The 254075-nt window shown below is 40.4% G+C and overlaps 5 protein-coding genes across 10 annotated transcripts; 4 read left to right on the top strand and 1 right to left on the bottom strand.

Moving 5' to 3' along the window:
• The first annotated feature begins 19244 nt into the window (after positions 1–19244).
• On the top strand, positions 19245–67004 carry kcnk9 (potassium channel, subfamily K, member 9). Its single transcript, XM_030741632.1, has 2 exons — positions 19245–19830; positions 66127–67004. The coding sequence occupies exons 1-2, from the start codon at positions 19245–19247 to the stop codon at positions 67002–67004; spliced, it is 1464 nt and encodes a 487-aa protein (XP_030597492.1).
• Positions 67005–81646: 14642 nt separating this feature from the next.
• On the top strand, positions 81647–84845 carry LOC115788559 (uncharacterized). The gene is made up of 2 exons (XM_030741628.1): positions 81647–81777; positions 83009–84845. Exons 1-2 carry the CDS (start codon positions 81736–81738, stop codon positions 84116–84118), a joined length of 1152 nt encoding a protein of 383 aa, XP_030597488.1. The 5' UTR covers positions 81647–81735; the 3' UTR covers positions 84119–84845.
• Positions 84846–88773: 3928 nt separating this feature from the next.
• On the top strand, positions 88774–153849 carry col22a1 (collagen, type XXII, alpha 1). The gene is made up of 65 exons (XM_030741663.1): positions 88774–88932; positions 93211–93359; positions 93456–94022; positions 97150–97230; positions 102245–102356; positions 103303–103426; positions 103687–103962; positions 104056–104136; positions 105366–105482; positions 105596–105640; positions 105729–105791; positions 106010–106048; positions 107481–107534; positions 107631–107684; positions 110166–110219; positions 112031–112084; positions 112182–112226; positions 114338–114391; positions 114475–114528; positions 115070–115105; positions 115711–115740; positions 116225–116278; positions 116406–116459; positions 118947–119000; positions 120577–120630; positions 120721–120774; positions 120876–120929; positions 122221–122274; positions 122369–122413; positions 122535–122597; positions 122872–122925; positions 123099–123140; positions 123221–123253; positions 123394–123447; positions 123931–123984; positions 124068–124121; positions 124210–124263; positions 124371–124424; positions 124981–125085; positions 128334–128378; positions 128869–128946; positions 129286–129321; positions 129402–129455; positions 129626–129670; positions 131467–131493; positions 131580–131693; positions 131989–132042; positions 132488–132541; positions 132651–132704; positions 132807–132860; positions 133029–133082; positions 133220–133273; positions 133370–133423; positions 133517–133561; positions 136590–136643; positions 137708–137761; positions 137910–137963; positions 145113–145184; positions 145290–145325; positions 145439–145483; positions 147560–147739; positions 147871–147937; positions 148072–148254; positions 150558–150635; positions 150718–153849. Exons 2-65 carry the CDS (start codon positions 93269–93271, stop codon positions 150909–150911), a joined length of 4860 nt encoding a protein of 1619 aa, XP_030597523.1. The 5' UTR covers positions 88774–88932; positions 93211–93268; the 3' UTR covers positions 150912–153849.
• Positions 153850–154504: 655 nt separating this feature from the next.
• Positions 154505–185329, bottom strand: col9a1c (collagen, type IX, alpha 1c). 3 transcript variants are annotated; one of them, XM_030740981.1, is made up of 38 exons: positions 185151–185329; positions 180471–180556; positions 179104–179175; positions 177344–177473; positions 174150–174546; positions 173682–173762; positions 172727–172744; positions 172235–172324; positions 172075–172110; positions 170067–170138; positions 169745–169789; positions 169624–169659; positions 169516–169539; positions 169358–169411; positions 168975–169046; positions 168286–168324; positions 168073–168129; positions 167346–167399; positions 167079–167132; positions 166909–166962; positions 166777–166830; positions 166623–166676; positions 166462–166515; positions 166328–166381; positions 164837–164890; positions 164311–164355; positions 164110–164163; positions 163931–163984; positions 163765–163818; positions 162402–162473; positions 162283–162318; positions 162136–162180; positions 162006–162038; positions 161577–161723; positions 160977–161031; positions 160681–160875; positions 160114–160200; positions 154505–155193 (listed from the first exon to the last, which is right to left on the bottom strand). In XM_030740981.1, the coding sequence occupies exons 1-38, from the start codon at positions 185177–185179 to the stop codon at positions 154991–154993; spliced, it is 2850 nt and encodes a 949-aa protein (XP_030596841.1). In that variant the 5' UTR covers positions 185180–185329; the 3' UTR covers positions 154505–154990. The 3 variants fall into 3 exon arrangements, with proteins under 3 accessions (XP_030596841.1, XP_030596843.1, XP_030596842.1); XM_030740983.1 differs by lacking the exon at positions 162283–162318 and having other exon boundaries at positions 162136–162170; positions 162464–162473; XM_030740982.1 differs by lacking the exon at positions 172727–172744.
• Positions 185330–193000: 7671 nt separating this feature from the next.
• Positions 193001–243165, top strand: fam135b (family with sequence similarity 135 member B). 4 transcript variants are annotated; one of them, XR_004020572.1, is made up of 22 exons: positions 193001–193129; positions 198571–198667; positions 201127–201206; positions 211195–211334; positions 215863–215933; positions 216568–216741; positions 218214–218340; positions 222042–222201; positions 223259–223308; positions 225376–225531; positions 229417–229490; positions 229571–229725; positions 229831–231793; positions 234424–234590; positions 234883–234974; positions 235061–235158; positions 237438–237589; positions 237768–237878; positions 238417–238530; positions 239301–239508; positions 242572–242645; positions 242884–243165. XR_004020572.1 is itself a non-coding variant. In XM_030741107.1 (21 exons), the coding sequence occupies exons 2-20, from the start codon at positions 198591–198593 to the stop codon at positions 239504–239506; spliced, it is 4167 nt and encodes a 1388-aa protein (XP_030596967.1). In that variant the 5' UTR covers positions 193001–193129; positions 198571–198590; the 3' UTR covers positions 239507–239508; positions 242572–243165. The 4 variants fall into 4 exon arrangements, 2 of the variants coding, with proteins under 2 accessions (XP_030596967.1, XP_030596966.1); XR_004020571.1 differs by having other exon boundaries at positions 239301–242645; XM_030741107.1 differs by having other exon boundaries at positions 242572–243165.
• Positions 243166–254075: the final 10910 nt, after the last annotated feature.

Raw genomic sequence — 254075 nt, 5'->3', positions numbered from 1 at the left:
CATCAACTTTAATCAGCAAGTGGGCATTCTGTGTGCAGAAAGTTGGATTCACCAACATGTGATACCTTGTCTGTTTGCACAGACTAAGGTGTAAGCACGGGGACTTACTTGCTGGAGACAACCCTCGAGTAAAAGAATCTTACTTCAGAAAAGAGTTGGTTTAACTTTGTTGTTGAAATTTTCTTTAAAGAGTAACTCACCATCTGGCAAAAGTGTTTTGCTTCCCTCAGTGGATGAAAACTTTCAGTCTGTGTTTTTAAGCTAAGGTCAAATGTAGTAACAGTGTCACGCTGTCACGTATATTTTTCAATGTATTTTTTCATGTGTCCCACACACCTGTGATTGATTCACTCTGGGCCAATCCACACACTATTATTTTAAAAATTCAGCCACTTCTAACCAGCTAGTTGCTGTCCTTCCTGTCCCGTGTTTTCCTACACACAGGCTGCTCAGGTCACCGTTCTTGCAATCCAGCTGTCTCAGGTCTCTCTTCCTGCCATCGGGCGAACACCATCTCCACCTTGTCGGACTGCAGAGAGCAATGATAGTTTAAGTGTGTGGAAATCTGCTGCAAGCAAGAGGGGCAATTCTAACCAGAACCTGAATCCTGTGGAGAGCTGGTGCTGCTTTGCTAAAGCCCAAACGGGTTGCAAAGTAGAACTAAAATAACCATCGCCAGCTGGCGTTGGAATTCATTCACGGGGTAGAGACCTTTAGAACAGGCAGCTGATGATGTCTTTCTATATATTGTGTATATTTTATGTCTTAGTTACTTTAAGAAAGCCTGGGTGCCCCCACTTCGCTGCTGCAGATACTACAGATGCTCTCTAATTCCATAGGAAACACTTCAAACCATTGGGTACACTTAATACTCTGTGTGTTACAGCTAAAAGCCAATTCATGGTTTCCTTGGAGAGCTGCGGACTTGCACATGAGGTACAACGACCCACATTAGACTCAGAATACGCTCTTAATCTCAGGGCAGAATTGTTTTGTTACTGACACTCTTAAAATATAAATATAAAAGAAAATGTAAAATCTATATATATATATATATATATATAAAATATAGTAAGGCTGCACTGACGTGACATCATAGAGGATGACTCACAAGAATATCCCAATCATTCATACTACAATAAGGGCAGTGTAGTGATGTTGACTTTAGCAACTTTAGAGCATATGTAAAGGCCAAGCTGCTGAGCTGCAGAAATCTCAAAGCTCCAACTCTGAGGCCGATTACCTTACAAGGCAGCTGGATTCCTGCAACATCTGAGGTCCTCTTGCCGGGCTTCAGTCCAGACACTTCTGACTGATCCGCAGTTGGTCAAACTAGTCAGCATCCAGTGAGGAACTGCTGGCGTGTTTTAGGTATGATGGCAACAATGACAGCTCTCTAAGAAGACATGCACATTTACCCATCACTGGATATTTCTCTTCTGGTGGCTAATAGATAGTTAAAATAATGGTTTGATGTTAGTTATATGCTGTGGCCTTCGCAGTTACCTGAGCTTAACGAAACTTGAACACCCATATGAGGTTTGGGGCCATCATATTGGTCCAGTGTGCCATCTTCAAAACTCCAAATGAGGGATTATCTTTTGGACGGTGGCACACAGGGTGGTTCTTAGACCTTATTCAGGTCAGTCTTTACATGTTATGGAAATACTATATGAATTCAAGCACTTAAACTCATTTATTAAATGTTAAAAAAAATATCCTTTTTAAAAAAAAAAGCGTTTTAATCACATCTTTGTCCCACACAGTATGCCGACCTTCCCAGGAGGGAGACCACTCAGAACAGACTTTAAAGCATCTCATCTTTCAATTTAAATGAGGTTTCTTATCAAACATCAGGGCTGCATTATTAGCCACCAAGCTTCATTACCTTGCAGCAAACCTGTAATTCTGATTGTAATCATCCATCAATCTGCACTGATGCACTTCCTCCCTGCCTGAAATGAGATTGTTTCAAATGTGAGGAAAATCTTTTGTTTGAGAATAAATAAGAGTTAGTGCCAAAGACACCCCCAGAGCTCAGCTGAAGCTGTGGAAATCGTCTGCATGAAAATGCAGATGAAAATGTCTCTCCGAGAAGCCAGATTTCAATTAAATCCCCTTCCTCCTCTCTTTCAGTAGTAACTGGCAAGTCACGTCCATTCACATATATCTGCAACCTTGATATGTAAATGAAGTGGGGAGGGAGTAGTGGGGGGGGGGGGGGTTATGGTATGTTGCTTCTTTTACACCTGCTCTGCTCCACTCTCGTGCCTGTAGCGCTGCAGAGAGGAAACACATGGCACAGGAATCATCATCCACTCAATATTTACTGATCCACTGTGACTTTCTGACTTAATACGCTATCTTCTGCAGCATACAAGCTGGTAAATATGAAAAATGCCTAACCTGAACTCTACAGTATGGACGAGTGCTGCTGCATATTTAGTTAAAGTCCCCATAAAATGGAAATGTTTACTAACTTTGCATGTATTCACATTTATAACAGCCAAGCTTAAAAGAGGACAAATAAGCTGGTCACCTAGTTTGGTTATGGATAACCAAACTAGGTGACCAGTATGAGCTCACTTTATAGCTGAACAAATGCTGTCCATTAAAGAGACTATACCTTTTTGGTCTAATTATAATAAACTTTACCCTAAATTGACTGAGAAGCAGCACATGACAGACTAGATGTTTGCTGCTAACTCACCATAGCATTCTCTCATTCACAGCTCCAGTATTAAAGTCAAGTGATGTATTCACCCATCTAACTTCCACAACCCCTTCCACCTCAGTTTTTTCTATTCTTCTGTCTTATTTACCACAGGCACTGCAGTAATGAAACACAACTATAGACTATATGTAAAAGATGGACAAAGCTACCTTGACATCATCCACTGGTTAGTGAAATCTAAATGTGAAGCCTTGATTTGAGCCTTTTCACAGTCAGTACCTTGGTCTTTTAAAACCTGACATGACAAAAGAAGCTTGGATCTGACTAAGAAAGCAAGTGAGCCCACACGCTCATATGGGAGCAACTTGTCAATAACAAGGTAGGTACTGGAGACCATAATTCACAAAATGAAAGCCCTGAAACAAGCTTAAGACCATAAGGTCATCATCAAGGTCATAGATAAAGGGAGCCAAGGGTGATTTTCCCCTAGACTTCTCTGTAATGGCTTAGTCACACTAGAGTAAAAATAGGATGGCAACCTTCTTATGACTAGAGAAAAATTTGTGGTTGACCAGTGATTGCAATGAATTTTATTTTCATTGGAGACTGATAGTGGTTACAAAGCAGTTGTACAGGTCACCTGTAGAGAGGCAACCTGTCTCCAAACAATCATACTCTGACTTGAACTGACTGCAATCACTCTCAGACAGGTTGGTTTACAAATAATTGCTGTCTATGTTGGCAAAGTGTTGGCAGATAGATTGCCAAAACTGTTCAGTCTGCACCAGTGCACGCAACTCATCTGCGGTACGTCTCTTAGTAGTTGGGGACTCAGCTCAGCTTTTCGCCAACTGGTTGTATTCTGGTTATATTCCTATACAGTAGAGAAAGTCTTTATCCTAAATAGACTACAACAAGGAGTTGCCCCCTGCTGGGTATTAGACAGAATGCAGGTTTAAGGCACTTTTTCACTGGTGTCACTTTCCAATCCCGGAAACTGAATCTATCAGTGCTGTAACTGTATGTGGATGCTTTTATGGCACGACTGTCTCACCTGTTTTCTGTCATGATGCCTTGTCCACGTCAGACCTCACATCATGTTGTCTGAAGAAGGAAGGCTGAAATGGATAAACTGAGGGGAGGAAAAAAAAACCTCTTTCATAAGTCTTTTAATGTTTCAGCTTGCATATTTGAAATGCAGATATAGATGTATTTAGCAGACCTAAAAATGGAGCTACATGGTCTCACTGGTTAAATCAAATCACTCCTTTTACCAGTCAAATTCCTACAATGTATCACAAAAGGTCTCATAAACAAAAAAACATGGAATTTACATTTCAAAACGTGAAGACAGCATCACACTACCACTCATCTACTAGGCCAAACCCACACAGTAACATTTGTGTTTTCATCGCACTGTTGTTCAGTCTTGGCCGTTTTATCTGTCGCATTCAGTTCTGTGTTGCTCAGTTTGGTTTCCCAGTAGGTACAGAAAATTGCTTGTTTTCTGTTAGTTAATACAGATGAATGAGTCAAGGAAATGATCAAATAATAATTATTATTTTACTCTGAGGCATCTGAGATACTTGCAACTTGTTGCAACCAGGAGCCTTTCTCTGATTTTTTTTTTTAAGGGGTAACACAAGGAGGACCAAGAACCAGTTACATTATGTATTATTTTAGATACTATTTCTCTAAAATATTATGTTATTTAAGGTAATTGATCTTAATTATTTTCTGATTTAATGGGATATTAGAAATTTTTATCTAAAATAAATAGTGTTGAAGCTTTGCTTACAACACACTGAACATTCATTTTTAGGCAACTCATAAGCAGAGATAATTTGAAATGTATTAAAAGGTACTGTGTTAAAGTATGGAGCTGAATGCAGCCTTTGACACTATCTCCCACACCATCCTCCTCTACAGATTATCTTCTTTTGACATCACCCACACCCCTCTTGACTGGTTCCGTTCTTATCTCACAGGTTGCACTCAGTTCATCCAGCTTAACTCTTTCAAATCCCACCCCTGTCCTGTAACCTCAGGTGTGCCTCAAGGCTCTGTCCTGGGGCCCCTCCTTTTCATCACTTACGTCCTTCTCCTTGGCAATATTTTCTGTAAATTCAACATCCATTTCCATTGTTTTGTGGATGATACCCAGCTCTATTTATCCACCAAGCCTAACTCTTCCCTCACACCCGCGTCCCTCACCACCTGCTTATCTGAAATCAAATCCTGGTTCACCTCAAACTTTCTTAAATTAAACAGCGACAAAACTGAGTTCCTCCTCGTCGGAAAAAAATCCACCTCATCCAGAGTTGGCGTTTTCTCCCTCACTATCGACAGCTCCTCAGTTTTCCCCTCCCCTCAGGATAAGAGTCTGGATGTCATCCTTGATAGCACTCTATCCTTTCACTCCCATATCAATAATATTACCCGGTCTGCATATTTCCACTTACAAACCATAAATCGCCTCCTCCTCCACCCCTCCCTCTCCCCGCGTACCACCTCCATCCTTGTTTACAGTCTCATTACCTCCCTATTGTAATTCCCTTCTAATTGGCCTCCCTCGCAAATCCCTCCAGAAGTTTCAAATAGTTCAAAACTTAGCCGCTTGCATTATCACCAAAACCCCCTCATTTCATCACCCCAGCTCTTTAGCAGCTCCACTGGCTTCCAGTTAAGTTAAGAATTCAGTTCAAAATCCTCCTGTTCGCATTCAAAGCCATCCACAACCTTGCCCCTCCTTATCTAACTGAACTTCTTCACATCTCCTCCTCATTCTGCACCTTCCTCTCTTCCTCCTCTATCCGCCTTACTGTTCCCCCTGCCCCCCTCAGTATTATGGGGAACAGAGTTTTCTCCCCCTCTGCTCCCCAGCTTGGAACTCTCTCCCACCAGACATTTGCAATATGGACTCTCTTCATATCTTCAAATCACGACTCAAAACTTACCTGTTCAAAATTGCATACTCACTTTACTTCCTTTGGTCATTTTAGTTTCTTGTTTGTGCTTTGTTGTGATTTGTCTTGTTTTCACCCCCTAAAGTGTCCTTGGGTGTCATGAAAGGCACTTATAAATAAAATATATTATTATTATTATATTGAATATAATTAGCACACATACTTTTAGTGCACCGCACGATAGACTGGCAACCTGCCCAGGATGTAACCCCATCTATTGCCCTATGATGCTGGGATAGGCTCCAGTCTTTTCTGTTGGTTCAGATCATATGCACAGAAATTTTGCCTTCTTGCAGCCTTCATAAATATGTGTCAGTGTCTGTGGAGGCATGATGAGAAGAGCGATCGCACTGTAAATTTGGTGTCATTACCATGGAGACTAATCCGAGCAGTTGCCATTATTAAACTTTCCTCTCGGAGCGTCTCCAGAAATGCATTAAGAGTTTTGTAGGTGGGCTGAGACTTCAGCTATGAGCTAAATATGGAGCAACAACAAATACAGACGCCACTGATTAGTGGAACTGTTTAGATTCTTAAATGGCTGCATTCATGAAACGCTGGCTTACAAACACGCTCAACTTCTTACCTGGGTCAAGATGAGCTTGCTGTTGTGTGTTTCAAAAAGAAGACAGACAACTTGCTGGATTTCCTTCAGAACCTAAAATTAGTGTCATGCTTGAGTCTTTTTGTGGCAAACCTTTAAAAGCCTCACAGACCTTAAACATTGGAGGGCTTTGGGGGTAGGTGTGGATGAGTACTGCTGATGAGCAGTCAGGTGCTCATGTCACATCTGTCCCCTCAATTTTAATAGCACTCTAGGATTCACTCAGTCATACTCATCTTTAAACCTCCTACACTCACATACACCAACACATGCACCCAGCACATCACCTTCACACCTTCTGCCGCTCGGGGTTTTGGGGTTGCAGATGTTGTGGCGTGGTTGTTGAACAGCTCCTTTGGCTGTTGTGGTCTGCGGTGGCTCGGGTCTCTTCAGTGCGCACCTCTTCCTTCTGCCGGGGTAGGCATGTATATGTCATATTTGTAATAGTGAAACACACAGAGCTTTTAAACACACCTTGAAATTATATTTATTAGAAAATCAAGTGTGATCAATAATATCAATCTCTCCTTCCAATACCTTGTCTACTGGGTTCCTGTGCTTATGTTCTGCTCACCCGACCAGCTTCTCACCTGCACCCAAGACATAGTGCTGCTTACCTTATTGTGTGTTCAAGGCTTGTTTAAACCTGTTTGTCTAATCGTATCTTCTGGTAGCATGCTTACCGTTGTCTGATTTATTGTTGCATGATTGTATTGATTGCCTGTCTGCTACATGCTCTTATGTGCTGCATCCTTTGTATGTCCCAGACAAGGAATACATATGAAAATTTAACCTTGTATGTTGTTCTATAGGTTGGCAATTCACAGATTGCCGAGGGACTGTGGTTGAAAATTGCTTTTCTCTCTTTCAGGTGCTGTTTTTTTTTTTTTTGTGCTTTGTTACAGATGCAGCAGCACAGATGTCTTTTCTCTTACCCCCCCCTTTCCTTTCTCTTTCTGTCCCCTTTTTTCCTCCCTTCTTCTATCACTTCTTTTCCAGCTGTCAGCTCCAGCATAGTTAAACTGTATTATACCAATATCAATAAATAATTAAGTAGATGAAGTAACGGGGAAAAGAAAGACTAACACCAGGAGACGTTTTAAAGCTTCTCTTGGCAAAGCAAATGTGTCTGGCTCAACACAGCATGCAGACTATAATTCTGCTTGCTTAAGCTGCCGGACAGGACAGGTTATTTAAAAATTAAAATAAACTAAAAAAAAGCCTCAAAGAAGAGGAAATTACATCAGTGCATATAACAATACATTAGAGATTCATAATTTCATAGAAAAAAAGCTTTAATATTAGATAAATAGTTTGCTACCTTCCACCTGTATTTCGTGCATTTAAGGTTTTAAAAATGGAATGTTAACAGAAACGATGACAGCAAATGAGCAAGAACTAATAAAACCTCACTTAATGGTACAGGATGTAAAATCTCACTGCACTGCACGTTGCAGTCAATTGAGTTCTGTTTTCTTTTTTTTTTTAAATCTGTTTGTCTGTCTGACCCAATTAAAGTGCATTATCCTAGCTACGGAGGCCACTGTAGTACAAACAACTTTGGCCGCTGTTCATCTGCGGTTCGGCTGTCAGTTTGTTGTTTGCTTCAGCTGTGTCTGCTATGTGTCCACGTCTATTTACTCTGGAGGAGGCTGTAAAAATTTGTGAAAGGAGTCAGATACGAATCGATGAGTCAGTGAAGCTGACTTCTGTCTGATGACAGAGATGCTGAGGTGAGCTGTTGAGGATAAGTGAGGAACTTGGGGAACTTTTCTATCTCTAAGTGCTGCTGTTTTTGCCCCTGTTTGCTGCCGTTAGTGAAAGTTTCTTTGACGTGGGTCTAAGATTGTTGGACTCAGACATTTAGTGAATAAACTTTGATACAATGTGAGAATCTAATCAAACTCTTCAACAGAAGGAAAGTGTGATTTTTAGGATGCTCGAGCCTAACATTAGCTGGCATGATGTCAGCTTATAACCAACCGTTGTTATTTAGCATGCTTGTTGTCACCTGTCCATCTTGGCCACTGCTCAAGATGTTGGGGAAAATGGCACCTTTCACAAACTGGCGCCCGCTCCAGTGTATTTTTCTAAGTTTGTGAGAATGCATCATTTTGTTAGAAGACATAATTACACGTGAATCAATGTATATTTATAAGTACAGCTTTTTCTTTGCTATTATAAAACCTCAAAAAAATGACTTACTGTACATTTAAGTAAAGCAGTCAATATAAAATTAGTTCCATCCAACAATGTAGAAGCATGAAATGTACAATCCTCAAATAAACAAGATGACTAATGCATTTAAAAACACTAAATTGCGATGGTACATTAGGGAAGGGGAGCTGCCCAGGATCAGATTTTATGCATTTATTCTCTTATTATCGCAGCAAAAATGAGGAAAACATTTGCATCAGCAAAGGACCATTGAGAGCAGTCGCTGCCATTAAATATGTACTGTTTAGGATTTTCAGTTTTTAATGGCAGTCCACCTTGACCCTGTTCTTGTGCTGCGGGCTGCTTTCTAATTAGGAGTATATAGTCTCCACTTCTATTCCGGATGTTTTTCTCATCTCGTTCCAGGTTTATTCTCATATGTCTCTAATCAGGGTCAGTTTTTGGCAGAGGCCAGCTTGAGCTTGGGGGTTGTGGAGAAGGAAGCAATATTCTATCAGTGCGCCTCATCTACTCTTAAAGGTTTGCCTCTATTGTACAATGTGCTCTCTACATTGTTAAAACCTCTCCTCACACCGTAGTAAACAGCATATACTGAGAGGCGATTGCACACAGATGTTAGAGCAGAGGTGGGCAATTAATTTTCCCAAAGAGCCACGAGAGAAACTGGGACTGTTGTGGAGGGCTGCAAAAATAAACTGAACTCAGTTCTGCTCAATATTAATTTGATCTCTTGATAAACTGCTACTAGTAAGAGTTAGATGTCACAATTAGGCACTTACTTCCGGCGCCGCGCGAGCAGGCAGCCAGTTTCAGCAGCTCCGCACTAATTCCGTGTTTTTTCTCATTTTGTTTAGTATTAGATGTGTTTTTGTGTTTCTGTATCTTCTGCTCTTTTTCCTCATGATGGAGCAGACTTTTTTCTGGAAAACTTTGTTTTTATTTACCCTTTTTATGGTGTTTATGTTTGGAGACTGCGAGAGTGGCCACGCTCCTATTGTTTACTCTCGGGACCAGCTGATCTCCATTGGGCGCTCCGCTGTGCCTACTCCTGCAGAACGACTCGATATTCCCCGCGAACTGAGAAGGAAGAGACGCGGGAGACGTGCGGGCATAGGTCGTCGTTGCCAGGGGAGAAGGTACAGGCCCATCATCCCGTCCATCATCATGGGAAACGTGAGATCTCTTCCCAACAAAGTGGACGAGCTGGCGGCGCTAACGCGACATCAAAGGAGCTACCGAGAGAGCAGCCTCATGTGCCTGACGGAGACGTGGCTAACCGAGCTAACCCCGGACTCACACATAAACATGGACGGCTTTCATTTGATCCGTGCCGACAGAACCAAGGAGAGTGGTAAGAAGAGGGGCGGGGGTCTGGCTGTGTTTGTGAACGATAGATGGTGCAACTCCAGACATCTAACCATCAAAGAGACGCTCTGCAGTAAGGACATTGAACTGCTCGCTGTTGGTATGAGACCGCACTATCTTCCTCGGGAGTTTTCACATGTTATTGTGATAACTGTGTATGTGCCGCCCTCTGCTAACGCTGCTGCAGCCTGCGATGTCCTCCATGCTACTACCAGCAGACTCCAAACACAGCACCCACAGGCCCTCTTTCTGATCTCAGGGGACTTTAACCACGTCTCCCTGTCCTCCACTCTCCCCACCTTCACCCAGTATGTCACCTGCCACACCAGGAATACCAACACACTGGATCTACTGTATGCCAACATCAAGGAGGCATACAGCTCATCACCTCTGCCTCCCCTGGGGGGCTCAGATCACAACCTGGTTCATCTCCAGCCTGTGTACAAACCCTTGGTACACAGAGAACCAGTTGTGACACACACAGTGAAGAAATGGTCTGAGGAGACTGAAGAAGCTCTGAGAGACTGCTTTAGCTCCACTGTGTGGGAAGAGCTTTGTGCCCCTCATGGGGAGGACATCGACAGCATCACGGACTGCATCACTGATTACATCAATTTCTGCGTGGAAAACATTGTGCCCACCAGGAGGGTACGGTGTTTTTCAAACAACAAACCCTGGATCAACTCCAAAATAAAGGCTCTCCTGAAGGAGAAGAAGAGAGCCTTTAGATCAGGAAATAAGGAGGAGCTGAGAGCCGTGCAGAAGGATCTGAGAAGGAAAATCAGGGATGGAAAAAACATCTACAGGAAGAAGATGGAGGACCAGCTACAGCAGAGCAACATCAGTGGGGTTTGGAGGAGTTTGAACTCAATTTCAGGCCACAAACCAAGCCCTAGGGTTGTGGGAGACTTAGAGTGGGTGAACAACCTGAACCAGTTCTTTAACAGGTTTGACCAGCCACCCACCCCTCCCCCAGCCCAGTCCCCCCTGCTGTCAGCCCCACCATCTTTAATGACTGCCAACCTTTCTTCTTCTTGGGACCTCACACCTCTCAGCTCTCAGCCATCACCCACCCCCTTCACTTCTGAGGACTCCATCTCACAACCCCCATCCCCCACCTCCATCTTGTCCCTCTCAACTCATCATGTGAGGAAGGAGCTACGTAAGATCAAGGTGCGAAAGGCTGCTGGTCCAGACAGCATCAGCTCCAGGCTCCTGAGGTGCTGCGCAGATCAGCTGTGTGGCATCATGGGATACATGTTCAACCTGAGCTTGAAGCTGGGGAAAGTACCACAACTGTGGAAGACCTCCTGTGTGGTACCGGTACCAAAGACCAAACATCCAAAGGATCTCAGCAGCTACAGGCCGGTAGCCCTGACATCGCATCTAATGAAGACCCTCGAGAGGCTGGTCCTCAACCATCTACGCCTCATGGTGTCGTCTTCGTTGGACCCGCTGCAGTTCGCCTACCGGCCTGGCATCGGGGTGGATGACGCCATCATCTACCTCCTGCACCGAGCTCTGACCCACCTGGAGAAGCCTGGAAGCACTGTGAGGATCATGTTCTTTGATTTCTCCAGTGCTTTTAACACCATCCAGCCAGGACTTCTGAGAGACAAGCTGGAACTGTCAGGAGTGGACCACCACATCTCCGAGTGGATACTGGACTACCTCACTGACCGCCCACAGTACGTGAGGACACAGGGCTGTGTCTCTGACAGGCTGGTCTGCAGTACGGGGGCCCCACAGGGAACTGTGCTGGCACCGTTCCTCTTCACCCTCTACACTGCAGACTTCTCCATCAACTCCCCACGCTGCCATCTGCAGAAGTTCTCTGACAACTCTGCCATAGTTGGCCTCATCACAGGTGAGGATGACTCAGAGTACAGACAGTGGACTCAGGACTTTGTGGACTGGTGCCAGCGGAACCACCTCCTGATCAACGCCGCTAAAACCAAGGAGCTGGTGGTGGATTTCCGCAGGTGCAGACCCACCACACGGACACCGGTGAACATCCAGGGAGTGGACATTGAGATAGTGGACTCTTATAAGTACCTGGGTGTTCACCTAAACAATAAACTGGACCGGACTCATAACACTGATGCGCTCTACAGGAAGGGTCAGAGCAGACTCTACCTGCTGAGAAGGCTGAGGTCTTTTGGAGTGCAGGGGACACTCCTGAAGACCTTCTATGACTCTGTGGTGGCATCAGCCATCTTCTATGCAGCAGTATGTTGGAGCAGCAGCTTGTCTACAGCTGAGAGGAAGAGGATAGACAAGCTCATCAGGAAAGCCAGCTTTGTCCTAGGATGTCCTCTCGACTCAGTGCAGGTGGTGGGAGACAGAAGGACTCTGACCAAAATAACATCACTGATGGACAAGGTCTCCCATCCCATGCATGAAACTGTTGCTGAGCTGGAGAGCTCCTTCAGTGACAGACTGCTGCATCCTAAATGCACAAAGGAGCGTTACCGCAGATCCTTCCTCCCAGCAGCTGTAAGACTTTATAATCATCACTGCTCCCAACAAAAACCACAATAGCCTACACAATGTAGGATAATATATAATATACTGTAAATAGTCCGGCCTGTTAAGGTTCAACACACAGGCACATCATGTACATTGTATATAGTGTTATTATTAGTAGTATAAAGGTTAATATTGTTTGTTGATTTTATATATATTCTTTTCTTAATAGTGTGAATTATTATATCTTTATTTATATTTATAATAACTGCGGCTGCTGTTACACCCAAATTTCCCCTCTGTGGGACAATAAAGGCTGTTTCTTCTTCTTCTTCTTCTTCTGAAAATGTGCAATAGCCAAAATGCCAACATTTTATCACTATTTAATAAACACCCCCAAAAACATTTATGAACAAAATTCTTCTCACATACTCCCATACCCAGGACATATACAGATCCCAGACTGAGCCAAATGACAGCTGTGTGGTAGCCTATGTCACCATGTTCAGTCTCATGCAGCTATTTTAGTCAACATGGTTCATTTTTAGCACTGATGTACAAAACACCTCCTGGTGTATAATACAATCCAAAAACACACATTTCAGTTCTGGATTCATTGCAGTCACTTGCACATTGCAGGGTCCAACAAGCCTATCCAAGCATGCAGTTACAGTGGCTTGCAAAAGTATTCATACCCCTTGAACTTTTCCATATTTTGTCACATTACAGCCACAAACATAAATATATTTCACTGGAATTTAATGTGAAAGACCAACACAAAGTGGTATACAATTGTGAAGTGGAAACAAACTTATACATGATTCAAAACATTTTTTACAAATAAAAAACTGCAAAGTGCAGTGTGCAAAAGTATTCAGCCCCCCTGAGTCAATACTTTGTGGAACCACCTTTTGCAGCAATTACAGCTGCAAGTCTTTTAGGGTATGTCTCCACCAGCTTTGCACATCTAGTGACTGAAATTTTTGCCCATTCTTCTTTGCAAAACAGCTCAAGCTCAGTCAGATTAGATGGAGAGCGTTTGTGTAAGTTTAGGTGGATGGCCTTGTCTTGGTAGGTACAATTGTGCCATACTCTTTCCATTTCCGGATAATGGATTGAACAGTGCTCCGTGAGATGTTCAAAGCTTGGGAAATCTTTTTATAGCCTAAGCCTGCTCTAAACTTCTCCACAACCTTATTCCTGACCTGTCTGCTGTGTTCTTTGGACTTCATGACGCTGTTTACTCCCCAATATTCTCTTAACCAACCTCTGAGGCCGTCACGGAGCAGCTGTATTTGTACTGAGATTAGATTACACACAGGTGGACTCTTTTTAGTCATTAGCAGTCATCAGGCAACTTCTGAATGCAATTGGTTGCACTCAGACAAAAGGGGGCTGAAAACTTTTGCACACTGCACTTTTCAGTTTTTTATTTGTAAAAAATGTTTTGAATCATGTATAATTTTCTTTCCACTTCACAATTGTATACCCCTTTGTGTTGGTCTTTCACATTAAATTCCAGTGAAATATATTTATGTTTGTGGTTGTAATGTGACAAAATATGGAAAAGTTCGAGGGGTATGAATACTTTTGCAAGCCACTGTACCTCCCTGAACAACCCCCCCCCCCCCCCCCCCCCCCCCTTCCCCCTGCTGTAGACCTTCATTCAGTGCAGTCAGCTGCTCTGCAATCTCAAACTCTTTCTTATCCCATGTACAAAGACAAATGCTTGTTTTGGCTTACTTTTGTGATTTTTTTGTGGGAAATCACAAAGCCAGTCTTGACCTCTCCATCACTGGATGAGGAAAGCTTGGTAAAAATCCTTGTTGCTTTTGCAGCTTTACTAGCAAAGGTTCAGATGTCCGTTCCTGCTTTGCATCAGTCAAGTTCTTGTATTTCTCTGCCTGTTTAGGCTCATAATGGCCATTTAAACTGTAAGCCTTAAACACAAAAATCTGCTCTCCACAAACTAAAGACTCGGCTTTACCTCTGACTTCTGTACATAAATACTTAGAAATCCAAGTCTTGTAAAAAGCTTAAAATTCTGCATCAGTCTTTCTGTTTTTATGTGATGTGACATCTTTTACAACCAAGCTCACATCTCTCATAAATGTTGGTTCGAACACATTTACAATGAAGCTGTATTGCTTGCATGCCTGACAATAATAAAAAAAAACAAAACCCAGTCACCTTCAAAATAAAAGCAACAAAATTTTACTGATTTCCCACAAAATTGCAAAAAAGCAGTCATTCTCTGATAGAGAATTTATCAAAGAGCGTTTGGGCACTGTGCACATTGGGGCCCATACAATGCCCAGGTCTGTGTTAGGGGGACACTACAGAAATAGTAAATTATGATCTGTGCTTTTTTAAAAATTTTTTTTTTACATTTATCTTGTATATCATTATAAAGCAACCCTCCTGAATATCACCGCATCTTAACCTCACCTGGGGAATCAAAGCCAACCCTGTCCGTAATGCATTTTTGTTATAATTCATTTTGGTTTACATTATCAGTAGTTAATTCCTTCTCTTTCAAATTTAAAGTAGAATTATTTTCTCTTTAGAGTTTTTTAAGAACAGAACACAACCCAAAAGCTCAGCAGTGCAGTCTACTAAAAAACAAAAAAAAAAGGAGAAGGTAAGACCAAACAAAGTTGGCTTACATATTTTCATCATTTTTTAGTCCAAGTCTAAGAGGTAATAAATGCTCGAGACAAGATGGTGGACATGTGTCCTTCAGTATAATCCAAGAAGGGTTTCCATATACAGTCAAAGATATCAGTCTTAGAGTGGACAAGGCATGTTAAAAAGTCAAGTGGGATGTATTCCAAAATAAGCTTCCTCCACCCAAAGACAGTAGGCAACTTATTAGAAATCCATTGCAGTAAAATATTCCTCAGAGCACAGAAAGTTAAATCTCTTTAGATTTTAATCCAATAAGCAGTCTCGCCACACACTCCATTCAAATGGAAACCCCTAGTGTTAAAAAATGAAGGCAACGCAATATGCAAAACAACTGCACTTCCTGGAGTGGCCACTTGAGGCTGCATCCAAAAGTGAGTCAATCCCCAGTGACTCCCAATAAAATGCCCAGCTTATCATCATTAAAAAAGCATGCTTACAGGTATCACTAATTATTATTATTTCAGCCATTAGGATACTGTTGAGGCTTAAAATTAGGCTGTTTGGTCACTTTTGATTGACAGGCGTGCTGGTATAGGCAGCTGTAGCTGATAGCAGCCTGATTGGCCTCACCTCCACTTGCTTAAAACATTGAACTGGGTCTCTTAGCAACTTTTAGGCTGTTGTTGCCCTTTGGAGGATTTTTAATAGAGCGATGTGACATCTACTACAGCCTGTCCTGTGCTACAACATTTCAGAGACGTTTATGCTTCAGTTCTGGAATCCAATTATTTCTCTGTTACTTAGCTCCAGTTAGCATGTACCTGTGTCTCTGCATTGCATGGATGCAGCTTGCTAACCAAACTTGCAGGCGCTTGCTAGTTTGCAAACTTTATAAAACTTTATTTCGGGGCAAAGTCTGCAAAATTTAAAAGCATATTTTACTGGATTTAACTGGTGTTGCTACACATGCTGTTTGTGTCCTTGTGACCACATAAAGTTAATTTTGATAATGATTTAAGAGGTCATTATTTAAATCAAGAGGTGTTACCAAAATGGATACTGAGCGGCAAAACTTGCCCCTACAAGAACTTTGGTTTTAGCTCATCGACTCCTGGCTCTAAAACTGACACGGTGGAGGCCAACCCACTAACACTGTGGTTTTAAAATGCAAATTCCAGAAACCAGTGGGTGATGTCACTAAACCATTCAGAAGTAACCTGGGCAGGGAATGAGCAAAGGGCACACTCAATCTTTAAAACCTAATTAGCAGATTTATTTTTAATTGTATTAAGGTGCATTTTCTTAAAATAAGGTTTATTACCGTTCTCTAGGAGGGGACCATTATTTCTGATCCTGCCTGGTAGTATTTTTGTTGCTTTGTTTGTTTTGTTGTTTTTGTTGTTGTTCTCTGTAATCCTGCTCTCTAGCGGTTGTGTGCCAAATGCTTCATTGTTGCCTTTACTGTTTTATTCAGTGACTGTGTGTCCTACAACATGACTGACACAAGGTCAGGATCATAGACTGTGCAAAAGAAAAATACCATCTCTAGACAGCTCTGCTTCTTCCTTTCATGTCAGACTGAGGGCAGACTGCTCGCTGCAGTGACTCACAACTGCATCTTAGAAAGTTAGCGGCTTACCTTCAGCAGATATTGCTGCAACACAGATGTCTGACATGTTAAAATGTTTACTTTTTCACACTCAGATGATAATTTTAATTCATATTGGAATGTTTAATGATAATAATAATGATATCACATTTTTCACCTTTAAACTGCATAAGACTGTACTTGTAATCTTTATGTTCAGCAAAAAAATCCATGTCTCTTCATGTCTTTACTGAAATTTTATGTCCTCTGTTGATGTATGGAGACAAATGCAGCTGTCAGAATCACAAGTCTGTAATGGGAGACTGTTCCTGCTGCAGCAAGGGATTAACTGCCTTGCTCAGATCACTTTGAACTTTTAAATCTGTTGTGGGATGGGCTCTTCATACTGTATTTCACAATAGTCTTTTCTTTGTCTTATATTTTAGGTCTCAGGTTCAATGAGGCTGCAGGTCCCTACTGACCTTTGATCCCCATTTCCCACCATTTTGCACTGTGTCTCTGTGCCATGATAATAATTTTTAAAAAAAAGCTTTGGCCTTTCTCTCTGTCCACAATAGAGCTCCACAATATTCCAGCTTTTACATGCAATGTAAAAAAAAAAAAAAAAGATGTAAACTCATGATTTCAAGGCAGAAAACATCAGTCAGCTTTTTATTTTACATTTGCACAACTCTGAATGTTTACTTATCTTAATTTATATTGCCATAGTTTATTTAACACAAGTCTGTGCTCTTGAAATTTACAAATTTAATAAAGTATTGATTCCAACTGCTTAGTGGCAAGCAGCTTTACTGAAACCCAGAAACACTGTTCTGTGATATGACTCCATCATTATGCATCATGCTTTGCCTTGTTTTAATGTATATATATATATATATATATATATATATATATATATATATATATATATATATATATATATATATATATATATATATATATATATATATATATATATATATATATATATATATATATATATATATATATATATATATATATATATATACACAGTATATACAGTATATATATACACAGTATATATACCATTTTGTGATTTTACATGCGTTCTTTTTTTTTTTCTTTCTTTTTTAAGAGCATTCGGGAACAATTTCATTGCAAATACAATTCATCCTGAGTTGACAGTGTTTCGGAAGTAATCAAGCATTTGGCCATTTAATCGAATCCAAGATTTATAAATGTGATCTTGAAGAAAATAAACTCTCCTGATGATATGGAGATATGGAAAAATTATGAAAAAGCTGAAATAAAACACCAAAGCATTTATTTCAAACATGCCTCATACCTCATCTCACTTATAAAGTGCCCAGAACTTCTTCTACAAAGAAAAACCAGGGGGATTTTTATCAAGTGTGGCAACAGATAATAATAAATAATAATAATAATTATTATTATTACTATTATTATTGCTTTTCCCAAGTGGTAACATAGTCTCGTTTTTCCCTTTAAAATTCTCTCCTTGTTGTATGTCACTCGTTTCTGTGCTGAAAGTGTATTCGGCTTTATGGCGCAGAGCACTGTCTGTCCTCAGCACCATGGAGAGCGCGCTAACATGCGCAGCTGAGTCCGGTCTGGAGAGCTGATTCCCGCTGCTGTCAGAATGTGAAACAAAAAAAATCTCTGTTGTGAGCATTAAAGTGAACTGTCTCTGTCCATCTAAAGAGTAGGAGTGGTCACTGTGGGAGGGGTCGCGGGTAATGGAGAGTACAGGAGGCGGTTGGGGGTGGGGGGTTCGATCTGTTGCACACCGGGCTGATTTTCTTTCGGAGAGAAAGCTTCCAATAATACGCAGACTCAGGCCAGAGCTCGGCTGAATCGTGACACTTGGAAAAAGAGAAAAACACTGAGAAAGGAGGAGCAACGCCCACCGATTATAGTCTAGAGTGAGTGGTGACTTAAAATGTGGAGCCTTTACAATACAAGCAGCTCGTGACACACATGTGAACTCAGAAACCCTCGCAGAAGGAGTAAAAACACACGTGTGATTTTTTTTTCTTTCCTCCCCCAAAATAAGTGATCAGCAACCAGCTCGGGAAAGGAGCTTTGGAGCGCGGTGTGCGCAACAGAGCATGAGTGTCACTGCGGACACGGAGCGCGCTGCGAGCGCTTTGATCAGTTGTGTTTATTCCATTAATAAAGTATCTTTTTCTCCAGCTCCAGTTTCTAAACACGTCTAATCACGATGGAAACAGTTTTGAAATTTATTTGCTTACCGCCTGGAATATTTTTTCATCCCTACAATAACAAATGGTGAGCTGAGGCAGGAATGAAGCAACAGATACGAGTGATAAAACTGTGAATCTTTCATGCGCATTGTGTGAGCAACAATTCCCAACTCTCCGCTGCTCTCCCTTACTCCATGACCCTCCCATCTAAGGGACGACTCAGCACATTTGTGATGAGGATGCCCGCTGCTTGCGAGGAAGATCTGAGGATTTCGCGGACAGTAAATTGATGTTTTTTCTCTCTTTCCTGTATGTGGAGAATGGCTGCTAAAAATATCCTGAGGTTATGATGAACAGGTTGTTGTTTAGCTGAAACTTAGAGACCTGCGGAAAGATGCTCGACTGAAGGACATTTTAATTCTCCTCACAGAAAGTTAAAGTGGAGCAACAAAGAAAAAAAAAAAGGATATCACAACCCTGATTATTTGACTGGAAGCATTTATTCAGCTCTGTGTTGTTCGCGTAAGGAGAGCAGAAAGCAACAGACGATCTTGGAAGCAGCTTGTTGATGGCACTGCGCACCGGGAGGACTTGGTTTGGGCAGGTCTTGCGCAGGGTCTCTCGGCTGCAAGGCTCCTGGTCCAGGCGATCGAGCAGTCTCTTGTGTCTCTCCACGAACCAGGAGCAGGATTTGGGGTTCTGCCACCGGGATCACCACAAGGCGGGGGGCTCCAACTCCGGCGTTCACCGGAGCGCACCTTTCCGCGCATCCGCCTCCAGGCGCTGTCCACACGGCTATTCCCACGCTTGCTGCGTCTTCCCGGAGAATCCGAGGGGACATGAGCCCCTCGGTCGCCGGTTCCTGTTGGCCATGAAGCGGCAAAACGTGCGGACCCTGTCCCTGATCATTTGCACGTTTACATACCTGCTCGTCGGGGCCGCTGTCTTTGACGCCCTGGAGTCCGACTTTGAGATGCGCGAAAAGGAGCAGCTGGAAGCCGAGGAGAAGCGTCTCCAGGGGAAATATAACATCAGCGAGGATGATTACCGCAAACTGGAGAGCATCATCATGGAGGCTGAGCCCCACAGAGCCGGGGTGCAGTGGAAATTCGCAGGTTCATTTTACTTTGCCATCACGGTTATAACCACGATAGGTAAGCCTGAGCCTCTAACATGTGTAGCCTTTGTGATCTTCACAGGTTCACTGTTGCGTAACAGGACGTGATCTGTCATGTGGACATTTACATTTTCAAGGTAATAAAACAGGTTGTAAGCAGCAATTAGGGGAGAGCAGAAACAGTATATACAGTACAAGTCTGTAGGTAAAGTTTTAAGCAACATGTTGCAACACTCACTCCCTGTTCCAAAGGGAACTACATGGAGCTTTGTGTACCACCAACCACATCAGATGTATGCTCCTGAGCATCACCTGTAGGATAAATTACGCGGAAGAATGACGTAGCGTGATATGCTCGAGTGCACTGTGGAAACACATAATTTCTTTTGGTGCAGCGGCAGAATTTTAACTTTTAACAGTGCGTCACCAGGAAAGTCTGACAGAGCAGAACGAGCTTAGGGTGTGAGACATCCCGAGATTGATTTTGAGGGGCCGGAGAGACAAAATGTGGCTGGAAGAAGAGCAGCAGGCGGTGTGGTGGTGCTGAAAGGGACAGCTCCTCTCAGTCCAGCCGCAGGCAGGACGAGAGTTTAGAAACATATTAGGTTTAGTGGTTTTAAAGCTTTGCCACAAAAAAGACAACGAACACTTTACTCCAACTTGGCTGCAAATTAAGACAGCTACACAGCCTGCCTGTGGGCACAAATCATCCGACTTTCCTTCCATACATTTATTTTTATGAGTCTCCGAAAATGCAACATACATCACATCAGTTTGATGCCCCTGGCTCTGACGCATGTGCGTCATAAAGGCTTATTTCAAGCTGGGAAGGAGGGGTAAACTGAGTTTGTCTTTGTTTACGCTTCACCGTCAGACCACAGTGGTTTTTAGCATTTCAGTCATCATTATGCCAAACGGAGCGAGATGTAGTTAATTTGATTAATCTAAATGAACTCAGTACAGCCCAGTTTGGATTTATAAAAGGCCCGAAATTCATAAATGAACTTATCTTTACGCAGAGGTCACTGAGACTGGCTTTCACCATTACAGGAGTCACATAGTGTTATTCCAGATGAGCACTTTTTTACCCTTTTTATGGGGTGGGGGGCAAATGCACCGGGTCCGGGAAGGTGGATCTACTCCTGTTTCCAGGCTACAGCAAGGAGAGCCACTGTAATATTCATGTCGTGTGAAGTGGTCACATTTACTGCAGCGGGTCGAATCTACTCCGTGGGAAGCACAGCGCTCTTTATGCGTTATCATACTCGTAAGTTCCAACAGTTCAGGCGACAGCGCAACTTCTTCTCTGCAACATGTAAATTCCTGACCTTTAGTTGACTTCCTGATGTGAGGCGTTAAACTTAGGAACAGGACGGGGATTAGGCACGCAATTGTTTTGATTCCACTCGGCGCAGGGTAGGAATGATATTATTCTAGCAACCTGCAGTAAAGAAAAGAAAGAGAAAAGAACACTGGCTAAAAACGTCATCGACTGCAAGAGCTTCATTTCATTTAGGTTTGGCTTTAATTCATTTTACAAACGCACCTCAAAGACGGAGCTGACGCAGTCAGGATGTTCTGCAAACTGTCTTTAAAATCAGTGTAGACTTATAATTCCAGTGCTCTGAGGTAAAGCATGATGGGAACAGTGCATTGCGCTGAAGATCAGTTTGATTATTAGTTAACAGGTAGTTTTTTTTTTTTTTTAAAGGAGTTAAAAAGAAAGGAGTACTGACAAAATTTATTATTTGCACGATCAGAAAATCATATTTAATCTTATGGTTTGTCACCAGGTTCATTGGTTGATCGGGTACAAACCACCACAGAAGAAGACATGGTAACAACAGGGTAAACCCGAAAACAACATTAATATCTTACCAATATTTGAATAGGAGTGCTTCCTGAAATCAAATTGGATTTGTTTAAGATGCACTTTAGATGGTGCAAAAGTCTGGAGCCACCCCTCATTGCTAGCTTATACTTTGCTTCTAAGGGGATAAGGGTCTTCAGCAATACTTCTTCAGGTATTCTGAAGGTCTGTCAAAGATTTTCTTTGGACATTGAGATGAACCAGTGTTGTGTCTATACATAACAGACAACAAAGACCCAGATTAAAATTGTACTTTTAGGCACTTTGTTACCAGCAGCCTGTTGCAAAAGCATAGTTGAATCTATAAAACATGCCAGAGAAGCCATTCTTAAGGGAGGGAAACAGGGAGAAAAGGTTGAGGTACCCCACATTACACAAAAACTGGACTGAAAATCAGCGGCAACAGGTCTGTTGGAGTGATGAATCCAAATTTGAAAATTTTGATTCAAATCCTCATCAGTATGTAGGGTGGCGGTCAGGAGAGCAGCACAACAGTGTCTACAGTGTCTGTAAAACATGGTGGAGGCTCTCTCATGGTTTGGGGCTGCATTTCAGCCAGTAGATGGCTGAATTGATGGAAAATTGATGGAAATATGAATGCATAATTTGATCCACCAACATCTGATCGGCACCAGATTCATTTTTCAGCATGACAGTGATCCCAAAAACACTTCCAGTCCACAGAGCTCCTTTGTGCTCTTTCATTACACATCCACTCTGGCTTATTTTGAGCCAGTCACACAGTCGGTGCTCACTTTTCCATCAAATATGCCTCAATCCACAGGTAAAAATAGTCCCCAACAAATACACAATTTCCATCTGATTATTGAAGCTCAGTTCCTACAGTTCCTTGATATTTTAAGAGATCATTTAGTTAATGTTGAAAAGAAATCATGCACCCAGTGATCTAAAGAGCCTAAAATGCACGTGCACAGGAAACATGGATTTGAAAGCAACAGACAGCTCTGCATTTTAGAGCACATGCCTGTGACATGCTTAAACTCTAAGCTTAAGCTTTTTTGTCTTCTCTAAGAGAAAAAAAAACATGAAGGATAAATGTGGAAAAAAAATTGACAAAGACAATTTTTATGAGATGAAACAGCACATTCACCCAGTCATAATGAAGTTCAGTGAGTGTGATGTGTTCAATACCCTCAGTGATATTACAGTATACTCTGGACAGATGGTATTTTCTTGCTGCCTCGGGGACACCATACAGCTAGAAAGTTAAGGCAATCACAGGAAAGTGTCTTGATGTCAGTATGATTTTTTTTTTTTTGGTGATTTGCCACTTCAGGCTTCATAGAGGTAGACTCATTTCATCTGACACTCCAAGTAGGTTAAATCTTACTTGTGGGCAGTATTTGACCCAGCAGTGCGTGTCTTTAGGCTTTGATTTTTCTTCTCTTTGATTTGATGAGTTCACTCAGTGATTGGAAAGCACGCTCAAACCTAACATTCACCTGACAGTGGGAACTTTAATTCTTACACTCTTACCTGTTGATGTCTCAGAAATTATAATTGCTTTTGTGTTGTTTTTTGTTTTTTTTTATTCATTATTTCGGACACTAAAAGTGGAGGTAGCTTTGTGTGAAATGAACCTCGGCTGCAAAGATAAGGGAACAATTTGGGCTGTGTCAACTATGAGGTATTTGTGGAAGCTAATTAAATTCAGTGTGAACATGAGAGACTGTGCAAGTGAGGTACAAAGATCTCTATTAAGATATGTGGCGCTACACGTTAATTTTCTTGTTTATGTACACTTAAAAAAAAAAAATCTTGTCAAATCACAAAAATATTCCAGCAGCTGGGGTGTCAGAAAAATTCCTTTAAAAAGAGGAAATTTTCTGTTCCATAAAACATTGAATTACTACTCCGGTTTCCTCCCACAGTCCAAAGACATCCAGTTCCTCCATGTTAGCCCTGCGACAGGCTGGCGACCTGTACAGGGTGTACTCTCCCTCTTGCCCTTTGACAGCTGGAATAGGCACCAGGCGAGACACACACACACACACACACACACACACACACACACACACACACACACACACACACACACACACACACACACACACACACACACACACACACACACACACACACACACTCTGTACTGTATGTATATGGAGACTTGTTGGCTTACCAGTGATATGATCAGCGATATGAAGAAGCATGTGGTCATGAAGAAATGGCCTAATGTTGTTTAAAATTACAATGTGTATGTTGTAATGTTCTAAAAAGTGATGTTGCAATGAATCTATTATAATGTCCTAAAATAGATGTTCCTTCACCTTATATCTGTTTTTGTTGCACACTTCCTGGAATTTATTACTTTTTTGCCCCACTTATAGGCAAGAAACCAAACACGGTAACTTCATTGACCTTGATATTATACATGAAAATGAAATTTTTTGAAAAATGTCACAGAAGTAATTAAGGGTTGTCATGACCAATAACACTGTGTGAGGTTGAAATTTTCAATGAGTGCCCTATAAAGGGTTAAGATGAGATAACTTGATTGTTTGCCATAGGAGAAAATCTTCCTGGATCAGGAAACTGCTGATCAAGAGCCTATCCCAGCTTTCACAGGGCAAGAGGCAGGGCACACCCTGTACAGGTTGCCAGCCTGTCACAAGGCTGACACAGAGAAACAGTCAACCATTCACACCTATGGGCAGTTTGGAATGATCACTTAACCTAACCCCACTAACTGCATGTCTTTGGACTATGGGAGGAAACCGGAGTACCCGGAAAAAAACCCCACACAAACACAGTCAGATGGTGGATTCAAACCCAGGACCTCTTTGCTGTGAGGCCGCAGTGCAATGTTGCCCCACTCAACCATGTACAATTATTTGCCCAGTTATCTGAAATCATTATCTCCACTGATTTCAGTGGCCACAACACATAAAAAAATCACTTTTAAAATCACCTTTCAAATTTGACAAAAAAAAAAAAGATTCCCAAATGTTTCCCCAAAATGTGGTTTTAATGTTTTTTTCTTACCCCTGAAGTTTATACTTCTACCACTGTCTTTGTCAGATTTCAGCTCAGGATTCTTCATCTCTCTCTCTCTTAACAAAGCCTTTGCTCGTCTGCCTCCTGAATCATTCTAATTTGTGTAGTATAAAATTATACGTCTCGCTTTTCACACAGATCACAGATTCTTCTTTTTTTAAATAAAAAACCTGCCTGAATACAAAAGTAACAGGTAGAGAACGCCAGAAGTCTATGTGCAAAGATCAGTGCATGTACGTATGTACAGAAGCAGTACTTTGCTATTATACTGTAACAGTAGCAGTACTAATAGCAGTTGAAGTCAGTAGCTGTGGTAATAACAGGGGTAGCTGCAGGATGAATACTGCTGAATCTCAGGGCTACACTTTGCATTAAGGACCTGAGGTTGTACACTCAGAGGATTAAAAAAAAAAAAAAAAAAGTCTCCCATCTACAGCTGGAGGCCTCACCTGGATGTGCCTTACTGATAACAGGCCAAAGTTAAACCAGCGACAAGTAGCTGTGGGAGACAGTGATCAGAAGCTAATCCTCGTTACCATCACACTCATGACCATGTGAGAAACGGCCAGAGGACTGAAACTGGAGCCCAGCTGTGATGATGTTAGTGCAGGTCTCAGCCTTACTATGTATAAAGGCCCTGAGATGACTTTTGTCGTGATTTGCAGCCTTATAAATAAAACTGAATTGACTTGACTGTCAGACCAGCTGTCTTGAGGGGCCCGTCTCGGCTGCCAGGATGAAGCTGTGAGCACTCTCCCCAGCACCCCTCCATTCAGACTCGCCTGCAAGTTGACTCTATTTATTTCTCGTGATTAATTGCTCCAAATGTGATGACAGCATGTGTCGAGCGTGAGGTGTTCTCGCTGAAACTCGGCTCAGACGGAGTAAAGCAACAACAGCGTGCCATAGCGAGTGCATACATACACCTGCCTTTCTCACCTTGTTGAGTTGCGTTGCCAGGAGACTAAAGACAGCTTAAAAGGTGAAAGTCATCTCTGCTAAACGTCTGGAAATAAAAACATTTGTCTGTACGGTGGATACAAAGTTCAAATTGTACCAAAAGTCTTGTCAATATTAACGTGCCACACACGCTGTAATTATTTATCGTGTCCTGTTATGATGCACCGATCTATTACCAAAGCTCTCCCTGACACCCAGTCTGACAAAGCTTTATCAGTGTGAGCAGCACTTTAAACCCTTTCAAACAAAAACATCACGCTCATTAATCAATAACATCTTTTCTTATGAGAATAATCAAAACCAAAGTAAAGTCTTATAATTCAATATAAAAATTTTGCAACCTGGTCTTATGCAGTTGGGACCACCAAAACTGCCAGTTATATTTTCATAAACAGTTTTAGTCAAATAATGATGAAATTATTATATTATATTAGCACATGACAGTATTTGATTGGCATGAGCTAAAAATCGAGCTCTGGGAAGAGCAATGCTCATAAGGCTCTGCAGCAGTGTTTCTCAATCTCGTCTACATGAGCGTTGATTTGAAAAATAAGTTTAAAAAGTCAATGCAAAATGTGATGTCAAGCACTGCCTAGTACAGTCACACAACCACATCCACCAATGCAGACAACTGCCTCATTCACACAATAACACGGCGGACGGCTGGATGTCACAAAAGGAAATGAAGACACCGACCTTTGGCACATCTTTACTTTCTTTGTTCACAAGAAAACAAAGGAACTATGAATGGAAATCTTTGAAAATAAACCTACTATAAAACAAAGAATTATATAGCCTACTGAAATCTATAATTAGGAAACACAAGTGCGCATACAGGGCAGCAGAATGGCGTGATGGTTAGCACTGTTGCCTTACAGCAGGAAGGTCCTGGTTTCAAATCACCCTGGCTCAGACCTTCCTGTGTGGAGTTTGCATGTCCTCCCTGTGGGTACCAAAGTACCTTTTAGCAACTAAAAAGGTGAAACAGCATTAAATTAGAATATTTTCGAGTTCTTTATTGTGTCATCTTCCACCTATCCATTTCAGGGTCTCGGGGGAGCTGGAGCCTATCCCAACTGCCACAGGGCAACAGGCGGGGTACACCCAGCCTGTCGCAGGGCTCACATCAGCTGGGCCAACAGGATAATAATACATCAGCAAGAACCCTGCTCACAAAACGTATTCACAAGTTTAGTTTCTAAAAAGCTTCATGAATGAGCTGCTCTCAAACACTACTGTTTGCTGCCTGGCAGGAAGTCAGTGTTTCTCAGTTTCCCTTTAAAAACATCTGACTGCTATTTGTGGGCTTGTCCCCAGAGCCAACCTTTTCACCTTAAGTCCAGTTATCTGAAACACCAGTAATTTAAAAATGTTGCAGCTTTAAAGTACTCTGTAGTAACACATTACCTCAAAACACTGGTCATACAACACTGTCTTCATGTTGAGTGAATGTTATTGTCCACAGAGGGACTAAAGGAAACCACAGGTAAATAAATCCAATGGCAGCGTAACTCTAACTTAACACGACTAAACAGCTTGAAAACAGTGAAAGCCCATTTTCAGAAAAGCCGAGTCAAATGCCTTTATTTTGTAGTGTTCCACAAGTGTGTAGCGTCCTCGTAGATAAATTCATGACCCGTCCTTTCTAATGAAAGCGCTTTGTGAAGATGAGTCAGATGCTGCGTCTCTGCTGGAGCTATTGTGCCAGTCACAGTTTCCATTACACAGCACAGCAACTGGCACTTCCACCACACGTCTTCTAGCAGGCTTTGTGAACCTGCATTCACTCACTGAAGCCAGTTTATGTGGCAGTCCACTCAAAGAGAGTGCTTTATGAACCGACCTGTTTAAAATGAGTCTTTGTGGAGTGTAAGATTTTTATGGTCAGTGGTGAGTAAATAATAAGTCATACTTGGAGAGAGGCATCAGATGCTGCTCCTTTTTACTTAAAACTGAGGTGTTATTGGTTATGCTGGACATGATTTTTACAGATGGCATCTGGTTACCCAAAAAAGGCATATTATATGTGATTGAAATGCTATATACAGGGATGTAACATGGAGTCTATAGTGCTGTGTGTGTTTTAGGATCCATTTACATACAACACATGCTCTCTGTGATTTGTCTGATACTCCACACAGGCCACACGCTGCTAAAAGCGGCACTCTGCCTCTGCTCAGCTGCCAACACAGTAATCTTGAAAGGAATTGTTAGGAAGAATCCTGGCAAAGTGAAGCATGCCGTCAGTGATTGTTGCACGTTTACATGTGTGTGTCTGAGGTGGGCTGGAGGGTCGATCCGATAAGAGGTACATACAAATTGTCCACCTATGCTGCATCTTGACAAGGACCGATAGGAGAGCTATTTTTCCACTTTGCTTTTCCTGGTTGGCAGCAGTGCAGCAGTTACCTCCAGCTGTGCTTGTGTCATTTGTTCATTCTTCCACTCGAGTATCAAAAGGCACAGCCGGGAGTCGGGTCAATAAACATGCTGACTTATGTGAATTTTCTTGATGCTGTACGATCTGTAAAAACACCTCTTCCACATGATTTTTTATGGACACATAAATCAAGGATAGGATTTCATGATTTTCTCTCTCAAGTAGAGAATGATGCCACATACAGTGTATTTTAAATCCAGGTGATTTGCTCATTAATAATACATGACACTGAACAGCATGTTCATAATGACTAACAGCTTTTTGTGGTACAATTAAGGATGATATGAATAAAGGATTAAATTGTGAATGCCATGGTGGGGGTTTTCACTGACTTGGCTAGACTTTAGTTGTCATCAATCCAAGCAACTGACTAATTCAAATTTATTTATTTATTTATTTTTTTTACCGAAAGCTCACCTCTCAGATCATTTAAGAGGCAATGGAACAAAAATATCCTTCTACTCTGCGAAAGTGTACTAAATCTTTACAGGCTTATAACGAATCATTGTGAAGCCGCTGAGTAGATTTTTCAGAGACCTTATTTATTGCTGATTGTTTATGCCAAACCCTGAAGTTCACCAACACTGAAGTGTGTATTTTCAGTCTGTTTCATTTTCAGAAATCAGGCTGAAATATCTCAGCAACTGCTGAATGCACTGGCACAAAATATCATGCAGGCAACTGATCGCTACCTGTTTTGATTTCCTGACATTTCCCTGAGCACCACCGAGTTGACATTTGACTTTTTGAGTGAAAGCTTGCAGCAATTATTTGATGAAGTTGGAGGATTGACACGTATGTTCCTTTCATGATACATTGAAATAACTTCAGATTCTCTGAAATTTCAGCTAGTGCTATCAGCATTAAAAAAAAGGGGCAATAGAGGGATCCCCAAACTCACATCTTGTTTCTGTCTACGCTCACTGGTGATTTTATCAGGTACACCTTATTGGTACCAGGTTGGAGCCCTTTTGTCTTTCAGAACTGCCTTAATTCTTTGTGGCATAGATTCAGCAAGGTGCTGGAAGTATTCCTCAGAGATTTTGGTCCGTACTGTGTGGTCCTTCTTCAGGAAGCGCATTTGTGAGGTCAGACACTGATGAAGGCCTGACTCACAGTCTCTGCTCTAATTCATTACAAAGGTGTTCTACTGGGTTGAGGTCAGGACTCTGTGCAGGTCATTGAAGTAATTCCACATCAAACTCACTCATCCATGTCTTTATGGACCTGCTTTGTGCACTGGTGTGCAGTCATGTTGGAACAGGAAGGGGCCATCACGAAACAGTTCCCACACTGTTGGGAGCATGAAATTGTCCAAAATGTCTTGGTGTGCTGAAGCATTAAGAGTTCCTTTCACTGAACTAAGGGGCCGAGCCCAACTCCTGAAAATCTCCTGGCAACCTTCCAAACCCAGACTTGTCCATCAGATTGCACTCCACTCCAGAGAACACGTGTCCACTGCCCCAGAGTCCAGTGGCGGAGTGCTTTACACCACTGCATCTGACTCTTTGCATTGCACTATGAGGCTTGGATGCAGCTGCTCGACCATGGAAACCCATTCCATGAAGCTCTCCACGCACTGTTCTTGAGCTGATCTGAAGGCCACAAGTTGAAGTTTGGAGGTCTGTAGCGACCGACTCTGCAGAAAGTTGGCGACCTCTGCGCACTATGTGCCTCAGCATCTGCTGACTCCCCTCTGTGATTTTATGTGGCCTACCACTTTGTGGCTGAGTTGCTGTCATTCCCAATCACTTCCACTTTGTTATAATACCACTAACAGCTGACTGTGGAATATTTAGTAGTGAGGAAATTTCATGACTGGACTTGTTGCACTTGTTGTGGCATCCTATCACGGTACCACACTGAGAGCGACCCGTTCTTTCACAAATGTTTGTAGAAGCAGACTGTTGCCTAGGTGCTTGGTTTGTACACCTGTGACCATGGAAGTAACTGGAACACCTGAATTCAATGATTTGGATGGGTGAATGAACAGATAACAGGATCCATACTCCTCTCATATTTGTAATAGTGTAGCATTTGCATCTGAAATGTGAAATAATAGTGTTTTGATTTTTTTATTTGCTGTTTTATTTATAGTAATTTAATTAAGTAACACCAATTTAAAGAACAAGTAAGGTTTTTTTTGCTAAATAAGTGATGATTCTTATTATCCCCTTGGCCACAGTGTTCTGTTACCTGGGTGCATCCAGCAGGTTCTATCAATGATTAATGTCCTCTGTGGTTTTCTCACTTGTTTCCGTGTCCCCAGTTTGTACTATGAAATCGGTGCTGTGAATTAAAGCCAATCTGTTTGGCAGCTGGTAGCTGTAATTCCTCATTACGTTGGCAGAATTTGTACTTGCCGCTCTTCTGAAAACAAGAAAGTTGTTAATATACTGTCTGACTTCTCATTGAAAAATGATTTCAGCCGTTCACCCTAGTTGCACTTTGTAGCAAGTAGATTATTTTCACCTTGCTGGAGTGTCCTACTGGGAGCTTGATGGAGGTCTCCACACAGATCGATGGGAATGTGTTTCTGCGGTGCTGATGCTCACTGTGGGAGTCGCTGCCTCCGGAGCCGGCTGGTCTGTTTTCAGTACTCAGAGGGTAAACTGTGTGCATGAGGTCCCTCTGTGCAGCACAGTTTGGCCCTGTAGCTTTATCCTAAAAAAAAAAAAAAAACCCTACAAGTTAATTATTAGTTCCAAAGAAAGAAAGGACTGTAGTATACCCAGTCTGCTTATTTTTAAGACGTACTGCTCAGCCTGAGAAAACAGCTGAGTTTACAGTCACTGAGCAGAGATCTTCCAGTGTCTGAGAAAATAATCCTGATGACATCATCAATACCTGCACTGAAGACAAAAATGAAGATATCTCTGCTTTTAGCCCCTCTCACGGACTTGGTGGATGCCTGAGTAGGACATCCACCTTGTAAGATGTTGTTGTCCTCTTAATCAACAGAGGCTATTTTGCTGAGGTGAACAGCGGTAGTAAGTGGATAGGTTTAAAAAAAAGCAACAAAAATATGAATATGTTAATATGAATCCTGATGCTTCAGTATCTTACTCCTATAGAAAAAAAAACATGTGAGAAGATGCTCTAATTCCTGCCTTGGTGCTTTTAGTCCTCTCAAAGAGGTATCTACCTCACAAGAGCAATAAGCCTGAGGCTGAGGTAAGCAGCATCCAACTACAGGATAAGAAGAAGAAGAAGCTACAAAATGTAGGGAGTCTGAGAAAAACAGGCTGAACAGATTCTATTTCAAGCTTCACTCGCCCGTGTTGTTCTTCCTGCTCACCTTAAGTGTTGGTGGTACTACTGCTCCGCATTATACCACTGATTTCATCCATCACAACACCGTCAGTGCATGTGGCCAGCATTTTATAAGTTTGTTCTCATCTGTGTGAAGACAGAAACCTATACTACAGAGATATATATGTTCAGATCCCCCAGGGAGGGGGCCTTCCACTCGTAGTCTGAGTTTCTTGGTGTTGTGGTGACTGGATGTTCCGCTCCAGCACTGACGAAGCAGAATGCAGCGACAAGCACAGCGCCTCACCCAGACTTGAGTGTGGTTCAGTGAGCTGCTGCTTGATGAACCACAGTGCCTCTTTGTAGCAGGGGGCTGAGTCCAGGTGGTGTCCTTTTTCAGCAGCTTACAGAGAGGAGCCATGTTGAATGAAAATAGGAGAATGTGGGTGTAGGGGAAAATGCACCTGAGGTAATCCTCATAAATTAAGAGATAAATGATATATAAAGTTTAACAAACACGGCCTTTACTTTCTCCTCACATTAACTTCATGGCTGTTAGCAGAAGTAAACATCAAAAGTTTGATAGTTGTCTGTCAACAGTCAGTGAGGTGACAGTGAGACTCAAGGGTACTAGGGTGCCACTGAGCAGCTGTTTGGCATAAAATAGACATTTGAGATGATAAAGTCAAATATGGAATTAATAAACACTTTAGTAATTCAATGCAAGTTCAAAATCGTTTTCCTTCTTCTAAGACAAACTGACATTCACTTAAGAACTCCTTTGTTTGGTTGTGTTTGTGTAAGCTGTTCATTTTGACCATGCATTTATGCGCTCCCAGTCAGAAACATGGAGACAGCGTCAAAAACAAGTGCTAAAAATTGTCGTTTCTCTAATGGCCACTTGAAGCTGTCCCCAAAAGCAAGTGAATCCCCAAAGAGTCCAATGTTACAAAGAGGCACACACACACACACACACACACACACACACACACACACACACACACACACACACACACACACACACACACACACACACACACACACACACACACATATATATAGCCAAACGTTTGACTGGCACTGTGTATATATATATATATATATATATATATATATATATAAAACCAAACTTGCTCGGCTTAGCTGATAACTCCACCCTCTTGTCCAATTGCTATCACTTCTTCTGGCTTCAAAATACCAACATGGCAGCAGCCAAAATCTGCCCCATGATGCCACTATGGCTGTGTCGATCATTTATACATTCCAGCTACATAATTAATAATTACTAACATAATTACATGATAACTACTACTAATAAATAACCCTTCTAACTAATCTAGGTTGCTCTACATGCACAGCAACTAACAGTTACAGCTTAATACCATGTTACAAACACTGTCCAACCTTCCAAGTTGTTTTTCAAGTCGGAAATGTGTTTTTCTGATTTCTGCGGCACCACATGAATGCGCATTGACTTTTTACTCCTGTCCGAGTCTTCCTTCATACTTATTAGATGGATATGAGAGCGTCCATCTAAGCCTGTCAGTAGCAACAAATGGGCTTGGGTGGAGAAGCCTGGGGGTGAGTCAATAGGTGGGTGGGGGGGGGACGTTGTTGCTTTGGGGTATTTATTGGATTTACTGACAAAAAAAGAACATGTTGTATAAAACCCTTGCTGAAGTGTCCTACATTGTGAGGTTCCTGTGAGCTTCATCACCTGAATCTAAGTCATCTCTCCCAGCAGTCTGGGATTAAAGTGGACTGTGCAACAAAGATCTGACATTTAGCTCACGTCATCCTTTGGCTGCTGTTTGCATTTTGATCCACTATGGTGGCCCCAGGCTGTGAGTCAGCACGGCACACTATACAGCTGCCAAACTGCTGGGTGTTTCTGCTTGCAGCTCAGGCACAAAGAGCATTTGCTTTTCATCTTATTGTTATGTTCATACACCGTGTTCCTGAAGTCTCTGACATGTAATTCCTTTAAAGAACCTGTGTATAATACTGCAGGGGTATTTTATGTAATTTCTCAGCACATACATTAAGAGTGCCGATGACCAATGCTACTCCACCTGCTGTTGATTCTCTCCTGCTGGACCCTGACAGTCATCTTCACTATGGAGTTCTGCACTATAATACTCTCCCACACGGTCTTATCACAACCACTTTATTCCATCTGCAGAAAGAGTGGGAGTGTGTGGTCTCCTGTATGAGTTATTGCCGCGGAACAGCAGCATGAAATCAGCGTCGGCGGCTTGCGCACAGTGTGTGGTCCGCTAGTGTTTTTGATACATGAGTAGTGTCTCTGATACTAAATGCGGGACCCCTGGAGGGTGGAATACAAATACAGTGTAAAAGCACAGTGACAGTAGAGTTACATAGGTTGGAAAAAAACAAAACAAAACAAATAAAACAGCGTGATATGGGCTATAAGTCTCACAGTACCACCTGCATCATAAACTGTAAAAAAGTGGGGGGCACGTGGACTTAATTTGTTCCGAATAGTAGGATTAATAAGGTCATATTCCTTTAATTTAACAATGAAAAGGAGATAACATGGTGCTGCATTGTTGTTGTAATGCAAAATATGTAACATGTGCCTTTCAATACAGTCAGTCATGTGAAAGAGTGAGCGCATCCCATTGGATGAGAGCAGCTACACATAAAGGTGGTGCATTTGAACAAATCATAAGGAAAAATGTCTTATTCTATCATTCCTCACAATGGCAAAATATGTACTATTGTTCTGTGGAAAGATAAAGAACAATCTTGGCATCAGAAGCTAGTTTTGGCCCATTTAGCAGAAAAAAAAAAAAACTTCTTGTGGGTGTTTGTTTCTTACATTGCAATTTTCGACCTTTCTCTTGTTAAAAATTCAATTGAATAAACTCTGTTTAAAATCCATCCACACCATTTCAATATGCAATCTGGACTTTACTTCCTAAAGGGACCTATTATGCTTATCCCTGCTCCATATTTTTTATTCTTGACTCTACTCTGTATGACTCACAGTTTTTTATTTTTAAAAATCATTGTTTGCCTTTTACCAGGCCTTGGTGCAGCCCCCTCAGTTCATCCTCTGTCTGTAACAAGACATCTTAGCTCTCTTCGTCACAGCAGGAATCGAGACTCATCAGACCGGGCAAATGTTTTCCAATTCTCTATTGTCCAATTTAAGTGAGCCCATGTGACTTGTAGCCTCAGTTTCCTGTTCTTAGCTGGCAGGAGTGGCACCTGATGCGGTCTTCTGCTGCTGCAGCCCATCATTCAAGATTTGACATGTGTATTCATGAGATACTCCACCTTCATTGCAATGAGTGGTAATTTCAGTTACTGTTGCATTCCTAACCGCCACAGGCCAGGTAACAGCACCCTGACTGCCATTAGGTATCGGGATGAAATCCTTGGACCCACTGTCAGAACCTACACTGCTGCAGTGGGTCCTGGGTTCTTCCAGGTGCACAACAGTGCCCGGCCTCATGTGGTGAGAGTATGCAGGCAGTTCCTGGAGGATGAAGGAATTGATACCATTGACTCGCCCCACGCTCGCCTGGCCTAAATCCAATAAAACGCCTCTGGGACATTATGTTTCGCTCCATCCGACGCCGCCAGGTTGCACCTCAGACTGTCCAGGAGCTTGGTGACAGTCCAGATCTGGGAGGAGATCCCCAGGACACCACCTGTTCCGACATTGTCAGGCATGCATACAAGCATGTGGGAGTTGTACAAATTACTGAGTACCATTTTGAGTTGCTGCAATGACATTTCAGCACAATGGACTAAGCTGCTGCACCATTTTTTCACTTTGAGTTTTTGGGGTGTCTTTGAATTCAACCCTATGTAGGTTGATAATTTTCATTTCCATCAAATGATGTGGCATCCTTCCATTCCTAACACATCACCCAGTCCATATCAGTAAAGATATCCAGCATGATTTATTTGTCCCACTGAGATCTGATGCATTTTCAAAATGTTCCTTTAATTGTTTTGAGCAGTGTACAGTATGACAAGAAAAAAGGCCCCTTTAATTAGACCAGCGCTCAAGCCTCAATGTTTGAACCATTTGTTAGTGTGCATAAGATCATTGTCCTGTGACTTTTGGGCCTTCTGCTCAAAAGTCACAGGACAATCATCTTATGACTTTTGGGCAGATGGCCCCACCTTATGTCCAAGCACTCGTTGATACGACATAGAAATGTTAGTTGACTCAATGCATGCAAGCAGCCCAGTCCTAAAGAGAGAAAAGCAAACCCAAACAGTAACACCACACTTCTAAATTGGTGAGAAATTCTTCTCCTAAAAGTCTGCATCAAACCTTTTTACGGTTATGGTGGCCAGACAACTCCATCTCTTGTCTGCCCAGATCACGCTGTCTCTAGTTTCTTGCTCTTTGACTATATGTTCATTGTGAAAACACTGATTGTAGATGCATGTGATTTTAAACCATAAGGTGCAACAATTACCTACAGATATTTTGAGCTTAACGGAGACTTTGTTTCATCTCCAACAGTCTGCTCTTTGGCTTCATAGTGTGGGTCACTGGTCATTTGAAATTGATACAGCTTGAAGATGATTTTTGTTTCAGTGAAATGATTTATGTTACCTTGGAGATCTTTTTAAGTCCCGTTCCTGGCTCACAGGAATCTCCTTTTTATTTTTTTCCTCTGAAGACCTTCTTTAAAGTCTTAACATCATGGTACCGCACTTCAGCAGCAAAGAGAACATCAGGTCCTTGGTGTCAAAAGTTTAAATAAGATATACTCCACCTGTCACTCAGTTTAGAGGTTCCAATCACTGGGATTTAATCTGGAATTCTTGACTCTTTCTTATGGATTTCAATTTCTGATGAATGAAGGAGTTCACATTGTCTAAGCACCTACAAAATGCTTAGTCAAATGTGTTGAATATGTTAATAAAGAGCCTGATTAGCTTCAAGTTATTATTACTGTGCTAAAAGTGGAGCTCTGCTGAAGTTAGTTCCCATAAAAATCCTGACAAATCTATGTACAGCGTACAAGACAAGTGAAGGTGGAAAACAGCAAGGCCACTTTTCAGTTGCAGACATTTTTCACTCAAGTGACAGATAAGCTGTAATGTGGAGCCAAGAGGGGACTGGCTGACCATTAGTGAAGGCTGCCTGGCTGCTGTGGTTCCACATTATCACAGACCCACCGGGATGAACGTTCTATGTTTCTGACTTGCAAAAAATAACTGAGACCTCAGTGTGAGATAACCCTCTAAACAGAGAAAGTCAGATCTATCAGACAGAAACGCAACAGTGGCCCACCCAGCCAAGTGGTGTCCGTTTCGCTGGGGAGGGGATTTTAGTGAGAACAGTGTGAATGCCTGTTGCTTAGCAGCACTTAATGACCATATTTTCCAATGCTGGGCAATGAGCGTCATTAGGTGCAGCCTAACAGGGGCATATACAGTGACACCTGGGACAGCTCAGAGTCCTGCCGGGAGCAGACTACAGGATGTGAATGCGACATGAGGAATTTGTGCTAATTCTGCACTGGGAGGATTATGATGACCACGCTGCGCTGTGACTGCTGTATAAAGCATCCAGCAAAATGTTCTCCACAGAGGATTAATTGGCATTTTATAGGAAGCACAGGGAGATTATGGTTTGAAGTTAATGACAGTTATCAACAGTGAGCAGAGCCGATGTTGGTACTGTGCTCCAGGTTTCTCTTGGTTCTCTTGTTCAGCCTATTGAACATAACATATCAATTAATCTTGCCTAAAGCAAATTTGGAGTTTGTGTCTGGATGACATAGTGTCAGACCCCCCTTCACATTTTAATTTGTTAGGATCATTAACTCTAAAACATGTAAAATGTAAAGTAATGAGACCGTTTAAGAAGCAGAGAAATAGAATAACCTATTAATAAACTGAGAAAACTATATAGAAATCACTGATCAGCCCCACCATGTCTGCCTAATACAGTGCAGGTCCCCCTCCTCCGCAAAAACAAGCAGCAGATCCTTTGGGTCCTGTAGATTGTAGGGTGAGTGGAGTGCGTTATGTTCCTCGAGCCATTCCTGAGGAGTTTTTGATGAGGCAGGATGCACTGCTAAAGGAACCTGCTTCTAGCGATTTCATGGGGAAAAAACACAGTGCCCCCAAACTTGGTTAGCAAGCTACATTCAATAAATCCACAGATTCTTTTTTTGTCTCAGGCTGTAAAGAGGAACAGCAGGGTTTTTTTTTAAATATATACACTTCATTTTGGCTTCATTTTCTGACCTCTGAGATTATACCTTGTTTCCCACAGAAAAAAAATTATCCAATGAAAAGACAATTTCTGTATTATATTTTGCAATTATGACTAGCACTTGATCTCTTTGGAAATATTATAACAAACTTATTTGTTAATTGCTTATAATCAACATTTATTTTATAAACAAGTAAAGAAATTGCACTACTCTGTAATTTCACTACACTATACAGAGCATTTTAATGTCTCTCAGCTCACTTTTTTTTTTTTTTTTTTCAGGTTTAGCATTTGGGTTCACTCTTGTGGCCGTCATTAGCTTTATTTCCAGCATGGTTAAGTAGCTAACTGGGAATGCTCGTCTAACACCAAACAAGCAAAGTTAGCCCCATGCTAATGGATAATAATGGAAGATTTAGTAAGAGCTAGATTATGTCCTCAGGATGTGGAAGAGACCAAAAACTAATATAAATGGAAGGGACTACATTCACCATGTAGCTTGAAACACAACTGGATAAGTGACAAACTAATTATAGCAACGTGTCTGCAGGAGGTGAAAATAGGCAACCATGTTGTTTATAACTGGTTCCATCTGCTCCCCAAAAAGCCAAAATTTATTGCTGCATATTGCATATTATTAGTTAAAAAAATATAGACATCAAGTTTGTGTATCCTAAAACAGCATTAAAAAAAAAAATCCCAGAAAGTTGATTCTGTTCTGTTCAAATGGGTGTTGCAGATAAACAGAATCAACTTTCTGGGATTTCCTTTCTTGAATTATTGAGTATGCATCCTTTAAAAAGTAATAGTAACATAATAGAATGCTATACATTACATGAATTTTTACAAGAATGAGAATAGCAAATCTAGATCTCTTTCTAATTGCAAAATTGGATATTGGCCAATGTGCTCTCCAATTGCATTGCTAATTTTAATTTACACTGCATTTAAGCATTCTTCATAATTCTTCTACTATACACAGCCTGTACTAAACAGTAATATTTTGTGACAGAGAAACAACTGCTCTATAGCACAGTGCAGAGCCACAGTCTTCAGTGATGAAGCCCAAAATCCATATGGCTGTTGCCAGTCAGCTGAGAGCGAGAAAGCCTCCCTGCCCAGCACTAATTACTGGCTTTTACTTTATTGACAGTCCACTGGCATTTTCCTTGATTGTTCATTGGTGAAATATTGGTGAGGTTTGCATATCTGGTTCTGGAAATAGCTATTATTTCTATTTGCACTGTCAGACTAACCTGTAATGTAATTTAAGAAGGCTATACTGAATTGGAGCGATGCTGTGATGAAGCCCTCAGAGTACATGATCAGTGTTGCAACGCATGTGAATTTTGGTTTATTAAAATCTATATATTATTTCCATAGCTTTACTGTTGTTTTTAATGAGGCAATCTGCTGTACTTGAAAAAACAAACAAACAAAACAAACAAAGCAACCAGCCTGTGTCAAAGCTTTGGTCTTCAGTATCTTTCCCATGGAAGCATAGTCAACGAGCAGCTCCTGCACAAAACACCTAAAGCCTCCACACTCATTCAGCAAATCTGCCTACCAATTTGTCACTCCATGGCATGTAGTATTTAATGCAGCCAGTGCAGTGAATAAATAAACAGGCTTTCCTCACTGCTGAGTTGAGCAGACAGTTGTAATACCTTTCTGTGCTTTACTGTTGCGTTCTTGAGACCACAGTCTGAAAGGAATATTTTAGCTGAAAACTGTCTTTGCCCTCACCATGACCCAGGCAATCTCTAACCCTAATCTTTAAAATGCTTCAAGTCAGCCTGTCTAGGGTTAGGTTCACATCTACCCTCTGCAACTTTCACCTCTTTGGGATACCCTAATGGAAATCTTAAACCAGAAGAACTGTAGGGCCAAAATGCATCTAAGAGACTTGAAAGGTAACATCTTAGAGTTCCTGAACCTCTACTTGTTTAGCATATGGCTAAAAAGCAACCTTACTCTAACCCTACCTCTGAGTGGTTTGACACTGAGAGGTAGGATGGATAGAGGTTAAAAGACACCTCAGTTAAATGCTTAAATGTAAAAGTTGTTCTGCAGTCAACAGTGCAGGTTTTCCTTTTTATTTAAGTGTTTTCAGAGCATGGGTTAAAATAGCAGTCCAAGCTACTTTGCCTAAAACTGAAGCAGGTTTGGTTGCATGCAGGGAGGGATCCTAGGTGTCCAATTTCTGAAGACATTTCTATGCTAGTCTTAATTGGCTCACACTTTTCTTCTTTTACTTAGAGCACCTGCTGTCTTCCTGCCAGCTTCTTTCTTCTCCCATCTTTGTTTGGGTGTTTGTTATTTACTTTCTGGTTTAACCCTCTGAGGTCATCATAAGTGATACCCCTAACCCTACCCAACCTCATATTTTGGAGAAATGCGGTGGTTAGCACTGTTGCTTCACAGCAAGAAGCTCCTGGATTTGAATCCACCAACTGGCCAGGGCCTTTATGTGTGAAATATGGATGTTCTTCAGGTACTCTGGCTTCCTCCCTCAGTCCAAAGACATGCAGTTACTGGGGTTAGGTTAATTGGTGATTCTAAATTGCCCATAGGTGTGAATGTGAGTGTGAATGGCTCTCTGTCTCTCTGTGTTAGCCCTGTGACCTGTTGAGGGTGTACCCTGCCTCTTGCCCTGTGGCAGCTGGGATAGGCTCCAAAAATGAAAGCTTGGGAAATCAGGTGGCAAGTAGGCTAACACTGTTTCAAAGGGCACTGTGGCCACCAACAGTTTGCTTAGCAAATAGATCAGTTTGGACTGGACGCCACGGTCACATCACTGCAGCCGCTTATACAAGCATTTTAAAGGACTGAATGAAATCATTTAGAATCAGGTTACATTTGATATGAAGTGAGGTTTGTAGGTTTTGCCTAATGTGAAAGTCAGCAGTGCTGAAGACAAATTAATGACACCAGCATCGGCAAAGTTGGAACCTTTGGAGTTTTTCAGTACAGTTGACACTATGTTAGCAACATTAGCATATTACCAATCATTACAGTGTTAGCATAACTAGCATGTAAACAAATCAGACTGCTTGTAGATCATTTATCTACTGTGATATAAAAACTACTTTATGCCAACCACATTAAGCTAAGATTTGGGACCAGATAATAACATGGTCATTACAACGTGGTAAAAGATACCTTACAGAAAAGTCCAGATGTTTTTCCTTGTTTTTCACTTATTCAAGGAGGTTTGTGTACGGACGTTCTGACCATACTTTCCATATACCATACTTTAACTTTTAATGCAGCCTACGTCATGTATAGCTTTAAACCTGTAGGTGTAGGTAATACACAAAACAAATCAATAGATTTTGGTACTAAAAGTCCAGGACATGACTGCAAGTTGCAAAACTGTATGCATGAAAAGATGTATAGATACCAGGTTTTTCTCAGAGATCAACGCTACTGCAGAACGATCACTTTCTGCCACCAGTTCAGTTCCATCACACACAACACTTAATCAGCATATGCAAACAGTTTAAGTCTAAAGCACTTTATATTAGTTGATTTCACACACTCTCCAACACTACTGTATGTTTTGACTGGTTTCAGGTCTAGTCTGGCACCGGTTAAAAGAAAACAATATAGTACTCAGCAAAGTCAAAAAAAGGCAAAACCAAATCTCAGCTCTGTTAGGATTAAAATACTCATAAATTCAGATTTTAATGCAAATCATCCACTTTTTACCTGAATAATGTCCAATTGCCATCGCAAAAATGAGGCTAACACAAAAGTGCCAAAAACTGCAGTTCCTCTGATGGTCATTTGACGCTGTCTCCAAAATTGAGTCAATTCTCACAGACTTTTAAAATCCCCTAAACATCACTAAAAGCATGTTCACCGTCTCGTTAAAAAAAAAGAAAAAAAAAAAGTTTGGCTTTTTTTTGATCGTTTCCCCCCAAAACTGCGCCTACGAATTTTGTTACAATTGTAGAATAACGTTTCTCAATGTAAAATTACACAGACCTTGAATATCTCATCATCTACAGTACAGTACATAATAAAAGTTTCAGAGATTCAAAAGATTCAGAGCATCTGTAGAAATCTCTGTGTGCAACGGACAAGGCCAGTCAATACTGCATGACTGCGGAGGCCCTCAGGTGGCACTGCATTTAAACAGACACGATTCTGTCATAGAAATCACAGCATGGCCTCAGGAATCCTTCCAGAAATCACTGTCTGTGAACACAGTTCACCATGCCATCCACAAATACAGGTTTTATGCATATACGCCCATCCAGACAACGTCTTTTTCAGGAAGGCCTTCATATGCCTTGCCTTGGGGTGGCTGTAGCTCCGGAGGTAGAGCAGGTCATCTGCTAATCAGAAGGTTGGTGGTTCAATCCCTGGCTGCTCTGGTCTGCATGCCAAAGTATCCTTGGGAAAGATACTGAACCCCAAGTTGCTCTCCGATGTGTTCATTGGAGTGTGAATGTTAGATAGAAGAATGAATGGGAGTGAATGGTTGAATGAAGACATGTTGTATAAAATGCTTTGAGTGCTCAGGTAGAATAGAAGAGCGCTGTACATACAGTATCTATTACAACAGCATGGCTTCAAAGTAGATCAGTCCAGACCTTTTTCCAGCTGAAAACATTTGGTGCATCATGAAATGAAAAATATGATGATGATCCAGGACTGTTGAGCAGCCAGAATCCTGTATCAGACAAGAATGGGACAAGATTCCTTTCCCTAAAGTCCAGCAACTGCTCGTTTCAGTTTTCAGACATTCTCAGACTTTTGTTAAACTGCTGCACAGTGGTAAACATGGCTCTGTCCCAGCTTTTTGGAGAGGCGCTCTTACCGTCAGATTCAAAATGAGCTAATCTTTTTCTTAAAATGGTACATTTTCTCAGTTTAAACGTTTGATAAGTTTTTGATTTTCTATTGTGAATAAAATATGAATTTATGACATTTGCAAATCACCATATTCTGTTTTTATTTGCACTTCACACAGTGGCCCAACATTTTCAGAACTAGATTTGTAATTACTTGATCAATAATATGTTGTAGGGTAACAACGTTCTGGAAAGTTTGTGCTTTAGTATTGGTGAGTAAAATTACTGTAATAGTATTTTATTATTCTGCTACTTGCTCATTAGCATGTTTGTCTCTGTGCACTAAACTTGTACAGTGTATGAATGTGACATGCTATCCAAGCTTGCTAGTGCTTGCTGATAACTCCACGATGGCTCGACATCTTGTAAACTCATCTGGCTGCATCTATCACAAGAGAGGATACAGTGGTTTGTGCATAGACACATATATGGGAGACTTCATAGACAGCTCACAGAGTGCATTTAAAATAAAGAAAATTTGCAAAATACCCTTTCAAATGAGTTTTGAAATTATGATTTGCCCCAAAGGTTGCAGAAGCACGAGCCACCTTTGTTAACACTCATCTCCCCAGTGATGTTTTATCACTGAAATTACTCTTAGGCAGCACAGTGCTGGAAGCTGAAGGTAAAAAAAGAAGAAAAAAGATTGAAGAGCGATGCAGCAATAGCTATCTGATAAGATGTTGGATGACTCATCGTTGATTAGTAGTTTTCAGGAGATAGGTTGGCCTCTGAGTCTCCTCTGTGAAAGGATGTGTGTGACTGAGTGTTAGGAAGGTAAACAGAGAATTGTAGATGTGAATCTGAGTATAGGCAGCACCTCTTATTTATCTTAGATGCTTTGTTATTAAAACCTATCACGGCTGTAATAAAGAACAGAACTTTTTTTAAACACAGGTATACGAATATTAGAGGGCCACAATAAACACAGAGATGTAAGAATCATCTCCCCAATGAAGAAGGAAAGATTATATTAAAATCACTTTTATCCAGAGATGCTGAGCTGATCTAATCTGTTTATAGTGGGATTAACCATGGACCACAAACCTGCGACAGTTGGCATATTTTGCCTCTGCATCAGTTCAGTTGGGACATTGTGGGCAACACACACAGAACAACAAATCACAACAAAGGAAAGAGTAATAAATAATTCAGCCAGAACTTGGAGCTGCACACCATATCTGATATTCTGAAGGAAAAAAAAAAAGAGAAGAAAAGAAAAGATGTTTTGACTTTAGTTAGTGTTGGCTCTGGATGCTGGTTACATCCTTCAGGCTGCAGATCAATCTGAGCAAGCTGCAATGGTGTCAAGGTGGTCAGCTGGACACGTTCTGGCTGACCTGGAACAGATAGTACTAGCAAAAGACATGTAGGAACTGTGCGACTGCATAGTTATCAAGAACACAGTCAGACAGCACCCACTTTAATAACTCTGATGTTGCTATTGTCAAATATATATATATATATATATATATATATATATATATATATATATATATACACACACGCATATATATATACACATACACACAAAAAATGGGTTTTTTGTGTGTATGTCTATATATATATATAGACATATACACACACACACACACATATATATATATATATATATATATATATATATATATATATATATACACACACACGCATACATATATAGACATACACACAAAAAATGGGTTTTTTGTGTGTATGTCTATATATATATATAGACATATACACACACACACACACACATATATATATATATATATATATATATATATATATATATATATATAGATATATATATACACACACGCATATATATACACATACACACAAAAAATGGGTTTTTTGTGTGTATGTCTATATATATATATAGACATATACACACACACACACACATATATATATATATATATATATATATATATATATATATATATATATATATATATATATATATATATATATATATATATATATATATATATATATATATATATATACACACACGCATACATATATAGACATACACACAAAAAAACCCAGACACTCAAACAAGCTCTGTAGATCCGAGGCCACACATCCTGATGGTAGCTGCGTGGGCACCCCAGATTAGGAAGGAGGGAGGCCCTGAAAAGAGCCCTCCCAGCCAAAGGGTAACCACAGGCAACAAGCAGCCCATCCTGACATATCCCTGCCACCCTGGCACAACCTGGGGCCCCAGGCACCTGAGAACTGCCCAACACCCAGCAGAGCAAAAGCACCAACCACACCAGAACATCCAGCCATGCCAAGTTGGTGACCAGCATGAGGAGGAGGTGCCAGGTTGTTGTGCCTGTGTATGGTTCTTCCACATGCTGCTGTGCCCCCTGTTTGTTAAAAGAATAAACTGTTAAATTGCCAATATGTCTTGTTTTCAGACTTCAATCATCCAGTCCAAAAAACAACACCAAACAACAGTCAATAGCAGAATAAGCAGTTTGGCACTGCCAGAGAAGTTTTTCATGGGTGCAACCCACATACTCAACGCTGCTGCACGACCCACAAATGCATTTTCCTCACAAATGTGGATATTGATCATTTAAGTAGCAGAGGGGGTTGTTAATCAGCTTCATCTGCTTTGGTGTTACTGACAGGTCTCTCTTTAGCTTTCTGTGGTCCATGTTCAGTGTGGTACACCCCATCATAACAAAAACAGCACAGTGACTTCTTTTCACCCTTTAAATAGGCAGACTGACAGATTACAAGTTAGCAGACATCTGTAATGCTAATTACAGGACACACCTTAGTTTAACATGTCCCTATGGTCAACTCATTGTCAGTCTTTTCTAGGGGGTACCATTATTTTTGTCCATACCAGTTTCATTAGTTTGATTTTAAAATTATTCTGTTGAATCACAATTCAAAAGCAATGTCTGATTGTTATTATTTTGGCAACACCTCTTATGGAGTGAGGAATGCAAATATGAAGATCTTGGTTCAAATGGTCTGCATGTACGGAGGAGGTTAGGAGAGAGCTACAACAGTGACTGTCTGCAGCCATCTGTAAAAGGCTCTGTCATGGTTTGGGGCTGCATTTCAGCCAGAGGTGTTGGGGATCTTGTCAGAAATTTACCATAAAAGTTTGAACCACCATGCATTACCATCTGGAGTAAAAGCATACCTGGATAGAAAAAAAAACACACAGTGCAACATTATTTGTCATGGATTGGCCTCCTCAGAGCCCAGACCTCAACATTATTGAAGCAGTGTGGGATCATCTTGACAGAGAACAGAACAAAATGCAGCCAACATCCAAAGAGCTTTGAATGTCCATCAAGAAGCCTGGAGATTGTGATTGCTCTGCTTAAAGAAATGACAAGAAAGTTTCCTGAGAGAGTTCAGGCTGTGTTGAAGAATAAAGGTGGTCATACCAAATACTGACTTTCGAACTTGCGAGAATTGTACAGAATTGCACCCTGTTTTTGCCTCATGTACTGTATTTACAGTTATGTTTGCACATTTTAATAAATCACTGCACCTGTTTCCCCATTTCCCTTGCAAAATATAAAGAAATTAGGGGTGGCTCCAGACTTTCACACAGCACTGTATATTTCTACCCTCTACTTTGTGCTTTCTTATTACCATACTTGGCCATCGAATCTCTAACCTTGCTCATTTGGTATGTGTGTGTGTCTGTTGGCTTCTGTTCTTTCTAGCCTCAGGGGGTTCTTTGCTGTGCTTCTTGCTGAATCCTGCATGGCTGCTCAGATCCATCAGGGAACACACTCATGAGGAGACAAAAAAATGGTATAACCATTCATGCAATGTATGGCGCTACATCCTCTGCTGCTAGTGTCACGGAGGGAATTATAGTCAGGACAGACATACAAAGACTTACTTATGAGATAGATTACATACCCAGTTTGCATCTACCTTTATCATTCAGGCTGCCCTGCGTCTAGCTCACACTCCTTTGCATACCGTCTACCTTGCCCTCAAGAAAAATTGAACTCAGAGCTAAAAGAAGATTCAGGGACTACAAATGTGAGGCAGGACTGTCCTTGTTGTAAACTAACTGTGCAACAGTCTGCTTGCATCTCTTAATTCAGCTAATTTCACAGTTTCCTCTTTGGCAAACACAAACAAAATAACCCCACACATCCACAATTCATTTCTTTTCATTTATCAGGAATTACAAGTGCAGGCAGTGAAACACTTGCTGTGACCTTGAGAACTTTCCTTGACAAGAAAAGCTTCAGTGAGAATCCAGGCAATATGAGGTTTGGATATGATGAAATAAGTGAAGTGATATAGCAGTCGGCTGGTTCTTGAAACCCCATATTACATACTTTTTTAATGAGGTGATCTATTTCTGCTGATGCTTTACCAAAAAAATCACATTAATTTTTGTGTACCACATTGTTCTTTCAGCAAATTGAGACACGTTATATGAAGGAATAAAGGATTGCAGTGGAAGCAGTGTGACAGACAAAGCCAATGAACAATATACAATGCCAGTCAGGCTGGTTGGGTCATGAAAATGTGTAACTTTGACACAAGACACTGAGTTCACATTCAGTTTCATAGCAACAGCCCAAATTGATTCTTTAAACAATGGCAGTCATTTTTAAAACTGCACAGCTTTTGTACCAAATTCATTTATGTTAATAATGGTGTCATATTTGAGCAAAAACTGGACAGGGGTGCTGGAAGAGACTGGAAGAGGTAGGATGGATTTTAATGAAGGCTGGGAGTTTTAGGCAAACTGTGGACTGCTTAATTATTCTGTCAATCTCAAGTAGTCCAATTAATTTAGGGGTAATTTCGTAGATGTACACTTCAGAGGGATATCTTTGGAAGAAAGCCAAACTTTGTCACCTGGCTCATATCGGGGCACCGGGGTCCTCTTCCTGTCAGCCAGACAACAGTTGTGCTCTGCATTTCTGAGAAGAATTGCTTTGGCTTGTCTCCAGATATGGTGGCAGCTGTGATGATGCTGAACAGATGGGACGGAGAGTTCTCTTTCTTGGATGGGGAATAGTGGAGGCCAATAACCTAGTGAGTCTTCAAAGGGTGATAGACCAGTTGCAGAGGAAGTTAGAGTGTTGTGAACATATTCAACCCAATCTGCTGACAATGGCTATATTACCGTCAGATGCAGGCAGACTGGTTACATAATCTAAAGCTATGAGACAAGGCGCAACCTGGGACAGGTAACGGTTGCAGTGGACCAGACCAAAAGCAGTCCCCTAACCAGGTTGTAAATTGTTTTTGCTTTGGGCACAGGTTCTACAGGCTAAGACATAATCTCAAGCATCTTTATCTAATGATGGTCACCAGAAAAAGTGCTTTAAGAGTGATATGGTTTGACTTACCCTGTGGTGGCAGGCAAACTTAGCGGTGTGGACTCAGTGGAGAACTTGCACAGCAGATGGGACTTACAGATGGTTAGGGGGAGGGGGGGCAGTGCTGGGATCAGACTTGGTTAAATGAGTCTGGTGTACCAGATCCTCCACCTGGAAGTGACACATACTGTATCCCCATTGCCTGTAGTTTATAGTCTCTTTCCTTGGCATGTTCACACAGCCAAAGTATCACCTCCTCAAATGTTGTGGGCCTGTCTCGAGAAGCCACTTCATCTTTCATTTTATTGTTTAAAGAGTGATAGAATGGCCCTTTCGGAGCCTTTGCTCCTAGCCAGTTTCAACAGCCAATAGAGAATTCAATAGAAAACTCTGCTACAGACTTGTTACCCCCTCACAGAGGGGATGATCAAAGACTGTCTTAAAGTCTTCAATGAAACAAGCACAGGTAAGATTTTAGTGGGGTTAGTCAAAAAGTACTCCTCAGTATACCAGAGAGCCCTATCCGTTAATAACCCAATGATATATGAAAACTTGGAATGATCATTAAGAAAAGCTTGGGGCAAGCAACTGATTAATAGCGAGCACTGCAAGAGAAAAACCTCTGCAGTGACCTAACGCACCCTCAAAAAAAATTCTCCGCACACAAAAAAGAGGTTTGTGTGCGGAGAACATGGTCTGGGCTCGTGACTCAATGGAGGGCATGTGTGATACATTTGGTCTAGCTTTGGTAAGTGGAGCAAATCTGTTCAACCAGGGAAGTCAAAATTTGGTCATGATGACCTAATAAAATACCTTGACCGGAGACAGCAGCTGAGTCCAGAGGCTGGCCAGACAGCTTTGTCATATTAAAAATAAACTGGACCCATGAGTGGACTCAGACTACTGATGAGAGTTATTGAAAAGAAGGTGGATCAAAAAAACTGGTTAATGACTTTGGACAAGGGTGAGTTCACTGCAGGAGCAGGGCAGGAGCGCCTCTTGGAGAGGAGAGGTAGAGTTAATAGTACCAAAGGTGGGATTGAAAATAATCCAGAGTGCAGCACAGAGGAACAGTGGCTTACGTGATATTTCTTGGAACTGCTGATTTGGAGGGGCTGTTGTCAGACAGGCAGTGGAGAGTGGGCAGGCAGGTAAGTAGCAGGTAAGTTTCCACTTTTGTCGATTTAATACAAATACAGTATGAGTCAAAGTACAGCTGGAACTCAAATGGGCTTCAAGCAGGTAACTAGAGAGCAGAAGAGAACAAGATTTAAGTGAGCAAAAAGCACGAACACTAAGAAAGAGCATGGAAGACCTAATTACTGTACCATCAAATTGGTGACCACAGACTGGAAGAGAGCAGAAGCACCAGCCAGTTCTGAAATATCCACAGGCGATTAGAAAAAGGAACACAGACATGGAAGAGTAGCCCTACAGCAAGCAGGCAGAGTTGCTTGCAAAGGAGAGCCAGCTGACATCTCAACCTGAGAACAAGGGAGATACAGTAGCATGGGAATCTCCTGTTTCACCACATCCCAAAGGTGTTTTATTTGATTGAGATCTGGTGATTGCGGGGGCCATTTGAGTACTGTGAACTCACTCCTTTCATATTCAAGAGGCCAGTTTAAGATGATCTGAGCTTTGTGACATGGCACGTTATACTGCTGGAAGCAGCCATCAAAAGATGGGTACATGGTGGTCACAAAGGGTTGGACATTGTCAGGTAGGCTGTGGCATTTAATGATGCTCAATTAAAGCCCAAAGTATATCAAGAAAATATCTCCCACACCATTACACCATTACCACCAACATCCTGACCTGTTCATGCATGGCAGACCAGATCTGTGGTTTCATGTTGTTTATGCCAGATTGTGACCCTCCGATCCAGATGTGACTACACAATGTTTCTCTTTTTTCTTTCTTCTACTGTCCAATCTCTGTGTGAATTGTAGCGTCAGTTTCTTGGTCTTAGCTGACAGCAGTGGCACCCAGTTTGACCCATCTGCTTCAAGGTCTGACATGTTGTAGTTCAGAGCTGCTCTTCTGTGTGCCATGGTTGTAATGAGTGGTTATTTGGGTTAGTGCTGCCTTCCTTTCAGCTAGAAGCAGTGAGCCCACTCTCCTTTTGCTTCTGACATCAGTAAGGGATTTTTACCCAGAGAATTGCTGATCACAGGATTTTTTTTAACCATTCTGTGTAAATCTTAAAGTTTGTTATTTGGGGAGAGCCCAGCAGATCTTCTGGAACCAACAACCGTGCCATGTTCAAAGTCACTTAAATCACCTTTTTTTTTTTTGTGATTCTTACACTCGGTCTGAACTTCAGCAGATGGTGTCTACATGCCTAATATAGTGAGTTGCTGCCATGGGATTGGCTGATTAGATATTTATATTAACCATCTCTTGAAAAGGTGTACCAAACAAAGTGGCCAGTGGATGTATTTTCCCCTGTTTTTATTGACTGTAACATGTTCCAATCACCAGAAGGTGGCTGTATTTATTCTTTGCCAGCCACCACTATAAAGCAAAAATTAAGAGAAACAAGTGTATAGTGCGGTGAGATTAGATGCTTGTGCACAAACAGGAGAAAAATGCAAACCTAATAACTACTACAGCCAGCAGAAATTCTGTGTGGAACTCATTCCAAAGATTAAACAAAACGAGGTCCAGTGCAAACGCCACAAAGTAAAGAGGCTTTCATGCAACATGTCCTCTGCTTGTCACTGGGTTTAACAGACCTGCAGAGGAAACAAAAATTCCAGCAGGATGACTGTTTCTGTACTGCTCTTCATTATTACCTTAACAGCTTTAATTGAATGGTAGAGCTATTGGGAGAAACACTTATCCTGCTGCTGCTGCTATCTATTGACTACATGAAGTCTAACTGTGTAAAGTGTAAACTTGTAGTATCCACAGGGGGTGGATTTTGCTTGGTGCAGCGACAGAACGTCATTGTGTAAAAGCACCTTAAAGCTTGCGTGTCACGTGTCTGTCACAGCTACAGTACACACAGTCACTTGAACGTTGTTTTATGGTAGCGACTGATCGTCAACCAACAGTTGAATAGTCAAATAGGTTTCAGTAAATGTAATTAAAATGTTATTTAAAACTAAATAGTTCCACCATCGAGACACAAAAGAGAAAAAACTACAGTTGCAAACAAAAATTAATTGTGGAAAATGGTTGACTTTGAAGATGACACTGGAGCCATTAGTAAATCTGCCACCCTGAACAGCTTCCATTCTCCTGAACTCCATGGCAGGACTTTAGAACAGGATGCAGTGACAGAAGCCAGTTTTCTCGCCCTTTTCTGCTGTTAAGTTTGACTTTCTCTGAGCCACCCTTTGTTTGTGGTGCTAGTTCACATCAGCTGCTTTTTCTTTTGTTGCAAATACAATAAGACTTATTGATTCAAAAATATCTTGAATAACAATAAACAGAAATTAGCTTTTATACATTTTGTGTTAAGTATGCTGGTCACTGAAAGAGGCCAAACAAGCATTGTTTTAGAAAACATGTTGGTCACTGAGTTTAATGTGAATCTAATTTCAGTCTGTATGTTTTTCTTCATCCTGCACTAGCTGGAAGTTTCTGAATAAGAGCACGGGACAAAACACTTAAAATGTAAATGTGATCTTTCTATGTGGCTGGCAGGCATCTCTGATATCAGCGGAATTGCCTCTTTGTCAGCTTAGAATTGCAAATTTGACTTTTTTTCCCCCCTTAACAACAGAGTTAAGCTGACTAGCAGCTGAAAGACTGTAACCATTATGGTACCATAACAAAGTGGAATTGTAGGGAGACTTGTGAGTGTTTCAAAAAGCACTGATAATGAAAGGTTCCCTGCCTGTAGCAGGTAACCATGGCGTTTCCACTTCCCAGACACATTAAGCTCTTGTTGGTGACGTGGTGGAGACTCAGGCAGAGAGCTGAGCAAGGTGTTCTCACCTCTGTGCTCCATGCTCTTCTTGACCTTCATTAAAATGCCATGGCCTGTAGCAATTAATGCCACCAGGGCACCTGAAATAATGTGAGGCAGATTAACCTGTGGATCAAACGACCAAAAGGCAGTTGGTTTAAGCAACTGCTCGACACTTGTAGAGTTACTATCCAGCCTGCATGCGGGTACTAATGAGGGAGTACCTTGATAGTGTTATGAATTATGGATGATACATATTATATAGCCAGCTTTGTGTGAAAATAAAAGAAAACTATAGAGAAATATCTGCTACTTCACGCCAGTTTCTTGCTCAGAGAATCAGATGTTTAGAAGATAACTTTCTATCTTAAATTATTGTTTTGCTGTATGACTATTATTTGTTTTAATATTACATATTGTATTTTCTACATTAATAATTCATTCTCTCAATCCAGTTAAAAATGCATGCCCTCATTTCCAATGTGATGTTGCAAATGTAAGCTTTGAGAAATTAAAGTGCAGTTATTGTACATAAAATCAAACTGTAACATGTAAACTCTCTGGTGAAGAATGCTAACAGCATAAAATTGAACCAATATGAAATCCCTACCTTTCTGCATCTGTTTTCTGGCTTGCAGTGTTATGATTTTGATTCATCTGCCTCGTTTACAGATGCAGCAGCTGGCTGTTTAACTTCCTAACATCCATCATGTAGCCCGTCCAGGGTGAAGGTTGGGTTTTGTTTTAGGGTTTAAATGCTTTATGGGCACATTTTCAGAAAGTAGAAAATGTTACCTTTGAAATGAAGTCTATTGGAAAAACAGCTTTTCTGTTTGAATATTTTCCTATTGGATGTTCCAAACAGGCAAAATTATCATAAAAAATGAACATTACCAAACCCAACCCCTACTCCTTACCCTTGATGGGTCAGCAGAGACTTTGCAAATGTGGAAAAGGAAAAAGTAAAAAAAAACTCTGATAAACTAGCACCTGCACTAACAATGTTCACAGACAGGTGATAGTTTTAAGGTAAAACCAACATGCGGTACATCCTGTGTATGTTCGTATGGTTACATTGTCACCATAGTTCTCTGAGTGAAGGGACTATACTTCTTCCTACTCTATTTCGGGCATGGGGATTTTGTTGGGTTTTGTATGTGCACGTTTCTGTGTGTGTGTATGTATATACGTGTCTGTGTGTATATACGTGTCTGTGTGTATACGTATATGCCAATATATGTATATTGGTTTGTTGTTTTTTATGTCCGAAATAAAGATCATCATCATCATCATCATCACTCCACCCCCTTACATATTCCATATGTAAGGGGGTGGAGAGACAGCTTCAATATGGCAGAGACTGCTGTTTTATATGAGTTCTATTTTTGACTGGGATCTTTCAATTGATCAATTTCCAAACAACAGTCTGGGTTTAAGCTTTGCATCACAGTTTGAAGACAGTTTTGAAGGCTGTTAAATTTGTATTCCTTTTAAGTGATCCCCACTAATATTTCCCAAAAACATTCACTTTGATCTTTTATTTAGTCATGAATATTTATTAATACTGACAAACACAGATTTGTATTATTTTAAGGATTATTTTTGAATCACTTGCAGATCAGAGGCTGTTGAATCTTTCAGGGTGTAGGTTGGATGTTAATTCATTAAGCCAGTCTACAACTGTGGGATGTTCCTTTTTTTTCCTGTACAGGAAAAATTAAATATTTAGGATATAATAATAGAATGATATAATAATTGGATTTAGGCAGCCAGCTGTGTCAGTTTTGCGTTTAAGCAACAGTGACTCACGCTCACTCACGGAGACCTATGGAGCTCACATTGTGGGTGTGGGCAGACATTCAAAATAAGTCATAGTAAAGTGGATTGGATCCAAACAAAGGTTGAGTCATGCAATTTATCATGAAAGCTGCTTTGGTATATTCATAAATGTGTAAAACACAAGAAGCACTTTTGAGTGTGGTAAGCAGCAGGGGGTCTGATACATTAGTTCGCTTATAGATTGAATTTTCAGATAGTTTCAAGATATTTTTGCTTTTTTTTTTTCAGGAATTACACACATCTCTTTTGTTTATATAGATTTGATGTAGTGATATACATCTCCATGTAGTCTCTGTTCACATTTTGATAGAGTCACACTAACTTTGGTTGTCCCTTGACTAGTGACACAATGAGGCTAACAGTTTTATCTCTTAGCAGCATGTTTTATTGTCAGCTAGATCACAGTACACACTGGGATGATTTGTACCTAATGGAGGCCACTCTTGAACCTCTGGTTATAATTCTATACGCTAAAACAAGAGTACCTGTGGACCTGTGCAAAGGAAATGGACTCCTGAAGAGAACCCACACAGGTGCAAATAAGAGACAAATTCAGAGAACGTTTCTGTAGGTACAGAAACAGACTTTTACCGTATGCTTCTTTCATGGTACCTCTGTCTGTAGTGCCCAGAAGATCAGTCTTAGAAAACAGATTAATTGGCTGAAAGTCTGTTTAGATATTCATGTTCTTAGATTAGGTATCTAACTCTTGTGATTTCCCTTACTGTCACCTTGAGGTTCACATTAACTAGGTTCTAATCCAGATGTAATTTTAAAATTTCTCAAATGAACGAGTAAAAGAAATGCAAGTTAATGCCACGTTAATCCACTACTGTTATGCATACTAGCAATTTGCACAACTGGCCCTAATCCTCTAATTCAGTTATTAATTTTCTTTTCTATTTATAGCACTTATTTACTTCAGTCTCAGATAAAAATCTTATAGAGACAAACTTAAACGTTCTTGTGAACAAGGATAAAACAGACTTTTGTTGAGGCAAATAAATAAATTAAATTAAAAAAATTACATCACCGTGTGATTCCGGAGGCAGAGATACTTATTTCGGGAGAGAGGACAGAGAGAAGAACGCATAAACTACATGAGAGAGACACAAAGCTAACAACATGTAGTAGTGGATTATAAATGGGGAGTGTAGGAGATGCTCAGTGCATCACGATAAGTCCCCGAGGAGCCTGGGCCTATAGCACCATAACTGAGGAACTGTTCAGGGTCAGCAGTCCTAACTTTAGGTTGTATCAAAAAGATAACTTGTAAGTCCAATTTAAAAAACAAAAAACAAAAACAAAAGCTGAGAGGGTGTCAAAATGGGCGCGAGCTCTACAGGGGAGAAGCTTTATAGCTAATGCCTCCTTTTAGGACTCACAAGAAAACCTGCTCCTGGAGAGTGAAGTGCTCTATTATGCTACTATGATGTGATAGAGCATCATCATCATAAGGGCTGTGTATGTGGGAAAAGGGAATTAAAATCCTATAGATTTCTAGAGCCAATGAAGAGAAGATAATAGGGGAGAAATATGATCTCTCATTCTAGTCTTTTTTAGTGTTCTTGCTGCAGCATTTTGGATGAAGTGCAGGTTACTCAGAGAACCTTTTGAGTATTCTTATAACAAAAAATGACAATGTCCATGGAAGTGTTTTTCAGCATCAATCTGAGACGAGATTTTTTTGTAAGGTGCTTAGGGCAAAATATAACTTTGATTTTGTGTGAATTTTGAAGGAAAGCGGCTAATCCAGTGCTTTAGAGTTGTAGTTTCATGTTGCAGTAGTTTAATCAGTTAATTTGTTCCATTTAACTTTAATTGTAGGTTGGTGTTATCTGAAATGTATGCATTACATCCTAACAATATTGCATAGGAGAAGCATGTTTAGTGTGAAAAGCATTGGTCCTAGCATTGAACCCTGTAGAACTCCATGTTTCTGATAAAGATTATCTTAATAAATTGTGCAGTTCTTTGTTATTTAAAAGACAATAAATGTCATGATAAGCAATACCAAATGCATCTTGGACCTCTATCAGGACGAATATTTAGATGAACCCATGGACAGCAAGAGATGATTTGCTGATGCGAGTTTGAGCACATTAGAATTAGTAACTTTTCCAGCTTGTGTGATACCTGTTTTAATGTGCGCATTTTGCAAGTTATATTGAGTCGCTGTTCTTCTCTGTGTTAAATGCAGTGAGATTGCAGCATTATCAAGATAATTGACTTGTGTGGGAGTGAAGTTCAAGTAGCTGCTGTTTTTTTTTTGCACTTTGCGCCTAGATAGACAACAGTGGAATTGCTTCCTAAAGTTTGATTACAGCACTTTTATATAGGCCTCTACCATGATGGAATTTTCCTCAGTTGCTTTGTAGTCTGGTGCAATCCCAATTCCAGAAAAGTTGGGACATTGTGTAAAATGTTAATAAAAACATTCTCGTATGATATAGCATTCTTGCTGCTCAATAGTTTTCATTTCATGATGTGCAAAATGTTTTTAGTTGGTGAAAGGTCTAAACTGCAGGCAGGCCCCTTCAGCACCTCGACTCTTCTACTGCGAAGCCATGCTGTTGCAATAGATACGCTGATGGATGTTATCGCTCTTAATCAGACCAAGTTTTGGTTGAAATGTTTTCAAATTATCTATGTGGCTCACATCATTTGCTAGATACATTGTCAGCAGCCAGCAAGAAGGATGAAATACAGCTAGACGTGTTCAGGTTAGACAGGGCCAGGCTCAGATAACTCCATAGAGCTTGACATTGTTTTGGCAGCATTACACACTTCACTTTAATGTTAGCCCCAGGAATACGTTTCACTACTGCTAATGAAGTCTCTTAACTTTATATTTCTCACTAGCTTCTTTACAGGTTTCTTTGCTGGTGTGTCAGTGAGTGCTGGAAACTGGCCGATGGTGAATAACAATCTTGCATTTAGGGACTTAACATTTCCTTTCAATGCTCATCAAAAATTCCCATGATCGGCACTGAAGAAAACAAAGATCTTTTTTTTAAATTCTATGCTGTACACATGTTTGTGTCTGTTGTAAAGACGGGTAATTCAACATGGGGATTTATTGTGATTTTGGAGTTAGACTCAAGTCATTCAAGGAGCTGTAGTTTCTGGCACTTTATTTTTTAGCACCAGAGGTGGCTGCCTGACAATAAGCCAACATGTTTTCATCAGTGCAAAGTGCTCCTTTCAACAGTGCAGCTTTAAATTAATTTTAAATAAAAAGCCACTTGAAATGTAGACTACCGTGCTGCTCCCATGCATACTGTAAATCATGGATGGAAATGCACCCAGTGCTGGTCTCGAATAAGGCTCTAAACGGTTAGTCTGACTACAGTGGCATTTGGTATGCACATTTAAGTTTTGTATTATTTCTTCATGATAGGAAATTTTCATTTGTTGATTGTTTTATGGAGAGTATCTGTAAATCTAATGACATTCCATTTCCCTGAGATGTGCTGCAGTATTAATTAACAACATCAAACACAGTGAACAGTATACTGAATATCAGTAAGTTAGCACACTGGCAGAGAAGTAAAGGCTCACAGAGCTGATGGCACGGCTGGTGATTCATAGACTAATTTAATAGCGGCTTGGTTGTAGAAAAAGATTGTGACATGAAAGTGCACTGATCTCCAGCTTTTACCTCCTCCCACTCCAGATCATACTAACGCTACTTTCAGGTGGCACTTTTGTGTCATTGTGCTATCAAACTTCCCACTACGGTTTGTTCAAACATTTGAAGACTGAGTCAACAGATGTGCAGTGATACAGAAAATGTGCTCAAATTGAAATATTCTGCAAGATCACATAAATAATACTGGCCTTTTTTCTTCTTTTTACTTATTAGCAGATTTTTTTTTTAGATACTTAGATACATGGAAATGCTGTAAAATAAAACACGTGTTCCCTTTATTCAAGTAATATAATCACCTGCTACAACCCTTAAATTTTAACATGTATCAAAGGACTTCTGTCTAGGAGATCATTTCTCAAAGATATTTTTGTGAGCCTTATCAGATCTACATTTGGGCATACGAGGCACATTTGCAGCATCTCACTGAATGGACTGTAAGCTCTTCTCTGTTTCAGGCACACTTTGTGCTTCAGGCTGATAAGGCCGGTGTATTTTACAAACAAATCCTGCCTGCTGAAGCTCCAGTCTTGTCATCCTCCCCTTGAGGAGTCCTGCAGAATGCAACCGTGTTGTTTGTTTAATTTTTGCGTGACATGCCCCTCTCCTGTGCTTTTATCAAGTAAAGTACGATTCTCTTCCCAGTGCTGCACACAAATGCACCCGTTCACCTGTGCACACATGAACACAAAAGCACCTGTGCATGGGAGGGCTCTGTGTGGCAGAGCAAATATGTCTGTTCCCCAGACAACAAGAGATAATAGAGTCATTATAACAGGACAAACAGATTACACAGTGCAATGCTCCAGTGGACTCCACAGAGCTCATCAACAACATCAAAGAAATACTTTAAGACACTTGGATAGTTTATCCTACAATTGATGATTTTTTTCTTCAAGCTAAGAAATCCCATCTTGATGTGTCAGAAGTTATACGCCAGGGACAAACAAGCAAACTGATAAGCTTTCATGAACGTACGGTCTTATCAGCTGAAGATAGACAGTACCCAAGTGGATATTATTTGATACAATAAATGTCAGAGATGATTACTTTTACAAGTTAATATCCACTCTGTAGGTCTGTAGGTCACTCCTCTGAGTCCCTGTAAAGCCCTGTTAATCATCTTCTATTTATTGCCTTGGAAATGCAGGGACACTAATGAATGCTGGAGCCCGAGAGCTCCGACTGACAGGACATCACTGTGGATATGATTTCATTGCTTTTTTCCTCCCTTTTTAATATCTTTCACGTCTTCTCATATTAGTCGTATCACTTCCAGGTCCACATTTTTAATGTCACATTCAGGTGCTTATCTGTCTAGATTTAAGACTTCAAATCTATTCAATTCAATTTTATTTATATAGCTCACGACAACAGTCACCTCAAGGCAAGGTACAGAACCTATTGCAAGGTAAAGACGCTACAATAAAACAGAGAAAACCCCAACAGTCCAATGACCCCCCCCATGAGCAAGCACTTGGTGACAGTGGGAAGGAAAAACTCCTTTTTATCTCTGGCACAACCAGGCTCAGGGAGGGGCAGCCATCTATCGCTGCAGGTTGGGAGTCAGGAGAGGAAGACAGGACACTGTGGATGAGAGCCAGAGATTTATAATAACTAATGATTAAACCCAGATTGGTATGTGAACACATAGAGAGAGAAAAGAGGTGGATGAAGAAGAAACACTCCCCAGCAGCCTAGCCCTGTTGCAGCATAACTAAGGGAGGTTTCTAATAGAGAATTTACACCATAAGCTGAATCAATAACACACTTCTATGAGCGTGCTGACACGAAGCTCAAATGACCAAACAAAAGTAGTTTTCAGTTGGCATAATGTCTTTGAGCGTACACCATAATGTTGAAAGATTCTCTGTGGATTTCACTTGTGCTAATCTACATTCACTGTTTTGTAATGAAATGAAAGCTGTCACTCCGTCACAGCTGCCACTGTAATTCATTATTTCCAAATTACTCGCTGAGAACAAATTTAAGCAATAAAAATCAATATCAATTAATTTGCTAATTTTGGGCAAGATGGGAAGAAGACAGATGGCTGGGTTTACAAATCTGTCCTGAGATGTAATTAGAGTTGTCTAAGACTTTTGAGATGCCACAGCCATGTTTTTGCTGCATTTTCCACATGACATTAACCCTGAAATATATTTTTTTCTCCCGCATTAATTAGTAAATTCAATGAGTAGAGTGAAGAGTCACTTTCACTGATGCAGATTTGCATCATATTTATCGTCATAAAGAGCATTTGCATTAATATCTTACCCAGAGGTGGAAGTAACAAAGTGCAAATACTTTGTTACTGTACTTAAGCAGAGTATTCAGGTATTTACTTTACTTGAGTATTTATTTTTCTGACTACTTTTTAGTTTTACTCCCTACATTTTCACACAAATATCTGTACTTTCTCCTCACATTTTCAATGCAAACTCATTATTTTAGGTTTAACACATTTGGGGGAATTATTTCACACAGTGTGCCAGCTAGCTAAAGGTCCAGCTGCTGTATTTCAAGGGAGAGAAAAAAGTTATATTTACAGGTAAGGACTTCTTAGGGACATTTAAAGCTTACATGTAATGTTCTAATTTTTCAAATCAGATCTTGGATCTGTACATGATGTGAAGTTTAGTTTTTTCATATTGTGAAACATCCTGCAAAACAAACTGAGGTAGACTAACTTTGTGTTATTCAAATACTCGGCAGTTTAGTGCAGGATAAATAGGTTAGCTTGTCTTACTGTGGTGAATTCACAGTAAAGCTCTGTGTTGGTGCACATGGCTGTGGTGTTCACGATCAGAGTTAGATTACATAAGATAAGATAAGATAAGATAAGATAAAACTTTAATGATCCCACGACGGGGAAATTTGCGCATTACAGCAGCTCAGTACAGAGAAAAAATGAAAAGGATGAGTAAGAACAAGTAACTAAACTAAAACTAAAATAGAATAGAATAAAATAAAATAGCAAAAAAACTATACACATATACATAAGCACTATATACATAAAATATATATATCAATGTCAATACACACATTTACATATACACACATATACACACACATCAAAACACTATATACAGATATCAAAATATTATATACATTTGTAGCCGGTAAGGTACACAGTATGGTATGCATTATATGGGTGAGTGTAATAAATAAAATGTATCTGGACTGTAAGGATAAAGTGATGACAGAGGAGGTAAAGTGTCCAAGTGACTGAAGACATTATGATGCGTTATACAGTCTAACTGCTGTTGGGATGAATGACCTGTGAAAGCGCTCCTTCCTGCATCCTACATCGAGTGTAGCAGAGATGAGTTTAAATTTAAGCTGATGATACTTAGATTCAGTCACTGAATTCAACCTGTATACCAACTTTATACTCTCAGCGTAGGGGATGAAAATCAGCTAAGATAGCTTGTGAAATATTGGGTTACATCTTGTCGAATTCAATTCATCCACAGAGAGGAGTAAACCTCAGAGCAGCACCGGCACAGGTCAGCTGATCACAGCCTGTACACAGAGAAAATATGATGGAGCTCAAAACAGAAAGTTGTGGTTGTTTTCCCCACGTGGAGCACTACAACTGATCTTAGGGCTCCTTCACCTGCCAAATCCCACTTAAACCACTGCTTATACCCCTGATTATATATATCAATCTAGGACTGCACTCATTTTTCTGTTTAGGTGTGGAGGCAGAGTCACCCTCTACAATGTAGGCAACAGAAAATAGGGCTATTTTTTAAATTCTCTTTCATGGTTATAATATAATATTATTACATTCTCATGTAATAATATTTTATTACTATATTAATATAGCACCAGGTTCAGTTAGCTTTGCACAGAAATAGAAGACAATGCCCTCCAAAGAGCTACTTTTAATTTCTTACTTTGAGTACATTTCAGAGCCTGTACTTTTTCCCTTCTACTTGAGTAAAGAAGTTGAATTGGTAGTTCAGCTTTTAACATTTTTAACACAAGTATCTGTTCTTCTACTTAAGTAAAGAATTGTCCACCAAATAATCTCTCCACAGGAACTCACTCAATTTCAATCCCAGGTTCCTGCACAGAGGAAAACAAACAGGAGTGTAACATCACAGAGCCAAAGCATGTGAATGTACAGGTTGAAGGAGACAACTTCACTGTTTCCAGTGTAACAATCGAGAGTCGACTGAAAGTCTTCCTCCATCTTAAATAGTAATCAGCAAATCAGACCATTACCAACAGGTGAGTTCATCACTCCCAGGTGTGCAGGACTCCAAAGGTGGGAAACAGGAAGGCCCACCCCTGAAACTCAGGTGTGGTTATCTCACACACATGCACACATGGTGTGAGATACTGCAAATTTTGGTATCAATCTGATACCAAGTGAATACAGGGCCAATATTGCAGATACCATTAACGATACAGATACCGATACTACCGCGATTTATGAGATGAATCATCATCAGTTTGAAGAGTCTGAACACATTTTAATGACAACTAAATCATTGTGATTTTTACCTTCCACGATAATTACAAAAACCCTCCATGCTTTTCAGCGTTCATGTATTTTGAAACTGTTTTTGGAGACCTGGAATATAACTGTGCAGTCAACACAAAAAATTATTATATTCAGACATTTTTCTTAATTCTTGTTTTAGGTATTTTTTTCAGTTTCAGTGAAATAATTTAACAGGATTGAGTGGGCTGAATATATTATTTGAATATAATTTATAAGTGATCAATCTGCTGAAGTAATACGATGACCAGTAACACTTTAACATTATTTACTGCCGAAAAACTAATCTGAAACATTACTTTCACCACTACATGAGCTCTCTTTGTCTTTCTGGAAGGACTGTGACAGTGGGCTCTGTCTCTGTGCTGGGACTGTGTGAGGGATTTCCTCTTCTCTTCGTTCCAGGGCAAAGCTAGCTCTTTTTTGTGGTCTCTCATGTCTTTATGTATGTTGGTGGTGTTTCCACGGTAGAGAATTTCCTTCCAAAACACATCACTGTTTTCATTTACAGCTGTAAAGTACCGCTATACATTGCTCCACTTTCTCACACCTGATTTAGACTTATGTGCTGAATCTTTGTAGCACCTACGCTGTAACCTGCGAAAGTGGCCAATGTTGTTATTGGCATTTATACTTGTGTGCAAGGTGCATTGTGTGTTAATTACCATGTGGTGGTATCCCGGGGTTTTACATGTGGTGCTGGCTGACAGAAACAAATAAAATGCTCGCACTTTTTTATCCATCATGGGTCCTCCTTCTCGTTCTCATCTTTTTTTTTTTTTTTTTTGGATGCAAAGATTTTGTGCATCTAGTTTTTCCATGTCCTTGTACATTCCCTCATGTCCTTTCCAATTATTTCAGCAATTTCCCTCCAGGACATTTGGGAGTTCTTATATATATGCTATGATTATTATTTCTTATTTTACCACAATGATTGTTATTCTCTCACGAATACATTCAAAAACTGCAGTGAAAAAGTAGCCAGAAATACACAGGAGGAATTGACAGTGCTGAACGGTCCAATCACAGTTGCTGTGGGCTGTATCAACCTGACGTGTAGTTAAATTTTTCAGGAAGTGCACATCAGGTTATGTTATAGGTTACATCGCAGATTTCCCAATGAAGCATAAAGCCTCAGGCACTCCCTGGAGCCTGCATGCTTCTGATGCCGCTGAGTCATGTGACCACACGACAACTAAACACAACAGAGCAGGGAGGTGGGGGCGGAGCAAAGTGTGCCTGCATTAGCGGAAGTGTTCGCACAAATGTGAACTTACAGAAGACAAACAAACTAAAACATCAGGCCTATCAAGCTAGTATCGGTCCGATACCAATATCAGAGTTAGAATTAATACTATCGATATTTGGATTGATCCGCCCCTAACACATACACACAGAGAGAGGGAGAGGAGAGAGAAAACAAAGGGGAGAGATAGAGGAAAAAAAGGGTGAGCCAGCACAGGAGGACCCTGACGGATAGAAGCCATTGTCCCTTTGTCCGTATGTAGAAGTAATCGCTGCTCATTGTTCAACAAATTCAGTCGGCTCATTTGCAGTCAGCACACACCAGCACACACTCTGAACTTCACGGTAAGAATTTTCAAATGAGCTGTGCGAGAAACAAACAAACACCTACGCAAAGTATTTTTACTTTAAGTTTTCTGTTTTAGATTTTATTGAGACAGCTCACTTCCTTCCTTATATTTACAATACCAGAGATTCATTTTGGCGACACTGTTGTTTTAAAATAAGCTTCCACTTACTTGTCATATTCCTTATCAACAAATAGAGCTTCATCATTCACATGATTTAAGTATTTAACTTCCAGGGGTGGTGGAAACTATACACACAAGTGTACAGTGATTGTCTGTTTCCTGTGTGTTTCACAATAAGTAGGAGGTCAGGAAAAAAATCAAAATCACACATTTTGAAACTACTTCAGGGTAGATTTTGAAAGAAGAAGCGTATTTGCTTTGGCCACTTTGGTGTGTAGTAATAACTACATACCTCAATGTTGCCTGTTGTACTTGTAATATTATAATACGTCTTGCTACATAGTGTGTGGGAAAATTTTTTGATTGGATAAGCAGACCTGTTCCTATTAGAGGTCATAAACTTTTGACATTTACATTTCCTTTTTTTTTTCCTTCTTTTTTAAAATTTTACTGAATTAAGCTCAGCAGAACTTGAAAGATCAAGATTTATGTTCATATTATCATGTTTAGTTATGGGAAAAGGGTTAGATTTTTCTTCCATTTTAGTTTGTTCCCTCAGTAATGAACAAACAGCAGATCTCAGACTTCTCCGTGAAAAATTAGGCAGTCGCTTTAATGCCAGTGCTTGGCATGAGATATGATCTGTAATTGCTCTTTGCTCGCAGATACCGACGAAGCTGATGTGGATGCTAATCCTCGTTCTGGATGCTATTACTTATGTTGTATCATAAAGAAGATCTATCACTGCTTCGAGCTGCTTAAGTCCAATGACACATGCCCTAAGTGTGTCATGTAAGTGTATTTGGACAAGATGATGCAGGATTTCTGGTTTTAATCCCATGCAGGGAAATTTTATATACACATTAGTTGGTACAGTGATTACTTGTTGTTTTGATTACTAAAAGCAAACTTAAACCTGGGTAGTTGTTATTGTGTTTTTTTTTTTTTTGGAGTGAGGTAGGAAAAATTGTGGCTGTGGAAGACTAGCAAATAACTGCTTGTTTCATTGAATTCATTTACAGTTGTGTTGTTTTGCCAGTATTCTCACCAGTAACACCTGATATTTTATTGATTTATTTATTTTATGGCTACGTGCTCTACTTTGCTAACCCAGTAGCTGCTAAATTTGTCAAAAATAGCTGTAGAAAGGGGCTGATGAAGCACGAGTATGCCAATGATAAAACCAAAATAATGAACCAAGAAATGCAGAATGTATAAACAAAGGAAGACTGCAGAGTTGGTTGACAACCATGAACCATTTTGAACAAAGGATAGCTCAAACTAGTTAGCTAGGTTAGAAAGTTGCATTTATAAATGAATTTTGATGTTAACACTGATTTTAGCTAGCAAAGAACAGGCTTAGAATAGGCTTAAAACATGCTAACAGAGCATAACTGAATAAATAATTTAAAACTGAATTAGCACATATAAAAATTCACCACCAGTACTGGTGTTATCATTTGGTTATAGAAATATTTTGTTACTGCACTGTAAAGTTGTCTATTCCTGCTGTAAATCCCTGTTTTACCACACGGGGATCTGCTGTGATTTACTCCCTTTTGGAGTCAACCTCCATTTAGGGAAATGCAGCCTTTTCACACTACGTTGGCTTCATTTTTCAGAACTGGAGGTCCCTGCTTAGTGATAATTTAATGTGCTTTCATTAGTGCAATCTGCTCCTTTCACATTACACACAAAAATAACGACAGTGCCGCTCTGAAATAAACGTGAACCCACTTAAACTCCATACGATAAATCAAATGGTTGTCAGAAGCAAAGATGTTTACAGCTGCGTTTGAAATCTCGCTTACTATATTTCTTTGAAGTCCACTAATGAATCCTCAGGTCAGTAACACACGTTGCACATGTAAATATAAATGCTCTGACTGCAAATCAGATCGATCAGGCCAAGTTTGTTTTCAACCTTTTTTTTTAAGCGCATAGCTAAACACATGCCCGTGTGGGTGTAAAACCATATGGGGATAGGCTGAATCAAAATTTGAGAATTTCAAGAACACACACACACACGCACACGCACACACATATATGCACACACACAATAAACCAACAATATTGTGTCTCTTGTGGAGGGCAGTTGTTGAGGCATGCCAACTGATGGTGGGTGTTTTTTGGCTATGATTTTGGTGTTTAATACTTGCAGTTGTGATAAAGGAGCGCTAATCAATATGACACTCTTGTTTTAGCTCTACAAGAGCAACAGGTTTCATTCATATTGGGATCTATGAAGTAACATTAAATCACATGCCATGCACTTAAAATCAATTATACTGCATTTAGAAATCCAATTAAATATAGTGCATGAATCCTATTGTTAGCCCCACAGGTTGATTTCCAATAGTCTGTTTTTGTGTGAGTCAGCAGTTTGTGGTCTAAAGATAAAGTCTAATTAAGCTAAAAGCTTCACTGGCTCCCCCACGACTCTTTTCCAATCCTTCCTCCAAACTCTTTTACCTCGCTGGAAACTTCAGACTAATTGGACACCCCTCCTGCCATAATCTTTGAGCCCAAATAAGATTAATGAGCAGACACATTTCTATGGCATGCACCTATTCAATACTTTTTTGGCAGGGCTCACAGACTCTTTGGAAGATTTCTTGCTTGGTCATGTTTGTAAACAAAAGCTGATCTGGGGCTTTTCGAGTACAGGGTACAGGAACACTGGTGGCTTCACAAGCACCCCGCACTTTTGTTAAATTTTTCTGCATCACTAATTTCTGCTGTCTTTCTGCTCTCTTCTCAGGCTATGGGCATGCAGCGCCAGGGACCGATGCAGGAAAGGCCTTTTGCATGTTTTATGCCGTCCTGGGAATCCCTTTGACTCTTGTCATGTTCCAAAGTCTGGGCGAGAGGATGAACACTTTTGTCAAGTACCTTCTGAAACGCATCAAGAAGTGCTGTGGCATGCGCATCACTGATGTGTCCATGGAGAACATGGTGACGGTGGGATTTTTCTCCTGCATTGGCACGCTGTGCATTGGGGCCGCTGCGTTCTCCCATTATGAGGACTGGAGTTTCTTCCAGTCTTACTATTATTGCTTCATCACATTAACAACTATCGGCTTTGGGGACTTTGTGGCCCTTCAAAAGAATCGGGCCCTCCAAAAGAAGCCCCTTTATGTGGCCTTTAGCTTCATGTACATCCTGGTGGGCCTTACAGTCATCGGGGCCTTCCTCAACCTGGTGGTCCTCCGTTTCCTGACTATGAATAGTGAGGATGAGCGGCGAGATGCCGAGGAACGGGCCTCACTCGCTGGTAATCGGAACAGCATGATCATCCACATCCAGGATGAATCGCTGCATCGGGGCCGGCGGCGACGGGAGCCATACCGGGCAGAGGTGACTGACTTGCAGTCAGTGTGCTCCTGTATGCACTATCACTCACATGACAGCTCTGGGCCAGGGGTTGGAGGTCTGGGATGTGCCTTCTCCCACCAGAACTCATTCAGCTCACAGCTGAACCCCAACCAGTACTTTCACTCAGTTTCCTACAGGATCGAGGAGATCTCGCCCAGCACCTTGAAAAACAGCTTTTTCCCTTCGCCCATCAGCTCGGTGTCTCCAGGCCTTCACAGCTTCACAGACAATCACCAGCTCATGAGGAGAAGGAAATCTATCTAAACCCCAACAACCACAGGACCATAAGTTGTTTTATATACAAGGTCAAACATTTCCAATGCTGCTCCTTTACCAAATCTTATTTCAGCACTTTTTCCCCCAGTTTGGTCGTATGTAATCCAAGTATCCCTCTGAACAACTGAAGAACACGGCGCAGAACAGCAGACGCGGACACAAGGGGATGCAAAGCATGCAGCATGGATGTCTATTTTTTCAATGGATTGCTCCATTTAAGAAACACACAACACAAACTTCAAGACTTTACTTATTACAGATTTACACTACAAAATTGATATATGAACTTTGGTTACATGCCAAATGATGCACACTGGGAAAATGCTATTTTTCAAAGGGAGTTGTTTCACCTTAACTTGAAGCAACATTTACCGTTACGTATGTTTCCATTGCCTCACTACAGACAGAGAATTTAAAGTGACTTAAAGCATCAGGTATTGTTTTCTATAAGCAATCATGTATTTAAATGGATTCACAACACATCAAGCCAAAATATTGTTGCCAATATTAGCATGTGCATTAGATGTCATTTAATAGTATGCCATGGTTTTTGTGACATTGTTTGCGTCTGTTTTCAGAGCATTTGTGTGAAAGGCATTTGTACGTCTTAGATTCAAAGGATCATGCTGCTGTTATTGATATTTCCCCCCATTCTAGAAAGAACACACCTGGCTACAAACGCTTTATTTTCACCCACACCTACAAAAACCATCCCTCAGTGCTATGCCATTAAAAAGATTTTCCACTTTTGGGGTCTAACCTACCAAGAGTCTGATAATGATTTTTTCCCCCCACTGACATTCATACTGAATATGAGTTCAGTTAAAGTGCAGAGGCTTCTCTCTGCAGTCATGATTTTGCACAGAATATTAACAAATATGGTAAAAATGTTGTAGTAAGAGTTGCCTTAATGGATAAGAATGCAATGCAGCCACATATTGTATAACAAATGGGTGATTCAGCGCTTTGGCTTCCAGCCATTTGGAGGGCACACAAAAAATTCTGGAAAAATATTGCTCAATATACTAAAGATGCAGCACAATTTCAGACATTTAGTCCCTAATATGGTTCAATGCCCTTGGACAACTGGATCCTACATTTCCCATAATGAAACCTATCTTTCATTTGACCCTGAATGCTTCTTAAAAATTCCAGCAAAATGCAAGTTTTGGCTTTAAAAATGTAAGTTTGGCAAATTACTCTTGCATACCATGAATAACTCAAAGAGTTTTTGCAGACAGAGTTGTAGTCATAGACAGTAAATAAAAGATGGGCATATTCACAGTGACATTACCTATTACTCTGTAAAGGCCCTTTTTGACTGCGGCATTTTGCCCATGCTCAGTTAAATCACACATGTTGAATCAGACAGTGATGTGCTAAAGCATACCTTGCTTCATCATCCATTTTTCTCTAAATAGAATCTCTAAATATTTTGCAAAAGGAACATCATGTTGGACATTAAACTAGCACTTGCAAACCTAAACTTATGAAGATCACAAATTAGAGATCATAAATGAGCAGTAGGTTTGCCTTTCCCGAGACTTCATTTGCAACCATGGGAGTCAGCGCCCCCTGCTGACAGTTAGAAAGAATGACAATTTAAGACACTTTTTTTTTGTTTTCATTTAGACTTGGAAGGAATGGCCAGCTTTTATTCAGGCTCTTAGTGGCAGGTAAACTGAAGCACTATGGGAAATGCTGGTCAGCACTATCACGATGTGGTCTATGAATGAAGCTGAGAAAAGATTATTTACAGGTTGTTTGGAAAGCATTAAATAAGTCATTTTAATGAAGTTGGCGTTGCAGTGCTGTGATGTAGATGAGTGTAAAAGGATCCAGATGGTAGAATTTAGTACAATTAAATAACTCCAGCTGAATTTATAAGCAGCATAAGTTTAATTAAAGGACATGTATGAGCATGCTCCAAAGCCTTCAAAGTACACGATGCATGCCTGTGACAGCTGATCTGGAACCTGCTGCTGAAACCTGCACAGATGTAACCATGTAGGACTGAGAGCAGAAGTGCTCACAGTGACGGAGAAGCATGCAGATCTGAACTGACAACTCTAGAGATTTGGATGCACTTTGGAGCCATTAGGGAAACACGAGCTGATGAACACATCAACAAGGAAAAAAGCTGGAATAGTGAATATAAGTTAATATGAGGGGATGGCTCAAGATTGTAAGGGAAGCTTGATAACACCAGGATGATCCTTTCAGTTCCAGAATACCAGACGAAGAAAATGGACGGGGAGGATTCTTTTGTTGTTGAAAGGCTTATTGGAGGAAGTGCATGAACTTTATATAATGAATGGGGAAAATTTTCATTGCAACTAAATATGCTAATTGCAAACATTTAAGAGTGATTTACAAAATAAGGAAATTTTCTTTTGATAAAATCCTGTGGTAATTTACTTTGCTTTCTGATTTTCCATTAAAAAAACAAACAAAAAACAAAACAAAGCAAACAATCCCCCTCCCCAAATTTTCAAAGAACCCCCTTTTTTTGATTGCCTCTAGGTAACCAATGCAATCTAGGAAGTCTGAGTGCATCGGCCAAACAATACAAGGTACATATCTAAGGCTTATTTAGAAATTTTCAGAGAATTGCAACTTAGAAACATCATCTCCCTGAGGCCCGTGCAAGCATTTGCCGTGAAGCAAAGAAATACTTGACTAACACCGGATGTTCATGTTGATTATCAGCCTGTTTTAAAGCCCCATCTACCTTTACTGGTCACGTGTTAAAAATTTCATTGTGTAAATTAGTTAGGATTAAAGTGCTAAATGCATTTTAACATGTAAATGTAAATTTAAATGTATATTCTTTGTAAAGTATGGAGCAGGACGGGGAGGGTTTTTCTTTCTTTCAAAGTTACACAGGCCTGGGAGCCTTTTTATTCCCATAGCAGGTTATGTAATTTAAAATCAGTGAATACTTGTGGAAACCTGATAAATCTTCTGCACTTTAACTTTCAAGTTAAAGTGTGACCTTCAGTATTCTTTGCAGCCTTGTGTTTAACAGGCTTTCATTAATTTCCTGGGTACCTGAGTATGCCTCACAAGGTGAATGCCATTCTGTTTGGGCAAACGGTAAAATGCTATGGATCCTATTCAGTCGCGATAAACATAGGCATGGAATCCAAGATAAGCCCTAAAAGCATTGTTTCATTATTGGAACTATACCGGCTTTTAAACATTTTGTACAGGATATTTAGATAACAATCTTTGGAATAATAAAAAAAAAAAAGCCTTTTCATGGCTGAGATGCATATGTATTTTTACACATTAGCATATGTGCCTTGAAGAAACAGCAGTCAGTGTTTCTGTTAAAGTGGGCACATTTAAACTGCAGATCTGTTTGTACGTTAGCAAATCTATTGTTAGACTATGGCAGTCTGGCTTCAGGGCAAACAATAGAGCAGATGCGCTTAACATAGAGACAGATTTCAGTCCTGATAAGTTCATATGATGATAAAGAAATCAACATCTTGAACCCACCACGCAGAAACACGTACTCACCCAGTGGCAAAGCAGACTGAGTCACTTCCTAACTTTTAAAAGACACAATCATCTCATAATGGTTCAAATGATAATTCTGGTGTCTAGCAGCTTGGGTATCCTTCTCATAATGTTGGGTCTTTACTCCTCTCAGTAATAATGACACTGTGCTTTCAGAGATAATTGCTGAGCTTTGCCACAACCTCCAACAATGACGTCAGCTGGTGTAAGAAACACAAGGAGAGTGATTATTTGACAGTTTTAAAGGATATAACATGCAATGTTCAACAAAACCCATGAAAAAGACCAAAACCATGGAAAAATATAGTGTGTGTTTCTAAATTCTAATATATCTTATTACACTGAATGATTACTGTTAATGTTCTGTTTTTCAACGTTTGGCTAGTATTAATGAGAAAGTAATCTGCTCAGCTGTTGCATGCTGACGCAGCACATTTTTAAAGCTGCATCACTTACTTTGGCAGCTGAACTTGAATGAATCAGCTGACCTTATCTTCTCAAGACAGTATTTAGCTATGTGAGGTAGCTTGCGGTTGCTACCATTAGCTAATGTCACAGTCACACAGTGGTTGGAGACCACGGCTCTCCAAAATTACTGACCACTTGCAGTCTTTAACGTGACTTTGGTGATACACAAGCAATAAGATAATTACATGCCAACATTTGTTTGGGATAATGTAGCAAATAACTGTGATAAATTGTCAAAAATCACTGCAGCTATCTACATACACAAAAAATCACATTAAATGTAAATTCACATTAACCACAAACATTCAGAATCTAGACAGAACCTGACAGATCTGAAACAGAAATTCAGAAGTTGCTGCAGGATGGTAATTTAACAGCAAAATGACAGGTGCTCAGCAACTTTGCTCTTACATAGGAATATATAATCAGATTACAACCAGTGGGCAACCAAGTCCCTTATTGCAAAGAAATGCAACACAGAAGAGTTGCTTTCCTTGTTGCAGACTGACTCAGATCAATTACGGCGTGTTGGCAGCAATCATTTGGAATCCTTCACCAGTTTTTCTGACAGTGATTGCAGTAAGTTTGAGTTGGGCTGTGATTGTTTGGAGACAGGTTGCCTACCACCAGGCAAACTGTGCAATCCCTCCACTACATCCCCGGTGACCGACCAAGATATGGTGGGGGGATACACCCCATGTCTTTCCCATAAAAGTCAGTTCACAGCCTGAGGCAACTTTGAGAGTCAAGCAAAGTCAAATTTTTAGGCTAGTACAGGGGTCGGCAACCTTTAACACTCAAAGAGCCCTTTGAACCTGGTTTCCATGGAAAATAAAACACTGAGAGCCGCAAATACTACTGGAAGCCGGTAGCGGCTATCGCGAGTGATGCACATATTGAGAAACGAAAATAAATGAATAAATAAATAAATAAAAATAATTTTATTTTAATATTTCAAGATCACAATAATGTTCCAATTTAGAACTACAACAAAAAACAAACTGACAACAATAAAATGCACTTCAATTGGATACTTATAATTTCCTTCCACAAGCTCACAGAGCCGCAGCATAAGCCTGAAAGAGCCGCATGTGGCTCCGGAGCCGCAGGTTGCCGATGCCTGGGATAGTAGCTAGTTGCTGCAATTGCTTCACACATTGGCAATAAAAAAAAACATCCTGTACAGTCTATGAAAAATGCTGCATTGATCACATTTTACATTACATTTGGAGCCATGTATAGATCAGTAGAATATCTTTGCTTGCTGTTTGATGCTTGGCAGAACATTACTGAGAGCTTTTTAGCTAAAAAGACAAAACTATTAAGATCAGGCCCAGAAGATTAGTTCCAAAATACACACAAAAAAAAAAACTTTATTGAGCTGAAGGAAAAAGTTGGGTGATGATTCTTATTCTAAGTAGCCTGTTTGGTTGGTGTTGTTATTTTTTTCTATTTTACTTGGTCAAATAATCCCTGTTCACACAAAAACATCAACTAATGTAGATTTAAAAGTCAAGGAAGGAGCTGATGGGATTCCAGCTGAATGTCAAAATAGTGTAAGGTCAGATAGTGAGATGGGCGGATGCATCATTGATTTTGATCTCTTCATGGGATTTGTTTAGAATATGAAACCTTAACAAACTCCAAGGTTATCATAATGTAGTTAAAGGAGAAAACAACTGTGCTTGTTGGACATTATTGTACAGATGTTGCAGTGCTTCCACTTCTCAGCTGTTACTCTGATGATACAGTGTAACCAAGTCGTAAAACACCAGAATTATCATTACCATTATCAGGACCTATCATTATCAGAATACTGATAAGGTTAACCAAATATCTACATTCGCTAAGTGATCAGTGTCATTTGCTTTCCATCCACTTTCACAGAAAAACTTTCCAAGCAGCATTTCTGGGGAATGTATCAGCCATAATGGATCATTTCATATATTTTTTTTTTTTAAATTTTTGAATGGAAGAACCAAAACAAATGAACTCATTTAATCTTCATGAGCTGCAAGTCAGATCATTTTTCACCCCCCTCCCACACGCATGCATATTACTCAGATTTTTCAGCCACCATGCCACATGTCATACTGACGGTCCTCTGTAACGCTGATGGCACGGAGAAACAGCCGCACACGCCATTGCTCTCGCCAAACAAACACAACTGCATATTGTCTTCTGCCACATGGCATCACACAACACGGAGGTGAATAGATTCCTGTCGGTCACTGGTTGCTGCTTCTTTTTACAGCATCTCGTATGTGGCCGTGCTCGGCTTCCAGGTGTTCCTTACTGCATGTGGCAGTATGTGCAGGCCATTTCTCTGTCAACAGTGCCATGTTTATCTATGACAGGGACAAAGAGACACAAATTGCACTACTATCTGTGTAATAATAGAAAGTGTGTTCCATAAATTCTATTTGTGAAATATCCTTTGCAATAGGTTCTTCTGTAAAAAAACTGCAAAAAACTATTTAAGCATAAAAATTCAAAAACAATAAATAATACAGCTTCATCAACTGCACCAAAGAATAAAACAATTAAATGTGGATTGTTAAACATTAGGTCTCTCTCTTCCAAGTCCCTATTAGTAAATGATTTAATAATTGATCAACGTATTGATTTATTCTGCCTTACAGAAACCTGGTTACAGCAGGATGAATATGTTAGTTTAAATGAATCAACACCCCCGAGTCACAGTAACTGTCAGAATGCTCGAAGTACAGGTCGAGGAGGAGGATTAGCTGCAATCTTCAATTCCAGCTTATTAATTAATCAGAGACCCAGACAAAGTTTTCATTCTTTTGAAAGCCTGACTCTTAGTCTTGTCCATCCTAATTGGGAAAATCAAAAACATGTTTTATTTGTTATTATCTATCGTCCACCTGGTCCTTACTCAGAGTTTCTGTCTGATTTCTCAGACTTTTTATCTGATTTAGTGCTCAGTTCAGATAAAATAATTATAGTGGGTGATTTCAACATCCATGTAGATGCTGAGAATGACAGCCTCAACACTGCATTTAATCTATTGTTAGATTCAATTGGCTTCTCTCAAAATGTAAAGGAGCCCACCCACCACTTTAATCATACTCTGGATCTTGTCCTAACATATGGCATAGAAACTGAAGACTTAACAGTATTCCCTGAAAGCCCCCTCCTGTCTGATCATTTCTTAGTAACATTTACATTTACTTTAATGGATTACACAGCAGTGGGGAATAAGTTTAATTACAGTAGAAGTCTTTCCGAAAGTGCTGTAACTAAGTTTAAGGATCTAATTCCTTCATTGTTATGCTCTTCAGTGCCATGTGCCAACACAGTGCAGAGCAGCTACCTAAACTCTGCTCCCAGTGAGGTTGATTATCTCGTCAATAGTTTTACATCCTCACTGCGTATAACTTTGGATACTGTGGCTCCTCTGAAAAGGAAAGCTTCAAATCAGAAGTGCCTGACTCCGTGGTATAATTCACAAACGCACAGCTTAAAGCAGATAACCCGAAAGCTGGAGAGGGAATGGCGTCTCACTAAATTAGAAGATGCTCATTTAGCCTGGAAAAAGAGTTTGTTGCTCTATAAAAAAGCCCTCCGTAAAGCTAGGACATCTTACTATTCATCATTAATTGAAGAAAATAAGAACAACCCCAGGTTTGTTTTCAGCACTGTAGCCAGGCTGACAAAGAGTCAGAGCTCTGTAGAGCCGAGTATTCCTTTCACGTTAACTAGTAGTGACTTCATGGATTTCTTTACAAATAAAATTTTAGACATTCGAGAAAAAATTATTCATAACCATCTCAAAGATTATTCTTCATGTTCGGCTGCTTTCAGCACTGCTGGTATTTGTTTAGACTCTTTTGCTCCAGTTGATCTTTCAGAGTTAACTTCAATAGTTACTTCCTCCAAACCAGCAACATGTTTGTTAGATCCCATTCCTACTAGACTGTTCAAAGAAGTCTTTCCAATTATTGATGCTTCAATCTTAAAAATGATCAATCAGTCTTTATTAGTTGGCTATGTACCACAGACCTTCAAGGTGGCTGTAATTAAACCTCTGCTTAAAAAGCCATCACTTGACCCAGCTGTCTTAGCTAATTATAGGCCAATCTCCAACCTTCCTTTTCTCTCAAAGATTCTTGAAAGAGTAGTTGTAAAACAGCTAACTGATCATCTGCAGAGGAACGGTTTATTTGAAGAGTTTCAGTCAGGTTTCAGAATTCATCACAGTACAGAAACAGCATTAGTGAAGGTTACAAATGATCTTCTTAGAGCCTCTGACAGTGCACTCATCTCTGTTCTTGTCCTGTTGGACCTCAGTGCAGCTTTTGATACTGTTGACCATAACATTTTATTACAGAGATTAGAGCTTGCTATAGGTATTAAAGGTACTGCACTGCAGTGGTTTGAATCATATTTATCTCATAGACTCCAATTTGTTCATGTAAATGGGGAGTCTTCTTCAGACAGTAAGGTTAATTATGGAGTTCCACAGGGTTCTGTGCTAGGACCAATTTTATTTACATTATACATGCTTCCCTTAGGCAGTATTATTAGAAAGCACTGCATCAATTTTCATTGTTATGCAGATGATACTCAGCTTTACCTATCAATGAAGCCAGATGACACACATCAATTAGTTAAACTGCAGGAATGTCTTAAAGATATTAAGGCCTGGATGACCTCTAATTTCCTGCTTCTAAATTCAGATAAAACTGAAATTCTTGTTCTCGGCCCCACAAATCTTAGAAACACGGTGTCTAACCAGATACTTACTCTGGATGGCATTACTTTGGCCTCCAGTAACACTGTGAGAAATCTTGGAGTCATTTTTGACCAGGATATGTCCTTCAATGCACATATTAAACAAATATGTAGGACCGCTTTTTTGCATTTGCGCAATATTTCTAAAATTAGAAACATCCTTTCTCAGAGTGATGCTGAAAAGCTCATTCATGCATTTATTACTTCTAGGCTGGATTATTGTAATTCATTATTATCAGGCTGTCCTAAAAGCTTTCTGAAAAGCCTTCAGCTGATCCAAAATGCTGCAGCTAGAGTACTGACAGGGACTAGAAAGAGAGAGCATATTTCTCCCATATTGGCTTCTCTTCATTGGCTCCCTGTTAAATCTAGAATAGAATTTAAAATTCTTCTCCTCACATACAAGGTCTTGAATAATCAGGCACCATCTTATCTCAAAGACCTCATAGTACCATATCACCCCAACAGAGCACTTCGCTCTCAGACTGCTGGCTTACTTGTGGTTCCTAGGATACTTAAGAGTAGAATGGGAGGCAGAGCTTTCAGCTTTCAGGCCCCTCTTCTGTGGAACCAGCTTCCAGCTTGGATTCGGGAGACAGACACCCTCTCTATTTTTAAGATTAGGCTTAAAACTTTCCTTTATGATAAAGCTTATAGTTAGGGCTGGATCAGGTGACCCTGAACCATCCCTTAGTTATGCTGCTATAGGCCTAGTCTGCTGGGGGGGTTCACATAATGCACTGTTTCTCATTCACCTTATTTACTTTGTTTATACTCCACTCTGCATTTAATCATTAATTGATATTAATCTCTGGCTCTCTTCCACAGCATGTCTTTTCTCTCCCCTCAGCCCAACCGGTCGCGGCAGATGACTGCCCCTCCCTGAGCCTGGTTCTGCTGGAGGTTTCTTCCTGTTAAAAGGGAGTTTTTCCTTTCCACTGTCGCCAAGTGCTTGCTCATAGGGGGTCGTTTTGACTGTTGGGTTTTCTCTGTATTATTGTAGGGTCTTTACCCACAATACAAAGCGCCTTGAGGCGACAGTTTGTTGTGATTTGGCGCTATATAAATAAAATTGAATTGAATTGAATTCTGTAGGTCTGATGAACAAATAATACCATGTACCATATTCCTTACAGGAGATTATATCCCATCTTGCTGGTAATCATGTGGTTTGACAGTTATGTTGAACCCACTGACGTCCTCTGTCGCAATTTTGAAACTGATGTCTGTACAGTGCTCTCCGATGTGGCTCTCTTTTCAACATTTAGAGAAGAGATTGTTGAGATTTGTTCAGAGTGCAATGAACATTTTACATAACATTTTACATTTGTATGTTTTCTTTTTTTTCCTTTCTTTCTTTCTTTTTTTTTTGGTGAGTGTGTGTGCATGATTTGGTGTGGGTGACTCACTGGGCTTGAACAGCCTGGGTGAAGCCATAACACACTTGAATAAAAAGATGAGCCTCCTTCTGAAACCCTCTGTCTTGTTCTAAATGCCAAACATCTCCAACTACGAAGTCGATTTACCAAATTCAACAAGAGGTTTTTTTTAAAAAAAAAATATTATTAAGACAGTAAACTTCAGGTCTGGGGAGTTCTATTCTTACATATTCATTAAACAGCTGCAGGGCAGTTTCTTAACCTTATTTGTGATCAATTTGTCTCTAGATTTTAAACATGTTGTTGATTTTTTAAAAAGAAAGTTTAGAGGAGGTTTTAAGCCAGAAGCAACTAAAACCCCAAAAGTATTTGGTGAAAAACTAGAGAGGGTCTTAAGTATTAGGATGGAGAGGCAAGGATCAGAGCAGATTGGAAAAAATCTTAGCTGCAGGAGAAAATAAGTGATAATTGTATGCAAACCGAATCACTATGCCTCAGCTTATTTTTTGCAAGTGTCCATGTTAAAGGGATTATATCAACCTTTTGAGAAATATGCTTATTTGCTTTCTTCTTGAGAGTAAGATGAAAATATTGATACTTCTTCTAGGGCTACTTACTGTAAGGCAGAATAACATTTTATTATAAAAACTGGAAACATGGGGGAAAAAACTGGCCTTCTGATTTCTTGAATTTTAGAAATATAGATACTTAGTAAAAGAATGTCTATGGGTCTGCTAAGCAACACAACATGAAAAGAATAGCTGGGGTTGAGGGTTGTTGCAAAGTAGCTTGCAGATGCGCAGCAACTGTGATCAGGCTAAAGCAGCTTAAATAGTGTACCCCATATTGAATGGCTATATATGCAGGAGTCTGGCCATATGTGCCCTTATATCTAATTGGTAGAATTTTTAAATTCTACCAATTAGATATAATGAAGCAAGAACAGAGGTCCTGTGTAATTGCTGGCTAGTTTTTGTAAGCAGCCTATATGCTGCACCCTGGACTAATTGAAGACAAGCAAGGGAGGACTGAGAAATGAACAGAAAAAGCATGTTGCAATAATCAAGACAGGAGTAAATGAAAGTGTGTACTAAAAGTTCCAGTTGAGTTTTGAAATTCAGATGCTAGTATCTTAGTCAGATGCTGTTCTCTTAGCAGAGAACAAGAACCTCAATTTGGCCAGAGTTGAGATGGAGGAAATTTAAAGACATCCATTTAGTGATACCAGTAAAGCATTCACTGAGATAGGAGAGACTGCTGAGGTCGTTAGACTTGAGTACTGCTCCGTATTGTTGGCTTAAACATAAGGTGATAGTCCAAGGGTAAATTATACAATTAGACAACAGAATGGGTCCAAGGACTGAGCCTTGAGGGACCCCCCAGATAGGAGAGATGACATGTTTAATTATTAATACGAATTCTGAAGTGTCTGTCAGATAAGTATGATGGAAACTATTTAAGAGCAGTGCCAGAGATGCCCAGGACTTAACTTAATAGTAAGTTTAGTCCTCTGCATAAGGCACTGCATACATTAATAAGGGCACCGTTTGTAAGTATTGAAATTTATGTTATGAAGGATCTCTGGTATCTAGCTGCCACCTTCTTCTCTCTGAGTGGCTCATGTGGTGCAGCTGGATGTTTAGTAGGTGGGAGAATGAACAAACATCCCTTTTTATCCCCGTCCCACACCGTAGTAATTATACTGTCAGCCCTGAACGTCAGGCAACACAGAGGGCGACACAATAAGAACAGTGGCAGAGGGGCGTTAAGGCCTTCTCTTGGCGTTAAGCCTGTAATTTTGCATCTCAAATAATCATGTAAGCAGAGCCAAGTTGTTCTGCAGTGGTACCAACTCCACCACACCAATAATATGATGCAATAAGCAGGTGCTGACATTCAGCTTTTTTTGGTGGGGGGCGAGAGAACAAGACAATGGAGACCAGGACATTTTTTAATGATGATTGAGTCTGCCTGCCTGCCTGAAGAAAAATGCATCTGTTAGTACAAACTGCACACTAATCTCACACAAGTCTCATTCAAAGTCCGCAGGCAGTTTTGCTTCCAAATACAAAAGATGAGGCTGATGTGGCAGCGATGGAGCTAAAATTTAAAACAAGCTGCTATCGGAGGGTGATTAAGATCTGCAGATATTCCTGAAGGCAACACACACCACATCATTGTCTTATCTTGGTTGTCTTAAGATATTTAGGCTGAAAAAATATGGCCAGCACTACATCTTGGAAGTGAAATGTGATCAAAGTGTAACTGAATGTAAACAATATAAAGGGCATGTTTCTGATATGTATACATATATGTATGTATATTAATCAGTGATGTTAAGATGATGTAAGCATTTTGAAATCATTGCAGCAGGGGGTGCACGGCTATCACAGAAATTCACATAATATTATTTTTCTGCCATTGGGTTTTCCATAATTGCCAATTCCATTATTTGCTACATGGGGTCACAAACTTGTTACACCAGGCTTCAAACAACAGATATATGCAAGGTGGAATTAAACACATCACATCACCCACTGGTTTTAACATTTTCAAGCTTCAACATTAACATTTTTACTTACTGGAGCCAGAAGTGACAACTAAGTGGACAACAGGGTGGTTAAATTAGGCTAAAGGTAGCAAGCTTGGTTAGCATGCTACATCCCTAAACTGTAAGGGTGCATCACATAGACGCAAATAGCTGCTTATTAGAGCTAAATTACACATTAATAAAATACTGGAGTTTCACTAAGCAAAACTGAAAAAAAAAAACTTAAAGACCACAAAGCAAGCTATTTTTCAGATAAAGCTACCTTCAGCTGCTCCCTCGCCACAGTGGGTAGCTCCCCATTATTAAATGATGTAACAGCATCGCCAAAGGGACTTTCTTACAATGGTAAATAAATGTGTGACTCTTCATATCGAACAAGGTTCAGCTCTGATTATGTATTCACACTGGTCATATGTTCAGTCTGTTGACAAACTTTTCTATAAATGCTATAAAATTATTTTCTCATCAGCATTATCAGTTTATTATAATAATATGGGGGCCACTTGTTCCCAAAAGTCTGGAGTCATCCTGGAAATTTGAGCTTTTTTTAATGATAGTGTATTCCTCAAATGAGTTGCGAAGTGAATTGGAGATATAGTCACAGCAAATATAGCAAGAAACTGACAAGGTTAGAAATAAGTATTTAAAAGTTGGCTTTCTTTAAAGAATCTCCTTGCAGGCTTTTAGCACTCTAGCTGTCAGTGCAATGCAGTCCTTTTCACTGCTGCTTCTTGGACAGCATTTAATGAAGCTGGCAGTTGAGGACCTCATGAGGCATTAGTGTCCTCTTGCTCAGTTGTGTCTCCCATTTCTCTTTCTGTTCTACTTAGAGCCAGTTGGGTTCTGTGAAGTGAGCAGTACATAGATTTTTATGAAATTTTCAAGTTTCAGGTGGTGTCCCATTTTTTTTCTGACAAAGTTACTCTGTGGAAAATTCTGCTTTTGTTTGTCAGTTTTCACACTGTAATTGCTCATGCTCCAGACACTCAGCTAGTCTGAGGATGTCTTTAATCAGCAGAACCGTTCTCAGCTCTGCTAACATAATTGTAAAAGGGATTTTTCTAATGATCGATCAGCCTTTTACCCTGATGATTAATGAAGACTGATTGCATTCATAATTAATTATATTTTCTATAAAAATAAATACTTTTTTCCTTTAATAGCAAAATCATTTCTTAGTGACTCCAAGCAGTTTGTGACAGTGTCTATGAGATGAAAACAAAATGACATCAATAATTGGTGCAGCCACCATCTGAACACCATTCATTCTCTCAGGTGCTCAGTTTGTAGGATACTGGGCAGGTAGGTAGTTCCACACATGCTGGAGAAGTTGCAGCAGAGCTTGTGTGAATTTAGCCCATGTAATACCAGCTTCCATGATGTTTAGATTAATTTCACTTTGTCACTGAATATCATTTTTCACGACGCCAGCTGTACAGTATGTATGCACTCAAGCTGCTGTGACACTGTGGTCATTTAGAGGTCCAGAAAGTAATGTGTCGAGGTTAGGAATCATAAAATGCAAAGCAACTCTTTTTATGATGCGTGAAAAGGGAAATTGCACTTAACTGTAGTTTAGGGGGAAAAGCTTTACATAATATATGATATGATTTTATTAATATTTGAAAAGTTAGAAGTTCTGCAGCCCTGGCCCTGTTATGTATGAAATAACTATGAGGTCATTATTGTCTTCAAATGAGATCTCTGGCACCATCTGGTGGTCAGTGAATTATGAACGTTCCTGCTACTTTTTACCCATATTTTGAGCAGCGAGGTGCCACTCACTTTATATCAGCATAAAATCCTGCTGAGGGTAATGAAAACAAACTCTTGTCAACAAGGCCTCACAGTGAGTGTGCACACTGGCTACTAAGCTGGAGATCAGAGGAGATCACTGTGCCTTATTGTGACCCTAATCTGTGTAATGACATTAAGGCTGCTAAAATCCACTGCAGCTGTAGTGTCACTGCCTTCAGCCGGGTGGCAAGGACCAAAGAAACAGGGACGGCAACGAGAGCACTCCTCTCCTCTGCAAGATATGATTCAGCAAAAATTCAAGCAAGAGATGTTCACCAAATCTGTGAGTATATATATATATATATATATATATATATATATATATGAGTCCCTGTTATCTTGGCATTAGAGAAAATCGAAGTGCATGTGCAGATGTAGTCATCTTTTACAGTGATGCCCTGTTCCACCTTCTAATAAGGCACAATTAATAAGCAATAGGTTTACAATAATGGTCCAGCTCAAGCAGATTAAAGAAAAAATAGCTGGTCAACCAGAAAGCATATAAGCTCAGTCCTGTGAATATAATATAGTACACCAAATTAAAGGCTCTCTGCTCAATTTTAAATTAGACTTCTGAATTTTAAAACATATATTATGAAGTGCCTAAACAATAATTACGTTACTATATGTGTTTAATGGACAGATTTGTTTTTGTTGCATTCATTTAATTTAGTTAAATGCACTAATATAAACTAAGTGAAGTCAACAACTCTTTCTATTTGCTGTCAAACTCCTCTGCTTCTGGCAGAACTGATATTTTGATAATTAGTTATTAATTTAAGTATTTTTGAAGCTGGAGTCAGCCTCTGTCATACAAAGAGCAGCTTTCCCTTTTTTTTTTTTTTTTTTTTTACTTCCCTTCATTCAGTTATTTTAAGGACGCGCTGTAAAGAGTTGAAACTCTGAAATGGAAAAATGTGAAAACAAAATCATTCTGCGTCTCACAAACTGTGAACATTCATCTCATGGCCTTTTGTCGTGTTCCTAACCTTCCGGTTTTTAACCGCTGTTCTAGACAGAAGCTGCACAGCATCTGAAAAATAAATGTGTTAACATTTCATTACATTTACAGGGTGATCACAGTGACAGAACCATTAAGTAAATTTACGACCGCAGCCAACACTCATTGCAAAGTAGCCATCTGTATTGATGACTTTCTAAATTTAAATAAGCCATTACTGTAAGTAAGCAAATCGTTCCTTGCTTTATTATAGATGTTCAAGTTTGCAGTTGTAAATAGATGTTATGTGTGTTAAGTCCCACACATAAATTTTGGGTGTATTCTTCTTCTTAAAGCTTTTCTATTTGGGCATTCATACAAAACGGCTGAAAACAGGTGGATGTTAGCCTAACCCTAAACAGGTCACAGGCTGAATATTAAGAGGTTATAGTGTATATAGCTGGCTAGAAAGCAGTGGTACCTACTCAACATCCTTATTATAATGACTGGTAAAAGTCGCATTATTATTTTTGTTATATGACTCATGTGAGTCAATAATGTGTCTTTTCTTTAGGGTGTTTTGCAGCAAGAAGAAATGTCGACTATTCAAGTTAAAAATACCATGTTGCAGTTGAATGGTCAAAACTTCAGACCGGCAGCTAAATATGGCCACAATTCCAAGACACCTGGCCTCTGTCTGTCAGCCACACGTGGGAGGGAGGCAACTGGTCACCTTACGACCTCCTTGCCTACTGAGGAGGGCACGACACAGTTGGACTTGTTGGTGCTCAAGCCACTGAAACCTGACATAGAGAGGCAGGCTGAGATTCAACCCCTCAGACGACCCCTGAAACTTGCCCCGCTGGAGCTACCGGAGAAGGTGAAGGAGGCTCAGAAGCAAAAACTTAAGTTTATCCAGCAAGAACCCGATCCGGCTTCACATAAGCCGGATGTGACAGTTAGTGAGCACCAAACGAGGAAGTTAAAATCCTACACGAGGCTGAGACTGGTAAAAGCAGTGGCATGCCCTTCTGCTTCCACTGAAGCACTCAAAGCCCAACAGCAAAACAGATCAGCAAGGCCACAGCTGACAAGCTCCAACCCCACAGAGCAGAATGGACACAAGCATCTGGAGGATGTGGTGTGTCGAGGTACTCCAGCTCCTCTGCGCAGCAAACCTACCCCTCCTTCATCTTTCCCCCAAATTAGAGCTCATGCTGCATGTGGCAGAGAGGCGGCGTGCCAGAGCCCGGGCAAGCTCCAGCACGAGACAGGGTGGAGGCAGCTGAGGCTGACTAGAACACAATGCCTAGAAGAGGATCAGTGCAATTCAAACACGTCAACAGTGGGATTATCAGGAGATGAACGCAAGCTGGTCCAAGGTGTCCAAGGCAAAGGGCACCGGGGAGAGAGAGCTCTTCGAGGACAGCCACATGTTGGAAAAGGCATCAAAGAGCCTCTTGCACCTGGAGCCTCCTGGGAGAAAGGAAGTGCCAGGAAGAGCCATGAGGAGGATGGCAGTAACCAATCTGCAAGCTGCACTCTGAACCGACAGTCGGCTGAAGGTGGAAGCAGGGAACATGCACCTGATAGTCTGAAGCCAAGCTCTTCTAACTGTAGATTAAAGAGGAAAAAACCTTTGATCACAAAGCATAACAATGCAGTCCCTCTGGAATGTCTCTAACTGTGATAAAATAACATGATGTCAAACACACGTGCTGTTAGAGACAGCCTTGTATTCCAACTGGGAACCTGATTTATGACAGCAGTGATAAATGAAAGTGCCATTTTAACCTGCTTTTCAAAAAAAAAATTTTTTATTAACTCAAATCTGCAAAAGGCTCCTTATGAAATCTCAGAGGTGTGTTTTTACATGCTGTTGGCACAAAGCCAGAGCCTACTCATTTCCTCGTGCTCCAAACATAGAAAACACATTAAAACAAACAAACAAAACATGGTGTATGATCAGATACGGTAAATGGATTGGTACATAAATAGCACTCATACGGCCCATTCATTCATACAGGGGTTCAGTATCTTGCCCAGGGACACTATGGCACACAGACTGGAGCAGCCAGGGAACCACTGGTAGATGACCTGCGCTACTACCTGAGCCACATCCACCCCAGATATGTAGATGGATGCATTTGTTTTGCAAAATCTTAATTCCTTCTGACTTTTATTTTGAAGTAATTCTACTTAGAGAGACTTATAGGCAGCAGCAGGAGTTTCTGAATGCCAGCTGAGTTTTTGTTGTTGTTTGATAGCACTCCACTCTGGAGGTGCTCATTTTGGAAATGAGCCAGACAGGTAACATTACAGATATAACTCAGCCTCAAGTAGAAACTCACGATCTTATTGTCATATTGAATACTGTCTGCTTCATTCATTAAATCATATTTGGTAAATAAGTGGTGTGTTTGCTCTAAATGAATGAAACCATGAATCCAGGACTTATTGTCACTGCCCCCAAGTGGCCAGAAAAAAAAACTGTCACTGCAAGATTTACTCCAGTGAAAATCAGTGTGGAGTCGCCCCCTTATAAACATGAAGGGGAAGCTTTAAATGCCTTTTTAGCTTGCTGAGGCATGTAGTGCACTCCAACTGCGACCCCCGGCAACAAAGTCTGCTCCAGGGCTCCATTTTCAGCTTATGTACCGGATAGAACAAGTGTGCTGCCAAACAGTTGCCTATTTGCATTCTCATTTAAAATCCGCAAATACATGTACAGTGCTGACTCTCGCGAGCCACAACACTATAAAAGACAAACAATCACAAGAATTTATTTAGCAGAACTGTACTGAAGGGTTCTTTGAGCACAGGCAGTCCTCAAAGGTGGCACCCTGTATGTAGTAATAAGTTGTATCCGATTCACTCTTTGTTCATCAAACACCAACATGATCCATCTTTAATACAGTCTTTAGTCTCTCTCTCTCTCTCTCTCTCTCTCTCTCTCTCTCTCTCTCCATATATATATATATATATATATATATATATATATATATATATATATATATATATACATGATCGGACAGTTTGTTACTTCATATGTTCTTGTTTTTTCCTGCCACATTTGAACAGTCTTACAAAAACAAAAGGAAAGACACTTCATGGCCCAAATCATTACAGGACAGCCCACCAATCAGCCGCCTAAAAATTCAACAGTTCATCAGCGAGACAGTCTCTCAACAAGTCTTGACAGCATGGCTTTGAAGGAAGAGAGTGCCGTCCTTGAAAATGGATAGAGGTGAGTCTTCTCCAAGAAAGGCTCAGGCTAAAAGCTGAGCTTCTCAAAGCAGTCATGAGAATATGGAGTGCCCATACCGAAGCTCGTGTGGCCATGCTAGCTCCAAAAAAACAGGAAGTTGAAGTGGATGGTTGAACAACAGAAGATTGCTTGGGATGTTCTAGAAGTGAATCTAATGAACTGTCTGGAATTCCCGCACACTCACAGAAAGTTTGCACAAAAGGGTCAAATTTGGGCAAGGGAAGAAAGGCTTTATTAAATTAGGGCATGGAAGTTCTTAATCTTCCCACACAGTAAGCATCACTGTGAATAGCACATACTGCTGACTCCTTCTGCTTGGGAAAATAAAATGATTGTCCTTTTGCATCAGACAGGAGCACAGTGATTGGCTAAAAGCATGTTATATGAGCATTTTCATTCAGGGATTTACCACAGTGTTTACAATATGCAAGAATTTCTATCTTCATAGAATTACCAAAGATTGTCTGCTCCACCACTAACTCACAGATAAATATTTTGAGCACGTTGTGGAAGGAGAGTAGCCTGTCTCTGATATGGGAGTTTGAAAGCTGGCTGTCAGTTGCATGGCAGATGGCTTTCTCCAACACTACATGGTGCCCGCAGCCTCTCACTCACCCAACATGCTGGTCGCCTCTTTCGCCCTCTCACACAAGGCGACAGACGGTTTCTTGGACTGACACCATCACTCATAGTGTGCATCTGCCCCGAATCATCAGCCTACTTCCCATCCACTTCGCACTGAGCCTATACATAGCCCGGCCTGTGCTCACTTGCCTCAGCTACAAACACACTGTAAATAGGCCAGAATGGAATGGCTAATGTTGATGTCCATGACATTCAAACATTGACAGTGTGCTTTGGAGCATTTTGGTGCCTTGACTGCTCTGCACAAGATTTGGGTGCATTTCAAAGTGGAGTAAAAGCATGTGCAGACAGCTGCTGGAGCACTTTAAAGCGGCAGGTTCAGCTAAGAGCTGCCAGTGTGAGACTTGTGATGTTGGGGACTTTAAAAGACAAACACAGACAGAGACACGGCTGCTGAGTTTCACTGCAGCTTCTCCTTCTGCCAGAGAACATGACCACACATAATAAGGACGTCACTGTACACAGAAATGTGAATCACAGCGATCTGGATATCACAGGCTTTCCAAAACTTCAGAATGCTGCGGCCCACTGTGAAATCTGAAAATCAGCCCACTGAAGCATTAAATCACAGCTGTGATAAACTCACCAGAAAAACCCACCACTTCCTTCTGTGTGTTCTCACAGATTAATTTTGAATAGAATATAACTTTGTTTAATTGGTTCTGACTGTTTTTTAAACATTGAGATATAAATTACACATATTTAATGACACAACTGAAACTGTGCAGTTTCCCCCTTTCTAACAACTGTACTGCGGGTGATTTTTATTTATTTTTTTAATAACTCTTGCTTTCTATGGTGTGGCCATTTTTGTTGATGGGTATGCCAACACAGGGAGCTGGAACTAACTGCTGTATGCTGAGACTCTCCTCCATTACTTCAAGTCACTGAGCCTGACTGCATCAACATGTTTGTGCCTTTTAGAGCATTGACTAGAGCAGACCTGGCCATGTGCAGCTCTTTGGTTGTCCCTGACTGGTTAATAAGAAATTAGGATTCAAATGTTAATAAGCATACAGTGCTTGATAAATTTATTAGATCACCATCCATTGTAAGGTTTATGCCACAGCTGTCCTAAATTAACTGCTTTGGTAATTACCACTTTCTTTTTAATGTTTCTGTAATGGTTGATCCACCAGTATGCAGAAGCTCTTTACTTGAAAAGCATTGAAAAAAGAAAGATTGATGCATATTGTAGAGTTTTTAACAAGACATTGGACTAAATATTTATTTACTGAAGTCAGAAGTAAAGCCACATGCTTAGTTTGTGCAGAGCAGATTGCAGAGTGCTAGAAAGAGTATGGGACCTGAGAGCAGAAATCTGAGAGTTTTGAGAGAAGAAAGGCAAAGGCAGTCCAGAGCTGCTGGTGTGACTGTCACACACATTTACACCTCAGACACCGAACCTGACTCACTTCCAAAATACCAAACTGATAGCAACCAAAACACTGATGAGGCTTCAAAATGCAGTGGTCATGTCTATCTTTTATATACAGTCTATGGTTTTGTGCATATGTTTGGTTTATATAAGCACCCATCCATCCATCCATCCATCCATCCATCCATCCATCCATCCATCCATCCATCCATCCATCCATCCATCCATCCATCCATCCACCCATCCATCCATCCATCCATCCATCCATCCATCCATTTTCTTCTGCTTATCCAAATGAATAAATCATTTATCATATCTCAGGAAATGTGTCACAAAAAGGATGTAGTAAAAAAAGTTAATTTGAAAAAATATGACAAACTGAGTTAAGGAGTATTCTTAATATGCTGAAAATGTATATTTAAATGAAATGTGTGCGGTCTGACATGAGCCTGAACTTATAAAAATGGCATAACACAAGTAATATAGATCACAGAGCTTTACTGTAAGCCAGTGCAAGGACAGCCATTCAACACAAAGCTGAAAGCACAAGTGTTCTGTAATCATTTCCCCAACTTAAATACAGCCTTTTTCTATAAGTATGTTGCTGGTAGAAGCCAACAAGGCCCAGCCCACCACCAGCCCCAGGGTGGCTCCGTTGTGGCTATCGCAGTGGCAAAGGCTGGACAGTTGAGGTGGTTGCCAAGAAGCTTTGCCTCTACTTTAAGGGCAACACCTCAGATGGGTGCAGCCATGGAAAAGAGAGAGAGAGAGAGAGAGAGAGAGAGAGAGAGAGAGAGAGAGAGAGAGAAGGGAAAAAAAGGACAAAAATATCCATGAAGTTAGCTCTATAATTGGCTGTGTCTCTTTGCCTTTTTTATGTGCGAGCACAGCCCAGTCAAGAACAGTAGAAGCTGCCTCGTCCACCAGTGAAACCCTACACTTTCCCCTTATGCAGTTCCCTCCCACCTTGTCCACTCATCCACAAGGTTGCTGAAGCTCACCTCACATTTTAACAACACTCTACACTGGATTGTCTCCCTGGATTATATTATAATCTCATCTCGAGTTCTGGTACCTGCAGGGGTGACAATTTGGATTATTATCAAGTGATAATGATGCTTTCCCAGTGCTGATTCAGGGTGTGAGTGCTGCAGGCAAAGAGAGAAAGAGAGACACCTCCAGTGACACTGACTGAGTGAGAGGCCAGGTAAGAAAAAGAAGCCATAAAACCTTCCATCTATTACTGCTACTGTATGCTGCTTCCATAAAACATCTCTGTAACACTTATTTATTCTTTAGAAGTTCTGAATTGTTGGCGAGAAGTGCTTTTTTTGCGTCCACATCTGGCCGTGACCGTCTGTCAGAAAACTTCCTCTTTTTTCTGCTCTCCTTTGGTTACACTTGAAAAAAGAAAAAGAAAAAAAAATGTTTTCTGTTTTTTGCATTTCGGGAATGATAAACGTGGTGCTTCTGTTATAGACATCTACACTACAGTCCCAGGTCTACCATCAAGAGAGGAAGTGGAAACAGGCCTGATGATACAGACCTGCAGTTTGTAAGGAATCTGGCCTCAGGTTGGGATGTTGACAGAGGCAAGAAAAAAGGGCGGTTTTTAGCTTGACTTCAGATACTGTATCTGCTTATAGACCTGCAGATTAATTCAACTTCACACAAGAAGAGTTATAATATGTTTGACGTACAAACTTGACTAGCAAAGCTTAGGAGCTCGGATCCAAATCTCGTTCAGCTGTTTTTATGGAGCAGTTGAGCTTTTTTTTTTTTTTTTTTAATTGAAGCTAACTGGGCTGAATTTCTTCAATTTTAAATGCACACTAATTGGAGCAATTAGAGTAATTCAGCTACCGTGCCTGTTTGATTCATTAATAGCAACAGTGAAACCAAGAAGCAGAAATAGCCCGGTGGAGAATCAGATAAGGAAAATAGTAGACGCCACAGAGGTTTGTTCAACCCAAAGTAAACAGTGAATTCTGTATTTCCAGGCTACATAGAAGCGAAAGCACAGTCAACAGGCTGCAGTGTTTCACCACAATATTTCCTGGAATCACCTCTGCTCTGATCATTTCATATTTTAAAACTGACATCTTTATATTAATGTTATTACATTTACTTATTGTACTTTCATTCTACTTCATTCTCCACTATAGTTTTAAAAAGGTCTAGTAGGGAATTAGCTTGACATTTTGGGCAATACAAGTAATGTTTTCATGCCAAGAATTAGATAAACAGATCGCTGGAAATTTTAACCCTTTCAGATACGTAGTAGAGCTTGGAGGTGCATAATAACTGGAAACAGCCTAGCTTTGCCTAGATGTAACAAAATCTACCCACCTGCTAGAGGGATGTTGCCATTAACTGGCATCCCATTCATTCCTTCATGAAAGTTGTTAAAGCCTTAGTCACACAGGCCTAGAGATCAGTTGGTGTCCAACTGGCACCCACCGGTCACTAGGGAAAAATGTGTATTCTGCAACCAGTTAGCGAGTGCCTGCGGGAAGTTGCTTACTGTCACTAGGTGAAATTTGTTGCAATGATTTACACAGCACTGCACTGAAAATGTCTTTCTGATTGCTCTGGTCGCCAGCAGATTTCTGCAGTTGCCTGGAGTTTGTAAAAAAGATGCAAACTACTCGCTAAATGGATGTGAAACTCTAATGAATGACTTTTATTTTGCAGGTGAATGGTCTCTGTTTCTGCTTTGCATCACATTTTTTCAAGTTTCACTGCCACTCAGTGTTAAGTCACCCAGTGTTAAATCAGCATCTTAAATGCAAACCATGGGTGACTGTTGCAATCTGCTATCGACCAAATCAATCACAAGGAGATTTTTGGTACACCACCCTCTTTGAGACCAATGTCATCCAGCAACAGCCAGTGCCCACCACAGACTGCAAACAAAAGATGGGCGTAGCCACTGTGACATCACCACTTGTGTGCATTTTGAAGCCTCAACATTAGCATTTAAGCCATCATATTTGTTTCTTTTGGAGCCAGAAGTGATTATATTTAGAGGTAATTTGGGGCTTCTAAGCTGTATCCATAAACTGTACACACAGATATCAACAGATATCTGTTAATCAGATATCTGTGTCTACAAAAATTTCACCCACATAAACTGATGCAATTTATTAGATGGACTGTACCGCACAGCACCACTTACTGTTAGTCAGGTAATTCAATTAAAAATGTAATAGGCACTAGCATCACAAACAGTCAGAGGCACCGTGGCCAAATCCTCAGTAAGAAAAGTAGCTATTGGTTGTTCTAAAAGTCACTAGAAGCCGCTATATGATACCATCACCTAATTTGCACAATTGGCCATTTGCATGTAGTTGTAATAGAGGCTGTAGGAGAGAGGAATAACATCTCTGGAGAGACAAAAAGTGAGGAAAAAAAACACCATAAATATGCTTAGAACTACAAATGAACTTTATTAAATAACCTCATGACTTTAATGCTTTGCCTAGACCAATTACATAAATCAATTTTGTCCCGTATTGTAGAATCTCATTGTACATCCTGTATAATGACAATAAAGGCATTCTATTCTATTCTACAATACCAAATGTAATGAAAATACTGTTATATGGGGTGTGATTGCTAGCTCTACATTCAACCCCTGCTAAATCTGTCGCTAGTAGCTTTTTGGAAAAAAAGTTGCTGGGGGGTCTGTCAAATTGCTAAATCTAGCGACAAAGTCACTAAGTTGGCAACACTAGTCAGAGGTTCAGTTCAGTCACTCAAATTTAACCTGCAGAGTGCACCCTGGACAGGTCGCCAGCCTGTTGTTGGGCTGACTCAGAGAGACAGACAACCATTCACACTCACATTCACACCAGTGGACAATTAAGAATCACCAATTAACCTAATCCCATTAACTTTGGACTGTGGGAAGAAACCGGACACAGGGAGAACATGCAAACTCCACACCACTGGCCCTGGTGGATTCCAACACAGATCTTCTTCCTGTGATTAGCACTGTGAGGCAGCAGTGCTAACCACAGCACCACCGTGCTGTCATGCACCAGAGCCAAACATGTTAATTTCATCACTGAAGTTGGGCATTTTAACATAGGAGTCTATGTGGGACTCGCTTTTGGCACCGGCCTCATGTGTCTACTGGATGGATGAACTACCATTCAGCCTCAAAGACTGTTTTTTGTTGCCAGTGCTTCTGCAGCTAGATTTTCTTTTTTGCACTTTTTTTTTTTACTCCAAATGGTTTAAATGCAGATTAGACACATTATGAACTCATACGTATTGTACTGTAAAATATATTAGAATATCTAGTTTTCTAGGTTTGTTTTATATTTCTGGAAACACACATACATTAATAGCATAATTGAGTGGAAATATCAGAGCGGGAAAAGATGAAGGAAAAAAAAATCATATTCATATCATTGCTTTCCAGGTTGTGCATTACTCAGACTTTCCTCAACATCCCCCACAAACCCCCTGCACAGAGATCAGGATGAACCCATGTTATGGCTACAGTCAGCCACACATCAATCTTAATAGCAGGCATCACAACCACTGGTGTACAATAAGCTCAAGAATAGTTTTTTGTTTATAAGACAGGCTTCTCTCAGTGCCACCCAGGGACAACAGCTGAAAAAAAATTATTCCAACAGAGGCATGCTAATGTCTTCTGCAACATGATCAAACCTGAAAAAACTCTGGCAGCTAAATACATGTTTAAATACATATTTAAAAGATTAAGAAGTTACTCTGGAGAACTTTTACAGTTCATTATCAGAAAACTTCACAGGCCTAAAATTGTTCTTATGTGGGTGGAGTTGGTATATATAAAAAAAGTTTGGCAGCAAATTCCAACAATCTTTAGCAAGCCTAGTTTTTCTCTGGATGGAGTATTCACTTGCTGCTGTAAAGAGACATGTATTTTAGTCTTAGGCTTCAATTATCGTGTCCTGAGAATGAAGTACATTTCCTTCCAGCTACCATACAAAAGAGGGGACAGTAAAATACTGAACCATAGTGGGGATGAGATTTTTCCTTGCTGGAGCTTAAGATTTTTTTTGTCACACATAAGGTGCCTAATGTAGTGCAAAATCAGCCTTCCAGGAGTCCCTTTAGCAAGGACCTACTGGCAAATGGTTATTTTCTTTGTCCCCTGATTGTGAAGACTTGGGAGAACAATTTTTAAAAAGAACAGAAATCACATTTTCTGATTGCATAGGCGTAGAGTAAGGGTCATTAACAATTTTGACACAGACCGCATAGGGTTGAGTTCTACCTGACCCATCTAGAGTTAGGGTGGGATTATGTTTGAGCTACTGCAAATAGGCAAATATTCAGAAAATAGAACACATTACAATTCAAATGAAATGAAATAAAAAAGAGTTTTCTGTTACACAATTGTCCATTTGAGATTAAAAGTTTACAGCTAAATATTAAAGTAGGCTAATGCAATGGTGAATTGTTAATGTTTTCACTCGCCTGTCCACAGACTGAACAGCTTGATGGTGGTAATAAGCTAAAGAAAACAGACTCAAGCCAAGGCCAAGATGGAATTACGACTGGGATTTAGGATCACCCTGGTCTTGGTCATCCTGGTCTTGACTCTTTCCAGTGAGAAGGTAGAAGCACAAAGGGCAGGTAAGATCATTAAAAATAAAAGTTCGGTTGTAGCAGCAGTCTTAGAGCATCTCTGGACTGTATGTGGCTAAATCTTTCTGTGTTCACCTTCTCTAGGGTGTAAAAGTGTCCACTATGACTTGGCTTTTATCCTGGATACCTCATCCAGTGTTGGAAAGGAGAACTTCGAGAAGATTAGGCAATGGGTATCCAACTTGGTGGAGTCTTTTGACGTAGCACTCGACAAGACAAGAGTAGCTGTGGTTCGCTACAGTGATAGACCAACCACGGAGTTCAACCTGGGGCGGCACAAGACCCTGGAAGAAGTGAAGCGAGCTGCCAGTAACATACGCTACCTGGGGGGAAATACAATGACTGGGGATGCTATCAACTACACGACCAGCAACATCTTCACAGTGCAGAATGGCGCAAGGCCGATCGCCAAAGGCATTCAGAGGGTGGCCATCCTTCTCACAGATGGCCGAAGCCAGGATTATGTTCTGCAGCCCTCTAAGACAGCTGCCAAAGCTAGCATCAGGATGTTTGCTGTGGGCATAGGGGAGGCTCAGAGGGAGGAGCTGGAAGAGATTGCAACTGAGCCAAAGAATGCTCATGTCTTCCATGTAACAGACTTCAATGCCATTGACAAGATCAGGGACCGGCTGAGGAGGAGGCTGTGTGAGAGTAAGTCAGCTATTGGGCCCACTGCCAACAAATCACTCACACTGCATGCCACATGGCTTCTTTTTGAAGTTTCACTTTGAACAGCCTGCCTCACCCACAATATGCACTTAATCAAATTGACTCTTATTTTAACCTTTTAACCACTATGCAGAGCAAAGACCCTAACCACAAAACCCCACCCCAACCACACTGAGATGCACATGCACACTGAGCTATCCTGGCTTCTTGTGACTGAATAGGGAGCCTGTTACGGGGGCTGTTGCAAAAATTAGCTTGTAAATGACAGTTTCCTGACCAAGACACATCTGTGGTATAGTTGCCTTTTTGACTGTTGCTATGGTGCAGAGGCGTTCAGTAGTGGGAAGGCTGTCGTATGCTGACCTCAATGGTTTTTCCACTAGTGTGCCTGTGCTGAGAAAATTCTTCAACAGTCACAAATAGTTTACACAGCTAAGTAAATCAACTAAAATATCCTTAGAAATATTTAGGTTTAACAGCTTTGTTGGCAAATGTAGAGGAGCATAGAAGCATCCTTTTGCTACTGTTTTCATGGGCTGACGGACGCTTTGCTCTCCAACGCTTGAAATTCCTGCCTAAAATTAGCCGGACAGGAAAGAAAAGGATGCCATAAGTCTTAACCGCAAACAAGAAATACTAAAATGGAAATGACATGATTACAGGGTTTGGTTAAGGATGAGCAATAACAAACTCTCAACTTTTATTTTAACCTGGTACTAACTCGTCAGGCTAACAGTGATTCCTGTGAAGAATTTGATGAGTAAGACTCTAAAATGTCTTCATGCTTTTTTTGAGGATGTAACTTGTTGCAAAGTTACACACTTCTTGAGCCTTAAAGGCAGCTTGTAGTATTGTTTAAAAACCAGTAAACCAGTAACCTCTGACTCATATAGGTTTTGAATTAGGCAACCAATAAGGGTGTGTACTTAAACAAACCAAAGACTTAAATTTCCAATGAACAAAAAAGTTTCAGTGTTTTCCTTCTGTAATCTCTAAAATCGCTACGAGTGAGCTTCCAAGTACATCAGCGGTCAGCACAAGTGCCTCCCTGTGTGAGTTATTTTCACCCAGAAAATTACAGCTCTAATGTTTCAAGTGGGTCAGCTACAGTGGCTCAAATGGCCATGTTATATGTTTTCACCTTTTAATCTATAGGTTTAAAAATGGACACTATTTATTCTGCGCTACACTGATTCAACAGAGCATGTGTGGCCACACAAGGACACAAAATCCTAAGATTGCATAGTTGACCTTACATGGCCCACATGACAAAGGACGGGCACCCAAAGAGTGTGTAAAAACTCAGCAGCCATAACAGTGACAGGGAACACCACTAATAGCAGAAATTAATAATTTACCAGTCTTTGGCTGAAAACAGATCTCGTATCTAAGGCTTATATTTTTGCTGATACTCCAAACCTGTATCTGACATTCATTCTCAAAGGCAGGTTTTACATTGCTTCCAATTTAACTCACAGCCAGATGCCTAAATTATAGCTTTAGGGCCACAAATCCAGGGAGTAGCTCAACTATCTAGAATGCTAAGTCTGAACGGCATCTTTAAAAAAAGAGAGTGATGCATTGCTATTCAGTTTATAGAATGGTAATTTTTGGTTGACTTTGGCTTTATAAACAATACAATCAGAGTATCCTTTCTGAGATCTTCCATTATCATTTTAAAAGACACAAGAAAAACCACTTCATTTTCACTGCCAATCAAATTAAAGGCAGTGGCAGACAAGGACAAAGTCAAGCTGAAATTAGAAATATTGCATGGGAAATTGAAATAAAGCCACTACTTGTCAAATGACAGTCAGCAAGAGCTGAAAGGCAAAGAAGCAGCTTGGATTATCCCATCCCAAACATTCTGAGCTTTGCATGGAGGACAAAAATATAACCTCATAATCAATGCTGATGTTAAGATTTTTACAGCTGTGGATTAAAAAAATATAGAGTTTTAGCAAATAATGGAGCTGGAATGTCTCATTGATGTTTTTGGCCACAGATGACATGTAGGACCAGCAGTCAGAATACAGACAAGTTCTTGTCCTAATATCAGGTTTAATGAAAAGTTCCTCTGAACATGTTAATGCCAAATTGATAACAAGATCTGAATATGCTGTTGTTGACTGGAGTTTAACTTGTCATGTGGGGTGAGTCAGAAGTTTACTTATTTTCAGACTGACAGGAGAAAAGTTAATAAAAGGGAGCAGACCAGGGTGAGTTTCAAAGACTCCTTTGGTCTTCGCTGGATGACAGTGATACTGATAGTGTTCCATTGTGTTTTTCTATCCAGGTATGCTTTCACTAGTATATTTGGGATTATTGTTATGCTAAAAAAAACGAGGCCATTGCTAATCAGATGCTTTCCAGATGGTGTTGCATGATGGATCAAAATCTGTACTTTTCTACATTCACAATTTTATTAATTTTAAAAAAGATCTTCAACACCACTGGCTGAAATGCAGCCTCAAATCAAAACAGATAGCTGTAAAAAAAAAAAAAAAATCTATAACTTGAGTGAACTGATGCTTAAAAAATATCAGTCAGATTAGGCAAACATTTCCATCTAACACACTAGACAGCGCCCCTCTCAGAAGCTGGCATCCTGACACAAATAATGCCCCTCCTGCCAGTGAAAACTCCATCCGAAGGTGTTGCCTTTCTTGCTGTCATCACCGTCCCTGAAATACGCGTGTGTGGAAATATAACACTGTTACTGCTTCTTGGATGCGTGGATGTTCCCCCCCTCCAATAAGATCCATCTCGGTCTTCACTCAGCCATCCACTCACTTCCCACCCCCTGATATCAGACAGCAGAAATGGAGGCTAGACTGTCTGTGCCGGCGCTCCTCACATCACAGATCAGTCTAGAGATTGTGTTTCAATGCGATAACTGCTTCCTATGACAATACAGCACTTCACACCTCTTATGTCGGACCCCTCATAAAGTTTCCAGCTGATTGCTTCTTCTAATAAAACAATAACACATGATTCGATTTTGAACAGGAGGATATGGCGTCGCAATATTTTTCTTCCCCTGCTCCAATAAGATCATCACATTCAGCCTCACAGTGTGTCTAAGTGAACTATTTTCCTTTCTCCTCAGATGTCCTGTGTCCAAATATGAAGGTTCAGCCTGATCGGTTTAAGCCCAGCAGCACCAGTTATGGTCTTGAAGAGGTTCCAGGTATGTGCAAACTGCTGCTTTCTTTACAACAACATGCAGCACTGGCAATATGTGTCAGCCACAAAGTCAGGTCTTTATTTCTGAAAGCATTTCCTACATTTCCACACTCGCCTGTTTATTTCTTTCACACACACTTTTAGTATGCAATAAGCTCGTTTCACACTTTCTCTCCATTTTCATCACAGAGGAAAGTAAATTGGTTTTATTCATGACTGGGAAGGTGCTGCTTCCCTGGCAGGTCATTTCTGTTTTGTTTTATGCTGCCATCATGAAAAACTCAACATCCTTGTGAAAGCAAAACACTGTCACTGCAAATCATTTTGGAAATCAAGTTTTAAAGGGAGAATCTCAACCATGTCGATACTAGTAGCAGCTCAACCCTGCTTGGTCAGCCTATTGGTGTCATGGACCCTCGCTCCAAGATCCTTGAACCTGTCTATCCAGTGAGGGTGCACATCCTTTTATGGGAAAGGACTAGATGTGAAGAGGTTTTCCATTTCATCTGCATCAAGCTCAAACCTTTCGAATGAGCACTGGAGGTGTCAGAATGCAACATTACAGTAGCTGCAGAAAGAAGAGAAGTGACCTCTCATGCCAGATGTGTGTTGTCATTGCAACTTTAGTGCTGAAGTCCAAGTTTTGGAAATCATAAACAACACTTGAGACAAGCTGCAGCCAAAATCAGGCCCTATATCATTCATAGTTATAAGAAATGTTTGAATGTTTTTGGGGAAATACACATTTCACATTCGTGCTTTCACTCTCTTCTTACAGTAATGTGAAGCTACTAACAGCAGCTGGTTAGCCTAGCTCAGTATAAGCACTGTAAACGGGGGGAATCAGCACGGTTCTGTCTGGATGGGACAAAATGTCTAGAACCCAGTAATTGACTTTTTAGCTAAGCTAATTCCCCTGCTGCTGTTCTTCATGCTAAGCTATGCTCAGCTAATCAGCAACCGCTGGGAGCATCATACTAAATACTAAAGAATAAAAATGATATACCTTTAATTGTAGTTAGAAAGTTCTTTACTATCCATAAAACAGAATCGGAAAAACAAACCCCCCCCCCCCCCCCCCCCCCCCACACACACACACACACACACACACACGCACATGCTCCAGTGAATCTGCTGTTTTAGTAATATGTTATTTTATACAATTCGCTGCTGTGTTAAAGGCCTGTCTTGAAAACCGTTTATCCACCAGTTATAACAGTGTCTTTTGGGGGGATCTGAGTTCCTGTCTGTGTCTCCCACCCACATCCATCACACTAAGAGAAGAAACAGATGCACAGACATGAGTGTTTGGACCCGTGCTAAGTCCAGATTCAAGGAAAAAGAGATGTAAGAGCACTGAAAGCTATGTCTTAGAAATGTTGACTCCTAACATACTTGGCTGGCACAGGGGGCATCTGTTGAGTTATTCAGCAGATATACATTTCTTGTATCTCTTGTTCAGCATCATGACTCCGCTGGAACTTACTGTACAGCGGCACTCATGGGGAAAAGGGAAAGATGCAGCCCAAACAGGCTGCTGAGCAACAGCTAGCACATGTGGACCAAAAACACATCACTTCTTAGGGACATTTTATCGAACCTGCATGTCTTTGGGAGGAAATTAAAGCAGCTGGAGGAAACCCACACAGACATAACATGGAAACTTGAAACCAAAAGACACCAGCTGGCAATGAATTCAAATTCTATCAGGCTGCTGTGGTAATCACCAAGTTTAAAAAAAAAAAAATAATAATAAATAACAGCTGGGAAAGGCTCCCGCATGTCTTCATTTTTCCCACCCAGAAGCTACGCAATTCCTCTACATTAGCAAGTATGCTACCATTACCTAACATTAACCAGGAGAAAGTGCTGGTTAGGATTTTAAAGTATTAAAGAAAAAGTACAAAGAAAGAAAGAGTCCCTAAAGAAAAAGTCCCTTTTAAATGTAGTATGAATAATATATAATGAATTTTACGCCCGTCCCTTATAGAAAGCCTTATCCCCGATGTTCCAGGCTGTTATTCTTTGGTGCTGTTCAAAACTTTCAGACTTTTTGACTGAAAGAGTGTTTTCATGATCAGACACGGCATCATTTCGTGCTGTCAAGACACATTATCACATCCCCATCACTGGGCGAGTGCTAATTATGTGGTTCGGCTTTTCCTCTCAGCCGCAAAAGAAATTAGAACAAACTTCTGATAAATCACTGAAATCCAGTGATGTTTTCTTAAACAGATGCACCACTTTGTCAGATGTGCTAAACACTCAACATGGAATAAATCCTGAGCAATATTTTGTTTGTCTTTCCTAGTCAGATCCGGTTCCAGTGGGAAGTACTTTTCTTGTAACCAAAGTATAGATTATTGTAGAACAGACCATAAATACACTCTACACTGCACTGGTTTATATTTCCTTTACATCAAAGTTCTAGCACCACAAATGAAATAGTGATACTACTGACTATAATCATTTTCAAGTCTTAGTTGCTCAATTACTTATTTAGAATTTTTTTTTTCCTACAGTTAAACAGTTCAGGTATTGTCCAGGGAGCAAAGGCAGCTCAACAAAAAAGTACAAGGATGTTTATTGATTTTTTTTTTTCTACCTAAAATGTAGCACAGACAGTTGCGTCATAATCAGGGCTATTCTACGAGCAAAAACCTGCTGTGGGCCCCACTTGGGGCGAAATGTTATCACACAGCGGTCTGAGGTCTGAAGCTCCCTGACATGATAAAGACGTCTGGGGAATTCCAAGCTGCAGTCAGCCTATAAATGCAACTAACTTTAAGACACTCGATGTCAAACCTGCTTGAGTAAAGTACTTTTTTTCAGTTTGTGGCCGAGCACGTAGAGATTTTCTCTTTGTACAGACATACAGTGTTTATCACTGCTACTCCTGCAGCACCTTCTGATAATTACTTAACAAATGCTTCTACGCAGGTGTACAGGGAGTACAGCTCTCTTTCCTAAATATCAAGGCTATTTGCCACTTATTACGATTTCACAGCCAAGAGACCCGCGGTTTGAACGAGACTTGTATTTATCATGGGCTGTCTAGTCTGACCCCTCAGGGTACTGAGCGCACGCGAGAGGCTGCAGAGCATCTCTGTGACCCTGCGCTCACTATCTACTGTACAAATGGTGCCATCAAAAGAATGCTGTGTGTATGCGCTCGCCTTTCCCAGTCAGTGAACTCATCTGGCTTTTGCCGCAGATCACCCCAGTGGTCGTTTTTGGCTGTCCAAAATAACTTTTTGGGTTGATTATACGCTATCTGCTGCCAGTTCAAATTACAGCTTTGTGCTCAGATGGGCCCCAAACAGCCACAGAAACAGCATGGTGCGCACGATGCAAGCACAGTGACAGGGAGAATCAAGGCCAGCATAACTCACAGCTGCGTGGCTTCCTCGAGCAACTGATAAGCAGCAAACATCGCTTTTGTACAGCAAAGTATCACAGTTGCTCAAAAGAAACATTGACTTTTTCACTTGCTAAGTTGTTATTTACTGAAAGTGTTTTTTTTTTTTAAATGCCAATTTCAGATTTGTTCTGATTCAAAAGGAAGACGAGCTCTTTTACATCACACTTCTTACATCAGACTTCAAAGAGCTTTTTAAAAATAACCCGACTGAGATTCAGGGGTTTTGCAAGCGTCCCATCCCATGGTTTAAAATCTCAGGTACCAGAACAGGGCAACAAATATTTTATGGGTTGTCTGCATGAACAAGTTGAGAAAATTAAAGGTAGTGTACACCTAAAAATGATTTGGCATTAGATGTCAGTCTCAACAGTTCATGTGTGTGAAGCTGTGCACTAACATCAAGCATCAACGTGTTTCCCATTTACCTAATATTCTGATGACAGTATCAGTCAATCAAAAAGAGAAATTGATCACTTTGTGTTTTGAGACAACAGAAACAACACCATCTGGTGGTTTGTAAAGGTAACGCAACCAATAAAACTGTTTTACAGTCAAAATGAATGAAAGACCATGAGAAATGTTTCCTTCTGGGCTTTTATGGATGCATGAACCAGCGGCTAGAAAGTCTCCACCCTCGAGCGAATAAAATAAGTTTCTACCCATAACAGTGCCTGTGAGACACTTTACTGACAGATAAAGCAGCTGTGGTGTACGACTGATGGCAGATCAGTTATGTCTGTCATGAGTCTTTTGATTCTAATGTTATTTTTTACTCTGTTGCTAATGACACAGGGGCAGCCTGTGTGTGTCTGACCACCTGTTTCCAAGCTATTTCTAATGACATCCACTGAGCTTTCTGCCAGACTCTCGCGTTACCACCTTAATGCTGCGGTTTCCTCTTTGAAAGATTAGTGTGCCGGTGTTGTTATTCCCACAAGAAATCTCACAGATATCGCTGCATAACTAAGACTGTGCAGGAATATGTTGAGGCTGTTCTCATTCTGTTCACTCATTAATGGCACAGTCTGCTTTCAGGAGAGCTCAGTCTACACAGCATAGGTTAACCACCAGCTTTTAGTGAGAGCTGCTGGACGGGCTGGCAGCATTAGTGCCATACAAGCTCTCGTCCTGCTGGCATCACCATAGCTACAGCACTTGTTTGTTGTACAAGGGAGTGTCCTTTCTAAACCACCTAAATATGGTCTGTGGTCACACCACTTCAAATCACACACTGCAGAACAATGTACACACATGCACCCCTCTCAGACTCACACGAGGCCCTTACCAGCAGTGGAAACTAGCTTTTTTTATTTTTTGCCCCCTTTGGCAACAAATCTAACAAATATTTAAATGGTCCGGCAAACATCTGTATTTTCCAGCTGTCCATTAATTCAGTGATTTAAATTGTTCTTCAAAAAGTCAAACGCACAGTTGCTGCAGGGTGTGGTGGGACCGAGCCAGTTAAACTTCAGCATGCCCCTTGAAATCTGACAAAACTGTAATTCAACCTCATGACCGGAGAGCCTGGCATGCATGTTTATGTATGTGTGTGAAACTGTGTGAAGTCCAACTAGGATGTTTTACTGTGTTGCTGCAGGATTTGACCTGATGGAGTATTTTAATGTGAGGGATATTCTGGGAACCAGAGCTGATGATGGCCAAAGTTCATATGTTCGTCTTGGCACCATGCCCATAGTGCAACAAACAGAGTAAGTGACCTGCCCATTATCCTAGAAACCACTCAGCACATTTTCCTCTAAAGACAACTTTAGCCTTCCTTTAGTCTGCTCATTAGTATGCAGTGCTTTGGACTTTTTTTTTTACATTTTATATAGCAAGTTGCAGTAAAATTAAATCACTCTTACTGTAAAGCCAACTACTTAATATTCTATAATGGTGGTGCAAATTACCAAAAAAGCAGTTCAAACCTTTTTTAAACAAGACTTTTGAAACTTTGGGAGATACGATCTTTGTTTTCCTGCTCCTGACTTGGATAAAAAATAACTTCTTTTATAGGTTTCTTTGGTACGCTGACAGTTAGCTAGGCTAGCCCTGTCCATGTTCAGTATTTATGCTAAGCTAAGCTAACTGGCTGCTACTTGTAGCCATACATGGCATACAAAATGTGTGTGGATACTGTGACATCACATCACCCACTGATGATCCGTTTTGAACCCTCAAAATGAGAATTTTCACCATTGCCATTGTGGGGTTTTGAAACCATTTTGAAGAGCAGGGGTTGGTTCTGACTGTGAAACCCTGCTTTTATTGGCTGATGACTTGTCAATCACAAATCATTAGCCAGTGAACATATCTTGGGTAATCCTACTTTCTGAAACTTTCATGATTTTTTTCAGTTTTCAGATTTTCCAGAATTCTGAGCTATTCAAATCTAAATAATTTATTATATTTTGCTCTTTCTCTGAATAATAGGCTACAGTTTGACTATAGGAAAGCAGTGTAACTCTGCTAATGAGAGCAGGGAGAATAGCTACAAGCACACTGGTTTCTAGGTAGCACGCAGACACTGTGTTTAACTTTGGGTTTTATACATTAATATTTAATCTGTTGTGCAGCCACTGCAACTGTGGGTTTGTCACATCCGCTAAGCAGAGTAAAATAAAGTAATAATAACAATGTGCCTTTATTCCACAGAGATGTGTTTCCTCAAGGGCTGCCAGATGAATATGCCTTTGTGACCACGTTTAAATTCAGGAAAACCTCAAGACGTGAAGACTGGTACCTCTGGCAGGTTTTTGACAAATATGGAATTCCACAGGTGGGTCAGCCAAACGTAAACAGTAATAAACGTGACTGTCTCTGCATGTGGTCCAGTTTGGAGAATTATAGCTTAACTATTGTCGAACTTTTTTGTGTGTGTTATTCCAATTGTCATAATAAAAGGCAGAAAATCAAGCTGAAAGTACTTGGTGCCATAAATTGGCATGGTTTTATTTATTCTGGTATTTTCATCATTTCCCCCTGTGGCAAATGTGCTTTTATGTTTCACTTCACATCACTGTGCCTCTGGCTTGTCAGGTGTCTATCCGTCTGGATGGTGAGAACAAGGCGGTGGAGTATAATGCTGTGGGCCTTACAAAAGATGCTGTCAGAGCTGTGTTCAAAAACCCTGAGGTCGACAACCTGTTTGACCGCAACTGGCACAAGATTGCCCTCAGTGTGGAGGCCAAGTCTGTGTCACTGTACTTGGACTGCAAACACATCCAGACGCTGCCCATAGAAGACAGAGAGGACATTGATATCCAGGGAAAGACAGTGATTGGGAAAAGGCTGTATGACAGTGTGCCAATTGATGTGAGTCTTTACCTCTGCAGAGTAATTCATGCCAGTCAAGGTGTTCTTCCTGGAGTTGATCCGTTACTCTATTGTTAATCTGTGTACATGCAGTTTGACCTCCAAAGGATGATGATTTACTGTGATTCCAAGCATGCTGAGCTGGAGACCTGTTGTGATCTACCCAATGGACCTGTAAGTATTACAGGCCAACAGACCTACAGTCTGCGCTTTTCTAGTGACCATAAAACCATGTATTTCATACGCTGAAGTGTCACAAATCTCCAGCCACACCTGCCTAAACTGTGGAGGTTCATAGTTATCTAGAAATGTATCCAATGCAAAGTAATGAGCCAATTATAAAAGTGAGATACATGGAAAAGATGGGATGACAGTACATTGTTTTAATTCAATAAACCATCTCATGATTGTTTTATACAAGTCTGTAATTAAAAAAACAAAACTGTTCTACAGTAGCTTGAAAACACACAGCTAGGCTACTTTGAATGTTCACTTTTTAGCTTTGATAACTTCTGTAGCTAACTTGCGATCAAGCTAATTTTGCAGTTCAATAAAGTACCTTTACAAGCTTTACCAGACACCTTTATAGGAATAGTTTGACACTGATACACATTTATGATGGGGTGGAACAAAACGCTGATATATTTTTTTTTGTACTACTAGCTCTTGTGAGACGTGATGGTAACAGAAACAAGCAGCCACTTGTTTATTAGCTAATTAACTTAACTGACAAATTACTAAAAGTTGATTTCGTGCTGAGAATAAATAAGAAAAGTACAGTAGTACTTTATCCTCTTCAGAATACCTAACACAGATATTGTGATGAATCTTGCTGTATTGCGCAACAGTTCCCATCCCTAACCCTTATGACCTAACTGGGGCACAGCCACTAAAGATTTAAAAATGATCATCTTTGACATATGACCAGCTCACAACTATCTAATCTAGCTAACTGGCTGATTTGGACAGAGCTAAGCTAATAGCCTCCTGGATCTAACTGAGTACTTACAGGGGACCTATTATGCTTATTTCTATCCACTAGAACTGATTCTCAGTTCAAAATAGTCCTTATTTATCTTATACGAGGTGTTAGTGCAGCCATCTCATTGCTTCTACTGTCTGAAGATATTTTAGCTACTTTCTCAATCATTTTATGCCAACTTTCTTCTAATTGGTTAACCCTCAAAAACAAAACACTTGGGTGGGTGTATGTAAGGAAATCGTCCTCTCTTTAACACAGACTTACACTCACAAGTGGTATTGATCATCATAAAGGTATAGATAACAATTCTTTCTGAAACAATTAACTACTTTAAAAGTTAAATGTGTGTGCCTGAGTAGTTTGTATGTTAAATTAAAGCATCATGCTTCAGTTTTTTTCAAAATAAACTGCATTATTTCAGTGCCCTAAGAAAGTTGTGACGGAGGCTCCCCCCATCGAGATCCCCACTCCAAAACCTACCAGCGTTGAGCAGCAACGAGGCCCTCAAGTGAACTGCTCGTGCCCTGGTGGAGAGAAGGTAAAGCCCTGCTAATATTACCACACCTAATCCCTCTCTATTATTTCCACGGATGAGTGGGAATCCTTTCTTCAATGGCTTTCAAAAGATGGGTGTATTTTCATTTCTCACAGGGAAGCATGGGGGCACCCGGTGTTGCAGGCCCTAAGGGTGAAAAGGTCATCTACCACCGCCTTTCAGTTCTATTGTGTTTGTGATAAAGGATTACACTTTCATTAAACGTGTGAACCTGCCTACCTTTTTCAGGGTGACACTGGCCCTAAGGGTGCTATCGGACCACCTGGCCTCAAAGGGGAAAAAGGAGAAACTGTATGGAAACTTAAAATGTCTACATTCACATTTTTTTCTTCTTATTTAGAGAAAATAGATGAAAGCTTAAATACAGAATTTACTTACTTTTAACAAAACTTCAAAGCTTTTGTGGTAAATAAACTAGTCCAAGTCATTTAAAACTGCAGGCTTTCAAGCTTTCCTGCTTTTCCTCCGGCCTCGATAATAATTAATCCTTATCGATTAATTATTTGCAGGGCACTGTATTCTCTGTCAAAGGTGACAGAGGTGAGAAGGTAAGTAAACCTGTCCTTCATGACTGCATGAGCATCATCTTAACTCAGATATGTTTGTCTGCGCATTGTGCATATTTTATATGCATGTAGACAAAATGTTCTAATCTGCACCTTCAGATTTCTATTATTCACATCTTTCTTTCTGTCTTGCTTTTTATAGTTGCCTTTTCTCCTATATATTTTTTTGCTGGGAGTGTCTAAGAAAGTGTTCATACATCTGTTATTGTCAGAATAACCGATGTATGAATTACAGGACAGGTTACCACAGAGGATGTGTAGAAGAGAGGGCAGTCCTATGCAGACGCCCACCCAGTCTGCTCAAATCACAGCCTTGGTGCTGCCTTCCAGTGCCAGACAGGAGTCCCATGGTGTAATTAATTCCTTGAAGCAAACTTCTCGGCATTCGTCACTCACATTGCGCTGAAAGGGACACTTAAAAAGGCCCAAGAGATCAGAAAGGGAAATGTTATCACGACAGTTCAACACACCTGTAAATTCTTTTGGATGATATAGGTGCACTGCAGGGGAGCCACAGGGCAACGCAGTCAAACAGACAGCAGAACTCATTTCATGATAAATTTACTTGACTTTTGTAGTTATTACAGCTGGAAGAAAACCCTTGCTGGTTTGATAAAGCACATTAAATCAAACTTTAATGCTCCTTGCTGCTTTTCTATTCCTTCCTTTTGGCTCAAATATCTGTCATCACTTTCTCTGCTTCTCTAAAGTTGATGCAAACACATAATGTAAGCTGACTTTAGAACAGGCAGTTCCCCGTGTAGCAGTGCTCTTATGGATAACATCTTCTGGCCATAGGGCACAGCAGAGCAACGGTCCGTTTTGCTAATCTTTGTGATGAAAGAAATGACGTGTGTTAATATGATACAAGCCTGAAATAATTAAAGGGCAACCTCCTGCGACTTGTAAAGTGGTTTATAAAGCAGAGGGAAGTCTTGCGGTGGCTAAGGCCTCATGGTACTCTGTAATTTAACAGCCATTACTTTTTGCTCAGACGAATTCCAAGGGATTCCTTGGCACAGAAAATGACATCAGTGTACAAACCAAAAGAGTGATGCTCTGAGGACAATGGGAAGCCATTGTTCCTTGAGTCTTTGGTCGAATGCGCGACCAAACCATAGCGGGTCTTGGTGAAGCTGTCAGCATATTCTGGCTCCTGAGCCTTTACTCAAAAGTGTTTTGTTTGTTTTAGTCTTTGTGTTTTGTGTATAACTTTGTGCATCATTGTATGTTCCACCGTTAATACACCTCTTCTTCTTTGTTTTTAATTAACCATCCGACCATCATGTACTAACCCATGTTCTGTGGGTTGATTGTTTTTTTTTGACAGCACGCCATCGCCGCCTGTCCTGGCCAACCTGCATGTCTTTATATGACTGAACTATAGAAGTTAACACATGTTTTGTATTCGCAGGGTGATAGAGGCAGCATAGGGTTGGCAGGTGCTCCTGGACAAAAGGGAGAGAAGGTGTGAACCTGGAGACCTGGGGATCTTTTTTTTTTTTTTTTGAGTTTTAAAAGCCTGCAAGCTGGTATTGATTATGTGTTTTCAACCATTTGACAGGGAGTGGGTGGCATCCCAGGCATTGACGGTTTATCTGGAGACAAAGGCGACAAAGTAAGAATCAAACTTAAGGGATTTTTAATGCATTTTCATACATTATTTCTTAGGCTCCTTTCATAACCAAAGTGACAATTCATGTAAAAGAGGAAAGAAAGAAAAAATATATACTGATCTAACGTTTTCCAGTTTGGATACTTTGCTTTTGGCTGGTCCAAACCCAGTGCTAAATCACTCTTCTACATGTGAGGCAGCATCAGCACAAACACAGTTACCTCTCATTTTTAAAACATAATGTAACAAATATATAGATCCACAAATGGAAATTTACAGAATTATTTGCCCAATTTATTTGCACTAGTCTCAGCTCAGCACAGTGTGAGAATATTTACTGCGCATTGTTGTCATATAAGGTCTCTGTAGTTTCTCCTTTATCTGCTCTCGCTATGAATGCCCCTCTTCTCTCTCTCTCTCACACACACACACACACACACACACACACACACACACACACACACACACACACACACACACACACACACACACACACACACACACACACACACACACACACAGAGCAGACAAGAGGCTTGTGAAGTGAAATATTGATTGACAACACATTATGTATAGGTGCAATAAACCCAGCAAGTGTGATACCAAACATAAGGAGAATGAGTGCAAGACAGAAGGAAATATTCATGACCAAAGTTTTAAGTCATGCATAAAAAACCCACCGCACCCACAGAAAGGTGAGTTGTTCCATTTAAAATCCCATTACTCTACATCACGGACAATGAATTCTATAACCAACTACAGACAACAGTATCAAAAGATATAAACTTAGCACAAAACGTAAGGAAATTTGTGTTTGGTTTATTATTTCTTTGTTGTAACAACAATTCTTGGCAATAAATCTAAAATGCCTGTTTATTTACCCTTGAATGGTTCCACATTTGTAATTAAAATGCATTTGTGGGTTGAGCAGCAGAGTTGAGTATGTGGGTTGGGCACATGAAAAGCTTGCCAAATCTTCTCTGCCAATGCCAAACAGCTGATTCTGCTACTGACTTGTTTGGTGTAGTTTATTGGATTAAATGATTGAAGTCAGCAAGTGAAAGAACCACACACGACCACAACAGCCTGGCACCTCCTCCTCATGCTGGTCACCAGCTTGGTCTCACACTGCTGATGCCATCCCTCAGCAGTGAAACAATCTTGATATCTCTCTGCACTGAGATTGCCTCCAATTATGATAAGCCTGATTTTCAGCACCTGGGGTACCAGAAGCTCAAAACTAGAGTCAGTAGCAGAATCAGCTGTTTGGCTTTGGCAGAGAAGATTTAGTATTTCATGGGTACAACCTGCATACTCAACTCTGCTGCTAAACCCACAAATGCATTTTCCTTATAAATGTGGCTCCATTTAAGGGGAAATAAACAGGCTTTTTAGATTTATTGCCAAAAAGCATTGTAACAACAAAGAAATAATCAACCAAACACAAAGTTCCTTACTTTTTTCTGCTAAATTTAAATCCCTTGATATTCTATAGTTGGTTATAGAAAAAAGTTATGAAAAAAGATAATTTGGCTTTAGATAGTGACACTTGGAGTGAGTGTGAAGTTGCTTTAGTGCAGTTTTTAACAGAGGTTAAATGTGTTTTTCAGTTCTGAAAATTTCATGTGGCCAGCTTTTGTAATTAAGTTATGAGGTCCCAAAAAATGTTGGAAAAAAATGAGGCACATCAAAAAAGCCTTTGACCCATTTCTGTGTACTTAGGCAGGCTTAAAGTGGACCGTTTTTACAGCCTGAAGGTATAATTTTGCATGGTTTTATTAGATATACTAAAGTTATTGTGCAACATTATTGTCCAAAAAAATCAGCTGATTCTGAGGTGGTCAGATGGGAGGCATTTACTGATTTTTCCACAGAGTGACAGGTGATTTTAATGATGTATTCCCACTGTCCACACAAAATATTTCTTTTTTCCCATCAGTACTGATTACATGCTTGAAAAATCTCATCTCAGCTAAGTCCAGCAGGAGGTTTTCCTGGTATATGTTTGGATCTTATATATAGATTTTTTAAAATAACTCTTGTACACATTTGAACACTGCCAACCAAAATGCATCAAATAATTTGCATGAAAATTTGAACTTCTGTTATAATTTCTGGTATTTAGAAGTATCTCATGTTTATTTTTACAAGCAATTCTACCAAGATAAGGGATTGGTAGTTTCATTAGACATCTGTTTCTATTAATCTCTTAACTTTGTTGTACCTGCTGTTGTTTTTTCATTTTCTCATAAAAGCTGATATATAAATGTCTCATTATGTTTTTTAAAGTTTCCACTTTGTTTTTAATATATTTCAAAATAAGGTAAATATTCTTCATCCCTCATTTTGGTTTTCTTTTTAAATTACATCTTATTTGCATATATTTGTAGTACTATTTGGTAAACAAAGAAATCCTCTAATTTTCTGAGCTGTTGTTTTATCTTTCAGTCTAAAACAGACTTTTTTTCTTTTTTTCATAATCAGGGTGAAGCAGGACGGGCTGGTGATCCAGGGCTACTGGGTCCAGCAGGACCAAGGGTGGGTGGATGTGGTTTTACAGTTTTCAATCCAGTAACGAGCGAGTGCACATGCAGTTGCAGTTTCGAAAGGGTTTTAAACATATTTCAGGACATTTGGCACTGATCTCCGAGTTGCACTTGTTCTGTTAAGTCCATAAGTTTTTCTGGACAGTTACCTCTCAGGCTGGTATTGATTTTGTATGGGGGGGGGGTTTGGTTGACTTTCCCCTGGACGATGCTGCAGCAGCTGGTGAAGGAGTCAGGTAGATGGGACAGACTGCCCAAGACTGAAGGGAAGGAGCGCCCCCATATACAGTAGCATAGGAAAAAATGAATGTGGTGAATTATCCACCATCCAGCTACTCCCAATATGAGCTGTGGCTCAGGAGGTAGAGCAGGTCATCTACTAATCTGACGGTTGGTTGTTTGACCCCTGGCTGCTCCAGTCTGCATGCTAAAGTATCCTTGAGCAAAATACCGAACCCCGAGTTGCTCCTGATGCATTCAATGGTGTGTGAACTTAGGTGTAGCAAAAAGTGCTTGTATGAAGGTATGTGAAAAAGTGAATGAAGATGTGTTGTATAAAGAGCTTTGAGTGATTGAGTAGAAAAGCACTATATAAGAACCAGCCCATTTACCATTCGTTATATACAAGACCATAAGAAAACACTTCCTAACCTCAGCTTTCACCTGTTGTGTCCATTGATCTTGACACTGACCTGGACAGGTTCTTCAGCTTTCAGGCGCCTCTTCTGTGGAACCAGCTCCCAGTTTGGATTCAGGAGACAGACACCCTCTCTATTTTTAAGATTAGGCTTAAAACTTTCCTTTTGATGAAGCTAATAATTTGGGCTGGATCAGGTGACCCTGAAACCTCTCTTAATTATGCTGCAATAAGCCTAGGCTGCCAGGGGCTTCCCATGATGCGCTGAGTGCCCATTCATGTTTGTACATGAGAAGCTGACAAACTGCTTCATGCATATGTTACTTTGAGGTTGGTCTATTATAATTTGTTATTATCAGGCTGCTCTAAAAGTTCCCTGAAAAAGCTTTAACTAATCCAAGATGCCATGATGAGAGATATAATAATTCTCCCATATTAGTTTCTGTTCACTGGCTTCCTGCTAAATCCAGTATTAGATTTAAAATCCTTCTCCTCACGTACAAAATCCCAAATGATCAGGTCCCATCTTAACTTAAAGACTTCATAGTACCATATTATCCCAATAGAGCACTTCACACCCTCTGTTGGATTACTTGTGGTTCCTAGAGTTCCCAGAAGTCGGCAGAGCCTTCAGCTATCAGGCTCCTCTTCTGTGGAATCAGCTCAATGTTCAGAGACAGACAGACACTCTGTCTACTCTTAAGATTTGGCTTCAAATTTACTTTTTGATAAAGCTTATCATTAGAGCTGGATTAGGGGAACTTGAACCATCTGTTAGTTATGCTAACACAGGCTCGGGCTGGTGGGAGCCTTCCAACATGCACTGAACACTTTTGTATTATTTGTTATTCTGTTTGTCTTCTCTCAGGGAGACACCTCTGCTTGAGGTCTCTCCCTGTTTAAAGGGAGTTCTTCTTTCCCACTGTCACTAAGTGCTGGCTCATAGGGGATCAACTGATCATTGGGGCTCTCTCTAATGCTGTACTTTTTTTTAAGGTCTGAAATTACCATGTCACAGCATTGATAAAGCATTGACAGATGCTGTTTCAGATGCAGCCGCCAGCCAGCGTATAGTACACTCCTGAGTCAGCAACAGCGATATTTTGGTGTGCGTCCCAAGTCAGTAAGTTCCATTAATACAAGTATTTATTTTATGTATTGCATAGGGACTTCAAGGGGATGCAGGAATTCCTGGTGTACCAGGACCAAAAGGTGTCACTGTAAGTATAATCAAAATGTACTTTTACCAAATTATCATCTACGATCTGATGATGATTTATGGTAATATTTACATCACGTCGTTTTGCTTTATTATAGGGTGACTCAGGTACAAAAGGTGAAAAGGGAACACCAGGAGCCAGGGTAAGTCATATATTGTAACAGTGTAACAGTTTCTTGATTCAAATAAAGTCTATCTATCTATCTATCTATCTATCTATCTATCTATCTATCTATCTATCTATCTATCTATCTATCTATCTATCTATCTATCTATCTATCTATCTATCTATCTATCTATCTATCTATCTATCTATCTATCTATCTATCTATCTATCTATCTATCTATCTACAGTATCTATCTATCTATCTATCTATCTATCTACAGTATCTATCTATCTATCTCTTACGATGAGGTTTGGGTGAGGTTAGGTTTCATTGTAACCACATGCTAATCAAGCACAGTTTCAGAAACTAGAAGATCTTACCTTTCAAATCAAGTATCTTACACGCATTTTGGCCCTTATAAGATCATAATTAAAGATTTCCTTTTGGATACACCACATTGGTAAAAAAAAAAAAGAATTCCACGTAAAGATGAGAATCTAACTCTAACCAGGTTACTGGCCTTCTGATGGCCATTAAGAGGTTAAACAGTTGCTTCACTCTTCACGTGTTCTTACTTGGGGGTAGCCTGCTACAACTATTAATCTTTTGGCCACACAGCTCCACTGCTGCAGATATGAGCTACAGCTATAAAACAGTTGTTGCTGAAGGTCATGAGAGAGTTAGCTCATTTGCTTTCCCAACATGTCCTGGGATTTGGGCCACGGTTCTAGGTTGAACCTGTACAGAACACAGCTCATACTGCAAATCCTGATAACAGGCTTAACTTTTCAGAAAGAGCCTTTTCTTCTCAGAGGAACTCAGAACTGAGGGGCGTAATTGTGCAAACAGATGTGGCTTCCTTGATTTACTCTCCACACTTCCTGTCTGGAATTCTGTGGGGGCGTTATGGGATATAATGCACTTCATTCAGGCCTGCTGAAGCTTTGTTGATGTCTGAAGTTTTCTCTGAGCTGTTAATGCTGCCTGCTCATTTGCCATCACAATGATGTTAGAATGTGATTTAGTCTTTTAATAATTTAGTGAAAGGTTATTTCACTGCACCGACAGTGGTTTTCAACTATTTGAGGCCTTGTGTGTTGAGTTATTCTTGTAATCGGTATTTCAAAGACACCATACATCAAACCTGTACAGTACACTGATTACCCTGCCATATGGCATGAGGATGAGCAGCAGGTTTTAAGCACACTAGAGCTCCATTCAGACAAACTGATGTCTGCTTTAGAGCTGCCCATCAGCCAGTCTGTCAGACAGTTAACAATTTCCTGCTGCTGAAAAGTAGTACTGGCAAAGTACTTAGCTCAGAAAAGTGATAAAGGGAATAGGTGGTTCAGAGGAGATACACAGGATTGACTTTAAGGTTGTGCTCGCTGATGGAAAAATCAGTGCCATGTTTTACATACAGCAGCACTACAGATGCTCTTTATTAAGCATGCCTGCAGCATGGTGGTGGTTGGTCAGTCCACCACTTTGATTCCACCTGAAATATCTGAACCACCATGAGATTTATTAGAGATATCTATCAGGCCCAAAGGATATAGTCTATTATATTTCTATAACTGTGGCAAACCCATCACTTTTCCTCTAGCATAAGAAAAGAAAAAACGAATTAACTCACACCCTACTGAACGCTTGCATCTTGGTAGCGTGCAACATTTTGACCACACCTGCTCTTCATCGGACAGTAAAACACAGGGGGGCGCCATTTTAAATCACATGTTGTTGGTCACAGGGCCACAACACCTGAAGATGATAGCCAATCAAAACCACATCTTACATAAATCAGAGTCCACAAAAAATATACAGAGAGCCTAAAATTGTCTGAAATCAGAATATAAGGAATCATAAAAAAGGATGAATCATAAAGTAGGTTTGTTTGGTTAGCCATGTTGTGTTAGCTATGGGTGAGAACTGCTAAACAAGAGAAGTATTTTAATGTCTCCCGATGTGAAACTGGCCCCAGCACTGTAGCTAACATTAGCAACTACTGTAGGTAGTTCACAGCACTGAGGTAGCCTACCAACAAAGAGCTGCTAGCATGTATGGAGTTAAAGCTGTGGTTCTTTGTTCTCGGGTTTTGAAGTTTGTCTTTATGGGAAAAAAAAAAAAAATTCTCATTCCCATTTCAGGGTGACCCAGGTCTGGATGGATTACCTGGAAAGCCTGGCTTTCCTGGGAAAGATGTGAGTTCTACTTTTTGATGGTGATATCAATCTGCGACACATTTTCCCTTTGTATTAATAGTTTGTTTGTTTTTATCAATTAGGGTTTGAGAGGACTGGCCGGAACACCTGGGCCCAGCGGGGGTAAAGGTGATAAGGTATGCCCACCGGCTTACCTTTGTTGCATTCAAAACACTGTTCACTTGATTGCAAGACTCCAGTGATGATATTGCTGTAAGCATAATTTTCCCAGCCTGTGCTGATATGAATCATTTTAAAGCGTTATCATCAGAGGCTTCCCGAGCTACTGTCTGCCCTCTCCAGACATTCCCCAGTCTCCTCTGTGCACCATCAAACTCAGCCCACTCATTTGTCTGAGAAACTAAGACGCAGTTCATTTGTCTGTCTATAATTACCAACTTTCATGATTCCTCCAGTGGTGCACAGATGCTTCTACCACACCCAACTGCACGCACACTAATACACACACACACAAGCACAAAGAGCTGCCGTGGTTCTTTACCCACAAGTTTCACTTTCTTTTTAGCCCACAGTAAGCATCCACACACACTTTACCACGACTCATCTCATAAATTATGGTTGTTGCTGTGCCATTATCATATCCTTTAAGGGGCTTAACCCTGAAAGTCTCTTGATTCTAATGATGGGTTTGTCCTTGTTGTGTGATGCGTGTCACAGGGGGAGAGAGGTCTTCCCGGATTACCTGGGGATATGGTAAGTGCCAAAAATACACCAAAGGTACATAAGCATTATAATCTTAAGAATTATAGGCTTGCATCGTGATGAAGATAGTGTGGTTACAGCAGCATGTATTTAAAGCTCACATGTTGCATTTTAACTATTTTTTAATGATTATTGCTAAAGACAGAGCAGATAATCAGAGCCAAGCGCGATCTGCAGACCTCGTTTTTTAACTGAATCACATAAAAAGCTAGATCGCTGTTTGTAACGTGCAGGTATATAGCCAAAACTTCACTTATTATCATAGCCTAGTTTAGAAACACAAATTCTTTATTGTTTGTGGGTTTTAAACCATTTCAGCATCTCTAACTGTGCTGTTGAAGAGTTTTATGGCAATTTGCAATTATGAGCTTACTAATGATTAATAATGGGTATATTATTTTCCTTTAGAAACATAACAAAAGGGGGGAGGTACAGAAAAAATAAAACATCAACTGTTTTATGTGGCTCAAAAACGATTAAAAACTGGTATAAAGCACTGCTGTTGCAACCTTAGTGATGTTTCATCACAGCAACTAGCAATGAATTTCACAAATGAAAGTGACAGTGTAATTATTTATGCAGTGTTTTTATTTCAGGTGCAAACAGAAGGCTTACGGGGTGAAAAGGTGAGCAGTTGCTTCACATTACCACTCTAATTAGGATTAGAAGGTGGACACCAGATTGTTACTGCAGATACCAATATGAATATAACCCTCTCTATACACTTTGCAGCAATATTTTGGTGTATTTGGTCAGTGGGAAATATGGCTTTGTGGGTGAAAAGTAAATATAAATATTGGATTTTATGAAAATGAATATAATGTAATTTGAATGTTGGGACTGTAAAGTGAATCAGTTTCACTGATCTTGAGAAAATGAGCTCAATAAATGAAGATGTTAGGTTGAAGAAACTGTACTGATATGTTTCATCAAATGTGTTATGAAATACCCAGCCAAATTTAGTGACTGAACAAATATGAATGTTTATAAAATGAGGTCGCTCCTAATTTAAAATCAAAGGATCTCATGTCTCATTCTATGACATTTGATAGTGCAGATTTCACATGTGTTATAAATGTAATAAATACGGAGCTGTTTGACCTGTTTCAGGGAGAGCCTGGACTGCCAGGGCCTCCAGGGGCTGATGGACCCCCAGGGCCTGCAGTAAGGATCCTGATTTATTTTTTCCTTCCTTCAGCTTTCCTGCTGTTAAGCTTTTGATACTTGCTGTTGTTGAAAAGCCGTGTGTTACCAGTTTTCCGGTATGGATTCTTTGTGATTCGTTCCTCAGGGTCCTCCCGGTCCACAAGGTTTACCTGGTGAACCTGGAGAGTTTGGCCAGAGGGTAAGATCTGAATATCACCTTACTGTAGCAGGACGAGGTGCAGTTCACCTGATAATTGGTATAATGTATCTCTGCATACTGACTTCATGTTTCCAGATCTAATCACCAGATCTACCCACAAGGCACAGCTCTATCTGTTTTTTGGGGGGGTTTTTTTGTTCTTATTACACTGCCAAATTACATTTTTGGGTTTTATATAACTCAACAATTTAAACCTAAATTACAGTGGAACTCTGACACATTTTGGTGTTTTCAACATACTTTTGAAAATGGCATTTACAGCTTCAGCGACTGACTGACTGACTGACTGAACATGGGTAGCTTAAACTCAGAGGAAGTGTTTTGGTTTGAAAAGAAAACTTTTACTGACACGTATCAAAACAGTTTGAGAAACACTGGGTTAGAGTAAGGGTTTGGCTCCAGCTAACCCCTGTGAAGTCTAAATCATCATCTGTGATAACTCTAACCCAATGCTATCAGAATATCTAATTTGGGAGTTCTGTAAAATTCTTCCTCAATGTCTTAGAAATCAGGGACCAAAAAGTGATCTTTCTGACACTTGTTTAAAGTTCTGCAGGGTACTTCTCAGTGTGTGGAACTAAGGTCCACTTTAAGGCAAATAAAGTTTCCTGCTCTTGAATACTTTCCTGCTTCTTATCTTGCTTTACCCTCTGAGGTCTACGTCACTGTTGGCGAAGACCCTCCAGCCCAGCTCCTTGTAGTACAACACTCTAACCTGCATTTATTGGTTGCGGTTATCATCTTCCATCTGGATTATATTTTATTTTATTTAGAATTAAGAAAACTGCTGTTTATTCTTCATGCTACTCGGAGGCGATATTGTAGCTTCTTATCAGTGCTTTCTTGTGTACGTTTCCCTCCTTTCTCCACACTGGTTCCATTACACAGCAGTGTGTAATTAAAACAGACACAGCGGTTCTACATAATTTGTTCCTCCAAAACATTAACAAAGACAGTGACCTCCTTTCCCCTCCCTTCTCTACTGGGAGCAATTAACCTCTTATCAGCAGCGTGCTGCAATCAACATTTGCGGCTGCTCGGCTGGGCGGTACAGTCAAGCCAAACCTTCTCAACAGAAAGACTCTCTGCCACCAAAATCATTTTTAAGATCCAGCGATTTATGGTTTAATAGCATTAATAAAACAATCTTATGTTTTGGAATATGTTGAAAACATCCCCCTCTGTAACCTTGTTGTATTTCTGAAGCATTTTGCACTCCCATTGTATACTTTCCAAGAAAATCCTGCAGAAAAAACAGACTGTGAGAAGTTTGGCCTATTTTTTATTATTATTATTATTATTTTTTTGCAGGTTTAGAAATGTTAAACCCACGCTGAAGATTCACAGGGAGAATGTGTGTGTGTGTGTGTGTGTGTGTAGCTGTGATAATGGGTTGGCCTCCTGCACTACTGCCAGTGCTAGTAGAGTTGGGAGCAGGTATAGACTGAGGCACTCTCGCCTCCACCCCTGCAAAGCTCTCATCAGCTGTCTGATATCATTGCTGCAGAGTCATGTCCTCATAGATTATATATCCACCTTTATCCTTATATGACAGCTGATTGAAGCCTGGAATGCTGACTGACTGTCTTATTGGACTGCAGAGGATGGTGTCAGCATGCCAGGATTTTGCTGTTTTCTGTAAATGCAGAGGGAAAAAACAGCAACAACTTTCTTTTCTTTTTTAAACAGAGTAAAATTTTGTGACTCGTGACAGTTTATATGAATACATGTCTGTTTTGAAATGAGAATATAGATTTTTTTTTCAAATACATTATGAAGTGCATATATGATTTAAATATAACTCAACCAAATAGCTATAATAACAAAATGGGAGTTCCCCCATCGTAATGTTTTTCAATTACACATAACAGCTAGAGACAAATGATGTCCATAAAGCTTTAGATGCTAGCTTTGGGTTTAGCAACTTGTTTTCAGTGGATTTAAAGTCAGCTGTGCTCCTTTAACATTAGCTGTCTACTTATCTGGTTTTCTGGAGAGTGCTGGACATTTTCACAGAAACGATTGGGCATCTTGATTTTGTTACACATGTGCCTTCTAGCTCTTACCTACATGTCGACTGAATTAGTTAGAATTCAAGATTTGGAGGGTGGAAGAGGAATATCGTGCATTTGTTAGGTGTTGGACTTTATTGTGGAATACCCTCCTCAACTTAGAACAATTTCGTGGAGTCGAACAAAATTCCGTTACAGATTTTTGGTGACGGTGAAATTACAGTATGTACTGTATGGGCAGTATACGCTAAATGTATCATGTGAAACAAATGCAAATGGAGAACATAACATCGTATTCGCAGGGGGATGATGAACTGAATATAAACAAAAATCAAAAGAATTTATAATAAATGATTTAAAAAAAAACATATAGATGTTAATAATCACTGTATGTTTGATGATATGCTGCGGTCATTATAGTTAGATTTTAATCTGACATACTGTTGTCTTACAGGGAAGGAAAGGTGAAAGTGGACTCCCAGGGGTGGATGGCCTTCCTGGACCTCCTGTAAGAACAATTTTAATTTCACAACATGCAAAATGATTCTTAATTTTATTATCATTATTTTTATTAGTTTTTTTGAAATCAAAACCAGGTTAAACACATAAATACATCCATCACAAGAGATGTGCGGACCTGACTCATTTGCCCATGTGAACAGTCAGACACGGCTCTTAAGCACTTGTCAATCACAAGTTGCTAGCCAATGAGCACATCCCAGATAAGTCTCCTTTATGACCGTTAGACCAAAATTTATAAAAATCAGCTGAAATGAGTGAATGACGCTAAAACTATGGTAATTTTCCCGATATATTTCTGTAGAGTGGAAGCCCTTTTGCAACCACAGCTACTGCCCCCTGGTGGCCGTGAAGAAAGAATGCAGGTTTAAGGCACGTCCGCACTGGCTTCACTTCTCGGTCCTGGAACTTAGATCCATCTTCGATACTGTCTATGAATGTGATACATTTTTTAAGCACGGGGGCACGAGTTTACAAATTTTACTGGAACTTCCAGGTTCTAGAGCTGTATTCATTTTTGTCGTTGTTTGTGTGGTCTGTGCTTGCTCAGATTGTTGCAGGACTTTGCCTTATTTTAAATTAAACATAATCTCACATGTACAAAAAAAAGGCTGTCTGCCAGACAGACCAGCGGGCCCTTTCCTCCTTTTAATCCACAGCTCGGCATATGGCTGTATGAAAAGAGAGACTTATTGAACTTGAAGCAAACGTAAATTATATATCTTAACCCTATGTATTCCTGTGAGTTCGGAGGGTGAGCCCAGCCAGCATTACCTTCTTCCTAACAGCTACACATGTGCAGCACAGAGACTCTCAAAACAGCAGCTGATGATACTGCAGGGCTTTTCTTAAATTAGTGCAGTTATTCTAACATTTTTCTAGCTCACACATTGACTTGTTTTGAAAAAAAATACTACACCTCAATCTATTAGGAGTTTTTAATGCTCCTTTTACATTTTACAATTCGATATCATCATGCTCTGTAATTGCTGGTGCCATACGGGTGTAGCTCTCTTTAGATTAACCTGTTGTTTATGTACAGCTCATGTCAGTGCTTCCTGTAATACCCCAATGACCTCTCAAAGGAGAACTGAGGAGGAATAATTTGGTATTTAAATTGTGTGGGCTGCTCAATATTTGATGTGGTCCACAAAGCACAAAATTGCTGCGGCTCTCTCAAAGGTCTCTTCATTGTATGTTTTAATAGAGGGAAAATAAACAGGCTAGATTAAAACCAACAGGTTATACTAATTAATTTCCTTGATTCCTCTCTGTAGCCAAACAGAAATGTCCCCTGTGTTCAAGGTATCTGAGGTTGAACTGGTTGTAAACTGTACTGTAGTCCCCTCTAGTGGCTGGTCAGTGCTATTGATTTGAACTTTGCCTTCTGGAAATCCACATTAATAAAATTCTTAGAGAAATCTGAATTTTTAAAATATCTGGAAAAGGAAACATGCTCTTGGCACTATGTTCTTTCAGTAAAAGGTCGATTTATTTGATCAAAAATTGCATTATGAATGTATATGAATCAAGTTTTTCCAGATGTTTGTAATATTATTTTGCAGGGACCCATAGGTCCACCCGGACCACCAGGAACCCAAGGACAAACTGGACCTCCTGTAAGTAACTAGAAACTGAAGCTGAGAGTCTTTATTTATGCTGCTGTGAAACATGATGCGACACCTCTTCTGTTTTTTCCTCCCTGGAAGGGTCTGCCTGGTGAAATTGGATTTCCAGGCAAAATGGGTGAGCCTGGAAAACCTGTGAGTTGACCTTTAAGTTCTCAAATAAAAACTTTATTTGCTGATCCTTTTTCCCTCTGTTTGTGTCACTGAATGTCAGCATTTCATGTCTGATTTTAAAGGGTCTTCCTGGTAAAGATGGTCTGGATGGTCTTCCTGGAAATGACGGTGCCATGGTGAGTATGACTTTAAGATTTGATTACGGCGAGCAAACTTTAAAGTGGAACTAATCAAAAAGGCTTTATATTACTGTTAAAGTGACTGTAATGTAAAAGGGATCTCATGAACCATCAGAAGAACCACTGATACAAGGCAAGATGTATCCATGTGTTCATGCCATATACACCAAATTCTGACTGTACCATTCAAATGCAGCAGAACGTGAGAGCCATCAGACCGAGCAGTGTTTTTAGTCTTCTGTTACCCAGTTTGGTGATCCTGTGTGACCTTTAGCCTCAGTTTTCTGTTCTTAGCTGACAAGAGTTCTGCTGCTGTAGCCCATCTGCTTCAAAGTTTGACTTGTTGTATGTCCTGTATTGGTTTAATATAGTGATTATTTGAATTACTGTTGCCCTCCTATTAGCTGGAAGTAGTCTGGCATTTCCCCTCTGACCTTTGAAAACAAACAGGCATTTTCACCCAGAGGACTCGCTGGATATTTTCTCTGTACTGTAAACCCCAGAGATGGTCGTGTGGGAAAATCCCAACAGATCAGCACTTTCTGAAATACTCAGACCAGCCCGTCGGGCACCAACAACCACGCCACGTTGATTAAATCACCTTTCTTCCCCATTCTGATGCTGTTTGAACTTCAGACAATGTCTACATGCCTTAATGCACTGAGTTGGTTGTGCCAACCAACCAAGCCACATCCATCAATGTATGGGTGTATTATATACAGTACAGTTAAATACTGGAATTTCACTCACTAAAACAAAGCACAAGCTTCTCATAATTTGTCATTAGAAATTCTCCACACAGTGGAATTGAATTAGCAAAGTTGAGGCCAAGCAGACGGCCGCTGGCTCCGGCTGCCTGTGTGTGGATGCTTGTCAGAGAAGCTGTATTCCTAACTTTTGTTAAATCTGAAATCTTAGCATGAAAACCTTTAAACAAAGAAAACAAGAAACAAATTCAAAATCCCGTTCTGGTTTTTCCTTTCACTCTTGTGCTTTGCAGCTCAGGGCTGTGGTCTGTTTGCTTGTGTGATTCTTCACAGTGAGTGAGACTAAGTGTGACTGTAGGCTGCTCACCCGAACTCTACTTCCATTTATGGTTTCTGTGCAGTTTTTCTTTCAGTGAGCAAGCAAACTAAAAAAAAACTTTTTTTAACCTTTGTTTTCTGGCTGATAAAGAGTGAGCCCATCGGTGCAACCAACCTGGCGATATACAGTACCCGGCAAATGCTGTTGGCTGGTACAGGTTTGGAAAGTATGACATCTAAATTATACTCGTGTGTCTCTAAAGGGGCCCAGGGGAGAGCGTGGAGCAGATGGTTTTCCTGGCAAGCCTGGATCTAAGGTACAGTGACTTCACCTTACCCAGAAACACACTGAACTCATGCTTGTGTGTTATTTGGAAAGCCGACATGTTAATGAGTGCGTTTTCTCTTCAGGGTGACGAGGGGCCTCCTGGACCAAGAGGACCACCAGGGGAGAGAGTGAGTTCACGACTGCAATTTGTTGTTTGGCATTTGGGGTTTTTTGTATGAATATGGAAGACATTTTACAGTATTTTGATGTATATAGTTTTATTTTATTTGTATTTTAATTGTGTTACAGGGAGAAGCCGGTGCCCCTGGACAGCCAGGTGTTGATGGAGCAAGAGGTGACCGAGGTGTTCCGGTAAGTGTGACTGTGCTTCTCAAAGCTTTCATGGTCATTCACAGCTACATGTCTGCGTTACGTCTGCAAACAAACAGGGGGTGATATCCTTACTTCACTTTTCCACATTACATAATCATTTCTGTTGAAATCATCTCCAGTAAAATAATTGGACTCAGTAACTGCCTGGGAACCCTTTGGGGCCTGTTGGTTGTCCCCAAATGCCATTTTGAGACCAACAGTTCTCGACTCTCAGTTATAAAGTAAATATATATGAATATTTTGTTTTCCATAGGGAGAGAGAGGACTGACGGGGCCAGTTGGACCAAAGGGTGAAAAAGGCAACAAGGTAAAAAAGACAAAAACAAATCAACCTTTTTTATATTTTGGACAACTTAATACAATGAATGAATAGCCGGGAACGTGCTATATATGTTTCACTGAGGGTCACCCTGCAGTGTTACTGTAGCTGTAATAAGGTCATTAGCATGCGGACTCTGAACGTATTGTCTCCTGTCTCAGGGTGAAGTGGGAGATAGGGGACCGCCGGGTATCCCGGGAAATGTAAGTAATATTTCTGTTGTGCATGGTAACTGTAATATGGTGCAGATGAGGTAAAATATCACCTGCTCTCTTCTTCACAGGTTGAAAATGTGATCCCTGAGCCTGGTGAACCAGTGAGTACACTTCTATTAGTTATCACACACACACACACACACACACACACACACGCCAATTTGGGACTGTTAGAAAGTGTCCATTAATATGCAGTTTTGATACAAAATCTTTGTCACTTTGTTGCTGTTCTTTCCTTAAGGGGAGACCTGGAGAGAAAGGAGAGAAAGGCGATCAAGGGAAACCAGGAGAGATGGTGAGATTTTTGTTTCTGCTGCCTCTTTTTTACATTTTTTACATAATCAAACTTCACCCAGTAATGTGCTCAGGAATCCACTAGATGTCAGTAGAGTTTTGCTATTGCAGTCCTGTTACAGTGAGAGCACCCAGGAGACTTTGCTTAATTGGCTGAGTAAATCAAATTGTTCGGCACAGTAATGCAGTGCCCCGGTTCTCTCTACTTTATAGATGTATGGAGAACAGAATGTATTGGTATATTTAACATAAAACAGGCAACGTCAATTATGTGCTGTAATTAACACACACAAATGCTAGTATATGTTGCTTTTATTAATAATGTTCTTAAGGCAGCAGATGACAGTGATTCCTTAATATTTTTGTAGTAGAGCATCCTCATCCTTCATTTTTAGATCTTTGTCATCTGGAATGGTGGCAGTCCTTTTAGCACTTCAACAGGAATATTTTAATGAATTTTTGAATGAATGTGTCTTCTCTGAAGGGTCCAAGAGGACTACCTGGTGAACAAGGTTTTAAGGGACCAGCTGGACCACTGGTACAAAGCTTGTTATCTCTTCACTCTTTGTAAGCTGCAGTCATTTCGATTGGAATATCTCTGATTAGCTGTTTCGCCTTCAGGGGCCAAAGGGTGAAATTGGACTTACGGGAGAGACGGGGCGTGTTGGAGACCCTGTAAGATGTTCCATTAAATATGATTCACTTTTTTTTAACACTAAGAGGGAGGTTTTCTATATAATCATGACCTCTGTGTTTCTCTCAGGGTCCACCTGGCATAGCTGGCCCTCAGGGTCCACGTGGACTACCAGGAAATGTGGTTGGTTTTTTTCTTTCTCTAATCAATTTGATATCACATATGTCTGCATGCATTTCTTATGACTTATACATTCTTGTATCAAGCTACCAGCTACCTGTTTTCTTTAGGGCATACCAGGGATTATTGGGCCTCCAGGTCCAGCTGGACAAAGAGGAGACAAGGTCAGTCACCTGTTCTTAAATCCACGAGTGCATTTGGTTGGATGTGATTTGAAAGTCTATGCTGAGAATGGTTTTGGCAGTGCAGAGAAATCGACTGCAGAGAAGAAAGAGTGACCTTGTACGTCCTCCGTCATTGTTTCAGTCTTTGAATTCATTTCAATCCTGCTGCAGCAGCTACACGTAGGAGTTTCACTCTTGCGATTCAGAACACTTTCTACTGTCTCTGATGCCTTTTTACATTTTTCTTTCTTAGATTTTTCTCTTTGTTTTGAATTGGCCACAAGATACTGCTGCGACATTTTTTTTAAACCATCTCTTTTATATTGTCCACTTTAATTAGAGGCTGATATTTCAGTAATCTGTTGGACAAGATGCATACAAATTATGAAACTGTGGTTTAAAAAAAGGATTATACATAGAATTGGATTTCATTTTATCTGAAACATGTTCAGAATCCAGAGCAATAAAAAGTATCTAAGGCATCTGCTCTGTTGACTGTTGTAGCCTTGAGAGACAATCACAGTGTCTCTTTATTCCATCATTTTTTTTTTTTTAGGGTGAACCTGGTAAACCAGGACAACAAGGTCCTGCTGGCCCACCTGGAGAGCCTGGTTTGACTGGACCTCCTGGTCTGCCTGGGAAGGGGAAAGATGGGCAAAATGTAAGACGCACATTTTTGTTGTCCGCTATATTATTTGCAGAATAATGTTTATCTTAGGTTCAGCTTACAAATATAATGAAATTTAAAGTGATTCTTTATTATGATTAATTTACTAAGATATTACAGGATTATCATATTAAAGGACAGCACCTCAATTTTTCCACCACTTAATTAAGTGTTTATTTATATTATGTTTAGAATAACTGGAATCTTTTGCATTCATATTATTAACAGCTGCAGCACAAATGAACATCTGCGCTGCAGCTATAATTACATTTTACCCATAGGCTGTATGGAGACTGTATATAGTGGGCACAACCACAGCGACATCACCCACTGGCTTCCACTCATTTTAAAGCCTTTTTTTTTTTTTTAACTTTATTTTTATTTATTTTGATGCAGAAAAACATTTAGTAATTGCCTTCTTGCTTGCAATCATAAATATCTCAGCAAATATGTATCGCTTCCACTAAGACCTTCAGGAGGTTCTCCAAAGTACATAGTAGTAAAAGAAAAAGCTAAAGTTATACCCAGAGTTTCATAGATTACTTGCTTCATGGCATTCCAGAAAATCTTCAACTTCGGACAGACCCAAAAGACATGAAAGCAGTCCGCACAGACCTCCCCACACTCCCTCCAGCACACAGCTTGTGAGCCACCTATTCTCGATTTCTGTTTTGGTATAATAAAAAATCTGATTAAATTCTTCCAGCAAAAATCACGCCATGTTAAAGAATTTGTGGTGGACAGTGCATTCTTCCAGATATGTCCCCAGACTTCCTGTAAAATTGTTATGTTTGCTTCTTTTTCCCACCGTTGCCTAATATAATCTGTTGAGTTCCTATTATAGATGAAAAATTTCTGTAAAGTTTACCAATGATGCCTTTTGTACTTTTGGCAGCATCCATGAATACTTGTATTATTCCTGGATTTACAACCAAATCAGGGGACTTGATTTCCCTCTCAAAGAAACTCCGGATCTGCAAGTAGCGATAGAAGTCTTCTCTGCCCACTTCGTACGTCCGGCACAAATCCTCAAAATTTAGTAACTCCCCATTTTCTATTATTTTACAGAATGAGGTGATTCCTTGTTTTGCCCAAGTTCTAAACTTGTGAACTATCAATGCTGGAAGGAAGGAAGGGTGATATGCAGGCCAACTTAACACCCTTATCTGCTTGCTGAGATGAAATTTTTTAACCACCTCTGCCCACTTTTTCAAGGAGGAACTTACACACAAATTTTGTAACCGATTTACTTGGGGTAGCCTGCTCAAGCCTTCCTTGCTGGAAGTCCAGCAAGGAAAGCTCAATGTCCTTCCATTTTGCCTCATAGACTGGGTTACACTAGCGGTCTGAGTTGGGCGGACAAAATGTTTTACGCTCTTTGACGCAACCCTCCCATTTATCCAGCACTAGGAGAACACTAGCTTATGACCTCCTGGGTTTGTATTTCCTCAAACTGGGGTAGTGTGTTAACCACATAAACAGCATAAAACATGGACGTGGCTTCTGGGTTAGAAAAATTAAGCCAGTATGAAAGTGCCTAAAAACCTGCATTCCAGACAGCGATAGCTGTGGGTGCAAAAACACAACTGTGGTCCCGTAGACGTTTATGGCTTTCTGTCGACACTTTCCTGCTGAGTTTATGGTCTCAGTCCTTCTTTGTGCATGTTGAATAAAAAAATTGAATCTGTTTTGTAAATGGTGTTCATGCCATGTTTCAAAATGGAGGATTATCTGTGGTATGAAACTGCACACTCATTGGCTGAAATGTTAATCAACAGCGTGTGGCTTCACGGTCAAACCTGCCCTTCTACATCACATTCAGTTTTTTTTGCAACCAAGATGGCAACAGCAGAAATCTCGATGCTTCAAAGCATAACTTTAGAAACCAGCGGCTGCATCCAACAAAATGCTAAAATTGCACACACTTTACCTCATTGCAAGCCATAATATTTGTCAAATAATTTAATTTAAAATGCTCTAAAAGGCATCAAAAGCACAAATATAGACAAGAGACCAAATTGACCAAATTGACCAAACTGACTCACTTTTGGAGCCTGCCTCAAGTGGCCATTAGAGGAACTGCAGTTTTAATGACGTTTGTGCTACAAATTTTATTCTTTTAATGTTTTAAGCTATTTCCCTTCAGCTATTTTAAAGTTTGGGAAAATTATCTCTGTCCACACTGCCTAACCATATCATTTTCTTTATTTTATTATTATTGGATTGTTATTAGGGTAGCATGGTGGTGTGGTGGTTAGCACTACTGACTGCCTTACAGCTAGAATAACATCTAGGAGGCCTGGGCCTCTCTCTGTGTGGAGTTTGCATGTTCTCTCCATGTCTGTGTGGGTTTCCTCCCACAGTCCAAAGACATGCAGTTGGGGTTAGGTTAATTGGTGATTCTAAATTGCCCATAGGCGTGAATGTGAGTGTGAATGGTTGTCTGTCTTTCTGTGTTAGCCCTGCGACAGGCTGGCGACCTGTACAGGGTGTACCCCGCCTCTCGCCCTATGTCAGCTGGGATAGGCTCCAGGCCCACCCCGTGACCCTGAACAGGATAAGCGGAAGAGAATGGATGGATGGCTTGTTATTATTTTTACCAAACTTGACGTCCTAATAATGTAATAATTGATACATTTATATGCAATATTTAGCTGACTTTGTATTGACAAGCACAAGAAAAGCAACGTGAAGATATTTGACACGCCACTGTGAAGTCAAGCTGCATTTTAACAGCAGACACGTATGTTTATCATGGTTAGGATTGCCTCTCCTCTGCGCCTCTGAACAGTCTCTTGTGTTCCACATGTGTTCCGCTTGTAAACATCTCCTCGCCTGTCGAACCGCAGCGTAATATGAGCGGCCATATGAGGGAGAAAATGAGCCTGAGTGGGCACATTTGTTGCTGCAGCTCAACATGTGTCTTCATCATTTTTCGCTGCGATCCAAACATGTGGCCGTCCTGCTGACGAGGCAGGAGCAAACAGGAAGGACATTGTTAAGACATGTAACATTAAAACAGCAGAGGGGCAAAACAGATTTGCCTCACAGCAGCTCTCTCTTAATTAATTAATTAATTTTTTTTTTTTTTTTTACAGCTGCCAGGTGTGGCCCCGAGGCCTCTACACAGTCGCGTGCATGAGGAATAGGAACTCTTTGTGACCCATAAGTGATTTATTCAAAGATGTTTAATTCCAGTGTTTGGGTAATAAACAATTTGATGTTATTTTGTGACATTACAGGGAGAACCAGGACCACAGGGAATCCAAGGACCCCCAGGGCTGAAGGTAATGTCACTGCAGACGCTTGTAAGACTTTTCTAGGTCTCCCCGGTTGTCCTGGTTTATCATGCACAGGTGCTCTTTTGTTGATGTGAAAAACTTTTATTTTTTGCTGGCCCGAATGAGAAAAACAATTCATCTTTGTTGAAAGCAGCAAAAGCAATTTCTGTGTCCACTGCTCTGTGACCGTTGCTCTGATTATGACGGCCTCTCTGTTGTGAAGAGCTTGATGCGGGGGGGGGGCATGGGTGTGCCTGGGCTGGGGCATTTGCTGGATTTATGGTGTCAAGCTGCTCACCCTCATCACTAATACGTTTTCTCTTCTGAGTACAACAATGTCAGCCTTAGATTGCATTTGTTTTATTCTTTTTTTTTTTTCAATCAGTGGTATTTCTGGGATCAGCGGTCATCACCAAATGTAGCGTGCCAGAATCTTAGCTAAACTTAATGGCTGCTGAACTGGTTGAAGTAAACTTTGCCTTTTCTTTTCTTCCAGGGTCAACCGGGGTCAAGAGGAGAACCTGGGTTACCAGGTGACAGGGGTCCTGCAGGAGAAGGCAAAGTGGGACCACCGGTATGAACACCATGCCACAGTGATCCTTTTGACATTCACCAGATCATTGGTGACCCATCTGGGTTAGGGGTTGGCTGTAGTTACAGTAATGTCTGCCCCATTTTATTTAATTTTTGCCCATTTGGAACACCAAAGAAAAACTCTGATGCCAAAATGTGTAAGACTTCACTGGAAGTGTAACATCTCATCTTCTGGTTTCTGAAAATTTAGTATGCGGCTAAAGCAAAACTCAAGCCTAACCTTGGGTCTCTGGGGACACAGTGGATGTTGAAAGAGTTTTAATGTAGCCAGTGCATTTACCTACATATATCTGAATTTGGCTGTGATTGTTGTTTACAGGGGCCTTCAGGACAAACTGGCCCACCTGGACCTGCGGTAAATATTTGCTAAAACATTTGTTTTAATAAGTTTGTGCTATTATTGTGTTTTCTGTAATGTGTGTATCTGTGTTTAAGGGTTTGAGGGGTCCACCAGGTGTCGCTGGTCCTCAAGGCCCACCAGGTCACAATGTAAGTCCAATAATGAAAGAATTAAGTTAATTTATTAATAGAAAAGACTCCAGCTTCATTTGGCTTAATTTGCATAGCCCTCTGCAGTGAACTCCAGGTTTGGTGGATGATGATGATGCATACATTTAATAATACACAGAAAATGTAATCTATTACTTTTCCTCATGTAGGGTCTACCAGGAAGGCCAGGAGAAAAGGGCTCACCAGGAGAGCCTGTAAGCACACACACACACACACACACACAGAGCTAGAGAACAACAGGCTATCTTCCACAGCGTGTCTGTTGCCACACCCAGCCAGTCACAGCAGTGCTGCCCCTCCCTCAGCCTGGGGAGTTTTCCCACCATTCCTTCCCACCATTGCCAGGTGCCAAGGATTCATCTGATTATTGGGGTTTTAATGTAGGGCTTTTACCTCACAGTATAAAGCGCTTAGAGGTGATTGTTGTTGTGCTTTGGTGTCATATAAATTGAACTGAATTATCTCGGAGCTTTTGTTTCACCAGATGTTTGCTCAGCTCTAGCGTGTCCATTAAATATATTCAGTGGCTGAAATGACTATGAAAAGGGTCGTGTAAGTTATTAGAGATTTTTTCTTTTTACCTAATTGTTTTGCACTTGTTGGTCGCGGCTTCTCTGTTTGGTTCAGATAATTTTCCATGAAAAAGTTCTAAAAAATTAAGCTGAGTGGAATTTTTAACAGCTAAATGTTCCTCAGACTTCAGCAAGGACCTAAATAGACATTAAATGAGAGTAATATTGGACAGCGATCTAAATTAATGCTAAGGTTGCTGCTTGAGGATACTTTGGCCAACCACATGTGGTGTCCTATGGGGGTTTCTCATTAAGTACAAAGCATCAGGCCTGTTTCTAGGGGCTCCTTGGTCTGAAAGCTTGGTTTGCATTGCCAGTAATAAGTCAGACTTGCTCCTGATGAGTGCTGGACTGTTGTCAAGACTCCCCTTACTGATTCTGCTTATAACTTTTTAGGCAAAGGGGGTGGCCTTTTTTGCTCATGATGTGGTCATGTTGCTTCACTGAGTGGTAAATGGTAAATGGACTAGTTCTTATATAGCGCTTTTCTACTCAGTATGAGCACTCAAAGCGCTTATACAACCTGTTTTGCATTCACCCATGCACTCCCATTCATACAAGCACTTCCATTTTTACTAAGCTAAGTGCTTTTAATTACCTAACATTCACACGCATTCATACTCCGACAGAACGGTCGGAGAGCAACTTGGGGTTAAGTATCTTGCCCAAGGATACATTGGCACGTAGCCCGGAGTAGCCAGGATTCGAACCGCTGACCTTCCGATCAGTGGGTGACCTGCTCTACCTACTGAGCTACAGCCACCCCTCTCTAGCTCTCGTTTGATGGCCACAAGCTGATTGTAGTGATTGAAAGAATAAGACTGCGGTGGTGTAAATGAGCTTCCTTTGAAGGTTTTCTGGGTTTAGAGGTAGGGTGAGGGAGCTCAGTCATTCAGGAGGGGCTCAGAGTAGCTGGTTTGGCCATCTGACCAGACCCTGCTACCTCCACGACCTGTGCCCAAATAAGTGGCAGAAAGTAGATGCACAGCTAAATAGTTGTTTTATGTTTGCTGGATATTCAGTTGCTGATCATCCTATCAACTTTATAAGACTTTATTTCATTCTTGGCCACTATTGTTAAAATAATTCCTCTGCAGTAATCAGTCAACCTCAGAAGTGAATCTCTAATGTAAATGGACTGGTACATAAAGTTCTTTATTCTAAATTAGCACTCAATATGCTTTTTATTACAAGCCTAAATCACCCAGCACACATACACTCACACAGGAAACAACTTCTGGATCTAGTTTTTAAGTTGGAAATCTTGAGTGGAGGCCATTAGAACAGAACATTCATTTTGGAGGGAAGTATTTATATTCTACATATATACAGATTTTTTTGAGAACAGAACTTTGCCCCCTTTATAGAGCCCTCAGTCTCGCTTTATTCTATTAACTAATTTCTTTTCTGTCTCCCAGGGAAAGCCACCAGATTTTGATCCAAAGGTAAGGAGCCATTTCCCCTGCTCTTTAACTGGAAGTGACTTGATGTGTGGATCATTTGATGACAAACACGTCTGTGCCATCTTTAGGTTTTTTGCTCAGACTGCCCTGCAGGCCCACCGGGCTCACCAGGACTCCCAGGAATCCCAGGAGATAAAGGACAACAGGGACCTCCTGGGAAAAATGGCCAAGATGGATACCAAGTAGGACAAAGTTATTAACATGCCATCATTATTGTGAATATTCACTTCACTTCTATAATTATCAGCATATGTTTAAAGGAGTTTTATAAAGTGTGTGTCTTTGCTATGCTGGCCCTGCGTGCGACATGAGGTCTGAGCCTTGTCTCATCAGTCACTTGTTGTGACGGATGGCGAGGCTGTGTCTGCATCATTAGCTCGGCCTCCTCTGGGGGCAGCGGTGAACGATTAGCAGCCGGTGACGGTGCTCCGTACTGTCTACCCGGACAGAGACCGATGGTCTGCTTTGTCACTACAGGGCCCGCCAGGACCAGCCGGACTTCCAGGGCCCTCCGGAGCTGATGGAGGAAAGGCACGTTTGCTCACTTACTCCCAAACGTACTAGCTGCTTCTATCAGTCTTGTTTTGTTTGCTTTACATCACAATGTTCAGATGGTAGGCTGAAAAGGCATTGAATCATATTTCAAAATCGATAAAGCACAGCAGCTAGAACTGTTGCCTCACAGCAAGAAGGACCTTGGTTCGAATCCTCCATCTGGCCCGAACTGTTCTGTGTGGAGTTTGCATGTTCTCGCCGTGTTTGCGTGGGTTTTCTCTGGATACTTTGGCTTCCTCCCACAATCCAAAGCCATGCAGTTAGTGGGGTTAGGTTAATTGGTGATTCTAAATTGCCTATAGGTGTAAGTGTGATTGGTTCTCTGTCTCTCTGTGTTAGTCCTGCGACAGGCTGACCCTGGACATGCTTCCAGGTGAGACTAAAGATCAAATGCTCTTCTCATTTTTTTTTTTAACCACAGGGTATAAAAGGTGATCGAGGACCTCCTGGAAACCCCGGAGACAAAGGAGACAAGGTGTGTTTTTTCATTGTGACTTTTCCAGCTTTCTTTCACTGTGTTTAAAAAAAAAACATTCATTGGAATATTTTCAACTTGATTTTAATGGCCATTATCTGTTTAATAGGGTCACCCAGGACCTCCTGGCCATCCAGGTCCTTCTGGATTAATGGGTACACCTGTAAGTAGCTATTTCAGCCTTGTTTATAACATTGTCAGACTACTAAAGCCTTTTGTAAATGTAAATGTTGACCTCCACTGACACCATCTCTTTCCTCTTCAGGGTAACGATGGACAGCCTGGCCCTGTGGGCCCCCCAGGACCCCCTGGAGAAAAGGTCAGTTGGCATCCTGTGCACTTTCCACTCAGAAAATATATTACCCATGTGTCATTATTGTACAACCCTCATCCCTCTAGCGTGTAGGTCGCCACCCTGTGCAGTAATAGTGGCTATTAATCATTTCTTTTTTTGTTGGTGACCCGTTTTTGTGTCTGTTTTCACTAGGGCAAAGAAGGTCTCAAAGGAATCCAGGGACCACCAGGTCTCCCTGGCTTGATAGTAAGAAAAATCATTAGAATGTAAAGCATCATGAATATGTAGCTCCTGCTGTGTGCTGTGCACATTTTGGGCAGTAATATGGAACCATGGGGCTTTGAAGTTGCATATCGTAAATAATTGTTTTCCTTGATGCACAGGGGCAGCCTGGGAAAATGGGAAAAGATGGCAGACCAGGTGAACCGGGAGAATCTGTAAGTAGATGGAAATGACCCACAGAGCATATATAGTTTGAACACCAACTGCAAGGTGTAAGTAAGGTGTTCATACAATTTCTGTTTTCTTTGCAGGGCAAACAAGGTGAGCCTGGACCTCCAGGAAACCCAGGCCTCAGAGGACTCCCTGTAAGTAACCACCAGTAAAACTGATACGATGGGAGAACCTGGTGATGTGTAAATTGGTATGAATGATTTTCTGCTTCTTTTCTTGCTGACCAGGGCTTTAAAGGCCACAGAGGAGAACCTGGAGTTCCAGGATCTAAGGTTGGTTTGCTTGTAATGTGTTTGCGCAGAGAGGTGCACTATGAAACCAGATTAATATGCCAGTCAGAAATGTTATGAGAGAGACAATCTGTAGGTGAATTTTGTAATAGCAAAGATGGTGGTAAAAATAATATATGCAGTTTTGTTCCAGTGACTACTGAAAATGAAGTTAATTTGACTGATGCAGCAGATTAAGTGTCTGGGGTATATAAGTGCCCAGAGATATTACTAGGTGAGTTTTCAGTCTCAGAAATGAGACTCTTTTATAGGCTGTGTATGAAATATGGACAAAAGTATAGGGTAGCACCTCTTAATCTTTAAATTTAGGCGTTTTCAGTCCACAGGTGCCATAGGTGTATAAAATCACACACCTAGCCATGCAGTCTACCTTTACAAACATTTATGAACGACTGGCCGTTCTAAACAATTCACTGAATTTGAGTGTGGTGCTATAAACGGACGCCTATACTGAGACAAATTTTTTCTATTCTCGATATGCCGCAATCAGCTAAAAGTGGTATTATTGCAAAGTGGGCGGGTTTAGCAACCACAGCGCAAGTGTCAGACAATGCTGTGGAGCACGGTCGCCTTAGTGCTGAGGCAAAGCTCTGCTGATCCCTGCAGAGTTACAAACCTCTCACATTTACGTCGGGACAAAAACTATGCCGGGAGCTTTGTGGCACGGGCTCCATGGTCGAACAGCACCTGTAAAGTCTGTTTTATACTGCTGATACTACAGCAGTATAACAGAGTTTAGAAAAATTGATTAATTTATATGTATTTCCCACTGAGTGCTGAGTGAAATATGTTCACTTTAATTTGTTCAAAAAGGAAAGTGGTAGTTAATTGGTAGCCCTTATTTAGAATCATGTCGAAATGGGTTATTCTTAGAAATTCTTAGAAATAAATGTCAGACAGAGGGTGGAAACAGTAGCTAAATAAATATATAAGAACTTGACTCACCCTTCATTTCTTTATTTATTTTGTTAGGAAAATGGGAGCAGACTCCCACCTATTTGCAGGCAGACTGCAAATAGGTGCAGCAATTTATTGAAACATCTGCAAAAATACATGGAAATACAATATATGAGGCAAAAGAGTTTCTACAATTCTAACAAGCTTGAAAGTCAATATTTGGTATGACCTCCTTTATTCTTCAGCACAGTCTGAACTCTCTGAGGCAGCTTTCTTGCGATTTCTTTAAACAGTCTTCAGAAAAAGTTCTCCAGGCTTCTTGAAGGACGTTCAAAGCTCCTTTTTGGATGTTGCTGCCTTTTGAGCCTTTCTCTGTCAAGATGATCCCACACTGCTTCAATAATCTTGAGGTCCGGGCTCTGAGGAGGCCAATCCATGACCGATAGTGTTCTATTGTGTGTTTTCATCTTCAGCTATTCTTTTACTGCATTGGCGGTGTATTTGTGGTCATTGTCATCATTACCAATTTGGAATTTTCTGCATTCAGAATTCCATCCCAAACACCGCTGGCTGAAGTTCAGCCCTAAACTCTAACGGATCCTCCACCGTGTTTTACAGATGGCTGGAGACACTCACTGTTGTATTTGAACCAGAAATTGGAGGGCCAGATGCATCCCTCGGGTAAAATATAAAGAAATGAGGGGTGATTCAAGGCTTTTGCACAGGAGTGATTAAAGAAAAACAAAACACTCTTCATAGTTTTCCATAATCTTTTCCACTTAACTGCATTGCTGATGCATCAAACGCATCCTCATATGTGAGCATTGGGGTTCCGAAAGAAGTTGATATCCACCATCAGCTTCAGACTTTTTCAGTCTTTTTCATGTGGTATCAGACTCCTGAAGCAAAGTAAATAATTACCACATTACAGACGTTCACCAGCTAATGTAATGTAATGATGAAAGAATATGAAGAACTGACTTTCAAGCACAAGAAAGGACAATGTCTCCCATTTTACTTTAGAGCTTACCCTAAAAAAATGTAAGCTAAAACAATTTTGAGAATCTGTGGCAGTATGAAAAAGTAGAAAATCTGCACCAGTACAGATTTATTTATGTTTTGTGACAGCATTTTCACTCTTTATTGAAGAGGTGTGCAGTTTTTCAGACAGCATGACAATGGATTCTGGAACAGCTACCCAAAATAATCTTGGTGTCTGTGCAGGCTTGGTGCATTCATATTACCCTCAAGAAAATCTAGTAAAACATGCAAATATAATCAGCGATAGTACCATCTCAGGCTGCAAAGATGACAAATGTAGCTGTGAATCAAAGGTGGTTTTGAAAAGTGTTGCACCAACACTTTGTCAGCTGCTCACAGATATATGCAGTGTGAAACTGGTGAGGAATGTTAGAGTTAGTCTCCTGCTCAACAGCCTTACTCAGAGTTGCTTGCCGCAGGAGTGCAGGGTATAGCACACAGCCACATTCACTGTTTAGCATGCCGCACTGCAATGTCTCCTCATATGTGACACCAGCCCAGAGGCACAGTTTTTTTTAACACTCATTTTGATAGAGACCCATTGCACCTGCTGCTTTCTTCTCAAACAGCACACACCTGCAGGAAAAGGATTCAGCCAAAGCCCCGTGACCAATTGCATGGCTCATTACAGACAACTCTGAGCGAGTCACAGCGATGCATGCAGCCTCTCCCCACAGCCATACTGCAGATAACTTATTAGAGGAAGTGCAAAGTGTTGCCACAGACACTGAGATTTACTGTATTTTTCACTGTCACTAAATGTCACTCATATGTAAATTAATCTCATTATTATTCAGAAAATTTAAAGATTTTTACAAGAGAACAATGTGGAAGCATCATATAGATTATTGTGTACTCTCTGCATCTCAGGTCTGCAGTACTATGCTATACATACAGGCAGTAAAGGTCACATTATGAGTCATCTATTTACTACTAAAGTGACATTATGTACGCTCGGGCATAATTTAAGCCAGCAAGCTAATTCCAAAAATGTTAGCCTACCCAAAAACCTTGAACTCCTGAAAGTTTCGCTCTTTGTTTACCTTGTATGCTTTTGTTATGTGCCACATAGGGAGAAGATGGAAAGCCTGGATCACCTGGACATGATGGCAAACCTGGGAAAGAAGTATGTACAGCATTTAAGATTATGCCGTTTTTTTCCAGCTCATTTTTATCAGGGCAAATTCAGGGCAGCGCTAGTTTCTGTCCACCTGTTTCACCACCTGTTTCACCACCTGTCTTTTTTCTCCTCGGTGAACAGAAGATAGAAAGCTGCAAATAAAAGATTCCCAAAAGGGTTAAACTCTAACATGAGTATGTGTGTGTGTGTGTGTGTGTGTGTGTGTGTGTTCCTTGTTTCCCTGCGTTCTTCATGTCAAGTCTGCATTTCTGTGTGTTGAGTTTAGTAACTTCCTGTTTTATTTTGCTAGTCTCCAGTCTTGTGTGCTAGGTATTTAGTTTTACTTCCCTGATTTCATCCTTTGTGGTTTTGGTAATTGGTAGTATTGGTAATTACCAAAATATTTTTTATGGTTCTGTAATGGTTAATGGTGCAATCAATTAATAATCAAAATTATATGTTTAATACTAAAATATAATTATTGATGTCATCTATGAATTTCCAGATGTACTGTTTTATAAATAAAGGTGAAAAATTATAAAGCACATTCTTATTTTTTGATTAAGATGCCAAATTAGTTACTGACTTTCATTCCTGAACATACAAATTAATTTTAGTGGTTGAATGTTCTGCTTGATTCATTTCTGACTCCTCAGAGAGGTCCAGTATAAAAACATTGTTTGTTATTTCCCTGATAAATAACTACTGTATATAATTTTTAGTTTTAAACAACTTTTTTTTTGTCTTTTCTTATTTTTATGACAGGTGGTTATTTGTTAAGCACTGTGCATATATACTCGCAGGGTCACCTCAAGGAAAATGCAACTTTTATTATTATTATTATTCAGTCTTCAGCCTTCATGCACACCCTGTGCTGTAAACAGCAGTGTGGACAGAATGAAGTCATTTTTACATCTACAACAACAAGCATTCACATTTAACACCCTACTGCAGTGTACGCTGCATTCCAGTAAAATAATGATGAATAAAGAGGGCAAATTAGCCTGATGCAAATTTGTGAACACAAACAACCGATTTCACCATGTTGGGATAATGTTTTCTTCTTACAGGGCCCCAGAGGACCTCCAGGCCTGGAAGGACTTATAGGACCAAGAGGAGAGTCGGTGAGTCGTTTTCAATCACTGGCAGGGCTGTTTGATGCAAAGAGAGCACAGACACAGCACGGTGTCAAGCAGACAGATAAATGTGGACACAAAGTGGCTCTCAAGTTGTTTCTCTCACTGCCCTTCCTCATCAGTTTTTTTTTCCCAGGGCAAGCCAGGTGAACCAGGACCATCAGGAAAATCAGGTCTCCCTGGAACACCAGTGAGTTTTCTCTTCCCACTCTGCACAATCTTTACATTCAGTTCTTTCTCTCTACCTTTTTTTTTTCAATTGGTATAAGAAGCACATAACTTTAATTAAAACACATAAAACACCTAACCTTAATTAGAAACTGACAAAGAAATGAGGGGAAAAGTAGCATTTTCAGTAGAACAAGCAGTTCCTGTACCTCACAGCTGAGGGAATTAGGTGATCTTCATCTTCTAGAAGGTGTGCGTAGTAATTGGGTTTTGACTTTCTAAGTGCATCCACAGACACATGCCTAAGCAGAGTCCTTGGTGACAAAGGGTCTGAATCATCTGATGATGCAGAATGCATCCAAGGTTATTGGAAGGTTTTGCCCAGAGTAGCTTGTACCAGGGGAAAAAAAAAGCCAACCCTGTCTTACAAGGTTGTCCAGATAAAAATGTGAATGTGTGAGGATTTGGAGAAAAAACAGCGATCTCTCATTTAAAGAATTGGTTCACATTTATTTTTTCAAATCTGTCAGGAAGCAATATTGGCATGCACACTTGAACACTGAACAGCTTTTATTTGCTGTAATTATCTCTCCTGTTCACACTGGTCATTAAATGATCCATTTCTAAATTGCTTTGCACATAATTGTCTGAAATGAAAATCCACATTTTAGAGTTCACATGAAGCTGCTATGAGGGTTAAGTAGCTTACCAAGTGGATATCTTACTAAGTTAAATGAAATTCCCCTTGTGTATTTTCCTGAACAGTGTGCACCACAGCAGAGAGTCAGAAACACAAAGGAGTCTGAAAAAGGCTGCAACTTTAGAAGACATCCTCAGAATGCCAAAATCTCAGTTTGCAGTAGATTGTTACATATTTCTCGTTGGGAAATGACTATCAGCTCTTGCTGTTTTTGTTGAAAACAGTGCTTACAGACTACATGAGCAAAGTTATTGTGTTGCCTTTAATATGTTTGCTTGGAAGAACCAGGTCTGCAACCAGTTGCAGTCAGTGAAAAGAGTCACTGAAATTAGAGCGATAAAAGAGCAATAAGGCGGAATCAGTCTGCTATCAGTTTGCGACTGAATGCGGTCAAGTTGGCAGTTACATGCGCATTAACTACTTACATTCAGAGTTCAGCCTCATAATTTTGAACCAGAAATTCCTCCACAATACTGATGATGTTGCTGCACAATGACACAGGCACTCAGCAGCCTTGCAGGTTAAGATATAGGATCTTAACCTGAATACGAGTACAGTGCAGGTTTTTTTTTTTCCATCTTACATGTTGAAAGCAGCCATTTTTATTTAACACAACAGAACAACAAGGATGCAGTACTTAGCAGACGCAACAGATGGCAGCACAACAGCCACTCCATTAACAACCATTGAACAAATTACTGCTTCATATTTCAACACTCCCACTTAATTTTACAATGGTTCTAAGACACAAGGTAATGCTGAAATAATAAATTTAACTCAACTTGCAAAAACTAACCTATTATTCCTTCCGGTTTATAGTTTACTTCTGTCTTGCTATATCCAACAAAAAAATATTGCCCATTTTATAACAAATCCACACAGCAAGACATTCTATTACAGATTTACATTGGGACAAGTCCAATCTCTCTCCTGAGATACTCAAATTTCTGTCTTGTAAGAGGTTTTGTCAAGATATCTGCCTTCATGTCATCTGTTGGACAGTATTCCAACTTGACTTCACCGTTCTGCACACACTCACGAATGTAATGATAGCGAATGTCTATGTGCTTGGTTCTTGAATGGTTCACTGGATTCTTTGCTATTGCAATAGCTCCTTGATTGTCCTCCAGAATCACTGTAGGCGTTGTGACCATACCTAGATCACTTAGTAATCTTCTCAGCCAGGTACCCTCTTGAGCTGCTTGACTGAGAGCAACATACTCAGCTTCTGCTGTTGAAAGTGCAACTGTTGCTTGTTTCTTGCTTAGCCAGCTCACTGCTCCTCCACCCAGCAGAAATATGTTGCCTGTTGTTGAATGCCGGTCATCCTGATCTCCAGCCCAGTCAGCATCAGAGAAGCCAATCAGATCTTTGTTCCCTGTACAGTCATACTTCAGAGCAAGGTTAACTGTGCCCTTTAAGTATCGAAAAATTCTCTTTACAGCAGTCAGATGTGCAGTATTTGGGTTTGCACTGAATTTTGACACTGTACTCACTGCTTGTGTTATGTCTGGTCTTGTTGTCATCGCTGCATACAGCAGACTTCCTACCATGGACTGGTAAGTACTTGGATTGACAGGATTACTGACACCATCATCCTTTTTCAGCTTTACACTGATGTCAGCGGGGGTTGCAACAGTTTTTGCTTTATCCATCCCATACTTCTGAAGAATGGTTTCAATGTACTGTTTCTGATGAAGAGCGATGCAGTTTTCTTCTTTGTCTTGAACAACTGAGATGCCCAGGATATAGGACAGCTCACCCAAGTCCTTCATTTTGTAGTGCTCCTGGAGAGCTAGTTTTAACTCATCCATGCTTTCAGTTGACTCTGTAATCAACATCAGATCATCTACATAGACTGCAATGATCTCCAGCTCCTGTGATGACCTCACAAACACACAAGGATCTGAGGTGCTCTGCTTAAATCCAAGATCCTTCATGAACTGTGTGAATTCTTTATTCCAACAACGAGGAGACTGTTTTAGTCCATAGATTGATTTTTTTAGCTTGCACACAAGGTGCTCCTGACCTGGTTTGATGTATCCCTCAGGTTGTTCCATGTATACTTCTTCCTCCAAGTGTCCATTTAGGAATGCAGTGACAACATCCATTTGATGCACATGTAGGTTATTCTGGATGGCAAAGGATAATAATGTACGAATTGAGCTAAAACGTATCACAGGTGAAAAGGTTTCATTGTAGTCAGCACCATACAGCTGTGAGTAGCCTTTGGCAACAAGTCTGCACTTGTATCGCTCCACTTCTCCATCACTTTGATGCTTGACTTTGAACACCCATCTTGACCCTACAACCACTTTGTCCTTTGGTAGTTCCACCAGATCCCAAGTTTCATTTTCTAGCAGTGACTCGTATTCCAAATCAGCTGCTTCTTGCCATTCTTTTGCATTTGGACTCTTTAATGCTTCTTTCAGTGTACCAGGTTCTGTGACAGAACACACATTAGCACAATGATCAATAGTCACCATATCTGCAAACTCATCATATCCATATCTCTTTGGTGCACTTCTGATTCTACTCCCTTTTTTAACAGTTTCATCGACAGTGATTTCATCATCAGTTGTTTCCTTTTCTTCTGTGATGATAGTCACTCCCTTTTCTGGACAGGAAGCATCCACCTCATTTTTCCAGTCAAATTCTGTCTCACTAAAGATGACATCTTTTCGAATCAGGATTCTTCTCTTCTCTTCATCAAACAAACGATAACCTTTTGCATTGCTTGCATAGCCCACAAATCTGAGCTTTACTGCTTTCTTGTCTAGTTTTCGCCTTTCAGCATCTGGGACATGTGCATAAGCAACACAACCAAACACTCTCACATGACTGATGTCAGGTTTTTTGCCAGACCATCGTTGGTAAGGTGTCTCTTGCTTCAGAACAGATGTGGGCAACCTGTTTTGTATGTAGGCTGCTGTTGCTACTGCTTCAGCCCAGTACATATTTGGTAGCTTAGCATGCAATAACATGCTTCTAGCTGCTTCAATCAATGTTCTGTTTTTCCTTTCTGCAACTCCATTTTGTTGAGGCGTATGAGGTACAGACATTTCATGGTGGATACCTTGAGCCTTCAGATAGTCTTGAAACTCCCTTGAAATATACTCCCCACCATTATCTGATCTTAGTCTTGCAACTTTGTGTCCACACTCATTGGAGAATGTTTTCTCAAATTCCTTGAATTTGCTTAAGACTTCACTTTTTTGTTTCATGAAGTAAACCTTACAGCAGCGAGAGAAGTCATCAATGAATGTTACAAAGTATTTTGATCCACCTATTGACTCAGTCTGCATGGGTCCACAGACATCACTATGGATCAGTTGCAGCTTACGTTTGGAACGGATTTCTCCCACTGTCTTACATGACTGTCTCGTCAGCTTGCCCTCCACACATGCTTCGCAGAAAGGAAGCTCTTTGTCTGCAGAGAATTTCACTCCATTTACCAGACCTTCTAGTTCCTTTAGCTTGGTAGTGTGACCCAAGCGCTGATGCCACAGATTAGCTGTCACTGATGCACTTGATGCACTATAACAGATAGGTGAAGCTCCTTCAACATCTAACTGATACAGTCCATCAGCTCTTTGTGTTCCCATTCCTCGAAGAATTCCATCCTTGTCACGTATGTAGCAACGAGATCCTTTGAACTGCACTGTATTTCCTTTTCTTGTAGCAGCTCCCACTGAAAAGAGATTTCCAGACAACTTTGGAACGTACAACACATCATACATAGTGGCAGGTTTAGCATCACTGACTTTGAAGATCATGTTCAGTTTAACAATGCCAAAACCTTTGGCTTCAACAACTCTGCCATCACCCAGTTTTACAGACTGTGGGTTTGAGAACTGCTGGTAATCTTGAAGAATTTCTTTATCACACGTCATGTGTTTTGATGCTCCAGAATCGATCAACCACTCAATTTGTCTTGGTCCTTCAGTAAGATTCGCATTTTTAGCAACGAATGCACTTTCAGAGGAGTCTTCTGCATTTTCACAGATCACATTTTTGGCTTTGTGGTTTTTGATTCGTTTTTTCCAGCTTGGACAGTTACGCTTTATGTGTCCTTCTTTTCCACACTTGTAACATCTCCATGAACTTTGTCTTTCAGCTCCCACTACTTTTGAATCAATCTGCATTCCTCTGTGAACTTGTGTTGACATGGCTGATGCACCACCTGATGTAGCAGCACCGTAGTCATCAACATTAGCTCTCTTTTGCTCTTCGTTTATTAAAGCTTGCTGAACAAACTGCAGTGTCAAATTGTCTATCTTTGTCTCCAGAGCTGTAACAATTGTAGCGTAGCTTGGTGGTAAGCTACCCAGGAGTGTTACGATCTGATCTTCTTCTTCAATTACAGCACCTATTGCCTTTAGCTGATCAGTCAGTTCCTTCATTCGTTTTAAATGATCATTTAAGCTTTCCTTTTCTTTCATTTCACATCTGAAATATTTCTTCTTTAGAAACAGTTTATTTGCTAAAGTGTCTCTCTCAAAATGTCCTTTTAGCGTGTCCCAAGCCTCTTTTGGTGTTTGGCAACTTGTTATCAAATACAGTTGTGGTGTACTCACATTCAGCACTAACAAGGAAAATGCCCTTTCTCTCCGTCTCTCAAACTCTGCCGTAGCTTGTGCGTTAGCATCCGCAGTTAGCATATCCGTCTCAGTTAGCATACCCCATAGTCCTTTAGCTTTCAGCAAATGCTCCATCTGAAACTTCCATGTTGCCCAGTTCTCTGGTCCGCTCAGCTTGTCAATAAACGTCTTATCATCCATTGTGAATTCCACAACTCCGTTTATCTGACTCAGCAACTAAGTTTACAGAGCTTTTTTAGCGACGCTCTGGGCCCATAACCTGTTGAAAGCAGCCATTTTTATTTAACACAACAGAACAACAAGGATGCAGTACTTAGCAGACGCAACAGATGGCAGCACAACAGCCACTCCATTAACAACCATTGAACAAATTACTGCTTCATATTTCAACATTACAATCATCAGTTTTCACTGGGGAGACAACGTTGATGTTTCAGCCAAGACTGCTGTGGAGTTATCCCCTAACGCTAGCAAACACTAGCGACTTGTGTTAGCGGATAACCTCTGCAGCCTGTAAACTGTACAGGATTCATACACAGACACACATAGCCACTAATAAGTCCTAAACAACAGACTAATAAAATGCTAGAAACAGGCTGTACCAGACAGCTGGCCTTATTACTCATCAGACAATTGAAAGTTCTCCAATTGAAAGTTTTGAATACATTTCCCTGCTGACAGAGTAACATTTCTGACGCACTCTCCAAACAAGAGAAAATGCTGAGTGTGGTCAGAGGTGAATCGCTGCCTCGATGTTTGGTGTTAAACTACTCCTTAATATCAGGTGCAACAGTAAATCATCATGATTGATATATAACACCTTGCATCAGTGACATTTTTAAATGCCACTTTATTTGTATCATAAATAAACTATTATTTGAGGGTAAATAAATGCTTTGACAAACTGTTTATTGTATGTAAAACAATGTCACATTATCGAAAATGTCACAGTGAAGCTTCGGCTGGTAATGTCAGGATATTGAGAAAAGAGGCTGAAATATGCAGAGCACGTGTTTAGTTATTGATGCAGCTCTGACAATGGCTATAAAGGTCGCCCGCTGAGTGCGCACATATGTGGGTCCCAGATTTCTGTGCTGCACCACTGATAACAAAATCAGTACAGAAATCAAAGGAGATTTTATGTTGGTATCATGTGCAATAGAATGTTAATGAGTTGTGGAAAGGAATAGAAGGAGCTCAGCACTGGTCTGTGGGCTGGAGGATGGTATTTTGGAGATGGAGTAACTGTTGCTAACTGGAGGGCAGACGATATGCAGCAAGCTATCAGAGAGGAGTCGATGATGTCAGACGGCAGAGGAAGCAGATCATCGGGAGCAGCCCGGGGGAGGGAGGAGAGCAGCAACCAGAATGTAGAAAGGTTACAGAAGGAGACAGAGAGTGATTTCAGTGGATGGTGATGGAGGTATTTAGAGGTAGGATCAGATATTGATGAAAATGTTGTCAGATGTGCAAATTTAGCACGCAAAGAAAAAAGGGGTGTACTGGGTGGAGAGGAGCAGAGACGATAGAGGAGAGTATCAATGACATAAAAATTTTTATTTTTTTTAAAAGTGTCAGTAAAACGAGGGAACGATTGAAACAATAGCTCACTCCTGCGAGCAGCACTGTGGATGCATTAACCAGCTTGTCTTTGAGCCCACATGTTCCTTAGAAAAATACGAATTTTAATCTTTTAAAGCCACATTATTGTTTATGAGATTTTCATCCAGAGCTCTGCTGCATGCTGAGCAGGAAATGCAGCTAAATGTTAATCTAGCCGAATCCTCAGTAATGAGGCAACCTTGCTCAAGTACAGTATGCCGTGTGGTGGCCATGTGATAAACAGCCGTGTCTCTCTGCTGTCATACAGGGTCTTAGGGGAGACAAGGGAGAGCCTGGCAATCCAGGATTACCAGGCTTTAGCGGGCCAAAAGGCCCTGCGGTGAGTGCTTGATTATTTATTTATTTGTATTTTGATTTCATGATTAAGCGCAGTTTGCAAATATGAGCAGCTGCTGGTATTATTAACTTTTACTTTGATTTTCAGGGTCCACCAGGTCCAAATGGCCCAGAAGGCAAACAGGTAAGACTCTCCAAAGAGACCTGATCACCAGTATTATATCCTCATGTAATAACCATGCTGTGTTCTATAAGCTTATGTCTTGCTCATATTTATTTGCCTGTGGTATTTTGCAGGGAATGCAAGGCAGAGCTGGTGACCGTGGTGTCAAAGGAGAGAAGGTTAGTACTGCGGGTGTAAAGCAAATCAATTTTACTGACCAAGTTTGTGTACACATATGCACATCTGACACATTCATCTAGGCAGTGGTTTCAAAGTATAGCAATGTGCGACAACTCAAGATGTGCCCTGGGATTTTGAGACAACCAGTTATTATTTTAACCAAGAACAACTGCACAAAAAGTCATGAATTAAGGTTTGCATTTCGCAAAAACATCCCTGAAAAAAGCTTTTGTGAGAACGATTCCCCAATCTGTTTGCACAGTCGGCGAATGGGGAAAACTAATGGCTTTCTTGTGCTGAGCACACCATAACTATGCAGCAAACATGCATGTGTGGGCCCACAGTGGGTAGGTGTGGATGAACTGTGGGCAGGTTAAATTCACACTTATCCCACATGGGCCTCAAGTGTGTGTCCACACGGGGCCCATAGCAGTTTTGCCCTTTTGAGTCCACGCTGTGGGCTTGTACACAGAACATCTGTCATTGCCATGTAGGCCACACTGTAGTTTTACCCACTGGGGTACCCATGACAGTTTTCTGTGGGCAACCCATAGTGAACTTGGAAACGCATACTGTACAGTGCCCCCAAAGGGCACAACTGCTGTGGGTCCTATGTGGGCACACCCAGCTGGGTCCTGCTTGGAATACAGTAAGTGTGGGCTTGCCTTGACCACACAGCCCCATGAGGGAGCACCACACAGAGAAATGTGACTTATTGTGGAGAACACAAAATCATAAACATGTTTTATTACACTGTCAAAAATATGATGTCACAGTCTCTGCATCTTGGACCCTCAGTTTTGAGTTTTTTATAAGTTTGTTAGTTTTGTTTTGTTTTTTTAAGATTGATTGTCGTACTTATTCTTTGTTACCTCCCTTGTATATTTAGTTTGTCATTTTTGTCTCACAGTTTTGGTTATCCACTGGATTGGATTCATTGTTTCTCTCAGTTCTAGTTAATGCTTAGTTTACTACTTGAACCGTTGCTTTAGTTGAATTCTCTGTGTTTAGAGATTGTTAAGACAGAAATCTGTGACTTTAGTGAACAGTGTGCTTCAGCAACTGCTATTTTCTCCCTCTGTTAACATAAGTGATGTTTCAGTTGCTCAGTAATTCAGAGCGATGCACAACAAACCAGTTTATACAATCAAATATATTGAGGAAAGGCTGCTACGTTATTATTGTGATAACCACACTGGTTTTCAGGTGTTTCTGGGCTTTGCCAGCTCTGTTTTTTTGCCAGCCTTGCCCCCCCAGCTTTGGAGAAAATAAATCTCAAAGTTTGGATGTGTTTGGCTCACTTTTAAGCTTTCTGGGACAATTTGTGCTGAAAGTAGAGCAAAACTAAAGAATAGACAGGACTTAGAGTTGAAAATTTCTGCCTGTTTTATTTTCTAATTGAAAGCAGCTGGTTTCTATTGAGATCATTTAATGAATTTGCACTGCAGTGTGCCGCGCTCTCTCTGCTGATATGAGTCAGTGGAGCTCACCCAGCTCACCCTTTTTCTCATCTGTATGACAGCAATCATTCAAATAAGCTAATATTTATTTAATTACACTTTGGATCTTGGTGTTTAAGGGACGGGATAGTCTATGTTGGTCTTTGCAGTTCACAGAAAAAAACAATGATGAAAGATAGGGGTTATTTTATTTTATAAATGTGAGTGTGCCCACTTGTAATAAATAGATTACAAGGCCAAATGACACTTCATTTAAAAAAAAAAAAAAAAGGAAACCCTGGCACTTTTCCTGCCTAGAAGCAGCAGGTAAACCACCTGTTGAGAAGTGGTGAAACGCGCTACATTAGCCATGTCCATGTGATGTGGAACCACACTTTGAACCACACTTCAGAGCAGTGTTTCAAAACATCTGTGCTTCATCGGTTCTCAGCAGAAACAGAAGAATGTTTGCTCTCAATGCAGTGAAAACTGTAGGGAAATGGTTTAGTGCATAGTGCAAGTGGTCACTAATCTTAAAAAATGCTAACTTTTGCTCAGTTGTGTAGCTAGACATGTTACTTCGGGGTCATGCGCTTCAAACCCAAACATTTACAAAAATGGTGACATCTGTTCCAGGGAGATCCAGGTACAAAAGGAGATAAAGGACAAGGAGGAGAGCCCGGTATGCCTGGAAACCCTGGACCCCCTGGCAGGAAGGGCCACACGGGGATGATGGGCATGTCAGGACCACCAGGAGAAATAGGAGCCCCAGGGCCACAAGGACCTTCAGGAAACCCTGGCCTTCCAGGGCCCAGGGTGAGTCATATTCTCAACTGAATTCAATTTGGAAAGCATATTGGTTCCACAGCAGCATCCACGGCACCATCAGATGACTTTGATGGATACATTAATAACTGAATTATTCATTAACATCTTTGCTTCTCCAGGGAGAGTCAGTGTCACTGGAGCAGATGAGGCGGCTCGTCCAGGAGGAGCTGGCAAAACAGTTAGATGGTGAGAATAAGGTTTTTTGGCAGGTGGAGGTGTGCATTCACTTTCTTCTGGTACCCTTTGAGACATTTGTTCATTTGGGTGCAGTTAGGATAACCTTGTTAGGTATATTAGACTAACTTTTCTTTTGCTTCCAGCCAAATTAGCTTATCTCATGGCTCAGATCCAGCCAGCACATGTGAAAAGTACAGCAGGCCGCCCTGGACCTCCAGGCCCTCCAGGTAAGGACGGCAGCTCTGGACGCCCTGGCCCCCCTGGAGAACCCGGTTTGCCCGGACAGAGTGGAGGAGAAGGACCAAGGGGACCCATGGGCCCTAAGGGTAGGACAAAAACTCAGAAGTGTTATTGGTTCTGTGTGTCTGTCTTTTTAGTAATTCTGCTGTTAAATATGAAAAAGATAAATAATATAAAGTGTTTTACTAAGATATTAATTCAGCTTTTGGTGCTGTGTGACATCTAATCACTGATGTGTAGTGAAAACTACACAAATAAAATAAAACAAAAAAACAAAACTATTGTGGGAATCGACACGTAACCTTCAGCAAAGTGACATACAAACTTCTTACCTTTCAAAATAAAGCACTTCCTCTCAGCACTTTCCTAATAATACCAAATTATTACTATTAGAAGTTCAAACACAACTAAATTACTATTAATGAGGAGAATAACATGTTTTAGTATTTTTTCCATGACTAAGTGCACCTGAATACCTGCAACACATCATATATACAAAAATAGCTTACATCAACCACAGACTGTATATAAAGGATGGAGGGAGCTTCCAGAGATGACTCTTTGCCATAATGGGAATTAAACCTGCACTCTTTCTGATGGCTAGTCCTGTGGTTGCGTGGAAGCACTTTTTCAGCATTCTTCCCTGTAGAACTTCTTTCAGTGCAGTTTTCAGAGGAGAAAGAAGTGCCTGCCCCAGAGTAGGCACTCCTGGGTGGGGCTCAGCGCTGATTGGTTAAACTAGGAGAACATGGCTGCAGAACAAATGGGAATTAAATAAAAAAATAAAGTCAGAAATTGATGTGGTTTTTCTTTTTTTTTTTTTTTTTTTTGCTTACTAAGTTTGATGAAGTCCAGAGAGATTTCATGTCAGACAGAGAGACAGAGGGCGCAGACAGTGGTGGTTCAGTTACGCTTGTGACTGAAGAGCAGACTTCATCCGGTTTGCTTTCGCTCCTTTGTGGGTGTTTGTGAGTCTCATGCCTGCTGCGCTTTTGAACTTTCGTCTTAAGATAAAAGCTCTTTGTACTTTGGATGGAAAAACTTATGAGAAAGTGGCCCTCGCCTTCTGTGTGCAACCACAGTAAACACTTTCCCGATGAGTTTATGGGATACATTCCTAGTTTCAAGACTTAGTAAATATGTATTTGAATTATGGGCCTCATGAGAGTCAAAAAAGGGCAGTAAAAGCAGGGTACACTTGCAGGCTTACCATGTGGCTGAGTAGCTGCTAGTAGTATGAGCGCGCAGTCAGGTTTGCTCCTCACTCATCATGTTTGGCTTCAAAAGAGCAGGAGGACACCAAAAGGAATGGGTGACATCGCAGTGGCCACATACATGTTATTTTACAGTCTGTGTCCAACACATCGGCCAAAAATCTTCCACAGGTGTTCAGATGTCTCATGTTCTTGACTATGGGACCTCTTCTCCCAGCAGCCATTTTGATATGACATCTCCAGGTAACAATTAATAACGTGAATTCTGACCCTGATCCTTTTACATGAGCTGGTGTCCTGGTACTCGTAATCTGTTCACTGAAGAAATTGTAACCAAACTGATGTGTTTGTATGGTACACCAGTCCAAGTGGATTTATCCAGTTCAAAACTTTGGTTCAAAACTGGGTTATATTGCTAACAGACAAACAAACAGGAGGGAAAACGTCCCTCTAACTATCGATGGGCGAAGTGGTAATAAACTTAAAAATGGAACAGAAGGCAAAAGTGAAACAGTAAAACTGTAAAGCCAGCATATCAGGCATCCCCAATCAGAACTCAAATAATACAATGAAGCTAAAGCTCGACTACAATGATGACGGTATTAAAACAGGAATCCAATGCTCAGCATAAACTTCAAGAGAAACCCAACAGCCAATACATTAACAAAGATTCAAACACAACACAAAACCCAGGAACCATCAGAGTTTATTTCAAAACGAGGACATTATCAATTTATTGTTGATTTTATTCTTGTTTAATGAAGTTATTATTTGGTCTGTACAAAGTCTGAAAATGGTGAAAAATGTCCGCCCCACTTTGTCACTGTTAAATGTTTCCAGTCATATTTCTGAGAGTTTCTGTGGTTTGTTGCTGCTGAACCCCCCCCCCCCCCCCTTTTTTTTTTTAATTTGCTTCATTTTCACCCCTTTAATGATAGAATAGAATAGAATGCCTTTATTGTCATTATACAGGATGTACAATGAGATTGGCTATGTACAATCTCATTGTACATCCTGTATAATGACAATAAAGGCATTCTATTCTATTAATACAGCACGAGTGATCACAGGCCTGAGCAACAGGCTTCCTTTCAGGGATTTTTTTTCTCTGTGCCTTTAAACGGATCACGATTGTTTACTAAGAAATTGTGTTTCTGTCCCTGTGTACATGTCAGGTGAGAAAGGAGCAAGGGGAGAAAAGGGAGAGACTGGTATTGGTGAAAGAGGAGAACAAGGCCCTCCTGGCCCCATAGGTAAGGATTTTACATTCTGTACTGACTCCTAGTGCTGGTCCAGTTCTGATACAGTTTCTTAATGCTCTTCTCCTGTTTCCAGGCCCAGCAGGTATGCCCGGTTATGGCAAAGATGGAAGCCCGGGACAAGCTGGAGCCCAGGGAGAGCCAGGAAACCCCGGCCCCCACGGTCAGCCTGGGCCTCCAGGTCCTCCCGGCCAGTGTGACCCCACCCAGTGTGCTTACTACGCGAGCCTGGCACAAAGACCCCACAGCAAAAATGTGAAGGGGACTTAAAGAAGAAGAGCCATGCAGAGTTGGGAGACCGGCTGTATTTATGAACTCTGAATCAAGAACTTTTTTTTTTTTTTTTTTTTTAAAGGTCGCCTCAGTACAGAGGGTTCAAGCGACGGGTGCTGCCGGTCAGATTCTATGTTTTGTCTTTGGTATGAAGCTCGTGATGGATGGATGGGGATTAAGCAACATGGGAGTTTCTTTCTGATCTATTATGGGATAAAGAGGGCAGCTAAACAGTTTTTCCCTCACTTGCATGCTTCCTGTAAAATATATAGGGAGATAACAAGGATGGTGCGGCCCGCCCAACATCAGGAGTAAAGATCCTGCTGTTTGATATTGTATCGTTTCATCAGTAATCATCTCAATCGGGCACTTTGCTGCTTGCCTCGCACCGTTCTGCATCGGTTACCCTTCACAGCCCACATCAGGCAACATGTGTCCGTCACTGCTCACTAAATCAGTGACTGACACAGTCTGATGGTAATTACTCACTATCAGTTTTACTGCCATTGATTGGAAAAAGGGGTGGCAGACAGCGTGAGGCAAACAGCAGCAGCGATTTTGTGTCGGAGAAGCTTTAATCAGTTAAAGTGATGAATGGCCACATTTTCCTCCACAACTTGCATGTATGTCGCCTTGGTTTGGGTGACTCCGGGATGCAAAAAAACACACAGAAAAATAAAATACCTTTTAGAGAAATCCAACCCTAAAGTAGCTCGCAGTTTGCTTGATTTATTTAGACAGGAAGGAAACAAGATTTTATTCTGGGAATAAACTGGAAGAGGTAGAAATGACCTATCTGTCATAACCCACAAATTAGCATCTCTGTAAATGTCATTTCAAGCTTTGGGAGAGATTTGAAGGATTTCATTCCAGAAGTCTTGTTTATATGTGCATGTGACATTTAAAGGTGGATATCTGATTGTTTTTTTTTTTAAGGACTTCGTTTAAGTTTGCTTTTTTTTTGACCAGAATATATCCCATATAATGATTTGTTCCAGAAGTTGAGACAACATGCAGCGTCGCTGTTAGATTTGTACTTTCATGTTTAATGAAGGCGCTCTGGTCACTCTGAGCAGCAAACAGCTTTGAGGAGGTGGTATAATTGCAGCCTTTGTTCACCTTTCTTGAAAAACAGCTTATTTCACACTGCTTTCCCTAAATGTGTCACTTCCTCTCTGTCTCAGTGATGCTTACATTAAGTGCCTGCTCTAAAAACACGCAGCTTTTTTTATTTGTACCCTGGCAACTGAAACTGGAGAGCTGCTCTCCTGCATCTTGATGATCAGACCATCGTGGTAACAGTTTAAACAATGTCTTTGCCTTTTGTCCCTCATGGACCAATTAGACTTCTCTGCAACTTCAGACACCCTGGTTATCTAGAACCTATTAAAAAGCCCCCAGTAAAGATGTAACAATGGTGTTCATTTGAAAAGCATGAAGAAACACACCCAAGGACCACAGAAGAAAAATGAAAGAGTTTCTAGAGAAGAGTAAAGGCATTTATTATGATCTAGTGACTGGTTATACTTATTCATCAGCTCTTAAGTTACATCATGGAAGGTCATTCATGAAGAGAGTGAAGATGGGGCTCTGACAACACTAAGATTTTGAACATGCTGGTGAAGCTGACTGGAGTTTTAAGTTTCAGTTTTTCTGAGGCTGCTCTAAAGGCAGAAGTCAAATAAATTTTTGAGTTAAAGTTACTCTATGGCAGTTTTGGAAAATGGAAAAACACAGTTTTCATGTTGCAAATGAAAGTGTGTAATCCATAATCCAAAGAGGAGTTCCTAGCCTTGAAAGCTAGCAAACGGTCAGTGTAGCGGGCCGTAGAGTTAGCATTTGTATGGAAAATCTCTGCAAAAAAAGGAGTCATTGTTGAAAACTTGTCAGTAGATGGCTGGATGACTCTTCTAGCACAGCCCTATAGTTGAAAATAATAGAATCTAGCAATTGTCATGCCAGCCACTGGACTGTGAAGACTTAACTTCTGGAAACTGGACATGACAAGGGGAGATCTGACTGAGAAACCCAAGGATAACCACACATGAATATGGCAGTGACTTCTTAGTCACAGTGTCAGATATTCCTTAAGGCATGCTCTGCTTTATCCTTTTTTTTTACTCTATTTGCAAATTACATAATGTACATGATGTGTACTGAAGACTGAAAAGTAGTGACTGAGACCATAAACTCATTATGAAAGTCTTTACTGAGGTCATAAAGTGAGCAGAAGGGTAATTTTCTCATAGATTTATAATACAATTAGACTTCTGTTTGCAGCCACATGCTGGCCATTAGAAAGAATGCATGTGTGCGATAGAGATCTTGTGGATCCTTTAATCCAGCTGTTTCACATGCTACCGTACTCCTTGCATATGTCTGCAAAATATCCATAAATTCCAAGGTAGCTTGCTTTTAGCTGGCATTAATTAATACCAAAAAAAAAAAAAATGGTTTCATCCAGTAGATTAAATAGCTAGCTTAGAAATGCCAAGCAAAAACTGCTCGTTTTTATTTCAGCTTGAACTCAACCAATGCCTTCAGAGGAGCTCTTATATTGAGAGCTGGAATACGTGATGGCTCCTTTCTTGAGTGTAGCAAACACCTTTAAATACAATGCAAATCAATCACACACCATGTGGACATTTGTGACCTGCTCTTTCTGCCATTTCCATATGTTTGCTAACATCTGTTTGCTATTGAACAATCTGTATGGCTGTCTGATGATTTTGTAAATGCTTGTTACAACCACATCAGTAGACTTGGGATGGTATTTGTAATGCATAAAGGCTTTAACTTGTACTGTTATACTTCTAAATTATTCATGATTAGAACAAATACAGTCATGTTCTAATCCATTAACTGCAATTTAGTAACCCATTCCCAATCTTTTCGTGATAAATTGGTGCTAAGATATTTTAAAGTAGTAGCATATTGTGAGTATTGGAAAGACACCTGTACTGTACTGTATAATAAAGACTGGAATAGATTCATTTTATAATACCAACTTTTGCCTTATTTGAGCAGCCAGTGCTCTTACTCTTACATAGCGCTGAAATACAAGCAGTCCAATTCCTTTTCATAAAATGTACATCTCTTTATAATGAAAATGATTTTATTTATCCAAGAGATCCAGCTCTGTTCAGTCACTTACTGTATACATGATAATCAATTTGAAGCCATCAGAGACATCAGTCATATTTAATGTCTGAAGCTGAATATGGAAATCATGTTGCAGTCTTCTGCTGAATCAAGTTTTATGAACCTTGAGCGTCCATTCACTTATAGTACACAACTATAAATGTGTTGTCTCTGAGCCATGATAATATCTATTAGATGAAAGGGATGTCCTTGGAATGGCTCCTATGCTAACTCCTTCCTAATAGCTTACATAAAGGTCATATTTGATCTGTGACTGTATTTGTGCTGTGCAGACAGATGCAGATGGTGCCGACTCTCCTTTGTAACCAAGCAACTGTGAAATGGCCCCCTGAATCAACATTATATCCATAACAAGCCACTGGCCTTTTTTTTTTTTTTTTTTTTTTTTTTTTTTTTAAAACACAAAAGCACTTTACTGTAGAGAGGCTGTGGAATTTCATGATGGCACACTTTCAAAACATAACACTTTATTGCAGTGTTTGAACAAGACCACTGATATGACAAAATCAGGCAAACGCATGTTTTTTGGGTTTTTTTGTATAATTTAGTCTCACCATAAGATTTTGCTCGTGATTGCTTTAATATGGCTCACCTAATAGGCTTTAACATTAGCTAAAAGAGTAGAATTGAAGTTGAATATCTGCAGTGGGGGGGTCAGCTTGTGTGCCTCAGGCCTTTCGTCAGCCCGAAGTTGCTCTGGCATTGAATGATGGGTAAACTCGGTTTAGAATCACAAGTTAAAATGTCTGTACTGTACTTTGCAGTTGTGCCTCATTTCTGTTTCCCTGTGTGTCTCTTCGAGCCGTGGTTCTGATGGAGACTTCCAAAGATCACCGTGCTTTGACTTGTGACAAGTCCTGAAATGTGGTCACTGGCAAGATGAGATTTGGGGTGTGTCCATGAGCTGGGATGTGTCATGGGTTTTTGTAGCCAGTGGATTTCTTCCCACCAACCATATAAAGTGGAGGAAGTCTGCCTATACAGGTTGATGGGTCACAAAGGCCGGGTGGTCCTGGAGGCCCCCTTGGACCAGCAGATCCAGGGACACCAGGACTACCTGTCTCACCACGCTCTCCGTTTTTGCCATCTTTTCCAATGCCTGAGGCCCCAGGTGCACCTGAGGACACAAAAACATGTTCAGTGTTATCTTACAATGAAAATGCAGTTGTGTAAAAAAAAAAAAAAAAAGAAAACAACCTTAAATGTCTGTTTTATGTTTATACTGTAGCAGTTAATAAGTTGAAATTTTGAGGTTTTTTTTTTAAAGTTTGAGTTATTTTCTTGAAATTTCAAGTTACATATCTCAAATTGTCATGTTAATAACTCCAAATTTCAGCTTAGCACTGCCAATCAGGAAGCTCCAAGAAAGAGGTCATTTCCTTGTTACCCAGGAGCAAATGTCACCAGCACACGTGCACTCAAAATGGGGTAGCGACAGTATCAGCGACCTAGCAGTTTAAGACAAACATGAACAAGTTGTTGGCATCTTTTTTGACCATCGACGGTCAAAATGTCTTCTAGCAAAAAACACCTGCATAAAAGGTAAGATATCAATGTTTTCATTTCGATCTGTTGCATATCTGATACCTTCAGCTTCCTGCTTCCGGTTAACAAGGAATTAATGTACTTCCTGATTGGCAGCACTAAGTCAAAATTTAGAGTTATTAACTTGGACATTTGAGATGCGTAACTCGAAATTTTCACTTATTAACTCAAAATTTCTGGTTATTTTCTCGAAATTTTGAGTTTTCTTGAAATTTTGAGTTACTATGTCGAAATTTCGAGAAAACAACGCGAAATTTCAAGTTACTAAATCGAAGTTTTGTGTTATGGATGGCAATAATTTTTTTTTAGTGGCGGAAACAAGCTTCCATAGTAATGAAATAGGATATAAAATAGATCCCTATCTTACAGAACTCACCTTTTTTCCTTTCAGAGAACATTTAACCTTTTCTAACTCCAGTTGGAACATAACCTCCCTCAGCCATCTGGCAAGGAAAGGGGACTTTGGACTTTTCCAGTTTAAAAGAGTAAGATACCGGCAAGCAAGCAAAAGAAACAGCACTGTTGGCATTTTTTAGACCAGGTAGCATTTTCAGGTTTCACAGGAGAGGATCTGACTCAGCTGGTACAGTATTTGAAACGCCTCGCTGAGTGATTTAAATATGGAACACCAGAATGCATTAAAGTCAGGGCTTGGAGTCATTTTTGACCAGGACGTATCCTTTAATGCACATATTAAACAAATCTCTAGTACTGTTTTTCTTTCAGCGGCACAATATCACTAAAATTTAAAGGGGAGTTTTTCTTTCTTTTTCAAGAGGATGGTCTGATTGTTGGGAGTTTCTCTCTAATATTGTTGGATCTTTGCAATATAAAGTGACCCGAGGTTGGTGCTATATAATAAAATAAGACTGAATAGAAATTGAATTTAATTGGTTATATATATAGTATCTGGGTGGACACATGCTAAAATGGTTTGTCGTATTACTTCAGTTCGAGTATCTGCATTTTAGTTCTTGTATCTGGCTGTTTGAGATTTGAGTTGAACAGCCAGATAAGGGCTGATGTTAGACCTGACCATGATGCATTGGTGATTTGAGCCCACCGTAAGTTCCTCTGTGTATACATAAACAAAACCAACTGGCAATCTCCAGGTCTGAAAACTGAAGCCAGAAGTGTCAATATTTCCTGTTCCTAGAGGCTGGTTCCCAAAGCAGATCATTCCCCTTAGATTTTCATATTAAAATGCCCTAATTTAGAGCATTGTATGATTACAGCCTGGTACCTGAGCTCTATGCATAGTTACTTCTTCCTAAGAACTTTATGGTGGGTTAAGTGAGTGTTTATATATATATATATATATAAAATTTATCCATTTGGATAAAGCTTAAAGCATGTTGCTGCTTTGATGGAGAGATGTGAATGACAGAAGCAGCTGTGGCCAATACAGCTCAACAGTGACCAGACACCTTTTTTGAGTGCTCGGCTCGGAAAGAGTTTTAAGCCTTAAACCAAGCCAACCAGCTACAAGGTGAATCATGACCCCAAAAAACACTTGATCCAGATAAAAAAAACAAACAAAAAAAAACAATAGATGAGAATGAAAAAAAGCAAAGGCCATCCTTTAATCCATTCCGAATCCATTCTGTTTCCACAGCAAATGACTTCCAAACTTATCAAATTTGATCCTCATTAATTTAGTGTTGAATAATAATATTTGTACTTGTGTTCTCTGTATGTGTAGTAAAGTATAGCCTAGTTATCAGTATCAGTGCTTCGTTTCTCACTGTAATCACTGTTCTTGCAGTTTTTGAAGTTTAGTGCACACAAGTGACCTGCCATTTGCTGGTTTAAATATTTCTATGGTAACTAATAAGAAATGTTGCAGAGATGTCAGTTCAGGATTGTGGTTAGAGTAGTTTATTAGCACTTTATATTATAGAACCTAAAATATTAGAAAGAAATCCCAACAATATGATGACCCCCTATGAGCAAGCACTTGGAGACAGCAGGAAGGAAAAACTCCCTTTTAACAGGAAGAAACCTCAGGCAGAACCAGGCTCAGGGAGGGGCAGCCATCCTTTCCAGTGCCAGTTGGGGGTGAGGGGAATGAGAAGAGAGTGGAGAGAGACAAAAGAAAAAGCAAACTATAGGACACCCAGAGTTTAATAATTGCGAATGATTAAATACAGTAATTGTGCGTAGTGTAGTGGTGTAAATGCAAAGAGAGTGAAAAGAGATGAGTGAAGAAGAAACACTCAGTGCATCATGGGAAACCCCTCCAGCAGCCTAAGCCTATTGCAGCCCTAACTATAAGCTTTATTAGAAAGGAAAGTTCAAGCCTAAAAGTAGAGGGTGTCTGTCTCCTGAGTCAAAAAATGGGAGCTGGTTCCATAGTAGCGGGACCTGATAGCTGATGGTTTGCATCTTATTCTACTTTTAAAAACTCTAGGAACCGCAATAAGCCTGCAGTCTGAGAACGAAGTGCTCTGTTAGGATAATAAGGTCCTATGAGGTCTTTAAGATATGAGTGGGCCTGATTATGCAAGACCTTGTATGTGAGGAGAAGGATTTTAAATTAAATTCTGAAATGAACCGGGAGCCAATGAAGAGAAGCTAATATGGAAGAAATATGATCTCTCTTTCCAGTCCCTGTCAGTACTTTTGTTGCAGTGTTCTGGATCAACTGAAGGCTTTTCAGGGAGCTTTTATACTGACCTGATAATAATGAATTACAATAGTCCAGCCTGTAAGTAATCAATGTATGAATTAGCTTTTCAGCATCACTCTGAAACAGAATGTTTCTAATGTTTCTAGTGATTTTGCAGAATGAATGAAGACAGTCCTACATATTTGTTTAATAAGTGCACTGGAGGACATATTCAATCAAATCAATCAAAAATGACTCACAGTGTTACTGGAGGCCGAGGTAATGCCATCCAGAGTAAGAATCTGGTTAGACACCATATTTCTAGGATTTGTAGGGCTGAGTACAATAACTTTGGTTTTATCTGAATTTAGAAGCAGGAAATTAGAGGTCATCCAGTCCTTAATGTCTTTAAGAAATTCCTGCAGTTTGACTAATTGGTGTGTGTCAGCTGGCTTCATGGATAGATAAAGGTGAGTATCATCTGCATAGCAATGAAAATGTTATATACTCTGCCTTCTAAAATGTATGCAATACCTTATAATAATACCGCCTAGGGGAAGCATGTAAAATGTAAATTGAATTGGTCCTAGCACGGAACCTTGTGGAACTCCATAACTAACCTTACTGTGTAGAAGAAGACTCCCCATTTACATGAACAAACTGGAGTCTACCAGAGAAATATGATTCAAACCACTGCAGCACAGTTCCATTAATACATATGGTGTGTTCTAATCTCTTGTCAATATCAAACACTGTGCTGAGGTCTAGCAGGACAAGCACAGAGATGAGTCCACTGTCAGAGGCAATAAGAAGATCATTTGTAACCTTCACTAATGCTGTTTCTGTATTGTGATGAATTCTGAAACCTGACTGAAACTCTTCAAATAAATCATTCTCTGAAGATGAGGAGTTAGCTGTTTTATAACTACTCTTTCTTTACACCTTCTCTCTCAAGAATTTTTGAGATAAAAGGAAGGTTAGAGATTGGCCTATAGTAAGCTAAGACAGCCGGGTCGAGTGATGGCTTTTTAAATAACTGTTTAATTACAGCCAACTTAAAGGCCTGTGGTACGTAGCCTGTTAATAAAAATAAATTATTATTATATTAAGTCTCTGTACATAATGACACACCAGTGAGAAGACTTTGAATAATGGTTAAAATTTAATTTGTGAAGAAATTCATGAAGTTAAGGTTAAAGGAATACTCAGCTCAGCAGAGCTCTGACTCTTTGTCAGCCTGGCTACAGTGCTGAAAAAAGGGGTTGTTCCTGTCCTAGCTTTACAGGGGACTTTTTTTAGAGAGTAACAAACTATTTTTCTGCAACATCACAAATAAAACATGTTTTTTTTTTTTTTAAAACAAGTTTGATATCAAACAGGCTTGTGGTTTCAACAGAAGCACATACCATTGTTTCACAACATCATAGCCTGTAATAAGTCAGCATTAGATGGTTACAACACTGTAGCTCATAATGAAAATCCCTATGAAGAATACGAATGGGATTGTTACTCCTGGAACCTCACAGTTTAGCTTTTGCTAATTTATCCACCATGTTCTTTAGGCTCTGAGGGATTAGGGCCTTTCTACCGCCTATCTTTCTTGGCTATATTTGTACTATATTTGTACTTCTGTAGTGTTCTACAGAAGCCAACTGCAAGTTTTCACTGTTGTTGTTTAAATTACTTTCTCTTTTTTTAAACGAAAAATAGGAAAGTAAAGTTTTGTTGTTCAAACGGTTTTCTCTCTCTCTCTCTCTCTCCTCTCTCTCTTTTTAAAAATGGGAAATAACAAAGTAAAGAGAATTTTTAGTTCACTTTGACATTTTGAAGACCCCCTGTTTTCTTTCAGCAGTGTTCTGCTCTAATTCTGACAAGAATCCTTACCCGGTGCACCTGGTGCGCCTTGGCTTCCTTTGATTCCCACACCATCCTCTCCCCTGTCTCCCTTGTCTCCCCTCTCCCCGGCATCACCTGCAGAGGAACCAAACACACACACACACACATTAATGCTGAGATGAAATGGAGAGGCGCAGTTATGGGGACGTAATTAGGAAACTTAATGACTCCACTCTGATTCAGCCTTGTTTAGTGCATCATTGATTGTATAATGTTATGCATCAGTGACTCTTCTCCATCCTCCGAGCACTCTGCATAACTTCTTTCAGCATTTGCTCTGGCAGTGTGAAAACAAAGGCATACTGCCAGGGCTGACAGCAGTATTTTCTCTAAAGGATTAATTATATTTTTTCCACTACAGCCAGCTCTAACTCTGGAAGGTCTCCAAGAAAATAAAGGAGAAGCAAAAGGCTATCACAGCCTCACAGCTTATCTGTCATAGTTTGGATGAAATGCATACATAATGAACAGCCCACTTAAGGATTTTGTAAAGAATGCTAAAGACAGAGGCTCAGTGTTTAATAATGGTAAAAAGGTTTGAAAGGCCATGCTGACCTTTTTGGCCTGGTGTGCCTGGAAGTCCAAAGTAGCCCGGAAGGCCTTTGGGACCCATTGGCCCTGGAGCTCCTGCTGCTCCTGCTGCTCCAGCTGGTCCAGGGGGTCCAGGAGGACCTGTTGGTCCAGGGGTACCAGGGGCACCAATAGCTGCTGGCTTCTTCAAGAACTCTTTCATAAATTCAGCTAATTGCTCTAGATGGGTGGATGGCAAAGAACAAACAAGCGTTAATATTTAGCTGCTCAACTTTGCCTTGGGTTAAATGTGAGGTCTTATTAAGGTGAACAAACTGCACCTTCAACAACAGCTGAACACATTTCCCGCAGCTTCTCGTCACTCACTTTTGGGCCCTGTGAATTCATGAATGTTGTTATTGCAAAGTGGCTGAGGGTTGATTCAGCCAAGATTAACATTGGCATAGTTTCTGTCAATTTCATTCAGAGAGAAACTGGTTTAAAATCCAAAAATTGATTAAAAATATAGATGTATCTTATTAAAAAAAACATCTGCACTTTGGCACAGGGGTTTTTATTGATGTTATCATGCTTGTCTTTAGCAGACAGAGGGGGTTTATAATTTATCATAAAACATTTTCTGCTTAGCACAAACTATGATGGGAATGTCATTACTTAGTGGGTGTGCTTGATCAAACACTGAAAGTTGTTCATCAGTGTCTGCTGCTAGGAATGTCACTCAAAACCACCAGTATTAAGATAAAAAGTCAGGCTATCGTGGAACTTATTAGGATACATCAAATAATTGTTGAGACTAGTCCAAACCAAAGTGGTGGGTCATCTCTAGAACATTAGCAAGTAAGTTATAAAGTAATACTGACGTTTGCAGGTGTGCCGCCAAAGTGGATACATTTCCTACACTTGTTAAGTGTATCACTTACAGGTAGACCTCTTGGGCCTGGTGTTCCAGGAAGGCCGGGTTCTCCCTCCAGCCCTCGAGCTCCCATTGGACCAGTCAAACCCTCATGTCCCGGCAGGCCTGGTCTGCCATCAGCTCCTGTAACTCCTCTTTGACCCTTCTCCCCATGCTAACGGCAAAACCATAAACCATATGAACCATCACTGCATATGTTAACAGTAGGTTTGTGTGCCAGAATAATGCACATCTAAGTGATTCATTCAGTGTTCTCCTTGATATGATCTAACTTTCTGTATGTTTTTGTATATGCTAAGGTGGGAATTTGTTATAGTACCTCTACATTGTTTTGTGTATATACAATGCAAACTTGCAACATTAGATGTCATGAAACACTTTCTATGTAAAAAGCTCCTCAGGCAACAGTTTAGAGCAGACAGTTGTTTCTGAATACCTCTCCTTTGATTCCAGGAACACCGGGAGGGCCCTGAGACACAAACACAAAGATAAGTCAACATCTTTCAAATCCAGTAACAGAAAACACATATTTTCTTGTATTTTTATAGAATATTTGAGTGATATACTTGGTCTCCCTTTGTCCCAGGATCTCCTGGCAGTCCTGTCCCCCCCTGTTGTACAACATTGTGTAACATGGTGAGACTGTAAATATCCAATTACTGGAAGAGCTGTTAAAGGTAATTTGCAACTACATTAGAAATCATATTTCTCACCTGACTTCCTTTTGGTCCCACTGGTCCAATAGGCCCCTAAACAACACATCACATTCCTCACAAAATTCTTATCATTATCAATATTTCAAAACTTTGGTAAAGAATGAAATTTGCCTCACCAGATCACCTTTGTGCCCAGTATGGCCCTTCATTCCTTTGGCACCAGTGTTACCTTTAAGTCCTTGCTCACCCTGAAAATACAACAAATATCAGACTTCTGTTTGAGACTTAAGATGAAGCTCGTCTGTCCAAAGCAATACGTTTCACATGAACTGAATCATAAACGATGCAAAAACTAGCTCATCATCATTACTAGCAGTTTCAGACACATCTTTATTTGCAGAGATGTCGCCATCAAAATGTTGTTCGGCACTGAACCTGTAACAATAAGATAAACAGATGTGATGGCTAGCTGCATGGCAGCCAGGATGGGACCCCAAAATACAGAGTGCAACTGAACTTAAACGTGGTTTATTGTGAAGTGACAAGAAATTACAAGTACAGCAATACAGGAGCTGGTCAGGTGCCAGAACTAAACAACAAAACTATGGAGCAGGGAGACACACAGCATGGTTAAACATAGACAACAACACAACAACACAACAAGGAACAAAACACAAAACGCTGGGCAAAATGCCCAGGACATGACAAACAGACACACTTCTGAATTATGGGCCGTTTGTAGTGCTTTCCGACCTTGAAGCCTCACAGCGTCACAGTAATGCTGCAGTCCACTCTTACGATGGTTTTATATGACAGACTAGACCCTCAGAATTGGATTGACACCACATTTGGCCAATCATGTTATGAAATGGGTTTTCGATAGCCAATAATAACCAGAAAGTGTCATGTGACTTTTCTGGACATGCCCCCAAATGTTCTCCAGTCGTTGAAAATAGTGAGTTAGATGGTGTGTTGGATTGGAAAATGGAGTGTGAGATGGAACCGCAGATTGGTGCATAGAATCTGCTATAATGGAAGCATCATACCAGAGCAACACGATAAAGACAGAAGTGAGTTTACCCATCAGTCTGTATTTTAACCCTCACCTGTGGTCATGAGCTCTGAAAGAAAGAATAAGACTGCAAATGGACAAAGTGAGTTTCCTCAGACTCAGTGATAGGGCGAGGAGGCCATACATGGTGAGGGAGTTCAGAGTAGAGCTGCTGCTCCTTCACATCGGAGCGAGCAAGCTAAACTGGTTCAGGCATCTAATCAGGATGCCTCTTGGGTGTTTCCCTTTGGAGGTTTTCTGGGGTTGCCCATTTGGGAGCAGATTCCAAGGGAAACCCAGAGCTTTCTGAAGCAATTATATATGATATCTGGACTAGGAGAAGGATCTGGAAAACACCGCAAAAGAAAAAAATGTCTGGAATACTATGTTTATTGTGCTACCGCTGTGGCCCAACTTCGAAGGAAAGCAGAAGTAGAATAAAATGGATGCATGGTTAGATGAGTGGGTGGTGTGTCAGTGTGTCTTACCTGGATTCCTGGTGGACCTGCAGGGCCCACTGGCCCTTGTTTTCCCATTTGACCCTGTACATTGAAAAGAAGTAAAAAGGTCAACTTCAGTGTGGACAATAACTTAAAGTGTAGCTAACTTGTATTTAACATGAAAACCAATCTAAAAATCATTATGTAAACTCACGGTTGCTCCTTTATCCCCAGGTTTTCCATCTGTTCCATCTTTTCCAGACTCACCCTATATGGACAAATAGTCTCCAAATGAGTCTGGGTGGATATGCAAAGATGACTTGCAGAATCAAAGTAACTGATTAAAAACATCTGTAAAATTAGAGGGTCATAAGTGGGTAAGGGTAATCTCACAGTTTTTCCAGGAAGTCCAACTGGTCCAGCAGGTCCCTCGGCACCAGTGTCGCCCTGAATCCACAGCAGGAATTGCACTGAGTAAGATTTTCCTACTTCTATCAGTTCAAACCTCAAAGAGAGGGTTCTACTGAAGTTAACATAACATTTCGCTTGTGCTATAAAGACCTGCCTCCTTAAACGGATGATGATTCCAATTACCTTTTCGCCAGGGGGTCCACCTGCTCCCGGCTTCCCCGGCAGGCCCTAGGAACAAAATCTCATGAAAACAATATATATATATATATATATATATATATTAAAAAAAATCATAACTATGTTTCAGAAAACATGTAGGCTTTAATGGCAATTAAGACTTTGGGTTGTCACACAGCCTTAAACACAAGGTGAAAAATATACTGTCTTTTATCTCCTGTGCTGTTTCTGAAATCACATTTACCATTCAAGCCACATCTGTATCCTCTCATCTCACAGCCTCGCAGGCAGCAGTAGGTGTGCCCTTGCCCTTCCTGCAGGTTGTTTGACTTTAATGTTTTATTTAGCTGACCAGCTACAGCATGTGGCTTCAGAGAGAAGCTCGTCCTCCATTAGCTTTGCCGTCTTTCACTAGCTTCGCAATGAAAAGATAACTCTCGGAAATCATTACCGCTAGAAGATAGAATTGAATTGTAGATGTAACAGAGTATTGCCAGGGAAACAGAATGAGCAAAAATTAAGTTAGACTTACTGGAATACCCACAATCCCCCTGATACCGACAGCTCCAGGAGTACCGGGCTCTCCCTGTTGAGACACAGTTTATGTGTGCACATACTGAATCAATAGGGTTAGATAAAAATATACAGTATATGAACTCATTTTTGTGGAACGATGGCTCTTCAAATGTGGTACCGTGTGTTTCCATAGAAATTAACATGGCAACAGCCAGCATGCCAGAGCTTCAACATGCAGAGTCCAAGATGCCACACCATACACACCATAAATTCAGTAGATTAACATGGGAAATCTTAAATGGCAAATTACACTATATGTCTTATATTTTGGAGTGCTATCATAGTTTCGTGTTTTGTCTGTAATTTTTGGAACGGCAGAGTCCACACATGACAACAGAGGCCGGTCAGAGGTGTGAATCAGTGTAGCGGTGAATTCAACATGCCTCACTGAAAGCATTTCTGCTGCAAGAACTTTGCCTTCCCGGCTTTTGCCCCGGAGTAACCAGCATTTAACAAAGTTCCAGTGAGACGGTTCCCACAAGGTTCCGAAACCTTTGGGATAGTTGGTAAACTATGCTAGGGTTTTCCACAGTACTGTTATTTATTCAGCTTTTAACTGGCAAACCAGTTGGAGGTAAGTGGAAGGTCAGATTGCATGTTACAGTTAGATCCTTGAAGCTGCGTCTCAGTCAACTGTCCAGTTACTTTTGAGCCTCTGAAAGTGGGGGACTGCACGTGCAAATTCCAGTTGAACCCCTTGAATTAAAGCTGAAAGTCTGCACTTCAATCACGTCTTGGAAGTTTAGTTTAAAATCCCCTGCGGTGGTGCAAAATTAAATTTTCTGGTAAATTCAGAAAGATCGAAATGGATGCAAAGCTTATTTCCACCCTAATGAATACCTGCAAACTGCTACTGCTCATCTGTCAGGATTCAAGCAAATGCCATACAAATTTGAAGCAAATTTAGAGACAATTTGTCACTTCTGACAATCTGCTCATTTTATTTGTCTTTCATTACAAGGGGCTCTGTAGTGTAAGACATTTGCCTGACATGCAAAAGATCCCTAAGAGAAAACACTGGGAGGGCATCTGGTGTGAAAATCGGAGCCAAATCAAATATGTAAATCCATCTGTTGTGGCGACCCCTCATGAATAAAGGAGCAGCTACATAGGGGTAAGAAGTGCTGGGTCTTTCCTGACAACACACTGAAGAGCTTTGGGCTTTGCCTTTGTTGTCAGAGATTGAGCAGGAATTTCAGATTATTGTGCTTTGTCATGTCAGCGCATTAATGCTTTGGTTTTCCAGTGGAAGCCCAAACTACTTTACATTCAAGGAACTTTTTTTGACTGGGAAACCAACTGAGAATTATTTTTTTGTGTGATTTTCAAAATACAGTTCCTGGAGTGTTTGGTGGGAAAGCAAGAACAAAATCCTGGTGCCATGGTGGACGAAATCTTTTTTGCACCACACTTCAATTATAAAAAGATCATGAGGGTTAATGCTTACCTTGGTGCCATCATTTCCCGGAAGTCCATCCAAGCCATTCTTACCAGCCTCTCCCTGTAATATCACACCATATTAAACAATGTTGTGTTAAAAAATAAATGTCTCACAAACATTAACGCTTCCAGCCTACTTACAGCATCTCCTTTTTCCCCTGGAGGACCCTGTGGTCCGTGGGTGCCCATGGCTCCCTAAACAAGATCAAAACCAACACTTTTTTTTTTCTTCTTTTTATTTCAAGAACGCTTTTCACGATATGCAACATAAGTCAAAATCTCAGGTGAAGAGCAGGACTCACAACATCGCCTTTAGGCCCTGGCAAACCCTGACGTCCACGCATTCCCTCCACACCCTGAGAGAAAGTTAGTTATTGATTAAAGTGCTGCCCTCTTTGCTTTGGCAGCAAATGCCAGAAGTGCAGAGGTGATAGAACTGATCAAACTACTGCTTACAGGAGCTCCAGGAGGACCTGTGGGTCCTGGGACACCATTGAAGCCAGGGGAACCCTGAGAATGGAGAGGAGTTAGCTTTCAGTTATTCATGTACAAAGTTCTAAATGTCTGTGTCATCACTGTGTAACTTACTCTGTCTCCCTTCTCTCCTGGACTTCCAGGGACTCCACTGGGCCCCCTTTGTCCCTATAATGAGAAAAGAGAAGTTTTTTTTAAATGTTTTTATTACTTTTTTTAATACTGATAAAATATATAAATTAATTAATATTAATGAACTGTAACTAAGGAAGAAGTTCCCCTACATCATCTCCCATGCGACCTGGTGGCCCTTGGGGACCCTGCTTCCCAGGTTCTCCCTGTGGAAAACAACAAGCACAAACACATGAACGCTACATTTTGTGAGGACAGATAGCAGATATTAAGCTGCTTACAGGCTGAAATAAAATAATAAATGTAAAGGTCATTCTTGGTATCAGTCTTTCCAGATATAACTTGGTTGTGGAAAAGCAATAGCTTGTTGCTACAAAGGAACTACTGAAGGCTCTGTCTGGTTTTCACTCTGTGCATACCTTCTCTCCGGGCACGCCATCTTTTCCAGGTTCACCTGACACACCTTTGTGTCCCTAAAAGTAAAAATCATGTTTTAAAAAAATTCCTTAAAATAATGAAAAAAATATTATTTGGTTACATCACAGTTTAGTTTTGCCACATTTATTGCACTAATTAAGGTATTTGGGCTTTGCTTGCTAACAAAGATTAGTAATATTAGATGACAACTTAGCGCTCCACCCTCTTGTTGAAATATGGTCACACATGGCGCAGAAAAAAATAGCATTTGGCAACGAAAATGCTAATGTCAAGAAATCAGTGGGTGATACCACAGTAGCTACTGTATATCGAGCTATGTCCATCTTTTACATACAGTCTCTGTGCAGGATGCATTTGAAGTGGAGAATTTCCTGCTTTGTGCTACATGTGGGATAACATCGTCACCCGATCATCAGAGTCGGATTTTCTGCAGTTCATGTGTGAAACAAACTTGATTTTATTGTTGTTAGAGATTCCATCTTCGTTCAGGCTGATGAATTGCTGAGCTTCACAGCTCATTAACATAACTGTAAGTCTAACGCTAGCCCTGGCAGAATCATATTAGGGTTGCTATAAATGGAGATTTTTCCAGTCCCATGAAAATCTAAATATTTAAAAACCTCTCACAATCTGACAAGAATACTAATTTAAATGTCTTAGTCTGGTTTGGCTTTTAATTAGCTGAAACACTTCATTAACATTCCTCACCTTCATCCCTGGTAGCCCAGGCAGTCCCCGAGGTCCAGCAGGGCAGGAAGCAGGACACTACAAACACACGCAGCCAGTCAGATACTCAACAAGTGTGGGTACCACCAGCCTCTTATTAACATGACTCATTCTGATCACAAATTCACTGTCACCACTCCAATTGCCATGCATCCAGGAAAGATTTGGCAGCGTGTAAGACAGTAAAACACTCACAGCTTCCCCACTTCCCTCACTGCTGGCACCGGGAGGTCCCTAAAACACAGCAGAGTGACATCTAAAACAGCCACAGGGGGTCAGATGTCCACAGAAATCTAAGTCCCAGATCTGAATGTGTGAAAAGAGACTGCGGCATGCAAAACAATTACAAGCTCACGGTTTCATATGGAAACCTGAGATTTTGTCCACACAGAAAAGGCAAGTTATGATGTGTGCTGTTAGCGTTACACCTGAATGTGCAGCATGTTTGCTTTTCAGTGAAAACATGAGCTTTCACTGAAAAGCAAGCAGGTATTGATCACACAGTTTTGTCGAATTATACGGAGTTGCAGCATTTTTACATTAGAACAGAACCTTCTGACGAAACTCCAAAAGAGAAAATATGGAGCAACATAGAATCATAACTTATGGTCAAAGGCTTTGTTTCCCCTCAGTATGACTAATATATTAAAAAAAATTTCTTCCAAGAATTGTCTACTTCAAACACAAATGGCATCAGGAAATGTTGAAAATCAGAGGCTCTAAATCTCATTGTTTCTGTCTGCATACAGGCCCTCACAAATTAAACATTTAAAATGCAAAGAAATAGATCGTGTGTGTGCCTGTGCCATGTACGTAATGTATGAAATACATGAAACAATAAACTCCCAGATGATAAAAGAACCAGTGTTGGATCAGGTTCTTACCACAGGCCCCGGTGGGCCGGGAGGGCCAGGAGGCCCTGCAACGCCAGGTCCTCCTCTAGGTCCAGGTGGACCCTGGAATTATACATTTGATATCAAATACATATCAACAAAGCAAATGAATCTTCTCTGATTTTGTGCTTATTTTGGAACCTTTTTGCCTGCATAAACACATGTTTGGAGACATGGCTGCGCCTTAACTGTATGGCATCAAAGCACAAGATTCACCAGTGAAGCTCCTGTCATAATTATCACCACCACCACCATTGTTCTCACAGTAAAATATAACTATGGGTCGTAATAACCTGCTCGCACAATCAGTATTTTTAAGGGAAGACAGACTAGCCTGCATATTGTTCACCTATTCCACTCAAAAACATTCTGACCTCGGGTCCAATGTTCCCCTCATCCCCTGGGATTCCTGGTTTTCCCGGAGGTCCCTGCCAGACATGGACAGAAACCAGATAATGTAACACCGCGTTCACTGGTAAGCCATGTATGAGCACACGTGAAATGAGACGCATCAGCTGTAGCAAACACATACAGGAGGTCCTTCTCTTGCTGGGCCCTGTGAAAGATAAGACAGAAGAAGTCTTAGAGGATCATTTCCGTACACGTATGTTGCTTTAAATCAGATTTTTTTCCCACTTACAGGAGGACCTGCAGGTCCAGGAAAGCCAGGAAGTCCCTGTGATGAAAAGCAGAGAAAATCAGTACGTTGTCCATAATTTCCTGTAACTCGTGGATTCGAAGTGAACTAATTATTGACTCACTCTCTCTCCTACAGGCCCTCTGGGACCCATTGAGCCAATTGGACCCTGCAGACAGCCAACATAGAGCCAAATCAGTGTGGCTCTCAGCACAGCCTTACACAGCAGTACACATGACACAATTTGTGACATTTGAGAGAATCTTCTGTCCAGAAACAAAAACCTGCTCACAGTTTGTGATTTTTGTTCATACATAGGAACAGTCTGCATGCCTCAGTGCTTGATTTTACACATCTGTGGCCATATAGACCACACATGCACACAATCACGCACAGGCTGTACTGGCAGATATTATAAAAAATGCGTGTCAGGTGATGTTTCTTACAGCAGGTCCTGGAAGACCAGGCAGGCCTCGCTGTCCAGGAAGACCGATCTCCCCCTGCTCCCCTTTGCTGCCCTAGGAAACAGACACAACAAGAATAAAACTGTTTTATCTTCTTCCTGCATCTCCCTGCCCTGTTGCTTAGATACACAGAGGCAGAGCCAGTCAACATTTAATCAATGAAAGGTGGGCTGCACTCCACGATCAACTACAAGATGAGCTTGTGCAAGGCTATGTGGAAAACAAGGGAGCTATGACTGCAAATGATAAAGACACGGCTTAACATGAGGCCTTTATGTGACGCAGGCATGCACCATTGGCATGCCTTTATTCCCAAGCTTCTCTTTTAGCATAAATACTAATATTTTAGTACAAAGCCTTGCTTTGAGACACTCGTCTTGGACAAGTTAATGCGTTATGTGTTTATTACAAAGTCACAAAGAGCCCTCATTTTTTAAATGTTTTTTTCTTATGTAACATTTGCAGGTATACCATGTGCAACAGCACCCAGACAGGATTAAAGGATAACAAAGCAGAAAAGGATCAAAATGAATAAAAAAAGCTACCTTGGTGTCAACATGATTGCACTGCTGGATTAATACATTTAAAGCAGCACATTAACTGAGAGCCTCTGCCGGGAGTTTACCCACTCTGCCCACTGAGGGCTAGACTTTATTTGTTTTTGTTGTGCATCCATTTTATTTATTTATTTATTTTATTGAAGAATGTATTTGTGAAAATATTTGTGACCAAGCTAACTGGTTAGTAAGTTACCAAATTGCTTGATGATTAGCTATTATTATGAGTATGATTTACCTATAGCATAAAAGTGCTGTAGTAATAATTTTATATGCTCTTCCAACGTGTATTCCTGCAATGACATGTATACAGCATTTTAATATTTTACATTTTGCCTGCATCAGGGTTAATTTACACACTCTTGAAAAAGTAATTATTAGCCACTGACTACTGCAATATCATTTTCATTTGAAATCCAAACTTTTGTTCAAAAACTTTTGTTCATACCATATACATCACATTTGGATGAATTAAAGTTCAGTGTTTTGTGGACCCAGTCATCTACGCCAACCTGCTCTCTGTGGCTGCTGCTGCTCTGTAACTACGTCAACTCCCATTGCTCCTGTTGCTAGTTAATTATAAGCACTAGAATGCAGTGTTGAAATTAGAACGTATGATTGTATTCAGGCAGCAACCTCTGGGGGTTTAAAAACAACAAAGCCTACAAAGAATTACTGCAGTTCCTCTAACAGCCACTTGAGGCTACAGTAGTTGCAACACTGAGTCGGTCCCCACTCTGCAGCATTTTAATCAATTTTAACTGCTGTGCTGCTTCTAACAGGAACAAATGAAATGACTGTAACATATGTATTTATTCATATTTGAGCTCTGTAACTCTGGAGGTCCTGACGAAGTATCATGGTTTCAGGCTGGCTTTAAGTTGTTGCATTTAAATAAGGCTTTGGTTATGTCTGAAAACTGTGGTGCTTCCTACAGATTGAGAGAGTATCCAGCAGGACACAAACCGCTTAAGGTTAGGATTCGGCTGCTTGTTTCAGAAACTATAAGATGTTATCTTTCAGATCGAGTCTCATTTTCATTTTGTCCAGTTTTTTTGGTATAAGATCTCTATTTGGGTACTGTATGTTAAATGGGTGATCTTAAAATATAGACAAACTTATTTAAACTAACCTGAAACTGTTAGCTGTCAGTGACCTGACAGATGTTAAGATTTTCATTTATCCTGAATTTTCTCAAAACTCTCTCACTGCAGACCCGCTGTAGACGTAACAGGATTGATTTTCAAAGAAGTGTTAGCACAGTAAGTAATACCGAGTCATATGTGTCAGACAAATCTGTTTAGAAACTGTGCAACTAAGACGTGAAGTGAATCATTTCCCTGGGGTATCACAAGCCAAACAAACACACAGAGAGAAGGAGAACGCAGCCTCGAGGAATGTTGTCAGTAAATCATTTTGCATTTAATACTCACAAGAACGCCAGGACTGCCAGGAGGTCCTGGAAGACCCTGGAGAGATAAATAAAAGCAATCAAAGAACGCAGAGAAATACTCCGTCTCTGTTAATGGAAATGAAGAACTGTATTTGCAGATCTGTGGAAAAAATGGCTGATATCGAGCAGGAAATACTTACATCTCTTCCATCTCTGCCGTTTTCTCCCGGGGGCCCTCGGGGGCCCTCTGGGCCAGGGGCACCTGCAGGGCCTGGGATTGATTTTTCAGGCTGACAGAAGAGACAGAACAGAAAATTAGCATATAATAGCAGAAAATGTGAGAAATGCTAGAAAACTGAATTTAAAAGTTGAATTTAAATACATATGTAGAATAAAAGATGACGTGTTTTTTAAGCGTCCTTAAACAGCCCAAAGGCAAACGTCTTCACAGATTTAGTTCTAATCTATATAAAGTATCTCTGTGCCAGCTTCTTTTAAGTAACTGCTGGGCACATGTGGATTTGATGGACAAATACATTAATGCAATGCTAAAACAGCAAACAAACATTATCACCACCATACATTAGATACAGACCAAAGCATCAAGGCAATTAGGCAACTGAAGCACTGAAACAGATTATTGGTTTAAAAAATCACAAAGCAAAAAGAAGGTAGAGATGAAAAATAAATACCTCAGCATTGGCATACATCTGAAGAAGCAAGAGAAATCGGATAAAGGGAGAGTTAGTGAAAGTAGTTACACCACCCTCACCAAAAGTGTCAGCAAAAGCGCTCCTGTTCACAATAATGGTAGTGAGTAATATCATGCTGTCATTTAAATCCAAAGCCCCGTAAACAGTACCCAACCTCCCCATGTTAGCCTGGAAGCTAATAGAGTGCACCAGGGCAGGAAATGAGTCTGTCCGCAGGGTGTACAATCAATCACATTTGGAAAAAAGTGATTGAATAAAAACAATTTCACACTAATCCTGATTCATTGGACGGCAGAGTTCACAGAGCGTGAATTGCGAGAGTGACATTTTCACTGCAGGCAGACATCTCGTTAAAAATGCACTAGAAATTAAAGATAATATTTGATTATACGGTAAACATATATACATATATATATATATATATATATATATATATATATATATATATATATATATATATATATATATATATATATATATACTGTATATGTACTTTTGTTTAGCACTGGGCTGTAATATCGCGTAATATCACAGTGAATTGTGGATGCACTTTGCTAACCAACTTAGCTAGCCAGTCCTAGTGTGTTGTAACAATGCAATAAGGTAACTTCCAAAAAAACATTTTTTTGGAAGTTACTTCAAAGCGCCGAGTGGGTGCTGTCACATTTTATATACAGTCTGTGGGTTTGGAATAGATCCTAAACAGCTCTGCCTCCAAGAAATGTTTGTAGGACTACAGCTCAAACTTGGCAATAAAAAAAATAAAAAATAAAGGGCTAAAAGTGAAACTGCTTGGCAAGGTATTTGTTGCACTTCTGCAGCTCTGTCTCAGCATTTCTGCTGTTTCCCTTCAAAATGCTGGATGCTCCGTCAACCTGAGTAAAACCGCAAACCGCAACAGATGCTGAGCAGATCCTTGTCTTTGTTACTGTACCTCGATGGCAGGCAGCTCATTGCAGCTCTCTCTCTGGGCTCTCTTTGGGTCGCAGTGTATCAACATCCACTGGAGCTCAAACTGCACAGAGATGCTAATGTTACTACATATACAATACTGGGCTATGGAATTACTTTCATAAGTGAAACTGAAAAAAGTGCTTTGGAATGATTCTTCATGGTGTAGTTACTTCTTTGTAGCTTTGAATCAATGCCCTCTATATGGGTTGTTGAGCTTGATTTTCCACCAATGTGATTTTCTGCAGGGATTAAGATTTTCCCTTTTTTTCCCTGCTGGGACCCAGCTGAGCAGATTTGCTGTGACAGCAGCACTTTAGAATTATAGCAGAGCTCAGCACACACATAAACCTGAATGTGTTTGTTCTCAGAGAGCACCATTTCCCTGACAATGCTTGTAAGGTGGGTGAACATTATTAAATGGAGCAGGCAGTTCTCCATACTTGCTTACCACTACGGAGGCGTTGGGATCAGCATCCAGCCTGCCAATAAGAGTGTTTCCGTCTGTGTTGATAGGGCCTTTGCCCTTGATGGGTTTCTGATCAACAGGCTGGCAATCCACATACAGCGTGACCTGGTCACGCTCTACACCGATCATCACCTTGTGCCACTTAGTGTTAAAGAGCACAGAAAGGCCGGGGAATGTGACCGTCTGCAGATTTCCATCTGCGCCCGTCAGGAAGTACTCCAGAGCCTGCTCGTCACCATTCAGCCTCAGTCCTGCCTGCTTGTAGCCATCTTCATCTACTATCTGCCAGATGTTCCACACTTTGTTCACTGTGTTCTTGATCATGCGGAAGGTCGTCATGAAGGAGTACTCGTCCGGGAAGCCGCGAGGAAAATTCAGGCTGAGGGACAAGTGAGAAGCAGGGGTTCAAATCCACTGACTACTCCACCCCCCCCCCCCCCCCCCCCCCCCAACACACACACTCACACCACCACCTCCCCCCACCTAATCAGATTAAAACTCTCCAAATATCTCTTATGTCAGAGTTAATTTATGATCAGAAATAAGTAGCACTCAGCAAAACTATCATCAAATCAAGTGCAAGACTTTGGTAATAAATAGCTCAAAGCAGTGATTGTCTTTGAGATTCAAATTAAAGGCACATGCTTCAAAAAAAAAACCAAAAAAAACAAAGAAAGGTTTTAAGGCGTGCTATTATATCACAAATCAGGTAGTCTGAGCGAGGCTGTTTCAGTGCAAAAAAAAAGAGGTTCAGTCACAACATGCTGTCCTGGTTAGCACGAGTCTGATGCTTTCTGTGTTTTTAACAAGCCAGCGTCTCAGTGGGTGGTGTATTTATAGATGGGCACTGCAGCCGGACTTCTGCTTGACTTGTAAATGATTAAGGTGAGGTAATTAAAAAAAGGAGTTTTCCTGTAACCCAGTAAAACAAATGAAGCCCTTTCTCTTCAGCTCAGTGCTGCGAGCATGTGCTGCTTTTGCCCTGCAGATGACAAGAGAGGCAGTGCAGCTGAAGCAAAGGTGGACTTCAAAGCACAGCCTGTGCCACTGGACTTGTTTTGGGGGGGGGCAGGTATTTACATTTAGCATGACAGGACCAAGAGGTGCAGATTTAGGGTGCCAGCCACTTACATAAGAGCTTCTAAGGAAAGCTGGCCTCCAGGAACAGATTAGCCAAAACAGACTGGAGCAGCCAAGCTGGGAAACAACAGGAGGCATCTTTGCTTACGTAACATTTTGTTCTAGGACAGGTTATTGGAAATTAACCTCTTAACATCTGCCAGGTCATCGGCCATCTGGGATTAGGGTTAATATCTTTAAACAGAAAAACTGGAATGACTAAAATTTGTAGTAGTTTCTAAATAAAATCGAGTGATTAGCATGAAAACCTGCTGTATTCCTAGACATGTCTCCAGTGGCCTGGTGGATGCTGAGAGGCTGCCTTTGACAGCAGATCTTGTGTGGTGCTAAATAAAGTGGGGAATGTTGAGATAATGGATTTATAGTTGCATGTTGAGAGTTTAGAGTTAGATTTTCTGCAGGATCCTGGCCATTATCTGCACTACTTACTGGACATGAACACTTTAGGACAGCTACAGAAAACCTTCACTACCTCATATGATCATACCTTCATTCATTTTAGATTTCAGCTCCTTTTTTGTATTTTATTTATATCTGTATATATTTTAGCTCTTTGCTCTCTCACTCCATTTTTTTTTTTTTTGTGTTTCCCGTCACTATTCCTCTTATTACGATGCTCCTTTAGTATTATTTTTAAATCTCTGAGCTGTTTTGTTCTGTGACATTGTACTTCTTTTATGGAGCTAAGCTGTTTTTCATGTTTTGAAAAAAATTTCCCAACTTTTGGCACAAATAAAGCATTTCTTATCATATAAAGATCATCAAAGGGGTGGCAGATAAAATATTCCGCGTACCACGTGCCAATTTAACTGATGTTTGAAGCAGGATATAATATTAGCAGACAAGCTACTGACAATTGAGTTATCCAGTTCAGGGTCACAGGGGCGCTCAGGCCTGTCCCAGCTGACACGGGGCTGGGGGTGGGGTATGGACAGGTACAGTCTAACATAGGCCAAACACAGAGACACAGACAGAGGGTCTGGACTGTGGGAGGAAGCAGGAGTACCTGGAGACAAACCATTCAGGCGGGGGGAGAACACACGGAGAATATTCTCCAAACTACAGATAGAAACCCAGGACCTATTTGCTGTGAGGCAACAGTGCCAACCACTGCACCTCTCAGCCACCCTGCTGGAGGTCTGTTCCCATTAAAAGCAATCTGTGCCATCCCACTATTGCCAAGTGCTTACTTATAGAGGACTGTCAGAACATCAGTGTAGCTAGTATCCATTAGGAAAGCCCCTGAGAGCGGATTCTCAGCCTCCAGCTAAGAATCCACTTAACCTCAAAATAATGCCCACTGAAGTCAGGTTGTGCTTGAAGATGTACTATTTATTAAACAGACTGACAGCAGTAATTACACCAGAAGCATTAAAGCAAAATGCGATGGTCAGCGATGAAGCCCTTCTCACCCTCACAGTTCCAAACCCACCACACGAGTAAACAGGCAAATAACACAGTCCCTGCGCCAGTTACTGGAGCTGATGGTTAACATGGTAACTTCTGCAGCTCGTACAATACACTAAATAATAAACAAACAGTGATAAAAATACATATTTTCAAAAAGTAGTTATTATTACAACTAACCTTTAATGACAAACTAGCAAAAAAGCTTCACAGGAAACCCGAGCTGTCAGTACATGTTCATAACTAACATTCTGAAGGGCCAGCACGACTTAAAAGTAAATCATTGCAAACAAGGAGAGGTGAAATCTGGTTCTCTACTTTTCCTGGAGGGACGAAAAGACTTCAAACAGGGTCTAAGCTGCTGTTCCTCTGCACTCCCTCAAACACATATCCAAAAATACTCTGACTCTGTCTGTGTGTCTAAGAGATGCCGGAGCCGTCCTGACATGTTTTTTTTTTTTTCTCAACCAATTATATGCTGCCCGCCACGCAGCGACATCTGTGTCGGACCTGTAATAATAATATTACACACACCTGCATCAGGGCCGCTGCTGTTTTTGATATTTATGTTTTTTTTTTGTTTTTTTTTTTTAAATCTGCTTCTTTAAAAATGCCTCTGCTGTACTTACACAGTTGGAATTTGGAAGTTGGCCTCCTTGTCGAGGCGGTAGGCCACCTGGAGGGTTGTGGAGCCGTTCACCTTCCTCACACCTTTCATCTGAAGCACATCCAGCTGGATCTGGGTGATCAGATCAAACCCTACATGGGATAATGACACAGTGACGGTGATACAAAAGAATCCGTTCATTTTGTGCAGCGGTGGCTGGAGCTACGGCCTCGATACAGCTGCCTAGTTACAAATGATGAAACATGCACCGTATTACAAACCCAGTCCCAAAAATGTTGGGACGCTGTGTGCGCTGATGTGAAAAGCTCAAAAACTCATAGTTCATTCATAACAGAACATAAAAAACATATCAAATGTTCAAACTGAGACATTTTAATATTTCAGCAACATGTCTCACAACAGTTGGGATGGGTGCAACAAAAAATAGAAACAGCTGGAGGAACATTTTAGGTTAATTTGCAACAGGTTGGGTATGAAAAAAGCATCTTAAAGATGGGCAGGAACAATTTCAGAATAATGTTCCTCAATGTAATATTGCAAAGACCTGAATATCTCATCATCTACAGTACATAAGATCATCAAATGATTCTGAGAATCTGGAGAAATCTCTGTGTGCAAGGGGAAAAGCCAAAAGTCAGCATTGGATGGCCCGTGATCTTCTGGCTCTCAGGTGATATTGGATTAGGAACAGACATGATTCTGTCATGGAAATCACTGCATGGGCTCAGGCACACTTCTATAAATCACTGTCTGTGAGCACAGTTCACCATGCCATCCACAAATGCAGGTTAAATCTCTATCATGCAGAAGAGACCACGTGTGAACACAATCCAGAAATGCAGCCAAAGCTCATTTAAAATGGACTGAGGCAAAAGGCAAACTGCTCTGTGATCAGACAAATCAAATTTTGAAATTCGTTTTGTAAAATGTGGACTCTGCATCCTCTGGACTAAAGTGCTTTTTTTTTTTTATCAGCGTTTAAATTCCAAAGCCTGCATCCCAGATGATATGGGGGTGCATCAGTGCCCATGGTATTGGCAGTTTGCACATCTAGAAAGGCAGCATCAGTGCTGAAAGGTAGATGCAGGTTTTAGAGCAACATGTGCTCCCACCCACACAACTTCTTTTTCAGGGAAGGCCCATATATCAGCAACATAAGGCTAAACTGCTTACTGCATCTATCACAACAGCATGGTTTTATAGTAGAAGAGTCAGGGTGCTGAAGTGGCCTGCCTACAGTCCAGACCTTTCACCAACTGAAAACATTCGGAGCATTATGAATCAAAATATGACAGACTGTTGTTTTATGGACAACATAAAACAGCTCAACGTTCTATGGACTGTTAAAGAGTCCTCTGCTGAGATTTCCAAATCGTCTTTCCATACATTTAGTTTATATTGCAAACTCTTCCATATGAACAGGATGTAAACAAAGACACTGTTTAAAAAAAAAAAATAGTAAATGACTTAATCAAACCCACAGAGCAGAATGTGAGCAGATGTGTTGAGCAGAGCAGCGTTGGTGAGCGGTTACAATCTTGCTGACTTTGTATTGCTGTAAAATTCTGTGAAGCTCAAGTGGAACATTTTATTTGCCTCATTTGAACTCTTGAGGTGTCTTGAGGCATTAGGCAGCCCACCCTGTTCTGCAAATTAAACTCACCATCTTCCTTTTCTCTTTTAGGGATTTTCTAGACATACATTTGCTGTTTTACAGTTGCTGCTGTAAATCTGGAGTGAGCGTCCCACAGTGGGTTTTACCTGGAAGGTCGTCTTGGCCACTTCTTATTGGCGGGCAGACGGAATCACCATCCAGTCTGTTCAGGTCCAGCTCTGGCAGGACAAAAATAAAACAAATACTCTTGTTGCACTTGTTCTCTGCTTTAAATGTGGAAAATATAATCTATAATACTGGCTGCTGTAATTCATTTGTCGTATTCCAGGAGACAGCAACAGAGGGAAAGCGTGGTCTTTAATGTCATGGTGGATTAACATCACAATGCACTGTAGTGCATTTTTAATGCAGGTCTCCCTTTCACTGCTTCATACATCCCAAAACATGAATACAGACTAATCAAAGCAGTGTTTGAAATCTATAATGCAGAACTCTCAGACACCCTTTGTTCAAAATATGCCATCAAGGTCAGAAACACAATCTTGATGAATACAGCAGCTATTAAAGGCCACACATCATCGGGAACATTTGTGCTTGTGATTTATCCAAAGTACAACCTGCTGTACATCCTGCCTCCATTCTCTTTGTGCATTTATCATTAACATTATGCACTTATTCTGTAATTTTATGCTCATAATAAAAGGCTGGCTAGAAAAAGGCCAGGTGAAAAACGGTGCAGCGCACAATTTCACCTTTACTTGTGGGGAATCTATTTCTGGGATGCGCCAGAAGAGGGCGCTATCCTGGACTCCTTGTACTGCAGTTGTTCGGGAGGAAATCCTCTTGAATAACTCTATGAAAATGAGGATGGTGACAGCCAGAGGGGCTCCCCAATCAGTGACCTGAATCAGCTCATTTACTGCGAGCAGCGTGAACACGGCACATCTGGAAGTTGTTTCCACATCCCAATTAAACTGCTGAGAAATGAGGGAAAGCAGTGAGACGATATTTATAATCCCATATTTACCACCACTAAATACTTATCTGACTGTGCATGCGGGCCTCAAGTTGTAAAAAGTTACTGCTTGCCGCAGCATTACTCTCAGAAAGCCAGTCATTAGTGCAATGAGCTGGAGATGAACCACAATTAAAATGCCACGTGCATCTGCATGTGTGCACCTACATAATGAGGCGAATTTCACAAAGCAGTACACATTCCCTCTCTGCGGGTTCCTGTTTTACTTACTGTGTCCCCAAACAACAGCAGAGAATGGGTCTGCTACAATTATCAGAGTGCACGTTTAATCTCACAGACCAGCACAATATGCCTGCTATTGTTGGCCTTTGACCTGCTTTGCGGACGAGGACGAGGTTGACTTAGCAGAGGTCAGCATTTGGTGGTCCACTTTGTCCCTCTTTGTTACAAGACAGTGTCACAGTAATGATGGCGTGCATATAAGATCCGGAGCTCTGATTTTGTGTTGTGTCAGTGACTGCACACTATGTGACTTACGACCAAGAGCCGGGGCGAGGAGGAAGGACAGAAGAGCCACGCAGACGGGGGAGTAAGCCGACATGAAGAGATGGCACAGCTGCTTTCTGTTCAGGGATGATGGAGAAAATCAGTATTCACTCACAGCTCTCATTTGGCATTTTATTTTTGTCTGAAATAATAACACAACACGGGAATAACATGTAGTAGGTGACCTCAAGGTGAGAGAAAAAAAAACAAAAGTCCCGTATGTGATGTGACCATAAATGCCACATGAATTGTTTGACAAATGATATAATGAATGGAGCAAGGAGAAGGTTTCTACAAGATGAATTTAAGATTAACTATTTTAATTTGGATAAATCTGAAACTTGGAACTGTAGATAAATCAGTTATCTCAACAGGTTACAGTGAATTATGGGTAAATATTAAATTCATACAGTAATTTAATTTTCTGTCAATAATGAGTTAAACTATTTTTATGGGAACGTTGTCACCAATGATGAACCTGTTGGCAGCTGTGCATAGACAGTACAAAAAAGATGGAAACAGCTTCCAGGTCTGAAAAGTGAAGTCAACATGGAGCGGTGCCTTAAACCTGGATTCTTTTTGAATTGCCACCAGGGGGAGGTAGCGAGGATTTCAAAAAGACTTCATACTGAAGTTTATGAGAAAATGGCCGCCCTCTACCTCGACCTCTGTAAACACTTCCCTGATGGGTTCGTGTTCTCGGTCACTCATTTTGGGTCATGTTGAATAAAATATTAAGCACCTTTTGTAAATTCCGGTCATTCTACAAGAGACAGAAAGGATGATTATCTAGGGTATAATTATTGGCTAATGACTTGTGATTGACAGGTTGTTGGCCAGTGAGCATACAGTTCATAACAGACATTTGCAAACCAATGAGTGATGTCACCACTGGATGGTGGAGACCATAAACTGTATATATAAGCTATGGTTTTTGGACCATCAGCATTAGTTCTTTGGCCATGCCCGTGTTGGTTTGTTGATGCCAGAAGTGACTGGATTTGGATTTGATGGTGTCCAAGTGAAATTGTCAGCTAAACCAAACTCCATCCATAAACTGTGCAGGTGGACGGGATTCGCTGGGATGTGACCAGAGACCATAAAAAGTCAATGACATTCAGGGACTTCAACTGACAACAGGCAAAATAACTAGCAACTACTAATGAGAGCCCAGGATACCGCTGGTTTACATATAACCTGGCAGTAAATACATTACAGAGTTGCCTTGGTAACCACATGTCTGGATTGTCCACAAATGACCAGCCGTCAGTTTCAGAGCAATCCATGATGAGTGAAGTGCTCCTTCTTGAACTTCATAGCGATCCATGTTTAGCTCCATTAAAGATGCTCCAAAAGACACCAGTATGAGCTCCAGCTCATTGACTTAAACTGTCAGAGGTGAGGCCTAGCAGATAGCTATCAGCTGCAGTTGCCTGTGTTGGCACACCTGTCAATCAAAATGACCACGCCTGAGCACTGAGCGTTAGCAAAATCAAGTGAGCTGAAAGAATATTCACCTCCTGTACAGTTGTTATGAAGACAGAGGGTGACCATAGATGCTAAACTGTTTGTGTACAAGGTGGAAAATGTGCTTTGAAGTGGGGCATTTAACATGCTTTTAGAGCTAACCCCATGTGGCCATTAGAGGAATTGCAGTTTTTGGCACTTTCTTGTTTCTTGTGAGAGAGAAAAATCAGCTTAAGATAATAATAATCTTATGTGAACATGAATTTCATTTAGCAAATTAATGATGTCAGAAAATGAGCAGCCTTACTCACCAGCTCACACATATTACCTAAAAACTATTACCACATGTCTGAGGTGAGGTCATCTAGACTTGTCTTCCTCTCGACCACAGTGCTAAGAAGGCATCATCTTATGTTATACAGGCAAACAAACTGGCTCCATCAACTCATGCCTAACAGATCAGATCATTTCTGCCTTGTTCTCTCCAAGGAAATTTCTAATCTCTCTTATGCTTAGCTTTCTCATGAACTTATGTGAATATTTACTGAGTACTTAAACAAGCATAGATGATATAGTTTACCAAGGGATTCAATTAAATGGTCTCAATATTTGCTTAAATATTACCAAGGGTGGTTGATATACTGTAAGGCAATAATAGCTACACAGCTTTTTCAGGCTATCTTTCACAGCTGAAGTGTCTGTGCAGTGGTACATTTTGTTCACACTTTCACTTGCATTATCACACTCTCCTGCTTTAGCTTCGTTTATGCGTCCTGAGTTGTGACAGCTCTCCGTAGCGCTCCTGAATCCATCATCAACATGACTGATAGAGATAGTGAGTTCTCTCCTCTAAAGGCAAATGTTGCAGCTTGTCCAGCTGAGAAATGGATGAGGTTGGGGTGGTGTTACTGAGGGCAGAACCCACCTCTAGAGTGTGAACTCTCCTGCTAATGTGTGTGTTTGCTTGAGGAATTTGTGCTGGTGTGTGTGTGAGTGCAGTGTCTGAAGGAATGACTAATGGCTAAGTCAGCGAGGCCTCTTCAGAGGAGGCGTTGGTCTCTAACGTTGTGCCCTTCCCGTTAAAGGAGCATCTTCAGATCCCCAGTGGGTTGTCTGTCTTAAGCACCAATTCATCAGTGGACGGGTGCAGCTATATGTCAATGATGAAATATGGCACAAAGGAAGCTTTCAAATTTATGATTCCATTGTTATTTTAGATAGCTTGACATTTCAGGAAGATTTGACGAGACTTGTGGTCATATTTGTGTACTGGGCTATAATCTAGGGGACGGTTAGGTAGCTTAAATATTTGTTTCCACTTAAATTGCTGTACAGAATAAACAAAAAGATATGAACATTAGTCAGATTTAAAGGTGCTTGCAGGCAATATCCATAAGTTTGGCTATCTTTTGCTTCAGTCTTTAAAAGCAGTTCAGTTACTGTAGGTACACTAGTAAATAAAAAGGACTTTTGCCATTCGAAAAATGTAATGTAATAGTACTTAATCATAGCGGATTGTTTGAAATATGAAAAAACTGGTGTAAAATGGGTGAATTTCACATATATATTTGTCAGCCATATTGTTTAGATTTAGTGTGGTGAGCTGTATGACTTCTAAATCTTGGCATTTTAAATGCTGTCTTTGGCCAGTTGTTGCTTTACCTTCAGATCAGGCTAACTGAACTCACTGCCATTTTTACAGGATACCAGCAACGAATGGTGGAAATTTCTTTGATGACAGACAAATTGTCAATGTAGTGAATCCTCCCACGATATGAAGCCACAGCGTCCCCCCATCGCGACACACGAATGGATCATCAATCAATTAAAGTGGGCAACTGCCCAAGACAACCAAACCCCCCCAAAGCCCCATTCTTCGGTAGTTGGTTTAATTGCAGAAGCGTCTGACTCACTCAAGCAGAATATTAACCAAACAGAGTCTTTGATGAGCCCCATGCTTGCGCAGTACAATGTGGCATTTATCAAACAAGCACAGTACTGCTGAACCAAACATTTTCCACTGGGACAAAAGGTGCTGATTAGTTTAAAGCAGTTGCTTTGACAGCAGAGTTTAAGTTCTCAAGTCTCAGTCCCTGAATACACTGCAAATTAGTCCTACTTAAGACATACAACAACTAGACCTTTTTGTGCAGTCGATGACTTTAGGCGTCTTTCTGTCTTTGATTAGATGTCAGATAGATGTGCGCTCATTGTGCAATGGATGAATTCAGACACATCCACATACCGTGCACCTAGTTTTATCTGGCAATAGTCAAAAGTCTATCTCTGTGAAACTGGCTTCTTGCAAGTGAGAGAGTGATATTGATTCTCTCAGCAAGAAAGCGAGCATGTTTATAGCCTCACATGTCAGAGAAGTCCTTTAAGACAGGTAAGTATTTTCTTTGAAGTGTGATTTCAGTTTTCCTTTGTGTTCCTGATCGGAGTTCCTCGCATAACGGTTCATCAAGCTTGTCTTGTGTCTGTCTATATTTAGCTTACTCCTATAGTTCTGTAAACAGCTGTGGAAAGAGAAAGATAAGAAAAAAAGTTTTGCTTGATGTAGGTTTTTTTTAGGTTTTAGGTTCTTAGGTTCTGTTCTTTCATTTACGCCAGGCAAGAAAGTTGTAAAAACAGTTACCCCTTACGTTTTTACTACAGCAGGCAAAGAACTCCTTCAGGGGTAAGTCTTCACTGAAAGTGATAACTCTGAAGTTTGATGGTTTTGGATAGTTGACAGCTGTCTGAAGCCCTCTGTCACGCATGTTGTATTATCAGTTAGGAGCTCCCAAAACGTTCTCCCATTTGTCTTAAGAGAATGGACCGCTGTTGGCCATGAAGCAATCAGCCATATGATTCAGTCATATTCAAATTGACTGTGTGGACTCTGAGGAGCACAGTAGCTCAGTGAAAATGGTGAACATGTTGAAGCTGGTGGCATTGCTCAGATAAGAATTCTGTCATTCAGGCTTTCTTCACTAACAATCTGAAAGGAAACAGTGAAGACGTATGCACATCCAATTATTACACCCATGAAGTTTCCAGAAAGAGAAAATGGAGCTATTTCCTCCCACTAAATGAAGATTAAAAATTAATAATTACTTAGATTGAAATGGCTCCTCATGTATTGGTAAATTTCAAAAAAATTCAGAGAGAAGAGTTTTTTTGATAAAGATCCCTGACAGAAACTCAACGTGAGAGATTTACCTCCTCAAACCAGAGATGCAGAGGGCCATGTTTCACTCCCCCGTTCCGTGACAGGACACAGACAGGGCTCGGCAGAGAGGCAGTCAGCGGTAAGATGCAGAAGCAGAAGGAGCCACGGACATGAAATTCCCTCCCTTGATGTCAGTCCTACCTGCGCATGTTGAGGAATTAACTCAAGTGGGGGATGCTCAGGCATTTTTGGAGGGGACATAAAAGCTTGTTCAGTGGATTCCTATTGGCCAGGAGTTTTCAGGAGGTGGTGACTACATTTTATTACCATCACTTAAAAAGATACAGGAACCCATATGGTCTTTATGTGAACACCTCTACCCGCTGCAGTGCCTCCTAATGATGTGCTGGCTGCAAGTAATTCTCCTAATAATCATCATCAAGATGCTGAAATAGCAGCCAGCGTGTGATGAAATGCAGATTTCATAATCATATTTACTCATCAGTATAGCTGGGGGAGTCCTGTTAGCCTGCAGTTTTGACATAAAGAAAGCCTTGTTATTACCTGAGGAGCCTGAAGCAGACACACTGTATATGTTCCCTGCCTGTAGTTGATCCTTTGGTGTTTGGTTTTCACTTTAGAACCCAAACTATGATGTGGTTTCTTGAAGGAATACAGCTTTCTTTAGCATGCACTGGTATGCTATTTCTCACCGGGACAGAAAAGATAGGTCAGCTCTTGTGGTACATTATTTTTGAAGAGGCAGGAACTGCTTGGCCCATAGACACAGATCTCTCTGAGGAAAAACTTCTAACTAAGAGTGCAAAAAAATGCCTTGGCTTTGACAAACATGAATGTATTTGGTGATTTTATTTTTTTGTAATATTTCCTGGGTGTATATAGGTTTAATGATACTACTGCTGTCCCTTCTATATGATGTGATAGTAGGAATCAATAACCTCACAAGCTTCTGATACTCAGTTTACTACCACCAATGATATAGTATTCTTTACTCTATCATATTGCAAGAATCAATTGTTTGTGTAGCCACACCAACACACTCATCTGAAAGAGCTGTAAAGGAAACCTAATACAGTGATTGGCCCTCCTCAGAGATTTGGCAGAAAGATCATGTGTCCAGCCTGGAAAATTAAGACCTCCTGCTCCACAGACAGAGCAGGCAGAAGGAAAGGGAAAGCAGTTTGGGATGATCCAGCCACGAGACTGGCCCCATGACTAGATAACTTGTGATCTGGAGTCAGATGAGGCTCTCCAGTTTAGCTTGAGATTGTTGTAAAAATAGGTGTTACAATAACAAGCTGGTACACAGAATTTTGTTTTGTGTTTACTTATTGCCTTGTCCAGTGCAGGAGATTTAAATTTACATCTGAGAAATTATCTTTCTCAAATTATCCTTTAAATGATCTTTTTTTTTAAATATCCTGTGAAGAAATAAACATACATAGAAGCTTCAAGTGTTGACTTATTTCACTTGAGCAAAAAGGCTACAGCACTGTTGGCTAACTAGCTAAACAGTAATATAATAAAAGAAGGTTTGCAACCGATCGTGCTCACTCCACATTAATAGAAAAGTGCTTCCAGAACATGCATTGTCATTCCTGGGGTGTAAAGTACTAAAATTTTGTAGAAATTGCTGGTGTCTCACACAAGGTGCCATTTGATGACAGTGCATGGCAATTATGGGCACTGCTAATGCTGGGAGGACACTAAAGATAATGCTGACAAAGCTGATTTTAGAGGGCACCCGGGTAGCTTAACGGTGAAGCCGGCAACCATATGCATATGCTGCGTTGCGGTGCAGGCGGCGCAAGCTCGAGTCCCGGCCTGTCGCCAGTGTTCCTGCGCATCTTTCCCTTCCCTTTCCTGTCTCTCTCTACTATGGATAACAAACAAAAAAATAGTCTTAGAAATGCAATCCTTGCGCACTTTTAATTTTGCGGTAGAATTTAGCCACCGTCAAGACTGGATTTTTTATCACTATGGCAGCTGTGGTAGCTTTTTTATATTAGAGCAGACTGCTGTACCAAAACAGTGATCAAATGATATTTAATTAACTGAAATAGCTACTCCTAGCTAGGTATGTACAAATGTATGCACATAGTTAAAAACAAAACAAAACAGTGAACTACAAAACTGATAAAATATGCTATGGGTACTGTAGGAAAGTCTTAAACCACCCCTCATTTCATTGTATTTGGCCAGGAAAATGAGAAATATACACAAATATATATAAGATAGATGCAACTACTCAAAAATAGAGACAAAACCCCAACAAACAAACAACCCCCTGTGAGCAAGCACTAGTGACAGTGGGAAGGAAAAACTCCCTTTTAACAGGAGGAAACCTCTGGCAGAACCAGGCTAAGAGAGGGGCAGCCATCTGCCGTGACCAGTTGAGGTTAGGAGAGGGAGACAGGACAAAGGACACGCTGATGATTAAATGCAGAGAAGTGTATAAACAGAGAGCGAGTGAAGATTTTTAGGGTCGAGTACAATAACCTCAGTTTTATCTGAATTTAGAAGCAGGAAATTAGAGGTCATCCAGGCCTTTATGTCTTAAGACATTCCTGCAGTTTAACTAATGGGTGTGTGTCATCTGGCTTCATGGATATAGATAAAGCTGGGTATCATCTGCATAACAATGAAAATGTATGCTATGCCTTCTAAGGGAAACACAATGTAAATAGTACTGATCTCAGTGTAGAACTGTGGAACTCCACAATTAATCTCACTGTGTGAAGAAAACACCCATTTTACATGAACAAATTGAAATATATTAGATAAATATGATTCAAACCACTGTAGCGCAGTATCTTTAATACCTACAGTTTGCTCTGTAAGAAATTCTTGTGGTACTGAATGCTGCACTGAGGTCTAGCAGGACAAGCACAGAGATGAGTCCACTGTCAGAGGTCATAAGAAGATCATTTGTAACCTTCACTAATGCTTTTTCACAACTGCTCTTTCAAGAATTTTTGACAGTAAAAAGGAAGGTTGGAGATTGGGCTATAATTAGCTAAGACAGCTTGGTCAAGTGATGACTTTTCAAATAATGATTTGATTACTGCCATCTTAAAGGCCTGTGGTACAGTATGTAGCCATTAATAGAGAATGATCAAATGTACGATTGAAACATTAATTAATGATAGGACTTCATGCAGTCTTGTAGGAATGGGAAATAATAGACACGTTGATGATAAGTAACTATTGACGTTAACTCAGAAAGATCAATTAGAGAGAAAGAGTCTAAATAAATATCAGTAGTTTTGAAAGTTGCTGTATAATGTACATACTGTGGTATAATTCTTATTTTCTTCAATCACCTATGAATAGTAAGATGTCCTGGCTTTATGGAGAGCTTTTTAAAAAAAAAAAAAATAAAGCAACAAACTCTTTTTTCCAGGCTAAATGAAGATCTTCTAAATTAGCTTAAGGGTTATCTGCTTTAAGCCACACGTTTGTGAATTATACCAGACAGTCAAGCACTTCTGATTGGAGGCTTTCTTTTTCAGAGGAGCCACAGTATCCAGAGTTGTACACAGTGAAGATGTAATATTGTTAACCAGCTAATCAGCCTCTGTGGGAGTAGAGTTTAGGTAGCTGCTCTGCATATGGCATTGAAGAAGATAATAGTAAAGGAATTACATCCTTAAACTTACTTATAACACTTTCAGAAAGGCATCTACTGCAATTAAATACATCCATCTACTGCTGTTTGATCAATTATTGTAAATTTATAACAAAACAAACAAAGAAAAGAAACAGGCTTCCTTGGAAACAAGACTTTTGCACAGTACTGTAGCTCAAGGAGAAATGCACCATAGTCAGAGCTAGAGAAGTAGCATGGCTTGTTTCTCTGACTATGAGAAGTAAGCAGTGGTAATTGCTAGACTGAGAAAACTCCATCCAGGTTTAGATTAGCTAAATTAAGCTGACTGTTTGTACCAATACTATTGTATTCTGGTCATATTTTGGTACGGCCACAATTAAAAGTTTGTACCAGTGTACACTGTATATAAATAGACTATATAATTTTGTCAGAGTTTGAGCCAGGGTGCAATTAACCTAGTTTAGCATAAAGACGTGGAGGAAGAAAAAATGGCTAACAAAGTTCAGATCAAAAATATACCTAAGGTGGTGGGAAGAGTTTGCCAACAGTGCTAGCTTCTTAAAAATGCTAAAGAAAATGAGTTTTAATTCTTTAATGATAGTCTTATCTTCTGGCAAATTATGGTTCAGTTCACTGTTGTTCTTGTTATGGGTAGTTCACCAGTTTTTTTTTTTTTTTTTAAAGCCTAACCTTGTGTTTTAACCAAAAAAAAAAAAAAATATTAGGTGAAAACAGGAACCAATTAGGACAACAGAGAAACAGAATTCTTCACTGTCCAGGTCATAAGTTATATATTATTATCCTTTTGTTTTTATTTTGTTTTATTACAGTTTTACTCTTCAGAAAACCACAGGGAGAAAATAGTTTAATGCAATCAAACCATTGTAATTTTTTTTTAATTGTACCAATAATAAAATCCACCCTCCAAATGTATGGAACTTTTCATTACATATAAAAGGTAATGAGTAATGAGCGGAACGACTCGGCCATTTGATTCGAGCCTGTCCTCCTTTGAAAAAAACGACCTCATTGGTCGTTTCTGCAGCCACATTTTACGAATATCTATTTTAAAATAAAATTAAATGACCTCTAGCGGGATTGAACCATCAACCTTGCAGTTAATAGATTACTGTTCTACCTCCTGAGCTATGGCAACATTACCATGGGCATGACCACATGACACGTGAGGCCACGAGGAAACCACTGATACTGTCGTTTGGATTGGAGGACATGTTTGAGTCATGTGAATTTCATCTTCATTAGTGATGAGCATGAAAAAATCATTCCCCTCTATACTCTACATTAGGTGACTGCAGACATCCAATATAGCACTGAACCACAGCAGTATCTGTTATCTTCTGTACTTTAACTGTTGCGTACTAGAAATAATCATGCAAGTCTGATATTGGAATCTGTGAAAACTGGTGTCCTTGCTGTATAACCTGTGGAAATTCTGCCAGGTTTTTTCCCAGACTATGTAGTCATCTGGGGTCTGGCAACTGCCTGAAAAACAGAAAAAAAGAAAATCAATAGTGCTCCCCTTTTAATCAAGAGCGCTTGCAGCTTATGGCAGAATGCCACGAGAGAAAAGCAGCAATTGACTTTTGGTTTTTAAGCAGAAGGTGAAGCTTAGAACACAGGAGAACTGCTATCCTGCACTCAGTGAGTCAGAGATTCAAAGAATCAGAGGAAACTAATGTTCTGCTGCTGACAGCCGTTAAACACACAGTTGCCATAGCCAGCAGCTTATGGACATTTTTATTCATTTGTTACATAATGCTCCCCTCCCCCTTATCTGACAAGTGATTAGTCAGTGAAGAGTTGTTTAACCAGGACAGATGGCTTTTTAATTGTACCTGACTGCCAGGAACAAGCTATACAGCGGCTACTGTGTGACTTTGTTGTGTCTTCAAAAAGAAAACCCACTTTAGAAATCCAGATTGTTGTCTTAGATTATGGCAATGTTGTCTTGCTAATAATGACTTCAGATTTTTATGTGTTTTTTAGGGGGCATAAAATGGCTTACTTTATCATTTTGTTTGGGAAATAGCATTTTCAACCATTTAGGTTGATTTTATTGCTTGTAACTTTACTGCTATGCTTTACTTTCCTCTTCATAATATCAGGGGCTGTTTTCAGGATAACCACTGTTCTGCTCAGCACTATCAGATATGTAGGTTGTGTTTGTAGTTAGTTGGTGAGATAGATGTAGGATTTATTCTATAAACTCACAAATATGTAGCTCAAATGTTGGTGGTGGCCAAAATACAGCCATTCGAGTGTATTGGTTATAGAGCCAAAAACTCAGTGATGATCTAACTGGAGTTGTGCGGAGCCTAAGCAATCACACTGAAAAAAACTGGCACTGAAAACAAAACAAGTAAGGAAACTGGAGCCGGTACAAGAGATAAACACCACTTCTGGGTCCTAAAAGCCAAACGGTCACGGCAGATGACTGCCCCTCCCTGAGCCTGGTTCTGCTGGAGGTTTCTTCCTGTTAAAAGGGAGTTTTTCCTTCCCACTGTCACCAAATGCTCGCTTATAGGTTGTTGTTTTGACTGTTGGGTTTTCTGTGTAATTATCGTATGGTCTTCACGTTACAATATAAAGCACCTTCAGGTGACTGTTTGTTGTGATGTGGCACTATATAAATAAAATAAAATTGAATTGAATATTCCTTGCCTCTGTTTGCATAGGGATTTTGGTTTAGATTGTTCACCGTTATAATAATTCAGTTCAATTCAGTTTTATTTATATAGCACCAAATCACAACACACAGTCACCTCAAGGTTCTTTGTATTGTAGCTAAAGACCCTACAATAATACAGAGAAAACCCAACAGTCAAAATGATCCCCTATGAGCAGCACTTGGCGACAGTGGGAAGGAAAAACTCCCTTTTAACAGGAAGAAACCTCCAGCAGTATCAGGCTCAGGGAGGGGCAGTCATCTGCCATGCCCGTTTGGCTTTTAGGACCCAGACGTGGTGTCCGATTGGGGCTGAGGGGGGGTAGAGAGACAGGACAAAAGACATGCTGTGGACGAGAGACAGAGATTAATAATAACTAATGAATAAATGCAGAGTGAAGTAAAAACAGAGTAGAAAGAGGTGAATAAAAAGAAACAGTGCATTATGGGAACCCCCCAGCAGCCTAGGCCTATAGCAGCATAATTAAGGGGTGGTTCAGGGTCACCTGATCCAGCCCTAACTATAAGCTTTATCGAAAAGGAAAGTTTTAAGCCATCCATCCATCCATCCATTCGCTTCCGGTCATCCTGTTCAGGGTTGCGAGGGGGCTGGAGCTTATCCCAGCTGTCATAGGGCCAGAGGCAGGGAACACCCTGAACAGGTCGCCAGCCTGTTTTAAGCCTAATCTTAAAAATAGAGAGGGTGTCTGTGTCCCGAATCCAAGCTGGGAGCTGGTTCCACAGAAGAGGGGCCTGAAAGTATCCTGGGAATACGCATGCTATTAAAGGTATGATGGATTAAACATGTAAAATCCCATCCATCCATCCACCCCAGCCTCCTTGTTACTCAAACTTTGTTGCTATGTACAGTAGCAACCTCTTTTTTTCCCAATTATAATTACTAGCAATTATTATGGCCATTATAGAGGATGATGAAAATAGAATTTAATTATGGGTTATAATAAAAACCACTTGCCCAAAAAGCTTATGGTGTTCTTTTTATGCAGGATCTCTTTTTTCGTTATCTAAAGTTAAAAAGCTGGGAAGTCAGTAACAAGCTTGGTAACACCTATTTTTGTAAGCAGTCATACATGATTTTTTTCTCAGAAATTTGAGGGGTTTTTTTTAAATATAGTATCATTGCTTCTACCAAACCTCTCCAAGTCACGTGTCGCCCGCCTGTTTATTATTGCAATAATGCTTTGTTTGCATCACAGTCACCCTTTTGTTTCTTAGCGTGGTCATTTCCGAGCGCACGGTTCACTTCAGCTTTTAGGGGGCCGGCCCTGACGTCAGCTCGCTCTGCCGGACGGACACCAGCAGCACTACGCTGACTGGGCGCTGCTGACTATTAATATTCCTCTTGTGAAACTATCCACAGTCTATGTATACGGTAAGTGTTGTGTACAAAGACACTGCCCGACTCAGCGCTACTTCCCCAAACTGCAAACCCCCTCCAGGAGAGAGAGAGAGAGAGAGAGAGAGAGAGAGAGAGAGAGAGAGAGAGAGAGAGGGGGGGAGAGAGAGAGAGGGGGGGGGGGACTGCAGAACATACAGGGTCTGGATGAATAACCATGGCAACAGCAGCAGCAGCGGGAGAAGCGGTGAAATAAACATTGCAAACCGCGCATCCGTCCGCAAACAGCTATTTACTTCAATAACCGCTTGGACCCCCGAACCCTCTGCGGATATCACTCCACATCACTGCTAAGGTGAGGCTGTTTTATTCTACATGTGACACCTTCCTCCTGCTTTTGTGGGATGGTTCGCTGTTTGCGGAACACGAGAGGACGGGGAAGCTCAGTTGTCATACATTACAACAGAGAAAGCTGCTTCTGTAGTAGACTGCTGCTCGGCGCCAGGACTGCCAAAGCTCACGGATTTGGTCGGAAACGTAGAGTCTAAGGGGTTAAATTTATACTCCATATGTGCTTCCTCTGTATGTGAGCCGAGGGTCTTTGTCTGACCTATTGCTTATATGTGGTCAGGACTGAGCAAACATTTAAGCGCACTCCACAGTGATGAGCTGAAGAAGCAATAGGGAAAAATAGATTTCGCTTTCACAATAAAAGCATTGGGAAACGTATTCAATCAGTCCGAACTACAGTCTAATTGAATTTAGATTGCTGGTAACTGTGTTTGGTGCAGCTCTGTATCTTTATGGTCGCACAGGATGTTGTTTAAAGCTGCCCCTCTGTAGTCTGAAATAACATGAAGAAAGCAAAGCCCTGAAACTTTGCCACAGCAGTGTTGAAAATGTAAAAATAATAAATTAAAAAAGACATAAATTATGATACAAGGGTAAATAGCTCTCATTTAATAATATTGCTCAGTTCAGTTCAGGCACTGATGTTGAAATTTCATTACAGAACACAAAACCTGGGTTAGAGTACTACACAGACTTATTTGAAACCAGTTAACCCAGCCCCAAGCTTTCCATTTAAAAGCCCATCGTCACACTTTTAACTATTTTTTTTTAGAGCATATGCACATTTGTATGCTCACACTTACAGCATGGCAGCACTTGGTTTCCATACACACTGAACAGTGCTTCAGAGTTGTGAATACAAATAGTAAGTCTGTTTGTGGACAGCATGCAGCTCTCCAAACGCCAGCAGAAAAGCCCTTTGATCTTCAGGGAATCTCATTTGGAGATTGCAACGATGCCAGTCACATCCTCTCAAAGTCATATTCTGATTCATTTAACGCCATAACTCAGGCCACCCCCACCCCCCCTTTTTTTTTTTTTTTTTTGCAGGGATTTGGCATTGTAATTTAACAACAAAGAGCCTAATACAGCATCGTGGAGGGTTTTTGCTAGATTATGCCATCACATGATTGCTGGGCTGGCTCAGTGGATTTCTGTAAAGTGCCACTCCACGTAACCAATTTGCAGATAGCTCTCTCTCAAAATTAGAAATCGTGAAAATGAAGCATTGCTACAGCAACTGCGATTTGATATCCCCGCTTAAAGAAGGTGCTGTAACCCAGTGGTTCTTTGTCACACATTTGGTGACGGCTCTTTGTTATTGTCTGCTGGAGAGGGATGTGGCTGTTAATGAATGGAATAATGTCTGAGATTAATTTCCGGTTCTTTGAGCCATGCACACATTCAGCAGCTTCCCGTGACAAACAGTGACTCTCTGTTACTGTGACATCTATGTCTGCTAAGCCTGCAAAATCTGCTCATTCCACACACAGGGACTACGAACATGTTGCTTCTTCCTTTCTCAAATTCAGATTGGAGATGTCAGTCAGTGGTCCCATATGAGCTGATCCAGCAGGAGTCACAGCAAAGGGCGTCTTAAGGGCAGCCAGGAGTTTTAGGTTTTCCTTAAGCTGGCAGAATGAACGAAGCTGCAAACTCCAGACCTCCAAGTGTGTGTGTGCGTGTGTTTGTGGCCTGCATTAAATAGTAATCAGACAGCAGATGGGTGTTTTGTAATGATTAGTGTTTAATGATTTGCTTCCAGTAGAAAATACAAAGGAGATAATTTATAAGCAGAAAATTCTAAGTATAGTTTGGCTGCAGGTTGTGTAGATATCTCGAGGAGCTAGAGCGACACATGCATTTGAACACAGCTCATTCAACAGTGTCTTAAGGACATGAATGTGGAACGGTTTTCTGTTTGTTAAGCCACTTGACATTGACTTTGAGTTATTTGAGCATTAAAAAACGCTCCTAACTCAAAGGATGAACCAGTGTTGTGTCTACACAAAACAGATGACTTAGCAAAGAACTAATTTTAAACTGTATATTTAGGCACTTTGTTACAAGCAGCCTGCCGCACAAAGGTTGAATCTACAAGATTTTTAGTTGAATCTATAAAAATTTATAAAAAGATTCTGGGGGGGGGGGGGGGGGGGGGGGGGGGACAGACTACTAGATTGAACCTGAAATATATATCTATAAAATCTGAGAGGGCAAAGCTGTTCCATAACATAGTTTTCAGTTTTTGTCAGCAAATTCAATAAACAGAAATCAAAAACACATAGTTGATTTTGGTCTTTTCATGGGATTTGACATTATGAAAACAAGTGTCCCATGCTGCAGTTCTGCTCGAGCTGCTGGGTCGTTTCATCCTTGTTGTCGTCGTCATTAAAAGAAACACAGTGCGTCTTACTTAGATGACTGACAGCTGTATGTCTCTGGAGCTGTCAGCGTGGGTGCTTTGGTGGCTTCGCTGATTTGATTAACGTTATTGATGAATTTTCAACACAGGCTGATAATCAGTGCACGTGTCTGGGCCCTCTTGTCGTGTACTGTAGGCTGCTGATTGTTTCACTGGGAAAATAAAAGCACATTACAGTAAGTCCCTGGCCTGTAAGCTTCCATTTAATCAAGTACACAGTGTTCATTCTGCTCACTGCCTACCTACAGTAACACATTGCTGGAGAAGGGAGCTGCTCCTTCTTATTATGTATCTTGGAGACAGCAAATAACATAAGTACAACGATGGCCTGAAGAACAGCTCGGTGAATTAGGGACGCAGTGAAGCAGCTTCGGCTGTATTTTAATCAGCGCAAAAGAAACATATTTCAGGATCTCGCATTCTCCCATCAAATCATATCATATAACTGTTCTCACAAGCAGCATGCAGAGTCAGCACAAAGAGAAAACATCTCTGCTGTTACTTGTCTCCTCAGGCCATTTGTGGCAGCGGCCAGCTGATGTACTACATTAGGGAAGGTTACCGTGTGTCTCGGGACTGTACTCATTTGCTTTTATGGTCCTCAGATTTAATGTGGACACTGGATTTTCCTGAAGATTTACAGGCGTTTTTTTCTCTACTCCTGGCACAATTCTTATAATCCATCTTATCAGCATTAGAGAAGAGTGTTTTCCAGCCAACTGAGAGGACACCTTAGACTCACCCTATTTATAAGGTGTTAGGAGAGGACACTGGGAAATCATTTTTCTGCGAAGGGACAAGTAAAACTTGACCGTTTAAACTTTTTTTTTTGTTTTTTTGTTATTTAACCTTGAATAAAACATTCCCCTGTAACAACTCCATAAAAAATACTCTTGGGACAGTTCTGAAATAAAATCCATCTTTTTGTCCCTAACATCAGCCCAGAGTACGACGCATTAAGCACTTAAGCTAAAGTTGCCATCTTTAATTTCACCTAAAAAGAAAAGGTAAATTATAGAAAAAAAACAAATACAATGAGTTAATGTTGTAGTTAAGTTAAAATTGTACTGAACCTGTTAAATAGGAACATCTGCAGATCTACAGGACCAGTTTATCAAATATTACATTTTATAAATAAGTTTATATGGATGCAACCAAAGCCTTTCTGACTGCTTTGCACTTCCAGAGGAGCAGCTTCCTGCTCACCATTATTAGCTTCCAAGTTTAAGGCACTTCCAAGTTATCTTGGACGCTCTTATACTGTCTATGCTTTTGTCTGGGTCGTGCAGCTAGCTTAGCTGTTACCAAAGACTCCTTTAACAGAATTCTCATTTTAATATGAATTAGCTAAAAATATAAGAAGTAGTTGATACAGCTGTAGTTTAGCTATTAGCACACATTTATTTTAAAACACATCTCTTGAAAGCTTAAAAAAGTGTCCCAAAGATAACTTTTTAAATGAACTCATGTAGCTCATTCTACCAAGTTAATAACCTACTAGCGGCATACTAAAGTCTAACAGAAATTGAGAGATGCTAGCTAAGCTTGCTTTTGTTTTCCTGTGTAAAATGAGCCCACTACTCAATTTCTGTTAGAAATTTGCTTCATTATAAACATGTAAAATTGAAGTAAATACTAAGTTAGATACTAAGGGGGTGAGAATTGTAATTAGCAGTATTTTTTTTCATTTTACTTTAATTCTAGCAGCACTGCTGTGTCTGAGCTCTGATGCAATGCTAGATACCTCTACACTGGTTAAACAAAGTGGACTTATGCTTTTAAGCCAGCTAAGATGAGGACTGGTTGTCATGCACAACCTGCACTTTTAAAAGGTGTTTCACAGCACTGTGGTTTTCTGTAATGATTCTTCATTGTGTGTATCTTCCTTTAGAGTGATATAGTTTTTACAGCACTTACGGGAACGTTAACCCAATACCACACACTTGGTGGGATTATATTTCAAAGCATTTAATGATGGGTTATTTAATATGCTTGGCTGTAAACACTGTCAGTGTTTCAGCACCTTTTGATTGGTGGCAGTTCAGACTAGTTTCAGCTCTCGTGGTACTTTATACTCTGTGTACTATGAACTTGGTATGTAATATTTGCAGACAACAGTGAGCAGAAAATTGGTTGGTTCATGTGCTGAGCTTTAATTACAGATAATAGAAAATAAATTTCATATGGTATGAGTGAACTGGGAGTCAGCAAAGGTAGGATGCACTGATCAGAAGTTGTTTTAGACACACTGGTTTCTGATTTATTTAGTCACATTGCATGCATTTGTCTCAATGACTTGGACCATATCTATTAGGTCATAGGTTTCTGTGTTTTGCGACCAAAGAATGGATTTAAACTAATTTTTGCTAGAGTTAACAACACTGAAGTTTTCGGAAGAAGTTTTGGGTGACTAATCACTGTTTCTTTTGCATAAATAGACACCACAGAGATATACTGCATTAAACTTTAAGTATTAAATTTCTCCATTTGTCAAAAAAAAATAAGGAGACCCATGTTTTCTTTTAATTTCACACTCTTCCATGTATGAGTCGTATTTAAGGATATCAATCTAAAACATGCTACTGAAGAATTCAAAACATTAAAAAATCTAGTTGTGTAATAAACGATTATTCAAATGTACAAAGAGGGTAATGTGTCCATGCTACAATTGCCAGTATAGGACTGAGGTTTCCTGTAGTAGAACCTGGCACAGAGAACCTACAGCTGCACACATTCATGCTGTCACTGTGAAATAATTCAATCACAGGGCGGTGGTCATATTTTCAATATTAACCTGACCAGTGATAATGAGAACTATATTCAGACCAAGCTGTCTGTCTTTGTCTCATACAGTCTGCTATCCACACCGCGGCAGACTGAATGAGTCATGCAGCATCACTTCAGTAGGAGCTAGTTTTAGAAATGTCACCATTTGTCTTACCTTTCAGTGTGGATTTTGTGTTATTTTGACTCATTGGTCCTATATATCATATTGATTGGTTGTTTTCTTTTTTTGACAGGTGATGAGTGGGATTATATCATGTCTGAAGTACAGGGAACAGTGGAGTTTTCTCTAGAGTTGCACAAGTTTCACAATGTGGATCTCTTTCAAAGGGGGTAAGAATTTATATATATATATATATATATATATATACTCACACAATATAATGCAAGGTTTTAATATGATACCTACTAGTATGACATATTCCAGTCATACTATCTATGACTGGAAATAGCAAATTGTACATATCAGTGAAGCTTGGACTCCTGTTAGAATCCTGAAGGTGTAATTGAATTTATGGGATAATTTAAATGTCATGTGCCTTTCCACCAGAAAACAATGCTGCAAACCTTTCTCAAAATGTTTTGTTGATTAAATGTAGCCGTCATTAGCTCAGCTAGCCGTCGCTGAAGCTACATATAATTTTATTTTGTTACATTGTTTAGTTTTTCCCTGTCCCCTTACTTTGGCAGCTGTCGCTTTTGATGCGGCTGAACTCCAACAGCTATATCAAAGCTGGAGATGACCAGTTATTGTAGGTACAATTGCGCTCTGGAATTACAGTGTTTGGTATGACAACAAAGGCAAATGAAAATGCAGCAGTGATGCAACAGACTTAATACAATATATTGTTTTTATTATTATTTTTATTGATGACAGAAACAAGAGTTAGTGTTTTTCATATATCCAGTGTTCCTCCCGTTCTCCTGGCAGAGATCATTAGTGAACCTGGTTCACCAGCAGGGAGTTCCCAGACTGGCAACGTGGTCCATGCTTCTATTTAACCCAGTACAGATGCAGTTTGTATGCAGCAAACCACTCACTGTTTAGTCCTGTATTTCCTATGTTTCCACAGTCCTGTTCTCCCAGGTTTATGTTCCTTAGGTAGCATATGAACTAACAAAAAAAATCATAAAAGGAAGTATTACAACCTTTCCCTCTCTCCTTGTAAGAGGACATGTAAACAAATGGGCTCCATCGATAGGCAGATTAATAAAGTGAGTTTATGATAAAGCTGATGTTTTTTTTATTTTCTTGTTGCAGTTTCCATGATATTGCTCTACTAAAAAAGGTCCCTGTGCAGCCTGCTATGTCTGCAGATTAAAACATGTCGTTTGGCTCGCTAAAACACCAGCTTTATCAAAATGATTTTCCCTCTCCAAATGTGATGGGCTAAAGCTTTATCACGATAATCCCTTCAGCTGAGTGCACTAATATGTTTGTTTTTACTAGATGCCACGTTGTTCTCAGACATCACAAGAAATCTGATGTGAATACTAAGTAAAATGTGACCCCAGTGTGAAGATAAAGCTTTATGGAATAAGAATAGTTTAGTTTCCAAGCTCTCCACATCTTGCCACACTGAAATGCGATTGCTGAAGTTGATACTAATCCCTGTGTTAGCCTGTTGGGCCACACAGATGTACACTGATTGCATTAGGAGGACTGATTAAATCTGCATTTGATTTGTACAGGATACAATTGTGATAAGCTGCGTTTATATTTTATAATAAGAGGCAAAGTTAGTTTCCAAGATAACTTCTAATACTAAGTCTTGGTTGCATCTGTGAGGCACAACAAGTTTCACTATTGCTGGGCAAGCAGGTGGCAAGGATTTATGCAGTGCTGCATGGAAAACCTCCTTGTGATTGCTGTGGTTGCTAGCAGATTGCCATGGTTGCCAGTAGTTTGTATGGAAGACGCTGACCTTTCTGTAAACACTGTGAAGAGTCTGATACAAACTGGCAACAGAGGCCAATCACCTGCAACGTTTCACTGGTAAAGAGCAACTTTTATTTTGAAGGCAAACAATCTCTGTATCTGGTTTGCTTTTTCAAGTTTCACTATTGCTTGGTGGTTAGCCAGTGTTTACAGACAAGCGAGCATCTCCCATGCAAACTGTGAGGGACTGTGACATTCTACTAGTGGCCAAAGCAATTGCAAGGAGGTTTTTGTGGCAGCACCCACTCTGTGGCTGATTTCACTCAGGGACAGCCAGGGAAGCCCAGGAACCTCCAGCGACCACTCGTCAACTTTTTTCCCCAGTGACTTGAAATTACCAGGGGTGTCAATGACCAGTCTTTAGGCCACTGTGACAAATATTCAACTGGGAAACTAGTTAAACACGTGTACAAGGCAAAACTGAAATGAAAGATAATGTAATTTTGACAAGCCATAATTCCAAGTTACTTATGGCTAGTCACACGATTAAAGATGCACATTTCAGAATGGCAGAACTGTATTGGAGGTAGCTTGAACCAGTTTCACTGTACCTTCATGCAAAAATGTAGTTACAAATATCCGTAAATACATTTTTTACTCATTGAAATTTCAGCAGGTCAAACTGTAAGGCTCTGGCAATATCTTAAATGAGTTTTGTCAAGTTAATAAAATACATGATGAAAACAACTGTGCCCTTCCTCTCTTCTGCCTCAGTGTTACAGTGACAGTGACACAGGCATGAAGATTTAACTTTTTTGTTGCTACCTTTCACCAATTTACAGACTCCAGAACATCTGATTATTTAGTGCTGCTTTATTAAGTGTGACTGTTCTGTTTTTATCCACCACCTCAGGTTCTATCAGATACGAGCAGGGTTGAAGGTCTCGCCTCGAGTGCCCCACAGGCTTATAGCGACAACACAAGACAATGCAGGTACGGAAAACAATGTTTACATCCTCACACCCAGAGACACTCTCTCTCTCTCTCTCACACACACACACACACACACACACACACACACACACACACACACACACACACACACACACACACACACACACACACACACACACACACACACCAACTTAACCAATCTGATAAAACAGTCCTCTTTCTCATGTGCTTATTGTCCCAGTTTGCTATGTTGTGTTCAGTAATCACACATTTAATGTCTGGATTGTACACATTGTGTTGGACATGGCTGTCTTTGAAGTCTGCGTGAAGAAAGTAAAATGAGTATTTTGCGTTACATTGCATTGTAGAGCAGGGAGGGCCGGACTCTGCACTTTTTCTCAAAGAAATAAGATTAAGTGTCTTGTGGGAATATGAAGATGTTGTAAATACCTGTGGTATTTAAGTGCACTATATTGCCAAAAGTATTTGCTCGTCTGCTTTTACACACATATGAATTTGAGTCACATCCCATTCTTAATCCATAGGGTTTAATATGATCTCGGCTCACCCTTTGCAGCTATAACAGCTTCAACTCTTCTGTGTTTATGGGACTTTTTGACCATTCCTCTAAAAGCACATTTGTGAGGCTCGCATTTAGCACTCTAATTTATCACAAAGGTGTTCTATCAGGTTGAGGTCAGGGCTCTGCAGGCCAGTCAAGTTCTTCCACACCACACTCACTCATCCATGTCTTTATGGATCTGCTTTGTGCACTGGTGTGCAGTCATGTTGGAACAGGAAGGGGCCATCCCCAAATTGTTCTCACAATATTGGGAGCATGAAATTGTCCAAAATGTCTTGGTATGCTGAAGCATTAAGAGTTCCTTTCACTGGAACTAAGGGGCCGAGCCCAACTCCTGAAAAACGACCCCACACCATAATCTCACCTCCACCAAACTTTACACTTGGCACAATGCAGACAGACAGGTAAAGTTGTCCTGGCAACCAGCAAACCCAGACTCGTCCAGATGGAGAAGTGTGATTCATCACTCCAGAGAACACGTCTCCACTGCTCTAGAGTCCAGTGGCGGTGTGCTTTACACCACTGCATCTGATGCCTTGCATTGTGCTTGGTGATGTAAGGCTTGAATGCAGCTACTCGGCCATGGGAACCCATTCCATGAAACTCTCTATGCACTGTTCTTGAGCTAATCTGAAGGCCACATGAAGTTTTGAAGTCTGTAGCGACTGACTTCGCAAAAAGCTGGTGATCTCTGCGCACTATATGCCTCAGCATCCGCTGACCCAGCTCTGTCATTTTACGTGGCCTACCACTTTGTGGCTGAGTTGCTGCCATTCCCAATTGCTTCCAACTTATTATAATACCACTAACAGTTAACTGTGGAATATTTAGTAGTGGGGATATTTCAGGTGGAAATGATTAAACTGTTGCTTAAAAAGTCTGTTCATCTAGGTGTTTGAAACAAATTTTCACCTTTCAAATCAAGCCACGGCGTACGACTCAGGACACTGTGGCTCCTCTGAAAAAGAAAGCCTTATATCTGGTATAACTCACAAACATGAGCCTTAGTAATGACTTCATGAATTTCTTCACAAATAAAATTTTAACCATTAAAGAAAAAAATATTCACAACTAATCTCACAGACATTACGTGCAGCTACTTTCAATACTACTGATATTTTTTTTGACTCTTTCTCTCCAATTGATCTTTTTGAGTTAACTTCTGTAGATACTTCCTCCAAACCATCAACAGGTCTATTAGACCACATTTCTACAAGACTGCTCAAAGAAGTCCTACCATTATTAATGTTTGAATTTTACATTTGATCAATCAATATCTATTAATGTGCTACGTACCACAGGCCTTTAAGGTGGCAGTTAGTAAACCATTACTTAAAAAGCCATCACTTGACCCAACTGTCTGAGCTAGGCAGGTATTAAAGGTACTGTGCTGCAGTCATTTGAATCATATATATCTTACAGACTCCGATTTGTTCATGTAAATGGGGAGTCCTCTTCACACACTAAGATTAGAGTTCCACATGGTTCTGTGCTAGGACCAATTTTATTTACATTATAAATGCTTTCTTTAGGCAGTTATATTAAAATGCATGGCATACATTTTCATTGCTATGCAGATGATAACCAGCTTGATCTATCAATGAAGCCAGATGACACACATCAATTAGTTAAACTGCAGGAATGTCCTAAAGACATAAAGGCCTGGATGACCTCTAATTTCCTGCTTCTAAATTCAGATAAAACTGAGGTTATTGTACTCAGCCCTACAAATCTTAGAAACATTGTGTCTAACCAGATACCTACTCTGTATGGCATTACCATGGCCTCCAGTGACATTGTGAGGAATCTTGTAATTATTTATGACCACAAAAGCCTTCAGTTGATCCAAAATGCTGCTGTACTGACAGGAACTAGAAAGAGAGAGCATATTTCTCCCATATTGGCTTCTCTTCATTGGATCCCTGATAAATCTAGAATCAAATTTAAAATCCTTTTCCTCACATACATGGTGTTGAATAATCAGGACCCATCTTATCTTAAAGACCTCATAATACCATCACACCAATACAGCACCTCGCTTTCAGACTGCAGGCTTACATGTGGTTATTAGGGTATTTAAAAGTAGAATGGGAGACAAAGCCTTGAGCTTTCAGACCCCTCTTTTGTGGAACCAGCTCCCAGTTTGGATTTGGGAGTCAGACACCCTCTCTACTTAAAAGACAAGCCTTAAAACTTTTCTTTTTTGATAAAGCTTATAGTTAGGGCTGGATCAGATGACCCTGATCCCTCCCTTAGTTACGCTGCAATAGTCCCAGGCTTGCGGGGGCTTTCCACGATGCAGATGACTTCCCCTCTCTGAGCCTGGTTCTGTTGGAGGTTTCTTCCTGTTAAAGGGAGTTTTTCCTTCCCACTGTCACCAAGTGCTTGCTCTTAGGGGGTTGGCTGTTCTTTGGGGTTTTCTCTGTATTATAGAAGTTCCTTGAGGCGGCTGTTTAAATATATATATATTTTTTTCCTGTTTTTAGGTGCTATTTAAATACGATTCAATTCAATTTCTCCCATACTGGCTTCTCTTCATTTGGTTCCTGTTGAATCTAGAATTGAATTTTAAATTAATCTTTTCACAAAGTCCTGGATGAACCATGATATCTTAAAGACCTCATAGTACCATATTATTCTGATAGAGCATTTTTTTCTCAGACTGCAGGTTTACTTGTGGTTTTCAGAGTTTCCAAGAGTAGCATTGGAGGCTGATCAAGCCCTTCTTCTATGAAGCCAGCTCCCAGTTTGGGTTTAAGAGATAGACACCCTTGATACTTTTTATTAGGCTTCAAATTTTCCAGTTGAGGCTGGATTAGGTGATGCTGCTGTAGGCTCATGCTGCAGGCTTCCTCTGATGCATCGACCACTTTCAATCACGCCTTTTCACTCCCCTTGGATTTGTATGCCCTATTGTATGCCAATAACTTTTATGCTCTCCTTTGTTCTCATCTTTTGCCCTTCAACCCCAGCCAGCTAAACCTACCTGAGCCTCATTCTGCCCGAGGTCTCTTCCTGTTAAATGCAAACTCTTTCTCCCTGCCACTGTGAATTGTCTGAACATGCGGTTCTCTTTATTGTTGTATCATCTTTACCTTATAATATAAACCACCTCAAACTGACACTGTGTAAAAAAGTTTAATATAACATTTCACCATCGGGATTTAAAGGAGCATCAATTAGAGATATGACTAAGGTTTTCTTAAAATAGAGCACTCCACAGATGACAGATGAAGGAAAGTAAAGCAACCATAAATTTGACAGCTGATTATTGAGATTTGCTTTCGAATGCACCTTAATCTCTCACTGTGATTGTGGATAAAAGACAGAAATACTAATAATAATTTAAAAAAAAGGTACAATACACAGTAAGTAGCCCTACCACTGTGCCAGCTATTCAGGTTCTGTATCAGAGAGTATAATAATGAACAAGTAAAATTGTCCTCGAGTTCCGGTTATCCGGGGAAAGTGTTTGCTCTGTAACAATGAGGGATTCAAGGCTGAAAAGGGCAAAGCAGGCTTAAAACTGCAGTGGAGTGCACAATAGAAAAACTAATCTTAGAATGTCTAATTCCACAGAAAACCTCAAAGAAAACTAGTAATATGCAGCTTTTGGCATTTTTTTCCTGCTATTATTCATCAAAGGTTTCTCATTTAATTAAAAAATACTGCAAATAACCAACAATACATGGATACTAGAATTTAAAAAAAAAAGCACTAGACCTGAAGCACTGTGAACTTTGCATGCCTTAATTCTTATATACAACTTCTTTCAGTTGGTTCATAAAATATCACAAAAGATATATTCAAAGGTTGTGAGTGAATGCTCGTGAACCTACCCAAGCGTCAAAACCTGGATCTGTGGTGCTGCAGAAAGCTGTTTCACTGGCAATACTGATTCTCAGTAATAACGGCTATTTTTAGCTCGTCATGACTGGAGCACAGTGTGCGCGCGCGCATGTGTGTGTGTGTATGTGTGTGTGTGTATACCAGCTGTACTTGTGACAGTGCAGCCTACTGTTCTCATAAGGATGTTTTAGATTGTGAGGGCATTTTAGTCTTCTATGTGTTGCTTTGAGAGCAGGACATTAGCTTCAGGCATGTAGCTGTTGTCAGTGTAACTGTTCTCACACCTATAGAGGACAGCACCAACAACAACGCCAACATGCGCGTGTGTGTGATTGTGAAGATGATGTGTGTTTTCACCTAAAACACAGTGACAAGATTCACTGTGCTTTTGGTTTAAGACAATTTCATTACTGATGGTCCTAAGTAGCCAATATGCTGTCAAACTGAATAGAAATAGTAAGAATAGCATACAAAGACTAACATCTATTCTTATCATTTCTAATAGCATAGAAATGGTGAGAATAGAATAGTTCGGTAGTCTATTTTTAGACTTGCTAAATTCTGGATGTGCAGTTTTACAGGTTGTAAAGGGAAAAAGAAGTAGATCATTGTCCAGCTGGACGAGGCTCCAATTCCACCTTTACACTGAAAAGCTGCTTAAATAATTACACTCCTGTGAGAAACAAAAAAAACTCGTGTCTAGCATGTGAGTTAAAGTAGTTATTAGCAATATTCTTGCAATACCATTGAATCAAATTACACAACTGATTCATTTTTACTATAACTCATTGTTTTCATTATTTGGCACACAGCATTTGCTCATCAGCCTTGTTTCTTGGCAGCAGGCTGCTTACTTTGCAGTAAGTCCCACAGATAAAAGCCTAGCACCATATAGCAAAAAAAAAATCAACGTTAGCAACTGTCCTGTGAGTACTGTGAAAGATTTAGGCTTCTAAAGGGACAGCTGTTGTCCTTGCGAGTTTAAAAGTTAAAGCTATAAAAATTATGCCACAGCATTTGAGTCAGGCTGAGGTCTAGATATTGACTGGACTATTGCACCACCTCGATTCTTTTCTTTTTCAGCCACTCTGTTGTAAATCGGCTGCTGTGTTCTGATCATTGTCCTGTTGCATGACCCAATTTGTGCCAACCTTCAGCTGTCAGCAGATAGCCTCACATTTGACTCTAGAACACTTTGGTATACTGAGGAGTTCATGGCTGACTCAAGGTGTTTTGGTCCTGTGGTTGCAAAACAAGCCCAAATCAGCTGTTTTTGCTGAGATGCTGTGTTTAATGCAACTTTGCAAACCTAAGCCATGCTGCCATGTTCTTTTTATCGAGAACAAGCTCTCTGTGGGCAACCCTTCCATATGAGCAGTATTTTTTTCTAATTGCACTGTCATTAACTTTAAGGTTTGACACTGTAACTGAGGTCTGTAGAGTCTGAGATTCAGCTCTGAGATTTTTTGCAGTTTTTCTGAATACTGTATGGTCTGACCTTGGGGTGAATTTGCTGGATCATCCACTCCTGGGACGATTGCAGCACTGTGGTAACACACAGCTGAATGCTACAGAGCAGCAAAGTGACAAAACTTCAGCTTTAATAGAATTGGTGAATCTTTCTGATGATCAAATAATCAAGTGCATATGATTAGCAGCTGCTATTTACTCTCTTTATTCCTGTGATAGCAGTAAAAGTGTGCTTAGTTTTGGTTAACCAAATAATAAAGCTGTGTATCAGAATGATAAACAGTCAGCAGGCTAAAAAAAGATTTGAAAATGTATTAATTCTTTAGAAATGTACACATGAGCCTGTGTAAATGCTCTGTGATGCACTTATCTAATCTGCTGACTACAGGCCACTGTTTAACCAGCCAGTCGCATATATGGACAGTAAGGAACACTGCAGCTACATACATTACAGTGAAGATCATATCCATATTGTAATTGAAAGGCTGTGCCCCCACCCCCCCGTCCCCCCTTGCAGCTACCACAAGGTCATGCAGTAAGCCTGCATATCTCACTGACTGAATCAGAAACATAAATATACCAGCTCTGGTCACAGACAGGAAAATTACATTCATCATACAATTCCCTTACTGTGTTCTCTTTGAAAGTGTATGCTTGACATTTCAATTGTCTGTGCCCTTCAGAAAAAAAATGAATTGCGTGTTAAGGATCGTGCCACACACTCAACTGAAGGATTTAATGACTGTGATTCATGCGCAATAACATGGGGATTTTCAAGTCAGACTGGTAACTGGGAGAATTGGATTGCTGTTTACGGCATCTCCTACTGCACGGACTAAGATACTCTCTCTTATTAATATCACGAAGAGCAATTCTGTGTGGGGAGTTCTGTGTGCTTTACTGATAGGCAGAATACACACGCGCACATGCACGCAGCAGATGTAGAGCACCAGAGGCTGTAAGCAGATTATTTCCAGCACAGAAACACTGTGGCTAAAGCTGAAGGGCATTTCAGCAGGTTTTAATGTGCAGGATGTGATAACGGCACAGGACCTGTGAGAGCCGGAGTACACCTGAGTGTCAGAACTTGGTGGTTTCTGTTGGCCTCATTCATTGTGAAAATGCCATTAGTTTTATGATGTTAGCTAACTTTGTGTCAGACAAAGAAAGCAAGAAAAACCTAAATCGCCCCCAACATGCCGGTCACCTCGGGCCTTCCTGTTTACCTGGTTTCCAGTGCCTGTGTGAGTTTTAATATCTTCTTCAGTTCAAAGACATGCAGGTTAAATGGTGTCATTCTAGCAACCTGTGTCACCTTTTCACCTAGTGTTAGTGTTGATATATAGCATCAGGAAGTGATGTTAAAGCAGAAAATGATTATTTAAAACAGCTTTTTAAAAACAATACACCAGTATTAATTTGTGGTAATAAGTCTTTTGGAAAATCATGAGATACCAGCAAGATTATTATCCTTTTTTTAAAATCTATTTTTAAATATGCTATAAATTAATAAATTAATTTACAGACACTAATGGGTTTCCATAGATTTAAAGTGATTATAAATTTAGAGGTCTATCTATCTTGCAATAAGTTGCAGTTTAGTGCAACACTAACGTTACACCAATAATCAGCTTTCCATCTCAACTGATCTGCAATCTTATGAAAGTAGTGTTCATACAATGCTTGTGCAGTCTGTTATATTATTTTGTGCAGGTGCTTTAGAGCATTTTTCCACCTTAAATGCACACACCAGTGTCAAAGCAAGGCAGTGTTCTTATCAAGGTCTTATCATTTCAAGTCCCTCGGCACCTAATGTAACGTTTAATCAAGCCTGTAAAACAAACTGGCATTGAAAGGACAGTATCTGTGAGTGTGTGAAAGCAGCCACTGCAGCAGCTGCAGTTTGTTGATTTAATGATTCTGGCCACATAAAGGGAGCCATCCAGTGCTTGTGAAAGAGCATGGAAGCTCCTGAGGGAAATGACGAGTCCTTCACAGGTCAAAGGGGCACAGAGAATAATTTATGCTAATCTTGGCACACAGTGTTGATTTCCCTAATCTACTTGTATGTCTTGAGACATGAGCTTGAAACTTAAGCGAAAACAAAGTAAAAACAAGATCATCAAAGTCACGTTTATGTGACTGTGAGGCGATCATGCTAACACTATGCAACCACTCCTGCCCCGTAAAGTACATCCCCCGAGGGATTACACTGCCTCTGTCACACATCCACCAAGCCTTTGACAACACTCGTGCTTCCACACATCCGTCATCCTGGCTGGGGCTGCTTGATGCTGCAAGTAGCGACAGTGTTATCAGGAGGAGGCCTGTGGAGAGAGGGAGAGTAAGACTGAGACAGAAAGGAGCACAACCTCAGCAGGGGATTTTAAAGACCTCTCACGGCTCACAGCTGGACAGCAGCTCTGCAGTGCTGCCAGGAAAAATGCGCTAGTAGCACAAAGTAAACAGCCACCACGTCACACATAAGGACTGCGACGTGGAAGACAATGGCAGTCGAAACAAAGGGTTTCCTCTTTAATTGTATGAATTTTGGGGGTTAAATGAGTGAGCTAATTTCTGCACATAAAATCAGATTTATTAGTTACCCTTGTGCTTGAAAGTCTGTCTTACATAATATGTAAATTTAAAAGGTATTTCTGACTCTGCATTCCAAAAAAAAAATAAAGAAAACATTGTAAAGTTTAAAGGGGTTTAAAGTTTACCAGAGTTGAACTCAGTGTGAACAGTTGTTTCAGTTCTTGTGCTTGTATAACCAATATTGATAGACTTCTCAGATCTGCTTAATAAATATAAAAGGTATAGCCCACAGCTGTTTGCTTAGCCTTGTTTAGCTTAAGCTGTCATCACAGAAGCCTAGAGACTGGTTGGCAACCCTCTTGTAACCTTACTAAGGAAAAACGTGTATCCCCGACTGGTTGGGGATTAGTTGCTGGAGGTTGCGTGCTAATCGCAAAAAGGGTGCTGCATCAACAATCTCATTATGATTGCTTTGGTCACTAGTAGTTTGCTACGGTTGCCCATAGTGTGCGTGCTAGACATGGACTTCTCTTCAAAAATTCAGCTAACCACCAATTAGTAAAACTTTTAAAATGATTAAATAGAGAATATTCACCTTCAAAGTAATAGTTGTGCCTTACTGCTGAAACCAACACATTTCAAAAGGTGCAACTTTTACACTGAAGGTGAACATTCTCTTTTCCAGTTTGCACTTTTTCAAGTTTCACTACTCAGTTGTTAGTTAGTGATTGTGTACAGACTGCGTATTCCATGCAGTTTACAGGTGACCGTGGCTGCCCTCTAGTGACCAGAGCAATTGCAAGGAGATTTTTGGTGCAGCACCATATACCTTTTTGCAACCAATTTCACCTAGCAAATGCCAGTAACCACTTGCCAACCCTAGCAATCAATCGTTACCAGGGTGTGACTACCCAACCTCTAGGCCTGTGTGAGCAGGGCTTTGGGGGAACCAGTTCAAAGAGCTTCAAACTATTTTTTTTGTACCAGGTTGTAAAGTTATTCTTGGGAACTGACTTGCTTTTAGAACCAGTCTACAGTAAGTGGCCACATCAAGAACTGTAGTTCTTGACACTTCCACTTTGGGTTCCTTCTGCTGCATGATTTTTTTTTTTTTATTTACTAGGTCAGCGTACCTGGCTCAGTATACCAGGTATAATGGCTGGACAAACAGATGCCTACAGTAGAAGCTGACTTGAGAATCTAGGAACATGAATGGAAACATAAGCTGTTAGTGACTCAAATTTTCAAATTTGAAAACATTTACAGTTTTTAATCACTTGTTTCTGGAGCTAAATATGCACATTCAGATCCCTTCTAAATCTCTGTACATATGTGCAAAGGTCAAGAACTGCGTAGAGTCTCACAAAGCTGTCGCCGCTGTGCAAACATCAAGCGAGGCAGAAAGCCTTTTTTATTTGTACTCATGACAATGATGCATTTCTGAGAAAGCTCCGTCTGTTATCGGTTAAACATTCATGTTTAGTTTTTTTTTTAATACCGTCATGGATCTGTGTCTTGTCAAATGTGCATGTTAATTGCTGCACTTGAGTGACAGCCATTATGCTGTGCTGCTGTGTCCCACATTAGGAGAGTGCAGCTTTAGCTCTGCGGGGGTTTACGACGGCACCGTGTTCAGCCGGATATTTCAGATCCTTTACAGAAATGAGGAGATTGCGGTGAACGACTGTATGATCTTCAAAGTCCACCTGCTGTTGGACGGAGAACGGGTGAGTCATGCTGGTGACATTTTCTGTACATGCACGCACGCATTTGCAGTTCAAGTGAAAAAAAAGATGAGAGGAAATGGACTTCCATTTGTTTGCTTGTATTTTATCAGTCACTTAATGTTGAAACTGAAAAATGAGATAATGTTTAATTACAGTGAAAATGGTTGCATAATAGTTTTATTCCATAGTAGCTTGTAGCTTTACAGCAAATTAATGGCCCGTAATTAATGTGTTTCATCATTCTCTATTCCCTTCTTCACTTGTTGTTTTTGTCATCTGACATAAACAATTCTCCCTGTTCAGAACAGACACATTTATTCCACTTCATCACAGCAGATATCTTACACAATAGGGAGTAAAAGAAAAAAAATATAAAAATATACAAAAAAAATATGTTGAAAGAGTTTTTGCTCAGTGTGTTATGTTGCTTTATGTTTTGCAGGTGTTCAGACTTATATAGATTTAAAGCACAGGTGTCAAAACCATTAAAATTATTGGGCCACGTACAGCTCAATTTGAACTCAAGTACAAAGGTGTACTTTCTGAAAATGTTGACATGTAAGGATTTATCCTGCAGAGCTTTGAGATGTCTTAAGCCTCAGTCACACTGGAGTGAAAATAGAATGGCAGCCTTCTTCATTTTTTGCAGTTGGAGACCGATTGCAAGTAGTTGCAAGTAGTCTTTCGAGGTGATTGCACAGGCCACCTGGTGGCAGGCAACCTGTCTCCAAACAAATGCAGTTCGACTCAGAGTAACTGCAGTCACTCTCAGAAGGTTTGCAAATAAAAGCAGGCAGATTGCCAAAATGTTGCAGTCAATAAGTCTGTACCGATGAATGCCACTTGTCTGTGACACGTCTGCTTGCAGGAGGGGACTCGACTCAGCTTATTGCCTACTGGTTATATTCTGATTATATATTCCTATACAAAGACAAGATTGCCAAGCACCTATGGCAGTTTGCAGTTAAATCGCCATCCTGCAGCAACTACATCACAATTTGTGGAGGAATTTCGGTTTCGTTTTGTTTTTAAATCTATGAGGTTCTTGCTTTGAAGACAGCAAGTAATTACAAGTGGTCACAAACCTGGTGCCTTTGAAACAAGCATTTTAAAGGCAATGAGGTCGCAAGCTCATTGCACGTGGTTTAAATCATTTGTGCCGTGGTCTCCAACCATCATTTTCCCTAGTGTGACTGTAGCATAAGGAAAAGGAACTGCAGTTCCAACAGTATGTCAGTTTTTCCACTTTCTGTGACTCTGCTGTCATTGCAAAAAAATACATCTCTCATAACTCAAACAATCAACATCCCTTCTTGGCTTGTGAAGTTTTACTTATATCTTTGTAACCAAGACCTGGTTGGTTATCGGCAACAAGCTGTAGGTTTGACACCTCTGGCCTGTGTAGGTTTCACAATCACACCATAGACTCTCCCCTATCTAATTTAGAAAACTGTAGTATATATTGGCCTTGTTTGTTTATTTTTAGCACCTCCAGACGAAGTACCAATGAGCTTTTGCCATGCCGAGGCATCCATTGTCCGTCTGTCCAGCCACAATTCACAAGAATCTTTATTCCTCTGAGAGTATCGGACAGATCTTAGTGAAACTTGCACACAACGATCACCTAAAGGGTCTTCACCCAAATTATGCTCAAGGTCAAGGTCACATTTTTCTTAAGGGCAATAGCCTGTGAATTGTGAGCAGGATAAACTACTGCATCACTGATGTTCTGGTTAAACAGTCTATGTGAAGACTTCAACACATTTCAGAACACATTATTTAAACAAACTCTTGAAAGGAACAAATTGAAGTTAATGTAGCTCTAATCTTTGAAACTACCTACTCTGATGATTTACCTTCTCGGGCCAACAACCAATTTTGGGAGCCTTTCAGTGTAGCCAGGATACTTTGATACAGTAATCTAGTTACAAACTTACTGCTCAATGTTTATGAATGTCTGCTAATTAGTGGCAATTAAAAGACAAAAAGAAATACTAGACTTTCACATACCAAAGCTGAAACACAAACATCTTGGTTGAGCTGTGCCATACAGCAGTTAACCTTTCATTCCAGGCCTAAAGTTAAGATTTGCCAGTAACCATATGGATGAGTTATGAAACAATTCACCTATTGTAAAGTTGTTATGAAGAGGAAATTATCCACAGAGACCAAAACCATTTTGAATTTTTCTACCAGGCTGTAAGCATAATTTTAGTTCTATAAAGCTGGACATTTTATCATGAGACTGTACGGGCATTGACTCAGTTTTGGAATGAGTCTGAATATTTTCTGTAAGGGTCTGTGGGCACAGCATTTTACTTTTTTTTTTTTGTTGACTAAGTTATCACTGGTTTTTAAAGGTGATGACATGATTGGCAGGAGTTTGTTCCCCCACCGATAACAAAAGCTGTTCACTGGAGAAGGTTATTGCCTTTTTCAAAACAATGCTGTCCTTACCATTACAGCGACTCAACTAGTGTGAGGGGTCCTGAATTCATAGACTTGTTCCACGGAATTAATGTTATGCAACTAAAAGACTCATGTAAATTGCCTGTGCCCCAGACTGCCCACATTTAGCGCAAATGATCAGGTGTGTAAACCTGGCTGACAGGTATTGATGTTCCGTATCACTGCGGGCACGACCCTGAGAATCCACTCTGCCTGTTTTTGCCTTTGGGAGCCACCAGAGCTCAAATTGATCAGCGGTGACAGTGGTGACACAGGCTTGAGGCTGGGACGTGGGAGAGGGAAGATGGTCTTGTTTGAGGCTAATCATCCATTTGATAGCCACAGCTCACACATTAACATTACCCTGCACTGTCGCTCAGCTGCTCCCTAACATATGGTATGCACGCCTGGTTTACTGTGGAAGGATTCCTGCTTCTGCCAGAATGTGGATTTTCTGTCTCACGTGACAACTAATTTTAGAAAGTTTCATTAAATGTAGGTGTCGGTGTGGAGGTGTGGAGACAGAGGAGCTTAAAGGCATATCAGATTTCAGCTGTAAGCTCTCCCGAAGGCTCCCTGCTCATTAACCTTCCGGAGGTTATCTGCTGTTCACAGCTACAGATAGCACAGACAAAAATAGCCTCTCATTTCCCCTGTGTACACCCGACGTTTCTTAATCAATCAGACTATAAATATTAGATTTATATATTTACTGTAAGTTCTACAGAGGCAGAACTGCACATCTATCCTCAAAAGACTGTTGCATCCATTTTCCGCGCTGGCTTTGTAGTTTCCTTATATCGTTTGTTTTTTCACTTTGTTGTTCAAATTTATGCCATTATATTCTATGGCACTTTGAACTTGAGAGTAATTGAATTTTTTTCAGGGCACATGAAAGACAGAAATGCGGGAATACAGAGAATATAAATACTTAATCAAAAAGGAGGCTGAAGTGGCCAAATCAGAATTGCAAACAAGGTTGGTCACATTAGCTTGTATGCCAAATCGCAGCAAATCCATCACATCCTCGTTGGTTACTTGTGATGGCTGCTCCTCTCCATAAATTCAGAATTTCACATTCTCTCTACACTTGAGTGACAGTAAATAAATGAGAGTCAGGTCCTTCTCTGCAGAGCACAACTGGCTGCTGTACGGTTTGATGAGTGCGACGATGAGGTGAAAGCTGAGGCTGTAGCTGTCACAGTCACCTCGGGGAGATTTTTGAACTTGTTAAATGAACCTTGTCATCTAGGAATGACATTTATAAACAACCAATAGATAGCAGCAAATGCTGGAAGTTTTGAAAAAAAAAGGGATGGGGGGATTTGACATTTTCAGAATATGTTTATGCTTTTGTTAGGGTGAAGTTATCAATATCTACTTTTACTGACTTTAACCTACCTGCCTGTGTTGTCTAAATCTGGACATGAACCCTAGCCTTATGTGTGACACACCCACCAGCCACCCCAACAACCTCCTGCAAACTAAAGTGCTGTATATAAAAGATGAACATAGCCACCATGATGCCACCTATTGGTGTGTGCGAATTCCAACCTGGCAAAATTGATTTGGCTTCTATTGCTCATTTGCCCTGTAATAATGTGGAGGGTGTTGTTTTTTATACTTGATCCATTTGGATACTGTAGTTAGGGGTGTGGCCACCTTCACTGACAGGTGGTAGACACAGGGGGCTGTAGACTGATATTGAGGTTACTAAACGAGATCTCTTTTAATGGAATTATCGGACTAAAAATATGACTTGCTGTGTGGTACGGTCCACCCAAGAAGTTTGAGCAGTTTTGGTGAATGAAATTCTAGTATTTTATTATTGTTTTACTAATTAGCAGATATGTGCCTGTCCTTGCACCCATACCAGTTATTAGTGCACATTGCTAATAAAGCTTGCTCATAGCTTATAACCTACCAATAACCTTAACCAGTGGAAGATTCACAAATCAGGAAGGTATGTAACAGTCATTTGAAAAATTGAATCAGTTTGGATGCAGCTTTTGTATTATTTTGTCCTGTTGTTGCTGTGATATTCATGCGTCAACAACACTTGTGTATTTCCCACTTGCAGGTAGAGGAGGCCCTGAGTGAGGTGGATTTTCAGTTGAAGTTGGATCTTCATTTTACTGACAATGAGCAACAGTAAGTTTGTGAACCACTTTGGAAATATGTGTTTGTGTGTGTTTGAGGTAGCGAGGGAGAGGATGCACGACCTTCCCATTTGGCTTTTATGTCTTTTGGCTCATAGGCATCACTTTAAGCCCCTGATCACAACTGTGGAGCACACGATCTGTGATTACAGGGATTATACTGTTTGCCTGGGACAAATAGAAGAAGAAGAAGAAGAAGAAATGTTTATTTTTCTTCAACTTGAAACTTTTAGGATCAGCAATAAAATCGCTTACACTTAATTGATCTGCACTCCCTGAACTTTATTTGTTATTTAAGTTTTATTGTCAGTGCAGAAATGTAACAAAGTATTCTACATTTAAACAATTACTTAAAGACAAGTTTAATAAACTTATAATATGGGCTACTTTTTTATTTTTGTCATGCAAATTCTTAGTTCTGAATTGTAATTCTTATGATTTAAAAGCAAATATAAGAAGTCATTTTAACTTAAATTTCACTTGCTTTACTGTTTAAATTAGCAGTTACTTTACAAATTAAAATCTACTGTATATATATTGTTGCTTTGTCATAGATTAAATACTAAAGGATGACTGAAGAGGCAGTTTTGCACTTAAAGAGTTTTTTTTTTTTTTAATTCTCTCAGGTTGGCTGATATAGCAACTGTCCCCTTGATCAGCAGTCGGACCCTCAGTCTCCACTTCCACCCACGAAGAGGCCTCCACCACCACGTCCCTGTCATGTTTGACTATTTCCACCTGTCAGTCATTTCCGTCTCCATACACGCTTCACTGGTTGCCTTACATCAGCCGCTACTCAGGTAGGAGCGTTTCACATCCAGCAGACCTTGAATTTTCACAAAGCACAAATATGTATCCGATATGGCGTGATCCCAGGGACCCACTGACAAACTTGATTAACTAGCAGTGAACTAGCATGGAACTATTTTGAGAATATTTAAAGATTCTTCTAACCATGAGGATGAATAACTACTCTTTCCACTGCAAAAAATAAAATATAATAAAGAAATTTGCTACCTAATTTTGCCAAACCCTGCTTTGAGTGATGTGATAGCTGGCAAAAGATGCCATCTTTGCTTGTATTAGACAAGAGATGGATCCATTAAATGCCTCGGTGCTTGTTTGCTTTGGGGAAACTAAAGGAGAACCCGAAAACAGCGTGTTTTGGTCTTTCTTGTCAATCAAAAGTCATTAGGCGATGAGCATATCATTGGAAAATGCTCCGTACTGCCACTTAAAATTACCACAATTTATAACGATGAACTCAACCCTAACCCAAATACCCTAGGCAATAAGAAAGAAAGAAAATAATCATTTGAATGAAGGGTTAGGGTTACCAGCTGTGACATTGGCTTCACTTTTCTACCTGGAAGCTACATCCACGTAGCTTATATCATTTCAAACCACATTTTTCGCTTTTAGCTGACCAATTAACTGATGCGTTTCCCATATAACATTGTCTTTTGGCTGCTGCAGCCTACAAATGCGACCAAATTTATAAAAGAACAAAGCTGTAATCTTAAACATCCAGTCATTAAAAGCATCCAGGTCTAACTTTCACACATTGCAAACACTATGTAGTGGATGTAGTAATCCCAAGTTGTGCTGTAACAGTTTAGATGTAGTATAATAATGAGCTTCTTGGCCTGGAAGTAATGCTTGGTAAGGTAGCTAGCAGAACATGCTAATGATTACAGCTTACATGACTTACAATGTCAACGCTACTTTTATATTTGCTAAGACTAAATCAAAACATCACCCTTGATAGTCAGCGAATGCTGGCTCTAACTCTGAAATATCAACATGTGAATAAATCTAAAGGCTGACAGCTGGCTGTCAGCCTAGTTTATGTTCTAAGCTATGGCTTTGAATACTGTTTAGAAAAGGGGTTAAAAGAAAGGTCAACCATCTGCAATGAGGGTGTTTTAGAGTCAAAATTTTAACTGCAATTGAATCCATACAATCAAGAAAACAAGAACCTGAGATGAACTGCTGGCACATCTTTTGCATTTGCTAGTGTATCTCTTGGGGAGTTGAATGGGTAGTTTTCCACACACTTATCTGATGAATTCAGCCATCGGTATCATAGTCAGTGTCCAGACCTGCATCACATAGATTACTGCAGCAGTTGACTGATTGAAACAGAACAGCTCTTATCTCTCAGCTTATGTCTTCCTTCAGAGTCACATACAGTACAGCATATACAGCACACACACACACCCACGCATGCTCATGCCTTGCCCCTGCTGTGTCCTCCCTCTTCCCTCTCTAGCTTTGCCCGTACAGGGAAGGGCTCCTGGCTGGGAAAGGGCTCGCCAGAGAGCACGAGTGACCCATCTGCCATGTCTGTAGAGAACCTCGTGTTTGGAGCTGGCTACTGCAAGCCTGTCATTTCTGAGGTATGTTAACCTTTAGCGGTTCAGCTCCTTTCAAATAGAAAGTCACACAAAGTCAAAGCCCATTTTGTCTCACAAAGCTGAAAACAAATGTCCCTCTTTGAGCTGGTTGTTCTCTTCGTTTTGTGAGCAAGCAGCTAAATGCCAAGCGATGACGTAAACGGGAAGGTTTAGGACACAGGCCGACAGATTTAGCTGGGATTTGTTTGGGCATGTCATCCAGAAGCAGCGGGATTTTGAGCTGGGAAGAGAGTCATCCTGATTTAGATTACAGATTCTAGACCTGCCTGTCCCTCAGAATCAGTCGTTTGTTGGGGCTGTGTGGAATCTTGGAGGCTTAAAAAACAGAGGCCAACGTGGTGATTATCACCGTGTGATGCTGTGGCGTTTCATACTATCTGCTGAAACCACTTGCCCAGGCTTGCAGACTCCAGGCTTCACATCTGGAATTGATAGGAGCTCCCACTGGAAATGATGGTGTTGTCTCTCCTGCCTCTGGCTTATTTATTCTTTACTTAAGATGCACAGTGACCAAAATGATAATCTATAATTATTAGTCAGGATTATATATGCCTTGTCTATAGCAAAATGATTTTTATTGCCTTTTAACTACCTAAGCATATAGTAAAAAAACTGTATTCAGTCGTAGCAGGTGGTAAAATACACTGTGACTCATATTAGTTATTGTGACTCAAGAAGTTCTTTCTTTAGTTTTGTAATTAGCCTTGATTCTAGGGCTGTGTAGTTAGCTGTCTTTCTGTGGCAGCGAATGCAATTAAGTTAACAAGTCCTACAGCCCACAGATGGCCAAGATAGAAGTCAGTGATTACAATCTGCAGCCACAGAGACACAACTAGTGTATAGCAGGGGTGTCAAATGTATGGGAAGCAAGGCAGAAGCAGCCCCATCAAAGGGTCTAGTGCGGTGACGTGATGATTTTGCAAAATTTGAAAAGATGTCATTAAAAATGAGTGTGGTGCTTTCATCATCTTGACGATTTCTATATTCCCAAAAGACTCCGTCTGAAAAGGTTTTGTGCATTTTTGTAGATCCACCGTGTAGATAGCTGTTCACCTGTAATGACAGTAGACTGACTGAATGTGGACACACAGAGACTCAGTGCCACTCATTTTTCTTCAGAACATGTCCAGTTGCAGATCATCTGTTTTGTAAACGGATGGTTTATTACATTACAACCACATTTAGATGTACTTCTTGACACTAGAAGAAAGGAAAATATCTTATATTTAAACATGTTACAATGCAATGATTCAACTTATCTGACCCAAGCAACAAACTCCATGGATGAAAAATAGTTTTAATCTCACACAGATTTTTTTTTTTAATCTTCTCTTATGTCTAGTCTCCAAATAAGGAGACATACTGTAGTAACACAGCCTCTCTGTGTCACAACTATTAGTGATGTATATGTATTTTTTGGGCTGCTGTTCCTTATTAATTTTAGTAATTATACTGACATAAGGTATGTAGAGTTGTAAAGCTGCATTTTTTTTTTTTCCCAGTGTTTTACATGTATAACATGCATCTCTCAGGTCTCCGCGGACGTCACAGTCTGCATAGTAAATCCTAATGAGCTCCCAGACCCCCACCCCACCTTGCTGCTCCTCCTCCCCATTTTTACTCCCACCCCTGACTGGGCACTTTAATAAGCTCAGCGTTTAGCCAAGCAGGGGGGTTCTGTTTGATCACAGTAATGAGTTCTGCTCACAAGCGCCACGTACCACATTGCTGCAGGTGAAATGTGCACACAATGCTGACAACTCGTTCACCTTTATTTATTTAAGCTTTTTTTACCTGCGGCTACACGTGTGCCATTTCCTCCAAGTGTTGCACTTCTGCTGTTATTTATGCAAAAAAAATCAGATTATTTATATCCAGTGGTGTATATACATATACAGTATCAGTCAAAGGTTTGCACTCTCTTGCTATTGAGTTACATGCTCACTGGAAGTGATTTGCAGCAGTATATGTTAATCCTGTTACAAGGTGATTCTTTTTAAATAGTTTTGATCCTTTTTGGTGTTTCTAACTAAAACTAAACATAAAACTTAAAAGAACACTGAAATTAAGTAAAATTAAAACTCTGCCTGTGCAAATACCTGCATGATGCCACAGGCTTCCATAGTAAATAAACAAAAAAGCAGCATTGAACGTTTCAATGCAGATTCTCACCATTGTCAGTGCGGAGAGAAACTATGGTTTTAGGATAATGACTAGTTCATAGCAAAAACAGCTATTTTTTCAGTTCATCTCCCTCACAGACTGTTCCCAGCAGGCTTCTATAAAACTAAAGAGAATTATGAAAGCAAACATACAGATGTTCCTTCCTGGTTTGGGTATACTCCACTGCAGCAATTACAGAGTGTGCACAGGTATGATGATAGGGCCGGCAACTTTACTAGCTCGAGGGAAATTACAGTACATCCTCAGATACTCAGATATCACATGCCTTGTGGAGCTCTGAGCCCCAGTGGTGCTACCAAACATCTCAGTCATGGGAAGAACTCTGTGGGTGGGTATCTGGGGGTCAGGGACTGTGGATGATGGCGATGACTCATAGCTACAGCGATAGTTTTTTTGGGTTGAGGACCACTAAGTCTTCAAGAAGATAAGTGAAAGATGCAGTCATGGTTTCAAGGCTTTGGTGATTTATAATAGGTTGCACAGTGACAACACATACTCTAAACTACTTTGGTGAAGCACAGCTAATGCCTGTCCTTCATTCTTAGAGAGCCATCTGCTGGAAAAAAGGTCCATATTACAACTCATATTTCGATAGATGATCAAAAAGCAGAGGGTTGCACTTGAGCTGCAGGAATTCTTTGTCCTGTTATCTTTCTGTTTTTGCACTGGTTCCTTATCAAGCAGATTTCCACCAACATTTAGCATACATATATCTGTATATTTAAGAAAACAAACACTCAGTGTTAAATGGCCTAACAGGCTGATGGGTGAGACACAGCACTGACACAGGTAACTTGTTTCTATTTTACTTGATGACACTCTTTAAATACAGTTTCACTTTCTTCCTTCTGGATCATGGTTCATATTCCCAAAGTGCAAAATAGCATGGTATAAAAATAGCTTTGCTACACCAGCCGTCACTCAGATTAACTAATCATAGTGCTTCCATGATGTGGAAGCAATTTGGGCTCTTTTTTCCTTCTCTTTTTTTTTTTTGGCACTTGAGGATGGATGACTCTCCTACTGAAAACCACATCTACCTGCAGGCACACGAAAAGGAACCTGAATCTGGAAGTTTGATTTTTAGGTCAAAAAGTATTATATTAAGTATATTTATGTACTATGTTAAACACACTGTTGCATAGATTTTATATAGACTATTGCCCAAACAGTTCCTTGGGTCTTGCAACCTTTTAAAAGCCCTAATGGGATGTTATGATCCGCCTGTGCCACATAAATGTATTGATCTGCTTTTACAGCTCACAGCAAGCTGTGTTTAAGGCCTATTTGTTTCATTGTATCAGATCTTCCGAGCAATTATTGTGACTTTGTCAGTGCAGAGGTAAGCTTCTACTACCAAGAGGTCAGAGCAACAAACCTTCACAACTGCCAGAGTGGAGCCTGTTAAGTTCAAGTATGTGTACTTGTTTGTCATTAAAAGAGGACAACTGGTGACCTACATAGTAGCTGACATTTCCTCTGTGTCTCCTTCTCCTCAGGGAAGCTTTTATGTGCCCAGTGAAAACTGCCTGCAGAGAGCGCATACGTGGCACCGGCGGCTCTGTCGCCTCCTGTTGGTGGCACACAGAGGCCTGCATGCATACTACACAGCGCTCATGAAGGAGATCCCACAGCTCCAGCAGATTCCTCTGGAATCAGGTGGTGCATAAAGTCTTGAACATTTTGCTTCATTGAAACAACTTGCGGTAACTGTTGTGTGATTTGGTGCTATATAAATCAAACTGAATTGCATTGAAAGTCTGATGATGTCTGAAATTCTTGAATTGGGTTATTTTAATAGTCCAGTAAACACTTCTTTTTTTTTTTGACAGTGTAAATTATAGATATGATTGCCACAGTAACAGAGATAACAAAAAATAAATATTCTTTTTATTTACATATCATAAAGTAATGCAAAATCACTCCAATATAAGCAGAGGATTACCATTCAAGAGTTTACAACTACTACTACATTACTAATTAAAGATATACTCAAAGTAATTGTTATGCATACTTACTCCTTTCAGAGTATTGTTACAGTATATATGATTTAATATTAAAATATTGACTCTGATACAGTGAGTTAGAAGTGACATACTATATTAAACATCATATTTTAAAAGCCAGTCATATGCTGATAGGTACCATACCCTTTAACCTTAATTATGTATATATGTAGTGGAGTACAGGGATACTTAGGTTAATTACAAGAACCTCAAATTTTACTGAACACAATTTAATCATATGACCTTTAGCAGTGAATTGAATCATTTCCGTATTCACCTTTTTATATTTTAGATCTTTACTCCGCAAGAATTTAATAATTTAAAGGGGACTTACGATGAAAATTTCCAGCATTTTCAGTTTTTTTACTTCTTGGAGTCTGTTAGAGTAGCTCTGCATGATTCACAGTTTACTATAATCTTTATTTATACTGGAGCTCCTCGGGCATTCAGTGAAACAAGCCATTATAGTTCCCTTCACTTCAGCTTTGGCCCAAAGTTGTGTGCCTAAGAAGACCACATTAGGTATAGCCACTCTCGCTGACAAGATGTGGAGACAAAATCAGTTAAAAAAATGTCTAATGTGGAGCATTTAGAGCAGCATGAAGCTTAAAATTTTTAGCTTAGGGAAGGGAAGGGAGGGGGGGGCTAATTTTCTGTCATAGCGTAATAAACCTTCACACTGAGCTCCATAAATATCTTTCTTCCCACAGAGGTGCTGCCTGTAGATGAAACACTAAATCAGCTGACAATAGAGCTACAGGTAAGTTCAGTAGTTTATTTTTAGAAAAAAATGCTGTCAGTCAAGTTAATCTATAATGATATTATTGTATGTGTGTTATTGACGTAGTATCAATGTGTAATTCAATATGCAGCACACACATCGACAGTGACACAAACACGGGCTTGTTCTAGACGTCTGTCTGAGAACACACTACTTTTTATAGATTCTAACCAACACACACACACACACACACACACACACACACACACACACACACACACACACACACACACACACACACACACACACACACACACACACACACAAACACACACACACACACACGCACGCACAAACACAGGATTCTTGCTGAAACATAGGTGCAAACATTGTGAGCCACCCCTCATTTCTTTAGATTTTCCTTCCAAGGAATCAGACTTTCAAGTGCTGATGAGCAACAGTTTTTCAAGCTTTCTGGAGTTCTTTCAAAGGTTTTCTTTGGAGATTGGCTGCTTTTTCACGAATTTTTAGTCCAGTCCGTATTCCTGACCATTCTCAGAGGAATGTTTTATTTAGAAATGGTCTCAGTGGAAGGGATGGCTGTCAAGAAGCCATTCTTCAGGGCTGAGGTATGCTAAATTACATGAGAATCGGACTAAGATACAGTGGCAACAGGTCTTATGGAGTGATGAATCCAAATTTTTGGTTCAAATCATCACCAATATGTGCAGAGGAGGTCATGAGAGAAGTACAACAGCACGTGCAGCCATCTGTAACGGGCTCGGGTTTGGAGCTACATTTCAGCCCTTTCAGGTTTTTGGGATCTTGTCAAAATTGATGGAATTAAGAACATAGAAAAGTACCATCAGATTTTGATCCACTGTGATATGACAACTGGAAAATGTTGGATTGGCAATGACTTTATTTTTGAGCATCACAATGATCCCAAACACACTGCCAGTGCAGTAAAAGCATACCTTGGATAGAAAAACACACGGTGGAACACTATCAGGCATGGATTGGCCTCCCCAGAGCCCGGACCTATTGAAGCAGTGTGTGATCATCTTGACAGAGAACAGAAAAAAAGGCAGCCAACATCCATAGAAGAGCTTTGAATGTCCTTCAAGAAGCCTGGAGAACTATTCCTGAAAGCTACTTAAAGAAATGACAAGAACGCTCCCTCAGAGAGTTCAGGCTGTGTTGAAGGATAAAGATGGTCACACCAAATATCGGCTTTCAAGCTTGTAAGAACTCTGTTTTTGCCTTATAAACTGTATTTACAGGTATGTTTGCACATTTCAAGAAAACACTGCACTTTTTTCCCATTTTCATCTCAAAGTATAAAGAAATGAGGGCTGGCTGTTGCGACTGTTAGTTTTCTCTTCCTTATGTTTTTGAATGTTGTTTATTTTCTTATTGCCTTTTGTGTTACCCCTGTTTGCGCAGACTTATTCTAGTTACTATTCTATTATTCTAGCTTAAAATAAACTTTGTTCTTCTGATGGGGTTCACCTGTTATCATCCCTCTCCATGTTGCATGCATTTAGTTGGTGTATTTCTGCTTTCTTTATCAGGTTGTTGTCTGATCTCGCTCCCATTTCTTCTCCATTCTGTTTGATTTTTATCTACTTTTCTTTCTCTATTTGGTTTTAATTTCCAGGTTTCTCTGATTTTAATCTCTAGCTTGAACACAGATTTCCCTTGAATGTGCATTAATATGTGAGTTAATCAGAATATGTTGGGCCATTTAATAAAATGTGTTCACAAGGGCTAAGCTTTTCAGCATAATGAAGCTGTTAGATGATACCAATAAAAATGGTTGTGAAAAGTGTTTCGGGGAGCAGCTGCCAGCCAGTCAATCTAGGGTCTGACAATTCCTTACTGTGTAGGCCAACTGCTGCTCCATACTTTGACAGAATTTTCATATTATTAATCCACCCACAATCACTTTAAGTCAGACAGATTGTAGATACTGTTTTGTTTGTAGGTATAAATATGTGAGCAGGACAACCACGGATCCATGGACTTGTGGATGCTGCGTTCTGGGAGTTCTTTGAAATGAAACACTTTCAGTTTAATATTACATGACTGTATTTTTCTTTTCAGCTGCAAGAAGGCCATGAGAAGGTAGCGGAGCAGATCAGCAGGGACGTAAGCCAGCTCTGCTTCCAGCTGGCTGCTCTGTGGAGCTGCTTCCTGGAGGCCGCTGTGCTCAACCCCCACATCCTGTCCTATCTGGCCCAGGAGCACCACACGCTCAGGGTGAGAGTCCAGCTCCATCAAAGGCAGGCTTATACAATGCTCAGACGTCATCATTTGCCTCTCTGAGGTACTGAGCCTTTATTAGGGCCCAGTGCTGATATGTTTAAATATAGTAATTTTGCTTCTCAGCACCCACACTAAAATGCAAAAATACCACAGAACAATAAAAAAGGTTTCATAAGCACTGACATTTTATCTCTGGAAGCAGGTCCTCAAGGCATGTTGTCGCCAGTTTTCTTAAAGTAACATTGTACTGAACAAACTCTCTGAGACAACAGTGAAAATAATCTCTGTGTTGATGAGGAAAAATATGTTATGAACATTTAAGCATAAATAACTGTTATGCACTATAAAAGTACTGATGATTAATTGTAAAAGTACCAGTGATTATGTCCAATTTTTGATCAAACTGAATGTTGCCTTCTTGAGTCACACATCCTAAATTCCCAGCTTAGATGTACAGTTAATGAAGAAGAAAGGACTCTGCAGAAATTAAGTACACCCTTACTTAGACCCTTACAGCAATTTGCAGCTTCTCAAATGAGCTTGATTAACTGATCATCACAAAGCGGGTTGACCTCTATAAAAGCAGATGTTCTATAGTTTGCTGGTCTGGAGCATTCAGGTGCACAATGCCACAATCTTTCCAGGAGTGGACATCCCAGCAAACTCACCCCAAGGTCACCCTACCCTACGCAATGCTCAGAGAAAATGCTAAAACAGCAACAAAAAATAAGATAAAATAAAATACAAGATTGAACAAGTATGGCTTGTTTGAAAGGGTTGCCAGGAGAAAGCTTCTTCTCTTTAAAAAGAACATGGCAGCATGGCTTAGGCTTGCAAGGTTGCATCTGAACAAACAAAGTCCTTGAAACAGACTAGACCAGGGATCCTCAAATCCAGGCCTTGAGGCCCGGTGTCCTGCAGATTTTAGATGTGTCCCTGATCCAACACACCTGAATCAAATGGCTGAATTACCTCCTCAGTATGCAGTCAAGTTCTCCAGAGTCCTGCTAATGACTTCTATATTTGAAGTGTGTTGAAGCAGGGACACATCTAAAAGGTGCAGGGCACCAGACCTCAAGGCCTGGATTTGAGGATCCCTGGACTAGACCTTCTTCTTCTTTTTTCAGCTGCTCCCTTTAGGGCTTGTCACAGTGGCTCATCTTCCTTAATCTCACCCTAACTCTAGCATCCTTTTCTAGTCAGACCAGCGCTCTGCATGTTCTTCACTACATCTATGAATCTCCTCTGAGGTCTTTGTATTTTCCTCCTGCCTGGAAGTTCCATATGCAGCTTCTTCTCCACTTCGCAGGCATCCTCTCATTCTCCAGAATTGTGGTAAACAGTCTGGTCAGAAAGCCCTTTCCCCTAGACATCTCCATATCTCCAGAGGTATGCAGTCTGGACCAAGTGCCTTTCCAGTCTTCATCCTCTTCCCTCACTTCCTGTGCACTTCCTGATTCACCAGCTTTTCTCCATCCAGCCTCCTCTCACTATCATTTTCTACATTCATCAGATCCCCAAAGCACTCCGTTCATCTTCTCAGCACACTCTCTTCACTTGTTATTACATTTCCGTTTCTTTAATCCTTAATTTCCTTAATCACTCTAATCTGCTGCACATCCTTTCCAGCTCGATCTCTCTGCCTAGCTAATCGATACAAGCCCTTTCTTTTTCCTTCCTTAGTGTCACCACCAAGTCTTCTTGCCCTCTTTGCTCTGTCCAGAGGATACACAAACACCTTCTTGGCAGTTTCCCTCGGCACTACAGCTGTCATCTGACAACTCTTTCTTACCACCCAGAGCATGTCTCAACTCCTCCCATTCTTCCTTCTTCAACTTCCACCCTTGAATTTCTGCATCTGCCTTCATCTGATGCTGCCTAACTATATTCTCCCCTGCCATCACCTTGCAGTCTTCTATCTCTTTCAGACTGCAGACTGCACAGACCAAAAACCAAAAACAGCACATGAGCACAAACACCTCACACCAACTGTCAAGCATGGTGGTGGAGGGGTGATGATTTGGCCTTGTTTTACAGCCACAGTATATGGGCACCTTGCAATCACTGAGTAAAACTCAGCTGGGTCATGCAACAGGACAGTGATCCCAAACACATCAGCAAATCAACAACAGAATGGCTAAAAAAGAGAAAAGAATCAAGGTGTTGCAGTGGCCCAGTTGAAGTCAGACCTCAACCCGACTGAAATTCTATTCACTGAGGTTCGTGGGGGGATTACCCGCAAACCTCAATGAACTAATGTAAGTCTGTTAAGAAGAGTGGGCCAAAAATTCCTCCTCAATGATGTTAGACACTGATAAGGTCATACAGAAAAGTTATTGCTGCTTAAGGTGGCTCTACAAGCTGTTGAATCATGGAGCCTTTCACAGGACTACATAAAGCCTTGTGAAAACTTTATTTTTCACAAGTCTATACACGTGGTCAGCATGTTATAGTATCCTTAAACTTTGGTGTTTCTGGTATAGATGGTTGGAAATACATTTGACCCCCATGACATCCAGGTCTATTCAGTCGCATAGATGGTAAGATGCTCAAGGCAGCCAATATGGTCACATAATTATTTAAAATGCCAGTGGTTTAATATGAGCATCCTCTATTGGAACTGTATGCATTCAATTTCATTTACATTGTACAGTTCAGAACTGCAGTTATCTGTATTCTAAACAACTTTCTAAATATTAGTGAGCGAACGCTCACTAATATTCCCTATTCGCCAGACAATTCCCTATGAGCAAGCACTCGGTGAAGAGTCCTCTGGCAGAACCTGTGTCAAGGAGGGGCACTCATCTCCCGTGATCAGTTGGGGGTGAAAGGAAAGCGATATAGAAAAGAGAAGCGTAAAAGCTTCCTGCGTATCTTACTGAGTATGTGTAAAATCAGAGTAGGTTTAAATGATGTAACATCATGTCATGAATCCCTGGTCAGTCATGTCATAGAGTTGTCTTTTTTTCCACGTGCATAAATTTACCTTCTTGTTAAATGTTGAATACACTAATCTCATATATTCATTGGCATGGAATAGTAAATTTGAAGTACAATATGCTGTGTTTAAAATGCATTAAACCTGTGGGCATTAACGCAACAGACCTGCTGCTCCCTGTCTGAGTCAGATCATTCATAGCTTTTATTCTATGAACCGAGACATTAGAACAGAGAAAGCTATAGATGCCACTGATGACGTGTGAGCTTTGAGTGTTTCAGAAGGAATTATTGAAATGATAAATGCCATTCTAGACCTCCATAGCTTAAACCTAGCTGAGCAAGCTATGATTTTCACTGTGGTTTCTATTAAGTCACTGAGCTGTTTAGTATGAAAATGTGCTACACAGTGGAGTAGCTCTCAAAGCTCTGTTTCGTCTCAGTTGTCTGAAAATGAAAATGAACATGCTTGCTTTAGTGTTAGATTACCTCAAGGGGATACTACCCTGCTTCCGCTGCAACAGTACAGTTAGGATTTCAATTAACACTTATTCTTTAATTATTGTTGGGTTGGAAATACACCAGAAACAGTGTTCCTGGTGATTTAGCTGTCATGGTGGCTGCATCTTGAGGATGACACATTTCTAAATGGGGATTAGAAGAAGTGATTTTCTCTTAGACATTTTATGAGCTAATGTTATTAACCTCTTAATATCTACCCAGTCATCGGTGTCTGTTTAGGGAAAGGGTTAAGGTTAAGTTCACTTCTGTCACTTTTTATGGAATATTTAATATTTTTGACATGCCCAAATAGACAAAGTAAGTGTTTCTTTTTTATCACTATAATGTAAACTAAATCAAACCAACCTATAAGTGTTTTGTCAGTGAATATTAAGTTAAAAATGACTTAAAAATTGTTCTGCATGTCTCTGGAAACACAAGGTCAGGAGGTTCTCTGAGGCGTACTTTTTCACCGAGCACTCCAAAAGGATATCTCTGACGTTTCAAGAGGAACTGTAAGTACCGGTCCTGTCAGAAAGTTAATTCTCTGAGCGGAAAGAAGTATATTATTTAATATCTAATTCTCCTGATTTAGAATTAACAGACATGGCCAGATAGCTGCAGAAGTACGGAGCTCAGACTACTTGACCAAGATGCCTCCTTTACCTGTTGAGTGCCTGGACATCGATGGAGACTGGAACAGCTTGCCTATCATCTTTGAGGACAGATATGTGGAGTCTCCTCAAACACGTACTACGAAATATAGAACTTTTGCTATCTGCTATTCACATATCATTACTTATTGTCTCAAGACCAAAGTATTGCTCTACAAATTGAGTGCCTTTGTCTTTTCAGAGTACGTCTCACATGTGCCAATACTTGCAACCGCTGATGGACAAACCAACTTAGATCTTGCTGTCACTCCTGTCAAGAGGATTCTTGAAAGCAGCCAAGGAGCCATATCACCAGCAATACCCAAGGATTCCCTGGACAGTGAATGCATGGAATTGCCCATGTATGCCTCACTCACAGCAGACCAGAGTAAGACCAACATCAGATGTACCCAGAACATCATTCCTACAGAGAACAGTGCTGAACTCTCTCTGACGGTGACAGAAAACTTGAAGGAACCAGCAGAAAGACACAGCCAAGATAAGGAGAGCTGCGGTTCAGAGCAGATGTACGTTGCAATTAAGCCATGTGATCCTTGTAGAGGAGAGGCAGTCCTGGCTCCCTCCTCAAACTATAGTCCTCTCATTGATTCTGTTGACATTAGGGACAAGTCTCCTGCTCATCATATAATGGAAAATATTGCCCAACTTTGTGATGCCACAAACCCCAGCAATGCAATAGAAACTGAAAACACTGACATTGCCATGCCTTTAAATCACTCCATTGATGATGAGAGTGAAGATATTCCTCCTGGCAGCCTACCCACTGCCTGTCCAGTTATACCTCCCTTCCCGGGTGATCTCAGAAAAGAGATGACTCTTCGTGGAGGTTTGGTCGGCTCCAAGGTCATGAAGCGCTCGTCCTCTGTTATTTCAGACTCAGGCATCGAGAGTGAGCCCAGCTCTGTTGCATGGCCCGTGGAGGCCGCGCTGCGAGGAAAACCCCATCTGGATTTTTCCAGCGAACGGGAGATTCCCCAACAAATAGTGCTACACCATCCAGTGCACCGCAGCTATCTGGAAGGCCTGCAAATGGAGAGCAATGGCAGCCTTCCAAGTGGAGGTATACAGGCCTCACTGACATCTATTAGTTCTCTGCCCTATGAGGAGGACCAGCATCAGAGGCAGCTCAGCAAGTTGACCAAGTCTGTATCTGCACCACAGATAAGTAGCCCAGAAGACATAGAGGAGGGCCATACACTGCTCAGCCAGGAAACAGATTGCAAGAGCTTAGTAGGACACCAAGATTCCTGTAGGATAAACTGTTCTTTGAACAGCAACCTGGATTCTGAACAGTCAGAATTATCTCCATTAGATATGAGTTCATCATCAAATCCTGGCCATATTCTAAAGGAGAATATTACCTCTGAAAAGTCAAACTTTCCACAGTACCTGTCAGAGACATACAGGATTAAGTCAGTGTCAAGTAGTGTGTCTGAAGTATTACTTTTACAAGAGTCTGTAGAAATCCCTCATGTCAAGGAAAGTGCTGTTATTGGCAGCCAGAGGGATAATATGAACCATCAAACACACATCAGTGAAGTAACCTCAGTGAAAGATGTGCATGTCGTTGAATCGGAAACAGTCCCCTGCAGCTGTGGAAGCAAACCATGTGTGCATGAAAGTGCAGCAGATCAGGAGAGGATTAACGCTGGAGATGAGTGCCAAAGTTTCCATCAGACCCAGCTATTTGGGGCTGAGAAACATGAATGTCTGGATCCCTCACAGACACTTATAAAACCTTCATGCTTCAGTGATCTGCCCAACAGTAACAGCACCACACAGAGGCCCAGTGACCTGTTGGGGCTGGCAAACAAAGATGTAGGATCATCTGCTGATGAAAACGGGGTATCAAGCAGTGAGAAAGCGCCTTTGGAATGCCAGTCTAAGCCCTCCAAGATCCCTAACTCAGGGCTAGCCTTTGTGAACAAAAAGATGGTGGAGGTGGTGAACATGTCTGTCTCCTGTGCCCCAACCTGCCTGCCATTTTCATCTGCCCTGAGAGACTCCCCATCCATCAGTGGAATGTCCACTCGTCAGGCTACCTCGCCTATCACCCATCAGCCTCTGGGTTCCTTTGGTATCATCTCCTCATCTTCACTCAGTCCCCTGAACATGGATGAAGAGACGAATGAACGAATGCTAAAGTGAGTTTTTGTTTTTCCCGAACTTACTTTTAGCAAAGGACAGCATGTTCTGTTTTTTTTTTTTTTTTTTTTGTATTCTGCTAGGTTTCTCTTAAAAAGAAGGGGAAAAAAAGTCCCAAAAATAAATTAGTTTGTTCACAAACTTCTCCGTGGTCTGCAAGTACACCAAAAATGAACCTTAGTTTTTGTGTTGCAACTCAACACAAAAAAGATATTGATTTGAAACTGCAATTCACAACCAATTCACACAGTCTTATAAGATCTATAAGCCTTATAGAACTCCCTTTCCCTTTGGCATTTATTGAGCAGTAACCTCTTGGACTTATCAGCTAAGGCAGCTGGCCTAACCATGCTTGCTAGCATAGCTGATCATCTTATTCAAATATGCTCACTTCTGGCTGAGCTTTTCCCATAGCTCAACATTCATAAGTTGGGAATATGCAAAAAAGCAGAACTACACAAAGAAGGATACACATCCAAAAAGCAGCATATTTCCACCGTGTGAAGACCTTAAACCTCCGAGGTCTAAGTTGTCATCACTGGCAACACCAACCCTAATCCTAACCCTAACCAATCAGAAGATGTTATTTTTGTTTTTTATTGATTTATTCCCCAAAGTCTTCAATCAGGGAACAAAGAAAAAAAAAATAACTGACACACATCAAAAACTATTCACATTTATTCCAACAAAGTCTTCTTTACCTTTCTCCAAAATGTAGTGTTAGGGTAGGATTAGGATTAGGATTACAGTATGGTTACCACCTATGATGATTTAAACCTCAGAGGGTTAACTGGATCCTTCACAGAAATGCAGTAGGATGCAATGCCATTCGATACCATTGCAAGTTTCCAATTTAGGCAGAAGAAATGACTGTAAGCCCCAAACTTGGTTACCATTTAAATTTCATATTAAGGTGTTGACTTCCGTGAACACTGACCTGTTGAGCCAAAGTATCTCTGCTTTGAGGATGTATTATAATGGCCCAGGTTTCACAAATGTCCTCAGTCCTTTGAGATCAATTCTGTCATGCTTTTTTAAAGTTCAAGGTCTAAGATGTTCATTGACATCATGTGAAAGCCAGTATTAAGCTGAATTATCTGCACAACTATCAATTATCAATGAAATATGTACAATGTCCCTTGTACTGTAAAGCTCAGGGGCGTTTTTGGTTAACACCCATAAATGTTTTTCTCATCAAACACTGAAGCTGGAAAAAAAAAAGGTTTTGACAGGGTAACTTAACTTTAAAAAGGAGTTGCTCTTGAGCTTTGATGTTTAGGCCATCATCAATGCTAACCCTAACCCTAGCCCTATGCTATCAGACTCTCATTTTGGTCTTTTTAAAAGTTGTTCTCCTCAGTCTTGCCAATCAGGGGGCAACGAAAGTAATCATTGTAGCTGACACACATTAAAATTTGGATAATTTTTTTCTGACTACTTCTTCTTGCTTGTCTCCAAAACATAGAGCTTGAGGCTTGGGCTGAGGTCATCACTGATGAGGACTTAGATCTCAGAGGGTTAAGGTTGACTGGATTTATGTTCAGGTTTCCTTTCTCAGTTGGGTGTCAGTAAACAAATATTTCTAAAATTTAGCCCCTCTTCTGAAGGAAAATTTTGCTTTTAACATAATCCACACTAACTACATGAAACAAGGCCAAAACATGAGGTTTTTTTATGGGTTTTGGGAGACGGCTCTTGATATCTGGTGCAGTAGCTGGCAGTTACTCATGCTTGGAAAGTCTAGCATAACAAAATGAAGTGAGGACAAATTTGAAGCAAGGAAGTTAAAATGAGGTAAAATGCCTCCTGAATGTATTAAGTCACATCAAAGAGTACACAGACAAATCCATCATGATTAGCTGGAAGTACAGGAACTTGAATCGGATTGGTTTTGACTTCTGCATGACTGTAATCTGGAACCTGGCAGGATGACAGAGTAAAAAAAAAAAAAAAACTTTTGAGTAGCTTACTTGGGAGTCTGAGACTTTTGTTTAAAAATGTGGGCTTGCTCAGGAGTGGGCAGTGTGGGTTGCTGCTACCTATGAAAAATGAATGTAGGTTGTCCATTATATTGTGGCCCAGATATAGAAAGCTGTAGGAGTGTTTCACTTTTTGAAAAAATAAAAGCAGGGGTGGGTAATTAATTTCCCCCAGGGGCCACATGAGAAACTGGGACTGGAGGGCCGTACCACTAAGCTTGTAAAGCCATGAAGTTAATATTAAGCTGAACTTCTCAGTATTCATTTTTATCTGTTTTTATAAGCTTACCGGTGCAGCCCTCCACAAAGTCCCATTTTCTCATGTGGCCCCTGCTCTAAGGTCTCTGTACTCATCTGTAACAACCCTAGCCCTAACCCTAACCCCAGGCCCAAGTCTAAAACTAGGCAATGAGAAAAATTTTTAATTATATTCTGTTCTCCCCAGTCTTGGCTATCAGGGAACAAAAATAATCATTCTGTCACACATCATAAACTATTCACATTTTTCAAAAATGTCCTGTTTTGCCTTTCTCTAAAATATAAGGTTAGATTAGGGTTTGAACTCATGATGACTGAGACCTCAGAGAGTTAAACTCATATAGAATATAACATCTATTTTTCTTTCACAGTATCATTTCTTTTTTCTCCAGTTTCTACAAGGCCAAAGAGGAGCTGTTCAAAGAGCTGAGCTTCCAGGCCAGCTTGTACAGTGACCTTCCTTTCCTGGCATCAGATCTCCCCTACTTCCCTCCCGAAGAGGATGACGAGGAGTTCGATGATGGCATACACCTTGTAGTGTGTGTCCACGGGCTTGATGGTGAGGTTGAACATAGTAAAATGTTCTGCTTCACTGCAGTCCATTTCCACCTCTGGATTCTACTGACACATCCATAACTTTCTGTACAGTTGTTTATAAGATATCCTATTAGCACTGTAATAGAGTCTCAGAGAGTATGTCCTGCAACTTCAAATATCACACTGCACTGTATAGCCTGTGAATACTAATTCCATAAACCACATTCCAGGTATCTTTTAAATGCTTATTGAACAGTCTTTATAAAAGCAGAGCTTAAAACTGTGTGTGTGTATATTTCCTCTCCTGCTTCCAGGAAACAGTGCTGACCTTCGGCTGGTAAAGACTTTTATAGAGCTGGGTCTGCCAGGATCCAGGCTTGATTTCCTCATGTCTGAGAGGAACCAGGTATGTTTGATGGTGATGGAAGCAAAACTGTGAAAATGCTTCGAGGCAATTTGCAGAGCGCTGACAGCCTTGCTTTTCTCCTCCAGGCTGACACGTTTGCAGATTTTGACACCATGACGGACAGGCTGCTGGATGAAATCATTCAGCATATCCAGCTGTACAATCTCACCATAGGCAGGATCAGGTCAGTAGGCCAGTTTTAACACTGTGCAGCATGTGCATGTTGACAGATCTCATTTTGATTGATTAGTAATACCCACCAGGTTGCTGGTGAACCATTTAGGGGCAGAGTTAGGGTTAAAATGCATTCAGGTCACATTCCAAACAACCCCGCTTTCAGAAACTAGAATATGTTACCTTTCAAGTGAAGTCCATTACAGTCATTTTGGTCCTGCATTTCCTCTGATATAGGATTTTCATTTGGGTATATCAAATAGGTGAAAAATCCCAACGTGCAGCTAACCCCAACCCTACACCTAATCTAAATACACTATTTTGCCAAAAGTATTCACTCACCCATCCAAATTATTGAATTCAGGTGTTCCAATCACTTCCATGGCCACAGGTGTATAAAGCAAGCACCTAGGCATGCAGACTGCTTCTACAAACATTTGTGAAAGAATGGGTTGCTCTCAGGAGCTCAGTGAATTCCAGTGTGGTCTAGTTGTGAAATTTTCTCTCTGCTAAATATTCCACAGTCAACTGTTAGTGGTATTATAACATAGTAGAAGCAACTGGGAACAACAGCAACTCAGCCACAAACGGGTAGGCCATGTAAAATGACAGAGTTGATGGATGCTGAGGTGCATAGTGCACAGAGGTCGCCAACTTTCTGGTGGCCTTCAGATTAGCTCAGGAACAGTGTGGAGAGAGCTTCATGGAATGGGTTTCCATGGCTGAGCAGCTGTATCGAAGCCTTACATCACCAAACACAACTCAAACCTTCGGATGCAGTGGTGTAAAGCACACCACCACTGAACTCTAGAGCAGTGGAGACATGTTCTCTGCAGTGATGAATCACGCTTTTCCATCTGACAATCTGATGGATGAGTCTAGGTTTGGCAGTTACCAGGAGAACAGTACTTGTCTGACTGCATTGTGCCAAGTGTAAAGTTTGGTGGAGGGGGGATTATGGTGTGGGGTTGTTTTTCAGGAGTTTGGCTCGGCCCCTTAGTTCAGTGAAAGGAACTCTTAATGCTTCAGCATACTAAGACCTTTTGGACAATTTCATGCTCATGTTCCAGCATTACTGCGCACCAGTGCACAGAACAAGGTCCATAAAGACATGGATGAGTGAGTTTAATGTGGAAGAACTTGACTGGCCTGCACAGAGTCCTGACCTCAACCTGATAGAACACCTTTGGGATAAATTACAAATGCACTTCTGGAAGAATGGTAACAATTGTCATTAAACACACTCCTAAACCTTGTGGAATGCCTTCCCAGAAGAATTGAAGCTGTTATAGCTACAAAGGGTGGGCCAACATCATATTAAACCCTGTGGATTAATAATGGGATGTCACTCAAGTTAATATGCATGTAAAGTTAGCTGGTTGGACCTACAGTGTAGGTCCTCTGGAGAAGTTCAGGCGAACCAGAAGAGAAAAAAAATCTAAGCAGCATTCAGTCCAGTCAGCAGATGGCAGCAGAGGCTGTGCACTGACTCTTGTGCTCAGCATGGATATCTTAACTTCTGAGAATGACAGCTTCATGATAATGTATAGACTCAGAATGGATAAGTGGCACAAAATGGATGAAAAGCTCTTATCATACAGTGCCAATAAGCTTGTGACTTTCACATGATAGACTGCACTCCTTTATGCAGCACTGTGCTGCCTAGTTCCAATCAAATTAAGCTATTCATCTTCCCACTTAATTGCCCTCAATGTGCCAATTTATTTCTTTGTGAGAGTTTCTGCCCAAGTTTCTTAACTCTTTTTATTGTGAAGTATTCTCCAGAGAGCAAGTATCAAAGACAAAAGCAATGGACTGCCACAACAGCATCTGGTTCTTTCCACATTATCTCTATATTTAGTTTGGGAGGAGACAGATGAGAAGGAGCAGGCGTGGAGATGAGGGATTGTGGGTAGAGCCGCAACAGTACAGTAATTTAACTAAGTGACAGAGATAGCTTGATGAATCTAATATTTCCTCTGTTGGGAAGACGCTATTAATTTGTGTGGTTTGTCCTCTGTGTTCGCATCAGTAAGTCGTCATTGCCTTTGAGAATGTTTAAACATTTAACAAGTTAATGAATTTTCTGTAATCACTGCATGTTGCAGCAGGAATCTCCAAATAGCTTCCGCTGCAACCAGTTCCTGCTTCCAGAGGAATCTATCAAAGCTATCGGGCAGTGTCGTAGGTCAGCAGCGTTGGAGGCACTGGTGGTTGTTTTTTTTTTTTCAGCTGCCCACTCATGCTGCAAGTTCCTCTCTCTGAAAGTTGTTTGTCTTCGGCCAACAGCTTCATCGGCCACTCTCTGGGGAACATCATCATCCGCTCGGTGCTGACGAGGCCTCGCTTCCGCTGCTATTTGCCCAAACTGCACACTTTCCTCTCGCTGTCAGGTCCACACTTGGGAACGCTGTACAACAACAGCACATTGGTCAGCACAGGTGAGGCCACAGCTCGTCTCTGGGAAGAAGGCACACCTCTGCGTGCATGTTTTGCGCTTCTCAGCAGCATCTTGTCTTTTATCTAAGAATATCATCCATACTGCTCAGCCTACTGTGATGGATGTGGACTCCTGATTGCGTGTGTGTGTGTGTGTGTGTGTGTGTGCATTTTGCTTAGGTCTGTGGTTAATGCAGAAGCTGAAGAAATCAGGATCCTTGCTGCAGCTCACCTTCAGAGATCACGTTGATCCACGGAAAACGTTCCTTTATCTCCTGAGTCAGAAACCAGGTATGGATTGAAAGCAGCCAAATCTGAAACAGAGGCGGTGTATTGACTGCCTCACTTTACAGACTGTTGCTTGAAAGGCAGGCTGTTCAAATATTCATGAAAATGTTGTCATCTTGTCTTTTTTGTCAAATTTCTGTACGTGTCAGCTCACTAACACTCAAACCCCTGCCAGCGAGCTGCAAGAGGCCTGTGAGAGGCCTCCCCACTGTGTGAGTGGAACAAAGCAGTCGTTTGTCACACAGGCTTGAAAAAGATAAGCCTGAAAACGCTTTTTTTCCCCCCCTCTCTACAGCTGTGGCAGGCTGACAAAATGATCCAAACCCTGTCATTGGAAACCCACCAGTGCACTCTCTTAAAAGCACACTGAGAGGAGAGCTGAGAGGAAAAAAAAAAACCCACAGCTTTATCGTATCAAACCTGTCATTGTACTTTGTGATTGTACTTTGCATTTTACAACCAATTCAATCCTTTACCCTGTCTTGCCCTCTTTCTCTCTACTTTGTGCTGTCTCCTTTCTGTTTGTTTCATGTCCTTGTAGGGCTCCAGTTCTTCAAGAACATTGTGCTAGTGGCATCTCCACAGGACCGCTATGTTCCTTTCCACTCTGCCAGAATAGAGATGTGCAAAACTGCTCTCAAAGACAGGACCACAGGTGAGGAGTGCAGAGTGCATATGTCATCACTTTAGCGGATCCTCTGCAATACTCATATTTGCCATTTTGCATTTCAGTAGTTTCTGTCTGGATATCTGTGCACACATTAGCCTTTCATAAAAGGCTAATATGTAACACCTGAAAGGACAAACACATTCTTCTTCTTGCAAATTAAAAGTGGAAATCACAGGCAGTAAAAGTCGCCCATGTTCTACGCAAGAAGCAGCACCTGTAAAGCAACATGTCTCATTTGACTCGTGGCAAAAAAAAAAAAAAAGCCTGTAAGGCTAAACACTCTGCATTGACAAAGCTGTTGCACTCATCAGAGATTAAAAAAAAACAGTGTAATGGAAGTATGCTGAAATAAGTATGCAAATAAGCTTTTGAGCAAAATTGTTATTATTGTTATGAGGTGAAGGAAAGTGAGGAAAGTCCTTTTTCAAAGCTTTCATTTAAAATTTTTGATATCAAAAAGGTGATAATTCAGCCCCGTGTTTAGTGCTAAGGTCGTTTGGATGGTGGCAGTGGTGTACTGCACTGCGTTACATTTAAAGGTTTTCCTAATGTTATAACTGCTCCATCAACATGAAAGGTGAAAAAGTAGCTTTTTCCACAGAATATATGGCATTTGTTGATCAAACATAATCAGCTGATGAATCAGTAATGAATCTAACTGTGGGCCTAAGTTTTAACACTCCGTTTGAATACGGATAACACAACACGCACGTAGGAGGGCTCGCCGTAACATTCCCCTTTTTTTTGCACTGAAGGGCCCGTGTACACCGAGATGATCAACAACCTCCTGCAGCCACTTGTGGAAGCGAAAGAGTGCCGGCTGATCCGCCAGAATGTGTTCCACGCTCTACCTAACACAGCCAACACACTGATCGGCCGCGCCGCCCACATCGCTGTCTTGGACTCTGAGCTATTCCTGGAGAAGTTCTTCTTAGTGGCAGGTCTCAACTACTTCAAGTAAAGGTGCTAGTACTGCGGGCTTACTGGACTGATCTGATGGTGGATGAAGGAGTCTAAATGAAGGGGATAAGGTCCTTTTACCCTGTAAAATACATGTAATGTATATAATTCCTGGTATCCAAGAGGCCACATTTGTATATCCCATTTGTTAGGATTATTAGCAGCTGTTATTAAAGGATCAGTATATTGTGACTGTTTAAACTGCTAACTCAGAAGTCTGAGTTTGATGTGTAGCCAGTCAAAGCAAAACATCTGACACTGATGACAGGATTGATTGTAGATGTTTTGTCGGCCTTATGAATAACCTCTCAGCCAGAACACTAACAGATGCTAATTGTGGTTTAAAGCATTTACTTACTTTCCCTTTAGAGTTGGTTTAGAGCCTTCGCTATTACTGGTTGACTGAATTCTTCTTTAAGGGTTACACTAATGATAGTCTTACACTATCCTTAAAACAAGGCAATAGATGCTCAGCATTTATCTCCTTGACTGTACATGAAGTATTTTGTTGTACGAAACATAGATGTTCATTTATACAGAAATGACTATATTGTTTAAAATTATTTATTTTTTACCTGCTTCCATTACCTACAGTGTAAGTAGTCTGTCTGCATTTAGGTCTCTGTGTGCTATTATCAAATCCATCGAATGAAAAGTAAAATGTATTGTCTGTATGTTTATCTTGAAAAAACTTCTTGTCCACGACTAGCTAAGTGTTAGGCCTACAGCAAACATTTGCATTAAAGTCTGCGGTAAAGTGCATTTGATAAGAAATGGTCTGACCTGCTGTGATGGCATTTTCTTTTAAAATGTGCTTTTGTGCTGACTCAGAAACAGATTCATTGGCAGGATTCGCTGTCACCTGTCGAGCTTTCCAGGCTCACAAGGCCCTTATTATGCAATTTAGAACGATATCCCTCTAACCTGCAGTAATGTTTACATTACTACAACATGATGTCAGAGAGAAAAGTGTCATTGTTCTCAGATGTTTTAGCTTTAGCTAGCTAGCCAATGAAGCTAATCTCAGCCGCTTGACTGAAAGCACCATCATTGACCTGATTACATTTCGCTACATTACAGGAAATGTAAAACTATACTTTTATTTCATTCAGTCATGATTGCTTAGCCGACAATTTATTTTTTATTTTCAAAAATTCTTTAGAAATAACACTTTTTTGTGTTGGTCAGGTTAACATCTCCAAATATGGTAAAGCGCACACAAAGGAAAAAGTAGAAGTTGTGAATAGTTTTTATCGTGCTTTATTGAGGTTCTGCAGAGACGTGACATTAACTTATCAGCCATTTTGGACATGTGACAAGCATGGTGACAAGATCAAGTGGATAAGGCCTTGTTTGTGGGTGGCAAGTTGGTACTGAGTGTGCAGTGTGTCTTGGTTTCTCGGTTTCTTGGTACTGACTTCTTCCTTGGATGTGGAAGTAGACTTTGGTTACAATGATTATTATTAAGCTGCTTAGCTGGAAATTCATCCAGTTGCAGCTTATGGTAGCACCCAACCCCTTTAATCCCATCCCTGAACTTTTGTGCCTGCTTTTGGTTTTGGAATTTGCCACAAATTTTATAATATTGCTCTGGCTTCCTCCACAGTACAAGGGCATGCCTGTTAGGTTAACTGGTGAGTCTAAATTGGCTGTGCATGTGATGTATAAATATACAGTACTTAAAGTGCATCAAATAAAACACTGTAGGAATGTATGGTTAAATGTGACTTGTAGTCTAGAGCACTTTGAGTGGTAGAAAAGCACTACATAAATGCCACTCCAGTCTGTTTACCTCACGTAACTGTGCAGAAATCCAAAGCTCGACAGCCTTCTTGCACCTAATTGTGTCGCTTTGATGGAGCAACAGCTAATCGAAGGTTTAGCAGAAAATATTTGTTGACATGCTAAATATTTAACAATCTAACAATGTTGAAGTAATTTTATAGAATTGCTGCAATAAAATTACAACTATTACTAGAGTTACTACTACTAGTACCACCTTAAGCCTCTAGTTATTCAGTTACTTTCATAATGCTTCTTGAATCCTGGCAGGCAGTGAACAGGGTTGCTGATATAATCAACAGCAGATTTTGATGTGCATATATGAGAAAAAGACTTGCCATCCATGACTGTATGATACAGCAGACTATTGTGGTCTAATGAGGATCTATTTTCTAATTAGCCACGTAAAGCTGTAGATTAAAATCCTCCTTTGAAGTGCATTGTTTTTTTTGGGTTTTTTTGTCCCCACTGGTGTAAATCAGGGTGTCATTGTTTTTGTTTTCCTAGAAAACTGGATGATTCTGTGTAATACCGACACACTGCCAAGATTCTCCCTCACAGACTGTCTAAGCATTGCAATGCATGATGATGGCAGGGAACCACCGTCCAAACAGTCTAATGTTCTCTTGAACATGTAAGATGCCATGTTTCTCGCGTCTTTTCTCGCATCCTCGGCTCTCAGATGCATTTCTAGCGTCATGGCGAGGACTACTTCCTCACCACCGTGCTGCCCATCAGACGATGTTTACATATTCTGACATTAGAGAACTGTTATCACAGATGTCTCATATCCAGCGTCTGCTGCATATGTAGTTATGTATAGACAGAGAGATATATTTTAACCTTTGCACTGGTTTGAAGTGCACTTTACTGAAAACCTTGGCTTGACCTCCACTACCTGTACAAACTACAAACAGCTTTTTTTTTCTTTTCTTTTTGTCAAAATGTGCGCTGCTCTTTTAGATCTGAAGGTCGCGTCCTAGTCTCATTGTAAAAACTAACCTGTCGGTCTCGACTACACAAGCATTGTTTTTTGTTCAAAGTGCGCTGTCTCAAAGAACAACCGGTGACACGGCAAAGTGCTTTTTTTTCCCCATGTGGAAACAGTTGCTCTGTCACTGTGATTGACTCTTACCAAATGGGTTCCTTAAGGACGCAAAGATCGTTCTCAAAAGCTGCGTAAGCGATCTGTTGGAGCTGCCGCACAACGTGCATCACAAACACAATGTATATGGCTGAGGCTTAAGCTTGTTTGCTTTTCCTTTGTGTGTGTTTACCCCAAAGGAGTCAGCAGGAATCAATGGAGGGAAAAAGTGTTTGAGATGTACTGAGATCGACTCCTTCAAGGGCAAACGCAGGTATGAAATTGTTTTATGAGATGGATGGCTATCCTGTACAAGGTTTCATTTGAAGATGGATCAGAAAGAATTTTAATTACATCACCCTTAGTTCTCTTTTATACCACACATGTTTTGGGTGTTAACTGTACATTTTGTGTTGTTGAATGACTTCCACAAACCAACAGATACATGTAACTGCTGTCAGCCTTCAAAACAAGCTGATTTGGACCTTTTTGTGTTTGACTGTCCTTTTCAGAGAGCCCTCTTTCTGCGTAACTTATGCCGGTGTGTGTGGAAAGTGTGTTATATGTTTGCGAAAGGTTATCTGTCTTCATTTTCCACCTGTTATTTGGGACCCTTAATTTTTTTTTTAAAATCTCATTACGAAACTGTTTGACGCTCTTTTAAATTAATTTTGTTGAATGTACAACATGTAAAGAACAAAAACAAAAAAAAAAACGACTTCATCTGTGCCAATACTGCGCTAATATTTTTCTATGTTGCTGACTGTACTCTCTGTATTCCTTAGTAGCTTGTGTTCCATGTCAAAAAAGAAATATAATTATATGCGTTATATAGCATAGTATTATTATAGCATATGAAAAAATAAATGACATGTTCTTTTGCATAATTATTTTGTTTTGTGTGTTTGGTGAGCCCGGGGATCACTTCCATTGTGATGTATCGTATATCAGCCCTCTAAGTTTTACGTTATCATTGGTGATGATCCCAAAGTCTTGGCAGTCAGGAGAGAATTCATTCTAAAAGGCTCAAATTTATTTTACATTTTTTTTTGCCCCAATTTTTTTGCTTGACTCTAAAACACAGGGTTAGGTTCAGGATTCAGGGCTGTCACGGTCGATTAACTGCTGCGACATTAAAAGCAGATTAAACTTGATTAAAATCAGCATGATTAATGGCTGAAAACTACAAGGTAAATACTAACACACAAACATACACAACTGGAGCTTCTGAATGTAAATTCAACACATCGACCAGACCTTTCATTACTTCAGTTCAGCAAAGCATCTTTGAAACATTGTTGGAAGGCAACATTATTGCAGTGCCGGTGGACCTGGGTCACTGGTGTGTATTGGTGATGTGAATCATTGTCATGTTCATGAAACCAGTCCGTGGCCCATTTTGTTCTGTGAAATGGTGCGTGCTCATGTTGGAAGTTACCTTGAGAAGGAGCTAAATTGTTGCTATAAAGGGCCACAAACCATTTAAACAATGATTGATTGGCACTGGCAAAGCAGCACTCCTCACACCACGACACCAGCACGGGTCTGAACACGAGGCGAGTTCGGTCTGTTCGCTCATGCTGTCGTGGGCCAACAACTTCTGCTGCCTCAGCAGAATGCATCCTGAGATGCTTGTCATCAGCACAGTTCTAAAGAGTGGTTATCTTAGTTACTGTAATCTCAGCTCCAACCATTCTGGCCATCCTTCTCAGAGTGAAATGACTCGTGAAAAGCTTAAAATGTGTTGACATGAAACGCAAAACGTCCTTAAAAGTGTTGGTTAATGATACAGAAACAATTGCTGGCCATTAATGCAAAGATGTAAAATTGCAGCAGCAGCAGCAGCAGCAGCCGTCCTCTCTCATGGGGAAGATAGAAAAGATTGTCACATATTCAACTTATTTTGAACATTTTCTTAATATAGTGCTTTTATTTGTTTTGTTTTTTTAGGATAATCCTTCCAAATGTCCTAGAGTGAATGAGTCTTCGCAACCCCCACTCACACCTTGCCTCAAGTGACTGCAGTAGGTCACACGATGTGGTGGGGGAAGGTCTCACAGTGGTTTCACCCTTAACCCTCGCTGACAGTAATGGCCCACGCCTTTTTTCACCTCTTGGCTCATGTGAATGCTCACATGATCAATAGTGGGTCAATGACCCTCAGGACCATCTCCGAAGGGAACAGCCCCCACTTGGGGTTAAATACCTGGACCGCTCCACCATTTGGTTTTAGAGCTAAGGAAGCCTCTCTGATGACGTCATTGATGATATGTATAGTCCTGTCTCATTGCGGCCCTTAGTGAAACTGCATTAGAAACCCCTGATTTAAAGCATCACTCCATGCTGTGCTAGGCAATAATTACTTGTAGTTAGTGCATTTCTACACTAACTTGTAGTTAGAGTAGAAATGCATACCTGCTTGAACCTCGCCTGTCACCCCGTCAGTGTCCCTGAGCGGTGCTTGTGCTGTGCACAGATATGTGGCTGTTTCCTGCCTCCCCGAGCCGCTCAGCCCACAGAGGCAGATTTGTCACGGCCTTTAACTTCTGTCTGTGTATATTCTATTAACGAGCCCTGTTGTGGGACTAGAATGACTCACCATTTGTATTGTCCGATAGTGACACGCGCAGTAAACGAATCATAGCAGCAATCCCCTACTGACGCCCCATTTCAACTACATCAATTTATGACTTCCAGGTTTGGGATACCCTGGAGCTATAAATCCAGGCCCACAACAATCCATACTCAATTTGATTTCAGGGTGTTCTTTCTCATTCCCCCACCCATTTGTCATTGTGCGTTGAACTCATGATCCAACTGAGGCTAGTCCGAGTCCCTCTACTTGCCTTTCTCTCTTCTTTCTTCCCGCCCTGAAATCAATAGAGCTCATTTTTCCACCCCAACCCTAAAGACATCACTCCGTCACCAGAAAAGCATTGAGGGAGCTGCGCTCACACACAGTAATGCATTTAGTTTTCTTCAAGTTAACAGTAATTTGTTGGTCACATTCACTCATCATCAAATGCAGTGAAATTGCAGCAAATAAAAAGCAAGCTCCTTGTTTACAGCTCGACTCTCGCACCAACATGTCCCCTCGGAGACCCATCTCATTCTGCATGTGTCGCTCCGCCCCGGCCATAAAGCGGAGGAGAAATGATTCTGTCATTAAATCCATCACTCAGAGTTGATTGAAGCAGTGTTCATTCCATTGTTTGCCTTGTGAAGGAGGGAAACCATTAGTCCCAGAATGATACTTTGGGCAGGCGTCGTCAATAAGCAAGCCGCCAGTGGGAGTAATTATTGCTGCATGAAACTGTCAGTGCTGGAAGGTAATAAGATCTCACATGGTCTCATTATCTCTAGTGACACTGATTAGCAGGATTTCACACCTAAATATTGGGGAGACAAAGCAGCACAAATGCAGCAGAACTGGACTTCCAGAGCTGCTTTGAATGACGTCTTGCTGTCTGTTGTTTGGAAGTGTACGTGTTCCTGAAAGGGAAACCAAACCGCTAAAGGTTTTTGTTGCAGAGTCCTATTTGTTTGGAAAATGATGTCTTTGAAAAAGCGATCCAATCGAGAACAATACCCCACCCGACATAACTTCAAAAACAAGTGTAGTGCACCATTCTGTGCAGACAGTGAGGAGTAGACTTTTTTTCATTAAGACACTGCCCACTGACACGAACTGCCCATAGCAAGAATTATACTGAAGAAAAAATGTAAATATGTTTATTTTTCCAGATTCTTTCCTGTTTAATTCCACATTTTTAGAATATAGGTGTGCAATAGTATTCATAAATTTGGTTTTCATATCAGAGTTGCAGCACACTGTCAGCAAGAAAAGACTAAGCTGTACATAAATTAATAAAAAATATCCTTTAGACACTGCAGTGTATTCAGAATTATTTTTTAATGCCAGCACTGCAGTTTCAGCTTTACAGATGCACAAAGTAACGTGTCTTTTCTCTCTTTTTTGTCAACTCATCCTCATGGTGGCTGGTCCAACACTAGGAGCAAAGTTTGGAGCCAGGACATAATGAATGACCATGAGGGTGGGATTTGGCTCACCTCACTACTGTTTCATTAAAAAAAAATTAATAAATAAGCTAAGACATGTGTAACATTCATAGTGTCACTGATTGTATTATGCACTTGCACTCACACATGCTTTGCCCATAAAACTAGAGGATATAAACTGAAATACACACCAGGAAAGCTTTTAATTATTAATCTATACACTAGGCCACCTTTACAGGCTACACAACAAATTAAAGGACACCTCCTAGCTCTACTGTAAAAATTCACACTTCACAATTTTTATTCTGGCATCGTGCATGCCCCAACAAAAATAGACTTCTAAAAATAATGATTTATGGGGCGTAATAACGATGAGTGTAACAAACAGTTCAGAAAGAATGCTAACAGCCCAAACCAACTCTGTGTCTGTCTAAAAATTGCAGTTCCTTGAATGACCACTTGTAGCTGGCTCCAGAAATTAGTCAATCCCCGCAGACCCCAGTGTCAAAATGTCCACCTAAATAACCATGTTTACAGCTTGGTCTAAAAAAATACATAAAAAAATAAAATAAAAACTAAGGGTTCTGTCCTTTATAGTCAATTCCCTGTTCTTGTATTTGTAGGGTGGTGGATATTTATGTAACTAACATACTTAACTTGTGTTAAGGCTCAAACGTATTGCATAATTATAATTAAGTGCACGGCCACATTCACTAACAGGTGTTTTTATTTATTTATTTATTTTACACCTTGCAAGCCAGATAGAATTAACTAATGACTTACCCACAATATACTTCTCCAAATATAGCTACTCACTCTATATTTGCATGTTGTCAAATGCAGTAAGGTGTCTTAGATTCACCCTGTGAATCCCCATGATTTTTAACCCTCTGAGGTCTAAGTCGTCATCTGTGAGGACCCCAACCCTCAATCCTTAATCCTAACTGTAACCCAAGGCAATCAGAATACATTATTTTGCTTCTATTATATTGTTCTCTTCCACTGTTTCCAGTCAGTCAGTATAGCTGTTTAACATGCTAGCATGCTAATTAGGAGCGAAAACAAAGTATTCATTGATCAGACACTCGCAAACTTCCAAAATTTGACCCATGATGATACATGAAAATCATTTGGTTTCATAAACTGGGATCCATGTTGGTAAACAAAATGCTGATTTTTTTCAGATATTTACAAATTAGAAATTATGTTCGTCTTAACATTCCGAATTTTGTCTCTCTTCCAGATGAAGTGTAGATATGTAAGTTGATGCTGGAGCCTCCTAATTCTAAAAAATTAATTTCAAACTTTGTTGACATCTTTACCGAGCAAATGAACTTTGCCACTAACTCCTTCAGAGTTGCACGGGAGGAGGAGCTGGGCTTGCAGATTGTCAAGGAGGTTTGGGAAGAGGGTCTTGGGAGGATTCGGTCATGTTCTATTAATGTGAAACATCAGTTGATTCAGTTCAAGGTGTTTCACAGACTTCATTACTCAAAAACAAAATTGCATAAAATATATCCTTTAGTTTCCTCACTTTGTGATAAATGTAAGTTGTTGGATGGCTCCTTGTCACATTTTTTCTGGTCATGCCCTAAACTCTGTCAGTATTGGTGCGACATCTTCAACGGGTTCTTAGAAGCATATAAGTGTGTGTTGGTTCCAGATCCCCAGATTGCATTATTTGGATATTCTCCTTCACTTATGACCCACAGTATCTCTGTGCAAAAAACTGTGGTATATGGAATGATAATAGCCAAGAAAGTAATTTTAAAATTGTGGAAATCTGATAGAGCTCCTCACTTTAAAATGTGGCTAACTGAATTTACAGAGAAATGGAAAAACTGCGGTATGATATTTTGGGATCCACTAATAAATTCTGTAATGTGTAGCAGCAATTTATGGGTCATCTTAATAAGTATGAGGTTGATCCAAATGCACAGCCAGTTTCTTAGTATGCCGCCCATGTCTTTTTAGGCTGGCACCACCATCATATAGTACAAATGGAAATGTGAGTAGTGTGACTAGTGACTGGTTATGTATGCATTATTTATTTATTAATTTTTTTTTATTTGTTTGCTTGTTTGGTTTGTTTTATTGAAGGTTAAATAGGTTGTTACTGATTTAATATGTATGATCTTTGTATGTACCTTTTTTTTCTCTTTTTTTCTCTCTCTTGAAAAAATTAATAAATATATATGTATATTTTTTTTTTAAAAAGCGTTAGTCCCCATAGACTCGTTAAAATATTCAACTTCATCGTATTAAAAAGCATGTTTACAGTGGGTTAACTGTGGAGTTATACTATTAAAGAGCATGACTACTTTGATTGACAGTTGTGTGGACACACACCTGCCCATAGGTTAGCCCATGGGTATCTGCTAGGCTTCATCTCCTATAATTCAAGTCACTGAAATGGACTCCTCAACTGCATTTATACAACTGCTGCTTTTTCATTTAATTAACTGCGTTAAGTCTGCGTTGAAAACTTGGATTCCACTTCAGTGTCACTTTTGGTTCTAAAAGAAAATCCAACATGGAGAAAACAAACATTTTTAACAATGAGCCTTTAAAATGCAGAGGCCAAAACCATCCTTTAAATACAGTCTATGCCCGAGATCATCATTACAAAAAGTTTCTGTTGTGATTTAATTACACTGCAGATATCTGTCTGAGGTATTAGTTGGAAACAGGTGCTATCAAGGGAGTAGGTCATCTTGTGAATCCTTAACCAATCAACCAGTACGAACTAGCGGAATGCTAGCATTATATTTAAATCAATAAATAAATAAATGTTATTTCTTGTATAGAAGTGGGAATAAATATTAGCTGTTTAACTCCATTCAACCCAACTAATTGAGGACTACTTGTACAATGTGACTGATAGGACGTGAAAAAGCTCACCTGGGTCAGCCCTGGAATAATCTGCTGACATCACTAGGACTGTTAGCACAGACATTTTACATGTTTGCTTACAAGCTTTTACATGGCCTTTAAATCAAATAAATGCTCAGATCACTTACATTTTTTTTAACGCTTTTTTGAACGCTTTACCAAACAGATCATTATGATTGTAAAGATCACTCTGCTGACAGGTTTTGATTAAGTATGCTGTGTGTGCTGCAGAGTTGTCACTCTCCTTAACATGTTACTTTAATCTGTCAGTAATGACTACATGTTTACACCACAATTAGTGTCTAGGAAATCTTTCAAAGATTTAAAGGGTTTCTAATTGCTGGAGGGATTTATATAAATGCTTGTCTTATACCGACCATCATGACAGTCTCTGTCTCTCAGAGTGAAGTGTTTAAGTGTGTGGTATGTGTCAAAACAACATCCACAAGAGTGCCAGTTACCAAGTTTCAAGAGAACATCGCATTGCAGCAGTTGTAATATTAATGTGGCTGATCAGAGTATAATACCTTTGGTTGTTTTCTGTCACGGTGGGTTTGTCCAGCAGGTGATGCTACTGCACCTGTAACTGCAGCCTGTTATTAAAAGGACCATCAATGAAACCATTTTGTCAGTAATAAGGGGGGGAAAAAATCTACACAATGCCCTTTAAATTATGATGGGCTGTCTTGTTGCATTATGTTTACGTAGCTCCTGCTCCTGCAGTCTTAAGCTTATGTAAACCTATAGGTCAGGTGCATCTCTAATGAGCAGAAAAGCGAGAGAGACGTTGTGCTGTGCAGAGCCATGGGCTGTGATATTGATCCAGAGACATTTACTGTAGCATCCTTACACGCAATAAAGTGTCAAGATGCCTCCTCATATCCTAGCTAAGTGGTTAGAGAAATGGCAAGATTCTGAGAGTTAAACTGGGTGGGGTGGGGTGGGGACAAAACAAAATCTGTTCATTTTCACCTCAGTGAGACCTGCTTCCTCCACCTTTCCTCAAGGTGACCAACCTCTGCTGTGGAATAATAGCAAGTCAGCTTCCAAAAGTGATTCAGACAATACCTACCAATTTTGTGTCATTGCTGGTGAACACACTTCACCAGGCACATTCATATCATTTCTCAGCTGGGCTGGGCTGTAACTATAGAGGTCAGTGAAACCTGAAACTAGATATATCTGTGGGGGATGACAGGCTGTCAAGACAGAGCTGGGGAGATGCAAAGTGGAAGAGAGAGGAAAAAGACATGGTTAAAGCGAGTGTTCAACATTTGGAGAAAAATACTTATTTTTCACATATTCTCGCATTTTTCTGTATGTTCCACACTCTAAGGCATATCACCATCCAATAGAGCAGGTACCACAAGAAAATATAACATTACCAATTTTAATAAAATTTCAGTTACTTCGCTGGGACAGAAAAATCTGCTTCCTGAATGAAGAAACATTAACGGTTATGTTTTTGTATTATTCCGGTTTTTCCAGTGTTGCATTTTCTTGATGGTCCCTGCAAACTCATCTCATAGTACCTGTTTCTAGTCTTTGACAATGAGGCACACTCAGTTTCATCAAATTGTCCAGCTCTGATCATTTTGATGAAAATGACAGAAAGAAGCACTGTTCATGTTTTTACAACTCTTCATGTGTATGACTTATTGATCTGGAAACTCAAAGTGATTAATATCATTCCAGATGTACCAAAAGTCAGCAGCTGCCCATCACACAGACCAGACGGGTCACAGTCATGTCTGGACTCGCTGTTTAAAATTATGTTTGTAAGTGTCAGTCTTTAAGGCGCAGTGAGGACAGCTGAAATGGTCAAACAGCAACTGAGACAGCAGCTCATTCACTCAGCATCTAACTGCTTTGTCAGCAAAGAGATCAGCAGCACACACCCTCAGCTGTGTGTTTCCAGGTTAGAAACTGAATTTAGTGTGTGGACTGTGTGTTAAATCATGAAATATCTGTGATTAGTCATATTTCTTTTTGAAAAGCTGAGTTCAATTTCAGTAGCCACTCTGAACCCTGATTACTGCCAGACCTGTTGAATTAAGAAATCACTTAAATGGAACCTGTTTGATAAAGTGAAGCAGGCAAAAAGATCTCAAAACACAACACATCACGCAACAAGCTAAAGAAACTCAAGAACAGATGTTTGTCGATCTGGAAAGGATTACAAAGCCATTTCTAAGGTGTTGAGATTCCAGTGAACCACAGTGAGAACCCTTATCAACAAATGGAAAAAACTTGGAACAGTGGTGAACCTTCCCAGGAGTGGCCGGCCTACCAAAATTACTCCAAGAGCGCATCGACGACTCATCCAGGAGATCGCAGAAGAACCCGGAACAACGTGTAAAGAACTGCAGGCCTCACTTGCCTCAGTTAAGATCAGAGTTCATGATTCAACAACAAGAAAGAGACTGGGCAAAAAATGAATAGTTCATGACCATACCTAATATCCTGCCAAATTGCAAAAATGTCACAACATGCACAATTCTTACAAGTTTTTCTAAATTCCTAAAATCTATCTATCTATCTATCTATCTGTCTGTCTGTCTGTCTGTCTGTCTGTCTATCTGTCTATCTATCTGGATACATAGATTTTTTTAAGCTAACTTTCTATGTTCGGTTGGAGACAAAATTCCCAAGCCTAATTTCTATCCTGCATATCATCAATACACAGATTTCTAAAAGACAACATGATGAGAATGTGACCTTCATATTTACCCAGTTGACTCCCTGCATTATTAATAAAGTGCTGTTTCCTTCATCGCACAGCTACTGTATCTCCTTTAAAGCCTTGGGGACAGAGAACTAGCAAGCCTTGAGGGAAATTTTAAATTTGTCTGCTCGGTGCATATGAAAACGTAAAAAAGAAGCATATGATATTCATTTGGTCTTACAGAAGTAGCTGGAATGCAGAAGGATGCACATAAATTACAAGTTTTACTAATGGTGAGAAAGTGGAAATTAATTCTCTGAGAAGTAGTCAGGATGGTGGAGATTGAGTGTCTTCCCAAAAACTGCTGGATGGAAAAGATAAAGGCAGATTTGGCATGGGGGTTTAAAAATATGAAGTAATCTTCCTGTAATCCTAAGAGATCCCTACATGCAAAGAAATGGTAATCCTACGTAATGATAGATGATCCTTACAAAGGTCCACTCTATCATGCAAAAGAAAGCCTGTGAAAGAAAGGTGAAAGAGGATATACAGACATAAACCCACACGGGCTTTACATCTGGACTCTCGCGTAAGTCATCATGACTTTCGCCCTCCAACTAAATGTGCCGCATTGGCAAAACTGCAAACATGCTGAGTGAAAGATATTTGGTCTTGATATGTTCTGAATCCATTTCATTTTTAACGACAGATTAACCTTGATCCCGTGTATCTCGGGATTATCCACTCAGTGACAAGTGCATATGGTGTGCTTTTCTGAAATGCATCCAAATCCACCATCACAGCTGCATGTGTTCATTCACTCCCCTCCCCCTTCAAGATCGTCCTCCTGATGTGGAGCACTGCTGGCACTCTTAGGAATCAACAACATCTTCTTCAGATGTCAGGGGCCTTTGTGATCCTCATCTGATCATCGCACAACTACAACTACAGAATCAGATGCTTTTTCCTGCACAACATTTATCCTCCGGTCCGACGCATTCTTGTTTACGCGTGCTTCTTCTGCAGTCTCACCCTGCTTCTTCTCAGGCGGTGGGGGAAGCTGAGAAGGTGAAGTAGTTTTGGAAAGTTTAAACCCTGCAGGCCAGCCTCAGGCTGCAGACACTGGTGAAGAGTGCAGACTCAAAGAGACGGTTTAAGCTGAGTAACTGAGGGCTATTTAATAATAGAAGCAAGCTGTATATAATGGACTCTATAGGGGAATTATTCATGCAAAGAAAACAGAGAGATGAGAGAAGTTCAAACTTCAAAGCACAAACAAACAAAACTCTGGCTTGTTTTCTCCGTATTTAAGATTTCATTTAAAAAAAAAAAAAGGATTGAAAAGAGACAACAGATCTAATGTTGATGATTCTGACTTTTTTTCTGGATAGAGTTTTTGCTCACTGCTGTATAATAAGAGTTTGTTTTTCGCTGAGCTTTTCATTTGACACTGCCTGGGATTACAATAGAAACAATACCTGACACCTGAAATGACAAATCTGCAGCATCTTAGTCGGCGGGGATGGGAGGGTGGAAGAGACTGAAGCAGTGAGGAGGAATATTTCAAAAAGTCAGACCGTGTTTTTCTAAAGGAAAACAGAATGCTGGAGCAAAGGGGATATGATGACATGAAAGCCTTAGCCTCTTAACATCCACCCCTGAGTGGGGGCAGGATTAGGGTTAGCTTTGTAAGAGTAATTGTGTCATTCTTATCTTGTTTTTTCTTAAATAATTGTTGGATTATATGTGAATTATCATTAACTAAAGTGTTGCATGAGTATCTATGAAACACTGAATGGGGCCATCAAGACTACAAAAATACTATGCAGTTTCACACTGACAGTGTGTGTGAAGAGCTGATCCACATGTGCTGTAATGAGCACAATTACATTACAGAATTACAGCAGGTAGATAGTTCGTACTCTCCGGTCTCTTTTTTCTGGTGGCTGCTTTTCCGTCTTCATGGTCACCAAACACGGCTCAGGTCACGGCATCGGCCATTTTGCTGTTCCAGATGGCCGTTATGTCATCATGTTGCACAAATTCAAAAAGGAAAAGTCCTCAGAGTTATGCAGTTCTTGGGTCAGCTTCCCAGTGGGCGCTCACTGCCACAGAGTCCCTTGATTT

This window comes from Archocentrus centrarchus, chromosome 11, assembly GCF_007364275.1.
Source record: "Archocentrus centrarchus isolate MPI-CPG fArcCen1 chromosome 11, fArcCen1, whole genome shotgun sequence".
NCBI lineage: Eukaryota > Metazoa > Chordata > Actinopteri > Cichliformes > Cichlidae > Archocentrus > Archocentrus centrarchus.
Note: the sequence above shows the minus strand (reverse complement) of the source record. Positions and strands in the feature narration are given on the sequence as shown.

Coding starts and splice junctions, on each gene's coding strand:
- kcnk9 (XM_030741632.1), top strand. CDS start 19,245: ATGGCACTGCGCACCGGGAGGACTTGGTTTGGGCAGGTCTTGCGCAGG. Junction 19,831..66,126: donor CACGGTTATAACCACGATAG/GTAAGCCTGAGC, acceptor CTCTCTTCTCAG/GCTATGGGCATGCAGCGCCA.
- fam135b (XM_030741107.1), top strand. CDS start 198,591: ATGTCTGAAGTACAGGGAACAGTGGAGTTTTCTCTAGAGTTGCACAAG. Junction 223,309..225,375: donor AGCTGACAATAGAGCTACAG/GTAAGTTCAGTA, acceptor TTTTCTTTTCAG/CTGCAAGAAGGCCATGAGAA. Junction 238,531..239,300: donor TCTCAAAGACAGGACCACAG/GTGAGGAGTGCA, acceptor TTTGCACTGAAG/GGCCCGTGTACACCGAGATG.
- LOC115788559 (XM_030741628.1), top strand. CDS start 81,736: ATGATTCAGCAAAAATTCAAGCAAGAGATGTTCACCAAATCT. Junction 81,778..83,008: donor AAGAGATGTTCACCAAATCT/GTGAGTATATAT, acceptor TCTTTTCTTTAG/GGTGTTTTGCAGCAAGAAGA.
- col9a1c (XM_030740981.1), bottom strand. CDS start 185,179: ATGGCCCTCTGCATCTCTGGTTTGAGGAG. Junction 169,790..170,066: donor CTGGTCTTCCAGGACCTGCT/GTAAGAAACATC, acceptor GGCTGTCTGCAG/GGTCCAATTGGCTCAATGGG. Junction 168,130..168,285: donor GTGAGGGAAGTGGGGAAGCT/GTGAGTGTTTTA, acceptor GTGTGTTTGTAG/TGTCCTGCTTCCTGCCCTGC.
- col22a1 (XM_030741663.1), top strand. CDS start 93,269: ATGGAATTACGACTGGGATTTAGGATCACCCTGGTCTTGGTCATCCTG. Junction 112,227..114,337: donor AGGGAACACCAGGAGCCAGG/GTAAGTCATATA, acceptor TTCCCATTTCAG/GGTGACCCAGGTCTGGATGG. Junction 116,279..116,405: donor ATGGACCCCCAGGGCCTGCA/GTAAGGATCCTG, acceptor TTCGTTCCTCAG/GGTCCTCCCGGTCCACAAGG.